Here is a 288,358-nt window from a genome sequence, read left to right on the forward strand (position 1 = left end):
CATATTTTGATGGAGGCATATGTTGTGTGTGATATCTCTCTCTTTTCTTTGGGACTAGGATCAGGGACCCCTAGATGTGAATTCCTCATTCTACCACAGAAGCACGCATGTGGACCTACATGGCTGTTCAAAACTCCCCCCCCCCTTCATGAATGACCATGGGCCAGTTGTATGCTCTCTCTCTCAGCCTCACCTACCGCACAGGGTCGCTGTGAGGATAAACTTGGAGGAGAATGCAGCAAGCTGTTTTGGGTCCTTATTGGAGAAAAAAAGTGGGGTATAAATGAAGTAAATAAATACATACACTGTACATACATATATGTCTACTTTTATCATCAGTATATGTATGTACAGGTATTTGTGTATGTGTGTATACACATGTATATATGTGTTCACACACAGTTTATGGTATATAAGGAAGACCCAGCCCAGTGTAGTGGTGTGTGTCAGACTATAGGATCTGAGATCTGAATCCGCATTCTGCCACAAAAGCTTCTGGGGTGACCTTGAACCAGTAGCACACTGCACACGCAGCCTAATGTACCTTACAGAGTCTTGTGAGGATAAATTAAGGAGTATTAAGTCACCTTGGGTCTCCACTGGGAAGAGGGGGCATAAATGAAGCAAATAAGGCATGTGTTTTGTATACGGGCACACTGGACATCAGCCTGTCAAAGTGGCGGGAAACTTTGATGATGGGGGACGGTTTTTTTTATTTTGACATTTATTCGACGGTTTCCATACACACAAAAAAGGCGGCCCGTATCGTCTACACAGACCCACCCCTTCTCACTCCACCCATAATATCAATAATAATAACAACAGCAGTGGCGCCTTTGTTGGGCGAGAGGGGGGGTCTCCGCGCCTTTTTGCGTGAGGCGACAACGATGAGGAGCGAGAGATAAAGGAAGGGACACGAACGCAGAATCCGCCCCCCCCCCCCGTCCCGGGGCCATGTCGAACGTAGTAGACTGGGAGCGAGAAGACGAAGCGCGCGGCCGCGTCTCGGGAATGGAACGCGGAGCGGCCGCGGGAGCGCGCCGTCCCCTCCCTCTCCTCCCCTTCCCCTCCTCTCCCGTCAGCTGCCGCCATGTTGGCGGGCGGCGGGTGTCAAAGCCAGTCGGAGGCGGCGCTGCTGCCGCCTCAGTGACCGGAGCCGCTCGGGCCCTGCGGGAGCCGCAGCAGGTGGGTGGGTAGCGGGGCCCGGGCCGGGGGGGGGGCGGTTGAGAAAAGAAGAAGCCGCCGCCGTCCCTTCAGGACAGGGTGGCTCGTTAGGCTGGGGGAGGTACGGGGGATGGGGATGGGTAGGTCAGGAAAGGGGATGGGCCTGTGTTTGCAGCAGGGAGGCATAGGAAAGGGTCTGGGCTGTTCTGGGGTGTGTGCGTGCGCGGAATGATGCCTATTTGTTTCCACCCCCCTTTAAAATACGCCCCTTCAGGAGATGGGTGGTTCCCTCCAGTCTCTTTTTGCAAAGCCTCTCTCTCTCTCTCTTTTTTTTTTGCCTGACGGTCGACGGAGCCTTTGGCGCAAGACTTTCAGGTACGGATTTTTGTTTTGCTGCTTCGTGCGGGTAAAATGCACACACGCGTTTAATGCGCTTGGGTGGCTTTTGCTGTGCTGTGAGCGCGGCGCTGCTTACAGTAGTTTCCTCCCGAGCTCTGCCTTGAAAGGCAGTTTCTGTGATGCGTTCAATATGGGAGGGGGACATATCTTTGTTGTTGCTTTTTAAAAAATGCTGGTTGGTTGACAGTGACACACACTAAAATACTGATAACTTACTATCTATCACCATTGATGTATGTGACCCCCAAGAGATCTACGTTAAAAAGCCGTATTGTAAAAGATGTGTTGTGTATGTCCACACACAGATATGTATGCATAATTAATATTGAATTTAAGATATCTGTCTTATAATGCCATATGCAGAAAACCTGCAATTGTCTGTATAATAACACAGTTTAAATAATGTGAAACAAAAGATAATCTGTATTAAAATGTCCTATGCAATGTGTGTATATTAATATCGAATTTAAATAATGTAAAACAAAAGATAGCTACATTAAGATGCTGCATACAATACACAGGCACACATGTGCATAACTAATTTCAAATATAGAGATAAAACAAAGATGTATATTAAAATGCTGTGCAGAAATTTGCATGTGTATGTGTATATACATGCATGCATATCACCACTTTAAAATGGCAAATTAACATAAATATCTTCTTTGGTTTACATTTTCTTTCTTCCTATAAGACATGGGAGAGGTGGGTTGTAAATATTAAATAGAGATAAGTTGCAGGGTCCCTGGGGAACTCCATAGAGGGTGGAAGGTGGAAGTGTAAAGGTGCTCAGTGGACTTTTGGAGATGGGGTTGAGGGGATTAGGCAGGGGGCTAGGAAGATCTGGCAGCCTTCAGTGCAGGTTTATTGGGTGTGTTTGTGTCTGGACAGCACATGGTTTGGCTACTGGGGAAGCTTATTGTGCTGAGGGGAAGAGGAGCAGGAGAGACTTGGGGAGGGTTAGACATCCTGTGTGTTTAAGGGCAAACAGAAGCTCTGGATTCTTTATGGAAGGGAACTGTTTGTGGGGAAATTGGGCTGGAAATACTCAAGGGTGTGCACCTATGTGTGTAGGCACCTGGGCTTTTGGGTTGCGCTTGAAATCTGACTAACAGGGGCATGTTTGTGTGTAGGGGGTGTTCTGTGGGCTTAGTTAAGGTGTTGGGAGGTTGTGCTTTTAGAGTGGGGGTGGGGAGGTGCTTTGGTGGGTGTTTAATGCAATTGGGAAATTAACACCCTGCATTCCAGCAAACCTTTGTTCAAAGTCTCTGTGACTTCATATCTGTAGTGACTGATTCTCTGAAGCTTGCGAAGCTGCTGTGGTTATACCGGAACAGCTAAATGGCAGCTGAATATCCGTTTCCCACATCTGTCTAGTCTAGATTTGATTAAAATTCTTCCTTCTTTTTTTTGCTACCATCTTCCGTTGCATTCTGCACAGTTTGCCAATTCACAGGGCTGTTTAATCTCTTTCCTCTCCCTCTTTTCCTTCCTCCCTCCACACACATCGTGCACTGAATTTTTGTGCATTCCTTTTATATAAGCATCTGTTTAGTTGGAGGGACTTCTGGAGATACAATTTTCTTCACTGGGGGAAAAATTAGGGATAATGTTAAAACAGGAATCACAGGTGGTTGTGTTTCACAGGAAATTAACTTCTGGAAGGTAATAAAATGTTTTGCTAGTTCAGGTAGATTGATTATAGCTCTTCATAACTAAGCAAAAATATTGTGACTGGTTTTACACTAGTCAGAAAGAATGTGATATAAAGTACTCGGACACTTCTAGTACCATCAATAATATGAGAAAATGGTAAACCTAGATGACATTATGGATCTTTTCTTTTAAAAAAATTGGGCCACATAAATGCACATAAATTTGTGTGCTGTATTTTCAATACCCCCCTTTGCTTTCAAGTATTGTACGTCTGTGCATTAAGCACAGGTTGCAGGTTTTTCAGAAGCAAGTCCCACTAATATAAAGGGACTATATTCCCAAGGTATGGGATAGGATTGCAGACTGCAATTAGTCTCACCCTCTTCTGAGCAACTCTTCATAGAACTAGGCTTGGGTTGTGTCCCTATACTTACTTCAGTATCCTGATGTGCTTATCCTTTGCAATTGTGGTTTCAACACAGCAGTGAGATCGCAGCTCTGAACTTGTAGACAAACTAATAACAGGGATTTTAAATGATGCTGTGTGGTCTTGCACACATAGACTGTTGTGGGTATGATATACTGAATATTGGTATTATGTACTATGATTTTGTGACTTTTAAAAGGCAGAGATAATGTGAAACTCTTTTGTATTGCATTAAATTACTCGACACATGGAAAAACTGTTCTTGGATTATTTTGTGACTAGCAACAAAGCCTGTTGTGGGGAAAACATACAACGGGCTATAGAAAGGGCAGGGTAGGTGGGCCAGGCATTGCTGCCTCCGCCGTGCCCCGATCTGCTGGAGGGGATGGCAGGGTGGATGGGCCTGGCATTGCTCCCTCCCCAGTGCCACAATCTGGGTGGGGGGAGGGCAGGGTGGCTGGATCTGGCATTGCCCCTCCCCAGCACCAGCCAATCGCAGTGGGGAAGGGCTGGGAGGTGGGCCCATCTTGCCCCAATTGGGCTGCGGAGGGCTTGGCAGGCAGATGGGCTCTTTCCTTCACCAGCCAACCCTGGTCCTGATTCAGGCTGCTGCGGAGGCCAGGAGTGCTGACCGGGGGGCGGCACAGAAAGGGCCCTGGAGCACTCCTGGACCCTGCAGCTGCCTGATTCTGCCCCAATTTGGTGCGGAGCCCCGGAGTGCTTCCGGGAGGGTGGAAAGGGCCCTGGAGCACTCCTGTGCTCTGCAGCAGGTTGAATTGGGCCCACTTTGGGCCAAAATCACCCTACCGCAGTGCACAGGAGCGTGCTGTGCCATCAGGGAGCGCTCCCTAGGAGGTAGACCTGTTATGTGTAACAAGTCTACCTGCAAGTCTATGGCAGGTAAATATGGACTCTGCAGGTCTGGAGGGCAGGTCTACTCATCTTGCAAAGCCACGATGAGTAGATCTTAGCTCTGCAGGTCTGGAGGCCAGGTCTCCCCGCCTTACAAAGCTATGGGTAGTAGATCTGGCATCCAAGAGGAGGGACACCAGGACTACCCGCCCTGCAAGGGATCGGGTGGCTGCAGGTGGAGCAGGAAGCGCTACGGGGGGAGGAGGGAAGCAAGTACCCTGATGTGCTCCTCCACTGGGCACCCACCTGCGTTGGCTCCATTGGGGCTGGATTGGGCGGCTGCAGATAGGAGCACTGCCAGGGGGTGGGTGGGCGGCAAGCAGCTGCAGTGTGCAGCCGAGAACTCAACCTTTATCCTCGCTAGGGGCATGCAAACGTGCCTGCGCTCTGGGAGACGAGGTGAGTCGTCTGAAACACGGCTTGCCTTTTATAGGTGTAGATAATTTCTATCAATTTACTGTTTACTTCATTTCTATTCTACTTTCTCTCAAGTGGGGACCCAAAGCAGCTTATGTTGTTCTCTGCTTTACCATTTTATCTTCATAACAATCCTGTGAGGTAGGTGAGGCAAAGTGTGTGTGACTGGCCCAAGGTCATCCAGCAAGCTTCCATAGCAGAGTGGGGGATTCAGACTGGAGTCTCCCAGCTCCTAGTCCAACACTCTATACTGGATATTAGTATTATGTGTAACAGTTTTGTGACTTTTTAAGCAACAGAGAAAATGTGGAGTCCCTTTGTTTTGCATTAGGTTATGTGATTTGAAAAACCTGGATTATTTTGTAGTAATTTCTCTAGAACTACAGCAAGTTGAAAGATAAATTATATTGTAATATCATCTGTCTTAAACAGAATTTCTAATTGGAATGAAAATATTCTATAGTAAAATCTATTTATTGAGGAAGTCTCCGGTTACCCTAATTCTTTCTGATCTTAGCAGATGTTTTGCATGTAATTTTCACACAGAACAGTGCTGATATATGCCAGGGATCAAAGTAAACAAGTGAAACTAGGCAGACGGATCTTCAAGTACCAACTTGTAGATATGAATATTTTGAAGTGTGTTTGGTGTTTTTAAGAATACAGTAGCATATTTTGTTCAGAGTATAAATAAACTGGACTGGTTTTGATTTTTGTAACCAGCTGGGAAATTTAATGGGTCGGCTTTGCTGGGCTGCAGGCATTTTTTCCTGAGTGATGTTAGGTGATCCTGACATTAATCTCCTTCGCTTTCCCTGTAATAATGATATAAACCACTTGTGGGGTTGAGGCCTTGTGCAGGTCAGGAATGGCAACATAGCAGTTACATTGTTTTTTTAAAGGCTGCTGCCTGGCGACCATGAACCCTTCCGAACTTTTCTATGCATAAGTGACAGGTCACTTTTCCTTCCAGAGGTCTCAGAATCGTGCCTAGACTAGACCTAATATTGTGTCTCTGAAGGCATCGTTGGGGCCTTTTGCTATTTTAGCCAAATGAATTTTGTTATACTACTCTCTTCTGCTCGTAATGTTGTAGCCCTGTGGTTTTTGCATTCACACCATAGTCCAGGGAACTCTGAGTTGCCTCAAACTTACAAGGCAGTAAGGGAAAGACAAATTTCTTTGAAATGCATAATGCTGTGCTAAACTACCCGTGTGGTGTGTAGCCACTGGAAGTGTTGGATTTTTTAGAGCATTGGTCATCCACTTTTCCAACTCCTATGGCAGCGTGGAATCTCTTGAGCACATGATGGAAAGTTGCATGACCTCTCAGTCATGTGACAGAGGAGGAGCCAGTGTCTGAACTTGCCTGTGCCAAAAAGGAATCTTTTCCTTTGTTGTATTATTTCCTGTCAGCATATGCGCAAAGAGAGGAAAGGTCCTTTTTACTCTTCTGCACTCAGCACTGCAGAGGTGTTTAGCAATGGAATGATGTATTTTGAGAAAATCTGCCTTTTCGATGTGGATACTAACAGCAGGTATTTTTCCAAATTGTGACCCAAACCCCCATTCTCTGCAGGAGCTATATAACTCAGTGGGTGGGGCTCTGTGACCCACCTGAGGATCCTGGAACCACAGGACTAAAGGCTGCTACTCTCCACCATACTGTCAGTCCTTGGGTAAAGCACATGACAGACTCACCTAGCAGAAATCAAACAGTCTTGGGTCTGCCCATACCATCTCACATCCAGTGCCTTTTGCCTCACATAAGGAAGGTAAGGCATAAATGTTAACTGTCCAGTACATCATCAGTGTGGGGCAGTAATAAGGCTGAACCAATCTGTTTTTGCCCTTTGTGAACCAAAAGGTGTAGCCTAGAATACCCTCTGGGAAACTTTTGCAAGACATAGGAGAGGGGGCAGCCTGTGGCTGACAAATGGATGTGGAAATGGTTCTCTGAAATTAGAAAATTAAAAAAAATACCCGTGTGTTTCAGAAGTCTGATAAAGCTACCATTTCCCAGTTTAGAAGCTAGAATGGTGCAGCAGGTATATTAAAGTTGGGCTTGGGTTCGTCTGTTTTCCTGTTAGGGCTATATTTTGATGAAATGGTTCAAGAAAGCAGATTTATAAAGGGAAGGGGACTCTTATTTCTAGGTATAGTACATATTATCTGTTTGCTATATGTTTTATCTTGCTGTCTCTGCATTGCTTTTATTTATGTAATACTATTTTCTATCATGTGTAATATTCTATGTTTTCTTCTAGATTTCTATACACTTATGACACTGAGTATTAGATACCTCATCCTATTGATTGTATTGTGTAATCTGCCTTAAATCTCAGAGAGAAAAGCAGACTGTAGGGATTTTCCATGTAGTTTTTTTCCATTGGTTCTGGCCCTATACCACTTCAATTTATCCCTTGATTTCTCTACACATTTTTTTTGCCTTTAATTTTCAATTTGTTTTTTTTGGGGGGGGGTCCTTGGGTTTTTTTCCAGGTTCTTTCGAGACCACTTTTATCCCAATCTTTTTCTGGAAGCTGATTTTGAGTCTTTCCCCCCCTCATGTGTAATGTTTCTTTCTGTTTTGTTTGTCGTGCTGCCCAGTCCCACCCACCTTCAACCCACTTTTCAACAATTGGACATTCATCATCTTTGAGCCACTCCTCCATCGTACCTTCCTCTCCCCTCCTGGTTTTGTTTTCTTTTTTATCATGATTTTCACAGCATTATATCAACCTACCATTGTAACAATACATAGAGCAGATTCCCTGAATTCCCAGCTTTCATTTTTTAAAGAAGTAAGTCTCTATCTCATTCCATTGTGTTGATATTCTTTTTTCCTTAGATCTCTGCAGTGGAACAGGCTAGAAATTTACTGGGTTTTTTTAAAATGAGAGTTGGGAATTCAGAGAACCTGCTGCATGTATTGTTACAGAGGTAGGTAGATATAATGCTGTGAAAATGGTGATTTAAAAAAATTGCCAAAGCCCAGGGGAGAAGGATTGGCCGCTTCAGGTGCCAGAAAAAGTAGCGTGGTTTGAAAAGCACATAGCCACTGCTGTTCCGGACTGCATCCCAACAGAAGTTGGTCTGCCATACCAGTACTAGCCTCTGCCTCCTAGTCCTGGGTCAACCCAGGCAGGGCTCTCTGTTTGGACCACAGGGGTGGGGCTGCTCCCATTTTAGACTTCCCCATGCGAAGATGTCCCCATGTGTTCATTTTCAATCTCTTTTTTTATTCTGCCCTTTTTTGATATAACATTATAAGCAGGTACAAAAAATAAAAGGCAGGGTGCAGTGACATCACCCTCACTTGAAAACCTGATTATTGACACTCACAGAACAAAATAAACCCACTCCACAAATGTAAAAAGGCAAAGGGGGGAAAGACATGTGGGAAGAATCGTACCCAAACAGATTCCAATGCTTGGGGATCCGCTGCTAAGAAAATCAGGAATAAATCAAGTGTGCAGAAAAGCCATGTACAGTAAATAAATAAACTTCTGTTGAAATCCATGCTTCTTTCTTGACAAGATATGCACTTTTAGGGTAACTTGTCTCAAAATGTTTTTGTGAGGATAAACAAGTGAAGTTGGGTTACAGACATTGGCTGAACAAAGCAGAAATAGGTGATTGTTTCTCTTAACTTCTGCTTTGGTGCCAAACTGAGGCTGGGTATAGAAATCCAATCTGTGTTAGCAGTGCTTGTCTCCACTGTAGTCTGCTTTAGACATTCAGGTATTCAAGTTACAACTTACATGTATAAAACTGAAGCTTGTTGGCATGTTTTGGTCACCATAAAAGTGCACAGTACATGCACAGTAAGAGTACATTTACCACACGTAGTCTTTGAAGAAAATGAGAAATGAAATATCTGCCTTTTGGAATCATGACAGCCATGAAATTTGTGACAACATGGACGCTCTTAATCCTTTCTCGAAGGCATCCTGTGGCTTCTTCTCCCATACAGGAATCAATCCTTGGCTGAGAAGAATGGTGACCGGTGGCATTTCCATGCTGTTCTGTTGCATTCCAGCCCTAAATAGGTCTGCTTTTAAGTAAATCCCACTGAATAACCATGCAAAGAATGTGTGTTTTACGATATCAGCCTTCAGCATAGTCTAATAGGTTTCGGTGTCTGATTGTGTCGCAGGTTTCTATAGCTTCTGTAACTGCTTGTCAGAGTAACCTGGTTTTTAAGTAACCTGAATGGATTCTTGTCGTGCTTCTAGTATCCGACACAAGCCAGTATTAATGAATTTTGCCTGTTGATTTTCTTCTCTATTTACATTAGGATTTGATTCCATCTGTTGGCTGTTCGATTCCTTTAATATGTTACACTTAAAAACAAAACAAAACTCATGTCCTTACATTTCTACTTTGTAACATCCATTTATTTTAGTGGATGGAATGGAAATACTTTCTGTAGTGTGCTTTGCAGCTGCTTCAGCAAATGTTGAAAAAGTTTTTATTTTACCTCTTGCTCGTGTGGCCTGTTGCTTCCTCAGCAGTATTAAGGACTAATTTTTGAGGCTGAAAGTTCCAAGAACAGTTGTTATGCAGGTTCACGGAAAACAACCAGCCCTCCAAAGCTACAGCTACAGAATGTGAACTGGTATTAAAAACCAGGTTGAAGTGTTTGACTTTTGCAGAGTTCCTCCCGTCATGCTTATTTTACTACGGCCTGTTGTTTCTGATGCAAGGGGGTGAGGGATTTAAATGAATCCCACCATGTTAAACGCTACGGGTAGGATGATTCTTTGCTTCTGAGAGTGCCGCAGAAGTGCTTTTTGTAATCTTGTGAAACAGAACAGGCTGGGCTAATACTATCCTTGATGGTCTTTTGTTTAATTTTAAGGAAGCTTTAGGGAGGCCACTGAACCTTGTGTGTAGTTAAGTCAGTTGCATTGTATTTTGTGACGCTTGGAAGTTCTCTGTGTTCATGTGTTTCATTTCTAATACACTCTGGTCTGAAGTACTTTCTTTTTTTAAATGCAAACTTTGGCATTGAATATCTGTTAACTAGCATATTGCTAATGTTGATTGAAGGCTTTTTAAAAATGAAGACGGGGAAACCGTTTTTTTTTTTTAAAAAAGCTGCATAAGATTTACTTGAGTTTGTGTCTTCTACCATTGGGCTGTCCCTTTTCTATGATTTTGAAGTAATAATTTATTTATAGGTTAATAATTGTCAAGCATATATTCCTCACTGGAATCTCATGTATAATGCAGAAATGATATTTAGTAACATTAGTAATTTGACCTCTTTTTACTTAAGCCCTAATTCGCTATTGTAGAATGTGTGTACAATTACGTCATCAAATGGGTTGTGTGTTGGAATGCGGTTTATATAGTTCTGAGGAGTTTTTTCCTGGTTTTATTTTGATAGAAGGTTTTTTTTTAGGAGAGGAAGGTTGAAAAGCTGCAACTTGTTGCATTGTGACGAGTAAAAGAATAGGACAGCATCAAACCGATGAGCCTTATTATTTGGCAATATTAAGGGTACGCACCAAGAACACTTCATCTTTGTTTGGGCCTACCTGATCATTCCAGTCTTTTGTCAACAGGCAACAGTTCTTTGTTTTCCTGTCCTCCATTCTTTGTATCATGTGGTCTTGATGCTATATGTATCAGTAGCTTTGTGTCTTATCTTGGAGTCTCTGGCCTTAATTGAGCTAATGGTGTTGAAATATTGAAGGTGACTTTTAACAAAAGGCATTCTGCTTTTAAGAGCTTATCCTTAAACCAGATGGCAGAGAGGCCCTTGGTGAAGTGCTTCTAGAACGTAAGATTAAGACAATTTAAAATGACAGATAGCAAGAATTCTTGCCCTCTGTGGCATCTGCTGCTTCTGAGTAATACTACAAAAGTACACTAAGGACATTTCCATGCAAGAGTTTCAGAAAGATTGGACCCTGAAGGCCAATTCTATGAGCCCCTGAACAAGGTGCCCCCAGCCACTCCATTGTTTCCTATGTGGAAAAAGTCAAAGCTGACTCCCATTGCAGAAACACACCGGAGCAAGGCTGCCATGGCCAAGACACACTCCCAAATGTAAGCTGAGCTCATCCCAGAGAGAGCCCAACAGAACCAAACTGAAGCACAGAAATGAATCGTCCCCAGAACCAAAGTGGAGAAAAGGGAACCAATGTTACATCAGAGAATTACATCCATTCCACCCAAACCAAACTGAAACAAGGAACGTTGCAACTTAGCCCAACAGAAACACACTGAAGCAAGGGAATGGCTTGTGCTTGTGGTTGGATACTGCTTGGTTCTGTTCTGTGGTGTTTCCCCACTGGCTGAACCCAGTGTCTGACTCCTATGAATGACATGGGTTCTGTTGGGCACCTTCTTTGGGGGCCCATAAAATTTTCCCCTGGGCCCCAGCCTTCATGAAACTTGGGAGATCTTTAGAGGACCCTCATGGGTAGGTTCCCTCAAAATCTGGTGAAGTTTGGTTGAAAAATGACCCCTCCAGCCCACCAGATATCTCTGAGTGATTTTCCCACAGAAAACAAGGGCTGAATTTTTCGGAAACACCTGAACCAAATTAGAGAATCAATTCAGAATTCAGGGAATTCCATTTCCCCCCTCAGATTTAGTAAAAAAAAATTCAGATGTACCAAAATTATTTTAGATGTACATTCCTAGTTACTATATGTCCAGCTAGTGGGGGGGAAGGCCCTTTTCTGCTTGCCTGTTCCAGTTCCCTTCATGCACTTGCTTATTATTGAACTTGAATGCAACATTCGCATAGTATAATTGATTCCTGTCTGACAGGCAGTGCAGAAAGGTGGGCTTGTGCACTGGCTCCTGTTTCCTTAATAATTTTGTGCACTGGCTCCTGTTTCCTTAATGATTTCCTAACCCTTTCTTGGATCTTTGGTTAAACCGGCCGTTGTCAACTTTGCTCAACGCTGCCTCAAATTGTTTTTAAATACATTACAATATTATTGGGCAGATAGTAAAGGGAAGTAAAAATCTTGAGCTAATTGACATGGCCTTTTTCTCTCTGTCAGTCTTACTGAAAAATGGGGTGCTGGGTTGGTAGTTGTGGAAATGGCCGTTCCCACTGATGCCTGTAGTCTTGGAAAGGGGGATTTGGATAATAAAGATGAGTCGTGACTGCAAAATAGGGACTGAAGAGAGAGACTTCCATACACGAAAGAGAGGCAAACATGTGGGGGAACAACACCATTTCTAGATATGTATAACTTGGGGGTGGGGGAGTGATTTTTTTTTTATTTATCGGGAGGACTAGAAATATGCTTCAGCCCTCATCTAGCCGTGGGTTACCCTCACAGTCACTGGATGTGACTGTGGCTATCATTTGCTTTTAAACAAAAAACTCTAAACGTGTGTTTTTAAAACTGCATGCACATCCAGAGGGGTGGAAGAGCTCAAAAACAGTTTGACCAAGACATGTGAAATGGGTTTTTCTTCCCTTTCCCACCCCTCCTCCACCATGTGTTTTTGAAATTGTTATGGTCACTGCTCCCCCCTTCCTTGCTTGTTTTTTGTTTGTTTCAGGGCTTTAAAAAAAAGTTCATAATTCTTGAGCGCTCCAAAGATAAATGGAATAAAATGGGAATGTTCTTTTTCATTCTAGAAAAAAACAGTATAAAAGGTGAACAAGAGTAATGCAGTGAGGATATTGTTGAATTTACTTTTAAAAGGGTAATTTTTCAGTGGAAATGTTGTTCCTGGCAGTAGAATCCCAAAGAAGATTTTTACAAAATTTTACAATAAATTTAGATTAATTCATCTAGGATTCAAATGTTCTAGCTTGGCCTGTCTATAGCAGTCATTGTCAAGTTGCTTATGTTATAATAAAACAACAAATTTGATACACTTGAATATATACTTTCTTTTGGAGACAGTTTATAAGTGGTGACATTTGGCAAAGCAAAGGACATTCCAGTGCCTTGTGGAAAAGTCATAGATCCAGAGGAGTTAGCCGTGTTAGTCTGTAGTAGCAAAATCAAAAAGAGTCCAGTAGCACCTTTAAGACTAACCAATTTTATTGTAGCATAAGCTTTCGAGAATCAAGTTCTCTTCATCAGAGAACTTGATTCTCGAAAGCTTATGCTACAATAAAACTGGTTAGTCTTAAAGGTGCTACTGGACTCTTTTTGATTGTGGAAAAGTGATTCCTTTCTTCCCATTCCCTTTAAGGGTAAAGGAACTCCTACTCATATGGTGTGCTACTGAACTGTTATAAATGGAGGGGGATATAAACAGGGAGTATGTTGGGGGTTGGGATGAAAAAGCATGATGACATTGATGAATCTGTTCCAGTAACATCGATATTTTATTGGTTCTTCAGAAACAAATGGATGCGGTTGTGTTGTAGCACATGGCAGTCAAATTGTGGCAAGGGTGTGTGTGTTAGAAGTGAAGATCACATGCCAGTAATTAGTAGTTGAGGACCCCTATTTGGATTTTAAAAAAATTGTTTTGCACACCTCCAAGCCTATTCTTGTTTATGTTTGAAGAAGGGGCAGGGGGAAGCCGGGTTCATGACAGGTTTTTTAAAAATCTTTATAAACTTATGTATTGCTAACACTATCTATCCGTTGACAGATAGACATGTCTGGATGAGAAATCAGTTGAAATGATAGTGTGGTTGTTTTTCATTATAATATAATTTCTGTATTGTTCTTACTTTTTTTATTCCATTGCTGCTAGTCATGTTAGTCTGTTGCAGCACCCTCTCCCCCTCAAAAGAGAGTGATTCTCTTGCGGTACCTTAAAAGATTTACGAGATTTATAAGTTTTCATGGGATAGAGCCAAATTGATCAGGTTAAATAATAAAAATGTGGTTTATAATGAAGTATAAACTGCCTTGAGGCTTTTTGTTACCAGGCAGGGTATAAATATTTTACGTAATAGTTTCTTGCTCTTAAACTCATACCCTGTTCATGTTCTTCCGTATTTAGTGTGTATGCAATTCATCTCTTTCCCTCTCCTAGTTAAACTATGTAAATGGGTTCATGTAATAATTCATTGAAACTTATATACAAGTTATTTGTATATTCAAGGTGTGTCAAAATCTCTTATCTCTATAGTCCTCCTTAGGGAGCAACATAAACTACTGGGGATGAAGGGAGGAAGAAGCAAGGAGATAGGATTGGCAGAGCTGAATGAATTAATGCCTTGTAGGGGTGTGCACCCAAAAAAGATTTGGGGTTCCCTCTTCGGGTTTACCAGCATGCCAGCATGCTGGCCCCGATTCGGAAATACCAACGCTTTCCGAATTGGGCCTGATTTGGATACTTTACCCAAATCAGATACCCAAAGCACACACCCCTAATGCCTTGTTCTTCCAGTGGGCAAGTTGTGAGTTGGAAGGTTACTATTTGCTGTTGTCATAAGAGCGTCAATCTTCTATCCGTCACTGGCTGATGCTGGCTCAATTAGACACTGATCTGTCTGCTTTTTTATGTCTTCATTTTTTTACTGCATTTGTGCCCTGCCTCTATCCCTTATAGATACCCCACACATTTTACATTGTTCCCCTGTCCTCCAATTTATCCTCAATTCAACTCTATGAGGTAGGTTAGCCTGAGAGTGTATGACTGGTCCAAGATCATCTATAAAGCTTTCATGGCAGAGTGGGACTTTGAACCTGGGTCTCCCTGGTCCTGATTCAAAAGTCTAGTGGCTTTCCTATGCTCACACAGTAGGTTGTGAACTTTGTACTCCTGGACAGCATCATGAAAGGTTGAGGTGCTGATCATCTCCCTGACTGCCGTTACTGTCTATAAAGGGCAAGGAGCTCCCCTCTCACCGCCCATTCTGTGGACTTCCAAGTATACCTTAGGCTCCAGTTTGAGAAATGTTGGGCTCCAGTATGGTCAGGCATGTGCTCAACTTTGCCTTTCCAGAGCTTGCCGTCTGCTCCACATCTCCATAAATTATACCAGGGCTCAACAGGTACCAGGGCAACTAGAGACTTCATTGTGGAACCTAGTCTTTCACCAGTCATCTGTTGTAAATGCCTCTTGGTGACTTTCAGTAGAGGTTCAAAGCTTATTTAGGTGAGGGATAGAGATTAGCTTTTGGTTGTGGTGACAACTAGGGCTACCCCATATTTATTTATTTACTACAATTTTTTCATTATAGCTTTACAAAAAATGACAAACTGCGAAGAGTTTAGGACTAGGTGTGGTAGCAATAATAAGGAAGTGTGGTGATTAAAATACAAAACTCCAAAGGTTGAAAAATAAGTCTGACTCCTAAATTTAGAAGGTAACTCCTAAAGCTGAAGAAAATTTGTCAAGGCCTGAACGAGAAGCAAAAGAACTCCCCAAAACATTTGGTACTGTATATGTAAGGTACCGTTCACTACAGTAGCATTATTTAGCAATTTGCACTTGTGACATACTTGACAATACCCCCCCCCCCAAACTGGCAACTAACAACAACAACATTTGATTTATATACCGCCCTTCAGGACAACTTAAACACCCACTCAGAGTAGTTTTCAAAGTATGTTGTTATTATCCCCGCAACAGCAAACACCCTGTGAGGTGGGTGGGGCAGAGAGAGCTCCTAGAAGCTGTGACTGACCCAAGTTCACCCTGCTGGCTTCAAGTGGAGGAGTGGGAAATCAAACCCGGTCCCCCAGATTAGAGTCCTGCCGCTCTTAACCACTACTCCAAACTGGCTCTAATGCTACTAGGATGGTTGTACTGAATGGTGATGCATGCTACAGGGTAAATGACACATACCTTAAATCCCAAATGGCTTGAAGTATTTGTGTTTGAATTTTGGCTGCTTTGGTGGAGACTTTGAAACATTCCTTCCTGCTCCTTTTTTTCTTTCACGTAGAGAACTTTTTTTTACACTCAAGTATTATCTGCTTGATTCATGTTAAGTCTTCTACTCTTAAGGCTTACCTGCCTGATGGATTTTTTAAAATGGGCTAGATACAGAGTTGCATCTTTTAAGTAGGGCACCCTCCCCTAGATTATTTCCGTACATCATAGGACTATTATTCCAGAGAATTTAAGTCGTTGTGGCTTGCTAGATTAAAAAAAAAAAGTAAAGACTAATATTAATTTGCTAAATTTTATGGAAATCAAACCTTTAGAGACCTGTTGGATTTACTTTTAACCTTTATATCTGGGCTAAGTGAGTTTTCAGTTGTTTACAATACGGGGATTAATTTTAACTTATCGAATAGTTATCTCCTGGAGTCAAAGTGGAGGGACCATGGTCAGTGGCAGAGCATCTGCTTGGCACACAGAAGGTCCCAGGTTCAGTCCCCAACACCTTCAGGGCTTCTGCCTGAGACCCTGCCAGTTTTAGACAATACTGACCTCAGTGGACCATGGTTTGACTCAGTATAAGGCAGCATCATGTGTCCAAAATGTATGTAAATACTCTTAAGAGTTCTTATATGCTTCGTGGAGTCTCTGTTTTTCCAATCACTTCCATATTTAAAAACTTGTTGATTCTGTCTATTCAAGGACTGTCTGCATCCTATAATGACCTCAAGTAGCAAGGTTGTGGAGTACATCCTTTTTTGCGTTGCCCCCTTGAAGTGAGAGAGTCTAGTCCTTATTGGTGGTTCTTGTATGTTTGTATGTGTGCATCTGATCTTTTCTGTTTCTGTGCTTTTGACAACAAGCCCATGTTGTGTAATCCGGTGATGTCACTTGATTGAATGGGTGGGGTAGCCAAGGCAGGAGAGTTACAACTCATTTACAACTTTTTGGTTTCACTGTTGCTGTTCATATGTAGTGAAGAAACTCTGGGGTTTGTTTGTTTGGAATTCCATCTCATTGACACAGTATGTTTGGACTCCTCTTGAATCCTGTTTCCTGTGTCTACCTTCTTTGTTCTGCTTAATTGTTGCTACTGACATTTCAGTGAGTTCTTTTTAAAAATCGTTTCTTCCTTTATCACGCTGAGGGTCCGTGACAAAAGCACAAAGCCTTGGCAATTCTCTTTCCAAGGATTTGACCACTTTAAAGCATGAGAATTCTAATTAAGCATTTGTATAGTACTTCTTGATTGTTCAGAGTACTTTGTATTTCCTCAGGAATCCCTACAGCAATTCTATGGTAGAGATCAGTGCTTTCCTCCCAAAGTTTCAACTATGGCAAAAGTACTATTGGAAATAGAGGCATTTTTTGATAGGTAGCAGGGACAAAGTTTCAGACTTACTATGGCACAGTCAGGTTTTTACCCACTAACACTTTACTTAGCTTGGCATTATTTAATATTGTGTCGGGGGAGTAGATGATGAGTATGCTTTCTTCTTGGAAGCATTCATCTCTTAGAAGACTTTTTCTTGCCTATTTTCTTCAGTAATCAGGTGTGGTGCTTAACTTATAAAAGAGGAAACAGAAAGCTTCTATAATTTTGGTGTTTTGAAGTTGGTCAGCTTCCTTTTGCAGACGTCACTCAGGTTATCTTCAATGTTAAGACTTCACAGGAGTGAATGGCCTTTCACCTGACTGAATTTAACCTTGATTACCAGATCTAGCATGACTCCATCTCTAAATAGTTGTATGTCTAAATAGTCTGTGGGAAAGCAGTATGTGTGGGGCAAGCCTGCAGTTCCATGCCATTTTGTTCACCCAAATTGTTGCTTTTCCCCTTCCACACTGTGGCACGGGAGATCAAATACGTCTGCCATATTTAGGCTTCTGTACATTATACCTAGCTTCATGGCTACTCTTAACACACACACACATACACCATGGTGCTATGAAGTACAGTTGTTCTTTTTCCTGCTTGGTTCTTGGTTTTAGAAACGAGGGAGGGGACGGTAAGGAGCAGAGAGGCTGTATAAAATCGCTTATTTCCCTATGCTGATTTGCACTGAAGATGTTTGTGTGTGTTTAGACCCAAAGACTGCAGTCCTGTGTACACTTAATCCCAAGTATGTCCTGTTGAAATCAGTGGGACTCAATGCTGAGTAAATATAGATAGGACCTGTTTTTGTATGGTATCTTCTGCTTAAATTGGATTTCCAGGATTTTTCACATAGGTATCAAGGCAGGAAATATAATACTCAGACTGTTGGTCATACAGATGTTTTCTGACGCTTGCCTTTGCTTCAGTGATTTTTTTTTTGCTAACTTCTTTTTTTTCATACTTAAATACCTCTAATTGTCTGGGTGAAATAAGGGCTTTTTTGCAGGCCAGTCAATTATAAGGTGGTAGCTTTCATACTCCTGGGAGCACTGAAATATGTATGCTACATTTTAGAAACTGCTGTGAAAGATGCTCTAATGTGAGGTTAATTTGTTTTAAATTCCAGGCACTGTGGCACAGATAGTAATACTTAGCGTAGAATTAGTTATGCAGCATCCCAGCAGTACATGTTGTAGTTTCATGTGCTTTTTAAAATTATGACATATAATGGCCTTCACAATCTTTCTTTGGATCTAGAAACCAGACCTACCTATCGCAAATACAGTATTTTCACTGTTGTATCAATTTAAGTTAGTGTCACCTCTAAGATAGAAATGACTAGAATTTGCTTCAGTTACCCTCACCCACACAAAAACTTACATGTATGCAGTGTAAAACTAAAATGTAACTATATTTTTCTGATATCTTTATATATTTTCCCTAAAAGTCATTTTTTGAAAGAGTACTAAGATGTGAGACTTTCAGAGAGAGAGAGAGAGAGAGAGAGAGAGAGAGAGAGAGCTGCCTGCATACCACTGGCTTGCTGATTTAAACTGGAAACTGCTCTTTATTGCAACTGCTTTACACAACAGTTTGTAACATGTTTTTGGAGGGATATAGTTTTTGTCATTTCTGCCTATGTTCTGTTCTCTGAACTGTTCTCTGTTGATGGTGCAGAAATGTTCCTGTTGGTTATGACTTTCTCCATGCCTCCCCCCTTCTCCTTATTAATGCAATCTGAAACCTTTAGATAATAGTTGCAGCCTATTTTCCCCATCCTGTGAAAGAGCATGTAGACTGAATACTTTTCTGTTCTATTTAACCTGTGTGACTGCTGTTATCTCATCAAGAAACATTAGAAGAAGGAATGATGTTTTTTAAATGTCTGCTAATAGCAAGGAACAGTATAGCATCTTCTAGAAGTCTTGCTTTTCTGTTGCCAACCAGTATAACCTCTAACTGTAAGCATAATAAATGTATGAGCTAGTTGAATAGTGGAAATATTTAGAAAGTACATAAGGCTTGCACAGTTTTTAAATGCTGGTGCCTTAAGGTATTCATCCAGAGGTGTGCTTAATTTAACTTAGATGTCAAGCAGTGGTTAAACAGTAGAGAATTACAAGGGGTGGGGGGAATCTGTGACGATTCATGTGTGAAGGAAAAGATGAGACCCTCCCCTGCCGTTTATATAGCAGAAGTCAGCAAAAGTGAAGACCATTGGGGAAGGGGTTCAAAAGGGACAGACCCTCTTATAACATAAAGTAGGCCTCCCCAACCTTATTGAGGATATTTGGAATTTCAAGAGAGTATGGTGGGTACCATCACCCCAAAAATGCTGCTGAAGGGCCAAAATGTTATCAGGCTCCGCAGAATCTTCCAAGATAAGCATTGCCCTGTGATGGAAACACAAAAGGCTTCATAATGGGACGCTCCCTGCAGATGCAAAGGTGGTGTCTCCTGGAGTGTTCTAAAGCATCTCTTGTGCCGAAGCCAGGAGTAGCTCTTTGCTTTGGGGAAGAGAGGGAAGGGCTTGCTTCCTACCTGGCACAGGGAGAGGTGTCCAAGCCCAGAGACATAAGAGAGTGCACATCTGTGGCTAAGTGGAGGGAGTGCATTGTGATACACCTGCCTGGGATGAACTCGGGTCTTTGCTAGTCAGCTGCCAGGGAACAGCTTAAGGCTTGCAGCCTTTGTATTGTACCTTCCAGCCTCAAGAAGCTAGTGCTTGCCAGGAAGCTTATCAGCGGGCGTCATTTTGACGATTGCAGATTTAAAGGATCGTGGAAAGGGTGGAAATTGGACCTGGGGAGCCCCTAGTTTTCTACTCTTACACTCTAAACTGAGCGGAATCAAGCAGGGAGCTGCTGCTATTCACCCTCTCATTGAACAAAGCCAGAGTTTGTGCCTGCGTCCTGCAGAATATTATGACAGTGTGAGGACAGCTGCATACAGTTGTCATTCTTGCTTTGTGGTCTGTCTACTTGGGCGTGGTTCTTTGTGGACTTCCCTTTTGGTGACAGGTAATGCAGCTGATTGCTTTATTATTAGCAAGGAAAAGGTTGGGATGAATCCAGGGAATAAAGCACTGGTAAATTTCCCCCTACCCTCTTATAATCTCTCTTCCAGGGTGCTGTAACAATTAGCATATGCTTTCAGGGACTAGTGTTAAATAAATCTGGGTTTGGATTAGAATGGCTAATATTCTGTTAGAGCTGGATGGTTTGTGTTCAACTAGACCTGATGTCTTGAAACAGTGTAGCCCAAAGCAAGCTGTTGAGGAAAGGGTAAAATCAGTGTTGCAGGGGTGGACATTTTTTTAATAGGTTTTCTATTAGTATATTTTTCCATGGAAAAATTTCTGCGTATGTAAATATAATTTCTGTTTATCTGGAGTTGTCAGGGCTATTGTGCTGCAAATCCAAATGTGAGGCATGAAGCATGAACAAAGCCAGTGCTTGTACGTGGTTCATCTGCCTTCTTATGCTAACATTACTTGAATTTTGCTAATGTTATTTAAATTATTTCATTTAAATTTGAATAGGAATAAAATTTTCCAATTCAAATTTTCCCGGAAAGTGACTGTAGCTCCCCCCCCGCCTCCCCGCTAGATAAAGTTATGGGTGAGGCTTTGTGTTACAGTTCTGCTTTCATCACCCCATCCACCATCTGAGTCATCTGGAGCGTGGATTGAGGCACAGCTGGTCTGCCATAGTTTCAGAGAGGTAGGACCAGAGGCAGATTTTTCTAGGACCTCTTTCACAAAACCACTACCGGCATCACAGAAACATCTATTGATGTTAATTACAAATATGCGAATACCTTTCATGTTGGAGAAATAAAGATCATTAGGGAAAAAATCCTTCACTTCTGTCAATATGCAGACAGGTTACTGTAAGTGTATTAGGAGATGTTTTTGGTCTTTATTAAGAAGTTAGCTTGTGTGGGTGTTTTTGTTCTGGTGTTTGCAATGAACAGCTGTTGCATGAAATTTAATTTTACTTGCTGCTTGCAGTTGCAGCTTTGGTTCTGTGGGGACCATGTTTCTGCTGAACTTGCAAGTTTGCTTAATGATTCATTGGTAAACTAGTAATCCACTAAGGTCCAGTTTAAAAAACGTTAATTTCTTATAAACATGATGCTATACTTCTAATTAAACTAATATAACATACAGTGTTCTTCAGTTGCCTGACAAGTGACATCTCGACAAAGGCTTTGACACTTCAATGGGTGATACATCTGGGTGAGAGTGAGGGACAGAGTTGTCTGGAGAGAGATGCATGGACTTTCCATTTCTAGTAATGGACAGCAAAGGGACAGTGTTGAGGCATGGGGTGGGGGTGGCGGCATAGCTCCTCTGAATAATCTGCTGATCCCACTGCACAGATTTCTTTGACTGTAGGAACCAGCCCAGAAACTTAGGAGCCAGGCTTGGTATTTTAATTGGTATTTTAATGTCCATATTTTCTCATTATTACTACCATAAACATAATCCTAATTTCTTCACAGTTTCTTGTAGTTTTCTAGGCAAACCTCTGGTTCTCCTTACTGCAACAAAAAGCTCTAATCCCAACCTTATTTTCCGCCAAATTCTCATAATGCCATTATTGCTTTAAAAAATCAATTTAACTGAATATTGGAGCTAGTATAGAAAGGAACTAGTTAAGAAATGAATTCATCGATCATCACTGAATGGTGTTAAAGTCTAGCTTGTGTATATACAAACAGTGACAAAAACTTCATGTACATTTATTTTTATGTTATGCAAAACAACATTCTGATGCAAAATGATAAACTTTGTATTTCCATTGAGATTTGCTGAGACACACAATGAAATAATTCTTGAAAACGCTAGGTGCCACAATGAAATGTCTTGGTGCTATTGTGACCTAGCACCTGGGATTTATCGAGCCTTGCTTCTGTGTATGGTTGCTGTGCCAATTCTGCATCTTAAACTTGTAGGATACATGTTCCTTTAAAGGATCATTTCTAATCTAAAGATCAAATACTGTGTCATGTTGCTTAAATGTGTCATGCCCACCTCCTTGTCTTGCCTGGCCCTTTATCCTGCAACCAGAATTGTTCTAAAACTGGTTTACCTTTATTTGGGGTTCATATATAGATAGTCTTTTTGAAAGAAGTCCAGAAGGGGAAATCCCGGGTTTAATTCTTGCTGTAGTTCTATAATGAGAAAACTATGTTATGTTCTGGTGGTGAATCAAGAGAGAATTTGGATGTTTGCTTTGGGTTATTAAAAAACACAACGGAGCAATTTACTACATAACTAATTGCTGTTTTTTCTCCTTTGCTCAGGCTTTCCAGTTTCTTTTGTACATTTCACAAGGGGAGGAAATGACTTTAGAAGAACTCACTCCAAGTTGGCCACCAGTACAGGGTCTTCATATCACAGGGACTTGCAGAGGGGAAAAACGGTGACTATTCTCTAAGAGGGTGTTTTTTTTTTTGGACTCTGCTTTGGCTTAGAAGGAGAGAAACATGACAACTTCATCCATTAGGCGGCAAATGAAAAACATTGTGAACAATTATTCTGAGGCTGAAATAAAAGTCCGGGAAGCGACTTCCAACGACCCCTGGGGCCCGTCTAGCTCCTTGATGACAGAAATAGCTGACCTGACATACAATGTGGTTGCATTCTCCGAAATAATGAGCATGATTTGGAAGCGGCTGAACGATCATGGCAAAAACTGGAGGCATGTTTACAAGGCTTTGACTCTGTTGGATTACCTGATTAAGACTGGGTCAGAGAGGGTGGCCCAGCAGTGCAAAGAGAACATCTTTGCCATCCAGACTCTGAAGGATTTTCAGTACATTGACAGAGATGGAAAGGACCAGGGTATCAATGTGCGGGAGAAGTCTAAGCAGTTGGTGTCCCTCCTGAAAGATGATGAACGGCTCAAGACGGAGAGGGCCCAAGCCCTGAAGACCAAAGAGCGGATGGCACAGGTGGCCACTGGGCTTGGTAATAACCAGATCTCCTTTGGCAGGGGCTCCAGTCAACCTAACCTGTCCACCAGCTACTCAGAGCAAGAGTATGGCAAGTCTGGAGGCTCTCCAGCTTCTTATCACGGGTGTAAGTACAATTGGGCAGGCTGGCTTTTGGGGGGAGTTTCTGTGCTGCTTCATAGCTGTGGCTGTTGTAATGAGTGGGTGGGGTCAAAGAGGGGATCCTCACATGACAAGTGGGGCTGTTGAACAGTTGCTGGATGTCTTGCTGTCTGTATTCTGCAGAACCCATTAGTGGGTTTGGTGTGCATATGCAGATCGTCTCTTCTGGTTGCAGTGAGGGGAAAATGCTGCTCCAGCTTTAAGATGCTGACATGACTCCTGTGTGTTAATTTTCTGAATTACTCCTTTTTGTGGGTCCTTGGCCTACTTCTAATAACTTCATAGGTGCGCCAAAGTTTTAGGTCAGTCATGGACAAAGACTTATAATACTATGAACATGTCTTGTAACGGATAATGTTATAAAACTTTATTACTGATTCAGATTTCATTGGGAGTTACGTGTATGTGGAAAGCAGTGCTTCCTGTCTGAAATGCTGTAAAAGAGCCAAGAAGGCTGCCGTGAATGATAACACTCTGATTAATATCCTGACTTGTTTTTTTTTCTTGCCTGAAAGGTTGTTAGTATTCATTGTTTTGCTTTTGTATCAAATGCTTTTTTAAAAAACGTGTTGTATATTTCTCCTTTATGGCTTGTGAAATGCATGCATGCTTTGCACTTAGTGAAAAATGAAGCTTTGGTTTCTGGAAGTGCCTTTTCCTCTTTGTTCGCTGGTCCCTCATTGGCTTTCATTCTCACACATTCCGGTAAATTAATTGAGGGTGAAAACTGCAGCCTGTTGTTTCCAGAAGCTAATTCCTGATCAAAGACCAGAATATAGGATCAGTGTAGAGTTACTACTGGAATGCTGCTGGTTTGGAAAGGGTGAATTACCTTTTATATATCTTGCTCTTGAGTGTGAGGGCCGCTTAGAATACATCGGAAAAGGACAAAAAGAACTCTATATGTACCCGCAAAGGAAAAAATAAGAAAATCCAAACTAAATGAAAATATCAGTTTACCCCATTATTTTAGGTTTTTTTTCTTTCATCCTTCTTGTAATGGTACCTTCTGAGTTTCTTCCACTAAATGATATAAGCATACAAATTCTACGTGGACAGACACTTCACTCTTCTTCAAGACTTTCGTTCTTTAAGGTTGCCTAAGGGCGGGTCCCTGGGATGAAAGTTTTCCAACATCCTTCCAAAGGTAGAACTGTGCATTGTTCTTGGCATGGATCTATTGCTATAAAATGGCTGGCCTGTGTTGACTTTCTCCCACCCTTGTACAATTTATGAATGTTTAGTTGTGCTTCAGTGTTGTCATGTCATGTGAATCCTGTCTCTGCACACATTGTCTGGCCAAGGAGAACAAGATGGTGTGACAGAAGGCTGCTGTTTTTGGTTGGAGGTCTTCATTGAGAATAATGAGCTGTTCCTCAAGACCCAAGACAAAAGTTGCTAGCTTAAATGTATTTGTCTTTCCCTGCTGACATCTGGGACCATGCCACGAGATAATTGTCCTGTACTGTTGCTGAGAGTTCTGCCACGTTTTGTCTGTATCATCTATGAGAACCACAATTATGAAAAAGGGGGCAGTGGAGCACAGCATAATGCATAAACCTTGCCAAACGACAATAAACCGCCTGTAAAAATGTATACAACATCATAGGGAGGGACAGGTGGAGGAGCAGAAATCCATGATTACTGGAAATTGGGAATGTTGATTTTATTTTGCAGCAAGCCTTTGGCTAGAGTAAAAACTAGGCAGCAGAATTTTTTGTTACATGTCATTTGTGAAGCCTGAATCTTCAAAAATCTCTTTTTTTTAAAAAGAATTTTTATTGGATTAGAAACATATAATAACAATTATAATCACATTCTTTAATTTTTTTCTAATTCTAACCCCCTCCCTTCCCCCCCCTTTTTATTGACTTCCAACAGTTTTCCAACCCCCTATCCACTTTCCCTCTACTCCTTCATATTTATTTTATTTGTTTATTATAATATACTTTCAGATTCTTCTAAGCACTATTTCCACTTCCTTTCACATATAAATTGTCATATAAATTGTCATATAAATAAAATCCTCTTAATCTATCTTCTTCATTAAAACTACTAATAATATTCATTTTGATAACCTGTGTTTTATCTTACTCCTTCTATTCTCTTCAATATGGGACAAACAATTTGCCCCCCTTTATACATCAATTCCAATACTTCTATACACATACATATTATACACACTTATTGTCATTTGCTTAGGCTTCTGTTCTATATGTTGTTCTTTATCTATACATATACCATAAGTCTAACAATTAGACCTATCTTTGAATTTACGTATGAATCTTCAAAAATCTCAAAGCAGAAACAAAGTAGGGCTTAGGAGGTCAAAATTGGATCTATCCAGTACCATCTTACATAAACATCTGAGTTAACTGTCATGTGCTGTGGAATAAAAGTTGCATTGTGTGGCAGCATTACTAAGGCAATCCCCTTTACGCTCGATCCTTGCAAACAAAGCATTTTGCTGATACGGCTTTTATAACTGCCGAATTTTAGTGTGTGTGTGTGTGGGGGGGGGTCAGTGGCAGCACTAGCTTTATTCAGCGTCTTGAATCTCATGTAAAATTATGATGATTAGGCATGGTAGAGGATAGATAGGTTTTTATCCCCTTCTTTGTAAAACTAAATAAAAATATGTTTAGTTTAGTCAGTATCCTTTATTATAAAACACAGCTCTTAATTTAAATGAAGGGGGAGGTGTTTTAGAAGTAGTGTCACTGAGTAAGTTGCATTGCAGAAAACTGAGTTGCTGCAATATGTCAGTTGTGTGGTTTATAGTGCAATATCCTGTGCATGGATTTACTTAGAAGTAAATAACAATGAGTTCAGTGGTGCTTGTGCCATAGTATGTATAGAATTGCACCCTTATATATTGAGAACGTTTTTTCTTGGAGTCACTGTAGGAAACAGCAAAAGATTACATTTTGTTTGAGTGTTCAGCTCAAGAGTTAGTGACTCCTGGGCTAAAACACAGCCGGTTAGCTCTTTGATGAAATCTTATGGTAGTGAAGAAGAATCAGATTTTCAGCATAGCTTTTGTGGTTGCATGAGGTCGTGCAATACAGAAGGGATTATGTTATAGTACAGCCCTGTCCACTTTTGCTAGCAAGCCTATCAGCATGGCAGGGCACTGAAAGAAATGCTTAGTACAAGAAGTGGGTTGGAGTTGCATATAATAGACATCCCTGCACAGTAATGTTGAAATATCATGGAGGCGTTTGTGGCTGTATGTGTGTGTTGTTTATCACTTTTTAAAAGAAAAGAAAAAAACAACAGAAATTGGCTTGAGTACATTTTATAGACTTGGTTACCTAATACAATAGTGCTGCCTTGCAGTTGTCTGCTCTCTTAAAGAGAGCAGCTGCTGTTTCCAGATGAGCACCAGTGTGGTAAGTTGCTACTGGCTGTGCTGCAGCAATAGCCACAAGGACAATCTTTAGTGCAGCATTGTATTTGTCAGAGATTCATGATACCAGGTTTGTGTATGTGGAAGCACAGGGGAAAAAACCAAAAATTAGAAAACCCTTTCCCCTATTTTTGCGGGGAGGATGCAATGTGTGAAATTCTTTCTGAGACAAAGTTTTTGTTGCTCAGAATGTACAGCAAGAAAAGTCTTAGGATTTCTCCTGCAATGTTGATGAATACTTGGAAGAAGACCTATGAAATATATATATATATATATATATATATATATATATATATATATATATATATATATATATATATATATATATATATATATATATATATATTTTCTTTTGGAATGTGCTCAGGAAATACAGAGCACAGAGAGTGGCAGTTCTCTCTTGCTTTAATATTGGGTATATTTGCAGTTTTGCTTGTAGGAAACTAAGGTGTTTATTTGAGGTGGGCATGAACCTGGAAAAATCTGAACCGTGTGGTTCATGGTTTGTTGCGTTTCAATAACCACGACCTTTCATGAACTTGCCCCAGTTTGCGAACTGGTTCTTTTGGTTAGTGAAAACGTCACTTCCGGGGCAGCAGAAGGTCACTTCTGGGGCTGCAGAAAGCCCACCCCCCATGTTGCCTAGGAAACTGATTGATCAGCACCAAGCTGCCTGCAGTGACGATCCGAAAAATGAACCAAACAAACTGGCCTGAAGTTCGTGGTGGTTCATCAGAAACAGGCTCTGACGAACCACCAATTCGCAAACCATGAACCGGCCTAGTTTGTGACGAATTTTGGTTCGTATTTCAGTCCGTGCCCACCTCTAGGGTTTATTCTTTAAAATTCCCTAAAGATGCCAATTTTATATACTAAATTCTAAATGATGCGTTTTAAGCTGTTAAAGCAGCAAGATATAGATTTGATAGGAAAGGAGGCATTGCATTTTTTCATTTCCCCCCCAAATTTTTGTCCTAGAAAAATTGTTTTTTCCCTCCCAACTTCAAAATTTCAGGAAACTTTACATTCTTAGGTAGACTGCAGTGTCCACAACCTCCATAATCGTGTATGCTTAAGCTGATGAATTGACTTCCAGATTCCTCACTCATCAGAATCTCCCTAACCTGTTTGCTCTGGTTTGGACTCATAATCTCTTGGAACTGTGCACATTCAGTTGCATCAAATGGGAAGCATCAGCCCACCCGCCCCGCAGTCTTTGATCCAGCTGTGTGTAACTTGGAACAGCTGGTTTTGAAGAAGGGTTATTAAATGGAGGAAAGGTGGACGTCTACTGAGACCAACTTGTCAGTTGCAGTCAATTGTGCAGATTTATGATTGTGCTTCTCTCTGTGTTTGCCAACAGCCACATCCCCTCGAGTGTCTTCTGAACTGGAGCAGGCACGGCCGCAGACGAGTGGGGAGGAAGAGCTCCAACTGCAGCTTGCCCTGGCTATGAGCAGAGAAGTTGCGGAGCAGGTTAGGTTTTTTTGCAAACTACCATTTGCCCTTCACAGCCTGCATTTAGACATGAGGGAGGGGAGGAGCCATCTTGGATTTGATGGCTTCTCTTTTTATTAAGCAATTCCTACTTAAGTAACAGGCACATGTGAGAAGTCACCTTCTCGGCTCCTGTTGTTGAATTATTGCCTGATGTGGCAATAAGCAATTTTCATGCTTTCAGTTTATTAAGTAAGAATTGCTGCCATCTTGTCAACAACCTGTTTGTGTGTGTGTGTGTGTGTGTGTGTGTGTGTGTGTGAGAGAGAGAGAGAGAGAGAGAGAGAGAACACACTCTGTGTGGAAATAATGGAATCACTTGTCTGAAAGAAAAGCTCAGTTTACAGTGCTGGACAATGGGTTTACTGTGCCACTCTAGTTTTCATTGACTTTGGGAGGATGGCAGATTTTATGTGCTCAATAAGAAAGAAAAATTCTCTGAGCAGAAAATTATAGTATCAAAATACGAGATGTCAGCCAGTTAAGGATATCTTGGGCAAAGCGTTGAAGTCATGAAAATGAATGTGGGGAACTATTTTAGTTTGTACATTTCTCCATTTGCATTAGTCCATGCAGAGAGGGGTCTTGTTTTATGTCAGGCAGGGCTTTCTCAGTGCTGGCACCCACACTTGTAACGTACTTCCAAATTAGATTCACCTGCTTACCTCTCTGCTATCCTCATTGCTGAGTAAAGCACTTGGAAGGCACATTTCCTGACTGGACTTCTTGTTACGTTACCACTGCTTCTATATAAGCATGGTTTTTAAACTAAGGATAAGTGGATTCCATCATTTAAGCTCCATAATTATTCTGTGTTTCTGTAGATAATTTGCCTTGTCAAGATTCTCCTTTGTTTCTGGAGATAAATAATGGATGTTGCACAAGAAAGGAATACATTTGAGACTTTTGAAGTATTTCAAAAATTAAATACATACAGTAGCTCCTTTGAAAGAATTTTGTTTTTGCTTTTTGTTGCCTTTCTATACTAGCATAATGGAACAGCAGTGTCAAGTAAAAGAAAAGAAACCCTTTCAAAGCTAACAACCCAAAAGTTTTAATTAAAAGTTTTGAATAAAAAAATGTAAATACAAAAATTTTCAAAAAATATGCATCGAGGCATCTAAAATGCTAGTTCTGAAAAAGGTTCTTTTTAAAAATTAAGTTGCTGTAGAATGCCAAAAAATAAAATAAATGCAAAAAATTGGTAGAAATTTGTTCAAAACAAATATGCTTGTGTGCTGAAATTAATTTTTTTTGGTGCCCACAGGGTTAATTTTGAAGGGGCTTCTTTTATTCTGTATTCATGTTTCATCTTCTGCACAGTAAAAAGTTGGAAACCTCTTACATTATTTAATATTGAATATATATTCTATTATTTATCTTTAAAAAATCTGTACACTTCCTGCTGTTGTCAGTAGAGGATCCTTGAGTTGAAAGGGGCCACCTAGCCTAAACCCTTCTCTGTTCAAGAAATCTGAAGCTAGCGCACTCCCAGTAGATAGCTGTCCGGCCTCTGCTTGAAGACTCCAGCAAGGAAGGGGCACCTGGCTTCTTTGTCCTGCTGCTCCTTCGTTCTACTGCTCTTACCGTGAGGAGGTTTCTTCTAATGTTCAGCTGAAATCTACTCTCCTGTCGCTTATCTTGTCTTGTCCTCTTTGAAGTAAGCAGTGAACAAGGCCTTGTCTTCTTTCACATGCCAGCCCTTTGGTATTTGAAGAATTTCCCCTTCTCCTCTTCACTTGTCCAGGGAAACACACGCAGATCCCTCACTTTTATAAAAATAAGTAATAATTTAATCTGAAGTAAGTAACAACTGATAATTGTTGCCTGACCTTTTCCTGCTTTTCCAGGAGGAACGTCTTCGGCGTGGTGATGATCTGAGATTGCAGATGGCTTTGGAAGAAAGTCGCAGAGATACAGTAAAAATTCCCAAAAAGAAAGAAGTAGGTCCTTGTCAATGAAAAAAAAAATTTTTTTGCAGAGAAAGTGAATGTGTACTAGAGATGGACCTTAGAACTGTTGTGTTCTTGGGGATACTTGTGTGTGTGTATATGTGTGCGTGTGCTGGAGGGGAGTCATTAAATATGTTCCATGTTGATAGGAATGTCCAAACAAGCAAAATAAGGGTTCGTGAAAGAATGAGGTCGCATGTTCTTTCCTATCCCCCCTTGCCTTAAATGAGTCGTTTGTGGGAAGCTTTAAAAAAATCTCTTCTACAGCATACAACTCTCTTGGATCTCATGGATGCCCTGCCTTCTTCAGCGCCAGCTCCCCAAAAAGCAGAGCTTTGGGGACCACCAACTGCAACTAACCAAACAGATCCCTGGGGGGGCCCTGCAGCCAGCAATATCACCTCAGACCCATGGCAATCGTTCGGTAAGCACATAAAACTGGATATGAGGACCTCCCTCTTCTGTTCTAAAGCAACAGTCATTATTTTTTCCCCTTGCATCTTATTCGGTAGGAGAGGCTAACAGTGCAACCCTCACAGTGCTTTTCTGGGAGTAAGCACATGGTACAGACCTGCTTTCTAAGATAGGTTCTTTGGCCACGGTGTTCCCTGGCCTCAGCAGTTCCACTATTTCATTGCTGGCTGATCATTTTATGCGGTACTGTTCCTGAACAAGTGTTTCAATGCTGATGGTCTGAAGGTTTTTCTTATTGGGAGATCACACCTTTCTCGTGTTTTGCCTTGGGGACTTTCCATCGTCCAGCTGTTCTTGAGAGTTTGCCTGCCAGAAGTTTCCCCAGACCGATAGAAGCCAGCGTATTATAGTGGGTGGAAATTAGAATGTCAAACTACAGTCAGGCAGACCGGGATTCAAAGCCTTGCTCTGCATTGAGTTTTACTTGGATGACGGTAGGCCAGGCACTGTCTCTCTGCCTAACCTATCTCACAGGGCTATTTGTGAAGATTTTTATAAAAGGGTATCTCTGCTTGGACAAAGTGCAGGAGAAGAATTATTTAATTTTTTTACTGTGCAGGGGACCTAAAGCAGCTTTACAACATAATTCTGCCCCTCTTTCCATTTTGTCTTCCCAACAACCCTGATTGCCCCAAAGTCAGCCTTCCATGGCAGAGAGGGGATTCGAACTTGAGCCCTGGTTTAACCACTCTAACCACTACAATGTGGTGGCTCTCTAGTTTAATACTATATAGATAATAGTGGGACTAACTCAGTGCAATAAGCAACTGAGAACTGAGAGAAAGGTATGTTATAGTGGTATGTTTTTAATTGACTCTGTTTGACTGTGCTGCTTGTCTCTGCTTGGGAAGATTTTTTTCTTAGTCCTTTTATTCTGGGGCAGGAATGAGCGGTCAAGAACCTTTTGGCCTACAAAATGAATGTCTTGTTCGTCTTAGGCAGGAGGCTTGAAACCTTAGCTTGTAATTGGGCTCTGATACACATGAAGCTGCTGTAGTAAGTCACAGTGGGCCTCTTGGCCAAGTTGCTATAATTAGCAGTGCTATAGCAGCATTTAAAAAAAATACTGCTGGTTGCATTTATTCGGGTTGGTATTTAAGCAGTTTAGTCAGTGGTGATATAGGTCTTTTGGGGGGGCGGGTGGAGTACAACAGTTTGGCAGTGAAATACAGTTTTAAATTAACTCCTTCATGAGCTGCATTTTGCGCTCTCTTGTTGCATGTCTCTAGCATTAATTGAAACCGTTTTTTTTATTATTTGGCAAAATAGTAAAGAGTCCAGTAGGACCTTTAAGACTAACCAACTTTACTGTAGCATAAGCTTTCGAGAACCACAGTTCTCTTCGTCAAAACTGTGGTTCTTGAAAGCTTATGCTACAGTAAAGTTGGTTAGTCTTAAAAGTCTTACTATTTTGCTACTACAGACTAACATGGCTAACTCCTCTGGATTTATTATTTGGAATGTCTTTTGAGAATTTTATTCCTGTTTTTAGCTCTTGTTCTATCTTTGTGCATTTTATGAATGCATTTTTTTAATGGGAACAACCTTGAGCACGCTGGAACGAAAGGCAGCATAGAAAATACTCCAGATAAATACATCCATAAATTTCCCCCACCCAACTCCCTTGATGAAATGCCGTTATCTATGTGTCAGGATTTACACGACGAATAAATTTTGTTGCCAAACTATTGCAAAGTATCCAGATACCTTTCCACAGTGTAACACAGCTGTTGTGAGCTTGTTAAATAGCACTGAGCAGGAGTTGCCCGGTCCCCCTTTTGGAAGAGAAACAGTCATGCTGTTATTGCCATCTTTGCTAAAGCAGAAACAGAGGCCTAGCAGATTTTTGCAAGCACGATACATTTGTCAACTGTGTTTTGTCACACTGCTGACTTCATTCTGAAACTACATTTATTTAATTATTTATGAGTTATTTATGATTTCACAGAGAAATCATTGTGTTGGTTCACTTTTCTTTTTTTTCTTACATTAACAACAAACTAGTTGAGGGAGTGATGATTCAATTTAACTGAGTAATCATGTGTTGTATAGCAGCTAAGGGATCAAGGAGATCTCCACTTCAGTTTTTTTCTGTGCTATGAAGTTACTAGGTACCTTTAGCAAGATGCTCTCTCTCGGCTTCATTCCCATATGTGCAATATGTGGATGACAATATTGGCTTACCGTGCAGGGCTGGTATTTGTGACTAGAAAGGTTGCCAGATCTATTGTACTATAGAGAGGGTTAGATTGACTTGGTGCTGCTCTAGAAAAGGTTTCTTTCCCCCTTAAGTTCCTCCTGACCATTTTGTACCCCTCCCCAATTAATTCAGTTTCTACTTTCTCCAGTTCAGTTTCTACAGTTGTCAGAATTCTTGAGTTTTGCTGGCTTTGATCAAGGGCACACATGTTTAGGAGAAGCGGCACACACTAGGATAGAATTTGGCAAGTTCTTGGTCTGTTCAGCCAGAAATGCAAACCTCGCCAGAACCACAGATGACTGTCTTCTTAGCTCTCTGCTGCACTAGACAAAGTACCTGCTTGCCATTCTTCTGATTTTGAATCACTTCTTGCAGACTCCAGTTAATCTCGCTTGTAAAACAGGTTGCTGCTCTTCCTGTACTGTGGATACAAGAACTGGTATTACCAAAAATAGTCAGGTGTGGATGAGAAAAGAAACCACCTACCTGGAACCTTACTTCCTTGTCTGATTATCTTGGTGGTGGTGGGGTTACTAGTAGTATTTCAAGTTGGAGAGGGGCTGTGGCTCAATGGTGGAGCATCTGTTTGGCATGCAGAGGGTCCCAGGTTCAATTCCCTGCATCTCCAGTTAAAAGGATCAGGTCATAGGTAGATGTGCAAGACCTGTACCAGAGACCCTGGTGAGTTGCCACTAGTTAGAGTAGACAAGAATGAACTTGATAGACCAAGGGTTTGAGTCATTAGAAGGGTGGCTTTGTGTTCAAGTTTTACAATTTAACAAATTTAGAATTGTACATTTGTTTCTTCTCAGGGAAGCGCTGTCCCTGGGGCAGCTGGACTTTGATGCTGGTAGTAAAATAGAGCCTCAGGAAACCCTGGCTCTTGGGCCATGAAGGTTCTCCTTCAGGTTGCTTCTTACACAGCAAAACTAAATCGACTCTGTGTGCGAGGACACAAGCCAGCCTGTCACGTCATGTTGATAGCTCCAGCTGCAGTGCTTTCCTTGCCTTGGCTTTCAGCATTCATTAGGGCCAGCGATAACCGGCCCCTTGTTCTAATTTGGTTCCTGAGAACAGTTCTGAAGGAGTCAGATTTATGTATTCGAAAGCCTGCTAAAGAGTGACTCAGAGCGGAACAGTGATTTTAAAGTCTTTCTTCGCTGGGCTGTGGTGTTTCAATGGGAATGGGGAATAAGGGACCTCTTAGAGGAAGGTGTCGCCCTCCGTGCTTCTCCTCTGTGTGTCTGCTCTGTTTTTGTTATCTCCCTCATGAAAGAGCAACTGTTCTGGAAACTTCCAGTTATGGCAGCCTCTGCCAATTAGCATTTTTTTGCATGGCATCATTGATAAAACTGCAGCAGGAGGAGGAGGAGGAAATGGAGCGCATTCTCTTAAAAGGATTTCAGTATTTCCTGTCTTTGGGAAACAACAGAATCTGGCACGTGTGTGTGTGTGTGTGTGCGTGCACACACGCCACCTGTTGATACAAGGGAGCAAATGGCTTTGCTGTTCAGAAATCTTACTATTTTTTTTAACTGGTATGGCTTTCAGAAACTGAAATAAGGATTGAAAACCGAAGTTCAACTTCAGTTCATTAGCTGAGCAAGGTGAAGCAGTTACTTGTTATTTGGAGCTAGTGGTACTTAAGAGGGTCCGGTCCTCAGCCACAAAGCTTGGTGGGTGCCCTTGGAGCTAGCCATTGTCTCTGACAATCCTACCTTGCAGGCTTATTGTGAGGATAAAGAGGAAGGGACCATGTATACTGCCTTGAGCTCACTGGAGTTCTTGAGTTGCAGCTCTAATCTCTTTTTCTGTGAATGTCCTTACTGCTGCAAACCTTTACACAAGATGAGATGTGCCTAAACGTGGCAGCAGATGCACGGTGGCTGTGATTCAGCCGAACTTGTTTACTGTGTTAGAGCAAAAACTGTTTTGTGTTGGGCTGTTTTGGTAAATGCACATTCTGCTTGACTAAAATGATTCTTACTGGTACCTGATATCATTATATAAGGGCATATGCTGGTGCTTGGCTTTTTAAAAATAAAACTTTTATTTTAAAAGAAGAAATAGCAACGACAATAGAAAGTACATAGAAACTTATACAAAATACAAAGCACTACATTTAAATTACAACAGAAAAGTATATTCAAAATATATGAGAACTAGGGTTGTGCAGGCTGAAAAGATTCGAGTTTCCTGCTTCGGGTTTACCTGAAACGGGGGAAAAGTTCGGAAATACCATAATTCTGAAGCGGCAAGCCGCTTCAGAATTATGGTATATTACTCGCTTCGGTATGCTCCGTAAATATTTGGAGCATACTGAAGTGAGGGGGGGCAACCCCTCCACCCCCACCTCCCACCCCCACTGGGGCAACCCCTTCATCCTGCACCCCCCCCGGGCAACCCTTCCACCCTCCACCCACTTACCTGGCCGGAGGGAAAGCGGCAGGGTCATCAGCTGGGCGGCGGGTTGTTGCGGTGGCGGCGGCAGCGACGGCCCGGAGCCAGCTGGCTCCTCTGCCGCTGGCTCCTCTGCCGCCGCACCACCATGGCAGCCATTTGAGGGGAAAGAAGGGCTCTGCGGGCAGCAGGGAGGGCCAGAGCCACCACTGCCTCCGACAAGGTAAGTTGGGGTGGGTGGGGCTGGGGCTGGGGGGTTGAAGCGATGTTTAATGGCCCCGCCGCTGCTTGCAAGCAGCGGCTGGGCCCTTTAAACTCAGCCCCGAAGCTTTCCAAAGCATTACAAATGCTTCTGAAAGTTTTGATTCAGAAATCCCGAATCTTTACGTATCGGGTCTGATTCGGGCATTTTTTCTGAATCAGATTCCCGAACCGCACATGCCTAGTGACAACACAACCAGCTTATATAATAGTTCTCTTCCTCTCTTATTGATTTCTTATACCTACACTTTAATATCAATAGTTTTTAATCAGCTAGCTTGTCCATATTTTATACTCAACATTTTAAAAGTTTCTGTGTTATGATGACTGTATTTCCATATTAACTCTTCTTCATTTTTCTTAGTTTCGAGCTAAATAATCAAAGAAATCTTTCTACTTTTTCTGGAATTCTGATATTGGTCTATTATTTACGTAGGAAGTTAATTTAGCCATCAATGCATATTCATACAGTTTGTCTATCCACTCAGGCATATTAGGGCAAGATTCTGTTTTCCATTTTGCCGCATATAGTATTCTCGCAGCTATCACCATATACTGGAAGAGTTCTTCCTGTTCTTTTGTAACAATACTTGGTAGAATATTTAATAACGTATTTTTCGGATTCAACTCAAACCTGAGCTTCAAAATCTTCTGCATCTCTTCATGTATTATTATCCAATATCTTTGTGCTTCCTTGCATGTCCTCTTCATGTGATAAAATGTTGCGTCCATGTCCACTCTAGTCCTTACTAATTCTCGCTATGTCTTTAGGCGTAATATACCATTTTATACCAGTTCCCTCTTAACAGTTATCAACCTGTACATTTGATAACTTTAGTCCATAGATTTTCCCATTGATTAATGGGAATGATTTCTCCAACATTTTTCATCCCTTTTAACAGACAGCAGAAATTCTTCCTAACCATGAAATATTCAATTTTTCCCATCTTTGCAAATCTTCGGTAATGCTTGTCCATATTTTTTTTATAATTGTACTTGTATAAGTTCTCATTTCATACCGTAACATTTATTCCTAGATATTTTACAGGCTTTGTAGTAATAGCACAGTCCGTTATTTTCCCATTCTCTTCTTGTTCTTTTGTCATTGCCGATAGTAGCATTATCTTGTTTTCTTTTTATTGTTTATATCCAGAATGCTGTCCAAATTTTAAATTTGGTTCCATTACCTAGATCAGAGAATTATTCAGATTTGTCACTGATATAACCACATCATCCACATAACTTTCCATTTTATATATCTCTTTCTCCTCCTTTATTCCATCAATTCTAGTGTCTTGCCTAATTCTCACCACCAAAATTTCCAAAGCAATAATAAACGGCAGTGATGATATTGGGCAACCCTGTCATGTTCCTTTTGTTATTTCAGTTTTCTCCATGAAAGAACCATTAACTAGGATTCTGGCTTGCTGACTGGTATAGATAGATACTTCACATCCGATTCAAAAACTCAGTCCCACAGTTCGTTCTTTATAGTGCTTTCATAAGAAATTTGCTGCTTTTTCAGCATCCAGCTATATAAAGCTGTTGCTTGGCTTGAGGGTTTGGAGGAGAGCACATTTTGAATTGGGGATGGGGTGATTCTGGCCAGAGGCAGAATCCTTGAGGGATCCCTTACAAACACATTATGACATTTATAATACCTGAGTGTCCAGTCGCATCGAAGCTCCAGTGTGTTCATCCTTGCTACAGCCCTGCAGGATAGATTATGGTGTTTTTAGAAGAACAGCTAAAATGTGGGAGCCAGCCACAGACAGGCCCGCTGAACTGACTGTTGAGGGGAGAAAATAAAACTTCTTTGAGTAAGCTTCAGCATTTTGTTTTGGGGCATAGAAATTCTCCGTCTCTGCCCCCATACGTACTGCCAGGAACTGTTGTGCTACATACCCTCTTGCTTTTCTGAAGCAACTGCAGCTTTCATCCTATTTCTAGGGAGTGTAAAATTAATTTTTTCTGGTATCTGGGGAGAAACCACCCATGGATAGAGTGCCCTGAAGTAAATTTTCCTTTTTATCTGTCTCCCCTCAAAAAGCAAAAATGTAAAAAAAAAATTATTGATAAAGGCAGTATTGTCACCAGAAGCATGATCCTCTTAGGAATGCATGGCTGTGTGTGTGTATATTTAAGTGTGGATAGCTTCCTTACAATCAAGTTCCAGTCTTACCTCCATGATCTGGGTGATCTCTCTGCTTCCCTCTGTCTGCAGGTGCCAAACCAGCTGCCCCTGTTGACCCTTGGGGATCCCCTGCAGCATTGCCTGCTGCCCAGCCCCTCTCAAAGAACGCAGACCCCTGGGCTTCCTCACAGCCACCTTCTGTGGCAGCCAAAGCCGCTGCTGACCCTTGGGGGTCCACTTCTGCAAACAAGCCTATTTCCAGTTCTGGTGAGTGATGTGTTTTCAGTTTATTTCTCTTAGGGAACTTTGTTTTATTGCAAATCTAGTCCCCTGATCATCTTCTCCAAGGATCTTATGTCAAGGTTCTTGTTACAGATGTGAGCGTGCAGTAATCCTGTGATATCCCAGGCCATTAATGTAATTTAAATTTAATTTATTTACTTCAGCCACACACACCCTTTCTCCTCAGTGGGGGACCCAGAGCAGCTTACCTTGTTATCCTTTCTTCCATTTCATTCTCACAACAACCCTGTGAGGTAGGTGAGTCTGAACATGTGTGACTGGCCCAATGTCACCCAGTGAGCTTCTACTAGAGTGAGGATTCAAACCTGGATCTCCCACATTTTAGTCTGACACTCTTGCCAGTATATTATGCATACACCATCTTTCCACTCAGAAAATCCTCAAGGTCGCTTCTATGTGTAACTGAAAATATCTCATACATCAAACATCAATAATACAGCCCAGATTAAGATAAACTATTGACCATATTCAGCCAATTTAGCACAGTAACAAAGATCTTAATTATCTTTAAAGACTAGGTTGTGCTTAGGCTGTTGTCTGTCTAAGGCAAGAGTTTCGTATTCAGGATGCCACCTCTGGAAATGTTAACCTCTGCAGTTTAGTATGGCCTGAACTTCATGGCGGAAGAACTGGGGAATAAGTGAAGTAAAAATATTAAAAAATGAGACATCTGGTCTTTTTAATGGAAGTGAATTCTAAATCTTTTTTTTTGCTAATCCTAAAGAATAACCTTCCAGGAGCATGTTAGATTCTGGTGGGAAAGAGGAGGAAGTGGGTTTCATTTTTGATTTGCAGATCTAGCTCTTCTTGCTTTCCCCTGCAGGAAGCAAATCCTTTGACCTCTTCAGCAACTTGAATGGAACAGTTAAAGATGACTTTTCTGACTTTGACAGCCTTCGGACATCTAAAAAGCAAGGTACGTATGAAATAAATGTCAAAGCAAAGTTTAAATCTGCTAGAGTTTTGATGGAATGAAATATGAAACTTCAGCTTGCATGTCCTTTTGTTTTTCTAAAGTGTAGGCAGCAAGAATGTTCAGTTAGAATAAACAGAATATCTTTTTTAAAAATTTGGAAGGTGTTCTAGCACTGTTGTTCCCCGAACTGTGTGTTTTTGAGACTGACTCCTCTACAGCTGCCTTTAAAATAGATGGAAATTATACAAGGTCCTTGTAGTGGATCCAATTCATTTCACTTGCTGAAAAGTTTCCACTGAATTTTACACCATCTTTGTCTGGAGGGTATTTGGGCAGCTTCTGCCATTCCCAAGAACCAACATGGTTCTTGCAGTTACTTAAACTGTGGAAATTCAGCAGGCAGAAATCTTTGATGTTGCTGCAGTTCCAGAATCTCGGCAGCTTTGTCAGGCAAGAGGCAACTGCATAGGCCCAATATCTTGGGGACATGCAATTGATTCCTGCTGTGTGGCAATAGCGAAAAATCATTTTTTGCTGAATACTTTTTTAAAGTTTGATTTCCAATTACGTATTCATAAGCATTTATTTTAATAAAACACCATTTGATTGGGCTGAAGGCAGGCCAGATTCTTTCTGTATTTCTTTTCTTAAAAAAGGTCAATACCTCTGAGTACAAGGTATGAGTGAATGCACAGTTTTATAATGGCAGTAGAATAGGGTGGGGGGTAAACAAAATCTGATGCTTCTGAATGTCTTCTCCATAGAGACAATTAATCCGTGTCTGTATCCAACAGCATTCTAAAGAAGGATACCAAGGTCAGTTTGTAGAAACTTTCTTTTCTCTTACCCTGTAATTGCAATTCTAGAGTCCTAAAATTTTGCAAAATAGGTAGGGCTTGCATCTGACCTGCAAAAGATGGCCGTGCCTTTTTTTAATGGGCCCATTAAATGAAGTGATTTTGGGGGAAAGGAAAAAACGCATTTGAAGTTCTCTTGTGCTTGAATTCCCCCAATCCCTTTATCAGGTTTATGTCTCTATCCTAAACGCATGTACTTGGAAGCAAATTTCCTGGATTCTAAGTACATTGGCTTAGGATTGCAGTCTTTAATACAACAGTAAAAGACAAGGATGAATGAACAGTTTATTCTGACATGAATATGATTTTTTTTTAAATTCTTGGACTTTCCTTATTTATTTCAGCTGATTCAGTTTCCAGCTTGTCAGCCCAGAACAGTGGTACAACCAGCCCTGATCTCTTTGAGTCTCAGCCCTCAAACTTGGCATCCAGTAAACAGAATGCAGCACGGAAAACCCCGGAGTCTTTCTTGGGCCCCAATGCTGCCCTGGTCAATCTGGATTCATTGATATCGAAGCCACCACAACCTGCCCCTTCGCTGAACCCGTTCCTGGCTCCAGGTATATCTAACATGGGTGGAAGGGGGAACAGTAGAGCTTTAATAAGAAAAGATGGCGGTAAACTGACACACTGTGCCAAGCCCTTGCCTTCGTCTAGCTGTATCTCTCTTGAGGTGTTCACGAGTAGGGAGAGATACAATTCTTGTGCCTAGTGAAATATGTAGCATGTATACAGCACTGCTCCAGAGGTTCTAGAGGCCTTCCTATTCATTATCGTTGTGACACTACTGCCGGTGTGAAAGCTACAGTAAAGAGGGCTGAAAGAAAAGCCAGTAAGGTGTTGAGGAGAGACGTGATTGAACTCCCCAATGCATGCTCTAACTCATCATTTTAGCTAGAGGCCTGCTGTCTGGACCCGTTTTGGAAAGAGAGACAGACTGTGAATAACCTTTGAGACAAAATACATTATAATTGCATTCTGACTGAGGAGCGAGTTTTAGGGTAGCAACCCCCCCCCAAGATGCACATTTAGAAATATATAACTATTGGATGTTAAATGGTGACTAAGCATAACTGGACACATATGAAGGTCCCCTACTGTCTGCTGCTGTGTCTGATGAAGGCAGAATTATGAAGTCCCTTGTTAAATTCAACCGCAAATACTTTTCCCTCCTGTTACCAGCAGTCATGGAATAGTTCCATTCCCCACCCCCCCGCAGTCACCAAGGTCCTCTCCCAGTAACCCCATTTGTGTGTTTACATTACACAGAATTTGTAGCTTTGGTTGTAGGCCAAAGCATCATATCCTGGGAAAGTTAGTTTTTGCTCTTTTCTAACTGCTTGTGTGCTCAGAAATGGCTTTTTTAAAAAGTGAAATTAGCTGTTAAATAAGGACCAAGATCCAAAGAACTATGCTGTGAGTGCTCAAAGTATCCCAGCATGGCTTTGTACATTTTCTTTCTCAAACAGCAGACCCTCTGTGCCACGTGAAAAGGGAAAACAGCTAAAAATCCTCCCAGCTGTATGCATGCTCTTCTGGAAGCAGAAACGCAACTGCTGGCATTCTGTGCTTGCCTGTGACACCTGATCAGAACAGATTGGGTAGAATCCACAGATGAATGGGGTTTGCAGCAGGTAGCTGCACTGTTTGCTTGGGAGAGAGGGAGGGAGGGGTGATTTTGGAGTTCCCAGACAGGGAGGTCAGGAATTAAAAGGTTCTTTTTAAAAATCCCTTTAGAACAGGTCTTGGTTCTGTTGGCTGTGGGGCCTTTTCTTTCTTTCCTGTGTTCTGACAGCATCTATTGTTGAAGTGTAGGACTTGCGGCTTCTATTTGTTTTTCTTCAGTCTGCAACTCCTACACAGAGAGCAGAAAGGGACATTGCAAGTGAGACCTGTCTTCATGATGTGCAGTTGGGTTGGCATGGACAATAATTGCCTTTAGGGGAGGTCTGGGATGGCACTCTACTGTAAACTTCTGTGCAGGGGTTTCCTTCAGATCAAATCAGAATCGTTTACCAGTTGGACTGTCTCTCTCTTTTTCTCTCCTACCAGGGACGGCTGCTGCATCCACTGCTTCTGCTGCAATCAACCCTTTCCAAGTGAATCAGCCTCAGCCCCTAACTCTCAATCAAATGCGGTCAAGCCCTGTGATGGGCACCAGTCCCTCTTTTCACGCCGTGCCAGCTGTAGGTATGGAGGCTGTACCTCTCCCTTCCGTGGCACCGGTGGCTGTGGGGATGGCACCCATCCCACATATGGGCACGATGGTGTCCCTTGCCAGGATGGGCCAGGGCATGAGTGTGGGTGTTGTGGGGTCTGTGGTGCCCCCTCTTCACAGTACTGGAATCCCCCCCTCTGCCTCACAGCCTGCCAACACAACTAACCCTTTCCTCCTATAAAAGCCTGGAGCGTAGGACTGGACTTGACTGCAAGGCTTGCGGAAGGAAGCAGAGCGCCCAAGGCTTGCTTGGACACAGCAAGTGTGCACAGGAGACTTTGTAGGGGTGGGGGGGTGGGGATAGATGTGTGGTTTACAGTTATGTTCTTGGAAGAGTTTTCTCTCTCTCTGTCTCTCTCACCATTTTTGCTGCAGATGGTGGTACTTCCTTTGGCTTGTGGGAGAGTTGTGTAAAAAGTCCGAACTTTGTCACCAAAGTTAGATTTCTCTTTTTCCCCCTCCCCAAATCATTTCAATATTGTAGGAAAAACCTGCCATTTTAAACCCCCTCCCTGCCCCTTTTTACTGTATTTTGTAGATGATTTCCTGAACTCTGAAGTGGCTGCGACCCAAGTCTTGTCAGCACCCTGCACTCACAAAGAATAGATTTGAGACCTAAAGTGCTAGTGAGATTGCATTTGCACAAAACTCTGTACTGTTCTAGACTGTTGGTTCACCCATAGTCCTTATAATATTGTAGAAAAAGGAGACTTTGCGGTGGCCAGGAGTAATTATATATATGTTTCCTTTGCATACTTAAAACAAACAAAAAAACTGTTGTGCAAAACTCTGTGCTTTCCCCCAAGGTGAGGTGGGGAGGGTTGGAGTTGACCAAGAAGGCTAATTGGTCAGAAGGGGGGGACAGAAGGAAATTCTCCCCCAGTTGTGAACTCCTAAAGGCGTGCTGTTTCGTATGCAGCGTTGCTGCTTCTTTGAAGACTCTTAAAGGGCCTCTGCCAGAGCAGCTGGCATGCTGCGCTTGTATTCAGGAGTGTTCTGCTTTGTGCTTGTCCGATAGTGACTTTGTTTGCAAATTATTGTGTGTGGTTTTTTAAAAAAAACTGACTTGCAATGCGAATTCCTGAGAAAAAGTGGGGTGAAAGGGAGGAAATAATGGGGCAACACTGAATTCCGTTTTTATGGGGGCAAGTTTAGGAAATAATTTGGGATAAACTTTGCCATTATTATGCAGTTATCCTTGTATACTTTTGCACTTTTGGGGGGGAAATTTTAGTACTGCTTCAGATCTGAATGGACAGGATTGCCTCTAAAGTTTCACTCTTGCTAATTTTTATAATGTTCTTATTTAACAGTCTGTAGCATCGATAAGACTTTGTCAGGTCTAGCTGAAACAATTAAGATACTGTCATTTTTATGATTTAATGCCCTCTTATTTATATATTTTTATCTCTTTGTTTCTGTAAAGAGAATTTAAAAGGGAATATTTGCAAACTATTTTACTTTTGAATGAAGAGGTTTCATAATGAAAACTGAAACGCTCTTGTGGCATAAATTTTGAGTGGAATATGAATGCAACATTGTAAAAGAGACACTAAAGTTGCCTTTTCTTGCCGTTTCCCTCCCTGTTCTGTCAGTCCCTTCCACATTCCCCAGTCCGAATGGAAAACCTTTTATAGTCAGAAGATCGTGAAAGAAACAACTACTACTCTCTTATTATACTTTGGGAAACTTTTAAAAACACTGTTGTATGAATGTTGTAAATTCTAATTGACTAAATTCTTCTAACTAAAGATGCACTCTGTGCTAACAACTCTGTTTACAGTTTCATTGAAAATGAACTTTAAAAAAAAATCCTTGGACTTACATCATGATTAAGCTACATTCAGGTTTGCCTTTTTTTTTGCTTGCTTGAAATCCTGCATGCTTTGCAGTGGCAGGATGATCAAGAGCTCAGCTTTCAGATGAGTGACACAAACATTGCTCCAGAAAAAGGGCAGCCTCAGTTTTGTATGCCATTAGGTGGCCTTTTCTAATTTTTTTTTAAAAGACACCAATTATTATCAAGACTTCAATTTGGGGGTGATGCGTTTGTCAGTACAGAGCAGTGAACCTCAGAAAGACCCGTGAAAGCATCTGCCGTGTAAGCTTTTTGTTGAAGGGAGGCTAGTAGATGAAGGCAATGGCAACTCAGTTGCTGGTTTTGAGCTGTGCGGTTTTAAGGGATTACCTGCCATATCTGAATTGCAAGGCTTGGACTAATGCAGAGGGTGGCAGCTATTTCCTAGTTTCTCTGCGCAAGATTTGCAAACATGGCAGCCCGCTCAGAAGTTGCGGGCATCTCCTAGCGTTCTATTTTTCTGAGCAGCAGTGAAGATTTGAGAGCATATTCCTGGCCTGAAACAAGCTCCAAATGGTCTCAAAAGCACCATAGTCACTAGGTAAAAATATGCTAGAATAGTCACTAGAATATTCAAGCAATGAACCAATTTGATTTAATGGCATTTTGGTGTTTTCTATTTGTTAAATATGCCTTTTACCTAAACATGGTACATGCTTTTGATGGCCATTTCTGAACAAAATACCAAGGTAGTTGTATTCCAACTGTTTCCTGCTCTCCTTCAGAAAAGAAAGCAAATAAAGATGGGCCCATAGTGTGTGCATCTGGTGGATCCAGTCATTTCTCAATTTGCTTCTTTCAGATAAGGGGGATTGTGATTTCAAAAAGGGGTGCTATTCTAGAAGAGCCTTATTTGGTCAAAGACTTGAGGTGTACTTCTTTTTGTGAAATTATCCATGTATAATTTTTAGTCTTCAAAGAGAAGTGATTACTTATAATAATAATAATACTCAAACTGAAACATAGTGGAAGAGAGTCTCTTGGAGGATCGTGTTAATAACATAAATTCGCCAAAGAATTTCACACAAGCGTGGATGTGGGTGCCAGTGTGTTCCAATGCCATTCTTCTTCCTTGTCAAGTTTTGCTTGACTTTATTAGCTGAAGAACATGCCATGATGTCTTCAGATTTGATTTTCATTTCTCAAATACTAGTCTCCTGCACTATGTAGGTGAAGAGACATTTTGAATCCAAGTTCATTGTGTGCCAGGTTTGCTGCTTAGAGTTCTGGCAATGGGGCCCATGGCCAACAATGCTGTCCCAGCTAGGGAGTCCTTTCTGGGCTAAATCCCACGGCTTTTGCTGCAAGATAAGAGGGTATATCTGCAGTGATGTTGGCTGATTGGGTTTCTCTGCTTCACCAAGGTTGAAGTCAGCTAATACGCTCTTGTCAAGGGGTGTTCTGGATATCCGGGTTGTAGGTGACGCAGAATCCTTTAACTGCAGTTAAGGTGGGAAGAAGAGTTCATTGCAGGGGGAAAGAGATACATGGTCTAGGTACTCCCTTTGGAGCGCTCAACTATGAGTGAACTTTGGAAAGCATCACTGTCAGCCTTTGGGCATATCTAAAATGGCTCTTTGGACACCTTAAAGCAATTGTTACAAATGAACAAGTTTCTTTTCAGCTGATACCATTTTTAGCGTGTACTGAATATGTTAACATTACATATATTGTGGGTAAAAATCTAGTCTTTTATTTTTTATGGCAGAATCTTAAAATATAAGTGCTCCCAAAGGACTGCCTTTTAGGAAAAAATGTTAACCCCAAGGGATTTCCTGAAAACCAGGAGCAGGTTACTTTTGATGGAATTTGAGCTATCAATATTTTATAGTATGACTCAAATCTATCGTGTGTCCTGTCTCTGTGAGCCCCCTCCCCACACAGCTGTGTTGCAGAAATGGGGTGATCAGTGCCATTTGGAATAGTAGGAAGGCGGGGCTTGCTGCAGTTGTTTTGTCAGAATTAAACACGTTGCTTATATTCCAGAATGCTGCAGCGTTTTGTACTGTAGACAAGGTGTTCTGCATAGTATTCATTGGTCTCCCACTCGGGAAGTGCCTCAGTGGTGTGATGTGGACTAAAAAATTTGTGACGGTCATAGTTTCCATGGAACTCCTTTCAGCTTGACTTAGTGTCATAGCAGCACGCAGTGCTTGTAATTTTTCAACTGTTGTTACTCAGGGAATTGTTAGCTACTCTCGTGGGGGCTTTACGACTAGGAGGTTAGCTGAGCAAACATTGCTTCTGAGCCATAAACTGTGTACAGTAAGCCTTCCCACTCACTTGTTTAGGGGTTGAAAAGCAAAGCTCCTGACGAGGTGGGCACTGCACCTTCTCAAGGGTGGCGTGAGGTAGGTAAAGCAGCTGACCAGTGATGGCTGGCAGGAAACACTAATACCAGTGCTTTCAAACTCAGTTGCATTCGGACATCCTGCCTTTACTCAGAGGAACATCAGAGTGGCAGGTACGACAACTCTAACGGGGACACTCTTGGGATGGCCTAAAAGAGAATAACTTGCCCCAGTGAGTTTTGATGAATAAATGGGGATTTGAAGCTGGGTCTGCCTGGTCCAAGTCCAGTGTTGAAAAATGAGCAATGAAAGGGGGTAGCGTTGGGGTGCAAGCAGCATTCCTGCTGCTTCTGGGCTCCCAGTCGGAGTGGTTCTGTCGGTCTTCTCGTGATAAATTTTGCATCAGTTGTTTTTGTTCCTCTGCTGAACTGATGCTTGAGCCATCTGCTCCTGAGTTTGACAGACCTGCAGATCCCCCCCCCCCCACTCTTCCTGTTCTTGTTGCAGAACATTTTGTTGCCTGCCGTTCTGGTGCTAGGCATGCCTCCTACATTTTTTTGCGGTGTATGCAGGCTTCCAATTTCTCTCCCCCCCTCACCCCTGCTTGTCTAGTCATGGGTTTTTTTGTGGCTCAGCTTCTTAATATTGGCTTGATTTCCACTCATTCAACTGGTCTGAAATGCTCCAGAAGTCTTTCTTAGCAGCTGAGAAACTGCATACTTCAACTGGAATTTCACTTTTAAAAATTGGTTTGAACTTGAAGTCACATGCTCAGAAACACAGCTGTGTCATTGCATTCAGCGCTACAGTCTGATCTGAAATGACTTTAGTTCTCAACTCTTCAGCAATGCCTTCAATGGGACAGGGACTTCACAGTGGGGAGGACTTTAGGTCTTGTATCTGTCTTGGGGCTCTCATCCCTGTTTGTTCTTAGTGCAGGAGTCTCCACCCTTGTTGAACTACGGGGCACTTTTTGGAATTTTGAGAACAGTTACTGGGTGCCACTACAAAATATCTGCTCTGGGAGGGGCTTTGTCCAGTCACAAAATGTTGAGAGGTGGCAGCTGTTTCCACACTGGTGCTCCCAGCAGATGCAAATGGAATAACAACAACAACAACATTCAATTTATATGCCGTACTTCAAGACAACTTACTGTAACACCCAGAGCGGTTGTATTGTTATTATCCTCATGACAATCACCCTGTGAGGTGGGTGGGGCTGAGAGAGCTTTGAGAGAGCTGTGACTGACCCAAGGTCACCCAGCTGGCTTCAAGCGGAGGAGTGGGGAATCAAACCTAACTCTCCAGATTAGAGTCCTGCCACTCTTAACCACTACACCAGACTGGCTCTCATGGGCTTTTCTGAACCACCTCCTACTCCAGTGAAGGAGAGAAAAGTTCAGGATTGGCTTTTAGCTTTAGGGAAGAGAAGCTTTGGGGAGGAAGTAAGCGGGCACCAGGAAACACATCAGTGAATGCCATGATGTTCATGGGCACCATGCTGGGGACTGCTGTCTTAGCAGCTGGTTTGAAAACTTGACTTACAATACACCTCATTGACTTGAAGCTGAATGCATACACCAGCTTTACTAAAAAGCGATGGGAGGAGATGGTTCTATCATTGGACCTGTGGTGTCTCATTGACAGATGCAAAAGCTGCCGTCACCAAGGGGTGTACAATGCACATGTAACCTAGCCCTCATGTTTAGCAAAGCTGTTGTATTCTCCTTTATGGAGAAATCAATGAGCTAGCTCTACCATATTGGCTTGTTTTTATGCGTGTGATTTTTCTTGCATTATGTATGGTTTTTAGCTTTTCAATATTTATTGCATTTTTGTAAAGAGCCAAGTATGTTTTTAAACTATAGGACAGACCAATGTAACATTCTACTTCGTGCCTCTCTCTTTGTTTCCTCTTCTCAAGCTGCTTAATTTTTATGTTTGGATATAGAGTTAATTTCTCCTCAATGTTGAATCTAGGGAAATGAGGAGTATAAAGGGAAGAGTACGAACAGCCTTGGTTTTATAACCTTCCTAACCTTCATCAGGACCCAAATGTAATTGCTTGAGAGTTGCAGCTTGTGGGACTGTAAAATAACCTTGATATTATCCTCTCTTTGGTATGTTAAAATCACTGCTGATTCTCCTTTACACGAGTCATTTGGCAAGCAGCCCAGAGCAGGCGGCTGGAGTTTCCTGAAAAGGTCAAGGTGATAAAAGCAGAAACAGATATGAAACAGGAAGCTGTGTATGCAAAGACGATTGATATCTTGCTAATGTATACAAGAGAGCCAAAACCCCTCTACACTTGGTCCAGCAAGGAATCCAGGATGTGCTACAATGTGCATTTTTAATATAAAATGTAAAGTAGGTTTGTATTGATCACATTTTGCCTTTTTGGTCTCTCGTCCCTAAAGCGTATTGTTACAGTAGTGCTTGGAAGTTTAAAGAAAATGTTTTAAAAATTGGTTTAGTAATGTGTATGGTTTCTGTGTGGCGTCTGTCTTACAGAGGTTCAGCTAACCCTGGTTCCAGCACTTGTAAAACTTGATATTGCTCTGAGTTCCTTGGAGAAAGGATGAGATGCATAAATAACAAACAAGTATTCCCTTCTGTGGCAGCAGCCATGAAGAGTTGTTTGGCTGTGGGAAAAACAGATGGCTCCAACTCCCCCTAGTGAAAGCGTTTCAGCTAAAAGGCACTTGCAAATCTGCTAGTTCTGCTTCCCCTTTTGGTCTGAAGCTGGTGTTACGTGGTCCCGCATACTCAGCCTTGGTCCTGAATCTTTCCACACCTTGAAAATTTGAATACCATCTTCCTGCAAGCAGCATAGTCTCAGTTTCTGACACACGAGGCTCTTGCTGTGAGCAACAGGCAAAGAACTTTATTTAAATTTTTAGCAGTTGTGAAGTTAAGTATGTTCCCTTTTTGGACGGCTCTGAATTCTGTGAGAATGTACATAGCACCTGTGTAGATATAGGAACCATTGAATGTACTACATGACTTTTTATGTGGCTTAGGGGTCATGTAACATCTTGTAAACAACATGCACACACTCATGTACTGATACTGGTTTCTTTGTACCTTATGCTCAGGTGGCTGCCCTCTAATCTCTTTCCCCTATCACTCAGCTGCTGCAGGTGATTATATCCATCCAAACATGTTAAAAGGTTAACAAGTAGATACCCTATGCACATAACAGATGGAAAAGAGTCAAAGCAATAGCTTTGTACTAGCTTAGCCTTAAGGGCCAGCAATAATTGTGACCATATTTGGGGGATCTACAGGCATGCTGCTTTGAGGGGAAACAGTAACAGGTGAAGGAGACTGTGCCTCCTGCCAGGTCAGAAATGCCTTGAGCCAGTTTTGTGCAGAGAGGAGCAATTCTGTAGCTCCTTCCTATATTTCTTTATCACAAGTACAAATACTGTGAGCGATCCTACTCTGGGATAACTGGAATACAGAATGGCCAGAGGGTTGGGGAATAGTGATAATTCATCCATCTCCTCACCCTAAAAGATATTATGGAGCTAGAAATTGTAGGTGAACCTGTGCCTTTATTCTGCAGGGCACAATGTAGAGTAACCATTTTAACTGCCCTCCATGCCCATTTAAACTACAACTTGCAAGAGAGCTGGACAGATCCTTGCTCCCTGATACTTGAATTTTCTTAACTGCAAGGAGCTTGTCACATGAGAAGACATAAACTAAAACACACCTACTTTGTCAGTCAATGTTGATGCATTATTATTGCTTACAGTAACTGATGCTCCAAAATCTCTCCTCCCACCATACAGAAGAATTCCGGTAAAATTGAGTGGCTGTGAGACTGCCCTGTTAAAATACTTTGCTGGTGTAAGAGAGCTGTTAAATAGAGGCCAAGCCCAGGCGTCCTCAGCTTTAGTATCTGTGAAGGCCATCTCCCATTGAGGCTGCTGCAGGGTTGGGCATAGCGGCAGAGCTCACTTCGTAGCCCAGCTTCTTCATATCCTTGGTCACCACGTTGAAAGAGAGAGTCACAAAGCCTTGTGATCGCACTCGGGTCACTAAAAGGAGACAACCCAGCAGTTGATGGTACTGAAAAAAACACTTCACTTAAAAGAGGGTAGTGGTTAATGCTGCATGTCAAAGTTTCATGCATTTTAGTTTAAATGCATACTCCCTGATGTCCCATGAGGTTAAGGCATGTGATGATAACAGGCACACAACTTCCTTACAGCAACCCCCTCGCCCCCCGCCCCCACTCTGGCTATGAATGCATACTGTATTATCTCCCTTTTCTCCTTTTTAAAACTAAAGCATACTTTTTTTTTCAGGTATCCTTTAATTCCACCAGTGAACACTTTCTGTAAGACAGAAATTCTCCTGTCACATTCTTTATAGGCAGGCAGGGACTGTGTTCTCTTAAACTTGTTCTGAAGTTTGAGCAATCCCTAGTTTATCCTCTGCCTTGCCTGCTCTGCTCCTACAGGGTCTGGCGCAGAAAGTACACTTTATCCTTTATCCTCAACTAAAGATAAAAGAAGAAAACGGTATCTCTTTCCAAGCACTCACCTTCCCGGCCCTCTCCCCGTGCCACCACTTTGGGGTCAATGAACTCTGGCCGTCGTCCCATGAGCCAACTAGAGGGAAAGCCAAAGAAGACTACTGAGTCATCCAGTGGCAAGACAGCTCTACCTAGTCCACTTTTCATAGAGCCAAATCCCCAAGATCCCAGATTGCTGAGCCTTAAATGTGGGGCAGAGAATCTCAAAGTGCTCCTTAAGCGGCATGCTCAGGCTCCCCAAATAAATGCCAATGAACTCCACTGCAACATACTGCCTCAGAGATGGGTTCAGCCAAACTCTCCATTAACGTTTATCTATGTTGCTAACTTCATTCAGTACCTTGTAAATTTCTGCAGCATTGATGTAGATTCTGGAACAAACATTGGGATTGTTCTTTTATGGCTGAAACAGAATTTTGATAATCTAAATTGGATCTGTAAAAGGGTTTAAACAGTTAGAAACAACAGAAAGCGATAAATCATAAATCTTCATAGTGCAAAACAAACGAGCCAACACATGTGAAAACGTTCTTTGTTTTTACACGGAGTTGATAACAAATCAGGATAACAGATTTGTTGAGACCTGCCTGATTTCCTTGGGGAAGAAAAGTGGGACTTGCATGTGCAAAATAAATAACTTTATCTCCAAATGAAACCCAATTGTAGCTGCACCAAAAATAAATGTGTGTGAAGCCCAATAAGAATGATGGGCTGATTTACAAGGGATTGGATTGTCTCTGGCCAGGAGATAATGAAAATTTACATTAACTTGTCAAAATTATCCTCAAACCACCACAGTGTCACAAGCTTCAGCCTTGTGAACCACCAACAGAGGATGTCTTGAGAGGGATTCGTGGGGACTGCCCGTAATCTCTCTCGCTTGTTTGCTGAAATTCACACTTTTTGGTTCATCCACATTGCTATTTGGAACATGGTTTCCTGAGAAGTAACAGCTGAAATGTCGACACTTAGCATGGGGAGAAATTATAGACTCACCTTCCGGGTGTAAAAGGAACATGGACAGCTCCATAGCCTCGAACTACATCGTTGCCAAAAACATCAGGGCCATACACGCTTAAGACTATCTGAGGCCCTGAGGAAGAAAGACAGCAAGTGAGCCTATAAACCTAGGGCTTTAAACAGTTAAGGTTGTTACTATCACAATATTGCCTCTTTCTGAATTGGGGGAAGCAGTCTAGCTCAGTGGTAGAACAGCCTTGAGGTGAGCCCCATCCCCACAGCCATTTGTGCTAGTTATATAAGTAATTAGCCATGTGTACTGTCCAGGTGTGACCTTAGAGACACACAACTACATAGTATTTTATTGCCAAGCTGCAAGACCTGGCTTGACCACACACACACACGTCAGAGTGAAAACGGTGCATTAAAATTAGTTGATAGCTTCCCTGATACAGATTGCAGATTGAAGAAAACTAGCCACGTTAGAGGTTATAGAAAAGTTGTGACCAGATAGTAATTGCTGGAGCTAGACATTATCAAAAAGGCCAAAGTGTTGGATAGGATCTCTTTTGTCGGACATCTTGGTCTGGTGGAAGGGGGGTGGTGAGCAGAATTATTTCTCTTATTTTCTGCTTGTATCCCCCCTTGTATCCCCCAAAGCCTGCCTCTCAAAAAAAAGAGTGCTGTTGCTTCAGCTGTTCATTTGTAGGCCTAATATAAAAACAGACCCAATGCTATGTTGGTACAGGCAGGTGGAGTGTGAAAAGAGCTGGGGCATATGACACTGAAGTATAAAAACATTTAAAAAGCAAACTGAAATGGCCTAGTTTACCCTGCATAAGCTTAGCTGGTGCAGCTGGTGGGGCGGGGGTCCAAAAATGCACCTCCTTGGAGTCATTTCACAAAGATGAGAAATCATACGTTCTGAGATAAGAGAAGCAGGATTCTTACTCCAGCTTTGCTCACATGCACTGGAAGGACCAGACAAAAAAAATCTTTTGAACTGACCTCTGTTTCTTTTCACAACAGTGTACCCAATCACATTGGCAGGATTTGCCCATGAGATGAAGGACTGAAAAACTCAACAAAAAGTAGGCAAAGGAGACTACACAGTTCTGATCCCATCTACATAATCTATTTGGGCTATCTGTGTCCAGAACACACAAAAGCCCAAATAAAATAGGCAGTTTGAGAAAGCAAAGGAGGGGAGAAGCTTTGGGAAGGGGTCTTAGACAAGACGACATGAGTGAAGAGAAGAAATTCACCCAAGATTGCCTACTGCTTCTATTCTACTCAGGCTTGATAAAGAAGCAGGGCCAAGAGTGGTCTCTGGCTTGTGGCCCAACCTCTGGATTCATGATGACTATTGTGATAAGGCTAAATACAGCACTGGAGGAAGTTAGGGTCACTATGAAGACTATGAAGACCAGTTCGGATCATGCATCTGATGAAGAGAACTTGATTCTCGAAAGCTTATGCTACAATAAAATTGGTTAGTCTTAAAGGTGCTACTGGACTTTTTGATTTTGCTACTACAGACTAACACGGCTAACTCCTCTGGATATATGAAGACATGGAGGCACACAGGATCCTGACAGTGCCACTGGACTGAGGGCTCTTTAAGAGCGCTGTGGTATACAAACTGTTAACTGAATTTGTTAGCAGCACTTTTTGGTTTCAAAATAAAATCCAAGGGAGGGAAACAAACAGCAGTCTTGCAACACCTTAGAGACAAACTATTATTTTTGGAGAGGACATAAGCTGTGAACTAGAACCTACTTCATCAGATGCAGTTGGTAAAAGGGCTCTACGTTTATACCACAGTAAAAGTCTGCTACACGGCTCCTGCTGATTTTGCTAAAGCAATCTAACACGGTCATTCATCTGGAACTTGCAAACTGGCAGGGTGGTGGTAGTAAGGGGACTGAATGTTAAAATGAAGCTGTTACTGGAGAAATGAGCCTTGTTACCTCCTAGACCAGTAAGTGGAATCCCTCAGGGATCTGTCTTGGACCCTGTGCTGTTTAACATCTTTATAAATGACTTGGATGAATATAGGGAATGCTTGTTAAATTTGCAAATGATACTAAATTGGGAGTAGCAAATACAATATGAGACAAGGTTCAGCAAGAATCTTGACAGGCTAAACTTAGGCTAAAACTAATACAAGTAATGTCAATGGAGATAAACGCAGTTATGCATTTAGGTAGGGGAAAAAACCAAAGGCATAATTATAGGATGGGGGAGACTTGAATTTAGGCAGACTAGAAGAGGAAGGGCAGGATGTACCACTGTTAGGCTCTTGTGGCCCTATATGTCCAGGGTAATGCTGATTGCCACTCTGGGGTCGGGAAGGAATTTTCCTACAAGCCAGATTGGACAGGGATCCTGGAGGTTTTTGTCTTCCTCTAGCCATAAGCACTGGTCACTGGGAGGGGGTGTGTGGAAGCTGTCAATTTCCAACATTGTATAAGAGATTGCACTAGATGGCCCCTGAGGAGAGCTTCCAACCCTATTTTTCTATAATTAAGCTCCTTATGCATTAATTGTCTTTCACATCTCTGCGGCTTTCTCTCTTTGCTGCCCACTTCAACTGGGTGTGGGCATTTATGGATGTGATTGGATGTACACTTGCTGCAGAGAAAACAGAAAAATGGCTCTATTCCCAGAGGAGGCTGCCCATTGCTTCTCTGCATGACCCTGTAATCTCCTTCAAAAATGTTCAGAACAGTGAGACACAAGAGGTGGCCTATTCTTACACTAACATTCTAAAATAAACTTTTTTACTGTAAAAGTAATTCAGAAGCAGAAAAGTGTCTGAGCTAAATGACTGTCTAAATCATATTTTATGTTTCTTCATAAGTTGCTTCGAGTACCCAGTGGGGAGAGCAGGACTGAAATCTTACTTCAAAAATCCAGAAGCAAACACAGAAAATGAAAGCATGGAACACCTCAATGGGCAGTGGGTAACAAAATCGCAAACTCCCAAGGGATAGCTAAAGATTTTCTAAGGTACAGGGAATAGGATGTGTGTCAGGACTCCTTGGGTTGGGGCTCATATTTTATCAAACCAAAGAGATCATTGAGATACATCGAGTAATCAAACGAATCACTGGCAGGGGATGTAGTGATAGGCACACAGATGCTTAGGCAGATTCATGGAGAACAAGTCTTTCAATATGATACAAGCCATGGTAAGTAAAGGAAACCTCCATATTCAGAAGCAGCAAATCTCTACATTCAGTGCCAGAGGCCTCTGTGCCCCATTTGTTGGCCTTCCAGGGCAATTAGTTGGTTGCTATCTGAAACGATGCTGGACCACTGCCCTGCTCCAGCTGAGCTTTTCTTATTTACAATCAGCCCCGTCTCTCTAGAGGAAGACAAGACGCCTCACCAACATGCAGTATTTGCTACACCCAATGTTGTTCAGTGAACAGTGTGTGCCCAATCTCACCCTCCCTGGTCCTGTTAGATTATCAGCCTCTTGAAAATTCTTCTCAGCATCACTTACATCCAAAAGGGTTGGTGCTTTTGAAGGTGATGTCAATGGGGAAATTCCATACGAGGTTTGGCTGATAGCCTCTGTTCTTAGAAGTGATCTGTGAGATTCCTTCTTCCAAACCCTAAAAGCAAGGAGAGAAATGAAGTCAAACAACTTCAGGGATGATGTTTAATGCTTCCAAAGCCTGGAAAAAACCAACCCAAAAAGACTTTCTGCATGCTGAAACAGATTTGAGAAAATACCAGGTGCTTCTGTGTTGGTCTAATTTAAAGGCTTAATTGCACTTTGGATCATTAGGTAACAGAAGCGTCCACCTTTTGGAAAAGTGAGAACGCGGCAGAAGCAGCCAGTCTAGACTAAGGCCCCTCCCGCTGGGGGCAGGATTGCCCCTGCTCTTCCTAAATAACAGTTCACACAATGTATCGTTGCCTCAATAGATGAGCAACAGTGTCACTCCCCATGCAATGTGATTGACACTCCATCTGCCTTTGCCAGCAAATATTTGAATTTCCTACTAATGCTGAGCAATTCATCACTCTATATAGATGGAGGGGAGGGGAGAGCAACCCCCCTACCCAAACCACATCAATGGTGGTGCCATCAAAAAGGCAGCTTCTGCACATGCACAGAAAGTGGGAGCTGCGTGTGACTCTATCAGTTCTGTCCTAATATCTTCTGATCTTGAATTGCAGCAGCTCTACAAGCAGAAAGTGCTTGTTAAAATACAAGTCACCAATAACCAAAGCTATGTAACAATCACAGTAATTTACAATGTGTGACTGCAACAGTTGTTCCCCACTCCTCCCATGTTTTGTCCACTGGCGTCTGGTATTCAAAGGTATACTGTGTCAGCAAAGTACAGTTCTGCTCTGCTATTAGGGAGATTAGTTGTTAACAGATCTAGCCTCAGTGAATTTAAAATATAATGTAAAACTGATGAACAGTCAACTGTCAGACGCAACATTGCATCTTTCTGCTTTTGCATCATGCCTAAACAACCACAGGAGGCTGGAGAAATGCCTTACCGAGGTGGGGGCCCAGTCATGACCATACACAAAGCAGTATTTGCAGTAGAGGTCGTCAAACTCCGGGAACTAGGGAGGGAAAAAAACTGCAGTTGTAATTCTTTCTACACAGATACTTCTATCAGCCCAAACGTTCAGGACTGTCATATTCCATGTGGGACTGAGCTCCCCAACTTTTCATAGTGCGTATAAATGAAGCAATTGTAAAAGGCAGCTGGAGAGTGCTTCAACAAAAGTGTGTTCTTTTGGGGGGAAGAGGGGGGAATCTCTCTGCAAATAAAGCACTTTTCTTTAATGCAATTAATGCAGAAAATCTGTATGCCACCTCACCAGGCCTGTTGGAGGCAGCTTGCAATGATGAAAACAAAACTAAGCAAACGGAAAACAAAAACCAATTATACCAATAAAAATGTATTAATAAAACAAGACAAGTCAGTTTTTAAAAATGCCAATAAATGCACATAAAGCTGAGTGATCTAAAACAACACTGACAAAGTGAAAGTGGTTCTCAAACTGGGAGCAGACTTACTTTACTTTAATTGAATTGAATTTTTATACTGCCCATCTCCCGAAGGACTCATGTACAGCAAAGATAAAACATACAAATATAAAACAATAAGAATATAAAATATAAACATATATATTTATGGTTGTTGTGGGTTTTCCGGGCTGTATTGCCGTGGTCTTGGCATTGTAGTTCCTGACGTTTCGCCAGCAGCTGTGGCTGGCATCTTCAGAGGTGTAGCGCCAAAAGACAGAGACAACAACCATCGTTCTCCGGCCGTGAAAGCCTTCGACAATACATATATATTTATGTTTATATTTTGTTTATACCAGAAAGCAACAAGAAAAACATTAGATGGAACCCTTGGTTTAAAGCCTGGGTCAAGAGAAACATTTCGGCCTGATGCTAAAAGAGATTTGGTGCCAGGTAAGCCTCAAAGGGGTGGGCATTCCAAAGGCGAGCTGCCGCCACCAAAAAAGCCCTGTCTCTGGTCACCACCTGTCTTACCTCTGCAGGCACAGAGATTAGGGCTTGGGAACAGGCAGGCTGGACAATCCATAAGGAGGGCCATCCTTCAAGTACCACAGTCCCAAACCATTTAGGGCCTCACAAGTAAGAAACAGAACTTTCAATTGTGAAGAAACAGATGGGCAGCAAAGGCAGACATTCCAACACAGGGTGACACTATCCCTGTATCACCAGCCCCTGACAATGGCAGCTGCATTCTAGAAGAATTAACGTTTCTGAAGAGTTTCCAAAGGCAGCCCCACTTAAGAGGGTATTGCAGTACTCTAAACTGGATATAACCAGAGCATGGATTGTTCCGTCCAGATCCTAATTAGAGTCAACACTTTTCTATGTCCGCTTACTTCAGTGGACTTAAGAAAGGTGCTACTCTACTTAGAATCAAAAAGAGTCCAATAGCACCGTTAAGACTAACCAACTTTATTGTAGCATATGCTTTCGAGAACCAGTTCTCAACTGTGATTCTCGAAAGCTTATGCTACAATAAAGTTGGTTAGTCTTAAAGGTGCTACTGGACTCTTTGATTTTGCTACTACAGACTAACACGGCTAACTCCTCTGGATCTACTTAGAATGGCACTGTTAATATACTGAAGCCACTCGCTAAAAAAAGACAACAGTTGGGAATCTCTGGAAGTCTTCAAAAGTTTCTGTAATAATATCTGACACCTGCATATTCTGCTTCTCACAGCAGAGAGAAAACCAGCAGATAATAAAAATGACTGGCATGTTATCCAGTCAGAAGAGTAGGCTGATGTTCGTTTCCAAGAGGAATGTGGCAACTGGCTGTCTGTGTAAATGGTCTGCCAAACGGTTTTCTGTAACCACCAACAATGGAAATTTCTCCAAATATGTTTCACTGACAGGATTCTAGTCCACTGGCAGCTTGTGCTGCTGTTAGCAATTGGGTGCTGCTAATAGCATCCTAAGCAGAGTTAAGTACACTGAAGTCAGCAAGCTATGAAAAGTTTAAATCAGCTTCCAATTGCCTTGTGAGCTTTGCCAGAGATCGTGATTTACTGTAGCACGTGTGTGAGTAAAAGAAAAAGACTGTGTGTATTCTCTTGTATTTTAATCCTGCTCCCTTGTAAGATTGCCAACGTTTACATCTTCTCCTGCTCTTGTGCCTTTTAAGTAGCCCGAGATGCAGCAATTTCAGCAAGGAATTCTTGCTGCTGTTCTCTCTTTCAGTAGCAAAAACGAGGTTGATGAGCATGACTGCTAAAGACACAGGAGAAGAGCTGAAGGGGGAAAATGGCGACCCTCCTAAGGCAGCCCTCAGAAAACACCATCGCATCCGACCCCGGGCAGGCTTTTCCCTGCCCTCTTCCGTTGGGACCGGCCCGAGCCCTTCTTTTCAGTTCTCTTTTTCCCTGCAGGGTGGCTAGTTTTCTCCCCTGGTTTCAACTAGCCCTGCTGCTGAGCCCTTAACAGCCATTGCAGTCTTAACGGCGGTCGAATGGGGAAATCTTGCATGGAAATTTCGGCACGGGAAATAAGGGAACGATTCACCTCCTCCTGCTCTTAAACTGCACAGGAGCCGAGCTGGTTAAGAAAGGTTGGCAACCCGTTTCCAGGCTGGGCCCGGTGGGAGGTCAATGCCCAGCCTCCCCCAACTCGCTCGCCCACCTGAGCGCTCTCGATTTGCCCGCTGACCATGAGGAGGAAGACGGTGGGGTTCGCGACGGCCGCCATAGGCCGCGGGTCGAAAGAGGGCCCGTTGCTAAGGGCCGCGAGCAGAGTCTTCCTTGACAACGGCCCGGGCGACGGCGAGCCGACTGGGACAATCTTCCCTTAGCAGGCGCCTCGGACGGCGGAGGGGTGGGACTAGGCTATTTTGCCGACAGACGTTCCAGCAGGAAGCAGGGACGAGGTAGCCGCTGGAAAATTCTCACAATAATAATTAAACGATTCGCACATGATATAGCAATATTAATCATATAAATGATATTAATATCATATTATTCTAGTGGAAGGAGGGTTGTGTAGAGTGTCAGATCAGAATTGGGGATACTCAGGTTCGAAAACTCACCCTACCACAGAAACTGGTTGGGTTTCTGCTACACACACACTGTAATCTACCTCACAGGGTTGTTGTGAGGATGAAATAGAGGAGAGGAGAACAGCATAAGCCTTTTTGGATCTCTAGTGGAGAGAGGGACAGGGTATACATAAATGAATGAATGAATTCTACAGACTATGTAAAATGAAATTGTCCTGGAGGGCAGTTTTTAGTAACAGGATGGTGAAACATAGGAAAGTTTCATGGCTATTATAGCTGTGTATATATTGCCTGTTTCATTGCATCGTTTGACAAATTTGCAGTTCTGCTCATGTTATTTGTATGCATTATACTGTTATATTGTTTCAGTGCATTGTCCTCTACTTTTGTAACCCTCTTTAAAAGATTTACAGTTAGTTGTATGTCTTATATTGTTCTTATTGCATTGCTTTTAATAGTGTAATCCTCTCCAAGGGTGGCTCCCGGCGGGTCCTATCTGGTTTGAAAAATGGCACAAGAGGAGAAGACCAAAGCCCCAAGTCCCTGCTGGTCATAGTCCCAAGATGTGGAACCCAGACCATGTCTGGCTGGGAACATGAAGGGGATACCAACAAGTCTTTGTAACATGTGAATGGGCCTGAAATATTTCCAGCTTCTCCAATGTTTTATTGGTAAGCAAGACCTCAGGAGGCCAGTAGATGGCCCCATTTAATTCCTGTTGGCCAAAGAAATCGGCTGACAACAGGCAGGGAGTGAAGAAGTGTGCAAGTATAAGGAAATTGAAAGGAAACCGCAGGATTTCGCAGGGCAAAGGGGCAAATCCTCACACCCGCTGCTAGCTATATCTACAGCAATCCCCATCTGCGAAAGCAAAGATGAATGGCCTGTCCTGGGTGCTGAGTGAGCCAGAGCAGCGATATTGTGATCCAAACTGTCCCATTAACAGCAGCTACTTCCTGCCTTTTCTCCTTAGAGTGGGGCCATGGCTCTGCATCAAAGGTTCTGGGTTCAGTCCTTGGCACCTCTGCTTCAAGCAGCTCAAGTGGCAGATGCTGGGAGAGTCTTTTGTCTGCTGCCAGGCAGGAATAAGGACCAAGGGGTACAACTCCCTGAAAAGCAGCTTTAGAGGTTCAAAAGATGAACTGGAAGGAAGGGCAGCCATCAGCATGCTTTATTTGTGGAAAACTGGCACAGCATAGCTAACAGAGTGTCATAGGACTGTGAAGATATAGGGCTGCCATCTTTGGGATGGGAAATTCCTGGAGATTTGGGGGGGGTAGAACCTGGGAAGAAGAGGGTTTGGGGAGTAGAGGAACTTCAGCAGGATGTAGTGCCATAGGGTCTACTGTCCAAAGCAGCCACTTTAGCCAGGGTAACTGATTTATGTCCTCTGGAGATCAGTAGTACTTCCAGGAGATTGCCAGGCCTTACCTGGAGGTTGGCAACTCTATGAGGTTGGATGTTTGTGGGTCCCCAAGACCAGCAAAGGACTCCAACCTCATCTTATAAAAAGTTTGCACCAGGGCTGGTTGCTTGCTTGGGGGGTACCATGAAGAGGGTGCTAATGCACCCCAAGAACTTGGCTCACTCCTAAGCTGTCTGTAGCTCTGTAGGTGACCAGCATTCTTGATTAGGTCCATACTGATGACTGCTGGGCCAGAGACGGGCCCCTGTGGGTAGCAGGGCCACAGGCCCAGGAGTGGATGGAAAGACAAAATACCTTGAACAGCCTCTTATTGACCCCCACCTCACATCTCTTTTATTTATTTTCTTCATTTATACCCCACCTTTCACCCCACCGGGAACCCAAACCAGCTTACATCATTCTCCTTTCCTCGATTTTACCCTCACAACAACCCTATGAGGTAGTTAGGCTGAGAGTATCTGACTGGCCCAAGGTCCCCCAGTGAGCTTCCACAGCAGGGCAGGGATTCGAACCTGGGTCTCCCATATCTTAGTCTGACACTGACCACTATGTTCTTCCAGGTTAAGGGGGCCACTGAGAGACCATGGTTGAGAAACCCCAGAATTTTGGTGGGTGGGGGGGACCAGCTTATCTGCTGTGTTGAAGATGATTGGAAGCTACACTGTTGCGTACAACATAGTCATATTTCAATTTATTAGGTACATGGCTAGCAGGGGCCATGGTTTGGGGCACAGAATAAAAGAAGAATCAATCAGAAGTCCAATGCTAAAGTAAAGTCAAATACCATTTATTTCACCATGAGTTTTCATGAATTAGAACACCTTTCTTCTGATGCATAAAAGAATCTGCTTTACCTGTAGAAAGCATCGGGCCTGTCCATTCAACCTAAACGATCTCAGGTAGCATTTACTGAGAAGGCCCTTGGTCTGCCCGGAAGAGCAGTGGTTCATGTTGAGCGACACAATCTGACTTGGTGTAAGTCATCTTCCTCTCTGTATTTATCATTGCTATAGTGGTTATAGTGTTAGACTAGGATCTGGGAGACACAGGTTCAAATCCATGCTCAGCCATGGACACTTGATGGGTGACAGGCCAGTTACTCTATCTCAGCCTAACCTACCTGTTTGGGTTGTTGTAAGGATAAAATAGAGGAGGGGGGGATGAGATAAGCCGTTTTGGGTCCCCATTAGGGAGAAAGGATGGGTGTAAATGAAGTAATGAAATAAATAAATGTTGGCATTGGGAGGGCAGTCAATGGTCCGAGCACACTTCAGCCAGAGACCGGGCCCTTCTTGGTTCACCAAGTCCACACCTGATGTTGCACCAGTTTCCAGGAAAAATTGACATGCCTGCACAGCAAAAAACCAACAAGAGGGGAATAGTCTCCGATATATAACAGTACAAGGGAGGACTAAGTCCAAGAAGACTGTATGTACACAGCACCCAGTACATGTTCTCACAGGTTGGATTCTCTTCCCCTGCATTTTTCTTCACTTCCTTAACCTGCTTGGTTCAGTTGCCAACTCTGGCTTGGGAAAGTTCCTGAAGATTTGGGGTTGATGTTTGTGGCAGGCGGTATTCGGGGAGGGAAGTGAGCTCACTATCATTATTGTTGTCGTCGTTATAGTCTGCTCTCCCCACAAGCGGGCTCAGGGCAGATTACAGCACACAAATAAATACAATAAATAAAACAGTAAAATCAGAGATTCATGAAGTCCAAAATCCAAGTTCAGCGGCATAAAATACCGCTCTACAACATAACTTCCCGATGTTCTGGGATGGGATTCCCTTCACCCTTCCCTGCAAACCATATCAGGAGAAGAGAGGGGGTGGCGATGTGAGTTGATACTCAGTTGGTCACTATTCATGCGTGGGGGCAGACGGTCATGTTGTCCCCACTGGTAAGAGACCAGCAGGGAGGCTGATTTGGTGGCTGTAAATGCTGGCCTCAGCCAAATGCCTGGTGGAACATCTCTGTCTTGCAGGCCCGCTGGAAGGACACAAGGTCTTGGCAGGCCTGAGTGTCTTCCGACAGTGTTCCACCAGGTTTGGGCCAGGACCGAAAATGCTCTGGCCCTGGTCAACCTCACCCCCACCCCAGCAGGGGATGTGACCCTACTCTAGGACTTCTGTTTCTTCTAGAGTCTATTATATACTATAGAGTCTGCTCTCCAAAGCTGCCGTTTCCTCCAGGGAAACAGATCTCTGTGGTTGGGAGATCAGGTGCAATTCCAGGAGAACTCCAGGGCCCACCTGGAGTTTGTAACCCTATCCACAAGCCAAACCGTGCTGTTAACATTGGAAGGAAGAAACTGCTTTTGACAATGCTGCCCCAGAATAATAACAAAGATCATACCCTCTCTGGTGAGCAATATCAAATGAATCTGCTTCATTTCAGATTTTTATGCAGATAATGAAAAACTTGAAATCAGGTTTCAATGCTAATGTCAAAACCTTGATACTGCAATGCTTCTTGGCCAAGGTTGAAAACATTTTTTTAAATTCCCTTTCTCTTTTTGAGTGGAATGCCACCCTTGTGTAATGGGAATAAATCAAGGACTTTTAGGGGGAAGCAGGCTGTATCTATCCTAATTCTCAGAGCATAAAAGAGAGAGGAAGAGAGACCCATTTGTCAGCGCCTGAACTCCTGGCCCTGTTTAGAACATTTGGATCTGAATATTGTATGCCTGATCCATCCTTGTTAATGAATCATTCAGACCAACACGTCAAAGGCAAGAAGCTGAACTGGGCGGGTGCTCTTGAGAGCGGTTTGATTCATCTCCACATATGGGAGAATGGCAACTTCAGAACTGCATAGAAGCAGGGTGCATTTCGAGGGGGATCGCGCAGGAATGCAGTTCCGGTAGTTCCCCAAAGAGGTCACGTGTCAGGTAGCCCCGCCCACCTGATTCTCGGCCATTTTGGGCCCATTTTGGCCTGGATTGGGGCCAAAATGGCCCAGATCGGGCCTCTTATGGGTGGTGGATCACTCTCCTGCTCAGCAGCAGCCTGATCCTGACCATTTTGGGCCCCTTTTCCGGCCATTTTCAGCCCCTTTTTGCCATTTTGGGCCCAATTTTGGTCCTGAAAGGCCAGGATTGGGTCCAAAACAGCCAGGATAGGTGATGTCAGGGGGTGTGGCATATGCAGAGCAGTTATGCTAATGGCATACTTCCGGTGATGGCAAGGGGTGTGGCATATGCTAATGAGTTATGCTAATGAGTTCCTCCAGTTCTTTTTCTATGAAATGACCCCTGCATAGAAGATTGACCTTCTGAGTAAGTGAGGTGGAGGATCAGAAGGGGTTAGCAATTGCAACCCCACAAGCCAAATCTGGCCTCCCAGAAATGGCAACCTGATTCACCAGCTGCCACCATAGAAGCAAAAGAATGTGGCATCTGTGGCAAGAGAATGTAGAAGGTCAAGGCCTAGCATGCCACCTTCACACTACCAATCTCGGTGGGACAGCTTTCATGGAATAAATTGTTTGAGTAAGGCTGAGGAACTATGTTTGCAAAACCCTGGTCCTTCTCAAGCCAAGGTCAAATGGTGGTAAACGTCCTTTGTGCAAGTAGAATTTAGACAGTGGGCTAGGCTGGCTTGGTTTCAGTGTTTGGCAAATGGCATTTCCGTCTTGCCCTTCCAGTCTCTCAGAACGGGTTAGGATAAAGGCTCCTACTGATTGGTGAGCAAGCCTCCCTAAGTACTTCGGCCCTGCTGTGCTTTTTCAATACTTGCAAGGTTACTTGTGAGTCAAACGGCATGATTTTTAAAACTGTTTTTGAAAGATGTTTAAACAAGTGTTTGCTAAAATTCTGGTAAGGGAGGGGAATCTTCCCGAATTTAAATTAGAAGCACATTTGACTCTAATGATTTAGTTGGAATTAATAGGAAATAATGACACTCAGAGTCTACAGGAGCCACAGTTGTGTGTGGTTCATGACTGGGACAAAGAAAGGCTGGAACGGGTTCGTAGAGGAACACAGCAGGCAGCCCCTTCTGAAGGCAGGGTAGTCCAGTGTATCAGACAGAGCCAATTAACTCCCGAGAGATGTGGCAGAATTGCTCAATTCAGTGTAGGCTGGTTGGAAGGAGGCCAAGCTGGAATAGGAAATCATGAAGAGAAACAGCAGGCAGACTCCTCCCTGGGGGCACAGTTTGTGTTTACTAGAGTTTTTAATGTATTTCTTCTAAAACATCTTAGGAATTACTTGTGTAAATCTTTCCCGACCTGAAATGTATCTTGTGTGTGTGTGTGTGTGTGAGTGAGTGAGCAAGCGAGCGCATGCGCTGTTTTCTGTTGGGGACATGTGTACATCATCTGCAGCTTTAGGTTTGCCAGCTTGGTGAATATTGTATCCTTGGGGGCATTATAAGCTGGAAAAATGGCACAAGGAGGCTTAAATCCCCTCCTCTCTGCTGTTTTGATCTGGACCCCCCCCCAATACAACTAGGAGGCATGGACTCCCAGTATGCATTGACCAACTAAACCAGGTAGACCCTTGACAAAAATGTATTATGCAGAGAGTCCCTCAACAAGGGATGCTTGCTAGGTGGTCTCGGGTCATCCGTCTCTCTCAGACTAACCTACCTTGCAGGGTTGTTGTGAGGATAAAATAGAGGAGGGAAGAACTTGTATACCACTCCTTGAAAAGATGGGTGGGATAAAAAGGCAACAAATAAATTTGTTCTAAGGATTCTCAGTAAGAATAATATCAGTTGCTAAATTTAAAATCCCTCCTGTTCTCTGAGAATGGAAAGATAAAATGCCCTTTTCTTATTTTCTAACCACCTTCATTGTGAGTGGACAAAAGGGATGGTTCCAGTCCACCAAGGGGTAACTAATCTGTGTTAAGTGATCTTGTGAATGCTCCCTTGGAGATCAATTTCTATCAGCAAACAGCAGGTTGGATTCACTTTGCTGAATGCTTAATGTTTAGAGATTAAATTTCTGATTGAATTGACTTGAAATCCCCCCTTTTTGGAGTAAGTGGAAAACACACAAAAGCCCAAACAAATGCGAACACAACCTCCAATAATTCAATTAGAGGCAGCCTTTAATCTCTCATCATTTGGAGATCACAGAGTCGGCATGAATGCTAATAAACGTCCTCAATATTTGCACGAGCTTTTTAGGATGAATAATTAAATTGACTTTCTCCATTAAACCTTGCCCGTTAAAGCTTTTAATGCAGGGAGGGCACTTAATGGTGCTGGGCCGTTCTTCTTGGAAGCCTGTAATGCTGCTTCTGATGAGAATCTCATTCCTTGGATCCTCCTTCCAAGTCACACGCACGCACGCACGCACACACTGAGAGAGAAACAGAGTGCATGTCCATTTTTGCTTTGCATCCATAGTGATTCTCTAAGTCTTTACCATAGAGATTAGGGGAAATTCTTAGAGCGTCACCCAGATGTGACATCATATCCTCTCCAAACTCCACCCTTCCCTGGCATCATCTATCCAAATCTTCTGACATTTGCTTAGGCAGGGTTGAGAACCCTAGGTGGCTCACTAAAATGTTGTTAACTTTGGTCGCTGGTCACAAATGCTTAAAGTTCTGACACAAGAGGGGATGCATTTTATCTCTAGCATACATTTTTGTGAATGAATGTATGTGAACAGAAAGGTCCCATGATGCACAGTCTGCAATTTTACTCTTTACAGCCATGAGGGTTCATTTGCTGATCATGTTGTTTAAAATAGTTACATTATTCTAGTGATTTTTCAAAACCCAAATGTCCTCTTGACTTTGGCATCAGAGGAAGCCAGGCTATTATAGTCTGTGAAATTTTGGCAGTTTTAATTGAACGTTCATTGTTTCTGTCACTCTGTTTTTATTGCTAGGTTCTCTAATTTTGTGATCCATCCCTGTTACTGTTTCTTATGTGTAATATAATGCATTGTTCTCCTATACTGTAATCTTGTTTTGTTGTACGTATTACGGTTTTTGTAGGACATTATCTGACCTTGCAATACAGTTTTATTGCATTGTTTGTTGTATGTATTATACATTGCTTATTGCATACTTTTGATTGTGCCTTACAGCTCAGCGAGGAAGGTATGTGATAAATGAAATAATTAAATAAATTGAGTGAATCAACAGAGTTTATGTTCTTTGTGTGTGTGCTAGGGATGTAAAACAACTGTTTAAATGGCAAAGATTCGTTTACCATTTATATATCGCTGTAAACATTTTCCAAGGCTTGGAAAACTGGCTAAGGTTTATCTGTGATGATTGGTTGTACCTGAAGAAAGTGTGATTTCCTGCAGACTGGACCATGTTAACACGGTAGTGTTTCTTAACAAAAACCAGTACCAGAGTTGATAATATGCCTAAGCATGAGTGTGTGTAACCTGCTCAGCTCCAGCCCCCTCCCCCGCCCTCCTCAGGCTCCACCCCCAAAATCTTCAGTTACTTCCCAACCCTGGTGTTTTTTGCAATGTCAGTTTACAGCAATTCAGATTCTGTTTTGCTTCTCTTGATTTCCAGAGTCCCACACAAGGGCCGTTTCCACACTACTCACCTTCAATTGGAACGCCGCAGAACATTGCGAAAAACCCACGGAAGATAGCGTTTTCTCGCACGAGTTTTGTGCGACATCGCATGTTCCGCAGCGTTCCGATTGAAGGTGAGTAGTGTGGAAACGGCCAAGAAAAGGAGGCATGAGATGCAGACTCAAACTTTCCCTGGCTTTTCCTCAACCTTTTTCTCTGCGCACATACGGTGGCTTTTTTGGAAGCTGCTAGTAAGTCGCCGTTGATGAGTCTTGTGTGTATGCACAAAAAAGTGTGTGCACAAACGAGGGAAGGGCCGTAACATTGCTATGCCATTTCTCATACAGCTGTATTATGAAATCAAGACTGCAAATTCATAACCTTGCAGGCTGTGCCCGCAAATTACATTTTTCTCATCTGACCCACTCTTTGGCATTAGGAGAAGCCTGACAACAAACCTCAAACAGCAGAGCATCCAACCTCCCTCTTTTTTAAAAATATGGGGAGAGTTGTAAAACTGTGATATTTGTGCGTGCTACCTCTTTAAGCAATGTCCATCCTGTTCCCTGATGACGATCCACATTCACCACCGATAGTTTCTTGGGCTTACTTTTTTATTTCCTTTCTTTATAACCAGGGCTCATGATCATGGTGATTTGGAAAGTGGAGGAGGGGGCTTATTTCAAGCATCTGCCCTCCCCATCCCAGAGCATGACCACATGATGTGAGGAGACCAACAGCAATGCTGTTTTGTTTGGGCAGCAACATTTGAATATTTTGCTCTAGCAGAGAGGCGCCGTTTTGCATCAAGCAGACAATTCAAACCATACCAGAGCAATCAGAAAGAACTACAATGACTGCAATCTGCTAGTGGAACAAGCCCAAAAAGTGATTTGTAGGTTTCCCCCCTGAACTCCGCTGCCAGTTGCCTCTCCCTCCTATTCTACCAGCTTTCCTGCCCCCTTTCTGTCCCTCTGCATGTTTTCGACATACCTTTCATTCTAGTTGCCCTTGAGATGTCTTCCTGAGATCCAGTCCAGGCCAACAATGACATCTGGCTTCACAGAGAACCTTCAGTGATGGGCTTCAGCACTGCATATGGTTCTGGACCTGGCCATAAGGTTGCCAGGTCCCCTTACCCTCCCAGTGTGTGTGTGTGGGGGGGACCTGACACTAACCTGGGGGGAATCTCCCCATGCATGCTTTGCATGTGTGCGAGCTCCTGGCAGGAACAATGACACTCCTGCCTTTCACAGAGGCCAATACGAGCCCTTGTGAAGTGCAGGAGCATGCCTCCCACTTAAGGAAGTGACATCATTGCAGCTGTTCGGAGCGTGCCCACTACACTCCAGCCTGGGAGATTTTTTTGCCTCCCAGGCCAATTCCCGGGGCCTTTCCCCCTGCCAGCCAGGTGAGTGGTGCAGGGGGCAATGGCAGGCAGTGGGTGATCCCCCTGCCCCCTGCCCTGTCATGCTAGGATTCTCACGTCCTCAGTTTGTGACGGCCCTGTGCTAATGGTTGTGCAAAATTGTTCTGAGGAAACTTGGCATTAAGCATAAATGCCAGCATCTTGGAAGTGCCATGTAGGGATCCCAGGTGACCACCGGTGGCAGGCAACGTCCTGGTGGTTTGCCCGCTTGCTTGCTGGCCACTAGTGACTGGTGGAAGCATGCAGGCTGCTCAGCAATCACCCACCACCGGCAGGCACCCAGGGCACAAACGCAGCGCGCACACTCCTTTCAGTCACAATGCCATCACTTCCAGAAGTGACATCATGGCGCCGGCTGCAGGAGTGCTCCTGTGCTTCGCTTGGGGCCGATGTGTTGGAGAATTCCAGCAGCCAGTGCAATGTCACCCCCACATTAAGAACTTCCTGCTGGTACCAGGTACCCCTCCTGGCAACCCTAGTGGCAGGCCCAGTACCCGGTGCTGCTGAATGAGAGCTAGGTCCCAGGATTGCCATATTTTAGAAGGAGGGCGTAGCTCCTCAGAGGCCACAGCTCTATGCACACCTGCATGGGAGTAAGCCCCACTGAACCCAGTGGCACTTATGTTGGGATATACACAGGGCTTTTTTTCTGGGAAAAGAGGTGGTGGAACTCAGTGGTGGAACAAGACTGCACAGTGACGTCACTTTGGGTCAGCTGGAACAAGGGGGGAGTTTTTTAAAGTTTAAATTGCCCTCGGTGAAAATGGTCACATGGCTGGTGGCCCTGTCCCCTGATCTCCAGACAGAGGGGAGTTGAGATTGCCCTCTGCGCAGCTCCAGTGGCGCAGAGGGCAATCTCAACTCCCCTCTGTCTGGAGATCAGGGGGCGGGGCCACTGGCCATGTGACCATTTTTAAGACGTGCCGGAACTCCATTCCACCGCGTTCCCGCTGGAAAAAAGCCCTGGATATACACCTGTAGGTGAGGGCTGTAAATTCACAACTTGAGGCAGGGCCTTCAGGCAGCCCAACTCTGGATTGGTCAACCTTAACTAGAATCAATGCAAAGTTACATTTTAGCTTTTACAGACTGACCTTTCCCATATGATCTACAGCCAGAGAATCAATATTGTGGCTTGAAAGTTTGCTTGGTATAGGAAAGCATTTGCCACTTTATCCTCACTGGAGAATATTGAGGTCAAAGGCTTTGTTTATTTCCCACATATGCGTCTGCATCCTTGAAACAGCTGCAGATCCCCTGAGGGAAACATACATAGACAACATACAGGGACAGAAAAGGTTGCTTCCCACATTTATTTTGGAGAGGAGCCTTGGTCCAACAAAGGCCAGAACTGCTTTGTAGTAAAAACACAGCAGCTTCCATGGCAGTGGGGGGGTGGGGGGTGGCTATAAGACAATTTTACAATGCAGACTAAAGATTAGGCTTTAAGAATTGAACAACTGCCTTGTGGGATCACATCAAGGAGGAGCTACCTTAGGCCTCCCATTTACCAGCCCAGCCAAGGAATTATCCACCTTATTCCCAATTTCCTGTCCCTGAGGAGCTGAGGAATGGGAGAAAAAATGTCCTCCCTATGGTGATACTCTAGGAGTTTTCACAGTTTCTATGGAAAAGACCACAGAGACTAAGGGAGGCAGCCTAGTGTGTCATCTGGAAGTGACATGACAGCGTCAACAAACCTCACCCCTCAAATCTTCCAGCACTTGCCAAGGCAGTGTTGGGAACCCTAATGTATCTAGACCGGCCTTGAATTTCCAATACTGAACAAAAACCAAAGGTAAATTTATCGTAGGTTAAGAAGAGCCACAAATGACATCATATCTCAGGTATTTGGGAAGATGCCACTGCCTTCTAATCTCTAGTATTGGTGTTGCTACCGTGTAAACAACTGGTTTCTTCATGTGAATCAACAAGATGGTCATCTGATAATAAGCTATTAAGTTTGACGAAGATGTCAAAACAAGTTTTGAGCCTGGGGAATTTGTAATTGATGGCTCTTGTACGTTGATGCATACTTGACAATTATGGCATTTGTACCCTGATATATTTTACTTCATTCTTTTAAATTCTGTCCTTTCCCTTCAGTGGGTCTTCGAAGTGGATATCATTCTCTTGTCCCCTGTATTATCCTCACAACCACCCCATGAGGTAGGCGAGGCTGTGTGTGTGTGTGTGTGTGAGTGGTCCAAGGTCACACAGCAAAGCTTCCATGGCAGAGTGGGGATTCAAACCTGGGCCTTCCAGATCCTAGTCCAATATTCTAACCACTATATTTTGTTTTATGCAATTGTATAGTGAATATAGAATATATGGTATTTTCTTACTGTTGGGGGGGTCTTTTGTTTTTATGTTTGTCCAACACTGGATCACCAGATGTTTCTGGGTGTTAAGAGTCTATCCCTGTTGTTTGTCTCTTCTACCTGATACATGATTTCCCTAAATATGGAGTCTCTCTTTGTAGAAAATTTGTGGTAGGGTATAAGCTCTCATGAGTCACAGCTCACTTCTTGTGACTCACGAAAGCTCATATCCTTCCACAAATTTTGTTAGTCTTATAGGTGCTACTGGACTCTTGCTCTTTCCTACTGCTACAAAGAGACTAACATGGCTACCCATCTTAATCTATCTCTTTGTACAAGTTATTCTACAGGATCTGAAATCCTAGAAGCTATGGTCAATCTCCACTTCCCAGAACTACACTCAACTACCACCTAGCATTTGTGGATCCAGGCAGGAGTGAAAATAATTTTTTTACTGGTGTGTCTCTCTCAGGAGGGAGTCAGAGCAGAATACAGGAGGTACCACTTTGGACGCTTTCTGACTAGCACTTAGTACCAGCTCATCTTCCCAGCATTAACATCCTGAGACACAGTTTTGATGGATGTGGAACTTTGCTTCTGCCCGCCAAGCAGTCTTTGTTCCAAAGCATTTTCACCTTCAAAAAGGATCAAGAGAATTATGTTTTCAGATATACACCATGGCTTTAGGAGTTTCCTCTTTCATACACAACATGCATCTTGAGGAAATGAGTGGGAAGAACAGAAGCCAACCTGAAATTCTGCTCTATATATTCAGTTAATTATTATTTTTTAAATAACTAGACCTGGGATAAGAAATCTGCTGAGAGAAGTCTGGAAACCAGGCCAAGACAGACTCCAGCAATTGTTGTTGGTAGATTTTGGTGCCAGGGGTTGGGTCACAGAAAGGCAGATTTCTACTGTGCGGTCAGTAGGGATTTTTCATTGTGGTACAGTCTTCTTAGGGAACTCATAGAACCCTGAACACCCCTCTGGAAAGTTTCTTATTCCCTTTTGTGACCTGGCCCTTTGCAGAAGAGTCAAAACATGAACATGCGCTTGACATTGTGCAATCATACAGCTACTCTGATGCAGTGACAGTACTGGAATAGCCTCAGAGTGGGAAAGGACACCTGCCCTATTCTGCCTGTGTGTGCCATCATGTCCTGGCTCCGAACGCCATCCAACACCGACTGACCTCTAACACCGACTGACCTTTTACCTTCCAACTTCATATGTCCAATATTTTCTTTCTCTTCCATGAGAGTGCTTACACACCCGCCTTCTGAGTTGCAGTTTGGATACAACCCTGCCGAGATCTTGGGGAGTCCCCTGAAGGCCAGGCTGCCTGAACAAACAGGCTTGTGGTGCCTGCCCTCCAGCCCCATGAGAGGGAGAAGAGAGCTCAGAGAGCTCTGCTGTCAACTTCTGTCCTGTTGCAGCTGCTTCTTCCTGCCCCTGGCTCTCCCCACTGGATGTTTATGACAAGGGGTGTCCACCACTCAGCTACCGACTCCACGTCACTTCTAGTCCGGTGGTGTTTATGTCCAATACCGAGCCGCCATCCATCCCCTTGGGGGCTGGTGGCCTTTCTGCTCCACAATAAATTACTGATAACTGTGTGGGTTGGTGATGCGCAGATGCTAGCCAATTGTCAATGACCACCTCTTGTTTTCCAACGTCATTTTTGCCAGGAAGAAATACTGCATGGCTTTGAGAATATGTTTCCAGGAAGAAAACAGAAGCAGTGTTCATGACTACAGCAGTGTTCTTCCTTGTCCACGTGATCCCAAGTTTCCAAACGGACTGACATGCAGTGTGTCCAGCAACCCATTAAGCTCCTCCTCTCATGCTGCATTTAAAAAAAACACGTTAAAACTGCAACTGCCTAAAACCACAGTAAAACAACCATAAGTAAGCATTTTAGAATTTATCCCAAAACAGCTCTAGGGATTTGTAGGAGGAAAAGCACCCTGCTTAGCCAGTTGGTGTTCTCCACATCCAGCTCCCCCTATACTAGGGCTTCCCACCTTTGGGGGCAGGGGCTGGAGTTTTCCCAGAATTACAAGCCATCTCCAGACAACAGACTATAAAGATTGGTTTCCCTGGAAGAAAGGGCAGCTTTGGAGGGTGGACTGTGACAATATACCCCACTCAGGTCCCTCCCCTCCCCAATCTCTCTGTGCAATCCTAAAAAGAGTTACGCCCATCTAAGCCCATTGAAATCAATGGGCTTAGACTGGTGTAACTCTTCTTAGGATTGCACTAAAAGTCCCCAAATAACCAATAAGTTCCCAAGCCGGAGCTGGCAACCCTACTGTCCCTGCCTACTGAAACACTCAGAAAAGAGGTAGAATGTTTTTGCTTCATAAGAGAAAAAGGTGCAATTGGATCAAATATGGAACATTTCCAAACTGGACTTCTGTCTTCATCTTAATGGACAGTATGGATGGGCTCTGCATATGCCATTCTATACATCCTGTTCTTTTGTCCCCAAATACAGTAAACAAAGTAACATTTCTTAAATAATTTACTATTTATTTGTTTTGCTTCCCCTCCCCTCATCAACTTCAGAAATCACCTTTTCCCCTTTCAGCCCTAATTGTGCACTTTAGTTACGATTATTGCAATGTTTAACCTGAATTTTGTAAGGAAAAAAACAGAAGTGGAAACGACGTCACTTGAATATATGCAGAAGGGAAAAAAGGACAGATGCGTACCAAGAAGAATGAGAATAACTTATTATTATTATTATTAATATTAATATTATTGCACTGGCTACATTTCAGTAGTGATTTTGGTTTTCATCATTTCCTGTAGCGAGGACATCAAATTAAGAATTGAAGCAGAAAACGGGAATCAAGAAAAGAAACACCAAAATATTAGCTGAGATAGAAGTCGAAGCCTTGATACTGACTGGTCAAGGCAAGGCCAGTACAAGGTATTTTGTCACCTCAGCCAAGGTACGTCCGTTGTGTTCTCCTATGCTGCTGCTAAGCCCTGGAATTAATGCTGGTTAACAATACCTGATACCTCCCACACTGCTAATGGCGGGGAGCAAGCCAGTCTCTCTGGGGTATCACCTTCCCCCATTGTGCCCTCAACCCATTGCTTGGTTGGCTTGGCTGAAGAACTGGTCCTAGGTTATGGAAGAGGATGGGAGAGTTACAGAAGGTCTGCTTTGGGGCAAAAAAGAAAGAGCCATCTGAACCAGAACAGCAAGCTTTGCTATTACAGTTCCACATGAAGTCTAACAATATACCACCTGGTTGAAAAATCTGTTGGTTAATGCAAAAAAATAAAATAAAAATCTACTAAGGGGAGGGGGAAAAACAAACCTGAATCCATCTGAAGTTAGTTGCGACTGCTGCAATTCTAAATACCCTGGTAAGACCAATTAAAAACTCACTAAGGGGCCCTGATCCAGCTAAAATTATAGGCACCCTGTCTAAGTAATGGGACAAGTTAGTTGCAAGTTGCTAAGTTAAGCCCCATTGATTTTAGAAAGGCTTTAAGTGCTTAGCTTCAGTTGGATCAGGGCCACAGGACTAACATCCAAGTCAATCTGCGCAGGATTTAATTGCAAGCCTCGCTGAACCACAAAAGGAATCAAAGTAGAGTTTTTACCATGGATTTCAATGGGACTTAGGCACAACTAACTGTGCAGGACTGGAGCCATTGCTCTTTATAAAAATATGTGCATGACGAAGAGTTTTCACATGAATATTTTTGAGTGTGTGTGCATGTGTTGTGTGGTGTGTGTGGCTTTTTATGTTTTTTTCTTTTTATTTCTCAAATACATTATTTTCTATTTATAATAACTGCTGATATACAGACAATATACAAATTGCATTTTCTGGGCACTTCAACTTCCTGTGACAACTTCTGTGTAGTTAATAAAAAGTGCCATTTTCAAAAGTCAAAAAAAGTTTTTTAAATCCATTTTTTCTTTAAAAAAGATAAAATAAAGGCCCAAAACCCAAATCAATGTGATCCAGGCCACGCGGAGGAGGGGGTAAGGGGGGAGGAAAAGAAGAGTGGGAAAAGGTACTCCGTGCCCTGCTCAGAAAGGAAAATATTCCCCTTCCTTACCCTGAACTGTAGTTGCTGCTTTTAAAACCAGCTTCTCTTTGATTTTTTTTTTTTGAAAAACCAAACAACAAAACCCTTCACAGCGCTTGAAGAAACATTTTGGGATCAGCATCAGCCACGGAGTTCTGGCTTTTCAATCATTTTCCACTTTTGGTGGCAAGCCCTTAAATGCTCTCTTTCGACCTCCCCCCCTTGGAAGCTATACTGGTTCATCAACTTGTTCATCTGTTGCAGAGATTGCAGGGACTGGTCCGTGCTTCTGTAGAGGGCTTTTTGTCCCACCGAGAAGTTCTCGGTTCCTCTTGGGGTCGGTACACTGAGTTTTCAAATGGTCCGTCTTTTTCAGCTTGGGCACTGCAGTGTCTTCAGACTGGGAATCTGCAGAGAGAAGAGCAGCAGGGCCACTGTCCAAGAGGCGGTCTGAGAGACTACTTGCAGCGCCAACATCGGGCTGTTCATAAGAGAAGTTCGGGATTGTCAAGTGTTCGCCTAGGCAGGCAGGTGGGGCCCAGCGTTCTCCCTTGGCCACCTGCTCTCCTTGTTGGTTTTCGGCAAGTTCTAAAGAGTCCCTGTAAGCGGTGGACTCACACGATGGAGTCCTTCTCCTCAGAAGGCTGTTCTCTGACACTTTGGTTCGTGTAGATGCGTTGCTTTCTTCCTCCATGGGAGGATCTATAGAAATGCAAGGCGGGCTCATTTTCTTCTTCCGCCGCACCCCGTGGATGTACTCAGACTCCATGTGGAGAGGAAATCTTTTCTTCTCCTCAGGGGACTCCATGATGCTACGATCTCCATCGTTGGTGGACAGGCAGATTTCAATGGAGTGTCTTCTTTGGTCATCTGTCCAGCTTGGCTTGGCCAAGAATCCTCGTGTGTCAACGCTGTAGAACTTCTTCAAGTCTTTCTCTTTACCATTTCCCCCAGTCAGGCTGGTTGTGCTGCAGTTCTTCAGGGGGAATGGTGACAAAGGAGGTGAGAGGAAAGGAGAATCAGACAGATCCCCACTGTCTCGCCGATGCGCCCAGTCTCTTGCTGAACTGTTGATGTGGCTGACTTCTTCGTCAGCCAGGTCTGAGGATTCAAAGAGAAAGCTGTCGGGGTTGCTGTTGCGACTGGAAGGCCTGCTTGGAATACTGTGCTGGCTGAATGTGTGCTTGAGGGTACAGACACTCGAGGGCCTGTGGGGTGAAGCAGGTGGAAGCGGGGGAGTCCCAGGCAGGGAAACAGGGGCTGGGTGGAACAGAGGTGGGCCCAGCGTGCTCTGGGATAGCTTCTTTGGTGGTGGGTTCTGACTGGTCTCGGCTGGCTTGCCGTCCTTGGGATCAGTGTTCTGACCATCCAAAGAATCCCTTTGAACAGCCTCCTACCACACAAAGAGAAGAAAATGAAAACTTAAAAAAAGGGAGGGACACACAGAGATTCCTGGATGAAGTATGAAAAATGGGTATTGCCATTTATCTTCCAAGCCACTGATATCTTCCGTTAAGGCCCTGCTTCACACCTAAGAAAGGTTATATGAGCAGATAATTCCAGCAGAGTAACCATCTTAGTCTACTAGGATAGTCATTTTTTAGTGAACAGAAGTTCAGTGATACCTTAGACTAAGAACATGTATTCTAGCATGCTCTTTCATGAGTCAGAGCTACGTACAAGCTTTGGCTCACGCTGGAATAAATGGGAGGTGCCACTGGACTTCCATTCTAGGTTAGTGGATGTATGGACTTGGGCCTTCTCTGTGGAGGTGCCATGACTGTGGGAATTCAGAGACGGCACAAGGTATTTTGTCATCTGTGGCCAGTTTTGACATTGCCTCTGCATCATCCCTGCCGCCTCTTCCTGGAGGTAGAGCAGTCAATCCTTCTAGTTCCCTTACCTATTTGCAAACCAACCTCCAGGTGGAACCCTGGAACTTCTCCCAGAATATCAACTGTTCCTGGGAAATTCCTGGAGATTTGGGGGGGGGGATGCCTGGGGAAGCTGGAGTTTTGGGAGGGGAGAGGCCTCTTTGGGGATGTGATGCCATAGAACCCACTCTCTGGAGCTGCCGTTTCTTCTGAGGAGATCAGAAGTCATTCCAAGAGAACTTGAGGCCCCACGTGGCAGTCGGCAGCCTTAGATGGGAGGCTAGTGAAGGGTGAGCAGAATGGGAAACTGCTGCCCTTCCCCAACCCACTGCCACGTAGTTGGACTAGTGGCAGAACCGGCCCTAATGGAGGTTGCTGTTATCAAGGCTGAGAAGATCATGTTGCAGACACACCTGTGGTCACCAGGTCCTCTTACCCTCCCAGTGGGAGGGGGAGGACCTGGCACTTACCTTTTCTTCGCTCCCATCATGCTCTTCCAGGAAGTGATATCATTCTGCAGGCGCGGGTGTGTGTGCGTGCTCCACAGTGGGCCTATTTGGGCCCCAAACAGGTCCAAATCAGCCTGCTGCAAAGCATGGGAGTGCTGCTCTCGGGGCAGCTCGATGATGTCACTCTCAGGAGTGACGTCGTTGCATTGCCCCGGGAGCGTGCCCAGGAGGCCTGTTTCTGCACCTTTCCCCTCCACCAACCAGGTGAGTGGTGGCAGTGGGCAGAGGGTGGGAATGGGGGATCCCCTGCCCCCACCGGAGGAATAGGATCCCTACTGACACCACAAAGCTGGTTTAATTTTGTCTTAGGTTTTCAGGGGCAACTTGTGAAATCAATTTTCTTCAAGATTCCTCAGATGTCTTGCTTGAAAAGGAATCTCCAAATTCATTCTGAATTTCGCTTCAAGCACAAACTCTGAACAAGCCAGCAGCATACAGAACTCCTAGTGAACACAGCACCTCAAAAACAAAATCCTCATTTCTCTTGCCCTGAAATTGCTTGGGTATTTGGTGTGAGAAGCACCCCACAATTTGCTTTATATTTCACTTCAAGCAAATTGTTAGCAGGAACTTCCATTTCTGGGCACAAAGCAGAAAGCTGAGCTTGTGCTACGTGCCTGCCCTCTCTCTTCCAGCCCGCTCTGAGGCTTTGCAGATTTTATTTACTTGTTTACGCTATTTATAGTTTGCCTTTCTCATCGAGACGCCAGGCTGATGCCAAAAAGTAGTTTTTATAACTGGCCGTATTTCTGGGACCACCTAATTGCAGTGTCGTGTTTTTAGTTTTAACATATAATATTTACTGCTGTTTTGTTTTTAATTGTTTTCAATTGTAAACTGCTTTGGGTCTCATTTGCAGGAGAAGCAGTATAAAAATCTAATAAAATAAATTAAATAAAGAAATGATCCAGAAATAAGAAAAAAATAGATTAATGGGGAACCCTGGAGAATAGCAGAGGCAGAAGAAATCTACACATCTCTTAAAAGAATGTTGTTCTCTGAGTTGCCAAGGAGAAAATCGATGAGTGGTCTATTTTATTTATTTATTTACTTCCTTTATAAGCTGTCTTTCTTGCCAGCGGGGACTCAAAGTGGCTTACATCGTTCTCTTCTATTTTATCCCCACAGCAACAACCCTGTGAGGTAGCTTAGTAGGGTTGCCAGGTCCCCCTGGCGTGAAAGTGGGGGGCTGTAGGGTATGACCAAACAGGTTCCAGCATGATGTGGAAGAGACAGGTTGTGCGCCAGGCTGATTTTGTAAAGATCAGCCCCTAATTCAGAGTTTGGGGCAGATTTTTATTAATTCAGAATTAATTTTATTAATTCAGAACCCATTGCTTCTGTGTCGCGCCGGGAATGATGCTACTACATGATGTTGAAGTGCTCTGGAGCATTCTGCAGGTTTCCTAGGCCTGTTCCCATATTTCTCCCCCCACCCCCCAGCTAGGTGACAGGGGGCAGAGGCTGAGAGTGGCAGATCCACTGCTTCCACAAGGGGACTGGTAATCCTATACCTTAAGTGGAGAGTGTGTGACTGGCCCAAGGTCACCCAGTGAGCTTCCATGGTAGTGGGATTTCAACCTGGGTTTCCCAAATCCTAATCCAAAACTCTAACCATTTACACCTCATGGTTTTATACCTGTCTACACAGCAGCCTGTTGAGACTGGGGGACCGAGATGGAGCATGTGGGGGATGAAGCTTCCATAGACCCCCTTTGTCATGATATGGAGGGGGGGTTGTTGGGTGAAGGGCCTCCTGGGGAACAGACAGAGAAGAACACGTTCCCGCTGGCTGGGAACGAACAGAAGTGATGGATCCTGGAAGACAGAACATCCTTTTAGTCTGAGCCTTGAGCAAGGAAGCATTGCATACATTCAGCATGCTCAGAAAAACAAACCACAGGTCCCCACACTGCCATAACATACCTCTGGGTGACTTATGTAAATAGGCCTCCAGCTCCACTTCATGGAGTGGGTAGGGGGCCTTGGCCGGGATCACTGGCCGGAACATGTAGCTGTCGTTGGGTAAGGAGTGCATCCTGGCCACGGAGATCTTGCGAACTGTCAAAAGGTTCTGGGGGTCCCTCTTTGACCCAAGGCCAGTGACGGCTTCCTGCAGATCAGTGAGAGCAGTGAAGGCAGCGTTAGAGGAGAAACAGGGGACATGGAGACCTCACGTTTGATATTTTTTCAATGCTGTTCCCCTCATGATGGATCAGATCACATAGCCAGCACGGCAGGGTATCTGGTTCAATTGCAATTTGGCCACCTTTGACATGGTGAATAAGCCATGCTGTGCTTTGCTCCCTGCATACGCATTATGCAACCCTAGCCCACATTTATTGAAATGCCAAAGAACTGTACAAAGTCAGGTTGCAGCTATGCACCAGCTGTGGGAATGTCAAATGCTGTCCAAATCCAACATTTCTTCCCTATAACTCTACCAATTTGATCAGTCCTGCCTCTCCCTTGAGTCTCCTTCAGATATTCTCTGTGCACAAGGCTGAGTTCTCAGTGCCGTATTTCTCCAGGCCTTTCCATCCTGACCAACCATGGCCTCATCTGATCCACTCACTCACTGCCACCGATTCCTCACAAGCTCTTGGTTGATAAGCTTTAAAGGATGGTTATTTATTTATTTACTTCATTGATTCTCCACCTTTCTCCCCAATGGGGACTCAAAGTGGTTTATGTCATTTTCTTCTCCTACATTTTATCCTCACAACAACCCTGTGAGGTCGGTTAGGCAGACAGTGTGTGACTGGCCCAAGGTCACTCAGCAAACTTCTGTGGCAGACTGGGGATTTGAACTTTGGTTGCCCAGATCCTTGCCTAATGTTGTATCATGCTGGATCTTCCAGTGTAACACAGAAGACGTTTCAAAGATGTTTCTTATTCAAAGTGTTTGAATAAGAACTAGTTGGCTCCATAGATTCCTAGTTTTTAGCACTGATACAAGTTTTTGATATAGCTTATTCAAACCAATTGCTTCATTTAGTTCAGTTTTTCTGTTATGACTGGCCGTAACACACCAGCATGGCTTTCCCACCAGTGATCCTTTAACTAGAGATGCTGGGGACTGAATCTCTCAGAGACCTCAACTCACAAACCACAACTCCTCACAGCTCCAAAGAACAGGTGCATGGCCAGTGCTACACAGCGAACTTGCCCCACAAAAAGAACAGCCCCCCTGACTCCGCAGGTCACATTTCCCACGGAGTCACAGATCATTGTAGCACAAGACTTCCACAAAACAGACATCCACAGTTATGCTCAGTACTATATATGTTAAAAGGGGGTGGGGAGATCTGTCTTGTCCCTCTTAATGAAGATTATATATACGGACACAATGTGGCTCAATGAAGCTGGAACTGGGCTCTGTTCAGTTTCAATCACCATTTTGTGTGACTAGGAACATGTGCGTGATTTCCAGCTTTGATACACAGGAATGTATACTCTCACCAAAACTAATTTTCTAATTGTGTATACTGAGTGTGGCAAACACACAAATTGCTCAGTTCACACAAAATGATGACTGTGGGTATCAGAAGTATCATGGGCAGTGTCTCCCCTTACGCATGGTTTGTGCACCAAAACTGTGTTTGAAAAGATGAAGATCTTGCTGGCAGCCATTTTGAGGGGCCCTGACATCTCCCCTCAGCAGAGGAGCTTGCTGGCAGCCATTTTGGAAAGGCCTCTTTATTTCCCCTCAGTTAGGGTCCCCAGATCCTTGTACCCTCCCAGCGGGGGGCGGGGGAACCTGGGACTTAGCAGTGGCAGGCAATTTCCCAGGGGTTTGCCCTGTTGCTCCCTGATCACTGGTAATCAGCAGGAGGTAGCAAACCCCCTGGTGATCACCTGCCACCAGCAATCAATCCAGGAAAATGTGCACCAGGGGAACTCCTGGCAAGGCATGACAACATTATCCCCTGGTGTGACCCGTAGCTTCCATATTGTGCCATAAAATGGCATGACGGGTGGGCAGAGGAGCAGGTAAGTACCTTGCTGCCACCTGCCTCCCATCCTGTAGTTTAGCATCTGGGGGACCTGGGACCCTGGTCAGGCCCCACCACTGGGCAAATTGAAGCAGCTATCCCCCAGTAGCAGAGTTTGGGGGACTGATAAAGGAAAGAAAATAATTAACTATTTTTGTATTTTTTACCACTATGGAGGATGCAATTTGCATTTTATGATTCTCAGGCACCAAGGTGCCTTGGTCCATTTTTTTCCTGTGCCAAACCTGGGTCCCATTTCAAATTCTTAACCTCTCCTGCCAGAACAAGGTTATCCTTCTCCATTTCCCTACAAACTGGCCTGTCCAGGGACTCCACATTTACTGAGCCACAGCTTTCCACGGCCTCTCAAGACGCAGATGTCCGCCATCAAACTCAATGCTGAGCAAATCTCCTTTCCACTTTCTCACTCAGATGCTAATTCAAGCCTCTGATTCCAGATGGCCGAGGTTCAAGGAGGCAAGGAAGAAGCCCTTTCAAAGCAGCTGTGCTTTGCTCTTCCCGAACTTGATTTTCTCTCTCTTTTTAAAATATGCTTTGGGCTTGCAAGATGCAAAGGAGAGAAAATGTGCTGCCAAATTCATATCTCTGTGGGAAGAAAAGCACAAGGGCCAAGGTTAAGGCCGGTGCTTGGAACTGATATGAACCCTGGTCTGTTTCCCCCACCACTGATCTCCTAAAGTCTGCAGAAGTAAATGAGTGCAAGCCACAAGACGGGTGAGCAGGCCTGAGGTTTGGATGAACGAAGAACCTGTTGTCAGTTTCTTGCTTGGGGGCTTCCAAAGGTCAGGAGCCCACCAGGCTTCAGTGTGCTCAAGCCAGAGACATCAGAAGGACAGGTCAGAACATTCTGTTTGTGGGAAAGATTTCACTCCTTCTGTTCCTGTTGGACATGAGCCAGGTTTCTACACCATACTGCAGGGGTACCTAATAGTCTTGCTGGGTACCTGCCAATGGCAAGCAAACTCCCAGCAATTCATGCCTCTGCCCAATAATTGCCAGCAGATTGATGGGAGGAGGCATGAGCTCCCTATAGAAGGAGGCCAGCCAGGAAAATGGGCGCACGTGGACCCAGTCGATGGACATCACTTCCAGTGTAACCCAGAAGAGATGGTGTCATGCCAGGACCAATTCTTTAAGCACTGGCCCTATGCTGTGTTTTGTGACGATTGTTAAAGAATTGGCCCTAGCGTGACACCATCGCTTCCGGGTCATGCCATACGTGATGTCACTGACTGATGCACTTATGTGAGAATAGAGGTCAGTGCCTGCTGCCTCCTCACCCTCAACTCCAACTGGTTGCTAGGGGGGACCTGGCAACACCAATCCCCTATCATGTAGAGCCTGTGGGCGCTTTGAGAATTTTGAGAACAGGGAATGGAAGCCAGCAGAAAAGGCCTGCCGTGGTGGACTGGGGATGGGGCCAGTAAAAAAATGTCTGCCATGCGGTACAGGGGCCAATCATAAAGTGTAGGGATTGGGCAGTTGTATAACAAGCATCCTTCTGTGATGAAGTCCATTGTTTCTGGGTTCTCTGCTCCATTGAGCTGGAGGAAAGACAGGATTGGTTCTTTGCTTTGAAAAAAACAAACAAAATAGACACCAGGAAACCTCTGACTTTTTGGCTAAATATTAGGAAGGACTTCCTGACAGAGTGGTCCCTCAGTGGAACAGGCTTCCTCGGGAGGTGGTAGGCTCTCCTTTGGAGGTTTTTAAGCAGAGGCTAGATGGCCATCTGACAGCAATGCTGATTCTGTGAACCTGGGCAGATCATGAGGGGGTGGGCAGAATGGGTTACATCAATGCTTAGTTCTCATGGCCCCTTCTTACATGCCCAGGGTAATGCTAATCATCACCTTGGGGGTCAGGAAGCAATTTCCCCTGGCCAGCTTGGCTAGGGATCCTGATGGTGTTTTGCCATCTTGTGAGCATGGAGCAAGAGTCACTGTGTGTGTGTGCGCGTGTGTGTGCGCGTGCGCATATGTGTGCGTGCATGCGCACGCGCGCACGCACGCCATGGTGACCAAGGGCACCGTGTTGGGGATCACTGCCATACAGGAACTGCAAAAGTGTCCCCTTCCATAATATTCCTCTGAACAAGCAGGCAACCTATGTGGAGGATTTTATATGTGATTGCAATAAGGAATCTATGAGATGTTAATAGTATTTCTTTCTCATAATGCTGCAACCAGGGGTCACTTAAATGAACTGAAGGAAGACAAAGGAATAACTTTTTCACACAGTGCACAATTAACATACGGAACTAACTGCCACTGGAAAGTCAGGAGTGACTGCTTTAAAATATAATTGGGTCAAGTCATGACATAAAGACTGGTCAAGGGCTATGAGCTAAGAGGCAGGAATCTGTATTTTGAAGAAAATATTATTAGATGCAAGGAGGAAAAATTCAGGGCCTCTCTTATCCTTGCATATTGACTCAGAACAATAAGGGTCAATTGAGCCCTTTGACTTATGCCTCAGTAAAAGAAAGCGGAACAAATTCTGTTGCTTCTGTGTGGGATGCACAAAAATGGTGGCAGGAAGCGGAACTCAGAAAAAGACGAGAAGACTGGCAACGCAAACTATTGCTAGCTCAAAAGCCACAGACTGGTCACATGGATGCCACCACACCACTGCTTAGCTGCGCAGCCCTGAAGCATGATGAGATAATAATGCAGAAGCCATGGCGAGACCACACAAGTCACCTTGGCCTCCTCGCCTGGGGCATTGTGGGAAGGTGTCAGGAGGACAGAGTGATGAGGAGAAGAATAGAAGGGCACAAACTCCATCAAGGGATCTGCCCCTCCCTCCAGCAGGTCTAGGTCAGGGATGGCTAGAGATACATTCTCACAACTCAGAACCTCCTTTGGGTACAAAATGAGGGAGATAAAAAAGTATCAACATTCTGCATAAAAGGCATTTGCAAAGCATCTGTCCCCAAAGCCAAGAGGAGGGGCCTGTTTCTGCATTCTTGAGGGCCTCTCTTCATACAGTGGTTGGGGGTTGAAATAGGATTACCAACCTCCAAGTGGGGCCCAGAGTTCTTCTGGAATTGCCACTGACCTCCAGAGAACAGTTCCCTGGGAGGAAATGACAGCTTTGGAGGTTAGGCTCTATGATATGCCATAGAGTCTATAAGAAACAGAAGTCCCTATAGTAAAATCCCCTCATCTCCGATGATCTCTCTCCTCTCCCCAAACTGTGCCCTCTTCAGGCACTGCCCCCAAATCTCTAGGCATTTCCCAAGCCGGAGCTGGAAACCCTAGGATGGAAGTCTCTTCAGCTGCATAACCAGATACCCCCAGTCAGAGCTGGCTCCCTCATGAAGCAAGGTGAGGTAATTTGGATGGTTGAGGCAAAGCAGATTTGGGGTGAAGGCAGAGAGATCTAACCCCACGGGCACGGTGCACAAGATCACATTTTCCTACACACGCCATGTTTTCAATCATTTTGGAGGGGCATGAGCAGGAGCTCTTTCTGGGTGGCCGTGCTCTGTGTTCTCTAGGGATACGCAGGTCCATTTCAATTTCCCTTCTGAAGCATCAAAACGTCTTGGAACAAAGTTGCCACTGTACGGGGTTTTGATCCTCGATGAGAGACAAGGAGACTGAAGCGTGATCTCTTGAATGTCCTGAAAAGAAATTTCTGTTCCTGTGGGCAATTTAATCAACCACCTTGCTGAAAACTTGGCCTGCCCATAGAGGGGGGTGGGTAGATAAAATGGATTTGGGAACCCATGCCCAGCCTCCTACTCGCCTCCCCCCACACTTTCAAGAAGAATGTTAATTTATCTTGCAAGGTTTGTTTGGTTCTTTTTACCAGGCCTTGGTGTTTCACCAGGAAGGGTGACCCTGGCTTGGAAGTGCTTTGGCTGCTGGGGTATCCTCCCCCATCTGGGGTTCTGACTGGGGTGCTGACTCCCCGGGACATCTCCAGCTCGATCTCAGCATCCATCTCGGCATCCTCTTTGGCTTCCTTGTTGCTTTCCTCCAAATGTTTCATCAGGACAGCCACAACAACGTTGACCAGGACGAACTGAGCAATGAGGACGAAGGTGACAAAATAGACGGGGGAGATGATAGGCAAGTAAGTGAGGCAGTGCTTGTCGTCTCGGTGGCATTCCCGAAGAGTGTCCTGGGAAAAACAGAACAGTGTCAGAATCACGCAGCTGACCATGACCCATCTAGCCCAGCATCCTGTTTCCCGTAGTAGCCAGCCACAGGCATTTGAGAAGCTCATAAGCAGGGCATGGAGGAAAGAGCTCTCCCTCTTTGCTCAGTAATGTATTCAGAGGTATACTGCCTCTGGACATGGAGGTTCAATTGAGTAACGATGGCCAATTTACATCAATAGACCTGTTCTCTCTTAAATAAATAAATACATTTATTTATTTAGGAGATTTCTGTGACTCTCTATTAGAGTCCTACCTTAAGTCTGGCACACAATAACTCACTCTGCAGTGCTAAACAGAATTAAGTGTGACTTCGCTTAGGATGAACAAAATTCAAGCCAGTAGCATCTTAAAAGTCAACATTTCCCAGGGTATTTGTGAGTCAAAGTTTGCTTCCCCAGATACAAACAATCTAACCAACTCTTCTGGCAGAGAGGAAAAAAAGAGTGATGAAGGCAGAGGTTTTGGGAGGAGTTAATTGGAGTCTGCAGTGAATCTAAATATAATACCATGTGTGCACATGCTTACGGCATACCTAGTGTGTGGCGTAGTGGTTAGAATGTTGGACTAGGATCTGGGAGGCCCAGGTTCAATTCCCTAATCTACCACGGAAGCTTGCTGCGGTGACCCTGGGCCAGTCATACACTCTCAGCTTAACCTACATCACAGGGCTGGAGAAGAGATCAAAGTAAGCTGCTTTGTGTCCCCATATGAAGAGAAATAAAGACATTTGTTTTATACCAGTTTAACAGTCACAGCTTGCCGCAATGAATCTTGGGAATTATAGTTTTGTAAGAGTGCTGAGGATTTCTCTGTTAGAGATTCCTTAAGCCTCCCTTTAACACACTGATTATTCCCAGTGTTTCTCAGAAAGTGGAAATAACTATTAAAGCCATCCAAGTGTGTTATGTGGACAAGGCTTAGACATATTTAAGGCAACCCACGTACCTAAAATCTGCATAGCTAAATGGGGATATTTCTGCTTTGTTAAAAGTGCATTGCACATACTGATCACAAGCCCTTTGTGCAAGGGGCTTTGAGTGCGCAGCTCTCCTTCCCTTCTGTTTTATCCTCACAACAGCCCTGAAAAGTAGAGATTTGGCTGAGGGTGACAGGTTACCCAGTGAACTTTACGGTGGATGGGTTGAACCAAGATCCCTGTGCTCAAAGTTGACATTGAATAAAATCTCTGAGAGGAAATGGGATTCTTTGGATGATATCAGAGAGTGCTAAGTTTTCTCACTCATTTTACGCACTGACAGAATATTAGAACCCAAATCTGTGTTAATTTCTAATATTCAGGCCTGACATCTTGTTGTTTTAAGACCTCTCATGTGGTTGAGGGCCCATCTGATAGGTTGAGTTTCCAGTGCCATTGGTGGGGGGGAGGGGCAAGGCATCCTACTGCAGCATCTGGCAGGAAGGCCAACAGTTACTCAAAGGCACGAGGTCAACTGGAAAGCAACACAAGAGGGTTTACCTTCATGATCCCGTTCCAGTTATCCCCAGTGGACACTCTGAAGAGGGTGAGGAATGCCATGCCAAAGTTGTTGAAGGTTGCATGGCGACTCAAGCCTTCACAAGGGTTGTCTTCACTGCAATCTGGAGGAGAAACACAGCAGAGCTGAAACTCAAGTGGAAGCCAGTCTTGGAGGAAAAAATACATTGTCACCAATAGCCCTGTGACACAATGAAGACTACCATGTTTGTGGAGGCAGAAACCTGCAGAGTGATTCCAAGAGACTGCTTGCCAGATTATCTTCTTTTATAACCCACTTTTCTTCCCAATGGAGACCCAAAGCAGCTTACAACATTCTGTAGCACAGTGATTAAGCGGTTTGGCTGTGAATCAGTACTCTATTGGTTCGAATCCCACTACTGCCATGAGCTCCGTAGGTGGCCTTGGGTAAGCCACGCCTCTCAACCCCAGCTCCCCAGCTGTACTGTGGGGATAATAATAACACTAACTTGTTCACCGCTCTGGGTGGGGCTCTCATCTGTCTAGAAGAGCGGTATATAAGCGCAGCTATCATCATCATCATCATTATTCTCCTCCAAGAAGGGGATTCTACCTGAATTTCTGATGAGGCTGCAAAATAGAATTATTCCAGAGAGCTTTGGGGACAGTCTGAATCTAGCCCAAAGGGAATGTCTTTAAAGTGTTTTAGAGTGGTTACTTTAATGCAGTTTTAATGTATTTTATGTAAATTGTATATGTTAATGGATCTTGTGATTATTTTAATGTTTGATGTTTTTAACTGTGTGACTGAATAGGATTATTTTATTTACTTAATTTATACCCCATTTTTTTCTCCAATGGAGAACCAAAAGTGGCTTACAACATTCTCCCCTTTTTCATTTTATCCCCATGACAATCCTGTGAGGTAATTTCAGGTAGGTATCCATGTTGGTTTGCATTAGAACAGCAAGATTCAAGTCCAGTGGCATCTGTGAGGTAGATTGATGTGTGACTGACCCAAAGTCACTCAGCAAGCTTCCATGGTGGAGTGGGGATTTGAACCTGTGTCTTCCAGATCTCAGTATAATGAAGTTGCCAACCCCTCACTAGGGGTGGGGGATTCTCTCCTCCAGCCTCCATTCTCCTGGTCGGTGGGAGAGAGATACCTGGGGGCAGGCATGATGTAGAAGCTATGGGTGGGAGAGAGATACCTGGGGGCAGGCATGATGTAGAAGCTATGGGTCAATCCAGGGGGTGATTTGCTAAAAATTGCTACAATCGCTAAAAATGGCTCCCAAACACTAAGTTTGGGCTAATTTTTAGCAAATGGCCCCCAGCACAACCCATAGCTTCGAAATGTACCAGAAAATGACAACATTTCCTAGCACAATGGCTGGGCATGAGAGGTAAGTCTTTGCTGCCCCCACCTTCCGATTTGGCCCCTGAGGGGCATGGCAACCCTACATTACACCAAATATTGTACTTTATATTGTTATTTTTTAATCTGCCATTAGTCCCGAGCTGGTCACGAGAAAGGTAGGCATATAAGTAATTTTAAAGAAAGAAATAAAAATAAAAGTCAATAGATGTTCACAGCACATGTCTCCAACCTACGCTGTAAGGAAGATGAGAGAGTTACTCACCTAACTTTCCAAATAACTCCACTCCCAGGGCAGCATAGATAAAAAACAGGAGCATAAAAAGCAGACCCAGGTTCCCTACCTAGGAAAGAAAAGTGAAAGAGGAATCAGGCCTGGTCTCAAGCAAAAGGTGGGCTGTGAGTTTTTCTGCACTGAGTTTTTGCTGCTGCTTAGCTGTATCAGTTTTTCTCATCCCTCACACCCAGTATTGTTCACTGCTGTTGTCCCTCACATTTTCCCCATGTTTTTTCCAACTGCTGCAAAGGCGGTCTGAAAGAACACAGAGAAAGCTTGAAGAAATACCAGGGACAATAGCGTATGTAAAGGACGGGGCGGGGGGGGCAGTGCAGTTAGGAAGCTGAGCTGGAGGAAAAACACAGTGTGGAAAAGGGCCTGCAACATATTCGGAGAAAGCAGCTCAACATTCATTTTCTCTCGGTCACCCAGAACTTCCTGTGGGCGCACACAGCTACGGATGAACAAACGTTTCAGTTCTTTTGATATGTTTTTAATATCAAGAAACTGATACAAGATGCAGGGTGGAAAAGGTATCAGTAGGATTCATCACTAACAATAAACCCATTTACAGGAGACCCTTGACATTTGTGGGGGGGATTCGTTCCCGAGATCACTGCAAATGGCAAAATTCGTGAATCCTGCTGCCTCCCAATAATTAGCCAACCAAATTTCCAGCAAAATTTATATAGTGATATAATGATTAATACGATGGCTCAGTGGGAGTTATCATGGGATGGTGACTGCTTCATGTGATTGGACTGTGGACTGCAAAGCAGCCAATCAGGAATCTTCCTCAGCCCCAAGGCAGTGCACAACACATTTTTTTTTGCAGGTGTTCAGGCCTAAAAACTTGGTTTCTTTCAAATGAACAGCTCTATCATGCTGGGTAGGAACCAGGGCAGTGTAGATGATGGATTCGCTCATTTCTCAGCAGCTCCCACCGAAGTCTAGAAGGTATCTCCCTGCAAAGAAGCTGCAACCTGGGACACAGGTGAAGAGGCGTAAAAGCCGACCCTTACTTCAGACATGGGGACAAGCAGATGTAGCCCCCTACTCCAATGGTGACTCTTGAGTGTCTATTTTTACTTGGTGCAAGAACTTGCCTTAGACCTGGCTGGTGCCATGGTACCAGGAGGCAATGCCAGTCACTTCTGGTGCCAGTGGGAGTGAGTGCAATGAATTGGTGCTTTCCCACAGTGCACTTGTGTGGCTTGGCAGGAGAACTGGTCCTGTTTTTCTGCATACGATCTACCCAGAAACAGTTTCTGGCTGCAGTTCGTGTGACTTACAATCTGAATGATTTTTACAAGGGCTTTGACAATATGTCACATTCCCCACCCCCCCAGGGCCGATTCCAGACGACTAACCGGAAGTCGCTTCATGCAGCCATGTTCCAGATCGCGACGGGGAAAACGCGAAATATTGCGTTTTCTCGCACGAGTTTGGTGCGACGTCGCGCCAAACTCGCGCGAGAAAATGCGTTTTCCCCATCGCGATCCGGAACATGGCGGCATGAAGCGCCTTCCGGTTAGTTGTCTGGAATCGGCCCAGGTTTTTGGTGGGTAGAATTATTCATTGATGGTTAGAATTTTGACTATCAGGTTGGATCGCCTCCATTTTAATGTGGAAGGTACGATAACGGTTTTGCTGCATTTCTCTCTACCTTGCTTTGGGGGCACCTCACGTTGAGAAGGTTATAAACCCTCAAATAGACAAATGATATAACCGTTATGCCATGATCCATCAGAGTCTATAACTCCTGTTGCCATGCCAGATGGTGGTGAAGAATGAAAAGTATTCCAGCTACTCATCATTCTTTTTTAAAATTCCTATGTAAAATCCTGAACATGTTGTACCATTCCCCACTGAACTGAGCTAGGGCAGCTTCCCTTCGCACAGAAAATGACCGACACGGCAACTTCCAAGCCCCATCTGGAGGCATTTTTCCAACAGCATTTGTCTTGTGAAAATATTAATTTCCTCCCTTCTTGGAGATATTAGAAAAGATAGGGCTCTTTGACAACAGCAAACCACTGTGTGAGTCCTCAGGTGGACTGAACCAGAGAACAGGGAGTCTCTCTCGTATTTTTTGCTGTGGACAACATCTGTTCTGCGGCATTCCAGACACAAAGAACAAATACAGATCCTCCTTTTTCTGCATTTAATTTATGGCTACAGAAAGTACTTTAAAAAACCCTTCAGATATTTTGGATTGGCAGAGATCCTACTCATTAACCTTGGAGTCAAGTGAATAATTTTTTAAATGGCATGTGCTGTCTCATTCTAAGCACTTTGAAAAGGCATTATTTGGAAACACAATGATAGCAAGGAATGTAATATTTGTAAAGCAGCAGGGACACTTCAGAAGCACCCCCACCAGGTACCATTTACCATTCTGGAGCAAAATCTGAAGCATCCAATTCTATAGCTTTTCCAGACTGTGCTCATTTGAATGGGGTGCAGCCGGATTATGCACGAGGGTGGAGAAAGTGGACGAAGAGAACTTTTATCCCCCTCTCCCAAAATACTAGAACTTGGGGACCCCCAACACCAGGAAGGACAAAAGTAAGTACTCATTTCCTTAATGTGTGAAATTCACTGCCTCGGGATACCACTGCCTCTGCCCTGTTTACTGCCTCCCCCCAGGGCAACTGGTTGGCTGCTGTGCGAAATAGGATGCTGGGCTAAATGAACCACTGGCTTGATCCAGTGGGGTCCTTCTGAGGTTCTTAACAATGGCGGGAGGACGATGGCTCTGCACAGTACTGATGGGCTAATGCCCCTGGACTCAAATCCTGCTGCCGTAAAAATCAAATTTCCCTGAAAATAGACTTGCCTGAATGCAAACAGGCTTACCTGGGGTAGAGCTTGGACCACTGTGTCCAGCAGGGCCCGCATCCCCGTCGCCATCTTGAGCAGCTTCAGCACTAGAAGGGACAGCAAACTGGAATCAGCAAAGAACGGAGCAACCAGGTGCAGAGGCAGTCTACCTCTGAACAGCCGATACTAGGAGCCAAAATGGAGCAGGGCTGCCATTTTTATACCTTGTTATCAATTTCTGTGTGGCATTTGTATGATCATAGTGTGTGTGTGTGTGGGGGGGGGGGAAGTGGCTGGCTAAGAAGAACTCTTGATCTAACAGGAGTCTTTTGCCCAAGATCTGATCCAATGAAAAAATCACCTTATAATCCGGGGCCAATTCACACAACCCCTGGGAATGGGTGCTCAGGATGATAGCAGACAAAGGGGTTGTCTGAAAGTTCCAAGGTGGGTGCAAGCTAAAACTGAGGACTTTCACTGCTCTCCTCTTTTCAGTGTGAGCCAGCATGATGGAGTGAGTAGAGTATCAGACTAGGATCTGGGTGACCCAGATTCAATTCCTTGCTCTGCCATGGAAGCTCAAGGGGTGACAGGTCAGTCACACTCTCGCTGCCTAACCTACCTCACAGGGTTATTGTGAGGATAAATGGAGAACAGAAGGATGTAAAGCCACTTTGGGTTCCAGTTGGAGAGAAAGTAAATACATTCAGGGTTTGGTCAGTGTGAATGGGCTCTTGGAGAAAAGGGATCCTGCTTTGTAGAATTTTGTCCACTGGGAAGATAGCTTGTCTGTGCGTGTGAGTGGAAGCCACATTTACTTCTGTGGGGAGAAACTCTCTCCGTTCTGGCACTTATCCGGGGCCTCTTGCCTTTTGAGCTGCAGCCAAGGGGCAAAGCACAGGGTATTTACACTAAGGAGGCAGCTTTTAAATCTCCGGCCTCTCTACTTAGAAGGCACTTTGGAGGGCCAGTGCCCGTTTCTGGGCTGGTGGGACCAGGCGTCACAGAAAAACGTAGGCCAGTTCCTTCGCTCACCTCTTGCGATTCGAAGGACCCGCATGATGCGAATGATAGTTGGATTGATGGGGAGGGCAGCGTTCATCTCGATCTCCTCCAAGGTGATCCCCATGATGGATAACAGAACGATGGCCAGATCGAGCTGGTTCCACCTGACCAAGGAGAAACAGGAAGGGGGAACAGCAGAGTTGGGAGGAGCCAGGCGGATGTCCGACCTGAAAAGTGCTGAACGTGTCGCCTCTGGGATGACGTCCTTGAGCTGCCACACCAATACTGACATTTTGTGCAGTACTTTTGCTGTGTTGCATCACATACAGTAAAGCCCTTTTTCATGAAGGGAGCCAACTTGGGGAGGGTGTCAGATTGGGTAGTCCTGGGTTCAAATCCCTACTCTTCCCCAATCCCACAAGGTAGCATCCTCATCCAGCCTAATCTACCTCACAGGGTTGTCGAAGAAGGGAAGAGGAGATCCATATATGCCACAATGTTCTCCTCAGAAGTAAGCAGAGATGCAACGGATGGTGAGGTCAGTCTTATTATGCCCATATTAAAGATGGGGACACTGAGCCTGGGTGACCTTGGGGGATCTGATCGCTGAAGGACACCCCAGGGAAATTCATGACAGAGGTGAGGTGTGAAGGTGTCCTAGCTCATAGCACATATTTTTGGTCCCTCCATGATAAGAGCAACAGTTATCCCATTTTCTCCTCACAACAACCCTGTGAAGTAGGCCAGGTTGAAATTGATCCAAAGTCACCCCAGTGATCAGTATTCCTGAATAGGAATCTGAACGCAGGACTTTTGGGTCCAACATGACAAGTCTGCTTTATCATGTTAAAATTCTGTTTCTACAAAGAGAAGCACCCTTGGGCAGCTCTGGGCTCCAAACTGCAGAATCTGGACTTCAGTTCCTTGTTGGGGGTGCGGGGTGAGGAGGGAGAATAGAAATGAACTCTGTATATGTACAGAAGCATTCTGTTAGGACCAGTGTGGTGTAGTGATTGGATTAGGATCTGGGATACCAGCTTCGAATCCCCATGAAAACTTGCTAGATAACCTTGGCTAGTCATACTCTCGCAGCCTCATCTACCTCACAGGGTTGTTGAGAGAATAAAATGAAGGAGAGGAGAACAATATAAGCTGTTTTGGATCCCCAATGAGAAGAAAGGCAGGGTATCAATGAAGTAAATCAATTAACTGGTAACTGTTCTTGCATGCACCAATTTAAGGTGCATTTTCAGTCAAGCCAACTAAGATCTGCTTCAGGGATTTTAATTGATCCCAGTCATTCCAGTTAATCAGTTAAAATGCCTGAAGCTTTGTCTGGGAGAAGTCTCGTCTCCCTGGCTCTGCATTTCATGCCACCGGTGGATCTTTTACTTTGAGCTTCTTCTTGGTTTTTGCTGGACTAACTTCTCTTCAGTCGGAGCTGCGAATTCTTGATATCTAGCTTTGAGGAACTGTTTTAGACCGTTTAATCGGAAAATGTTTTGGGAACACAATTGCTAACAGGCAAAATCGAATCTTCTAAATTAAGTACATTTTTACAAATTGACCACATTTGCTCTTGGTACCTGTGGCCAGCCACAGGCAACAATATGGGGCTTTTACCCAAACACGATCTTGCTCGGGGCCCTCAACTCTTGTCAAACTTGTGGGCATCTTTGGAATTTTGAGAATAGCTAGAGGAAGCCACAACCAAATGGCGGCCACAGGGGTGGGAAGAACCAGTCACAAAATGGCTGCCAGGTGTAGAATAGGCGACTCAGCATGGATATTGGGGGGCGTTGCATATCTCTCTGTATGGGTGTGTAACTCTAGCCAAGTAGGCTGCTACTCTTTTGTCTAAGGTGGGAACACCTCCTGACTCCTCCTCGTCTCTACGCCTGTTGGGAGATTTTTCTCTCTTTTGCCTCATGGTCGTCCAAGGAGAAGGATGTGATTCCTCTGTGCTTTGCCATGAAGGCCTTGTCCACAAACCCGTACCTCTCAGTCTCGCTGCCTATTTTTAGGCCGTGGTTTAGTTATAGGGAAAGTGACTCTTTAGATTAGGACTCTTTCTCTCTTCTCTAAGATATTGCTATGGATGGAGTCTACCTCAATAAAATTGTACGTTATATCTCTCAAAATTTTGTCTGAAGTAAGGATTCCAGACCCCTGGTGGGGGCGGGGGATCCCCCGCCCTCTCACCCCGCCCCCACTTACCTAATGGGCAGGAGGGGCGCACACCTTCCCTGCGCACTCCCCTGTGGCACGGTGCGCTCCCGTGTGCAGCAGCCACTGGGATTGGGCCCATTTTGGCTTGGATTGGGGCTGCTGTGGAGCAAGGCAGTGCTCCTGCGCTCCGCAGCACCTGAAAATGGGCCTGATCCCGGGCTCGTTTTGGGGTGCTGTGAGTGCAGGAGAGCTCCTGCGCTCTGCAGAGCCCCCAAACTGGCCCGTTTCAGTGCAAATCAGGCCCGTTTAGAGGCACTGTGGAGCGCAGGAGCGTTCCTGTGCTCCGCAGCACTTGAAAACGGGGCCGTTCTGCCACAGATCAGGCCCGTTTTCAGGCGCTGCAGAGCGCAGGAGCGCTCCTCGCTCCATAGCACCTCAAAACAGGCCCATTTCCGCATGGATTGGGCCCGTTTTGAGCCCCTGCGGAGCCTGGACGTGCTCCCAGGGGCTGTGCGATGATGTCACTTCTGAAGTGACATCGCGCCTGTGGGGGCACATGTACGCAAAGCGCACGCACACCCCCTCTCCCCCAAGGTAAGTGCCAGGCCTCTATCCCCCACCCAGAGGTTGAGGGGGCCTGGCAACCCTAGTCTGAAGACTAATTAATGTACATTTAGGGTTAAAACGCTTCTACCTAAATAACTCTGCTGCTACCATAAAGGTATCACAAAACTAGAAACAAAATCCTAATACCAGGGGGACTGGGTCCAGGCACAAAACTTTGCAAGGCCCCACAAAACTTTGGGAGGTTCCAAGCCAAACATGCTCCTGGAATGGAGGTAACTTTTCCCAAATGGGTGCGTGCTGCAAACATAAAGTTGATGCCCCCTGGGCTCTTCTGAACTACCTCCGGCTCCACTGAAGTGCAGGAGGTTCAGAATAGGCTCTTTGCTTTGGGCAAGAGAGACTTCAGAGAATAAACGGCTGGGCTCTAAGAAACACATTGGCAGGAGCCCACCACTAACAATCTAACCTGTCTTTGAAGAATCTCCGGAGTCCAAAGGCCACCAGCTTTAACACGGCTTCAACCACGAACACAATGGTGAATAGATAGTTGCAATATTTCAGTGCTTCGTCCAAAGACTATGAGTAATCAAAAGTAGGCATTAGGGCAGGTTTCTTCACTGTGATTCTTCTTACATCATAATACACCTAACCAAAGAGCCCCAGAGAATACTAAGCCAGACTTCACACAAAACACTTGGCCTTCCCCAAAACATCTAGCAGAATTTATTCGTTGTGACATCAAGATCTTCTGCATTTCCTCTACCCTAACATAAAATCCCAGCAGAGATACTGCAGGCTGAACCTGTGCTCCAATACAGAGCTGTGGACCCCTTCCCCAGCAACCAAAGCGCATCGACCTTACCTTGGGTTGGTTGAAGTGTTCCATGGACATGGTGATGACGTTGACACCAATGATGAATGTGATGAAGAGATCTAAGTAATGACTCGTGCAGAGGGTGTGGATGTGCTTCCGCACAGGCGAGTAGTCCGCATAGTAGGGTCGACGCTGGGCTTCTGCAGAAAGGGGGAATGAGACACAACAGTTAGCAATTCCCTGTCTTTTGAGAGCGAGGGGAGTTTCACATGCGGATATAGCCCTGTGGCTTTCTGGCTGCAGTTTCTTGAAGGCATGTGTGCATGTGACAGATCAAATTCTTCTTTGGGTATGTGATTGAAGATTTCAGAGAAATGGACAGTGCCAGGCTTGACATAAAACTTCAGAGGGCTTCAGAGATGAACATTGGCTAGTTATCTCGGGAGTGAGCCACAAAGAAATTGAGCATGCCTCTGTGATGCTCCAGAATTCTTGCAGAGAAGAAATATTCCTTGGAAATACTTCAGAGCTGTTAAAAAAACACCCTGTTGGCAATGGATGGCTTGAAAATGAGATCCTTCTAATTTTTGTAGTTTTCCTTCTGGGTTGCTTTTTAAAAAGCAGTGTGTGCCAGTCTTAAGAACGTACGGAGAGCCCTGTTGGATCAGACTAGCATTCTCTCCCCAACAAAGAGCAGGCATCCCATAGGCATTTGCAAGTAGGGTACAAAGGCACCAGACTTCCCCCACGGATCATTCCCAGCATCTGGCACCCAAAGGAAGAGTGCTTGGGTACATGGAGGCTCAACATATCACCACAATCAGACATCACATTTACTTTGCAGCCAGAACTAAATCTCGTGGCAGCAAACCCTCTTAGTTAGAATGATAGGTACAGGTGCCCCAATGCTGAAATTAAGAGGGAGAGTTCAGCATTTAAAAGTGGGGCATGAGAATCTAATTCCTTTGAGTTCCAGTTCATTTGCCAGTCTCTGCTCCCAGGGCTCACCTTCTTAATGCCTTCACGCCACAAAACGCTTTGCTGATGCCAAAGATGGCTGGATCGGAATGTACAAGCAGAAGAAAACAGATCAAAAGGAAACCAAACTGACTAGTGAGTCCCTTCTGTTGTTATTATTTTTTCTTGCTTGCTGGTTAAAAAGGGATGTTTTAAATGGTCTTCGGACTAGGGTCAGCCACATTTCCCTCTGCCAAATATTTTGAAAGCAAGCCAAGGAGCAAACACTATTCTTTTTTTCGATGGGTCAGCTTTAGAATTCAAAACTATTTACAGAAGTCTCCTAAATTGGCTCAAACCAATGGCCTGTGTGCTGTGAGCTAATCCAACTGCTTCTACGCATAAAAGCCGGCTTTGGGGATTTTAAATGTAAAAACAAGAGTGCAGTTGTGTGTTATCTGGGGATTTGCACAAGCAAATGGTGTGGCATGCAAACTTGGCATGGCTTGTGACACAGACAGAAAACTAGAATAAGGGAAGAACCAAGCCCAGAAGCATCTTTTACATATAGGCATCCTCAGGGTTTTTTTTCTGGGAAGAGAGGTGGTGGAACTCAGTGGGTTGCCCTGGGAGAAAATGGTCACATGGCTGGTGGCCCCGCCCCCTGATCTCCAGACAGAGGGGGGTTTAGATTGCCCTCCGCGAGGGCAATCTAAACTCCCCTCTGTCTGGAGATCAGGGGGCGGGGCCACCAGCCATGTGACCATTTTCAAGAGGTTCTGAAACTCCCTTCCACCATGTTCCAGCTGAAAAAAAGCCCTGGGCATCCTTAAAGCCCCAGAACATCTTTATGAAATTTCTAACTCTAGCCTTTTTGGGTCCTCTGCTAAGGGATCCCTGCATGTTACAGAGGATTCTGAAGAATATTTTACAGCCCAGACCCAATCTACCAGGTGCACACACCAACCCTGTTAGAACTTGTTGCTGCTCTATGTGAAATCAGCCTCAAACCAGACAAGGTGATGTGAAATTTGTGTTCCAACCTTCCCGACATCATTAAAAATGCAACTACAACCCCCCCCTCCATTTAAAACAAGGAGATGCAGGGGAGAGGAAGTTGAACCTTTTCATCCCCAACAAATGACTTCACAAATTGACACGCACAGATATAGCCCCCAAAAGACAGTCAAAAGACAAGTGTGCTCGTGTGAGGCCTTGCTTGTCTGTGGCCTCTGGCAAAGTGTGCAGCAATTGTGGCAAGTTAATTAGTGAGGGCCATGGAAAGCGAGAGCGGTATCTCATGTGGGTTCTGAAGACAAGCGTGAAGATAACTCTGGAAACATCTTCAATGTGGCAGTAAAAGGATGGAGGGGGCCTGGGAGACAATGTACATAGTAGCGACCGGATGACTTCTGAAGACGCGTGCAAACACACAAGTCATGCGTCGTTTTGTAAATCCATGCAATGTCCATCAGAAGAGATGCTACTCATGCACTGGGACGCACAGTGGCACTTGAAAAAGGGTGCTGGTGGTCAGGGAATGGTGGACTTGGCTCCGCACTCTGCTACAGTGAGGCGGAATCAAGGCGTAAGCCCACTGAAGCTGAGACACAAATGCATATGAGACACATTGGACCTGTACATATTCTTTGGTTATGCTCTCTCTCGCCCCTGGATCCACAAAGCTTATATTGGGGTCTCCCAGTGCACTAGTCCCAGGGGCCTGCTGGGAGCAAGAGGCTCTCCATTAGTCACCCCTTTGGAATTTCACCTAGAACCCACACCAGTTTTTTTTCCTCTCTATATTCTCTGGTTACTCTCTGAACTTCAGATGCTTCCTAATTTCTACACCTATTTCTTCAAATTTTACTTATGAATGATTCCCCCCTGCTCTTCTTTCTCTTTGGTTATGTTTGATATTTTGATCTGCCTTTGATAAATGACCTCCAGAGTTAATAACTTTCAATACTAAATCTCCCACTCTTTCTTCTAATCCTGTAACAATCTTCAAGCTCCTGTTCTTTGAATGATGTCATTCAATTTCCTGTTTTTTCTTTTTATCATAATCTTCTAGTTTATTTTCCTATTGTCTTTTTTCTTAGAGGCCTGGGAGCAACAGCCTCTTGGCTTGTCAATGCTCTCTTGTGCCTTGAGATTGAACACTAAGCACTAAGCACATATGTTGCGCCCTGCATGATGTGTCTACCCCTTTTTATGGTGGATGGGCCATGGCCCCACATATGCTGCACCCACACAATCTGTCTACCCCCTTTTGTGGCAGATGGACCACTCACAAGGATTATGCACATACTAGCAACAAAGCCCACTGGAGAAAAATACAACAGGCTCTAGAAAGGGCAGGGCAGGTGGGCCAGGCATTGCCCCCTCTACTGCACCCCGATCTTGGTGTGGGAAGGGCAGGGTGGCCAGGCCTGGCCTCTGCTGCACCCCAATCTGGGCGGGGGTCAGGCTGGGCCTGGCATTACCCCCTTCCTGGTGCCAGCTGATCACAGCTTGGGGGTGGAAGGCTGGGGGGGAAGAGCAGGCAAGCTGCACTGCCCCCCACATCACCTCCCCCATGGCAGATGGAAGCTTAGGGGGAAAGCTTGGGAGGCATGCCCCTCACTGGCCCCGGCCCGATCGCCCTGACTGTACCTGTGCCAGAATAAAATGGTGAGTCATCTCAAACACGCTTACCCTTTCATGTAGTAAGATGTACCCAATGGCACGACACATTCTGCATGCTTAGTAGGATGCATGGGAACAAGGTCTTTATTTCCCCTGCACTCTAAAGCTTAATGCTCAGCCATTGTGTAAATCAGGACTGGTGATACCATTTTGATCATGTTTGAAGGTCAGTATCTGTGCTTGGTGCTAAGGAGCAGCCCTTAACTTTCACTGCCCTCTACGACAGCACCACAAACGGATGTGTCACCAACTCAAAGCCCTTTGCTTTCTGGACCTAGCAATGCTGTTCTAAAGTGTCCCATAATTCACAATATGACTACCACATCCCATCTTTGTTTAAATCTTCCCCAGCCAGCATATGCATACATGCGTACAGGTCAGGATATGTACACAAACACTGCAGTGCCCTTAAATGCATTGTTGCATTTTGTCCAAGGTAACAGTGGCTCATTTGGGCATGTACATATAGAACTGATAACTCTTGATAAACTGGCCTATACTGATTTCAAAATGGTACAATTCCCTCCCAAGCACACCCCCAGTCAAAATTAAGGGCTTCTTTTGGGTGTCACCATTGATAGTGCATAGGGCCAGGGAATATACAAATGCGCACAAAGTGTAAGGGGACACATATCATAAATGGTGGGCAGATGGGGATGAGATAAAGGGATACAGGAATTGGACGTGCTTCGCATTCTCCAATGGTTTACCCATCACGAGCCTTTAGAATGCAGCACTTCAAAGCATAACTTGCCTCTATGGAATCAAAATATGCCCCTTCCAATTCCAATAATATAAGAAGATGCTGAGGAGGGGTGGGGATGACACAAGGACGCTACAGCTGACATTCTGGCTTGGATGGGTGGTTCAGTAATCTATGTAGCAAATCTAACGGATTCAGCTTCACAGAGTACTCTCAACCCATTTCTACTTCCTACAAGGTTGGCTGATCATTGGGGATTCTTTCAGGGAATCTGCGATTTAACTTGTCTCTGAATATATTGTTGCTCTGAAATGCCCGACCTGGCCTTTCCCTCCTGTTTACCCTCTCTCATACACACATGCACAAGCCCTCTCCCCATACAACTGCTCTCTCCATGACTTTGTGGGGTGAGGTGGCGGCCACTAGTCCTCAAGGCAAAGGAAATTTGGTTATACTTGATTTATCACATCAAATAAATGCAGATACCAGCACCAGTCTTGCCAATGTGAGATTAAATTTGGGCACCCCAATCACCCCCTGTCTCAAGACACCCTTGTATGTATGTCTGTGTGGGAATGAACACAAATCCCCCAGAATGCACTGGTTCCCATCCTGCCCCCCCCCCCCCCGCAGACAGATTTCAGTGTGGGAATGCATCCAAAAATGGCACCCAGGAGAGTAGAATCCTCTCGTGCCAGACTCTGCAAGAAGAGGAGGAGGAAAACATGGTTGCAGAAACAGCCAGAGTTAGGCATAGACGGACCGACGGCCAGGATGGACAAGCAGACAGACAGATGGCCAGGAGGCATCAGAAGGGCAATCTTATGGCACCCTCTTGGATCATGGCCACACACACACACACACCCTTTGTCCAGACCTCAACCGTACCACCATTTTGATCTCCTTGAAGCCCTGTTATGAACACTGCTGGCTTCCCGGAAGGAAGCAGGAACTGCCAACCACTTCTCCCCTGGAACAGCTCCTTGGATCTAAGTAAGAACAGCTACTTGGAGGTGGGAACAGCTGGACATTCCCCCTCCCTCAACCAGCTCCTTCAACCCCATTCCAATGGTTTCACCCAAAGTCTTCTTTTCAATGATGCCCTACCCTTTTCTCTCTTCCTCCATCCAGGGCAAAGCGTGAGGGACCACAGTAGCAGCATCCTGGAAACCAACCCAACTGTTCCCGTGGCAACCCACAGACAACAGGCTTGCCACGTATACACACAGAGAGCCACCACAAGGAAGCCACAGAGCATCAGTCACGTTTCATATCTTTCTGAGTCTGCCTTTTTAAAGCTGATTTCTGAGAGAACCCTCCATTTTTATTTTTATTTTTTAGTAAAAACCCTTCCTGGTGGAAAAAAATACAAATAACCCCACCTCCCAATTATTTGACTTCAGCTTCACAATGCCATTTTGGTTCTTTGATATTCCTACCAGGGTGGACCTCAGGATCACCCCACACGCCGTGGGCCTCTCACCTTCCTGAACTCATCCTTGCAGCTGCCTCGAGATGCTGGTCCCCAGGGAGAAAAGGCTGAGCCAATTCTCAAGGATTTACAAAGGAAATGTTTGTAAGGGACTTTGCATCAACTTGGATGCCTTCGGTAAAAGGTCTGGGAGGCCTTGAGCAGGGAGAAGGCATGCGGGCAGGCAAGCCAACATGCTCACTCTCAAATGCTGTGAGAAAAACATTCCCACAGGACTTGAAGACAATACACCAGACGGCTTGTCTTTATTGCCAACTTATGTTTTCATTCAGAGTTGTCCCCCCTACCTCAAGAATCCTGGGAACTAAAGTTTGAAGAAAGCTCCTCTCTCTGAACTGCAGGTTTCCTGAACTTCATTGACGAGAGGGAACATTTTGAAGCCAGTTTCAGGGCCACACCTCATGTGATACTGTGGATCTACGATCAGGTCCCCAGTCAGTGCTCCTGTTACCAGCACTGCTGCCCAGTCCAAGTCAGTCCCTATCCCCCCGGCAGCTGCTTTAACTACACATCTGGGGACCTGGTTCCTCAGCATCATGAACAATGTGGCCATAAATCTGCAGCACAGATGCCCTTGAGGATCTATTGGAGGTCTCTTGAACATGTGCAGAGTCACAGCCATAACACCCATCCGGCTGTCAGACCAGAGTGTCTGAGTTTCCCTGCCATGGGGTAATTGTTAGGGGTCATAATCCACACAGCTGTGCGGCTCTCCTCACCAGATTCTCCTTTTCTTATCCATTTTTGAGAGGCTGCAATGACACGCCAATAGCATCTCAAGATAGTTTTTATGCAGAGGTGGCATCTATACCTGGATATCCCCTCATTCGAACATTCAAGCTGGAGAGCCCCTCATTACTTCATGTTGGGCATGGAACTGCAAAGAGGCTGTAGGCAGGGGCAGGTTGGCCCTTTAACTTACTGGGAAAGTTCCCGGTGGGCCACTTTTCTGAAGGGCCACTAAAAACTGAGCGACCCTCTGTAGTCCTTGTAACGCCACAGGAGCCTCAGCAACGATTGCTACAGGTTCACCCAGCAGGTGAGTCTACACTTGTTACCATCTCGCCATGGCTCAGGTCTGAGCTGCTCCTGGTTTTCAGGAAGCCTCCCAATGAAATCTGGAGATAATGATATTGACCTTGCCCAAGGTTGCTGCAAGAATCCATAGGGGCCTTCCCAGCTCACGAACCTTGAAAGCCAAGCGCCACCAGCCAGCTTTGTATTGTGACCGGCTCCAAGTTTGTGGCATCCTCTCCATTTTGTCCTTGTCTTAAGCTGCTCTGTTGTAGATTCCTTCCATCCAAAGTGCTCTCCTCTTGGTCCACTTTCCTTCCAGAGCTGTGTTGAACGTAAGCCTGATGGGCAGGGAGCAGATCCCAGATCCCATCTGAGTTTGCGTTCAGCACACTGTTCAAACAGTGAAACGATGACTGAGAAAAAGATGACAAGGGCTGTCGAAACGGGATTTGGCTTCCGCACCTACTCAACTTAGAAGACCTCTCAGAGACCGTTTTGCAATGCCCAGGATCTAAAGATTCCCTACGGGCAGGTTGAATATGCATCTCTTCTAATGGACTCCTTCACTAACTATTCTTCCCCCCTGAGCCCCAAAGAGGGGAGCACCCCACTCCTCCCATGCTGTAGTTTTTCCTCATGCAGCATCTGCGTGACATGCGGAGGGGCCATGCGCCAAGACCCTTAAAAAAAAAAAGAGAGACCACTACTGAATCTCTGATTTTTTTTAAAAAAATGTATAATATAAACCCCACCACTGTACCTTTCAAAACATTGGTGATGCTTTAAGTCCCAGCGTACAGAACTGCACCATTGGGAATAATCTTCAGACATAAGAGAAGTAGGGGCCATGCGCCTCTATCTGGTGAGCCCACTGGTTGTTCATTGGGCTCTTCGGGGGGGGGGGGTGCCCTCAAACTTCCCCCAAGGACTCTACTGGCATTTAACCCAGGAACTCACAGTTTCTGTCCTCAGAATCCTGTTCTCTGGATTCACATCCAACACAGGTTACATGTTTCCTCTAGTAGTTTCTAGTGATTTTTTTAGTTAGATTATAATCAAGCTTTCCCTCCAAGAAGCTTGGAGTGGTCTAAAAAGGGTCTTACTGGCAGGTCTACCATTCACATTCTGTTGAAGGCCAAATCCCCTTCCCCACAGGCACTGCAGTCCTGATTTTATGCAGGGCACCGTACATCCAGGAACTGGGGACAGTCCTCAACTTGTATATTGATCTATTATGCCATTAAAGGTATTTAACTTTGTATATTGATGAAGTTGTGTCCAAAAGAAGGCAGGGGCCCATGTGCAGTGTGTGTACTCTCAAAATATGTGAAAAGGCTATGGGCTATGCAGATGAGGGGGCAGAGATACACAAGTAGGGGGTGGGCTACGTTTTATGGGATGTGAATCAGTTGCATCGGGGTCTCTAGAGACCCCTTCTCTACCCATCATTAGCATTTTGCCAGTCTGAAGAGGACTAGAAATACTGTCACAGTGCTCTGTGTTCAGCAGTGAATCTACATGGGATGCGGCCTTATCCCAAGTCAGAACATACATGGCTCCAGGGCTTCCTGCAGAAAGCTCCCGGGGAATCCTTCTGCATGAAAAGCCTGCCTGTTGCTGCTGGGCAATAGTTCCTCCCATATATTTATTTCAGTGTTCTGCTTGGCAGCACATCTTTGGCAGAGAAAGGCCCTTCCCAGCCCCAGGGATACTGGAAATGGAGACTGGGACTGAATTGAGGCCACTTTGATATGAGTTGTGGCCTCCTCTTCAAAGTCTAGGTTAGAGTTTCCCAATGTGGTGCCCACAGATGCCATGGTGCCCACCAGTACTTCCCTTGGTGCCCACTGAGCTTTGCAGAAAGTGGGCGAGACCACTGTAAGGCAGGGCTTCTTACCAGCTTCCCTCATTCATATGAAAGGGGTTTCTACTAGAAGATGAGGTAAACTGGTAAGTAATTGGTCTTTCCTTAGTCAGTGTGTTGTTCCATTTCACATTCTGGATTTCCTTGGAGGTGTGAGGAAAGAGGTATTCCATTTGGTTTCACCTCCAGAGGCAACCATTTTGGGTCTGGCTCCATCTCCCGTGGAAGCCATTTTGGAGTGGCACTTAGCATCCCCTCTCAACATTCCAAAGGTGCCTGTAGCCTCAAAAAGGGTGGAGACTCCTGGCTTAGGTGTTAACAATAGGCCCCAGCTCAAGTGAAGTCCTGAGTCCCTTCTGCCAAGTCCATAGTAGGAGCCAATGGGGAACCCCTTATCTCTGACTCTTAAAGCATCTCCAAGAGATTCGACAAAGTATCTTTCCATCTCGTTTTCAAAATCAAAGCAAACCAAAAAGAAAGCACGATAATAATTGAAAAGAAATTCTTGCTTTGGAAGCAGGCAAGGCTCAGAAAGATTGTGAATGGTACCATCGTCTACCGACCAGACATGTATATCTCCTTACTCCTGCGCTTTTTCTCCAGCCGACGCAAGCGCTTCTCCTCCCGCCGGCGGGCCTCCTCAGCCTCTTGGTGTTGCCGACACTTGTGGAAGTTCTCCACCACCACCCCAACAAACATGTTGAGCACGAAGAAGCTGACAATCAGGAGGAAGGAGATGAAGTAGAGCAGCATCCACGGGTTATGGTTCTGGCTGGGCTGGCGACGGAGGCAGAAGGGGAATGGGAAAAGACAGAAGAAAGGGGGATGAATCGGAGAGAGCACAATACAGTCTACCCACAGGGTTTGAACCCCAGACCTGAAAGCTTGACAGGCCAAGCCACTGTCAGTACAAGGGTCGCAGGTTGAGGTGCACGGCCCAGTGAATGAGGTGGCAAATTTTGCAGTAGGCTCAGGCAGGCAGGTGGGCTGGAGAATAATGCAGGTAATTTGGACGGTCCCTAGAGAATTGCAGAAACAAGGCTCGAAGCTGGCTGTCGGCCAGGCAATGACTCAGGCCCAACCTGTAAATATTTATAGCCAAACTAGGGCAGTCAGAGACTATTGATAGCCACCACAGCAGTTTTCCCAAAGGAGGGATATGAGGGCCTGCTCTCCGCTGCCACCACCATGGTTGGTCAGAGGACAGTACTGCAGCTAAAAGCTTAGCAGGGTCACATGGCACTTGATTAATTCTTTCTACTGCTCTTCCTGAATGAGGCATTCTTTTTTTTGCAGCCTGAACACCATAGATGATGGTGCTCGGGGCCACTCAAATCACTCATTGTGAGAGAACGGCACAATTTGGAGTGCTACCATGAAACTCCCAACAAAATGGGATCCAAAATGGCAAAGGGGGAGTGGAGCATTTTGCCTCTAATGTGCTGATTCACACATGGACATGCATTGTCCATGCAGCCTTACTTTGCATTTCTGAATGAATCAGTCACAGATCAACCCCCCAACCCCATCCAAGACCTTTCACACCCCCTCAAATGTAATGCTTTCCAATGGAGCTAGGTCATGTTGTCTGTCACCAGAGGAGGTACGTATAGATGTGAACAAGCCCTTAAGCTTCTCCCCAAGAAAATCCATAAGGATCTGTAGCTTCTACCTGCTGGTCGATCCCCACGGCGTCCAAGCCATCGTACATGATGTTCACCCAGCCATCTTTGGAGGACAAAACGAACAAGGACATCAGGGCCTGTGAAAGCAACCCGCCCCAACAATCATCAAAACTACTACATACAGAGAAAAGGGGGAGAATAAACCTACAACCAACACACAAGCCAAAGAGAACCAGAAAAGATATGTATGCATATCAAATCTACAATTTCGAACAAACAATCTAAACAACTGAGAGGAAGTGTTGTCTAGTGGCTAGAGTCTGCAAAACCCAGGTTTGAATCTCTTCTGTGCCATGGACAGAGTCTCTCTAAACGAGACACATTACATGCGGATGCTCAAGTGAAGGGAGGCGCAACTTTTGTCGGGAATTGTAGTGTAAAATGACAGATCAGAAGCGCTGTCATTTTCACCTCTTTAGAGCTGGCAGGCTTTCTTTGCAGAGAGTTTTCACCTCTCTACAAAGAGCAGATTGCTCCTCTGAGGGTTTGTTAATTCCCCCTTCTCTTCCCTGAAGGCTGTGTTAATTTCACCTCCCAGTCAGGGAGGCAAAAAAGAAATAAACAAACCCTCCAAGAAGGGATCTTTGGCTCTTTGTAGAGAGGTAAAAGTGATGAAGCTTTTGGCTCCGTCTTTTAAACTCTGACATTTCCCGGCTAACATTTTGTCTCCCTTCACTTGAGCGTCTTTACGTAAGAGGTCTCCTCTAGAGAGACTCTTGACTTTTGGCCGTTCACACACTCTCACAGTGTTGTCATGAGGAAAAAAGGAGAGGGATAACAATGTAAGCCACTTTGGGGAGAAAGGCAGTATATAAATATTGTAAATAAATATTACATATCCTTAATTAACAAGCAACATTTTCAGAGACAATAAAATACTATGCAGAGCCGGTGAAATAGCCATGGACTAACAAATGTGTTTCCATTGCTGTGCGGTTACTTTAACAAAATATTCTAAATGCCCCTATTTCTATATGAAAACAATTAAAAACCATATACACACACATTTTATACAAAGTTGAAATATCAGAAATACAGATAGATTGTTGGTGTCTTGTTAGACCATTCCTAGCCAGTCACCTTTTATAGGTTTTTTTCTTTAAAAAATACAAAAAAACCTTTATTTTATAAAACAACATTAAAAATGTTTAAACAGGGCCGATTCCAGACGGCCCCCTGCCTCGCGAAACGTCGCGCGTCGTCGCACGTCGTTGCGCAGAAAACGCGAAATATCGACGTCGCGCAAAACTCGCGCGAGAAAACGCGATATTTCGCGTTTTCTGCGCAACGACGCACGACGACGCGCGACGTTTCGCGAGGCAGGGGGCCGTCTGGAATCGGCCCAAATTAAAATGAGTGAAACATATACTAACTAAAAAGATTTATACTAAAAAAATTAACTAATCATGGCATGGTTACTTAACTATCAATTACTGATACAATAGTATTTTTTGTACAAACTAGTTAGCAATTTCCTAAAATAAATAAATAAAGAAAGAAGGCCAATGACATTTCTGCTATATCAACATATCTCCAAGTATCTCTGTCAGTCATCAGAATGACCCAACTTTTGCCACTCACTTATTTGGGTATTTTGTGAAAATGGTCCATCAACATACTTTTGGTAAAAAGATAGGGAGTGTGGACTAAACTACTGCGTACTGTATGTTGCTATAAGTTATGCTCCTACTAGGTAATTTCTGCATAATTGAACATGTCACGTTAAATTGCTCATGCTGTTTTAGCTCTGTATCAGATTTTTGCTTGTTTTCCATTGTTTATTGGATGTCCCAGGCCAGCTGAGACTGGTCATGATCAATGGGGGATTTGAACCCAGGTCTTGGGGTTCCACACTAGCAGGGCTCTGAGGGCTCCACGCTTTTGGGGCTCCATCCAAGGATAAGCCCACCTAATTTACTCCTTGCCTTAGAGTGTTGGATCTGGGCAATCCAGGTTTGAATCCCCACTCTGGAATGGAAGCTCACTGGATGTCCTTGGGCCAGTCGCACAGTCTCAGCCTACCCTACTTCACAGGGCTGGCTGACAAACTAGCAAAATCTTAGTTCTACATCATACGGAGATCATAACTTGCATTTCCTGCTGCATTTCTGTGTTAGGATTTTATTTTAATGCTTGCATTAAGCCATCTTAAGTTCAGTTTGCAAAGCAAGCGGGACACATCTAGAAGGAGGCAGCTAGAAGATGCTAAATTTGCAAGTTATGATGGGTTCGAGGATCTAAAACATGGGGTACCACATTCACAAGAACAGTGAATGTGAACAAAATCCACCCCAGTGTTACTGCATGCCTGTAATTACTGCTTTCTCACCTGCCCCTATTCTAGGATTGTGTGAGGACTCTATCCATGCTCTGATGTATGGTTTTGTGAGCTCCAGGGGGGAGCTCTCAGCATTGAAAAGAGGGTTTGGGCTAGCCAGGCTTGGCCTTGAATTAGATACTACAAAGAAATCATTACAAAGAAAAAACCCAGCAACCCGTGAACTAATCTTTGTTTCCTACATGTACAGCCAAATCCCACTTTGCTCTCTTGCAGTTTTTCTCACCGGCTTTCTTGAAATAAGGTCATGGTTCCTGCCATGTTGCCACCTCTTCGATTAGTGCCAAGTTATTAGCAGGGCCTTTCACAACCTGCTTCCTGCCTCTCTCTGGTCCCAGGTAAACGGCTCTGAAAAGCTGCTCTCAGATCCTGGCTGCCATTCCCAATTTTCTGGGCCAGCCCCAGGGCTCAAAGCAGCAGCTCCTTCCTGGCACACTCTCTGATCAGCATGCAAAAGAGAGGTCCTTCCAGGACTGAGGTGGAAATGGCAGGCAGAGTCAAGAAGTAGAGAGGAAGGGGGAAGGAGAGCTGGAGATGAGACTGGGGATGGAAAAGAAGGAGCCCTCGGCAGCAGAGGAGAGGAAGCTCAGGCAGTGGGCTTGGAAGCTGGCATTGGCTTGCCGTGCTTAGAACTGTCCAAAACGGGGTGTAACAGAAGGATCAGAACACACTTGGGAGGGAAGAACCTAACATTTTAAATGTGCCAGATATATTTTGAAAGCAGTATTGCTGTCTGTCCATCTTAAATATTCAAAAAGGAACTTTGGGGTGTGTGTGATAAGAATGATAAGGAAGAGCAAACTCTTGCAAGTACTAATTGGCTAGTGTCTGAGACGCCCTCTTCTCTGAAGAACAGTAGGACTGCTGTTTTTAAAATGTGTGATTTTCTCCCCCAGTAAGATGGTGGTAATAATGGCACACATGCACACTCACTCTCAAAAGCAGACTGCATCCCTGGCCCGTGAAGGAAGGGGCAAGACTGAGAACAGAGGTTTGATCTGCAAGACACGGATCTGCCTCAAGCAAACGGCCCTTTCCGTGGATGAAAAACCCGCTGTTCAGAAAGCATGTTGGTCTTCGTCCTTACCTGCCCCAAATTGTCAAAGTTGTATTTCCGCCTCACCCATCGGTAGTGGGCGTTAGTGCAATCGGTTTTCGTGGAGATGTTCCGGATGTCGGTCCCTTCACAGTAGTAGAATTTGCCTTTGAAGAGCTGGATTGAAGGGGTGCAGGAAATTAAAACCAGAGATAGAGAGAACATTGGGTTTTCGTTCTTCATCCTGATCTGACCTACAGAGGCTATATAAAATTATGCATGGGATGGAGAAACTGGGTAACAACATCATTTTCTCCATCTCCCATAATACAAGAAACTCAGGAACACTCACTGAAGGCGATGGAAAACAGATTTAGGGCAGACAAAAGACAATTGGTTTGTGGAACCACAGGCACAAGATGGCTTTAAAAGATAAGACAAATTCAGTGTCTACTAGCCAGGAAGTATACAGCTGAATACAGTTCATCACTAGAGAGCAGAGGTGGGCATGGACCGGGAAAAACTCATGGGCCATGGGTCCGTGGCGTTTCACAGACCACAAACGTTTCACGGTCTGGCGCCGGTTCGCAAACTGACTGGTTCGTTGGGGGATTTAAATGTTAAAGCACTCTCGGCGCTACTTGCCAGCAGCACTGAGAGCACTCTAATCCCCTCCTTGCTCCAGCTGACTGGTGGGCCCACCAGTCAGCTGGAGCAAGGGGGATTTAAATGTTAAAGTGCTCCCAGAGCCACTTGCCAGCAGGGCAGGGAGGCTTTAATGGACCATGGACCAATGGACTAGCGAAAAGTCCGTGGGGTCCGTGGAAATAATAATAACATAATAACATTCGATTTATATACCGCCCTTCAGGACAACTTAATGCCCACTCAGAGCGGTTTACAAAGTGTTATTATTACCCCACAACAATCACCCTGTGAGGTGGGTGGGGCTGAGAGAGCTCAAGAGAACTGTGACTCGCCCAAGGTCACCCAGCTGGCTTTGTGGAGGAGTTGGGAATCAAACCCGGCTCTCCAGATTAGAGTCCCGTGCTCTTAACCACTACACCAAACTGGCTCTGGAACCAAACTGGAAAACGGGCATCCCATGACCTACCAGTTCGCAAATGCCGAACCGGCCCAGTCCGTGTTAAAGTTTGGTCTGTTTTCTGGTCCATGCCCAACTCTACTGGAGAGGGTAACATCAGGGAAACATTTTGGCCTCTGTTGTGGGCCTTCTGGTTGGCCAGCCATGGAAACAAGATACAGGACCATGTGGAATTTTGACCTTCTCACAAAGCAGATTGTATCTGGGTGGAAGAACATTACCTGCACTCCTAAAATGCCAAATATGATGAAAAATGCACAGCAAATGAGCACAATGTTGCCGATTGGCCGGAGGGAAGATATCAATGTCTCCACCACGAGCTTCAGCCCTGGCGCTCTGCTAATGACTCTGGGGAAAATAAAGCAACATCAGAATCTGCATATGTCATTAAACTGGCTTTTTTGCAGATAATGGCACACTTCCTTCTTTTCGTTGATTATTACCAAAATAAAATAAACCAGGAACCATTCCTTGAAGTGAGGAAGAGGTGGAAAGATTGCTCAGGGAAAACCCCAGAGAAACCCCCAAATAAAAACCTTGGTTTCATTCCTGGCAAACGATCCACTATAAAGTGGAGAAAGTGGATGGAGAGAAAATTCTCTCTCCCCCATAACACTAGATCTTGTGGACACCCAATTCAGTCAATGCACAGGAGACTCCATATGGAGCAACAACAAAAACAGTCCTTTTTCACACGGCACATACAGAGCTTCTGAATGTACTGCAACAGGGTGTTGTGATGGGCAACAGTATAGACAGCTTGTGTGATGTAGTGGTTAGAGCACTGGATTAAGATCTGGGAGACTCAGGCTCAAATCTTTGCCCCTCCATCAAAGTTTTCTGCTTTGGGCTGGACACTCTCACGTAACCTAATTTCCCTCACAGGGTTGTTGTGAGGATAAAATGGAGAAGGGGAGAATAGTGTTGTAAACTGTGATGTGTCCCCCACTGGGGAGAAAGATGATAAACATTTAAATAAAATAATATTCTGAAAAGGGACTAGACAAATTCACGGAGGTCTATCAATAGCTATTAGCCATGATGGCTGCATGGACCTTTGCTTTGACCCAGCCAGGCTCTGTGAGAACCCTTTCTGAGTCTCTGGATTTGTACTGTTCATTTCTGCAGTAAACACTGTTGTTCCAGTCTGGCTGATACAGCACAAAATGGAACATATATTGAAAGCGTCGCCTGACTTTTTGCAGAAAAACCAAATTGCTCCTTGGTGATACAGAACACAAAGAGTCTACAGATGCTCAGAGTTCTCTTGGATTATTTCCTGCTGCGGTTCAAATGCAAATGTGCTCCAGGCCAACATGCGGGGTTGGGGAGGGGGGAGGAAAGCATGCTGCTTCCCAAACTGCTACGCAGCTTTGCAATTTCACATGTCATTGAGATGACGGGCACCCGCCCGACACAGAATGTTCCCATAAAAATGTGGCGAGGAGAGAGCATTTATCTTGCCCAGGGTAACAGGACAATAATGTTCCCTGCTGCAAACAAGCGCAACCTTTCTCAAAGCACTGGAAAGTTAATTGCATGCGAGAGTCTTGCTTTGGCTGTCTAGTCAGGTGCACCAAGAAGTGCCTTTGTAGGATTACAAGCTCCCCTCCGGCCTGCAGGGCACTCAAAACACAAATACTTTATATTCACGCTTCTTCTGTTTGAGGAGATAAGTAACAGAGAGCCTTATAGTTTCCCAACATCAAAATGAGCCCGTGAATCGGGGTCAGCCTTGCCGTTATATCCTCTGACAAAGTGTAACAGCACAGCAGTCATCTCAGAACATAAACTAACATGTTTGACAAGCAGAGTTCAGTAAATTGCCTTCAAACTGATGGCTGTAATGGGTTGAAGTTGGGGCTGCCCTTGGAGGCACTTTGGAAATAGCTGCGGGTCAAGAAAACAGCAGCCAAGCGCTGGTATGGCACCAACTAGAGGGATGGAGCATCTTCCACTCTTAGACGAGCTACCTGGGATGCCAAGCAGCTGGTTTGAACTTCTAAAACCCCAAACTACAGGACTGGAGGCCAACCAAAGCATTTGCTTGCAGCCTCGTTTCCTAAGGGGCAAACTAAGCACCTCATAAAAATATTTTTATTCTCTCTGAATTGTGTTGGTTTACCTACAACTGGTTCTTTCCCTTGTTTAGAGGATTCCTCTTAAGTGCTCAACCTTCCTGCCCCTATAAAGAGTCTGTCATGATGAGTCTGCTGTCAACAACTATTTTTAATGTGATTCTTTTAACTGGGTTTTGCTGATTGCAGTCGCGTGATCGTTTCTCTTGTTCATTGCCTCTTGAACCCTGAGCAGCTGAAATAAAAAAGTAAATAATAACACATGGAGCTTTCTGATTTTTTTCAATTGACATGGAATTACGCAGTGTGTGTGTGTCTGTACAGGCCAAATTTGCTCATGGGAACACTGCAGGTGAAGAGGTGGTCTCTCTCTGGAAAGTGATTTTTCTGACCAAACTCACCCCCTGCTCCAGCTTGCTTTCCCAATCAACAGGGACCTTAATTTTTTTTCTCCCACAATCAGGAGAGCAGCAGGCCCCAATCCAGATCAGTTCTGTAGGGAACAGCAACCTACCTTAAGGGCCTTAAGGTGCGCAGGAGCCTGAGCACCCGAAGGATTCCCAGGATCTTTGCTCCACCTGCAGATGCCATGGAAACAATGATGTCGATGATTGAGACAAAGACCAGGACTCCGTCCAGGACGTTCCAGCTGCTCTGCAGGTAGGTGTGTTCCCCAGAAAAAAAGCCCAGAGCTACGACCTGGAAATGTGGGGGTGGGGGAGGACAACATTAATGTGGCCCCTTGGCCTTCCTCAGGTTGGGTGAAGCTATGCGACACACGGTATTGGGTGGTGGTCTGAAGCTTGAGCAAGAGATGATGTCAGGAAATCCACAAATAGATCTCCAAGAATGGATCTCCTGTTTTTTCCCCCTCCAAGCTTAATGGCAGTGGCAAGGTTGGTGGGTGGTCATGATGGAGGAGGATGGGGCTTGATCCATTCCCCTTGCACCAGTTTCCTGATTTCTGTTGCTCCCAAGGAGCTTTATTATAGGAGTCCCTGTCTGTTTTCTTAAACAGAAGCTTCAGGAAGACAATGGATGTCAACAGAAAAGGCTCAAAGGGATTGGAGGACAATCAATCCTCCTTCCCTTCTGCGATGGACCCCCGTCCTGCATCCTTCTCTCCTGCAACTGAAATAAAAAATGGGGAATCTATTCATGGGTCTTCTGACATCATGCTGAGTTTGACCCTGAGGTGGTCGAATCCTGGGACTCGGCCACTTTACATTATAACCTCAGATTGTTAAAGATGTCATCCTGTGTTGTAAAAAGGAGCCCCCCCCCCCCAATGTAGAAAACCAGAACCTTTTGTGTCATGGGAAGGTTGATTTTTATTGTGTACTAGCAACAAAGCCTGTTGTGGGGGAAAAATACAACTGGCTCTACAAAGGGCAGGGCAGGCGGGGCAGGCATTGCCGCCTCCACTGCACCCCAATCTGGTCAAAGGGAGGGCAGGACCACCGGGCCTGGCATTGCATCCTCTGCCGCACCCTGATCTGGGCGGGGGCAGGGCAGGGCAGCTGGTCCTGGCATTGCCCCCTCCTCAGTGCTGACTGATCATGGCAAGGAAGGGCTGGGAGGTGGGCACATCTGTTCTGCCACCTCCTTGCCCTATTTGGGCTGCAGAGGGCTTGGCAGGTGGGTGGGCCCTTCCCTCTGCCATCCAAACCTGGGCCTGATTTGGGCTGCTGCAGAGCCCAGGAGCACTGCTGGGAGGGGGAAAGGGCCCTGGAGCACTCCTACACCCCGCACCTGCCTGATTTGGGCTGCTGAGGAGCCTGGGAGCGCTGCCAGTGGGGGGGCAGAAAGGGCCTGGAGCGTTTCTGTGTTGCACAGCGGTTGAATTGGGCCTGCTTTGGGCTGAAATTGCCCTACTGTGGTGCGCAGGAGCATGCTGGACCATCAGGGAGTGTGCCAGGGAGGTACATTTCCCAGCCTTCTCTCCTCCCATTGGCCTGGCTGCTGAGAGGATGGAGATCAGGTCTACCTGCCCTGCAAATCTATGGCAGGTAGACCTGGCTTCTGAGAGGATGGCAACCAGGTCTACCAGCCCTACAAAGCAGGTAGATCTGGGCTCCGCTTGTCAGGTCAAGATTACCTTGTTGCAACTCCATGGTGAGTAGACCTGGGTTCTGCAGGTTGGCAGGAAAGCCATGCTGCCCACCCTCATCTCCCCTCCCCTGTAGATCGAGGCTTGGGGTGGAAGGCTGAGGGGAGAGAGCAGGCAAGCCCCCCTGCCCCCCTGTGCCCCCTCCCCCCCCGCAGCAGATCAGGGCTTGGGGGTGAAAGGCTGGGGGGGGGGAGCAGGCAAGCCCCCCTGCCCCCCTGCCCCCTCCCCCCGCGGCAGATGTCAATGATTTTTAATCAGTCATCTCTTCTGTATTTTATTTCTATAATTACCTTAATTTATCTTAGTTTTAACCTAGATAATCAAATTAAGTTTTTCTATTTTTTCCAGAATTCAGATGTTGGTCTATTGTACACACAGGAAGCTAATTTAACCACAGAATTACAGCTTTGATGCAGAAGCGGATTGGCTGTTAAAACAGTCCAGGAACAGGTTGAGCTGAGAGGTCTCCAAAAGAGCCTCTTGACTCAGAGTTATCCAGAGGTGACCTGCAGCCTTATGTCCATCATAGCTGCTCCTGAGCAGCTCTGATCAAGCATCCCAGTGCAACTGCCAGCACAGCTGGAACCTGGCTTGGCCCTGGTTGCCAGCAGACAGACAGGACAAAGGCCCACAAGGAACTTTCCCCCACGAGATGGAGGGGACCATCGGCCTCTTCTCCATCTGATTTGATATGGGGAAGTGGGAGATGGTCAGACGAGCACTTACCTTAACCATCATCTCGACGACGAAGATGGCTGTGAAGATGTAGTTGGAGACACTCAAGAATATCCGCTCCTGCAAGAGACAAACCTTGGAAGTGGCAAGTGGAAACACACAAACAGCCCTCCACAGGGTCTGAAGCTGCTCTCAGGCCAGCAGCTGCTCAACACAAAGCCTTCTTTGCATCCACCTGAGAGGTATTATGTTCTCACGGATGCCTCCTATCGATGGTCCGATTTCCCCTCTCATCCACATCTGGAGTTATAAAACTATTTGCATAAAAACATCTGAAAGAGCCCTGCCAAATCTGATCAAGGGCCCATCAAGTTCAGCCTCCTGTTTCCAGTGGTAGACAGCCAAATGTCCTTGGAAGGCTCCAAGAGGGGCACAGGGGCTAAAGCTTTCTCTTTTTCTTGCCCCCTATAGTAGTACGCAGAGGTACGCATGGAGGTTCCATTTAGCCATTACAAGTAATAGGCATTGGGGGACTGTCGTTCGAGGATTCCTCAAATTCCCTTAGAAGCTGCCTAAGCTAGTGAAAACCACTTAATCTTACTCTGCAACTTGGACACATGATATCAGATCTCTTTAAATATCTATTAACAGCACTGCAGCCCTCTTCCTCTAGGGATTGAGACCGGGGCCCTGGGACAGGTGGGTTAACTCTGCCCCCAGTGCCATCTTGCCATCTGCCCACCACTTCAGCTGTGATTTTCTGTCTCGCCTTTGCGTGGATATAAGGGCTGTAGCGTTGCCAACCTCCAGGTGGACCTGGAGATCTCCTAGAATTATAACTGATCTCCAGATAACAAAGATCTGTATCCCTGGAGAAAATAACCAAAAGAGAGGCTCCCCCAGTTCTAGGAACAAAAGTATAAGGTGGACCTACCATGACCGGAGGTGTGGAGATTGCCAATTCTCCAATGGAATAACTCAGTATGCCATTAGCTATTTAAGGAATATATGAATTTTAACCTTTTCCAATGTAGTTTATAACATGTAAAGTGATTATGTGCTTACATCAATAATTCCAGTAAATATCCCTATATTTCATACAAAATACGATTCATTCCATAAATACATTTCAACCCCGCATACACGGTTAACAACTTCTATGTACAAGAATCACCAGCTGTCAATGGAAATAATGTTAAGCTTTTATCTCATGTAACTTTGATCATTATTCTTCTCTCCTTTTTAGGCACGCTGTGGAGGAACCGAGAAGTATCCATCCCCCAGGGTCAGGTAAGTAGAAAACAGCTGGTCTCCAGAGAGTAAATTCATATTAACAAAGATGTTTCTTCTCTTTCAGGTAGGACCCCAATCTTGGGGGGCATGGAAGAAAATCCATGAGCCCTCTGCCCACTTTACTTTTCACTCCCCAAACCTTGCCCTCCCCAGGCTCCACCCTCAAAATCTCCAGAAATTTCCCAACCTGGAGTTAGCAACCCTAGCCATAAGTGTGAGTCAAAGGGATTATGTCCCTTTGGCTCTTAGCCTGTGGCTTGCATCTGGAGCCTTTAAACAAACCAGCACCCGAGTTGCAGACCAGCCCCAAAGAGTTGGTTGCTTTGATTGTTGATTTATTTATATTGTAAAGGGGGGGGCTGTTGTGAGCTACTGTGAGTCCCTTTGTGGAGAAAAGCTGGATCCAGATATTTAAATAAATAAATACAAATAAATAAGAGTCTCCGTTGGAGCTACCAGTGATCATAATAGTCTACTGGGGGGCACAGAGCATCTCCATGTGTGTCAAAACCACAGGGTGCGAGAATCTCTGTGTGAAATAGTTAGTTCTCCTCTTGCCTCAGTGCTACTCTTCTGACCCAATTCCCCCCACCCAATGGCTGGTTTTTCCAAGTTCAAAGCAATGGGGCAGCCAACCGATTCTCATCCAGTTTTTTCTTTCAGCCCTGGGTCTTCCCGCCCACCATCTCCTAGCCAGGGTCTGTTCGGGGAACTCCGTGGGGCTCACCGTACTGTTGGGATCTATATCCGGCCTCTCTAATGCGATGGTGATGCAGTTCAGAAAGATGAAGACCAAAACCACATGGTCAAACATCTTGTGAGCTATAACCTTCTGGCAAGTGGCCCGAAGCCTGGAATTTAAGACAGAAAAATGAGAGGGCAGTTAAAGCTCTGCAATCATGTATGGAAGCCGTGGGATGCAGCTGTGTTGTTTTCAGTGAGAAATATCTTAGACCAGGGATCACGAATCCTTTTGAGCTTGTGGTCATCTTTGGAATTCTGGCACAGGGTGGTGGACGCAACCCTGACGTCCACCACTAACTACCACCACCACTACCTCACTAACGTCTTAGTGAGGTAGAGCTAAACACACTCATACACAGGAAAGCCCATGTGCAAGGGAGAAGAGGGGTAATTTTGAAAGAGAACGAGAATAAAATCGACACTGTGGTGGCAACTGCTATGGAAACAATGTTTTAAAAAATCTGCACAGCTAAGCAGATCTCCAATGGCCAATCAGGAGCCCTGTTGGACAAGAGGCCCATGTGATCCCACCTACTTTCTAAAAACATTTGGTGGGTGTGGGTGCCATGGTGTCCACAGGTGCCACATTGGGGACCCCTGTCTTAGACAGGTGTTGGCAGCTGCTGGCAGCAGCCAGTGCATGTTGAGAAGCCTCCAAGGGACTGTAGCAGCTGCTATTAGAACTGATAGCTACAAGCATCTCTAGAGAGACAGGCTTCTTGGTCAGGGCTATAACATGTTCACCCACCTACAAGATGTGCCTAATGGCAGAAAGGAACAAGGACAACAACACAGTGCAATGCAGGGGAAGGCTGCTTTGTCCAATGGCAGAGAAAGAGAGAGAGAGAGAACAAAATTACCAGACCCTTTGCTTGTCTCAGCTGCATGCTCAAACTCAAGCAAAATTCATCAAGGGGGTTGTGAGTGATTGGAGCACCTTCTTTGCCAGGGTGGAGTAACCATTTAACTTATTGGGAAAGTCCCTGGTGGGCCATTACCCTGGAGGGCCACTGGCAGGTAGGAGCAAGCCATCAGGGACCTGGCAGTCTTGGCAGAACTATAAGAGTTGCTTGGCTTGATCTTGGCGGCAGAGACATCCGGGTAGAAGCCAAATGGCCCTTGGAGTGCTGCCAGCCTTGCACTGCCCACACTGGTTTGCTCCTGGGCCATTTTAACATCCTTTGCTGATGCATTTCTGGCCCACTTTTGTCTCTGTTCAAGACGGTTTAAAAGTTTCTTTTCCAGGCCTTGCCAGGATCCAAGCAGAATGTTCTAAGGAGTGTATCAACAAAGGAGCCAAACACATCCCTCAAAAATATCTGGCTACTTTGTGCTTCTAGAAGCATGGAGAATTTAAAGGAAACAGGCAGAAATTCAGCAGGTGGGATTTTACAGCACTCCCTCTCCAAACTTCTCCTGTTGAATATCTGACTCACAGCAGTCAATGGCCAACTTCTCCCTCTGGCTTTGCTAAGATAGGTCAAGAGAAGTTGGTCTCTCATTACCATTCTGTACTCCGGGGGGAGGGGGGGACATCTTGCATTTTAGCTCACCCAAACTCAGTGTTTTCGTGAAGTTAACCCTAAACATATTTCCTGGGATGCAAACCTGACTCAGATCTGCACCAATGTATATGGGCGACCACCACGCCTCTGACAAAATAAACATCTGTGTTGGTAGAGAAGGGTCCTAAGTCCTTAAGGTGCAACAAGACTGCTTGTTGCTTTGGCTACAACAAACTAACTGTTCCAGAATTAAAACCAGCACAAATCAGGTATCTCTCTGTGTGTGCACCATCAAATCACAGCTGGCTTCCAGCAAGCCTGTAGGGTTTTCAAGGCAAGAGACATTCAGAGGTGGTTTGCCATTGACAGCCACTACACAGCAACCCTGGTCTTCCTTGGTGGTCTCCCATGCAAATACTGACCAGGGCCGACCCTGCTTAGCTTCCAAGATTTGATGAGATTGGGCTACTGGCATCATGCAAGTCAGATATTCAGGTCTGATCAGGATCAAAATATTAATGTATAATATACAAACTGAGGGCTTGTGAGGAATCTAGAGGGCGTGGTTTGAAAATCTCATTCCCCTCCTAAAAATCTTCCCTCAAGCCTTTTCTGAGCTCTCCCCTTTAATTGACACTCAACTGCTCTCAACATTCTCAGCTCCTGCAGCCCATTCAGCTTCATCAGAATGGTTATTTTTGGTGTGTGTGGGGTGGATGGGTCATTTTTCTTTCTGTTAACTCACTAAGTAATATTTTCCTACATATCTGGGAAATTTCCAAAGTATGGAGAGATGCCTTCTCTTGTCTTGGAGTGACTGCATTGTGTCTCTTTCATGACTAGTACAGGAGCTGGCCACTTTAATATTAGGTATAGAGTCTCTCTACACAAGACATCTTACATGAGCATGCTCAAGGGCAGAGAGGTGCAAAGTTAGCTGGGAAGTGTAGTTTAAAAAGACAGGGCCAAAGGCTCTGTGAATTTCACCTCTCTACAGAGCTGGCAAAGGGAGGTGAAATTGACAGAGACTTGGGGAGGCAAAGAGGAAATTAACAAACCCTTTGAGGAGTGATCTTTGCCAGCTCTGCAAAGAGGTGAAATTGACAGAGCCTTTGGCTCTGTTTTTTTAAACTACATTTCCCAGCTAGCATTGTGTCTCCCTACACTTGAGCGCTCTCGTGTAAGATGTCTTGTGTAGCGAGACTCTTACATGGGGACGCTCAAGGGAAAGATCTTACACTTGTTCTCCCATTGTGGATAAACACACACTGCTAGGGAGACAGAGTACACTTGAATAAAAGACCACACAGACAGTAAGTCACTTGAGGATCCCTGTGTAAGATCTCTTGTGTAGAGAAACTCTATGTAAGAAGAAAAGGTTTAGATATTGTGAGAAGAATCTCTGGGAGGAGGAAGGATTTGGAAATCCCAAGGGCTTCCCCCCTCCCAGAAATGCTCTTGTCCAGTCCTCTAAGCTTTTAATTAAGGGATTGATCTTTTAACATTATTTTAGTCTGGAATCTATTATTTTAAGTTGTCAGTGATCTGTTTTCATGGTTTATGTTTTTATGCTAGGCTGAGTTCATAATGTCAAATTTTAAAGTAAATCTTTTAATGTTTTGTTTTTTATTAGTAAGCCACCTTGGGCAGATTCCTGCAGAGGGAGCATAAAACTGTTCTAAATAAATAAGCTCACAGAGTTTTAAGCAGGCAAATTCCCTCCCCAACACCTTTCCTTTGACTGTCTCTTTGGTACCTTCAACATTCCATCCCTTCTGGAGCACTAGCAGCCCCTTGCCAGGCTGTTTTTAAAGGATATTTGTTCCCCTTTCAGTTAATTTACAAAGTTGTGTTTTCCCATATACTGAGGGAGCGCCGCCCCTCCCCTCCCCTCCCCCAGGCTCTGACCTCATCTACAGGCTGGATTTGAATGTCAACATATGGGAGCAGCTGGCCAGTTTACTTATAGATAGGATATTGTTTCAGATTGGGAAGGTTGAAAATGTCAGTTCTGGAGAGGCAGCCTCCATCTCACGTTGCTCCCAACAAATCCATGTTCTGGTGCTGCTGGTGAAGTGGGTGAGAGGGCAGGAGGAAACTCCTCCAGGGGTATCTTTTTCTAGTATCCTGAGTATGGCTTGCCAGAATGCAGAAATCACAGCTGGGGTGGGGTGGGGGGGATCAAAGGACAAGATTTGTGTATCCTAAATGAGCAGGTCTTACCGATTCTGCGGAGAAAACAGGTAGAGGGCCCAGTCTTCATGAGTCCTGCACCACTCAGGTTTGAAGGGCTCCAAAGTCTTCCGAATCCGGTAGCAGTAACTCTGGATGGGAGACATGACTTTACTGGAACACTTCCATTGCCAATGGGTTGCTCTCTTCCCCTCTGATACCCACGTTTTCCCCATGACAATCTGGAGCCTCAAATGGTCCCTAACGCTGACCTAGTTTTATTCATCGCCTATGAAGATCTTGCTGGCACAGGCCCCTTTTAGGGACAGAAACTGCAGGCCAGCAGGCACAGAGGTGAAAAAGTTCCTGGTTCATATCCAGCTTCTGCTACCAACTCAATAACTAGTCTTAGGCAAGTCACTCTCTCAGCCTCACACCCTTCCTTCCACAACATGGAGGATAATAATACCAGCTACATTGCAGGGTTATAGTGAGGATAGCATTCTTGAAGTGCTTTAAACAGGGCAAGTGTTGTCAGGATGGGGAATGAACCAGGTGCACCATGGATTTGGAACTGCTTCCGCACGCCACCAGAATGGCAGGTGAGAGGAAGGAATTGCAGACAACTGTAGATGATCCGTTTGCTGAATGGCACTGAACCCCTTTGGCCCAGGCAATCAGGTGATGCCAGGGAGCCAATCCCATCCCACTGATTGCTATGTATTTAAGTATTTATACCCTGCTTTTCTTCCCAATGGGGACCCAAAGTAGTTTACAACATCATTCCTCCACCCCTCCATTTTATCCTGACAACATTAGGCTGAGAGAAAATAATAATATTTGATTTATATACTGCCCTCCTGGACAACTTAATGCCCACTCAGAGTGGTTTACAAAGTATGCTATTATTATCCCCACAATAATCACCCTGTGAGGTGGGTGGGGCTGAGAGAGCTCGAGAGCTGTGACTAGCCCAAGGTCACCCAGCTGGCTTCAAGTGGAGGAGTGGGGAATTAAACCTGGTTCTCCAGATTAGAGTCCTGCGCTCTTAACCACTACACCAAACTGGCCCAAGGTTATCCAGCAAGCTTAAGTGGCAGAGTGAGGATTCAAACTTGGGTCTCCAATCCAGAGAAAGCTTCATTTGTTGAGTTATGTCTGTTATGCAAGCAGGAGAAGAAGAATAGAATCATAGAGCTGGAGGGAACACCAAGGATCATTTAGTCCAACCCCCTGCAGAATGCAGGAAAATCACAGCTATTCCCCCACTCACCCAATGAGCCAGAGAAACACAGAAAACCTCCAGGATCCCTGGCCAACCTGGTGCGGAGGACAGTTCCTTCCTGACTCCACCAAAGTGGCGATCGGCATTTCCCTGGGCGTAAGAAAGGGCCACGGAAGCTGAGCACTGGCTCATCCCTCCCTGCTTTCCCTCTCAGGATCGGCCTAAGTTCATACTGAGTCATAGAACCAGTATTGCTGACAGAGGGCCATTTAGCTTTTGCTTAGAAACTTCCAAAGGAGAGCACGAAGAAAAGTGGCTGAAGACCCACCCGGCACTCACTTCTCCCCACTGCTTTTCTTGGTCCCCTCCTCTCCGAGCATTCTAAAGTTCCACTGGGAACTGTTGGAAATTTGGGTGCTAGTCCTCTTGAATAAAATAAGAGAACCACCTTAGCATCAGTGCCAAACCATAAATGATGAAAAAGCTTCTTCAATCCCATTTCATATACTGAAATATTAGGGAATATATCCAGATCCTGTAGGCAGCTGACAATCTCTGATGAAACAACTCAATCACAAAAGGTGTCAGTGCTGAAAGCAAACCCGGCAGACTGCAAGCAGAAAGAGAGCGGCTTGGGGAAAATATACTTACGTCCTCCAGGTCGTCGTCGTAGTCCAGGGGATCATCTTTGTGACCATCCATGTGCAGGTAGAACTCGCTGGGCACGTGGACCATTTTGCCATTACAGTCCTGGTACTCGGCAGGCACCATGGCCATGGGACTGACACTTAAGGAATGGCGCATGCCAGGCACCTGCAGAAGCTCTGGCAGGTCCAAGCCTCCCCGGCAATCCAGGGAGTCTGCTCGGCGGTGCAAGGGAGGCCGGCTGACCGCGCTGAGTTTAGTGTCCTCCGATTCGTCGTCAGTGCTGCCTTTCCCTTCCCCAGAAAGCAAGGACTCGCGCTCCCCAGACTGGCTCTTCTTCTTGAGGCTTGGTGCACGCCCTAAACTGTTCCAGCTGGAACGGCGGCTGCCCCAGTTGGCGCATGGGGAACTGCGAAGGCTGGACTGAGAGAGGGGAAAAGCAAGTCAGAGTTGCAAAGAGCAGCCCCCAAAATTTAACTTCCTGTATTTCTATATTTCTTTTAGCTCGCCTTTCTCTAAAGCTGAACTCCAGGAGAGTTACAATAATAAAACAGACAGTATACAAGTAAAAATCCATTTAAAAAATCTAACAAACAGGAGCAGCCACTAAAAAAGCCCTTAATCCAGCAGTAGATGTTCTAACTACCCTACAGGAAGGAAGAACCAACAGGTCTGAGAAATGGAGCTTCCGCATAAGGTAATGCTGAGAAAGGCATCTCCATAGGTCTCAGGCCATGAAAGGCTTTATAGGTAACAACCAGCTCTATAAATTGAGCTCAGAAATAAGCCGTCAACTTGTGCAAGGATCTCAAAATAGGTGTAATGCATGCCAGGCAGCTGGCCCCAGCTAGTAAGCAGACTGCTGCAGTTTGTACCAGTTGAAGTTTCTGAATTGTCCTCAAGGGTACCCCATACAGAGTGTGTTACAGTAGTCTAACCTTTAGACTAATCTCACAGGAATCAGCAAGGCCACATTTGCTGGGTGCAAGGAGGGACAACAACTGCTGAACTTCAGGTAATGGACAGAAAGCAATTTTTGCTATCTCTCCCCACTGGTTTCTTTTGTAAATATGATTGTTGGGGGGGGGGCGATTTCTCCCTGATTCTCTTCACTGCGGTTCCAAAAAGCAGCTACCTCTTGAGGGGAAAAGGTCATTTTCTTTGGTTAAATAATGAACGATTCATTAGCTGCTTATCTGTCTTGCTTTCAACCAGGAGGAAACAAGGGAACTGTTGTTACCTGGGGCATAAACCAGGCATAAGCTAGGATGAAGGTAACTTCATCTTTAAAGATAATTGCAGCAATTCAATTCTAAAATTTGTTAGGCAGGGATTCTTTCATCTAAATATTCTCCATGCTTCTGAGGTGCTTTCCCAAATCTACTGCAAATTCTGGGTCTAGTGCTTCCACTGCATTTAGGTGAACCCAACAGGCACAGGAGACTTCAGGAATGTTTTAGCTTACACTCTGTTGTAGGTTGTACTGCACGTGCATTTGTGGCTCCTCTGTTAGGGGCGGAAGGCACCTGCTTAGTTTGGTAGAGCACTAGATAAATTTCTACTGCTTTGTGGCTGCCACCAGTGGGTGATGGACAGTTTTGAAGTTTGGTGGGGAATGAGCACAAAATAGAAATATTAGAGGTATCCCCCTTGGTTTCCTGTTCAGTTAAGATAATCCACTGATTTCTGCCAGATCTACCTGCTGAGTGGGGTGGGCCCTGCTCCCCAGTGTCAAAAAAGTGGCTCGATAACCAGTGTGGTGTAGTGGTTAGAGTACTGGACCCAAGTTTCAATCTCCACTCAGCCATGGAAGATTGCCAGGTGATCCTGGGCCAGTCACACACTCTCTACCTACCCAACCTTGCAGGGTTGTTGCGAGGATAAGATGGAGGAGAGAAGTAAGCTACTTATTTCAGAATCTGAGTTTAGTTTTCTGAATTTTCAGATTTTTCATATACTTGTCTCAGATGGGTAGCCATTTTGGCCCACAGTAGAACAGCAAGATTCAAGTTCAGTGATACCTTAAAAGGTATAAGCTTTTGAGCATTAATGCTCTCTCTCAAAAGAGAGACTCTCAAAAGCTTATACCCTGAAACTCTTGTTGGTCTTTAATGTATCATTGGCCTTGAATCTTACTGCATATACTTGGAATTTGAATGCTGAGGGATGTTTTTAATACATCCTTTAACTCTTGCTGATGTACCATCAATCCTGGGTCTCATTTATTTATCATTTTTGTAGTTAAAAGGTAAAGGTGCAAACACTGAGTCATTACTGACCCATGGGGGGATGTCACATCATGACATTTTTTTGGCATTTTTGTTACAGGGTTATTACCCGCCAGTGGGAAGAAAGATGTATTACAAATAACAAAAATAAATAAAAAATAAATAAATGAGATCCAAGATTAATGGTACATTCGCAAGAGTTAAGGGCCTATTAAAAATATCCCTCAAAAATCAAATCTTGAGTATATGCAAAGTCTGAAAATTCTAAAAGCCAAACACACGCTTTGAAACATGTCCTAATTTTAAACTGGCGTAAACATTTGCATTTGGGGTTCATGGCTGTTCTTTCCTTCCACCAGGCACCCAAGTCAACCCTGCAGAGAACTAATGCTTGATAAATACCAAGGACTTTTGGTCGAAGCTCAGAGGGTCGAGTGATACATTGCTGCCTCTTCTGGAATCCACAAAAGGGTGAACAGCATCCATGTGTGGGGAACACTTTGGGGTGGGCATGGGAGTGGCAGCAGTGCGCATGATGATTGGAGGGGGCATGCTCCCTTTGCCCTCCAGGTGGCCATTGGGTGTGACTGCTAGGGAATACATCTTCATCTCTGGAAAAGAAAAGAAAGTGTCAATCAGTGGGATACTGGGCAACACCACGAACACGACAATTCCTCTCTAAGAATGTATTAGGAGGGCGAGGAGAGAGTGAACTCTCTCGATTTTATTTTTCTATTCATTAATACATTCGGCTAGTGGATTCATTTATCCGCTTTTCACAGACAACATAGGTGGGATTTATATGGACGGAATCTGTGTCTATAACTGAAGAACAAGCAACATTTCTTCTCTTTTCATTGTTGGTATTTTACAAACAACATCGAAAGTATTTTTATGTACGTAATCTATGGGCATATTATGGAAGCACAAACAAGACTGAAAAAATGTATACAATTTATAGGGAAAATGGAGTGCAAGGAAGCAGGCAGTGGTGCAAAATTAAAGACTCCTTGGTTCAATTCATACAAGAGGAAAGCAAAATTGCAATGCGGACTTCTGGATCAAAACAGCGGGGGGTGAGAAATTTAATATCATCCCTATTCAGTGGTTTGACAGCTCCCAGTTGCAAATTCTGGCAAACATCTGTTAAAGAAAAACCACTATTCCTCCTTCTCCCAATTCAGAGGAGACACAGCATGTCACGAAGATGCAACTTTCAAACCCCTCCTCTCCAACACAGATTTTTGGTTTCACTTGGGGGGAAAAATGGCTGGTTCTTGTGGCAATACAATTAAGCGCCTGGATGTTTTCCTCTGAAGGAGAGAAATGCTGTATTCTGCAGCATTTCCCACTGCTATTCCTCTTCAAGGAAACGGCAACCCAGCCCTACCAGAAGCCCGCAGTTCTTTCAGCTTCTCAAAATCCTCTTCAAAGTTGGTTGACGTTTTGTCCTCGTCAGTTTCGGACCGATTGGCGTCACCCTACCGAGGAGAAAAAAGAATAACTAATATCTTGATTTGCATTTTTGACAGTGACCAAGGTTATAAAACAGTTCCAGAGTGAGGGGGAGGGAATGCCCTACTAGGAGGAACTGCATTCTACAAGGTAACCTCTACATTTCACCTCCGGGCTGCAGAAATTTCCGTTGAGTTCTGGTTTAAATCACGTCTCTTGCCTGGAGTGGAGTGGGATATTATCAAAGCCCAGGAGCCACTGAACCCGAACAGTCGCCACGCTCCTGCTGGGGGAATGGCTGGCCATCAGAGGGCTCCAGAGCAGCACCTGAGCATGGACTTTCCTGGTCAGGCCTGCCTGCTACTATTCCTAGCTTTTACATTTGCGAATTTTTTAAAATGTCATTTGTACCCTGCATTTCTTCCGTATGTGAAATCAAAGTGGCTTATATCATTCTCCTCTCCTCCATTTTATCCTTGCAACAGCCCTATGAGGTAGCAAGGTAATCTAACAAGCTTTCATAGGAGAGTGGGGAGTTTGAACCTGGGTCTCTTGAGTCCAGCACTAACCACTACACAACACTGTCTCTTAAGAAATCGAGAAACTGGCTCTCTAAGAAACCAGTTTTCTGACTAATGATTTTCTTTCTGTTATATAGATCCAGAGGAGTTAGCTGTGTTAGTCTGTAGTAGCAAAAATAGAAAAGAGTCCAGTAGCACCTTTAAGACTAACCAACTTTACTGTAGCATAAGCTTTCTAGAATCACAGTTTTCTTCTTCAGATGCATCTGACAAAGAGAACTGTGATTCTTGAAAGCTTATGCTACAGTAAAGTTGGTTAGTCTTAAAGGTGCTACTGGACTCTTTTCTATCTGTTAGGATCTTCTGTGCCTTTGCTCACTGCTTCCCCCCTTGCCAAAATATACCCACATTCTTTGGAACTTGGTTTCACAGAAACAGAACTAATTATATAACATACAGAAACTTTTCAAGGATATACCTTTGCTTTTGCATAATTTTCCTGGTTATAGTGCTTGGATTTGGGTGAGGAGGAATACACCAAACACACACACACAAACTCTTCCTCAAGATGCAACCGATCAGTCACCCTTAAGGTGAGTTCACAGCATGAATGAAGGGAAGGCGTATAAAGAGCTGACCACAACGTTCTTTGCTGTGATTGCTCGGCAGATCCTTTTGTGCTGCTCAATGAATAATGCAGCCTTTTTTTCTTGAAAGAAACGAAAGGAAAAGAAAGGCTTTTCCATACATTTAAATCACAGCCTGAAACGGCTCCAAGAAGAGCCATTAAGCACTAGCAACAAAACACAATCCCGGGTGTTTTTTTCTGTCTATAATTACATATTTATGGAGAACATGGTATACGACTGCCAATTTCTCGCTTTCTATATGCATGCGATTCATGCAAACAGGAAATTGGAGAATCTGGAAAAGGGCTTCTTCATTATAGCTTATGCACCAAGTTATTTTGATGAATGAAATTAATGCATTATGTCTCAGAGGGTTTTTTTTACTTCTTCCATGAATTTAAAAAAAAAAAGCTCAGATTCAGTGCCAGTGTGTGTTCTATGGCAAGAGAATGCAAAGTCGCCAACACTTGGTAGAAAAGATGCATTGTTTGATCTTAAGGGTATATGCAGGTTTAATGGTCTCATTCCCAGACAACTCTTGGAATTGTAGTCCTGTGAGAGGATGAGGCTATGACGTCCTAAGATGTCACACCATGGGCTGGATCCTGTTGGTTTCTTGAGTGGAAGAACAATTTTTTGGCAATTCAAATCTCACTATCTAGAAGCATATCATGAAATCAGGTTTTTGGGCCGTTTCCGAGTTTGGAAGTGAAGGGGTGTTAGTGGGAAAGAAACTCTGTTGGAAAGGAGATTAAGAGCCAAGCTACAAGTGACGCCTGACACAGGTTGGACACTTGTCAGCTTCCCTCAAGTTTTGATGGGAAATGTAGGCATCCTGGTCTTGCAGCTGTAATGGAGAGCCAAGCTGTAAAACCAGGACGCCTACATTTCCTCCAGGCACTAGCCATGTGCTTCAGTAAAGTAGGCAGGGTCATTGTGAAGGCGGAACAATTTGGGGTGTTTTATCCTTCTTTTCCTCCACTGATCATCATCTCTTTGGGCTTCTCTGTGTTTGTGCATATTTATATTCTTTAACCGATAGAGTTGCCAACCTCCAAGCTGGGCCTAGTGATCTGGAATTACAACTGACTTCCAGATGACAGAGATCAGTTCCCCTAGCTAAAATGGCAGCTTGAGAGGGTAGACTCTATGACTTTGGAAACTTACTTTTAATTAACTCCGTGGAGGGAAAGTATGTCTTGTTTTTTTAAAACTCCATGGAAGGATGATGCATCTTGATTTTTTCCCACCCAGTGCTCCCCGGGCAATGGCATTATCTCCCTGCCAATTAGATCCTAGGAACATGACCCCTCCCTCCATTGGCTTTGGAATACAGGGATACATAAAAGCAGGATTTTTATTTAATGCCATCGTGGTGCTGGTTGGAGTGCTATTCTGCTTGGGCGTTAACCCACTTCCATCACAATGCTGCTACTGTTTTGCCAAGAAGTTTCCCGCTATATTGTGCACCCACCCGTGCCTTCTTTGGGCTCTGTTGCTGTGTGTGGGGGAAGAGTACTTGAGGGAAAACTTGGCAGGTCAATGGTTTAGAGGGTGGACTGTGTTCTGTGTGATTTTGGTGCCATTAAGTGCAAAAAGAGCTGTCCCAGACTCTCGTTTCCACAATGCCCCCTTGAAAACAACAGCATTTGTCTTTGCATATGTTGCCAACACTTGCCTGTGTGTGCAATGGGGCCAAATGCATGATAATGAAAAAAAAGAATGAATTAGATCTGAACTAGCAATAACAGACTGGAATTTGTTTGGAATTTGGATTCGAAACTGTAATGAAAAGTTTCTCAGTGCACATTCTTACGTTATACCCAGCTGAGATCCCTCCCCTCTCCAAACCTCACCCTCCCAGGATCCACTCTCAATTCCTCAGGAATTTTCCAACCCAGAGTTGGCAGCCTCTCCTCATGTAGTAAAAGAAACATGAAATGGAAGAGGTACAAACTGGGATATAGCTATGCTCAAGATGAGCACAGTGTGACTGTTTATCACACCAGTAATAATGCAATAATCATAGACCTGCAAAGCCAATTTAAAACCTGTAGTGGGGAAGGAAACGACATTTACAATTGAGGTCTAATCCTCCCAGACATTCTAATTTCACCAATTCATACTGAAGTGGTCTGTACTCCACAAAGGCTTATGCCAGTGTTCCTGAAAAGAGTGATAATGGGTGCCATGGAGCCTGCCAACGCATTTCCTGGTACCCACTTGCTTCTTCCCCAAAGTAGACAGCCAATCAGCTTCATTGGAATAAGAAGGTGATTTAGAAGAGCCCAGGAACTATCACTTTGCATCTCAAAGAAGCACCTGTTCAGAAAAACAGTTCATTCATCACTGGTGTAATCTTGGCTTGGAATCTCCTAATATTTTGTAGATGTTTCCAAGAGCACATAATTGAGGCCAGCCCTTATTGACAGCCATTTTGTGACTGGCTCCTCATGGTAGCCATTTTGTTGTGACATCCACCGTCAGTTTTTAAACTTCCCAAAGTGCCATAATAAATCTGTTAGCCTGTAAGAAGCCACAGGACAGTTTTTAGTACAGAGATCTGTCCTTCGTTCTAAATACTACTAGAGCTGAGATCTTGCTAGATTTTCCCTGATAAGTGAAATTGTTTGTTAAAACACACACACACCCTCCTCCTCCTTTTGGTATAACTTTTGATTGGGGGGAGTTCTTAGAAGAGTCTCTGCAGAGACACTCATGTATGATGCAACAGCCATTAAACTGTGTGAAAGAGGTGTGGAGCCATCTGGTTTCAGAGTTGGTACATTAACGATTCCAGATTAAGAGCACTGCTTGTTTGCAGACTGTCAGATCCCAGAGATCCAGAAGTCTTGTCTTTGATGGACACACAGAGCCTACTTTCTCATGAACTTTTCAACTTTTGAGCTATTTGTAATAGTACAAAGACAGACATTTATGGTGCATAATAGTGGGAAAGTGAGATTTGGAGTGAGAAGAGGACCTTCCAAATCCTTGTAGACTGAACATTTCAAGTGGCAGAATGTGATTTCTACTGTTTTGAAGGATAATAAGGGTCAACATACTTTGCTAAAGGATGTAGATACATTCCAGAAAAGGGATTTTTTTCTTCTTCCCCACTACAATGTCCTCTTTTTAAAATACCTATTTAATTGAGAGGGCCATGGATCAATCTGCTGCATCTCCAGTTAAAAAGGGACCATGTAGAAAGTAATGGAAAGACCTCAATTGGCAAGACTGACTTTGATGGACCAATGGTCTGAATCATTAGAAGGAAGCTTCATATGTTTAAATGCACTTTATTGAAGGATCCTTAGCTTAGTGGTAGAGCATCTGCTTTTTATGCTGAAGAACCCCGGTTCAATCCCAGACGTTGCTAGTTAAAAAAAATTATCTTTAGTTTTCTATGGCGTAGACATTAAGCTAGATGTACCAAAAATCTCAAGTGGGATAAAGCAACTTCTTACATGACTTTAGTGGTTTCTCTTTAAGAAACCTGGAATGGTAGTACTCTTAGCTATCAACAACTCCCAGGATTTGTTGAGGGAGGTCAAGACTGGTGAAAACAGGTATAAGATTGTAATGCCAATAGGTCCTATGAAGGACATTGGAACATAGATGCCAACCATTCAAGAAATGGAAAAAAGATGCAATGAACGATAGGGCATTCTGCTGTGCCCAGATAATCTAAACCTTGGGATCTCAATCTTTTTGAGCCTATGGGCACCGTTGTGACTTTGAGGCATGTCTACCAAATGACTACCAAGAAGGTGAAGCCAAGGAGAAAACGGCCACCAGGAAGGAAGGAAGGAAGGAAGGAAGGAAGGAAGGAAGGAAGGAAGGAAGGAAGGAAGGAAGGAAGGAAGGAAGGAAGGAAGGAAGGAAGGAAGGAAGATGGGTAGTGTTGCTATCCACTGGAGACTGTTTCCTTCTCCATAACTATGCAAGTATGTATAGCTCTCTGCCAAATGAGGACCTTCTTCAAATCTCTGAAGATAAGAAAACTGCCACAAAGACTCTTGTTGTTTTGCTGAAACACAGCAACATGTCTACCGCTCTTTGCAATTCAGTGATATTTATTTATACTCTAATTTTCCTCCCTGGAGCTTGGAGCAGTTCTAAGCATTTAATTCTCACAACGGCCATGAGAAGTAAAGTTCAGCTGAATGAGAGTGGCTGGCCCAAGGCCCCAGATCTGAGCTCAGAGGATTCAAGTGCAAGTTGTTCTGGTGGACAACCAATGCCCTCTTCTCTAAACTATCCTTAATGCACCAGCTCCCACTTTGAAAACAAGATCTTGTAGTTCGGAACTTGGAATTTCAATTGGTAAAAGAAATAAACAGAACTATGGAACCCTCCTTCCTTTAGGGAAGGGCTCCCCAAATTTTTTGAGCCTGTGGGCACTGTTGGAATTTTGACTCGGGATGGTGGAGGCAACCACAAAATGGCCACCTGTGGGAAGGCCACAAAAAGGCCATCATGGGAGGTGGAGTCAACCACACACAGAGAGGAAACCCAAGTGCAGGGGACAAGATGAATAATTTTAAAAAATACTTGGGGAAAGAGGAGTGTGAGAGAGAATAAAACCAACTGTAGAGGTAGCTGCCACTAAAAGAACATCCTTTTAATCTGCAAAGCCAATAGATCTCCAATGGTGGGTGCCAGGAAAGGTGTCAGTACCCACCATGGCACTCATAGGTACCACACTGGGGACCACTGGTTTGGAGCAATGCACCATGGAAACCTCACAGTCCAGATATCTTCAATACAGATCAGGAAAACCAGTTGCTGGTTAACTCAGACCAGGGTTCCCCCCTGCCAGCCCTGGAATGCCTTCCACCGGGCTCCCCCCCACGCAGCATGCTCACATCCTTCTTTCCTTTGGCCCATATTCAAAACTCAAAGTAGCCAATGTGATTCTTGCTTGCAGAGGCGTATGGATCTAACAGGTTAATAACCTCTCCTCCTTTTCCAGGTGCCCAAATGCTAGCTGCTTGCCAAACAACCACTTGGCAGAGGACTGTTTTCTGGACGTGGCTGCCAATCTAAAAGAAGAGGCATTATGACCAAATTGACAATGCCAAGGGGGGTGGGAGAGGGAATGAAACAGATACAAAACACAATCCTGCAGCTGCTGTTTCAGTTTTGGAAGAGCCAGCCATTGAGGAAATGGGAAAAGAAGTGGTCGGTGACTGAAAGGGTCACCCTGTTTCCGGAAAATCTAGGCCACTTTCCCAACTAACTTTATGTCTGTCTCCCACTCCCTCCTCCTCCAGATCTGAAAGCAGCTAACTATTTATTACCTTTTACCCAGGGGGTGTCCCTGGGCTGGGTGCAGAGGCATGTTCTGAATTGGGCCCCTGTACACTTGGAAAGACTTCAAGTGGGTTACAACAGTGGCGTAGAGTGCCCTGGGCAAGGCAAATCTCGCTGCTACATTTTTTGTTCTCCCTTGCGTGTGCATGCACTCCCAGGCCCACGTGATGATGTCACTTCCAGGAAGTGACGTCCTCACACAGGGCATGGCTGCCCCCCTCCGTCGCAGCCACCCATGCTGCCACAGCTAGCGTGGCTTGAGCCACCAGCTCAGCCACTGTGGGAAAGCCAGCTTGGCACCTAGTGAGCCGGCCACCCCATCAGCGCGCAGGTGGTGCAGGCGGCCTCCCTACAGGCATGGTGCAGTCTCTTGCACCCCTACAAATTTTGCACCCGGGGCAACCACCCCTCTCGCCCCCATGCCATGCCACTGGGTTACACAATATCACTCTCTTATCCTCCATTTTATCCTTACAACCACCACCCTGTGATGTAGACTTAGCTAAGAGAGAGCGAATGTCTCATGGTCACCCACCAAGCTTCTATGGCTGAGCAGGGATTTCAACCTGGGTCTCCCAGATCTTAGTCTGGTGTGCTAACCAATACACCAGAATGGCTACATGGAGCTTCCACTTTTAGAAGCACCGTACCTCTGAATATCTATTGCCTGGAGATGACTTTGGCCTCTGTGCTTGTAGACCTTTCGGAGGGTGTGTGCGTCTGGTTGGCCCAAAAGGATGCCGAAGTAGACCAATCTGGTCCTTGGGAGTGTGGAAGGCAATCCAAGACAGAAGCTGGGCCCCCGAAACCCTACAACGCAGCACAGCCTAAAACGGACCGCTTCCACCAGTGCAGTTTAAGGCATGGAATTAATACTGAATCAATACCAAGAACGGCACTGCTAACGGCCCTGTGGAGGCACATTTTTAAGGCCAAGAGCGTCTCACCGGAGCAGTGCAAGTTAATTAGCCTGGGCGCTTCGAGTTAAACGGAACGGATTGCCTTCTTCAACGGACCTTCCTGCCATTTTTAAATTCAATCTGCTGAAGTTAAACGTTCAGCATTTCCTCAAGCAAAATCATCCCTCTTCAAAGGCGCTTTAATTGTGGGTTTCTGTAAAAACGCTCTTGAACGCCAACGAATGGTAATGTGGTCAGTGAGTCCCCAATCATCGCCCCCTCAGAGGAAAAGGGAAACAGAGGACAAGGAGAAAGGAGCCAGGAGGAAGACTTCAGGCCCCTTCACACGTGCAAAGAATCAGCAGATTTCTCAGTGCTTGAAGTCGCATGTGTGAATGGACTCCATCAGTAAGGTCTGCATGAATATTGTGATTTCTCGTGGTGTCATTCACACATGTGAGCCACATCCCTGCATGCACATATGTGAATTCGCTCTTAGAATACGATCTGATGAAACCTCTGGCTTTTTTCAGATGATCTAATGTCAAGGAATAAAAGGGAGGGGGATAAGATTGAGTAAGCTCCATCTACAACATACATGCATTCACTGGATGAGCACAGCACATGAGCATGGCACATCCCACGCATTTGGAACCAGTATTTCCCAGGAGCTTCCAATCACACAGACTAGGAGAGGAGCTTGACACTATGATCCTGCCCCCCAGGTATGCTCTCTCTCCAGCTTTAAAATGACTGAAGTGGGTGGTGGATTCTTCCACTTTCTAACAAACTCAGGGGCAATGCCCCTCTGCTTTCTTTTCTTCTGTTGCATGCCACTGAACTGCCACTCCCAACAGACAGAATCAGGACATGTGTGTGTGTATGAAACTAAAACTTTCTCCAAATTCTGCTCAAGGTCTCTGACTCATAAGCCAGTCCTCTCTGTTTGCCTGCCAGCTTTGTGCCAGAGCCCATGGAGTGTAGTGGTTAGAGTGATGGGGCGAAGACTGTGGAGACCCAGGTTCGAATCCTCACTCTGCCATGGAAGCTCACTGGGTGACTCTGGGCTGGTCATACCCTCTCAGCCTTACCGACTTCTATAGGCCTATCGTGAGGATAATGTGAAGGAGGCAGGACTATGTGGGCTTCCCAGACTGAACTGCCCATTAGGCAAGCCACTCTGTCTCAGAGTGATAATTTTGGCCTACTTTTATAGGGCTGTTGTATGCATTACTATTCAGGAGGGAATTTTTATAAAAGTAATAGGACTCAGGGCCGGATCGAAGGGGGGCAGGGAGGTAGCTTGCCCCCAGCACCACCAAAGAGGGGGCGCCAGGCGCAGCTGCCAGCCACTGGGAGCATGCCGTGGCTTGCTGCGCAGGTGGCTGAGCGCAGGGTTGGGAGGCCCTCGCCTGCCCCACCGATGGGGTGGCTGGCTTGCCGCACGCGCAGGACCTCCCAGCCCTGCGCTTAACCACCCGTACGGCAAGCCAACCGCCCCAGTGCACGACTGCGCCACTGCCGCCAGCTCTGCAGTGCACAGGCGCTGGGACGGCCAGCTTGCCGCGCGGGTGGCACGCCTCCCACCCCTGCATGATGACATCATGGAAATGATGTCATCATGCGGCGCCAGGAGCACATGTGTACAGAGGGCCAGACAAGGGTTGCACCGGGCACTGGCAACCCTAAATCCGGCCCTGATAGGACTGTATTATAACACAATGGTTCAGAAAGGCACTTTTATGTAGGGAAGTGGACTATAGGCTATACTACTGTGTATAGTATGCATTATTTGTTAGCTATATGTATTAAGGGTGTGCACCAAGAAAATTTCCATTTCAGTTTTGGTTCCGGAATAAATCCGTTCCATTACTAGTTTGTTCTGGATGGGCCAGCGCCTCCTTGGATTTGATCCATTTGGCGGTGTGTGTGTGTGTCATTTTTATGAGTTTTGGCCTGTTGCATGTGCATTGGCCGAACATGCATGAACACATGTTGTTTTTTTTCAAGGATGTGTGAAGGGAAGTGAGGCTCTCAGGTAGCTTTTTTCTGCTTAACCAAAAAATCCATTAACCATTAGTCCTCCTGGTCTAAACCATTGATCCATTGAGTTTTTCCTCAAACACAATAACGCACATAAACAACAATGGACTCGTAGAAGGTGAGTGTTAGCATGTACAGCAGCAACAGCGGGGCGCTCCCAAGTAAGAGAGCACTCCATCCAACACAAGTGCATCAATATTAAGAACAATCCTGCTTCATGTTCACTTTTTTCTTTTTTCTATAGTGCAAATAACTTATTACCTTTGCATTCTGCTGTTGCCTGTCACTGCTATTTTTTTTGTGCTTTGTAGTTTTGTTCCCACAATGAGGAGCGAATTCAAATCCTTCTTTTTGATGTTCAATATTCCACTGCGGATGTTCTCGCTGCCAATCTTCTCCATTGCCCAAGTGCTGGCAGGCAGGCAGAATTATTGTCTAAATCCCCACCTCACCCCAAACAGATCCATGTTTTCCCCATAAGTCTTCCATTTGCCGTGGAGGCAGGTAGGATTGTTTTTGAAAGGGTGGAGTAGGTACACATTTGCCATTTGGCTCAGAAAAAGAAAGAGAGCTGAAAGACTATGGAAGCAATTCTAAACAGGTCTACACAGATGTAAGTCCAACGTTATTCAATAGCGTTTCATCCCAGGGAAGTGTCTTTCAAATTGCAGCCTATAACTGAAGTCTCTTTTCCAGATGTTTCCAAAGGTGATAGGAAGGGAGGGGAGGGGTTTCCATCTTGTGAAGACGTGATCGGCAGGGAGTGAGACAATACCATTTCCCAGGTAACAACGAGGAGGGAAGGGGACACACACACACACACACACACACACACACACACACACACACACACACATTAGTCTCATTCCCCCTTCCGTCAACAGGAGTTAATAATGCCAGGTCTCTTTCTCTCCTTGAGATCTGATTGGTGAATGCTGTTCAGGAAAACAAGCTGCAGTCCTGCAAGACAAGCCCAGTGGCTGCCTGCTGCTGGATGGTACAAAACAAAACACACAAACTCTTTGGTAGGAGGGACTTGTTACAATTTAGGCCGTTTCCACCCATCTTAAAAATAGCGACCCACTCACCGAACGTTGGCAGCTTTTTTTGCGGCATTCTTGATGTCTCCGTTTCCAAAGCAGATGCAGGCAGTTTTTGTGGTGCCATGAAAATGGAAGCAAAACTGGAAACGGAGATGTCAGAAATCCTGTGAAAAAGCTGCTAGCATTCGGTGAGTGGGGCGCTATTTTTAAGATATGTGAAAACAGCCTTAGTTTCCCAGATTTGGTTCAGCATTCTGAAAGCAGCTTTAAAAAGCCAAACCAGCAATTTCTGTGTGTATTTTCAGTTGGTTTTTTTCTGTTATGCACACTCCTAATATGTATTATCCTCCTCTCTCTGCAATGTTTTCTACTGACATAGTACCATTTCCGGCATATCATTTCTGTAACATACCATGTTTAATATTTTTGCTAGTCATGGGTTTAGACTGGGCAAAATCACTCATTAAGCAGAGTGATAGACATTGAAGACAAACAGATTTGCTTAGAGCACCGGGGTTTATTTCTTCAGATACTAAATATATTGCTAATCCTGCAGCTTATTTTTACTTTCTTGAATCCAGCAACTCCAGAAGGGCATTTACTTTAGCTAGAAGTTCGACTCTACCCTCTGCTGTTCTGGAAGGAAAGTTTAAAGCAGTCCCTTACTCTCTTAGGCTTTGCTCCTGTCCCCTAAGAGAAATGGACTCAATGGAGCACATCTCCTTTAACTGCCCAAGTCATAGTAAAATTAGAGCGGAAACCATCCGTCCGTTAGTAAAAAGATTCTCTGGAAGTTCAAATAAAATCAAACTTGATTATCTTTTGTCTGGTCGGAATCACCAGACAACATGTCAAGTAGCAAGATTCTGTGCCCAGGTCTACAAGCAACGTAAATCTCATAAGGCAGACTGAATGTATTTTAACCTTTTAAACAACCAATTTATGATGATTTTATTTTTCTTTTACTCTTATATTTATGTACTGCTCTTCTCCTGTATCCAGTCTTAACTGTTTTTAAACTGATTTGCAAATGGTTTTATATGTGCTGGTCGTGGACTGTAATAATAAACCTGAACCTGAACCTGATAATTTTGCTTTGTTTCAGATTTCTGTAATCTCCCTAATCCTATTACATTGCTGATTGAATGCCACATCCTGTTGCTTATGTTTGACTCATACTATGTATTCAGTTGAGTCTCAGTGAGAAAGGTGGACTATAAACAACATATCTGAACCTTTTTGAGCAACGGAAGTATTGTCTAAATCCCAAATATTAAATTTAACTATATGGCTATTTGATCTGTGGCTAATTCAAGCAGTTTTAAAATTTAGCTGCTGATAGTTTTTTATTGTTTCATAGTTGATAGTGCTTGTGGCTTAATTTTGACTTTGCTGATTTTATTTATTGTGATTTGTTTAGTAATTGCTCTAGATTTGTACCTTGAGATCTTTATAGTTAAATAATAGATAAATCATTTTAAATACATTATGGGTGAGATGGTATAAGAGAAACTGTCCTAAGTGTAGATGACAGATAAGATAAGGTCCCTTTTTGTGTGGCCTGGATGGGAATTAGCTCTTTTCCTCCATTTGCGTAATTTATTTATTGCCTGCCTGCAATCAAGAGGTGAGAAAACAGTTCAAGGAAGAATGATGGAAAATATTCCTTTGCCATTCTGCCCCCTCTCCCAGTCCACCCCTTGAGGCCTCATAGATTGAAGAAATGGCTTTTTCATTCAATGTCTGTTTCTCATTCAGCACTTGAATCTTTCTGCCACTGAAGTCAATTAAGTATTCCAAAGTTGCAAACAGCTGCTTATTTCTTGTGGAACAGGAAAAAAACACCTAAAAGTGATTAAAGCCCTTTTCAGAGTCATTATTCTTAGCTCAAACAGGCTGAGTTTAGGTAGGGCCCCCGATCATTTCCATACGCTAATGACTTCATAAAACCCTCTTGATAAAATATGATATTGCAGTTGTTATATTTCTGAAACAGAAGATGGAGATATAATTCTCATTTAAAACCCAAGCTGCAAAAAGGATTGGTCCTGGGGGAGAGAGGCAGGGAAGATCGATGTCAAAGCCAGTCAGAGTTGCTCTAGATCAAGTGGGGTAGAAAGATGAAGGAAATGCTGTCTATTGGTCAAACTATGTTATATTTGACATATGACCACTACGGGGACTTACAGTCAAATATCAGCTGTGAGTTCCTGGTGGGAACACAATTGTCAAGTGCATGGGGATCCAATTTAGATCAGAGCCATGCCACAAGGGGCTCCTCGCTCATGCCACAATCTGGATAAACAGGCAGTTGAAATCACATGTTCAGCTGTACATGCATTGAACATGATATGAAAAGTACTCAATGCATGTATCAAGAAAAGAATAACACTGTACAAGAATTGTATGTGCGCTCACTGCAATGTGGAAAGGGCTGCTGTGAACACCCCGGATTGCTTCACTTGGCTTGGTTACTTGTCCTTCAGTTTGAACCACCCATTTGGTCAGGGATGAATTTGTCAAGTTGCTGAATAGCAAATCAGACTCTTCCCTTACCTCCGCTTGGAAACCTTCCACCAGGATAGCGACCAAGAGGTTGAAGAGCACATAATTGCCGAAGGTCATCAGGGCCACGAAATAGAGGGCTGCCCAGGAGGATGTGGAGGCCATCCCGTTATATAACACCACATTCCAGTCTTCTTGAGTGAGGATCTATACAGAATGGGTAGGAAGAGAGATTCTGATTGACTCCCACTTTTCATATTAACTGATTTTGAATGCAGTCATTGTGGCCACCAATGGTCAGGGGAATGCTGCTTTGCAGAGAAATAAATCCTGCCCCTTCCTGACCGGGATCCCAACAGTACCACTCACCAGTGCCCACCATCAATACTTGGTGCTCAGTTAAGAAAATAATCTGACTTGGAAGGCCCAGCTCCTAATCAAAGATGTGGAACTCCAATGGCAAGAGAAAGGGACTCTCCAGACATGCTCAGAGAATATTAGTACATAAGAAGAGCCCTGCTGGATCAGTCCAAGGGCCAAATAGATGCCTCTGGGAAATCCCTAAGCGAAGCCCGAAGGCAACACACATGAAGATGTCTTATAATGGATCAGACCATCAGTCCATCAAGGTCAGTACTGGCTACTCTGACCGGCAGCAGCTCTCCAGGGTCAGGCAGAGGTCATTCACATCTCTTCCTGCCTGATCCTTTTAAACTGGAGATGCCGGGGACTGAACCTTCTGCATGCAAAGGAGGTGCTCTTCTACTGAGCCATAGGCTCTCCCCATACTGTGGATTCTCAGAATCATTGAGTAATCAGTAGTAAATTCTCTCTGGATATGGAGGTTCCATTTAGTTGTCCTCCTGACCTGTAACTACTGATAAACGGGTCCTCCTCCATGAACTCTTTTAATTCCCTCTGAAAGCCATCTAAGGCCTTCCTGGCAAGGCAAAAGAGCGTCTGTGTGCAACTTTGCATGGACTCAGGGTTTCCTCTAAATGGTGCCGCTGCAATCCATGCAAAGCAGCTGTGTATGCTCAGATAGCACACCAGCAGGGTATCTGCTGGGGCTACCGACCTCTGGTGTACGAACTGTTGCTTTGGGTGAGCAGCAAGTGTAGGTTGCTGCTACAAAGGGGTACCACTTAAGTTGAAAAAACATAAAAATAAAATGCGGCCATTTGCAAAATGGTGCCATTCCTTGGCAGAGGTGCAGAATAGAAGAGGTTGTATCCTACGGAATCAGAAACTACCAGTGGTAATTCTTCAAGGTTGTGGGTAGTAGTCCTTCCCAAGCCTGTTGTCTGAGACTGTTGCCCCATCAGTAGTCTTCAACTACTAGTAGATAAATCTCACCTCCCCCACCCCCAAGCCTCTCCACCTTCCTAACTGCTCCCGTGACTATACAGAACCCAGGAATCAAACCCTAAGGATCTGGGGTTTCCAGTAAAAGACCAGAGGTTCTTGACCTTCATTTCCTCAAGCATGACCGAGACCCACAGCTTTTAGAATGGCTGTAAAATGGGACTGACCGATGGAGAGAGGTGTCAGCTGGGTGAGAACCTCTTTTCACTTAATTTTATTTATTTAATTTAGCAGCAGAGCTCCCATTAACCTTCTGGGAGAGTGCCCACTCAGCCTTCTGTGTCTGGTGCCGAATTTATTTACCCAGAAGATAACAAAGTAATGCCAGCACCTCTATTAAAACGAGGTAATGGAAGTGTGAACTACATGAAGCAGGTGTCAATTTTTTGCAGCAGGGCAATTATTTCATCTCTGCTGGTTTATATCGAGGCAGGAGGTTCTCAAATAGAGAGAGTCAGCGTTTTCCCCATCGGGAGAGATTTTCAAGCCACCTGTGCCCATCAAAGCCTGTTCATTTTGTTTCATGAAGTTTGCTCAAACCTTGTATGTTCAGAGACAGAAGATGGGCAGCATCATTTCTAAAAACCACTCTCATGGACAACCTGTAGCTCAACAAGCCAGATGCAGCCCCACCAACTACATATAAGCCCCTTCCCCCTGTCTGAGCTCAATAAAATTTATTTTTTGCTGCAAGACAGGGATTGCAAATAAAAGTGACCAGGGGTGGATGGGTGGATTTGACTAGTAAGACCCAGCTATGGGCTACATTTGACATGGGCTGCATTTGTCTTGGCTTACGAGCTGAGTCTACAGTCATCTTATCCTGACTTGGTTTAACATAAAAAATGTTTGACAGTTAACAAAGAGAACCTGTTGGCAGCTGCTTGCAAAGAACTAGTGCACCACAAAGAAGACCCTGGCCGGATTTCCATAAAAGTGTAAACCAGTCTTTGCTTAGCTGGTATGAAAAATTGACTTTGAGGATCTTACCTGAAAGACCGTGACGATAGCCCACAGCAGGGAATCAAAGTTCTTTCTGTCTGGGATGGTGTCCCCTGTATCTGTTTTCAAGCCAAACTTGCACCCAAAGAGATGCATACCAAGAATGCTAGAAAAGAAAACAGGGTTTCAGATGGTGCTTAATTCCTGCGGTTTCTCTGTCCTTGTAGATGGGTATTTAAACCCTTTCACCATGGGCTGCAGAGCTCAAACCATGAAGGATGTGTTTCAATGACAAAAACCATTTTTTAAAAAAGGAAACTTTTAAAAATCACAAGAAGATTGGCTTAACAAATTCAGACTAATGACTCAAACAATTCCCTATTTATAACACTGCAGCCCCAGAAGTGACATTTTCACGAACCAAACAAACTGGTTTTCAAACGGGGGCAAGTTTGTGAAGTTTGTGGTTCGTGAAATGCGACGAACCATGAACCACATGGTTCAGTATTTTCCTGGTTCTTGCCCACCCCTAATCATAACCATGCTGTCTCCATTTGGTAATAACAATCAATCCTTTGCTAGTGAGTTCTACTTCTGCAGATGCAGTTGTGGGTTTTGGCTTGGATGTCTTGATATTGCTGGCAGTTGTTTCACCACTGTTGTTCTGTATCCATCCTTTCTCTTTGCTAAGGCAAGACCAGTGAAACACTATGCCTGCGCAAAAGGACACCTGTCTACCCAAATGTGGGCCTGCCAGTCTATCACAAGGGAAGCCACCCCTCTAAGGACTGTTAGGCATACATGGTCCATTGTCATCCGAATACATGTGGCACTTGAAAGAGTTATGAACAATGAGCTGGGGAGGAAAGAGTCACCGAGGAAAGATTTGTGCGCCAGTGCATACCTGAAGATGAATATGAAGAGCATGAGCAGCATGCAGAAGGTGGCTACATTGTCCATTGTCTTCATCAGGACCACCAGCTGGCGCCGGAGAGCTGGCATGAACCTCACGAGCTTGAGGACCCTGAGGAGTCGGAAGGTTCTCAGCACGGAAAGGCCTCCATCCGATTGGCCGATGATCTCCCAGACACTGCAGCACCAAAAAAGAGACTCCTCAATCCTGGGTATGGATTTCTTGGGAACTGCTCACATCATAACAATCATTTTACACACCAATAGCCAATTGGTAGCTCCTGAGCCTCATCCTGATTTGAACTGTCCCCTCCTCAACATTTCAAACTGTGTAATACGATCATAGTCTGACTAGGGCTGCCAGGCACGGCACAGGAACCAGTGGGAGATGGGGGAGGCGGGAACTTTTAGTATACAGGAGGGTGATAAGCGTCCATAGAGTGATGATGCCACTTCTGTTGTGACCTGGGAGTGACATCATCTTGCACTCACATTATTGTTTAACCGTTTTAGGCAAATGCTATAGCATCAAGCACTAAAGAGGCCAAAGGAAAGACTGCAGAGCTATACAGAAACAGGTCCTCCTTAAATAGTAATCAGTACAATTAATTCATACACAACGCTATGTAGTCCACCAGCTTCTAATTTCATTCACTGAAAAGTGCAATGTGCAAATATATATATACACAATCAAGAACATTAACAACAGTATTCTAAATATTCAGACTTCCATATATAAAGCAAAATCAAAAAGAGTCCAGTAGCACCTTTAAGACTAACCAATTTTATTGTAGCATAAACTTTCGAGAATCAAGTTCTCTTCGTCAGATGCCTGATCAAAACTGGGCAGATACAGAAGAGGAGGGGAGAAGGGAGAGAGAGAGGAAAGAAGGGGACATATATCACAAGGGGACAGAATGCAATTAGCGTGGAGGCAATCAAAACATTCCTTTGCTTGGAAATGTAAACATCTCCTTTTGGTGTGCAGTCAGTTTGCCGTATTCGTTTGTAGCAGTGAAAGTATCCAATTCCTATGTAGTATAAGCCTTCGATAACCACAGCTCTCCCTGCCAGCTGCATCTGACAAAGAGAACTGTGGTCCCCGAAAGCCCACACCAGGCGTCACTGGGCTCCCCCAGATCACGCCTCTGTAAAGAGAATCTGTTACCTGTGATAATGTGATAACCATTCATAGTCTCTATTCAGTCCCAGCTTGACAGAGTCAAATTTGCATATGAATTCCAATTCAGCAGCCTCCCGTTGGATTTTGTTTTTGAAAGGTTTCTGTTGAACAGGCAAAATCACTTATCGTAGTCAAGGTCTCTTCCTTGGCACTGTAGGCCAGAGCTGGTCCGGCAATACTCCCTGACCTGTACAAGAGCTTCTGGGAAGGCCTAACTGCATGTTGTGCTTTCCCCAGGTGAGTCTGGGGTTCTGTGCTAAGTTTCCAGGAACGGGGGGGGGGGCCTAATTCAATTACAGAAAGTGGCATACAGAGAGGGGAAACGTTAATCCTCCTTCTTGCCAGTTTTGTGTAGAGGTTAAGAGCAGCAGGACTCTAATGTGGAGAACTAGGTTTGATTCCCCGCTCCTCTGCTTGAAGTCAGCTGGGTGACCTTGGGTCAGTCACAGCTTCTCCGAGCTCTCAGCCCCACCTCTTTGAGCGTGGCATTAAGTTGTCCTGAAGGACAGTATATACACTGAATGTTGTTGTTACTACTACTACTACTACTACTACTACTACTACTACTACTACTACTACTAGTAACAAAGCCCATTGTTGGGGGGAAATACAACAGACTCTAGAAAGGGCAGGGTAGGCGGGCTAGGCATTGTCACGCTCTGTCGTGCCCTGATCTGGTCAGGGGGAGGGCAGGGCAGCTGGGCCTGGCATTGCTCCCTCCCCAGCACTGCGATGGGGGAGCACAGGCCCATTGGGGCTAGATTGGGCCGCCGCAGGCACGGAGCGCCCCATTGGGGCCAGATTGGACCACTGCAGGCCAGAAGCGCTGCCGGGAGCCATTCACCTCTATCCGTGCTAGGGGCGTGCACTCTGGGATAGAGGTGAGTCATCTGGAACACGGCTCGCCTTTTATATGTATAGATTATTGCATTGCTTTTCCAGTCTGAAATACCTCTGCTATTTGCCACATTGGGGAAAATTAACATCCTCTGAGGGGCACTTAACATGTCCTTATTGGGCCAATAGCAGTTCCCCAAGGTCAGTTCACGGAAAAGGCAGCAGAGGGAAGCACAAGCTCTCTCACCCCTGCACCATGGTTCCCATCTGAATCGAGCCAGTGATCAGTGGTCAGAACTTGCTGTCCTTGTCTCGTAACTAGAGATCTGCCCTTGCTGTGCCTACCACACTCTCATTCCACCCTTCCTCCAAAGAGATTGGAGCAGCATATACGGATCTCTTTTCCTCCTCCTTCTCCTCACAACAAGTCCGTGATGTCAGTCAGGTTGAGAGTGTGTGAGCTCAAATCCCCATGAGCTCCCACAGCAAGTAGGGATTTGAATCTGGGTCTCCCAAATCCTCGTTTGCCACCTTCTTGCCATCTCAGTCTTGCTCCTCAATGATACAGGAATGGCAACTGACTGTTTAGTTCACCTGGATGTCCCTGTCAATCACTTTCATGGCATGACCCCCAATATTTTGAGACAGAAGGAAAAAAGATGTCTCTGGCTTTCACTCTCCAAACATGGATGCTTCCCTGCCCCCCAAGCTCTACAGCCTTCTCTTTGGGGATCAAATTTAAGTGGTACACTGACCTTATCACAACAATGATGCCGTCAAAAATGTTGTAGGGATTCTTGATGTAGCCCCAGATGCCAAAGGCCATCAGTTTGAGGAGCATCTCCAATGCAAACATGCTGGTAAAGACAATGTTGCTGATCTCCAGAGCGTTGGTCAGCTCATCTGGCTGCAAGAGGTCAGGAAATAAAGAAAAATAAGGTCGCGCCAAGGAATGCTACTGGCACCCACACAGCTCCCCAAACCAAACTGGAAAAATAGTTTAATAATAATAATTTTTGAAACATCTGGAAGGATCCTGTGAATCACAGTAACCTAAACCACCGGATCTTTACTTGATAGTTTCTTGTAGGCTTGCCAATAAGGATCTACAGCCTCTGACACACTGATGGAACTGATCTTACTATTGGCAAGTTTTCAGAAGTATTGCTGGGCAGCTGCCAAGGGCCCATGGCCTTGGTAGGGCCCAGAAGCAAGTTTGCGATCCAGAGCCAAAACACACGTTAAGAAAAACCTAGGTTCAGCACGTGTTCTCTTACCTCAAGGTTTGCTGGGATCTGTAGGCGTCCTGGAAGCTTAAAGTTTAGCATTTACAGAGCAGCAAAAAGGGAAAGGGAAATACAGGCGCCTGTATTTTAAGCTTTAAGCTTCCAGGACTCCTTTAAGCTTCCAGGACTTTAAGCTTCCAGGACCCCTACAGATCTTTAAGCTTCCAGGACTCCTACAGATCCCGGCAAACCTTGAGGTAAGAGAACACGTGCTGAACCTAGGTTTTTCTTAACGTGTGTTTTGGCTCTCAGTCCCCAGATCTTCTGGCATGCATATCAAGTAGGGACTCCTATTCTTCCTCTGCTAGAGAGTCAAAGTTCCAGTAGCTGGACTTGCTGTGGATTGGTATCCACAGGTCACACGTGTGACCAAGGGGACAAGTGCCAGATCCTTTAAGAGTTTTGTATCTGCTTTTAACAAGAAACTGACCTGCATGCCTGGAAAAGAAACTTTTAATTGCATGGGGCAGCAACAGAAAAGTCTGTATGTCATTTTCTTCATTAATGTTAGTTTTCTACAAGAAAGAATTTGATGTAATTTAAAAAAGATATTTGTAAACAATTTGCAGTGCTATCCTTAGAAGAGTTACTCCAGCCTAAGCCTATTGATTTCAATGGGCTTAGACTGGAGTAATGCTTTGTAGGATTGCAGTGTTGGTTTCTGAAAGGATAACAGATTTCCATAGGAACGGCCAAAAGATGCAACATAGGGCATTTTGTAAAAGAATGGGAGAATTTCAACCATTTTTCTCTCCATCTTCAGATAAGACATTTCATTCTAAATACCGTGATGCTATCTAGAGTAAACAGTCCCTTAATTCCATGGCTTTTCTCCTTCAGTGTTCAAAGGTCTAAGATCTATGGCTTATTATACAGGAGGGGGATAACCTGGAAGGAAAAGATTAATGTTTTAAAGAAAATGTGGCAAGGAGATCTGGGAACAGTCATGGCAAAAGGACTCTGGGAAATCATATTTATGAAAGAGATAAATCTGAGCACTTTTATCAGATTAAAGGAAAATTATTTCAAAGAGCTACATCGTTGACATACAATATACACCAAATTAAGGGTACATTTCTAGAAACAATCTGAAAACTGCTAAGATAACAAATCAGCCAGGGTCAGGTGGAGATATACTTGCACAGTGGCAGGCAGCCCAAGCAAACAGGTGCGCGTGCTCCCAGCACCACGTGCAATGACATCACTTCCAGAAATGACGTTATTGCACAAGGTGTGGGAGTGTGCGTGTGCTTTGTGCTAGGGCTGATTTGTTTAGAATTAGATTCCAAAAGAAAAATGCATGCACAAGGGACGTGCAGGCGAGTACTGCCTCCCTCTTCCTACCTGTCACCAGAAAGACCTGGCAGCCCCAGCTATGCTCCATAAACACATAACCGATGCTCAACAGAGATTTCCTGGTATCTCCCCTTGGGTTACTGGGGAGGTGCTTTAAAGTACCCCCCCCTTTTTGCCTTCCATGATCCTCTCCAATAACGGAGATCGCTCACTGACACCCTCATGTGTCAGAAGGCTGTTGGGGGGGAGGCGCTCTTCACCTATGGAATGTCTTCTCTTCAGACTTTGGCCTGGAAACAGCTTGCCAAGCAAGCTGAGTGGGGGATTTAAATGTCCCTCTTCCTGTGCTGTGCAGCAGCAGGGAGAGGGAAATTTAAACCCCGGCAGGCTGCAATCAGCCCATGTCAGGATTTTCCCTGACAAGTGGCTGAGTCAGGGGTGAAGTGCCCCTGGGCTTAGATGGGGGTTTCCAGGGCAACAGGAGTTGACAGAGTTCAGAAAGTCCGTGCCTACTATTGCCAAGGGAATTGATCGAAAGGTGCCAGACTGTCTGGCTTGATGAACGGCTGATGAACACCACAACAGGGCTTGGAATAAACACATGTTCGTCGGGAATGGGGCCTCACGAACAGCTTGCTTACGAACAGCTGATCGGGCTGTTCGTGGCTTTTTTTTTTTGTATTGCTGTTCGTGCCCACCTCTAGTCTCTATTCACTCCCTTCCCCTCTGATTGTGCTTTCCAGGTATTAGTGATTCCCCTTGAAGTATCTTCTGCTGTGTTTAAGTCCCTATTATAAACATCATTTCTTCTTACATACATAGAAACAGATAAATGAAATGGAAGAAGATCTTTCATGTTAATTACCATGGGGTATGGGGGTGGGGATTAATAATAGGAAGAAGGAATCTAGGAAGCACGGTGGTTTGGATGACTAAAGCTCACCAACCGGGGCAAGATTGGCTAAGTTAGATGGTACCTATGTGAACTGATACAAAAAAGAGTTATTTTAAGGACCATAACAGAGTTTGAGGAATTGCTTTTAGCAGATGATAAAGGTATTATTTCTAGTACGTATTCTTGTTTATTTAAAACGACGCTCAAACCTGATCAAACCTTTTGCAGTACGTAGCAAAAAAAAGAAGAAGGAAACAACTTAGACGATTCGGCATGGAAAGTTATTTTTACTTACTGTATTTCCTTCAGTTTGCCTCTTTTTTACAGAAAAATTGTTGAAAATGATTTACAGGTGGCATTTAATTCCTTTAAGATTGGCAAAGGTTTATAATAACAGTACCTGCATACGCTGGTTCTGTAAAGAAGATAATGCAGATTTTTTTTTCATATGTGGTGGATGTGTATACGTGCCTCCAGTTATTGGAAGCAAGTGGTGAAAATTATATCAATAGGACTGGAAGAACAAATTCCCCATAAACCAGAGACACTGCTGCTGAATTATTTACCTGATTTATCTAAAGATCAGCTAACGGTTGCCTTACATATCATTACAGCTGCCAGGCTGTTTTTGCCAGGCAATGGAAACAAAAAAATACTCCTATACTACAAGATTGGTTGTTGAAAATAAAGCAGATCTATACTTTAGTGAAATTAACTGCATTTCAGAAAAATAGAGATATTTATAGTATAGATCTTTTATGGTTAAGAACGATACAAAGAAAGGAACGAGCAATTATATAACGAAATAGTATTGATATTGTCAGATAGTGAAAGATTTTATATGTCTATGAAGGTAGAATGAGGGGACTTAGTTTGATAGTGTATTTTACAAATATTGGTATCTTTTGTATATATCTGTAATCTGTTTATTTTAATAAATTTAATTTTTTTTAAAAAGGCTTGCTAAGTTCATAGCTTTGCAGCAGAAGCAAACGGCAATGGGCTAACTATTAGGGGTGTGCAGCGAATTTTTTTTTGGAATTACTAGGGTATTTTGGTATTTAGGATACCAAAAATATTTGGTAAAAGGATCCCTGTGGCGCAGAGTGGTAAGGTGCAGTACTGCAGCCCAAGCTCTGCTCACGAGTTCAATCCTGGCGGAAGCCGGGTTCAGATACCCGGCTCATTGACTCAGCCTTCCATCCTTCCAAGATCGGTAAAATGAATACCCAGTTTCCTGGGAGTAAAGTGTAGATGACTGGGGAAGGCAATGGCAAACCACCCCATAACAAAAAGTCTGCCAAGAAAATGTCGAGATGTGACGTCCCCCTCATGGGTCAGTAATGACTCGGTGCTTACAACTTTACCTTTTAAAATATTTGGTATTCTGGATATTTGGGTCCAAATATACTGGTATGACATCTGGATCCAGTTTTATTCAGGAATCCTGAATATAATCAGCCATTATTCCCTACGAGGAAAACTATCCCGGGGAGCTAGGGGAGAATTTTTCAAGCAAACACCATCAAATTTGCAGGGAATTTAGTCTTGACTGTCCACTAATGGCACATCTCTAAGTTTCATGAAGATTTGATCCAGGGGTCCAATTCTATGGGCCCCTGAACAAGGTGCCCCCATCTACTCTCCATTGTTTCCAATAGGGAAAATATTTTTAAGGCTTTCCAGGTAAAGAACCTTAAGCAAAGGGGCAATTCCTGGCCAAAAGCCACTTTCCAATGCAAGCTGGACCAACAAAGCCAAACAGAACCAAACTGAAGCACGTATTAATTAAACGGGTTTGCGTGACTGTTTGAATGTGGGCCACTTTATTCACTATTTATTTATTTCATTTATCTCCACCTTTCTTCCTTTGGGGACCCAAAGCAACTTACCTTGTTCTCCTCTCCTCCATTTATCTTTACAACAACCCTGTGAGGTAGGTTAGGCTGAGAGTGTTTGACAAGCCCAAGTCACCCAGTAAGCTCTCATGGCACAGTAGGGATTTGAACCTGGGTCTCCCATATTCTAGTCCAGCACTCTAACCACTACATCATGTTGGGTCTCAAACTAACTAAGGTTATTTAGCAGGATCTGAAACCATGTCCTCATATTGGTTATGTGTTTATATTGACCACAGTTAGTCTGAATTTTGATTGCATGTGAAGATTTAACATGGACATGTAGGTTTAAAGCCTGACTCCTTTGCCTAAGCAGGTATAAGATACAAGACGGGAGAGAGCAAACCCAACTGAATTTGCATTTGTTGGGGGGGGGGGCAAACCCAGCACTGGAACGTTATTCTGTGAGCTGAATTTTGATTTTACTAATTAACTAGAATAAATAAACCATGGAATCATGCTATGGTGAGGAAGGGAAGGTGGCATGTATAGCCTGATTTCATCAGATCTCAGAAGCAAAGTAGGATTGGTACTTGGATGGGAGACCACAAAGACAGACTCTGCAGGGGAAGGTAATGGCAAACCACCTCTGCTTCTCACTTGCCTTGATAGCCCCTTCCTGGAATTGCCATCAGTCATTTGTGACTTGATGGTACATACGTATGTATCATGCCATGAGTGAATCAAGCCATTCTTAAACCCTGAAATATCAGAATGGAATTTGGTGGCTATGTTCAGGACACAATTCCACATTTCAGGCTCAAAAACCAAGCTTGACCCCCCCCCACTCACACCTATTTTCAAAGCAAAGACAGCTCAGCGCAGAACATCTGCTTTGAGTGCAGAAGGTCCCAGTTTCAGTTCCTGGCATCTCTACTAAAAATAGGATTTGGTAGGAAGTGATGTGAAAGACCTCTGCTTAAGACTCCGGTGAGCTGTTGCCAGTCAGATTTAACAATACTGACCTCAGTAGTTAGATTCAATAGAAGACAGCTTAATTTTTTCACTCTTTGCATCACAGTTATCTCCGTTGAGAACTGAAGTTTCACAGTGAAACCCATGGCATATGTTTACGACACCAATTCTCAGATCAAGTTCAAACACTCTTGATCCCTGTACCCATATGGGGAGGGGGAATGGCTGAAGCAAAACAGATTGCACTGCAACACTTCAAGGAATGTCTTTTAAGCATCATTCTCTGCCAGTGATATTTAGCTTGAAGCTTCATAGAAACTGGTGGTTACTCAAACTGATTTGCGTAGCGTAGATTAAACCTATTACTTTGCTCACTGAGCCCTGCCGTTTTCCCTTCCCAGGTCTGATCTGTTTAGCTGATGGATTACTGGTTTCCATATTAGATTTCCAAGGCTTACGCAGTGGTAAAGACGTAATCTCTAGATGAAAATCATTTTTTAAAAAAAGAGAGATTAGAGGGATGGCTCAGGTGGGATTAGGAAGGGGCTCCCTATCCCATCCTGCCCCACCTTCCATTTGCAGGAAATAGTTTAAATGGATTTAAAGTGCTTGTAATGCATGCAAGGAGTGGAATCAATAATATGGTTAAGGGAAGAAATGCATTAGCTTTTAAGCATTAAGAAAAAAGCCCTGAGTAATTAAAAAAAATCCTGCAACTACACATTTCAGCAATGTGATTTAGCATTTAGAATGGCAGTGGGGACCCCATAGTTGGAGGCAGAGGATGGTGAAGGGCAGGGGTGTCAGTGACATCACTGGCACTATCCAAGCAACCCCCTAAAGCTTTTCCCTGGTTCAAAAGGGTTACTCTGGAAACGTGCAGAAGTAGCTTGTCAGAGCTTGCTTTGGGAGACACAAAGCTATAATTGTCCTGAATACAGCAAAGCTCTTGCAAAGCAACCCAGGTGCTCAGAAAGGTTACACTTGCCTTTGGCTCTAACCTGATTTACTTGTCTGATAAACAGAGTTCCCTTCCTTTTAACGTCTTGAGAAACTCTACCTGTCAAGGCCTGCTCTTCCGGAGATCTCCCTTCCTCATCAGTCCGACACTTCCAGCATCTCTTAGGACTCTTGCCAAGGTATCAATGCTCATGCAGCCTTGCCTTTTCCATTTCTCAGCTTTGCCTGGCAAAATGCAATCTCATTTCAAGTGGTGTAAACGCCAGGCTACATTAGATCAATTACCGGCTTCGCCCGATGGGAAGAAAGAACCAGGACAAGGCACGCGAAGCGCGTCCACCTGTGGCAGCACACCAATCTCATCGTAACAGCTATTCTCAAATCTGGGGCCAATCAGATGGATTATGCCTCCTTGGATACTCACCCGATCAGACAGTCCAAGAAAATGGGGTGGGGGGGAGAAAGGCAATTGTAACAACCAAGTAAAATGGTCTCCTGAGACGAGAGTCCATTAGGTGTTCAGATAACAATCAAGGGTGGGCCAAAGTGAATGGAGGGGGTGGGTGGAATCGCTTACTGGGCTGGGATCCGGAATGTGGGCTCTTCCAGCCTAGCTGTTTCTCTCAACCAGGCCTAAGGCACCTATTGATTAGTTTCCTAGAGGAAGGGTGAACTCTTCTGCTTTTTGCACAGCACCTTGAAGCTGGAAACATGCTCTTTGCTTGAAGCATAGCCAATAAAATGATATAGGGTTGCCAGCCTCCAGATGGTAGCTGGAAATCTCCCGGAATTACAACTCATCTCCAGGTAACACAGGTCAGTTCCCCTGGAGAAAATGGCTGCTTTGAAGGGTGGCCTCTATGGCATTATACCCCACTGAGGCTCCTCCCCTCCCCAAACCCCACCCTCTCCAAAATCTCCAGGAATTTCCCAACCTGAACCTGGCAACCCTAAATGAGAGGATCACAATGGATTCACCCCCCTCTACCCTGTGCTGCCATATCCAATCTTCATATAATACTTTTGCAACAAGATCCTCTGAATGTTGACATAACTGGGCAGGCTTTACTTGAAAGGAAGCATGGCCTTCAAAGACCTTTACGGGACTGTCTTCACCATGAAGGCTGCCCTCTGCCTGTCATTTTTCCAGCCTGCCTGCTTTCCAGTTTGAATCAGGTCTCCTGCCCTGCCTAACAGCTGCTGCTCTTGTGATACTGGGCCAGAGAGTAGATGTGTCCACTGGTTCTGGTTGCCCCTTGTCCACCAGCAGTGTAACAAAACTGCCCATAACAATCTCGGAGAAAGAGACGGGGGGCGGGGGAGGAAATGTGGGTGGAGTGGCATATTGAAAAAGAGGGCATCAGCACTAACCATGACCTTGCAAGAGAGGCCACTTCAAGTTCCACTGCACAGATAGGGCTGAGAAACCAAAACAGGAAGTGACATTTGAACCCAAGCCTCCAGGATCCATTACCCCAGTGGCTAGACTACCTTGGCATTCTGTATGTTATCACCTTTCGCCTCCACCTTGCCTGTTCCAAGATCAGCGTCGATGTCCAAGATGTGTGGCAGGTGGGAAATCAGAGGGAGAGCTCAGGGGCAGAGCACAGGCTTTGCATGTGGAAGGTGCCAGGTTCCATTCCTAGCATCGCCACTTAAAAAGATGTCATGTACTTGTTGTTGGAAAAGGTCCCGGGAGAGTGGCTGCCAGTCAGAGCAGGCAATACTCAGCTACTTGGACCAAGACTTTGGCACAGGATACAGCACATTCATATGTTCGTATGTTTTCAGATTGTTTTCTTGAGGTGGGGGAGCAATTGTTTCATACGGACCTGATGTGATCAGCCTTGTGGAGGCCACTGGAAGTGCCCCCCCCCCACTACTCTGTGCTTTCTAAAAGGGATAGCTATTTTGAGGTCCTTTGCCAGGAAAATCTCCTTCTGCAGTGGTAACAAAAATTCTTTGCTTCGTCCAGGTGACTAACAGAGAGATCAAAAGCCATTTCTGTCCTCGCAATGAGCTCAAATCGTTGACTCCTTCAAAATGTTCCCAGAGTTGGAATGCTTTAATCAAAAGAAAAAAGATAAATGGACGTGCCGTCTCTATTACTGCCAGGATGATTCACGAGGGGTTGAGGAGATCTGTTTGGCGAAACCATTATTCATACCGACAAATAGACTTTTATGGAGATTCTCGCCAGCAAATGGACATTTTGCGGCTCTGCAGCTCATGGGATGGCACAAGGAGGACAGAGCCGAGCAGAAACCTCGCACGATGGGTTCAACGGTTCAGGCTAGCTCATCAATAATGTCAGATTCTGGAGAGCGTTGGAGCAACCAGATCACAGTGTGCAGCAGGCCTTCTAAGAAGGCAAGGTCAGTGCCTGCTTATGAGAAAAAATGCAGAAGATGACTGTCCTCTGGGATGCTTTCAAGCAAGCAGTCACTGACCTCCAAAGCGTGTGTAGGAAGGGGAAAGAAAAAAACCCAAGGAGAAGAACTGTTAATGCATAAGGCGCTCCAAGGACATCGTGGTGATTCATGGGTGGTGGGGAAAGTATTTGAGCAGCTACTATTGGCTGGCAGAAATTCAAAGATTGCTGCAGAATCTGCCCTCAAGGGCTGGGGTGAAGGGGATGAAACTGGTGGCAGGGATTAGCTGAGATGCCCTGATGTCACAGAGGAGCAGGGCTGACAAAATAGCTGCCCATAGCCAGCAAGCATAACAGTCTAGGCAAGGAACTGGCAGAGGCTGGGGAAAAAGGCAACAGAGACCTAGGATGGGAACCCCTAATCAGTGACAACATTCAGACTAGACTACTGTAACATAGCCAGCAGGAGCAAGCCCTTGAAGACTGTCTGAAGACTTTTATTAGTGCAAAAAGATCAAGCAAGCATGCGAGCTTACTTTCAAGACAGAGAACACATTCCCTGGCTACAGATTTACTTTAGGGCAGCCATTAAAGGTGCTGGCTAGTGCCTTTAAAGCCCTTAAGGGCCTAGTACTAGGATACGTAAATGACTATCTGTTCCCATACACTTCTGCCATTAGCTAAGATCTTCCAGAGAAACACTTTCTGATGTATATATGTTAGATGCCTACCAGAAATAGGGCCTCTTCTATGGTCGTGCCTGCCTCCCGACTTCCCCCTTCACAGAGACTGACCTGGCATTCGGACTGTGGATTTTTACCTATTCACTGAAAACATTTGTTTACTTAGGCTATTTTAGCTGATTTTTTGTTTCTCCTCCATTAATTTTGCTTCATCCTATCACCTTCTTTCTTGTGAAGATTTTGTTGATTTTTAGTACTTTAGAAGCTGTTTTAACTTGTTTTTATGTCTAATCAATTTATCATGTCTGCTTTTTATGCCTTCTACATTTATTACCAATAGTTTTATTGCTGCTATTGATTGTTTGCAATTTATTTTTGTGTCTTTCTTGTACATGGCCTTGAAATTCCTCTTAGTCTAAGAATGCAAGTTAGAAATTGTATAAATACTCCTGGGACGGCAACAAGGAGATAAATCACTTCAGAATGCACTTTTTACACACAGGATTAGGACACCCAAAGGCTCCATAAATGCAGAATTCCGGGTAGCCACAGCTGTAGATCCATTATTCTGAATGCCACTATTTCATCACAGGATTTTCTTTTCCAAATGACAGAGCCCCAGGGAATATTATTTGCAGTCAGAAAACCTGTATTGCTGGGAAGAATCTATCTATCTATCTATCTATCTATCTATCTATCTATCTATCTATCTATCTATCTATCTATCTATCTATCTATCTATCTATCTGTCTGTCTGTCTGTCTGTCTGTCTGTCTGTCTGTCTGTCTGTCTGTCTGTCTGTCTGTCTGTCTGTCTGTCTGTCTGTCTGTCTGTCTGTCTGTCCAGAGAGAGAGAGAGAGAGAGAGAGAGAGAGAGAGAGAGAGAGAGAGAGAGAGAGAGAGAGAGAGAATCTTCCAGGATAAAAGGGCCACCTCTGAAGAAGCCTTATCAAATTACCCCTAAAATCCTAGAATCAGCCTCTGTGATGTAATGATTAGAGTACCAGATGAGGATCTGCAAGATCTAGGTTCGAATCCCCACTCTGCCATGGAATTTTGATTTTGGGCCACACACACACACGCACAGCCTAACCTGTTAAGAGTGGTGTGAGAATAACATGGAGTAAAGGAGAATGATGTTCAAAGCTACTGAGAAGTGTGGTATAAATGAAGTAAATTAATAAATAATGAAGAAGCAGATGATAAATATAATGAACTAAACTAGGCTATCTGATTATCTGAGGGCACCTTTTAGCCTCTTGAAAGGGTGTTAATTCATTGGTTGCCACAGCTTCCATTTTCACACCATCAGTCCATTTGCTAAAGAGCATCCAATTGGCTCTTGATGTCTACATGATCTTATTTATGGAAGTCAATGCTGACATGGGAGGAAGCAGAAGGACTGCCAGTGGCATCCGTTGCAGGGCGACTCTGTCTGCCTCCCTTCCGGGCCTTTATTGCACCCTCAACTTTGAAGTTTAAAAGGAGCCAGAAAAGAGTTGCAAAATGGGAATAAATGTCTCACTGGCTCAAGCATGTCTCTAGGAAAAGGCAGTTTATGGCATGAAACTGGAACAATGTAAAAATGTGGTGCATCCCTAATTTTAACCTCTTTTACTAAGGTTGGGAGAGAAATGTACGCCCACAAAAGCCCAAGGCAAGATACTGTTCTGATCCCAATTAAGAAGCGGGTGAAACGGGTTGCTAAATGCCCAGGAGTGTCAGGAATGATATTTTCAGTATCACCATGTCCCTTCTGGCTGTTTACTTCTGTATAAGCAGTTTGCACTGTACGTGGCACGTGTGGTGCTGAAAAAGATCTGGAGGTGTGCAAGCAAAAAGCACTTGGCTACTCAGGATGACAAAAAAGGCCTCATATACAAAGGGTGTGTGGAGAACTTACACTATCTGGGAAATCAAGAGCTGTCTGGGTTTCATATTACAGCATTTTTCTTTTAAAAAGAGCCCCTCCCACCCAAAACTGTTTGATGTGGTTTCCCGACAGCAATGTCTTGTCCCATTTCCTTTTCCTTCTTGTTTTCCATGGAGAGAGAGAGGCAACCATAAATATTACATTTGCTTTTTAAAAAAGGAATAACTGTAAGGGATTCCCTTGTGAGTAACAAACAAGCACAGAAACTAAAACAGGAGGAACACAAAGCGACGTTCAGTCTTCCCCGCTTTACCATCACTCGTGCTATTTCTTCCACTGGGAGAAATTGAGAAGTTTAAGAAACAAATGTTCCTTCACATCGCTAAAGAACTTACTGCAATACATGAAACTGATCCAGATTTCAGACACTGTGCGCTTACACTATATACACACAAGTGAGGGAACCCACAAGGACTTGCAATGCAGGGAATCTCATTTTCCCATTCCTGTTGTCCCTCTTGCTTTTTACCTTCTCCCTGCCAGGCCTGCAGCCTCTCCCTTTCCTTCTCTCCCACCCCACGTATCCACCTATCTTTTATATTCCTTTCTCCTAACTTCAGCTTTCCCTTTTTGGCTCCTTCCCCTTCAAGCATTACCTCATCTCTTTCCCATTTTTAACCCTTTTAAAGGGTCTTTCCCTGTTCTGACACTAACTGAGGCTTGGAATGCTCAATAATGTTGTTTGGGGGTTGCCTAGCAACTGACAAAATGGCCGCTGAGATCTCACAACATTATTTTTTATAAAGAAACAGACACTGCTTCTATGATTACAGGGTTTTAACTCACACCCAATGTATTTTTGTTTTTACTTTTCATATTTTTCTGCAAACCTGGGGCCTCCCCAATCTTGTAAGAAAAACATACTTTATCCATACTTGGCCCTATTGTGTAGATTTTTTAATGCACACTTCAAGATCATTGTTCAGAATTAGCTTTAATCATTATAATCTACTGAGTCAGACCATGAAGGTCAGTCTTGTCTACCCTAGCTGGCAACAACTCTCCTAGTCTTGAGATATATCAGATAACTAAAATACAATCCTTTTAACTGAAGATGATGGGAATTGACCCTGGGACCTTTTGCATGCAAAGCAGATGCTCTGCTGCTGAGCCATGGGACCAGTCTCATGGGAGTCTGCCATATCTTTACAGCTGCGCGCTGTATCTGAGTGATACGGTGGAGGAAAGTAAGGGAAGGGGAGAGGGAAGTTGGAGATTGTGGGACAAATCTGTGGCTTTCAACATTTTCAGACTTGGGAATTATGTTAAATACCAGTCTGTAGCACAATGCCCACTTTAAAATGTCCTCTATTGGATATATTGTCCTTCAGTAGTCCTGTACATATGAACCAAAGAGAGTAGGCACCAATGCACCAGCTCCACCCACTGCCTCCACTGGCTCGTGAGAATGGTGCTCATACCTAGAGGAAGTACCTGGGTGTATGCTTTGTCCCCATGATTAGCAAGGCTGCTTCCAAACCTTGTTGATAATGGGGAAGGAGCATGTGCACAGTCACTTCCTCCATGATTGCACAAAAGCAGGGGGGTGAGGCCAGTATGCTTGCTCTCCCTCCCCATGCACTTAGTCAAAGCATGGACGAGCTTCTCTCAGCCTTTAAATAACAACAAAAATTAATGGCAGTACTGCTGCCAGAGGGGAAATTACCATTGATCGCAGCATGGCCTGTTCATTGGTCCTGATCCAATGGTGGAAGATTAGTGATGAAAAATGTCCTCCAGGTAGGAAACTGGACCCACTAGTTTCCACTCCAAGATCTCACAGTGCATCTGGATCAAGGTGCAAACTTTTGGACACTCACTGCTGTCAAATGTCAAAAGATTTGCGCCATCGCTTCAGCATCTGCCTCCTCAGTTTTTGAGCAAAGACTGCTTTTACTCTCTCATTTTTTACCTTCTGGAGATCTGAGAGCACCTCTGTATCTCAGGCTCTGCTAAAAGTAGCCCAGAGCATCCCTGGCAAACAGGATCAGGGAGACAGGCTGTGTTTCCTTGTGTTTTAACTCTCAAGCATCAGCCCCAGGCAAAACCCCGGAGGACCACTTTCTGATCTCCATCTGTTTTTGCAAGAAGCGCTTAGAAGGAAACCTGGCTCAAACAGCTCAGATATTTTTTAACCAGCTTGGTTTGCAAGATGAACTGAGGTTTACACGGTCTAGCACATACAGGGATATCTGTGGGACCTGCTCTCTGTTTGTAGCTTGGAGATAAAGCTGTGGTGGCAAAGGCCTCAAAGCGACCATGTTTTCTTGCTCTCAGCTTTGAACAACAGAAGATAATCTTGCAGCAATCTAGACTCTCAAAACTCCCCTAACTCTGAAAACGTGCTTCTCAACAAAATGCTAAAGGTAACAATCAGAATTTGGCAAGAGTCAAAACCAGCTGCTGCGTTTTGAGAAAGCCACTGACAGGGTTGAAAAGTGCCTCCCTCTTCTGACAAATTATTCAACAATGCCTGCAAAAACTTTTTCTTGATGGTTTACATTTGCCCTCTCTCATAAACTACTTCTTGTTGATGTCACCAAGTAGCCAGTTCTGATTGGCTCATCATGTAATGATGTCATCATGTTCACTGAATGATCCCTGTTTGGTTGAGACAACCCATGGGACAAATTTAAGAAGGAAAAAGGGACAGCAATAGGGTCAAAATGAGGTTACAAGAGTTGCAACGAATGGATAAAACAATTCCACAGAAAAGAAAGGTGAATGGATCTGTTCTGTGAAAAGCTGCACAAGGTGCATTTTGAGCATCTTGTGTGAGAGGAAACCTTACCTCTCTGTGCAGGAAAAGTGCTGGTGTTTGCAGAAAGACTCTGTAGAGTACAACCTCTGGACTCTTACAAAGATCTGACAAGATTCTGTGCACTTTTCAGTGAAAATCACACACCCTCCTCAAGGGTTTTGAGGAGCCAGACCTACAAATCGGTTCTGCTTCTGGTGCTAAAGGCAGAAGGTACACTGTGTGAATAATTTATTTCTTGTAATATTACCTGAAGAGGGTGGGGAGGCAGAGAAAGCACACACAGAATTTGAGGGCATGAATTTGTCAAATCCCCAGATCTGTTTTTCCAAGAAAGGGGAAAGATAAAAATCTAAGCAACAGAGCAGCTCTTCCCATCCAGTGACCCAACCTGTCAGCTCTTCTGATGACTCATCTTCCTTTTATCCAGCTATCTTTCATTCCAGCCAGGCAAGAGGGACGCAGTGTCCTCGCCTTTCAGAAAAGTTTCTTGACACCATGCTGTTCTTAGCATTAGTGCAAACAGTATGATTTTTCTCCCCTCTCTAAACAAGAGGGAGCTTCTGATGACAGGGAAATCAGGATTTGTTTTACAGTCAAGTTTAGAGGTTGTCTGGGAGTAGGGTGTGGAGAGTATTTTAGCTGCACGGGGTAGTTCATCATGTGTCACAGGACCTGCTGCACTGGACGTACCTGAGCCCATGTGAGCTCCCGCATGGAGGCTGAGGCCAGGAGTGGATGCTGCTGAGCTGGGGCCACCTTGGGAGCAGGTGGTGGCAGAGCCAAGCAGCAGGCAGGGCTTGGAGGGCTGTCCCTGTGTCACTGTCCAGCCAGGGCCATGGCTGGAACCAGCAGTAGAAGAACTGGCTGGTGAGCAAGGCCTCAAAAGCCATGGGCGTGCCTCAGCTGCCCAATGAGCTTCCCCGCCACCGATGAGCCTAGCAACCACCCTTCCCAGGGGCAGTGGAGGCAGCGCACCCTGCAGGATGCCCCTGGGAGTGTTGCGGTGCAACCACTGGAAAGGGTACAGGTGCAACAGTGCACCCACGGTGCTGGCTGGAGAGTCCCGGCCAGCCTTGCCCTGTAGAGCTACCCTATAAGGTCCGGAAGAGGGCAGGGTGCAGGGAGAACCCCTGGAAGCCCTAGGATGGATCTTCTACCCCCTCAACCAGCCTGGGGGAGGGGGAACTAGGCCAGAGACAGGCTAAAGCCTGGGGGAGGGGCAGGGATCCCCTCAGGATGGCCCTATAAAAGGCTGTCCAAGACTGCTGGGGAGGAAAAATACTGAATAGCCCATTGGTGAGAGCGAGTGGCAGCAGGCTACCCAGAGGGGAGAGAGGATGCGAGGGTGCTGTAACCCTCTCCCCTCCTCATTTATGAGGTATACCCAGCAGCCAGCCTGGATGAGCAGGCCAACCTGGAGGGTGACACCCTCCCCCCCCCCCGGCCAGGCTCTGATGCCCCCTCAATGGAACCTGACGATTGTTCAATACTTGGTATATGTCCTAATTTTCTGGGAATGCTATATTAACTGTTCCGTATCAAGTCTATCCAGATGAACACATGAAGGTAGTGTCCGTCTGAGAGTCTTCTGTAGTGGTCAGAGTGTCAGAAATGGATCTGGGAGACCCAAGTTGCAATCCTCACTTTGCTATGGGAGCTTGTAGGAGGACCTTCGGGCAGTCACGCACCACTCAGTCTCACCTACCTCACAGAGCTGTCGTGAGGATAAACAGAAGAGAGGAGAAGAATGTTTGCTGCTTTGAGTCCCCCTTGAGGAGAAAGGCAGGATATATCATCTTACTAAATAGATAATATAATATATAATGTATTTAGCATAGGTGTCTTAGGCAGAGAAGGGCATTAACTAGAGGCACCTGAGACTGAACATGAAATTTCTTCATACAAAGCAGGTGCTCTGCTTCCAAGCTAAGCTCCTTCACAAGCATATGAAGTTGCCTTACAACGCGTCAGACCCTTGGTCCACTGAGGTCGGAACTCTTTGACTGGCTGTGGCTCTTCTGGGGCTCAGGTAGGGAGTGGCCTGTCCCTCGTACCTGCAACCTGAGAGCCTATTTTAACTGGAGATGCCAGAGACAAAACTGGAGATCTGCATGCTACATACTAAGCTGTGGCCACTCCTCTTAGAAAGATCCACAGTTTTCTTCTAGATATCCATATTTTTTCTTGCCTCCCACTAGGTTTTCTGCAAAGCTTCCAAGCCACTACAGGAAAGACAGACATGCCAGGGTATTCTTAAACCAACACGTTGGTTTGAGGACTCTCTTTCAATGGTTGGGACATCCTGATCAAGACATCCTTGACCAGCCTTTCTCATCTGGGGAAAGAGGTGGTAGAACTCTATGGGTTGCCCTTGGAGAAAATGGTCACATGGTTGGTGGCCCCGCCCCCTGATCTCCAGACAGAGGGAAGTTTAGTGCGGAGGGCAATCTAAACTGTCTGGAGATCAGGGGGCGGGGCCACCAGTCATGTGACCATTTTCAAGAGGTTCTAGAACTCTGTACCACCGCGTTCCAGCTGAAAAAAACCCCTGCCACCTTCTAACACAGACCAGACTTGCAGGTTTGCAGCGTTGACTTCTTTTGGACTGGCCCCAGAAAGTGTTCAGTCCTGGCCAGGAAGTGTATTTCATTCTATCTGGATACCAGTTCCTGGACCACTGGAAGTTGCTGGGAGGCATTAACAGATCTTAACTTGGATCCTGCACCTCATTTCCACTCTTCCACTCTTCCAGCACTACGGAACTGGTGCTCTGCTGCGGAGCAGGTTCCCTGGGTGCCAACAAGCACCTTTTGGCTCCTTGAAAGACACTGGTCTTGCATCAATGGAATTTTCAGAGGAACACGCTTTAACAGCAGGGGACCGAGAGGAGCGCAAGCAGAAACAAGAGACAGGATCCTTGTCTTTGCTAATGAGCCTTCTGGGGTACCTGACTGGCCACTGGGGGAGACAAGATGCTGAAAAATGGGGACTTGCATTTTGATCCTCACCCCCCAGGCTGATGTTATTTAGATAACCTGCCAAGATCCAGTTAGGAAGAAGAAGCCAGCAAGGTAATCGGTCCCAGTTCTGTTATGTAACCGCCCAAGAAGGAGACTTTCAAGCAAGAAGTTCTCCAGGTGAAGTTCGACAAGGTGTTTCATCCCGTTCTTGCAGAAAACCCATCGATTCAATAGGGGCCACCTACCTGCTCATGATACTCGATGCCCATGCTCAACGTGTTGATTAAGATGGCAATCATGATCCCGCGGTTGAAGTACTTGCTCTCCACAATCCTCTTCAACTTGTTGCCAAAGGCCTTCCAAAGCCGGGAGACTCTGTTCCTCTCCTTTGGTTTCTTCTTCTTCTTTTTCTTCTTCTTGTTCCTCTGCTGCTGGATTTGGTCTCTCTGGTCCCCGTGCTTCACATCCTGGGTGAACTCGTAAACCCCTGTGTTGTCATCATCAGACTCGTAGCTGTCCGACTCGCTGAACTCGAACTCGGGGTCCTCCAAGATGCTGGCACAATAAGGGCAGTTCTGGAGCTCACAGTTCAGCATGCTGGCTTGAGGGCTGGGTAAGGGGCACGGCACGTTCAAGCCAGAGAGCCTGCTGGATGTCCGGCAAAGACCTACAATGCAAAGAAATTATTTATGACATTTATTTAGTGGTTAGCACATTGAGCAAGGATCTGGGAGACTCAGATTCGAATCCCCACTCTGCCATGGAAGCTCACACAGGGATCTTGGGCCAGCCACACACACACACACACACACACACACACTCAGCCTAACCCATTTCTCAGGGTCATTGTGAGAATAAAATGGAGGAGAGGAGAATGTTGTAAGCGATCACCACTCCGTAGAAAAGCAGGATATAAATAATTACATTAAATAAACAAAGGCTATTTATTTATTATTTATTAATGTTATGTACAGACCATCTTTCTCACTGAGACTCAAGGCAGATTACACAGTGTCAGTCAATATGATCAATGACTCGGATGTTCAATAACAGTGCAACAGGGTATCGATTTCAGAAATTTGAATACAAATAAACAGAAATCAGAATACGGAGCGGACACGATGCTATGACAAAGGAAAAGCAATTTGACATGGCATTATCAAATGATGCAGAAGCTACCTAGTAGTTTTGTTTAAAAGATCTCTGTCTGAAGGGCTAGGAAAGAGCCATGGTAGACTAGGGTTGCCAACTCTGCCTTGGAAATGTCCTGGAGATTTGGGGGTGGAGCCTGGGGAGGGTGAGGCCCAGGGAGCAGAGGGACCTACATGGGGTACAATGCCATAGATGCCACCCACCGAAGCAGCCACTGTCCCCAGGGGAACCAGTCCCTGCCATCTGGTGGCTACTGAAATTCTGGGAGATATCCAGGCCCCACCTGGAGGTTGGCAACTCTATGGTGGTCAGATGGCCTAAAAATACATGCAAGGTGGGTTTATTTACTTAATGGATCTGCCTCTATTTCTCATCAGCGATAAAATATATTTAAACTGCAATAAAGCAATTCAGTAATACATACAATAAGAAACTAGCCCTGAATAAAAAGCCAAATTAAATCCAACAAACAGCAGCTCATGGGGGGGAAAAATAGGATTTTTTTAAAAAAATGGCAGAATCATTGCAAATGGAGAGAGATCATGGCTATATAACTAACAGACTACTGACTAACAGAGAAATCCTGGCTGAACAATCACATCGTACCTGCTGGGCCCCATCCCTCTGGCACAGAATTGCCAACCACTAACTGGAGCCTGGTGATCTTCTGGAACCACAACCAATCTCTGGACTGCAGAGACCAGCCCCCCTGCCCTCAAAGAAAATGGCTGACCTGGAGGGTGGACTCCAGGGCACTACATCCTGCTGAGGCTCATACTCAAACCCCATCCTCCCCAGGTTCCACCCCCTAAATCTCCAGGAATTACTAATGCAGAGTTGGCAGCCCTACTCTGGTGTCTATTCGATTTGTTTATTTACTTCATCCATATCCCACCTTTCTCCCCAGAGGGTCCCCAAAACAGCCCACATCACTCTCCCCCCTCCTCCCCTCCATTCTCACAACACTAGTGCGACTTATTTACCCGCGCGCATGAGTTTGAGGAAGGAGGGGTCTCCTCCAGCTTTCAAATCCCTGGCTGCCACAAAGGCTCATATTATGCAGATTAGTGTAAAAATTGGAAATAATAATTCTTAAAGGAGAGCCGCTCGGCGCCAAGCATTCAGCGCCTTTCTGCTGCTGTCCTTCACTTGGGTGCCACTGCAACTAGTCAATTGTGACTGCAGAAGTCAGCCTAAGATAATGGGTCAATGAGCACTAGGACATGCTTCATCTTGCCAGGAAAAATCTTTGTCTTTTCTGGGCTCTGGTTAAGACTGTTAACCCCGTGTTAAACGAGCAGAGATAGCAGGGCTGTGCACTATGCACAGTTCCCTGTGGACACCGAAGTCTTGCAGATCAGTATTCCATGTGGTCCAGTCTGGCTAAAAACTGGGCTCCCGTCATTTTTTGGTTTTGAGATTGTGGCTTCGGCTTCAGCAACTTCTTCTCTTTCAACTCTGGGTTTTAGTCAGAAAATGGAGACTGAGCTACCGGCTCGGTCTCCCATCTTTATTAGTAAAGAAAAGAACATCACCTCTCATTCCCTCAACGGCCCATTAACAGAACCAAAAGGCCCCCACCCCCACCCCCTCTCCCAATCTCACTGGAATGGACTTATAGGAAGGAGAGGAATCAGTGGCATAAAGTCTATGAGTGAAACAAAACACTGAGTCCTGTGTTGATGGCACAGCAGCACCCCCCAAAATGTCTCTGCTAGTGCTCTATAATGTTTTTGGTATGGCGTGAAACATGATGTCTCAGTATCAAGATAGATCGGACGCTAAATGCAAAGGATCAGGGTAACGTGGTCTGTGTCAGATGCTCAGGATCACCTGTCATATTCAATATCCCCCTGCAATTGAAGCTGATGCTGTTCATCCGAGTGTTTCTGTTATTTGAACCCGGGGTGGGAAACTGGACATGGAAGGTGTTTGTTCCTGCTGTAATCTCTCCCAAGCCTGGGACCCTGCTTGACCTTGAGCAGTCCATGAATCACACAGCCTGTTTTCCTGAATGCAGAGTTAGAGGATTGTTAGGAGAAAGGGGGTGGGGGAATTAGAAGTAGCTTTGGGGAACCTATCTCTGCACGATACTTGTCTGTAGTCTCCAGTCCTAGCAAAGATGGCATAAGTGTATGACACTGGCATCTTATCAATAAAGAATTTTTATTCATGCTGTGAGGTCTCTTGAGAGGTGCCTGGCATCCTTAGAGTCTGCATGGTCTACTCGGGTGAAAAACACAGTAACTTTGAAAGAACAACAGGTGCTCAGAGACAGAGCGCATTGAGTGCAGTGTCAGTCACAGTTTCAGCTGGTCTGTCCACTGTAACTTCAAGTCCACTGTGACAAGAAATCTGATGCTGAGATGAAGACCTTTATTGGGAGCACTTTTGAAACCTGGGAAGAGCTCTACAATATTTTTTCTGGTCTTTTCAGTTCCCAAGTTCAACAACCTGAGCTGAGAATGGAGCTGAGCCAGATCCACCCGCATTGACTCGGGTGGGAGGTTCCTCCGAGTCCTGAGCATTGAAAGGAAGAATTTGCCCTTCATTGTGGGAAGCAACTACAAAGTGCAGGGAAACATGGCATCAACAGGCAACAGCAGGACTCAAAGGCAATTTATTGGCACTATCATAAAAGCAGGATTTTAATTTTTTTTTGCTGCTTTGCCAGGCAGTTTTCCGCCACTGTGTGCAGAGTGCATCCACCAACACTTGCCTTCTTCGAGGTCCATTGTTGCGTGTATTTTGTACTTGAGGAGAAACTCACTGGTTCAAAGGGCTTTTGGAACTAATGGTTGGTAATGAATTTGTGGTTTTTGGTTAACCACGAATAAAGCTTTATTTCCCCACCCCTACTTGCTGGAAAGAACAGTGTGGGGGGGGGGGTGTGCATCCGCCCAATACTCGCCTTGATGCCTTCCCCCAAGCGTTCTTTGAGGTTCATAAATGCCAAACCCCGCTGTTGTGTGCGCGCTCAAATTCAGTGGGTCGATGATTTGGAGGAAGGACTGTGTGTCTGTGTAATTTTGGTGCCATTAGGTGCAAAACCAGTGCAGTTTGTTTGGAAGCCCCAGATCCGAAACTGAAATGGAAATGTCTTCAGTGCACACCTGTAACATCCAAGGCCTTCCCGAAACTGAGGCAATGTACAGCATGAAAACAAACATGATTACTTTGGGTTAATTGGATTAGTTTGGTTGGATTTATTATTGACCAGTCCATGCTGGAGTCTGCTTGTTGTTTTATCGAGAGGCTTACAGAGTTGCTGCTTTATAATCCTAGTATTTTCCCTGGTATAGAAGTGAGACTGACTGGTCTGGAGTTTCCTGGACTCTTCATCCCCCTCTTTTTGAAGACCAAGGCAACATTGTCCTCTCCCAAGTCTCATGGCAACTCACCAGTCTTCAGGATTTCTCAAAAAATATAGTCAGAAGCCCCAACAGTACATTAACAAGGTTCTTTAGTATCCTAGGATGCCACTCATTTGGTCCATCTGAATTCATTTAAAGGTAGCTAGGTAGTCTCAGCAAGTCCTCCTAAATTATGAGCTTCACTCTTGTCCCCCTCCATTCACGTTACATTTACGTGGTTGTTCACAAGACCTTTTGGGAGGAGAGGACAACTGAGGCGAAATAGCATTTGAACAATTCCACCTAATTGAATAAATTCCATTAAATATATCACCTACCTCATGGATCAACCAGGCTTCCGACTGTCTTCCCCTTCTTCTGAACACACCAGAAAAATGCTCCTTTTGTTGTTTTGAGCTTCCCTAGCTAGCTTCAGATCATTCTGCGCTTTAGTTTTACATGAGACAGTATCTCTACAAATCTGGGCTACTTGTCTGCAGTTGTCCCTAGAGACCCCCCCTTCTTCCATTTCCTATATGAATCCCCCCCACCCTTTCCCAAACATATCACCTAGCTTCTGATGAAGCCACAATGGATTCTTTAGACATCTCCCATTTTCCTTTGTCATTGGTAAAGTTTGCAATTTTAAGATTAGCAACTCTGTTTTTAGAAACTCCTACCCATCTTGGACTCCCTTCTCCAACAGATTATTCACACTGAACCCTACCCGGTGTTTCTCCACTCCTTACGGCTGAGAAAACATGCATAGCTTGAAGAAATCTCAGAAGCCACAGAAGAGAGATTGAACATGATTTCCTGTCACTGGAGGCGGGACAGTGCCCAGAATAGCACTTTGCCCCTCCCCATGAGTAGCTGAATTAGAATAAATCATGCAAAACCATCTCATTTGCAGAATATATTATGTTACATATATAAAATGTAAAATCAGAGATGCAAATCTGCTCAACTTGCAGTTTACTCAGACCTCACAATAGGTCAAAGGATGTATAAGACAATGCTGGATATCTTGACAAGAGGGATAATTCATGTCCTCTATGTCTTGGGACAGAAAAAGTACAATGACAAAATATACACAAAATGTGCCCATTTTGCAGACAAGCAACTGAGAACCAGGTACAGCAGCTCCATTCACCTGAAACTTAGACATAGGCTTCCAAATTTGAACATCACAGCCAGCGGGCCATACTCTGTCCATATACTATGGGAAAGGAGAATTCACAACTTATTGCCCATATATATACTAGACTTTCCCTCTGTAATTTCTATTAAACCACTTTCTGTCGTTTTCTTTTGTCTACAGAGCCCATGGAGTTAGATTAATCAGCTTCTTACCATGTTCTCCAACCAAGTGATGGAGCTTTCCATAAGAATCCACGTTCAAGTGCACTGGGCTATTGACCATGGCCACAGGAGTGTCACTGCCACCACTGCCATTTTTCTTCCCTTTCGACACTGGCGCAACCCCAACCTTACTAGCGGGAGAAGGCAAGATGGTTGGGTAGTTCATGTTGCTGCGGTTGGTGAGCTTGATGCTTGCCGAGACGTTGGAAGACTTGCATTTCATCTGGGCCCCTTCCACGTGGCAGTCTGCATGGTAAATGCTGTGGACAGACTCCGAGTCTGGAGCTGGGGAGCTCCGGAGGTTGGGGGATGATGGCGGAAGCATGAGTTGGCTTCCGGGTTTCATGACTTTCAACTCCAGGTCGCAGATCTCAGGATTTGAGCGCAGACCTTGGGGGCTTCCGTTGCTGATGTGGTAGTGGTGATGGTGGTGGTGGTGGTGATGGTGGATTAGGTGGTGGATGGAAGTGATGCGCTTTTTGCTTCGGTGGCCTTGTCCATTGGCACCGCTGTTGGGGTTCACCTTTTTCCGCCGCTTGCTCTGCCAGTTGTTATAGAGGCGCAAAGTCCGCCGTTTGACTTTCCTGAAAATGTGGCAAATGTACTTAAGGAGTTCCTCGTAGCAGCTCCCCGGCTCAGAGAAGCTGGCGATTGTGCTGTCGTTTGAGAGGTAGCGGGCCCGCTGCTCTTGCATGAGCTGATTCTCCCGCTGTTTTGTTTCAGAAAACTGTGTTGCTATCACAACCAGGCACAAGTTAATCATGAAGAAAGAACCAACCTGGGGAAGCCAAAAAGGAAACAGGTGAGACATAACCCAGAGCTGTGTGCATGTGTCAAAGAGGCATGTTATTTTCAAGATCTTCCAAATCAGAAAATAGACACGATATGGGGAGAAGCAAAACAAATCTCCCTTAAAATTAGAAATAATAACAACAACGACAGCATGCTTATATACTTCTCTTCTAGACATATTAATGCCCCACTCAGAGCGGTGAACATGGTCAGTGTAATTATTCCCACAATACAGCTGAGGCTGAGAGGAGTAGCTTACCCAAGGCCACCTGCTGAACTCATAGCAGTAGAGGGATTTGAACCAGCAGAGTGCTGGTTTGCATTCCAAATACTTAACCACTGTGCTACAGCAGCAAATAAACTTGACCTCTCCATTTCTGCTACCCTACTAAGACGCTTTCTTTAATACTGGCACAGATGGCCCATGTGGCAATGCAGTAAAGAGAATCAGGGGCCGGTAAAAGCATCAGGCCTTCTACACCAAAACAAGCACAGGGCTACTAAAAGTACCCTAACTTCTCCAAGGACATGGCCATACATAAGGCAAACCGGGTTCTGCAAAGGGGTAGCTGTGTTAGTCTGTTGTAGCAAAACAAAAACAGAAGTCCGCTGGTACCTTAGAGACCAATATTTATTGCAATATGAACTGTTGTGTTAGATCTCACCCCCTCAGATATGTAGAAGTATATATGGAGATATTGCTCCACATATCTGGGAAAGTAAGCTGTGACTCAAAAGAGGTCCTATTGAAATAAATTAGTCTATAAGGCCCCAGTAGGGTTTGAATACCAACTATGGGAAGAACAACTGATTTCCTTCATTTCTCTTCTCTGCCTCCAACCATCCAAGATTCGTAATTCATTCATGTCAGATATGAACTCTTATGACATCTAGGATTATCAGAGTTACCCTGGAGTCGGGAAACACAAAGTAGTTTAGGAGGTACCAGACCTCGACAGGAGATTTACGGCTTTCATTTGGATGACAATTCCAACAAGTCTTTGGAGAAATCATTGTATTATTGGTTTTCAATGCTGTGGACCGAGACTCTCTGCTGGGTATACTTGGGAGAGCCCAAAAGCACTTAGTATTCACTCATATTCTAGCTTTTCTGAGACGCTGATGACACAGTCAAACTTTTTTCAAGCCACAATGTCGAGGATACACATGTACACATGATATCATATGCACCCTAGGCCTTCTACAAACATGATCCTAGTTGACAATCATAAATTCTGCACTCTGTTATTGTACTTATCTCTTTGGACTCTGCTTTTCCTTGCCTCCTGTCCCATGATAAATTATAGTCATAACACTCATGCCCCAGCAATACAGTGTTTGTATTATAGTTATTTGATATCCTCAAGTCAACAGAAATGGACTTTTCCAATAGACTCCAATGTGTTGAACCAGTCTTGTGAATGCCTCAGTGTGCTAGCAGCTCCCATGCTCCATGCTCTATTTGTGAGGGCAAGGGAGGTCTTCCAGCAAGAGTTGCACATGCTCAAGAAACCAACTCAAATACCCATAATACCCTGGGAAGGCTTTCTGGTCCTAAAGCATTGAGAACAATATCCATGACTATGTGTGTGGGATGTTGTATCCTGGAAAGGTTATATTCCCACCACTGCCCAGGAGATCCAGGGCCTCTTATGAGGAGCAGAGATGGATCTTCACTGGGTCAGACCGTTTCCAGTGAAAGGGTCAATCTGAGGTGTCTAGTTGAGGAGAGAAATGTGAATGTCGGCCACAGAGGCAAGCAGAGGTCAGTTCTTCTGAAATGCACCTCTGTCAAAGTGGGGCGGAGACATTTATGGGACTGGGAGGAACTAAAAATGGAGGAAAGGACTTTAAGAGCCAGTTTGGTGTAGTGGTTAAGAGGGCAGGACTCTAATCTGGAGAATAGTAATACTTACTATTATAAGGAGTATAAAATATATAAAATTGTAAAAAGAGTGCGCATCCATGACATAGTACATGATGTCAACCCATCCTTCCAGGGTGATAACCTGTAGAGAAAAGAGAAGGGGAAAGAGAGAAAGAGGAAAAAAGTTACTTCTGGGAAGGGGGAATATTTATAAAGGGCCCAGTAGGTTTTTTCCCCCCAACTAGATATCTTGAACATGAGAAGTTCCCTTCTACTGAGTCTCACCCGGTTCCATCAAAGTCAGCAGGGCTTTTTTTCAACAGGAACGCAGGGGAACGGAGTTCCAGCACCTCTTGAAAATGGTCACATGGCCGGTGGCCCCGCCCCCTAATCTCCAGACAGAGGGGAGTTTAGATTGCCCTCCGCGCCGCTGGAGTTCCACCACCTCTTTTCCCAGAAAAAAAGCCCTGGAGGTCAGTATTGTCTACTCAGCCTGGCAGTGATTCTGTCGACCCATGGTCTTTGGCAGAGGCCTTTCTCACTAACTGAACCTTTCAGCTGGAAATGCTGGGGATTGAACTTGGGACCTTCTGCATGGCAAGCAAGATGCTCTGCCACTGAGCCATGGCTCCTTCCCCCCCTCCACTTTCAGATATGCTACCTAGTGTGCAAAATTCACACTGAACGAAGAAAGAAGCTGTGACTCAGCAGCAGAGCACTTGCTCTGGATGCAGGAAGCCACAGGTTCAATCTTCAGCATCTCCAGTGGAAGGATCTAGGGCAGGAGGTCCAGGGAAAGCGAAGAGCCTGAGAACAGCTGCCCGTCAGAGGATACAATACTGAGCTGGATAGACCTTCAGTGTAACTCTGCATAAGGCAGCCTCGCATGCTCATACACTCACACATCATTTGCACACACAATCTACTAATATTGTTACCTACCCCATTTCTCTACTCAGATGCCTCTCTCCAATTGCACCACCGCCCTGTTTTCCTCCAGTTTAACACAGTGAATAGTTATCATTTTTTAGAGTCCCGAGCAGTTAGGATGTTTATAAAGATTCCATAACACCTCAACAGCTGGACCAATGACTAAGCAGGTCTCATTTAACATCCTGAAGCCAATATCTATAAAGATTTCAAATACTACAACCTATCTTTATCCTTTGGCAGGGTGGGTTTGGATTAGTCCAATATGGAAGCCACATTTGCACGCACGCACACACATGCACACACACAAAACTTTTCTGCAAATCCATATTCTCTCCTGGTTTTAATTCGATACCTCAAGCTATCTCTTGACCAAGTTAGTTACATGTCCTACTAAATTATCCCCAATTGGCTTTGACTTTGCAAACAGTTACACAGATAAACATCAAACTCCTGCTAACGTCCGCGGATGATCGCAGGGTGAGATCTGCCAAGGTCCATGGAGGCCTGCAGCACAGACTTCTTCATGAGACGAATATCATTGCGGTAATGAGGATGCTGAACGTAACTCAAGGGCAGGCCTAAGGTTTGTTCAGGACCTGTGGTTGCTTAACACTGACAGTGCAAACAATCCAAAGTTGGAGGCTCAAGGATAAATGGAGCGCACTGCCAATGATCTGTCTGCAGAGGAAGAGAAGCCTCCCAGGCACACCCCTTCATGCTGTGGCTCCTCAAGGGTCAGATGGAATCTGACAACAGGCACCTCCCCAAATGCATCGGAGTCAGTAGCCAGAGTAAGGCAGGCAGAAATACCTTCTGTCCAGCTACCAATCCCCAGTAGAGCTGACAACTCCAGCCTGGGATTTCCTGGAGATTTGGGGGCAGAGTCTGAGGAGGGCAGGGATGGGATCCCATCATGTCCTCCACCTAACGCTGTCAGTTGTGATTCCAAGAGAACTCCAGGCCCCACCTGGAGGCTGGCAACCCTAACCTCCAGATGTTCCAACAATCACTTCTATCATCCCCCATCTCAATCCAGAGCTTTAAGTTTCTAAGAGAAAGGTCCAAGGATGCCAATTTTTTGTGGCTGGTCCCCCTCTCAAGCCAGCGTGACCTCTAGGGTTGCCAACTCTGCGTTGGAAAATTCCTGGAGATTTGAGGGCGGTTCCCAGGGAGGGCACTCAGTGAGGATGTGATGTCACTTCAGGCCTCTCCAAAGATGCCATTTTCTCCAAAGGAACACCTCTCTCTAGACTGGAGATGAGCTGGGATTTCGGGAGAACTCTCGACCACACCTTGAGTATGATAATTTATTCTACCCACTTCATTTCCACATGGATCACACACGTGATGAAGTGGAGCGCAAGTGAACAGGGAGGAATACACGTGAGTCTGTTCACTTGCCGTTCAAGTGTCATTCGTCACTTGTAGCTTGGCCCACAGTGTTCCCACTTCCATGAACACATGAACCTGCCTTACACTGAGTCAGACCGTTGACAGACGTATGAAGACCCGTCATCATGTCCACTTTAAGATGCTAGAAATTTGGCGGGAGACCTTCTGTGTTCAAAGCAGATGCTCCACTGCTGTCACCAACCTTCCTTAAGTAAAACTTCTTTTTATAGGGTCACTGTATGGGGGGGGGAGGTGTCTGTCAAGATCAGTATTCTCTTCTCTGGCAGGGAGCTGCTCTCTAGGGTCTCAGGCAGAGGTCTTTCGCATCACCTTCTATCTCATGCATTATTATTATTATTATTATTATTATTATTATTATTATTATTTTTCTTCACTGGGAACTATTTCAAAAAACTTCGCAACTTATATGGAAAAATTGCAGCTTTCTGATATAACACCTACAGAACTGCAAAAGATGGCATTACTTGGAACAGCGTACATTTTACATCAGTATCTGGTGGATACTTAGGTCTCTGGTGGAAACTTGTGTCAGCTCAGCAAGGCCAATCAATGATAACATGTGATCTTTATTTATTATTGATTGTGTTGTGTGAAATTTGAACAATAATAATAATAACTGCCTTATAAACCACTCTTCTAGACAGATTAGTGTCCCGCCCAGTGCAGTGAACAAGTTAGTGTTATTATTATCCCCACAATACAGCTGGGGAGCTGGGGCTGAGAAGAGTGGCTGACCCAAGGCCACCTGCTGAGCTCATGGTAATAGTGGGATTCAAACCAGTAGAGTGCTGATTTGCAGCTGAACCACTTAACCACTGTGCTACAGTAGCTCTATTTATTTATGTATTATGTATACCCTGCTTTTCTCTCCAGTGGGGACCCAAAAAGGCATAGTACATAATCTTCCCTTCCTCCATTTCCACACAATAACTACCCTCTAAGGTAGGTTAGGATGAGAGAATGTGACTCCTCAGTTCCCTCATGTGAGGTACTCAATTCTGTTCCAGACCACGGTGCATGTGAGGGGGCTTAATCCACCCCCCCCCGCTGTGTAACTTCTCCACTCCGAGGGATGGGGGTGGTGCTATTTGGGAAAACCATACGTGTGGGCTTTCCCAATAGACCGAACAGCTCAGCTCCGGGACCACTGCACATCAGGAAATTGTTATCGATTTCTGTCCATATACTATGGTTCTGATCAAAACACCTTTCCTATCTGTCAAAGCCATTATATCAGAATTATACTTTCAGATCAATAACCTTCTTAGAATGGGGCGAGGTATTGTATGCCTGACAGCTGTCCCATGGCAAAAACAACCTGCATGTAGAAAGCTAGAGTATCAGAGAAAGGCTAGACTGCTATTTTTCTAGATGCAAGTATATTTTTTCTTTTAATATGGGAAGCAAGTCAACCAATCAGCATTCCTAACCTGCTCTCTGAAGCCTCAACCATGCCTTTTGTTTTTAGAGTGTGCAGTCTGATTCTTTCACAAGCCCAAGACTGGGCTTCATTCCCATTCTCAATTGTGCAGCCTAAAGGAATATGCACAGAAAGCACGGTCTAAATAGGGCTCCTCTTTTAAGTTGCTTGTAAAATCTGCTCCAGAGGTTCGCATTAAAATTGCATAATTGTCCTTGTGACTGCCGCTGCTGTTACTGTTAAATGTTTGAACAAGGGGGAAAGAAGCTGTAATTAAATGACAAATCAACAGCATACTTGTGTTTTCCATTTCCTCTTAGCCGCGGAAAAGGAGAGCGGAGAACTTAATTAACACCGAGAGAACACACTGCGTTAGAATTCGCAAAACCACTCAGGGGCCCTCAGTTAATGCGAGCTCTCTCCCCAACTCATGGGGTGGCCACAACCTTCATTTCCTGTATGGCTAAAGCAATCGGTGAATGAAAGGGATGTCTAGAGCACTTGATACTTTAAACTCTTTGTCCAGGTTGAGCCACAAGGCCATTTTGAGTGGTGGGTATCAGATGGCTAGCCACAGACCCCAATTTCCAAAGTCCAAAGAAAGTTGAAAGGAAGTCTCTGTTCCAGAATCCAGTGCTTTTTGTTCCCTTGAATTATTTCCAGTTCTGTAGGACAATCAACAAACCTCCAGGGCTGATTTTGGAGAGGCAGTCGCAGACCCCCTCTTGCTTCTCTGATCCACCACAAAGGATCTCTTAAGCAGGCCATTCACATGCCAGTTCAGGAGGCACAGAAGTATCCTTCTTTGTAGTTTCCATTCCAGCTGCGGAATACCTTTCCCAGAGCCGGCCTGTCTACTAGGCATACCTAGCAAATATATGGAGAATCACGAGAAAAGGTAGCAATAAACAACAATTGTGAAATCCTGACGAAATAAAGACTTAGAAAAATTATAAAAGTAATAATAATTGTTCATAGGTGACACCATCATGACTTTGCACTAGCAATTTATGTATAGGTCTATATATGAAGACTGTGTGTATTGATGATGTATTGAATGGCAATTGGAATGAGGAAATAACAGGAAGAATACTTTTGTAATTTTTCTAAGTCTTTATTTCGTCAGGATTTCACGATTGTTGTTTATTGCTACTAGGCATGCCTAGGCAATTGCCTAGAGCACTGGTCTGCCCCAGAGCATCTATAGGCATTTGGGAAAACCCGTTGACTTCAAGTTGCTTTTGAGAGGAGAAGATGAGGTCACGGAGGATCATTTCATTGTAACTGGAGTTTTAAAACAACTTTGTGTGCAAATATACAAGAATATACTAAAGAGTATAAAGAGTATACAAGTCCAGCAGCATCTTAAAGCCCAACAAGATTTCCAGGGTATGAGCTTTTGAGAGTCAAGCTCGCTACATTGGATACCACAGGAACTTTGACCAGGTACTTTCTATCTTGGTTTCTGACAAAGTGAGCTCAACTTTCAAAAGCTTATACCCTCCTAGCAATCTTGTTTGTCTTAAGGTGCTACTGGACTCAAATCCTGCTCTTCTACTGTAGACAAACGGGGCTACCCATCTGAAAGAATATAACCAGCAAAGTGATATTATTCTCAAGCTGCTTGCCCATGAATGCCTATAGAAACATTTTTACTCACTGCCATGTGACCCTTGCATGTAGGCTTCAGTTTTAAGGCACTATCCCAAACCAGAGACACAGAATCCTTTGTATTAAGAGCAGCCTAAAAAACACAACATCGCCATGCACGCTTCAGTGTTGTGCAGAACTCTTTGTCTGGCTGGATGTTAAACACAACAAAAATGTATGCACGGGGAGAAAAATGAAAATTTCACGAATATTGCATTAAGGCCATTGTGTCTGCATCCTATAGATTGCTTCACTGACTTCCAAGGGCACAGGGGGTGATTAATTGGTACTAGACTGGGCCACCCGCATGCTGGGGTTGGGGAGGAGGGGAGCAAAAACGAATGCACACACATACACACACATGTGAAGGTGCCCTATGCAGGGTCAGCCCATTCTCTTCTCTGACTGTCAGCAGCTCTCTAGGGTCTCAGACAATGGCCATTCACATCACCTACTAGCCGGTTCTTATAGCCAAAGGTACTGGGGATGGAACCTGGAGCCTTTCACATGCCAAGCAGATGCTTTACCACTGAGACATGTGTGTGTTATGTGCCATCAAGTCGCCTCCGACCTATGGCGACCCTATGAATGAGAGACCTCCCAAAAGTCCTATCATTAACAGACTTGCTCAGATCCTGCAAACTGGAGGACGTGGCTTACTGAGACACGGCCTCTCCCTAAATGAAGCTGCCTTATACTGAATCAGAACATGGGTCTATCCACTTCAGTTTTGTTTTCTCTGACTGCAGCTCTCCAGGGTCTCAAGAGGAGTTCTTTCCCACCACTCACTTCATAATTCTTTTAACTGGAGATGCTGGGGGGTTGGACCTAGGACCTTCTGCGTGCAGAACAGACGCTCCGCCACTGAGCCACAGTCCCACCCCCAACAGAAATCATCCGGCTGAGCCAGTCACAACCAGGAGTCGATCCAATGTCTTCCAGGTGCCAAAGCAGACTGCTTGAATCCCTGAAAAGACTGAGAACAAAGACGGGGGGGGGGAATGCAGTTGTCTTTATATTTTACATTATCTGCCTCAGTCTCCATGCCTTTGCGGCATGCAAGGCTGCTGAGTGTGAATCACACTAATCGTCTGTGCCACTGCCTGGGGAAACTGAGTCTGGCAGACACCTTGCGAGAGAAACCCAGATCCTGCCAGCTACCAAAGAACTTGCAGTTCCTTTGGTTTCATGCCAGGCTTTTGCAATCCACCCCTGATCTCGTCCCTAGACAGGTCTTTGGGAGAGTTGCTGGAACAGCTGCGAAAGCAGGTGTTCCTATCCCTGTAGATGCCGTGATGACAAATGAGCGGAGGGACTCAAAACATATTGGATGCACCTCTTCAGTGAACATTTGCTTTTGGGCTGGCAGCACTGGAACAGAATGGCGGGGAAAGCATTCATGGGAAAGAAGCCATTTGCTTAGAAGCATTTCCATGAGTATATTTTTTAAGGGTGATTGTAGTGGCAGGCTTCTGTGGACTTCCAGGGCATGTGCCCCATTTCAGAAAAAGGCTAGCAAGGCAGATCCTGGGGGGAGAGAATGCTAATTTGGGGGGGAGCCAATCTTGGTGCTGCTGAAAAATCACAGTGGTGGGACCTGACAGCGCTGAGCAGAATGCGTTCGCCTGACACACATTTTCTTTCAACTCTAATTAGAATGTAAATGGTTTAATCTTTTCTTCCTGTGTGTTTAAATTTGCAGCCTTAAAAACACAACGACCCAGTGCTTAAGGAAGAGAAGATTTTTGCAATGAATCTAGGAAAATCAGGTAGGACAAACAGTCACATCTGGAACATCGTCACTCTCAAAATCCCTTCCCGCTTGGCAGGAACACCTTTTACTTCCAAGATGTCATCGTGTGTGCGCATGTGCGTGCGTGTGTGTGTGTGTGTGGGTCCTTTGGTTCAGTCCCTCACTTTGGGTCAAATGTTTTGACTCCTCTCTCTGCAATGCCTGCAAAGACAAGGATTGCTTCTGTACCCAAGTCCCAATGCTGCACTGCACAGAGAAATAAAACTGCTGAATACTGAAGCAGAGACTTGGCCCATCAAGGTCAGTACTGAGTATTCAGATGAGCAGCAGCTTTGGCGGAGGTCTTTCACGTCATCTACGATCTGCTTCTTTTTTAGCTGGAGTTGCCGGGTATTGAATCCAGGACTTTATGCATGCCGAGCAGATGCTCTACCACTGAGCCACAGCTCTGACCCCAAATGTCAGGGAATTGATTCTCATAGTTTATCACTGGACATCTGGAAAAGTTCCAGGCGGGGTGGTTGCCTCCTGCCCATCTTGGTGCTTTCTGTGCTAAGTGATTTTGGCACAATGGACCCGGGCTGGTCTCCAGGCCTTAGAAAATGCCCTACCTTGCCAGCCTCAACTGCCAACCAAATGGAACACACATGAACTCTAACACAGTGCCTTGTAAGAAATATTAATTGTTGTCAGAGGGGTTTGGGAGACAACTGCCCCTGTTAGTCTCTCTCCAGTGCCCACTACTTGCTTTTGTTTGTTTGTTTAAAAGGAAACACTGATTGCTTGTGACAAGTCTACCACCACGCTAAGTACAGCAAGCCAAAAAACATTATTGGTCCAATATTATACCAGAGAGGTAGCTGCATTAGTTTGTCACAGCAAAATAAGACACAAGTCCAGGGGCAACTTAAAAGCAGGAAAAAAAATTATTCCAGCAGAAGCTTTCTGGAGCCAGCGGTTCGAAAAGCTTTCTCTCGCCATTCACTGCAGATCTTTGATCTTCTTAAATGGAGTGCTCGACACCACTTGCCTCTACTGTACCTGCAGGCTCTCTGGAAACAAGGTTCTGAACATCACAGCTCATCTGATGGATTTAGACTAGAAGGGCTGGGACCATGATAAGAATGGCTGCCACAGCCGGAATTCCAGATTACTACTCCTGCTCATTCAGAAGCACAAAAACTGCGCTGATTGCTGCTGTCCAATCAGCAGCAGCAGCTGAGCAGTCACATGTCTTCAATTTTCTCCTTCTTCTCCCAAGATTGGCTGAATCAATGCTCTGGGCCCAGAGCTGCAAAGGGGTAGAACTGCCTAAACTGTTGTCCACGGTAAGCCTCCAAGCAAAAAAAAGATCTGAGTATAGCCTTGCTCAAATAAATTATAGGGCTTGCTTTTTTTGGTTGTGGGAAGCGAGGTCCTCAAAGTTCTTGGGAGACTTGTTTTAGAAGCTTTTAAATGTTCACACGAATTCCTTCTTAATAATCGTGCTCTTTGCTACTGGATCAATTAGATAGCCCCACTCCGATCTCCAAATATAGCCGCCGTTCGAGGCTTCCCATGAACACAAAATGCCATTCTCTTAATCAACAGAGATAAAAGTGACCGGAGGCACCTACTTTAATTCTGATGTTGAGAAAGCAATTTCAGGCGAGGTACACAGCAAACCGGAAACTGGCTGCTGGAGAAATACCGACAGATTCTATTAAACTGATTGGCATGCCAGTTCTGCAGGGCACTGCCAATCTCAATAACAAAGCCACTTCTCAGAGTGAGCAAAAGAGAGCCTGCCCCCAGGGGACAAGACCAGATTTGGGAGTTAGAAAGTCCAAGGTGGGGCGGTGGAGGGGGGGGGGGCTGGCTGCCCAATGTGTCATGGAAATGGCACTGAGAAGTAGGGAAACGGAGAGCTAGTAAGAAACTAACAGGGTCTAGGCTGCTGAAAGGAAAAGGTGGAGGAAGACCTGGCCAACCAGAGATCTAAGAGGGCAGCGCAGCTAAGATGCAGGGAGGACGGAAGCTGTAGTTTGCATATAAATTTGAAACAATCAGCATGAAATCTTTCACAGCAGTTCTCGAGTAACAAGAGTAACAAATAATTCCTCTCATTCTTCTAGTGTTGTGTAAAGAGCTTCGTAATTATTAGATAATTACCATGAATGAACACGATAATTTGTTTTTTAGACGGTCTCCTCCTTTCCTAGGCCCCTGTGGCTTCTGTCTCCCCCCCCCCCGCCTAATTCCTTCTAGTTCCCTTCTCCGTAACTCACATCAGTTCAATAGGCTAGAGAAACCGCCCCCATCTGCCTACCCCTCCTTTCTATGACTTGACTGTGCCTGTCAGTCAATCACGGCTGGAGGCCTTAACTTTGCCACCATAAAATACATTATTGCTTTACAATGTAGATTATGAGCATGAAAATTCATAGAGGAGTTTTAATCAACTGAACTGGCTTTCCATGTCCTCTCTCTTTCTCCTCACAGTCCAGGCCCTAACAAGAAAGTTTTGAAACACCTCTCAAGGCAAGATTCGACAGCAGAGGGAAAGGGCAGCTCATAATTGCAGTGCTATTCTGGGGAGCTTTCAAGGTTCCCTGTATGCTTTTCTGATGGCCTTCCTTGGGCATGTTGTTTCTGATAACGAGCCCCAATCAGAGAGAACAACAGCACATTCTTTCTCCTGTATGGCCAATCTCACCTCCTATATTATTTTTGAAATCCCTTTCATAGTTTTCATTAATTTGCTTATGACATGAGATATTGGTAACCCCTCTGGTCAGGAGAAAAAAGAAACAGGATTTTTTTTCTCCATCTCAAATTATCTCCCTGTTTGAAAAGCCATTTCTCTGTGCAACTTTGAGACAACAACATTTTTGGTAGCCACTGAGGGTCTAGGAAGCTCAGTGACTACTTCTGAGAGATAAAGAAGAAATGGCATGATTTAGAGGGCAGAAGTTCTGCCTGGCCACAAGATTCTATTCTATTAGCTGCCTAGCACATTTTTATCCTACTATTCATCCAAACAGATAAAAGGCAGCATGCAAACTTTTCCCTTCCTCCAATTAATCCTCACACTAGATCCACTAAGTTGAACTAGTGTGATTGGCCCAAAGTCACCCTCATCACCTCAGAGCTGAGTGAGAATTCAAACCTGTGTGTTCCTTGTCCTAGTTTGACACAGCAATCACAAGGCTGCATTGGTAGATTGCTAAAACCTTCCCTCCACTGGCTCTTCCCTCCCTGATGGAAACTCACATCTCTATCAAAAACTTGCGCCTGTAACCTTGACTGAGGGAGTTGGGCCAAGGTTGCAAACAGAAATGATGCCTGGAAAGGTTAAGCAGCCTCCTTCTGTCCTGCTGCTCTTCCCTCACAAACCACTCTCCACCTGTCCCTGTTTTGCTTCAGAAAAGTGAGGACAATCTTTCCCAGTGATGGCCACCGAATGGTTAGTTCTGGCCTCAGGAATGGAGGAGTCCCCTTTAAGGATATGTTCACACAAATGACTTATAATGCCTGTTACCCAATGAGATGTATGTATGCAGGGGCGGGTTGGGGGACTAAGGAGTGATGCCTGCAACCTTCATGCCCTGTAGGTAAGATTCTTAGAGTATCAAGCTGACCATTGTTGAAGGCAGAATACTAGGCTTGATAGATCCCAAGTGATCTGGTCCACTGTCTGTTCCTTATGTTCTTAAGTGACTCTTTCATACTCAGCACACCATAAAACAATCCCGATTGTGGGTTATTTCTCAGTGCAGGCTCTCTCTCTGCTGGCGCAAACAGGGCAGATCAGCGCCAGAATAAATCATTCCCCATTGCATATTCATGAGTCTAGATTTATCATGCTAATTAGCTGGGTTTTCACTGCATGCAGGGAATAGCCATTTCACGGTTTCATGCTGGCGCAAGAGAGTCCGATATGGTACAGAGTGGAGACAAGTGGATCAGAAAACCAAAAAGGCCGGCAGGGCAAATAGCATCCCTGAAGCAATTCACTGTTTCAAGTCTGGAGTATCTGGGCCCCAACTGAGAGCCGAGTGAACGCTAAATCAAAACAGGGATAGAGTTGCTGAACGGACTGCCGCTTATTTATCTCCTCAGACCAAAGATCACAATGGTTAAGAGTGGACAGCAAAAAAAGGATAATTGAGGGAAACAGATGCCTTGGCATTTGACAATTAAATCCAAAAAGAGCATCAAATTGGAGGAAATGAAGAAGAAAATGCTGTATTTGTTCCCAGACATTGGCTTGTTTAAACTCTGGCTAGGATGGATAGAAGAGAAAGCCCATTGGCTCCAACAACCACCCTATGAGACAGATTAGTCTGAGAGGGAATGATAAACCCAAGGTTAGACAGTGAGATTTCATGGACAAGTGGGAATTAGAATCCAATACTCCCAAAGAGATAGAGACAAGGGTGGAGTCCAAAGCTTTTAGCTTTGGCCCTCGTCTGCAACAATACTGACCTGACAGGTCAGGGGCGGGTTGACAGGTTAGTTGTAAGGATTTACTCAGATGATGAATGCAAAGTGCTTTGAACCCTATGAAAAAATTATGGTGTATTATGAAGAAACAAAGAAAGAGAAAATCCATTCCACAGATCGGTCGTTCTTGAAAATGTGCCTTGTTACTGGCACATCAGAGGGAAGGGCAACACCCATGTTTACATCCAGATCACAATGTGCCTTCCTTTGGCCTACAGGTATGATGATGATGCTACAGCACCCTGATGCACCTATGGAAGGACATTTTACATACCTATAGGAAGCAAGACCAGAGAGCAATCCATAGGGAGCAGGAGTAAAACAACATCCTAGACAAGTAGATGCTACAGGAAAGTTCATGTTGGCCAATACTAAGGAGATACAAAAGTGCAGAAAGGTTCCAATCACACATTCTTGAGATCTAAGAAACACAAAGAAGCTTCCTTATATCAAGTCTATCAAGGTCAATCTTGTCACCTCTGATGGGCAGTGGCACTCCAGGGTCTCCATCGAGGTCCTTCAGATCACTGACTACTTGAACCTTTTAAATGGAAAAGCCAAGGATCATGCCTTGAACTGAGCCACATAGTTGGCCTATTGAGGTTAATCTAGTCTTCTCTGATGGGCATTAGTTCTTGAGGGTCTCCATTGTGATCTTTCACTTCACCTTCTAGGAGCAACGTCCATCCCACAGGTTTCTACATTCATGGCTGGAGATCTCAACAGTAGCATTACTACATCCATCCAAAGTAATCTCAAGTCTGCTTAACCCCCCATTACTGCAAACTGTCTGGGGTTGTAAGAACTGATGGCTTGGCCGAGTGGTGTGCTCGGTCATTTCCCCTTTGGCCCCCTTTTTTTGCATGTTAACAGAATGGTGGAAACATTTTCCAGCTGGGACTAAGGAGGCAACAGATGTTGGGAGTTTCTGCTGCAGATCAGTGGCACTTTGAGAAATAGAATCAAATCATCTTAAGAGATAAAACTCCAACTAGTCCAGCACAGCTGCAAAGCTGGAGGACAGTGTTTGAGAAAAGAGTCATCCTTTCTCGGCAGGGCTGCACTGTCAACAGGCAGGACATTCTTATCAAGGAGAGGAATGCAATGTCACCACAGTGAGAGATTTGCATACTCAAACATCACTGGGGACATCAAAAGCTGTGACTTCCACAGTCTGGATGTTCATATCAAGCTTCCTGGCTGGTGTCTGTCCCTCCCCAGATACCAAAAATCAGCCCCCCCAAATAATATTCATGGGCAGGAGGGTTAGCAAAAAGCAGGTTCTTCCTCTTACAACACACTGTTAACTTATGGAACTCACAGCTACATGGTGGCAATGGACACTAGCTTAGATGGCTTTTTAAAAAAGAAGAACAAAGGGTGGCTCTTCTGCTCTCTTCCTTTGCTTAGATCAGCTCAACTTCCTGCAACCCTGATCCTACTTGCCCTGGATCATACTTCTCACCTCTACCTCCATGGCAGCTTGGACAGTTCTTTTGGTCTTCTGACCCTGGTCTAATCTTGACCCTTCTTCACACCTCTGACCCTCTGCCTTGAGCTGTGCCCAGGCTCTTGACAAGGGCTCAGGTCTCCACGTCTCTGTTTCAAAGGAAGAGGGATGGCAGCAAAGAACTCTGGTTCAGAGCTTCCCGTTATGGACTGACTCAGCACAGGACAGCTTCACAGAAGTTCATATTTAAACATGATGTCAGCCTTAGTAAAGGAAGAATGATAGCAGGAAATACAAGAACAGCTTGATGCACTCTGCCACAAAGGTGCAAAAAAGTTCCAGGCACGGAACATGAGGGGACTTTTGGAGCACAAGATGGCAAAGGAGCTTGTTTGGGTAGAAAGAGTTGTGCCAAGAAAGAAAGGTTCGTTGGCAATAACAGTGTTTGTGTATTGGGGCAGGGATACAGAGATTGTAGGTCAGGGCCAGCCTTCTCCCAGAAACGTGACCTGTCTTTTAAAACCTTTTTGTCTAAGAAGACATCTCTGTTGATGAATTAATCGAGTCATATCCAAGACACCTTTCATTTGCTACCGGGAAGGTGGGAATCCTCTGCAGAGGCCTGCCCCCCACTGATATGGCGAACGTGCCGAAGAGAGCTCCAGGCAGCCGTGGCAAACGAGGAGCGTGACAAGAATGCCCAAGATGGGGAAACAACACATTTACCTTCTTGCAGAGTTGGGGGAAAGATAAAAAGAGAGAACGAGTTTGAAATACTGAATGGTATTAAAGGAGCTGTCAGCCGCAACAGGAGTTTCTCGGCATTATCTTGATCGCTTACCTTGACAGAGAACTCGTCCCTGTGCCGAGGCTCCCTGCTGTCAGGAGTACATAACAACTGCGAGGCTTGAAATGAGAGAATGCATCAACCGGCACAGGGCAAAGACAAGGGGGTAGTTTCCAGTTGTACACTTCCTTGCACAGTACATTTTGGAAGGGGTACCCCTGTGGTTTTTCAATTGGGCCCATAAACACAGAACGTAGAGTGCGCAGATGGGCACTTTTAGTCAAGAGTGTCTGCGGTCTCCTGCAATGGGTATAGTTGGTGGCAAGCACCCACTTCCTGGCAGGTAATGTGGCCCAATGGATGTTGGGAAGGGGTCGCAGTGGCATCCTTTCCCTGCTTTTTCAGGAGAGTTCAAGTAGGCTAAAAATGAAAAACAATCCATTGGAAAATTCCAATGGTGGGTGGTCAAACCTGTGAAACCTCTACACACCCATCTCTGCTTTTCATGGCCACAAGTCTGTTACTTGTCTAAACCAATTTTTTTTGGAAAGGAGAGAGATACTCAGTGGATTTATATGCAGAAGGGTCCAGGTTGAATAAGTTAAATCTCCAGTTAAAAGGCTCAGGTAGTAGTAGATGTGAAAGACCTCCAGTAGAGATCTCGGTAAGGTTGCCAAGGGCCCCAGAGGCCCGTGCAGGGGGCCAGCCGTGGTGGTGGTGGTGGGGGGCAACGAGGTACTTATCTCCCACTCCTGTACTTTGTGCATGTGCTCCTGCGCTCCCCCATCCTGCAGAACTGGCTTCAATGTGCCTGGAGTTTTCTCCCTTGTGCTGGAAAATGATGTTTTCCAGCACAAAGGAAGAGCTGTGGGCATGTTGAAGCCAAAAATCACCCATCTGGAGGCTTCAGCAGGGAATCCTCTGCTCCCACCCTGGGGCAGGGGGTCCTCTGCTCCCACCCTTCATCCCGCGCCCATTTACTTGACCAGCAGGGGGGGGGAGTTACACTCCCCAGGGTGCCCCCCCAACCAGCGCATCATGCCTCTGGGTGACACGATGCGCCCCCGCAGCCACAGCAGCCCAATTCAGGCCAAAACGTACCCTGCAGCTGGCCCATTTCAGGTGGAATCCTGCTGTGCAGTGGGCTGATCCAGCCCACAGGAGCGCTCCCAGCCACCCTTTGACCCCATTTGATGATGTCACTTCCCAGAAGTGATGTAATCACGCAAGCCAGGAGCAAAGCAAGGTAGGTGCCAGGCTCCCAATCTCCCACCAGGGGAGTCAAGGGACCTGGCAACCCTAAGTGGAACTTTAAAAAAAATATGGGTTTCATGAGGAATGAGGTTCAGATTACCAAGCAGCCAGCCCAGGACTAGTGTTTCTGTTCTAGAAAGTCACTCACAAGTAAGACCCAGAAACAGATATTTTTGTGATTTTTACGGCTCCTGATTTTCATTACACACACCCCTAGACACGACTGACCTTACCAGCCCAAGGGCCCAGCTCAATAGAAGGTAGTTACATGTGATGTGATATGATAGAATCCCACTGAAGGGCTGCAACAAGGAAAATACATTTGTTATTTTAGAGTACCCAAACACTTCAATCTTGAAATGTGGTACTTGGCAGTCTTCACAATGGAACCTCCGCTCCTTTGCTTCTCCCACACTGTTTAGGGTCCCACACTGTTTAGGATATATACATCTTGAAGTAAGAACCTCAGAACTGCCCTAAGAGATATGCCTAGTTTGCCATCCTGTTTTCCATCTTGGCCAACTAGTTGCCCCTTGGAAGATTAACAGGAAGAGGGCATCAAGACCAAAGTCTCCCCTTCTGGTTACCTCTGGCGAGATATTCTGCTTGTGAACATAGGAGCTCCTATTTAGCTTTCATAATTAATATCCATTGATTGATGGGATGTCTCCTCCATCTATCTGACTAATCACGGAGAGTCTATGTATTAGACTCTTAGGAATGAATTGAATATTTGGCTTTTATTAGCAAAACACATTTTTATTGAATGTAACTAGATACAGGCTATGTGATATTCATCACAATGAGCCGTCTTGCGGCATCTTACAAATTAAAGAATTTACTGTGGCATTTATTCTGAAGCGGTGAGTACATTTGTCTCGTTAAAGTGCTGCATGCCTCTTTGTTATTTTGAGTGCAGCAGATGAACAGGGCTCCGGAATGATATTTATGTGCATCCTTCCTTGCTGCCCTTTCCCCCTCTGTGTTTATAGACACACAGGTCTCCTCATCAAGACCAGCAAGTCTTCAACAACAGACAAAGAACACAATCCTTGCTGCGCAAATAGGAAATTGGCCCCTGGCAGATTTCAAGGATGGTAATGGTATGTGTGTGTGTGTTCAGCTAGCAAAAATACTTCAGGAGCAGCGACCACTGGGTGACACACAACTCTTTTGACAGCACCAAGAGATAGCTCATGTTTAGTTTTCATAGCAACAGCTGATCTACACCCAGAGTGCGAGGAAGGTTACACACCCCTTTGCTCTGGATGGGAAAAGAATGTGCTGTTGACTCTTTCTCTTGCATTGAAGCTGGTATTTCTCAATTCCAGGGAAACCACAGAAGAAATTCTACATATTTTCCCCTTGCAGGGCAAGATATAAGATTGCTAGATGACTATGCTCAATCTAGTGAGCAGCAAGAGGGAAAAAGGGGGAGAGGGCTATGATGGTGACATTGTGAATTCCCCCATAGAGATGAGGGAATTCTTTGAGTGTGGGGGTGGGGGGTGACATCACTTCTTTGAGCACGAGGGTGGGGGGGTGACATCACTTTACCATAGGGATGGGGGAATCCTTTGAGCACAGGGGCAGGGGTGACATCACTTCTTTGAGCGCGGGGGTGGGGGTGACATCAGTTTACCATAGAGATGGGGGAATTCTTTGAGCGCGGGGTGTGGGGGTGACATCACCCTGCACTTTGAACGTGGGGCGGGAGTGACATCATGCCTGGCAACCTGCAAGAGGGCTGTGGCTGGGGACAAGGCTGTGTGTGTGACATCAGTGACATTGCTACATTACTTCCAGGTACAACCTAGAAGTGGCAAAGGGTAGATGTAGGAATTTCCAGAAACTCTATGGTTTTATCATAGAGTTCCTGGCAATTCTAGAGTTACCCTTTGCCACTTCTGAGTTGTATCTGGAAGTGATATAGCAACATGGGCAACATTGCTGTTTTTTATTTTATTTATTTTATTGTAGTTGTATTTTAAAGAATTTTCTCCCTCTGTGCTGCTTCGAGTGGCAGTGGACAACAGAGCTTGCTGGTGGGAGGCCTTCCACCATAGTAGAAGGCCTGGCAAGCCTCCAACTAGTGATGTCAAAGTGCTAGTAATGCTTCCCCGATCCAGTCTTTACTCCCCAAATATCCCAGGGATCACAGGCATGGGCCTATCCACCTTTGCAAGTCACCATTCAGAGGAGTGGTGGTGGTTTACTTTGGGAAAACAGTAGAGGAAAAATACCCCCCCCCCTGAGTACACTGCCGACCGGTTCTGAAATGTAATGTTAATACAGGCTGCCATTTTGTAACTGGCTTCATCCACCAAGCCACCATTTGTGACTGGCGACTACCAAGACTTTGGGGGGGGGGGATTAAATCACTCTCAGAAACTGCCCTCCCCTGATCTACATGGGACAGAATGCACCATTTCAGACAGCAGCACATTTCTTGATGATCCTGTATAATTTTTTTTTAAAAAGTCCTTGCAAATAAATACCTTGCCAAGCAGGGGTGAATGAATTCAAACCTCTTTTCCAGTTATCATAGCAAAGCATTTTTAAAAATGGTCTTTGACTGCATTGTCTTAAACTCTGTAATCCTCCTTGAGTTTAGCAAGAAAGATGGTCTATAAACAAAATAAATGAATACATAAAACTAACCCTTTGTCCTTGATAAGTAAATTCACTATACACAGATTGTCTTTCATGCAAAATAATTTCCAAAAAATATGACCTGCATCCTGTGTCCTGAACTGTTGCAGTATTCAAACTTTCTGAGTAAAGTTTGAAATTGTGATACCTTTGGAGGGGTGGCGGAGGCAGGAAAAAGATTTTTTTAAAGTTCACTTCCTTCCTAGCATCACTGTTATTTCTGCATCATCCTGCTTGCCCTGTGAGTAATTCAGATCAAATTAGAAATTTGCTTAGATGGGCAATTTATCACATGCGGGCGACAATGCCCATAATTACCGCTTCGGCTGCTTCCTCGAAAATGCACGCGGAGTCGAAGGATCATCATCTCTCACCATTAATTTAGGTCCCTGTCTCCTCTCTTTCATCCCATAATAAGCTAATTACTTCCCATAATTTGCCATGGAATGTGCCGCCCTAATAAATAAAATGCAAGAGCCGGCCTATTACGAAGTCAACGGAGAGCATCAGAACATATGTAAGTTGGAGGATTACAAGCACAATCTTTACACGCTCTCCAAGTGGAAGGAGTCAGCCAAGGAGTTCTCACTTTGGGGATTCGGTCCTTCGGGCTCCCTCCAGACCCCCGCAGAGGCATGGGGCATAGAACTGTGGGAGGGGTTGCAGCACAGTGGCAGAGCATCTGCTATACATTTGGAAGGTCCCAGGTTCAATCCCCCAGCTCCCAATTAAGGACTGCTGGAAGCAGACGTTGTAGAATGTCTTTCTGTACATGGAAATCTGCAGAGCCACTGCCAGTTAGAGAAAACAATACTGGACTGAGTCAGACCCTTGGTCTATAAGGCAGTGAGGATTGGAACCACACCTCAGTAGTAATGTACCTCCTTTGCAGAAGACCGGATTCAAGTTAAAGGTAGCAAGTTTGGGAAAAATCTGTCTTTTTTTGGAGAGTTACAACGGATCAGAGTAATTAATACAGAGCTTAGATAGATCGGAGGTTCAAAATGGCACAAGGTGACGTCTTGTGTCTTTATGCAAAAAGCTCTTTCAGGGCCAGTTTCCACATTATTTCATTTTTGTTTAAACATATTTTCCTCCTGCCTTTCCTAGATGGTCTAAGGCAGCTTCCAGAAAACCAGACTACAGAAATAAAACATATAACAAGCCTCTAATAAAGGAGTCCTCAATGAGGTGCCCATGGGTGCCATGGCCCTTGCCAACTCCTTTCCTGGTGTTTTTAGAAAGTGGGCGAGGCCAGGTGAGACTATTACCCAGCAGGGCAACTGGAGATCTGATTGGCAGCGCGGTGTTTTTAAAAGTGGCTTTTATCAATAGCTGCCACCACAGCACACAGATTTTCACTGCATTACTGTGTGTGTATGCAAGAAAAATACTTCTTAAAAGGCATTGTTAAACAGAGCTTCTGCCTAAAATGCTGAAGACTATTGGAGTTAGGCATAACCTCACTCCTTGACATTTTGCAGTTGGCTCTGCCTCCTGCAGCAGCCCTTTTGCAGTTGTACCCACCGTCCTGTGTCAGAATTCCACGGGTTTGAGAAGGCTGGGGACGCCTGCTCTAGCCGATCAACAATGCCTTGACAAAGCAAGAGAAAGCTCTGAAGGGACTGCACACAGATAACCATCTCCCAAACTAGCTTACAAAGTGTATGTCCCTCAAGGAAACACCCACTGGGAACAGGGGCCAGATGGTCTTTTCACTTACTGGAAACATTCCCATGGGACTCCGGTGGCTACGAGCAAATTTAGCCAACCCAGCAACGATACCAGGGCTGTATGGCTTGACACATCCATGGGTGATGTTTGTAGGTGAACTGCCAAGTAAATCTGAGCTATTTGACTCAGAGCCAAGCTACAAGTGACGCCTGACACAGGTTGGACACTTGTCAGCTTCCCTCAAGTTTTGATGGGAAATGTAGGCGTCCTGGTTTTACAGCTTGGCTCTCAATTACAGCTGCAAGACCAGGATGCCTACATTTCCCATCAAAACTTGAGGGAAGCTGACAAGTGTCCAACCTGTGTCACGCGTCACTTGTAGCTTGGCTCTCAGTCTCAATGGGCGATGGGGCAGGAAGAGGTGGTGGGCAAGTGTAACGCCTGCTGTCACCTGTCACTGAAGCACAAAAAATAACAGAGAATCCCCTGCAGGGCTGCTGCCACCAGAGGCAGCTGGGCATGGTTCAGTTTTTAAAGGCCAAGCTAGAAGTGACGAATTACACTTGAATGGCAAGGGAACAGACTCACGTGTATTCTTCCCTGTTCACTGGCACTCCACTTGCACTCCACTCGATCACGTAGTGGAGCGCAAGTGGAGCGCCAGTGAACAGGGAGGAATACACATGAGTCTGTTCCCTTGCCATTCAAGTGTAATTCCTCACTTCTAGCTTGGCCCCAAGTCTCCATTGTCCCCTGACTGAAAAGGTCCCTTTGGGAAGTCCTGCAGAAGGTAAGCAGAGAAGAAGCCCTCTGGACTTCCTCCACAAGAATGGGTGGTAAACCAGAGAGAGTCTGGGACATGGGCAAGGGCAGAATGCGCCCAGTGAGAAACGGGAACGAAAATGACAGAGTTATTTTTTTTAAAGGTGTGCAATTGAAAACAAATGCTATGAAATCTGGAATTAGATCTGTAACAGCTTTTACAAAGCTGCCTGTCCTCCCAGGCAAGGGAGATTCCATGAGAAAATGTAGCCATGGGCAATGGGGAACTCTCTGGGGGAACTGGCAACCTTCCATCTGGGAGAGAGCTGTACAAATCCCTGCCTTCCCCTCTCCTAGAGGTGCCTAGGGCAATGTGACTCCTTTTCCAGATGCAGTCTACCCCTGAATATCAGATGCTGGGAGCAGCCATTCATGCTGATTGTGGGCTTCCTTTAGGTATCTGTGGGAAAAAGAACATAAGACTGGGAGGATTTGGATCTGATCTAGCAGGACTCTTCCTATAGGGAAGCTCATCTCCCCTCCCCACCCCATGCATTCTGAGCCCAATCCACGGACAGGCCTGCAATTCGTTATTTCCCATGTTCAGGCTTTCTCACGTCTTGCGCATCAGACTACTTGATTTTGCTCACACCTCGTGATCCTCACAACTCCCCGAGGACTCTGTATTGCTGCTGTCCTGCTGAGAGAAAGCCAGGTTTCAGCCGCACCTCTGCAATGCTTACACCCTTGCCCTTTGGCTTCTTTGCGCTGCTCCTGTCATGCGCTCGGCTTGCCTGCTGTCTCCTACGGCTTCTCTCTATAAAACTGCAATTACGCTCCACTGCTGACATTTGTCTCAATCACAACCACCTCCTGACTTTGCCTTGGCTGAACTGCTGTGTTCAGCCATGCGTTATTAGCTAGCCTGACAATACCTCCTGAGCCTGCATGCTTCCCCTTGGCCTTCAATGCGGGAGGGATGCATGCCTGCCCACAATGTCACATCCTGCTACCCCCGCCTCCTAAAAACATAAGACCCTGTTTCTGAAAACATACAGAGAAAGTGGTTCCCCTCCCTTGTAAAGAAACAAGCCCTGCTAGCTTGTTGAGAGCTGATAGCTCTGCTAAAGACCACATTTTCAAGCCTGACCTCTAAGGTTATCCTATAATTTTTAAATGTATACCAGCTAGCTTGGGTATTTGGCAGTGAGAGAGAAAAACACTCTGCGCATGGTCAGAAGCACCATCACATGCAGCTAACTTGGAGGTGCAAATATAGCCCTGACCAGTGAATGATACCGGAGATTCAGATTTTGCAGCTGATGATGGGATCTGATATTGGAGGATTTAATCAAAATGGGTTCTTGGCAGTGGAAACTCGCCTCCCCCTGTATCCTTGGTTTTTCCAGACCTTGACGATGGATTCATAACTCTGAATAACTTCAAACAAATACACACCTAAACCGTATGGTCAGAATGAATTAGATGGGGCTGATGCATGCTGATCAACATCTCCACATGACTGGGTTTGTGGGTATCTGTGGCAACGTGGCAATCATTCCTGCACTCATGGCTGTTGGGGAACGTGCTGAGGAGCAATGAATGCCAGGAACTGGTATCTTCAGGTGGAGCCATGATCAGGCTGTGTTTTGAGCCTTCAGAAGTCTAAACGGGGGTCCCCAGTAGTAGACAACCTTTCCTGAAAGATGAGCACTACCAGGGCTTTTTTTTCTGGGAAAAGAGGTGGTGGAACTCAGTGGGTTGCCCTCGGAGAAAATGGTCACATGGCTGGTGGCCCCGCCCCCTGATCTCCAGACAGAGGGGAGTTTAGATTGCCCTCCGCGCCGCCAAGCGGCACAGAGGGCAATCTAAACTCCCTTCTGTCTGAAGATCAGGGGGCGGGGCCACCAGCCATGTGACCATTTGCAAGAGGTTCCGAAACTCCGTTCCACCACGTTCCGGCTGAAAAAAAGCCCTGAGCACTACCAATTTTCACAATGTGTAACTGCAAGCAAAGTTTGGTCCTTTTTCTTGTTCCAAGGTGGGAAGCAACAGTCAGGCCCCAGAGGGCTGCCTATATTCATTCCCAAACTAGGAACGAAAAAGCCCACACTGTCACATTCATCAGAGGAACAAAAACAAAACCACGACCGATGAACGCTGTGTGTTTTGTTCATTGCCATGGCGCCTGGCGGCCTGGATTAGAGCAGTGATGTGTGCTTGTTTCTGGACAAATGGGGGAAAAACAACCACCCTGTTTGTTACATTTGGTAGGTGTAACAGAAAGGAGCATATGCAATAATAAGAAATAAGAAAATAATAGGGATGGGAATAGCAACAGAGGAATTAAAATGAGAGGGAATACCAGTGAATACCAATCATTCTATTCATGTCACTTGTTCAGCTGGTGCAGTGTATGGGATGGGCACTTTGATAAAGGGAACAAGACTTTGAACCATACCATTGTGTTTCGTATGCATTATCTGTTTAATATATGTATCACCATGCTGTCACTGTATTGCTTTATACTGATGTAATACCGTTTTCTGCATCATTTCTAATATTCTATGCTTTGTTTCAGATTTTTGTCATTCAGATCCTAGGTTTCTCATCCTACTGATTGCATTGACTTACACTTGAGTAGCAACAAGAAAGGCTATAAACAAAGTAAGTAACTTAAAAAAACCCTACAAACTTCAAAAGTTTCATTGCAATCATTAGGGTAACAGGTGATGTAAATAAATGGGAATAGTATTAAGTGAATGAATGAATCCCATAATAATAAAAAAATGTCACCACTGTCCAACATTCCATATGGAAATAGGCATTCAGCCTCATAGCTATCCCAGAATTTTCTGCAGCATCTCAGCATGCTGTGGTTACACAACTGTCAAAATGAAAAGATAGCAAAGCCCCAGTAAACAGGATCTTATAAAGCATCCGGGCAGCAAGAAGCTGATCTTTCTTTGCCTCATTCACCAATTGTAAATATAATGTTTGATGACTGTTTTATCCAACGGAAGCAATCACATCTCACATGCATCTGGATACCAGCACAAGAACATAGGGGAAAAAAGATCCTTACCTGAAAAATAGCTATCCAAGCGTAGCCAATATTATCAAAATTAATAGCTCCATTGTGCGGGTTGAAATCCCCTGCCTTGCAAATATTGTAATACTGGTTCCAGTTTATGCAGGTGTTCCGGTGGCTGAAATCCAGCGTGTACGAATTTGGGTTGTACGAGTCCATGCTCAAAGTACATTCCACCTTGTACTCCTTCCGGTTGGGGATGCTGGAACATTTCTGCATGCCATTGTCCCGGTGGGATGAACAGATGAACGGATTCTCTTCCCCTTCCTCTGTCCGATAATACGGCTGCAGGAAAGTCAAGTTGTATGTCCTTGAGAAGGAAGAAGAAACCCAGAAAGGCATTAATGGCTTCATGCTGTGCCCGTCAAAGTTTAGAGGGTTCTGGAGTTCTAATTCAGTAGCAATGAAGTGACTTATACCCGTGCAACTGCTGTGAAAGAGAGGGTCATGGCTCAGTGATAGAGCAACTGCTTTGCCCTTAGAAGATCCTGCAGTCAAACCTTAGCCTTTTCAGTTAAAGCTCAGGCAGCTGGGTTAGCAGAGACCTATCTCCTGAGGACCTGGAACACAGGTCTACCACCTATGGCCAAATGTGGCTCAGGGTGGACCCACATATGGCTCTTTAAAAAGAAAGAAAGAAAACAAACTCTTTTAAGTTAATGTGTGTTGGAGGAGTGGGTTGGATAAGTGGACTTGTAAAGGGAATTCCAGGCAAAGACTATTATAGCAGTAAAGGACTTCTTGGGGGAAATGACAAAAGTGAAGAGTTGCTAGGCATCTGAGCATGAACTATTTGCAGAGTTTGGGCTGTGGGCCCTTTATGAATTATTAACCTGCATGTCTATTACCAGTAATGTCAACCTGTATATTTTCAGGCATGCAAATGGGCTGTTTTATACCGGTTCTTGGGTTCTCGGATCATAACGAGTTGCTGTCCCTTGTCCTGAAGAGTTGATTACTTGGTATTCTCTGTTTTGAATGGCAACAAGTCTCCAAGGTCACTGTCAGCCAGAGGACAAAACGGAGCTTCTCGCCCTGGCTCAATATACGTCGTTTCAAGCTACATTTTACTGAATTAACATTGATTCATTTGGTTCAATAGGGTCTACTTTGAGTAGCAGTGGCTTTCCAGGCTCTTGGGCAGAGGAGGGACTTTCCCTCCACCAGCTACCTTTAACTGGGGGTTTCTGCCCATGAAGCAAATGCTCCACCACTAAGCTATTGACACTCCCAATCAAGTTGTTTTGATCCAGCTGAGTGGTAGATGTTCACAGTCTCTGGCAGGGGAAAAAAGGTCTTTCCCCAAACTGACTGCCTGCAATCCATGAACTGGAGGCACTGGTGATTAAACCTGGGACCCTCTGCCTGTGAAGCAGATGCTGTCCAATGACATATGCCCTCTCCCCGTTCCACATGCCCTTATGGATATCTGAATTCTCTCTGAATTCTCCTTTATCCTTTTGCTTCAGGAGCTTTTCTGTGGGTCTTTCCAGACAGAAGAGCAGGGCATTCCTAAGAAGCTGACTTTTGGCAAGGCAAGTACTATTGCGAGACGGTTTTTCAGCCAGCAATCAATGACCTCAAAAATGTTGGCTACAGAAAACACACATAAACACAAACACCTATTAACAAAAACAATATCTGAAAAACAGACTGACACAGATGCTAAATGGGGATTCCAGCATGGTGGTTAGAGTGTCGGACTAGGATCAGGGCGACCCAGGTTCAAATCTCCATTTGGCCATGAAAGCTTGCCAGGTGTCCTTGCACCAGACACATACTCTCAGTCTAAGCTACTTATGACGTTGTTGTGAGGATAAAGGGGAGAATATTGTAAGCCTCCTTGGATCCCTAGTAGGGAGAAAAGTGGGGTATAAATGCAGGGCTTTTTTTCAGCTGGAACGCGGTGGAACGGAGTTCTGGAACCTCTTGCAAATGGTCACATGGCTGGTGGCCCCGCCCCTGATCTCCAGACAGAGGGGAGGTTAGATTGCATTTTTAGATTAAATTTACGTGCAATCTAAACCTCCCTCTGTCTGGAGATCAGGGGGTGGGGCCACCAGCCATGTGACCATTTTCTCCAAGGGCAACCCACCGAGTTCCACCACCTCTTTTCCCAGAAAAAAAGCCCTGTATAAATGTAATAAATAATTACACTTAGGGCAGGATCTAGGAAGAGAAATATTATCTGGCTGATTTGTCTATTGGCACGAGGGCAGTCATCTTGAATTCCAATGTAAAAATCCCCCCCCATATTGCCTAAAAGAACCCATTGGGGAGAAAAGCAGTATATAAGTAAACAAATAAGTATATAAGCACCTGAAGTTATCTATTTGCATGACACTACACATCTGCAGAATTCAAAATGTTAGGGTCCATCCTGCAAATGATAACATTCCTTTGGGAAATATTCTTGTCTACCTGGATGCAATCAGAAGGCATTTTCATTCTTCCCAAAGACTTCCAGAGAGTTTCACTTGTTCCTAAATGACGTAATTTCAGACAAGGCCCATTTCCATTTCAAAGCAATTGGGGCTTTTAAAGAAAATCCCTCTGCTGGTACATCTATTAATGTAAAGAGATGTGGCCACTGGCCATTTTAGACTTTTCTGGGTTGCCGACAGGGCAGGAGCAAAGCCATTAGCAGGCGCTGTATGCTTATCTCAAATCTTTTTTAATTGCTCTGGGATTCGGTTTGCAGTTCCTGTTAGGCTGAGATAGCTGCAGGCTATAATTGCTGCAGTTGGTATGCCTCCCCCCTAGTTTTCACTTTGTCTCTATTAGACTTGCCACTGTACTGTGAAAATTATCTGGACTTTCATGCATAATTCTCAGAAACAGAAATGAGGCAGCCGGCAGGAACAGGGTTGCCAAATCTGTCTTATGAAATTCCTGAAGATTTGGGGGCAGTGCCTGGGGAATGTGGAGGACTAACTGTGCATTTTTGGGGGGTGCTGGCCTACCAAAAACACCAATCAATGTATACATGTGACTTCTGTCCTTGTCTCTTCTTGGGAAACATGGTGCTTACAGAATCAGAGATTCCAAATGCCATCTCCTTTTCTGCATTGGTAACTATTTAGGAATGTACTGATGGCACCACAGGACTGGAGAATGGTAGAGTTCTGTCCTGTAACAGGAACGCTGATGGCTTGTACACTCTACATTTGGTATGTTTGGAACCCTGCTCCTGATATCCTGTATACATGATCTCCCTGCTTCTGCTGAAGGAGAGGGAAAGTGGACATAAGCATGCTGGCCCTGCTTAGACATGATCTCCAGCTCGTACGCATAACGCTTATGCGTGGAGGAGGTGTCCATGCGTATGCTCCCTCCCCATGATCAGCAACTTTAAGAAAGGAGGGAATATATGTGCAGACACTTCCTTGGTGCATTTGAACCATGTAGATGACCCAGAGTTTGCACAAAGGTGGGTAGCATGGGCCAGCACACTTGTGCCCATTCAATGCACAGAGGGTCGTCTAGAGGGTGGCCATGCATGCTTCTTTTCCAAGTTTAGAAGGTCGTATTTATGATTTTCGACTCTATTTTTCCACCGTTGTTAGTGAGACCTATAGTAGCTTTCAGAGGAGATGTTGGTCTACTATTTTATCAGATCTAATTGGCTTGACCCAGCACAAGTCAAGAACTGAGTCACGACTATATTTATAGAATGGCTTGAAACCGATCTGTTGGTACCGCATGACCCATTGGCAGGGAATGGTTTGGCAACCTCATTGCATCTGGCAAGCTCATCTGCATTGAGCTGGCAGCTCTTAATCTTAGCATACCATTCCAGAGTCCATGGGCCAAAATACACATTAGAGAATTGGTGCGATCCCCCCTCCCTTGTAAAGAAATAAAAATTAATAGCCGAACAATAATGCAACCCGTCAAATGGAGAAACCAGAACTGTAAAATGCTTCTCGGTTCTGATTGAGAAGACTGAAAACGGCCATAGCTCAGATGCAGAGCACCTGCTTTGTATGCAGAAGGTCCCAGGCCCAACTTCTAATTAATAGGATGAGGTAGCGGCTGATGTGAAAGACCTCCACTCAAGACCCTGGAGAGCTGTTGCCAGTCTGAGTAGACATGGCTCATGTTGATAGACCAAGGGTCTGATTCCACAGAGGGCAAATTTAATTTAGGAAAGAGCTGTGGCTCATTGGTAGAGTGATTGCTTTGCACACAGAGAGTTCCAGGTTGGCATCTCCAGCTAAGACGGATTTAGTTGGGGTTGGGTGAAAGGCCTTAGCCTGAGGCCAAGGACAGCCACTGTCCCTCAGTGGAGGCAAGACTGGCTTTGACAGGCCAAGGGATTGAGTTGGCAAAAGGCAGCTTTGTGCATTCATTGATTCTGGGCCAGGTGTCACCTAGATAAGAGGCTGTTGGAACCCTTAAAAGACAGTGTGGTGTAGTAGTTAGAGAGTGTGGGCTAGGATCTGGGAGACCCAGGTCCAAATCCCCACTCTCTCTTAGAAACTCACAGAGTGGTCTTGGTCCTGTCACTCTGTCTCCACCTAGCTGACCTCACAAGATTGTTGTGGAGAACAATGTGGTCCACTTTGGGTCTCCATTGAACAGAAGGGCAGAGTATGAATGAGGTAAATAAATAAAATAACGACCATAACTGGTCACTCAGGCAAGAGTCATTCACAGCGCAGCTCAGTACATGGGGTGAAGGGGACTGGACTGGGTGCAAATAACTAAATAAATAAGAAACATTTGACCAGTCAGTTGGCTAGAGGCCTGACCTAGTCCACTTTACAAAGTCAGTGGTTCACAGACCTAACTGTCTTAAAGCAAAAGACACTCTGCAGAATGGCCAAGCCATTTAAGTGCCAAAACAACAGATGTAAGTAAAAGCCAGGGGAGGAAACTCGGCTACATTCCAAACCCTTTGCCTTTAAAGACTTAATGCAGCCTGGAATGCCCTGTATATGTTCTCTCACTGCTGAGTAGCGTCTTAGAAACAAAAAACAAAATCTAAAGACATAACTGGGTTCATATGCCGCTCTTCTAGACTGATTGTCCCACTCAAAGTGATGAACAAAGTCAGTGTCATGAGTATCCCCACAATACAACTGGGGAGCTGGGGCCAAGAGGAGTGGCTTACCCAAAGCGACCTGCTGAGCTCATGGCATTCAAACCAGCAGACCATAGAGTCACATCTCAACCGCTTAACCACTACGTGCTACAGCATAATTTAATGAAGACGGAAGCCATTCCTAGTTTGGACTGCCCCATGGCATCTGCCAGACAGGCCAGCTTCCCTTTCCTGTTCCATATTTCTGCACAGAGTGTGACAAAGGGAGAACATTTTCTTTTGGACTGCAGCAGAAACCAGGAAACACCAGCAAAGGTCTAGTTGAAGAGAAGACATTCCAGTTGCTTGAACGACCCTTTAGGGATTTGGGTGATGGGTCCTGGCATCAGCTGCCTCTCAAAGTTAGCATTTGATCCTGGGCAATTAGCAGAGGAAAACTGACACTCAGTATGCAGCTGAAGAGAGAGATGCACACGGAGATGCCTTATGCAGAGTCAGCCCACTGGTCTGACCTGGTCAATCTTGTCTACTCTGGCTCTCTGGCAGATGTCTTTTCCATACCCTACTAACTGTGCCTTTTTAGGTGAAGATACCAAGAATGGGACTTGGGAACACTGGAGCATGGTGGAGCATCTACCAGTGATCCATGCTCTACCAGTGGGCCATGTTCCTGTCCTGAAAAATGAACCACACACACACACACGAACCCATGAAACTGTCTTCTGGGTCTATTAGGGTCAGTCTTGTCTGCTCCAACTTGTAGTTACTCATCAAGGTCTCAGAGTAAGTCCTTCCATATCACCTCCTCCCAGATCCCTTTAACTGGAGATGCTGGAACCTTCTGCATGCCTAGCAGATGATCCACCATTGAACCAGAACCCCTAACATTAAACACATGGAACTGCCTTATATCAGATCAGAACCTTGGTCTATCCAGGTCAGTCTTGTCTCCTCTGACTAGCAGTAGCTGTCTAGGATCTCTAGTTGAGATCTTTCACAACATCTGTTAGGTGGAAATGCTGGGGTTTGATCCTTGGATCTTCTGCATGCAAACCAAATTCTCTGGCACTGAGCCATGGCCCTTGCCAAAATGCAGCTGCCTTCTGCTGAGCCAGACCCATGGTCTTTCAAGGTCAGAGCTGGCAAAGGCTCTCCAGAATCTCTGGCCTTTCCTTTCACATCTGCTACTACCTGATCCTTTTTTTTTCAGCAGGAGATATCAAGGATTGATCTTGGGACCTTCTGCATGCACAGAAGTTCAAAATTTTACTCTGCAGATGCTCAGAGGCCGGCAATGTCTTCCCAAACACTCCTCTCCTCCTGCTAGAGCACCACCCTGAGTAACATTTTATTTTAAAGCTGCAAGGGCTGAAAGTTACCCCCACAAAAAACCCACAGAGAGCACCACTGTGGAATCCATGGCTACCTCTAAAAAAGTGAATTTAGGAAAAAGAAATTCCACTCCCCATAACAACAGAAGTCACAAGGATGTATCAGAGTGCATTGTATTATTTCAGGATACACATGGGTGTGTGTGTGTGTATCCAGGCCTGCAGCCAGGCCTGCAGTGCCCCACCCAACTCCCCACCCCAAGAAGTGCAGAGGACAGGTTGGTGGAGGAAGGCAAAACCAACCAACCGAAGGGGATGCTGAAGAACTTACATTTGAAAATTGGTGTCTAGAAAGCATCTGTTCCTCAGCAGCCCAGCCCAGAGCTGCACCCCGACAATCCCAAATATGAAAAAGACGAAGAAGCATAAGAGAAGAACGTTGCCTAACATAGGCAGAGTATCTAGCAGCAGGGTGACGAGTATGCGCATACCTGGGGAGAGAAGAGAAGGAGAGGGTGTCAGGTGGCTGCCAAGCAAAGAATCTCTGGGGTTAGCTGGACTTAGTATGGGGAACATACGATTGTAAGAAGAGCCCTGCTGGATCAGACCAGTGGTCCATCAAGTCCAGCATCCTGTCTCATACAGTGGCCAATCAGTTACTATAGAGGGGCAACAACAGGGCACGGAGGCTGAGGCCTTCCCTTGATGTTACTTCCTGGCACTGGTATCCAGAGTTTGATGGTTTCTGAATGTGAAGGATCCCTTTAGTCACCATGGCCAGTAGTCATTGATAGACTTCCATGATTCTGTCTAATCCCCTTTTAAAATCATTTATGCCTATGGCCACCAATACATCCTCTGGCAGCAAATTCCACATTGTAATCACCCATTCAATAAGGAAGCTGAATGAGCCCCGTGGCACAGAGTGGTAAGTTGCAGTACTGCAGTCCAAGCTCCGCTCACAACCCGAGTTCGATTCCATCAGAAGCCAGGTTCAGGTAGCCGGTTCAAGGTTGACTCAGCCTTCTATCCTTCCAAGGTTGGTAAAATGAGTACCCAGTTTCCTGGGGGTAAAGTGTAAATGACTGGGGAAGGCAATGGCAAACCGCCCAGTTAAAAGTCTGCCAAGAAAACGTCATGATGCAACATCCCCCTATGGGTCAGTAATGACTTGGTGCTTGCACCGTTACCTTTTACCAATAAGGATTTCTTTTTGCCTATCCTGAATCTGTTTCCCATCAGCTTCATTAGATGCCCTCAAGTTCTAGTATGTTAGGAGGAGAAAAAGTCCTCTGTCCAATCTCTCTATTCCATGCAAAATTGTATAAACCTCTATCATCCCCCCACCCTTAGTAGCCTCTTTTATAAATTTGAACTCAGCCACTAGCAGAGGATTTGTGATGTTTTGATGGCTTGTGGGAACCTATGGCACAGCCCCACAAAGATATGCAAATTCACACACTACGGAGTACACAGGCTGGGTCGGAGATCCCCACCCTGCGTCAGACACAAGTGACGGGTTCTTCTCTATTCCCACACATGCAGCACTGAATTAGGATCAGGACCATAGCACAAGTGAAGAAAGGGCTTCACACTTTCTTTTCTCTGCACCATTTCCTGACTGGCAACAGGTCTGAGGAGGGCGCTATTTGGGGAAACCCATGTGTTTCCTAGGATAGATGTGGGTTTCTTCAATAGATCAAAATAATTGGGGAAATGGAGCGGAGGAAGAAGGCTGAAGCCCCCATCCGCAAGCGCTGTGGTCCTGATCCAAAGCAGATGCTACATGTAAGGGAACTGGTGGGCTGTACAAGTCTGGGACCAAGATCCAAAAGCACTGGCAGTGCTGCTTGAACCCGGCCACCACCGGTACAGGAGAAGTAAATGAAAAACCCTTGACCTGCTGGAGCTGCTACTGGCCGGGGGGGGGGGGCGGGGGGGCGGGGTCACTGGATTCAGCTTGATCCTAGATGTCTCCGTTTTTAATGCTCCAATCCAGCCCTGTGCACAATAAACCTAGTAAGCAAGCATAATTGGTTACTCCCAAGATAGGTTGCTTTAGAAAAACAGCTTTGTCTTACCGCAAGTGGCTGACATACTGCCAGGTCTCTTGGGCTGACGGCCCTCCAGCACTTAACGGAATTACAAAGCAAGCCTTTGGCTGCCTCTGGAACAACCTCCACTTGGCTCGATTAGTAGCAGACTTCATCAGCAGTACAATTCTCCCGGTCCCTTTTGGGAGTGCCATCGGTTGCCTTTTTCAAGGCCATCACTTGCCTGGGTCAAGGCCATCACTTGCCTTGGTCATGGGAACAGGTTTGGCCTGAGGCAAGCCAGCCCCTCCCAAGGGACGCAGAGTGGGGTCATGATGTAATTTGTAACAGAAGCAACAGCAAGAGAGTAAGTGAATGTTAAGGCTTTGCCTCTGAACTGGGGGATCAGAAGGGATTACCTGAATGGCTGATGTTATCCGAAATTCATTATACCCTCACAGTTGACATTCCCCTGTTGCTCTAAGCTGCGGTTTGCCACCAGAAAGATTTGCTGTTCCCAATGGTGGAACTAAGCTCCACGTTAAAGGGAATGCAAATTACAATGGTTAAAAAACAGTAGTTCTAAGCCTGCTATTGGTTTTAGATAAAATAAATTTTAAAAAAAACTTTAGATGATTAGGAAACTCGCACGATATCTCCTAAATAAATCACCTCTTTGAATTTCTTCATCTCTGTCTTAGCTTATTGCCTCTTCATCAGTGTTTCTCTTCATTCTTTACTCCCCTCTCCTCACAAAAAAACTTGGCACCCCCTACCTCCTCTATCCACAAACAACAGATTCAAATTGCTGTCCTATGTTCTGACATGGATCACAAAAACCAGGAACCTGTGAGCAGTTCTTGAAATTGGAAAAAAGGTAGCGGGCACCCCCCAAAGTGGCTTTCATGGAGTGCTGGAGGGAATCACAAAAATATTTGGATACTTCAAGCCAAGCATCCTCCTATGATGGAGGCAGCCGTTTTTGAACGGAAGTTCCATGCAGACCAACAGGCCATTCCTGCTGGGCTGTTCTGAACCACCTTCTGCTCCAATAAGATGGAGGGAATTAGGGATCTCTTTTCCCCAGTGGGAGTGTGGGATCCTCTGCTTTCACTCTCCACCCCCTGGTATCACTTATCTGGCTGGGGTGGGGGGGCAGGAGATAGGTGTAGGAACAGGCCTCCCAGGCACGCTCCTGGGGTGGCACAATGACATCACTTCCTGGGACATCATCACAGTGGGCTGGTTTGGGTGGACAGGGGGCTTTGCAGTGGGCTGATTTCGGCCCAAATTGGGCTCATTTGGGGCCCAAATTGGCCCACTGCAAAGTGCGTGCATCATTGCATAGGTGAATGCTTTGCGCGCATGAGGAGCATGATGGGAACACTGTAAGGGTAAGCATCGGGTCCCCCCCTCCCGCTGGGAGGGTAAGGCGACCTGGTAACGGTAGAGGGAAGACGGGTTGGCTCTTTGCTTTGGGGAAGAAGGAAACAGATCAGCAGGCGCGATGGTGCCCATAGGCCCCACAATGGGGATCATGGACACAAACTCATAAACTAGTAGCCATAAGGAAGTTTGCAGAGTGTTTGGGCCAGTCACTATCTCTAGGCCAAACTTACCTCACAGAGTTGTTCTGAGGTTAAAATGGAGGAGAGAAGAGCAACGTTTACAAGCTGCGTTGGGTCCCCAAATGGCAGAAAAGCAGGGTCAAATATTAAAATAAATAATTTTTTCACATCTCCTTCCCAGTACAGCCAACATGCTCAGAGCTCAAAATTAGCAAGGTATAAAGGGTTTGGGGAATGGAGACCAGTTCCCGATTTAGAGAGTGTGTCTGTTCTCTCCACTCACAATCCCTGCAATTTTTAACTGCAATTGTCTGAGCTCAAGATCCCTGCTGGGAGACTGCAGCGCTGCTTCTGGAAGATTGCAAGAGGGTCTATCCTCTTAATCAGAGCGAGGGAGGAAAGAGGAGGGTGTGTGTGTCATCCCTTAGAAGAACTGAAAAGGAATATAACAACCCAGGCAGGAATTAATGAGGGATGAAACAAACACATTTCTAGAAAACAAAAATGCCAAAATGGCAACAACAAAGCAACTGCACTCCTCTGCTAACAACAGAGAAAAGCATTTGTTTCAAGAAAGAACGACAAATATTCAAGCAGGTCTTTCAGACATGGCGTGAAAGCTTAAGGTTCCGAGTCACATTCCTGGATCAAAGCACTTAGGGTCCTCCTAAAGCAGCAGGGTTCAGACAACCCAGTTCCCTGACCTCGCGTCCTTTCTTAAGGGCCTTGGATTAGGAAGGAAGGAAGCATCCAGGTAAGGATCCCATTCCCCTGGCAAGGGTGGGGATCCCCTGCTTTCACCCGCCCACTGGCACCACTCACCTGGCCGGCAGGGGAAAAGCATGGGAAGAGGTCTGCCAGGTGTGCTCACGACAACGTCACTCTCAGGAGTGACATCATTACACCGCCCTGAGCGTGATCCTGTGCTTCGCAGCAGGTGATTTGGGCCCCAAATGGGCCAAATTGGACCCGTTTGAAGCCCAAATCGGCCCACTGTGAAGTACCTGTGTACTTCTGTGCCCATGCGATGATGTCACTGGAAATGATGTCACTGGAAATGATGTCATTATTGCGCAGCCATGGGACCATGAAGGCAGAAAGAAGGCAGTGTAAGAGCCAGGTCTCCCCTCTCCCACTGAGAGGGTAAGGGGACCTGGCAACTCTTCATCTGGGTTTTCTGCCTTCTTCCCTGGGTTTGCCTGAAGCTAAGCTCACTCTCTGGGCACATTATCCCCAGCCAGGCCTCTTTCTTGGCCTTTTTCATGACAGAAATCTCATACTGGCTTAATTCTCTCTCCATCTTTGTGCCTTCTGGATCCTCCCTCTTTCCTCCCTTCTCTCCATCTTGGCATTGCCTTCCAAATGTTGCCAACACTCAATTCTGCTTTATATTCTTGTCCTTTAACCCAGGGCTGTCTCCAGAGTGACCCCTCATTATGTAGCATCTGGCCCACTGCCACCCCTCTTTGGCTACCTCCAGTGTGGGCTCAATCACCCATGGAGGATGGGGGGGGGGATTCAGCCCACAGGGCAGGAACTTAGAGCCAAGCTACAAGTGATGCCTTACACAGGTTGGACACTTGTCAGCCTCAAGTTTTGATGGGAAATGTAGGCATCCTGGTTTTACAGCTTGGCTCTCCATTACATCTGCAAGACCAGGATGCCTACATTTCCCACCAAAACTTGAGGGAAGCTGACAAGTGTCCAACCTGTGTCACGCGTCACTTGTAGCTTGGCTCTTAGACAGCCACAGCCACAATCCTTGCCAAATGAGTAAGTGTGGTGGTGACTACAGGAGAAGGCCAAGTCACAGGGAATTAAAGCAATCTTCATATTGTTTGGATCACTGATGTAACTTGACCTCACTAGGCAATGCCATGTGGCCTGCTCCAGCCAATTGAAGATGGCTGACTTGCTGGATGGGATATTTTCCCTGTGGTGTGAGTTGAAATTACTTTTTAGATAATCATGAAATCAAGCCACAGGAAACAAAAAATAAGGCTGGGGGAGAGGGGCTCCAGTTCTTCCCCCAAAGAAGCGCCTGCCTTCTGGAGGAATTCTCTGTGCAGTTGTTTTGAAGAACAATTTTCCAACACAGACAGTGCCTCTGACCATAAAGACATTTTTCTTTCTTTTTCCCCAAGATATGTCTCAGGCAAATTTACTGTGGTCTGCATCAGAGAGATAACAGAATCAGCTGCAGAAACAGAGAAGCAAGGAACCATGGGGAAAACTTCGAGTGGCTTCCCGTGAGATTTCAGTTTGAATCTTCTGTGGTTTCTCAGCGCCGGGGAGAAAGGGCACTCTGCGGACTGGCAGTGGTAATTAAAAGGTTTCCTCCCGCAAGAAGGCATCCCCTTGTGGTGTTGGCTTTCCACTTGAAGGGAGGCCAACAAATATTTGTTCAGTGCCCAGAGAATGGCATGACACCCCAAAACTGCTTCTGAACTCTGGAGACAGGACAGGGACCCCAGATTGAGTGTGTGTGTGTGGGGGGGGGACAAGTAGGGAAACTGTTTGCACAAAACAGTCCCCCAGTTGCCTTGGAGTGTTGCCTGGCGGAAGATCTTTTATGACGCTGGGATGCAGTGACTTACAGGGTGAGTTGCGTGGGCTCTGCTTTAGTCACAATCTTTACTGCCAGGCCCAGCTCCCAGCAAACGTGCGCCCTGCTATTTCTCCCCTTCATAGTCATCTGTGATCTCACTGGCCAGTGAGGACGTGGCAGATTCAGAGTCACGTAAGGGAAGCTGATGAAGATGTGATTCAGGGCAAAGAAAAAGGAATTATTCACACAACAAACAGAACTCACGGCTACTAGGTGTGATGAGGCCCCTTATTCAGCTGGCTTCAAAAAGCATTTAAACACATTCATGAACTGGCCCCCTCAGTGGTTATTGTCCAGGATAGCTCAAAGAAACCTTCTAAGGCAGTATACTTCTGAATGCTACACGTCAGAGGGAGCCAACATCAAGGGTAGGTTTTGACCTCTGTGCCACTGCTGGAGGAGGGGGGGTTCCTTTGGTAGCACCTCGTTGGCCATTGTGGGAAACAGGATGTGGGACTAGATGGATCTTTGGGTCTGATCTGATGGGGCTCTACTTCGGTGGTTGTATGTTCTGCATCCTGGAGATATTACAAATAAGCAAGACCAGGGAATTAAAGGACCTTTCCCAAAATGCGAGAGAACAGGCAAAGCCATTTCTGGTGAATACCTGATGATTTCTTTACAATTATACTGGAGCTCTCAACAGAAGAGGATGAAAAGCAGTAAGAGAGCTGAAGCATTAGCATATCAGCCAAAGATCACTCTGCTCAGAGCAGGCGCTGCCAGGAAATGAATTCAACTTGTTGCCTTATCTCTCATATTGGATTGAGGAGAAAAACAGCTGGACCCACTCATGTGGGGGGCTTAAGGCCCACTTGAGCTCCCTGCAGAGCAGGCCAGCCTAGTTTGGCTCTGCCTCGGAGCCGATGCTCCATAGAACATTTCTGGCAAAGTGGAGGCTCGTTGGCAGTGGTCTCGGAGTCGGGAACAATGGTGTTCTAGAGGAAGGTCATGGCAGCTGCTTGGCACCTGGTTTTAGCATGGGATCAGAGTGTTTATGGACCCATTTGAACAGCAGTAAACAGTACCAGATCCAAAAATGGACCTCACTCCAGTTGCTTGTGGAAACAGCTCAAGCTGAAGATGCATAGGGAGCCAAACAGAAACCAGCCACTGGATATCTGACCAAAATCCCACCTGAATTTCCCCGAATTAATGGCCAAATTAATCCTAATCCAGTTGTACCTGATTCATGGGTAACAAGGAATGCCAAAACACTAAAAAAAAAAAGGCCCACTCTTAAATATCACAATGGGGCAATGGAAAAAAAGGAAGGAGAAGACTTACTTGGCACCCTGTTAATGGCTCGTAAAGGCCTGAGTACCCGGACGGTACGGATGGCGGATAAGCTGACATTGTGGCCGTCCAAAGAATATTCCATCATGCTGAGGAAAGAGACAGAAAGAGAGAGACCCAGAGATGAGAATGAAGATTCCACCCTAACTGATCTTTTGGGGCGGGGTGGAAAAACAAGTGGGTTAAGATGTACTAAGAACTCTAATATATTAAAAAAAACATATGATTGAATTAAAATTTGCCACGTTGAGCCAAGCTTTTCTATTTCCAGATTTAGGTGTTCATTATATTCCAAAGGCTGCTCATAGTTACTTGTAAAACTATCAACTACTTAAAAAAAAACCCTTTTCAAAAGTAGGAGCCAGTATTTTCACTCTGAAAGGCAAGAGAGCTGAGTGCCCCTATGAGAGGAACGATCCAGTCTTTGGCACTGTAGGTCTGGCCTTTCCCTACCCCACTTGCTTTTAGGCAGAGCTTTGCATTTTAAAGCTAGAAATCAAGGGAGGATCTCTTCCTCTAGCAGCCACTGCCTTAGTGAAAGGAAACAGAGGAGGCAGCAGCCGTAAACAGTAACAGCCAGGTTCCACACCACAAAAAAAGACAAAGTCCCCGTAATACAGATTAACACAAAAATAACAATTGACAAATAGAATATACAGCAGTAAATACTGACTTATTTAAATCCAGGGCTTTTTTTCTGGGAAAAGAGGTGGTGGAACTCAGTAGGTTGCCCTTGGAGAAAATGGTCACATGGCTGGTGGCCCCGCCCCCCTGATCTCCAGACAGAGGGGAGTTTAGATTGCCCTCCACGCCGCTCAGCGGTGCGGAGGGCCATCTAAACTCCCCTCTGTCTGGCGATCAGGGGGTGGGGCCACCAGCCATGTGACCATTTTCAAGAGGTTCCGGAACTCCGTTCCCCCACGTTCCCCCTGAAAAAAAGCCCCGTTTAAATCGACCCTGAGTTCAGGCAATAAATATATAATTACACAAATTAGCAGGTTCCACACCACAGCAGCACACTGCAAGGAGGAGAAGCCTACTTCACACCCTCTGGAGCAAATCAAGAAGAGCCAGGCCAAAGTTTAATGTAGTAGGGTGCTTCATCCCCAGAATGTTGAAGATAGTTTAACATGATTTGTTCTAAAAAGGGGGCCTGCCAGCTTTCATAATAATAACTAACATGCCAGGATGGTTTTACTATATTAGCCAAATCAGGCTGGAAACAAGAGAGAGAGAGAGAGAGAGAGAGAGAGAGAGAGAGAGTGCAGTGTACTTGAAACCAGCTTGTCCATCCCCAGATTGATTTGTAGGGTCCAGATCCCTGAGCAGCCTGTATAAACGGCAAGTGAAGCTGCAAAGGAAGATTATGTAAAAAAAAACCCCAATGCACATTCAAAACAGACAAGCAATTCACTGAAAAGGAAAAGAAATAGGTTAGAAAAAGCTGAATGTATACTCTTTTAAAAAGTGGAAGCAGCAGTGTTATTTTATTAAGGTGTAACATACTTCCATACAAGCACCATATATGTGAGACAGCTCTGAAGATAGTCATTCAAAACAGAATAAATAAAAGCAATATTTTCCGTTCCATTTTTTCATAGTATATCACAGCCTTTCTCATGCCATAACCTTCTTCACTCTCATTGATTCCGCATAGTTTATTTTTTTTTCCTTTTTAATGAACGAGTGTACCTTTTTTCTCTAAATGTGCCTTGTAAAAAGTGGCTGGCAAAGCAAGTAGGTACAGTTTATAGAAGGAAGCAGGAGAGAGGCTTCCCATCCCATTGCAGGAGTCAATGCAGCCGGATGACTCAGTTTCAACCAGCTGGCAATAATTTTGAAGGACCCGGGACTGAGCTAGGTGCAGCACTGATCTGGAAACAGGTGGCGTGCCCCCCTGCACCCCATTTCAGAAGTGAAAACTGGGGCAGACTTTTCAGATCCCAATTGTTGTGCTAAAGATAATGGCTTCAGCTGCCCCACGGCCCGCAAACCCATGGCTGACAGCTTTACATGCTTCAGTGTTCATGTGTTCTGCTTCCATGGCAGAGTGGGCATTTCAACCTGGATGTCTCTCACTCTAACCACTATACCACACTGGTTCCTATTTATGATCATAGCAAAAATATATTTGCTATGAATGTCAACTTTAGGGGGAAGAAAATCATGGGGATGTATACCAAAATGTGTGCTCTGGATGAAATGCAAACCCCATGACAGATGCCAAAGCCCTTCACCAACGGGCTCTTCAGCAATGATATAATAAACATTGGGGTTAATCCTGCCCTGTCTACATTCAGCTTTCAGCCGTTTTGAAACCATCAAACCTCGATTCCTTAAAGAGCTGCTGTCCTACAGAACATCAGGTTGATCTGATCCCTGGGTCTGCACAGCCAGGAAATTCATACAGCAAACACCAATTTCTACCTGCCACTTACAGCGAATGGCCCGGAGCCACGTGCCAGGTACATTTGCTGAGCCGACTTTCCAGGAATAATGCAAACACATTGTCTAGAGTCAAAGCATGGATATTGCAGAATCCTTAAGAGCTGGCTGGCTGCCGGCCCAATATTTCTGGTAGTGAAGTTGCGAGTACCATAAATGGATACCGTTATTTGCATTTTTAATGGACATAAAACAGGAGCCAACACACAAAGCTTTGAGGAAGCGTACATAACCTGGGTGGGAGGTTTCTGTCTTGTGGACACAGCATTTTTTTATCATAAGGCAGAGATGATGCCTCTGGAAGTAACTGGCTCTGATGTCACTGAGGGACAGAGGTAGATAGGAGGACCTAGAGAAGGTGGGGTAAGGGCACTTGAACAGCCACCAGTGATATAGTGGTTACAGCGTTGGACTAGGACTAGGTTCTACTCTCAACTTTGCCTTGGAAGCTTGCTGGGTGGCCATGGGCCATTAGCTATTTCTCTACCTAACCTACCTCACAGGCTTGTTGTTACGAGAATAAAGTGAATGAGAGGAGAACAATGTGAGAAGCTGCTTTAGGTCCCCAAGAGAGAGAAAAGAAGGATATGCATTTTTTAAAAAAAGAGGAGGAAGGGAAGCAAGAGAAAGGACTAGGGAAGAGAGGTGCATCTTGTGCAGTATTCTGGTTCGTAAAGTGGTGACCATGTCCATCTGGAAGGCATACAAGCAAGACACAGGAATGCCTCAAAGCAACAGGCATTCAGAGGTACACTGTTTCTGAACTTGGACGTTCCAGCATAGTTAATAGCCATTGACAGACCTATCCACGGCTTCCCAGAGGAATCTGGTTAGTTGCTGTGATCTCCAATGTGATATTAGCTTCTGGGGTTCTTGAATACAATTTCACATAACAGAGAACTCTTTTTCGAATCACAAAATACGGTTATGACATGAAACGAGGCTGGACTTGGGGTTGGTCGTTTATTCTGTGTGCATGTGCATGTCTGTATGTGCTTTTACGATGTCAGGTTATTAAAAACAAAGGAAGTTATCAAAAAGAAAAGTTTCTCATATGGGCACTTAGCAAGATACTCTGTGGAGGTGCTGGGCAAAGAGAAGCAGAAACCAATTCAGCTCTGATTGCAGGCTCACGTTTGGATCTCTGTTTGCATCAATGTTGCCTTAGTTACCGCATCCTTAACATGATACCGCACAGCCATTAGCTTAATTAATTTGCTTCAGGACGTAGGCAGGATTAAACAGGTCCCACACTTCCTTATCCCAGGCCCTAAAATAGCTCCATTATCAGAGGCCTGGACTGGATTTTTAAATGCGATTCTGGCAGGCAAGGGGAATTTGCTTGTTCCTGTACGTATTAAACTACCTGTTGAAAGTGCAATGCATAGGTGTACAATTCGAGTATGCCAGTGCAACATCTGCCTGGGCTATGCACCTTGGACATGTTAAAGGGTGTGCTCAGTTCAAGGTATTAGTTATTACATACAAAGTTATTCATGGCTTTGGTCTGGCATACCAATGGGACCGCCTTCCTCCCTATGTTCCTCCACGGCAGCTTTGCTCATCTGAACAGGGTCTCCTGCAGATGCCAGGCTGCACACAGGTGAAGTCAGCAGCAGCCCGTACACGGGCTTTCTCTGTGGTGGCCCCTATACTGTGGAATGACCTGCCTGAGAAAGTCAGAAGAGCCCCCACTCTCCTGGCTTTCCGTAAACAATGCAAAGCCTAACTATTCAAAAAGGCTTTTTACTCAAATGGGAGGGCTGTATTGCAGGGATGGGGTCTCAGATGCTTCACTAACGAGTTGGGGATCATAGACTTTATCACTATTTTGCCTTCTATATTATCTGCTGCTTTAAATATGTACTCCTATGTACAACCAGCGCTCCATGTTCTCTAATGTTTAGTCCTAGAATTGATTATGTTTTGCTCCAGTATTTTTTCTACTCTGTCTTGGATCCTTGCTAATCCTATGTCTTTTAAACTTGTATCTGTTTACCTTATGGTATTGTATTGATTGTATTGATTGTATTAACCTCATACTGTGTAATCTGCCTTGAGTCTCAGTGAGAAAGGTGGACTATAAATGATGTAAATAAATAAATAATAATAAAGTTCAGCACAAAGCAGTCAAGGGCCCTGTTTCAGTGAGATGCAAGCCATCTGGAACCTGCACGGAGAAGGTCTTGCTGTCCAGCATCCAAAACCTAGGGGTATGGAAAGAGTTCAACTTTGACACAAAAACTACCCTTTGGATTTCAAAACTGTCAAAAGCATGTTCAGATGGAGGCAGCGTAGCGCCAAAGCCTTGTTGCTGGAGGTGAGAACTACAGGAGGAGAAGACAGGATGTTGGACCAGATGAACCTTTTGTCTGATCCGGAAGGGCTCCTCTTCTGGTGTTCTTATCTTATCCGTTGTTTTTTAAGTCCTTCGTTTTGCATAACCGAAAGGCAGCTTCTGGAAATCAAAGGATGCACTTGGAAAAGTCTTCCAAATGGGCTTCCAAATGTCAGAAAAGCAGGCAGGATCCAAGCCACTGTTTTGTACTCTACAACTACAAGAATCACACATAAATTAGGTAGGTTTGTGGCTTTGGAAAGTGTGTGAGGCTCCATATAATGGGCTGGATCCTACCAGCTTTTCTGCTAGGGGATCATGGGACCTGCACGGACTAGGCTGGAGATCATGGGACCTGCATGGAGAAAAGCCATGTGGGATGGGGACAGTAGAAATGAACAAAATTCAGCGCGAGTAAATGATAAGGCTCACTCCAGCCCTAAGTCTTGTAACAACTACAGAATATGAGCAAACCAGCAACGTAGCTAGAACTACCTCTGAAGGGTCATCACCTCTGTTCTTGATCACTGGGTCACAAAGGAAGTGATCCCTTTTCCCTAAGGGGCACCCCAGCTGCCTACCAATAAAGGGGTCAGAAGCTGGTGGTCCCTAGCTAGTATCAGCTCTCGGGTGACCCACTGGCAGCATTCCATTTTATCTTTAAAAGGTATCTTTTCTTTTCAGGCAAAATCATGGAGAACCTTCTAAGGTGCTGCATTCATACACCACTGGTTATTGCACAATCATGTGCAACTGCAATCTTTTATAACTGGATTAGCCCACGTAGACAGGTCCAATCCTCTTGCAAATGACTGCTACGGCACAACATTTGTGCAGAATCCAACAATGTGTGGGTGCAGCCTTAGATAGCTTTATAAGAATTTTATCAGGCACATTCTTTTCCTGCTCCCGGAAGGAATTATTGAACGAAATAAGGAAGGATAGTGAGCCTGCTAAGCTTCCAGCCACAGAGCTATATAAATTGCAATCTCTTTAGCGCACACGACTGATGTTGAGAACTTTGTCTACTGACCCAGCAATTACGATGAAGAAATCCAGGCGGTTCCAAGTGTCCCCCAGGTAGCACTTCTGTCCAAAGATCCCCAGTGCAATCATCTTGATGACCATCTCCACGGCAAAGAAGGCGAAGATGAAATGGTCAAATGCCTGAGTGACAAAAGCCGTTAGTTAGTTCCTTTGAGCACTTCAGCTGCACACATCACTAAAGAAAGGTACTTCTCGTGTCCAGAGAACAAATGAGCCCTCTTCGCATCTGCTAAGGGTGGACCTGAGAAGCACAGACACCTCCTTGGAGGAGACAACACCACTGCTAGAGCAAAAACACTATTTTGCACAAATTCACAATTTGACAATGTTTCAGACGCTTTGATTCTGTTAGATCCAGAGGAGTTCGCCGTGTTAGTCTGTAGTAGCAAAATCAAAAAGAGTCCAGTAGCACCTTTAAGACTAACCAACTTTATTGTAACATAAGCTTTCAAGAATCTGTCACAAAGGCTTGGGCCAGATAAAAGAACCTCTGTAAGCAGAATGGATCTGCAGGAGCCAACATTGGGGCTGGAGAAATCAAAAAGCGTATTCTTTAAAATAAAACAAATAAAAAAGCATATTCTGTTATTTGGGGGGGAAAAGATGAATAAATAATCCAGACACCGTTACAAATATATCAATGTGAGAGCAGACATTGCGGCAAGAGAAAAATAATCATTGAGGAAAACAATCCCATTAACTTGAGTTAAACAAATAAAATCAGTATGTTTTTACTGCCAAGGGAAACTCTGAACTGAGAAACAATTTATGTAATTCTGAGAGAACAATGTTAGGGGTGAGCTGAAACCACTTACCTTGTTTTAGGTTTGTTTCCATGAGGCTTTCTTCAAAAAGCACCTTGCATTTCTGGAGATCCTTTGCAAACACACTTAAATCATGCAGTTTTGTTTCCCAGGGTACCCTTTTCCTTGTCCTTTGCCAATAGAATCACAGGACATATTTCCTTACACTGTGACTGGCTACTGTGGTTCTTGTTGATCAGTAGGGGCCGTGGCTCGGTGGCAGACTGTTCGCTTGGTATGCAGAAGGTTCTTTAACTGGCAGCGCTGGTTGAAGGGATCTGATAAGGTGTGATCTGAAAGACCTTGACCAGATACCCTGGACAGCTGCTGCCAGTTAGGGGAGACAAGAGGGACCTTGATAGACTAGACTCTGACTCAGTAGAAGGTAGCATCATGTACTCACATGTGTATGCATGGGGTGGACTGAGCTGAGCCAAGCAGACCCAACAACATCACATGGGTTCAGGGCCGGCGCCAGGGTTTCTGGCGCCTGAGGCCGGGGGCAGCTTCAGGCCTGCTCCTGCCTCCCCCCCCGTGCGCACCCGTACTGCGGGGCGGCGGGCAGCTAGGTGGGAGGGCTGCCTGCTCAGACTGCCCCATGCTGCCACTGCTGGCGTGCACTCCCAGCCAGGCACGGCGGGTGGCTGGGGAGGCGTGCGTGCATCCTCCCAGCCCTCCTGCCCCGTTGCTCCATGCGCCACCCAGGATGCCTGCCATGCCTGGCCCTCGGCTGCTGCTCCCGGCCGGGGGCACGTGCTGGTGGCAGTGGCAGCGTGGGAGGGCTGGGAGGCTGCAGTAGCTGCGGGCCAGGCGGTGGCTTCCCATCCCTCCTGCTCAGCCGCCTGCATGCTGCTGCTGCCAGCTCCGCAGTGTGCGCCCTCGCCCCTGGCACCCCTTCCGGCTGCACACCTTAGCTTACTCCTGGTCGCAATTAGCCAGTCAGGGGAGTGGCACATGGGCAGGAAGAGCTACTCTGCTGTGATGCCATGTCTGAAGGGATGACACCACAATTAGCCATAAATAAAATCACATGGGCAGCCATAGCCAACAAGATTCAATGATACAGGCAAAAGAACAAGGTCTGTGAGGTTAAGGTGGAGGAGGAAGATGGCCCCAATAAGCAGGCCAAACAGTAGCACTCTGCACTGCTTTACACAAAGCAAATGTTTGGCAAAGTGACTATATTTTGGCAAACTAGCCTGTGGCTTGCTGCCGTTGCCTTTAGATCCCACAGATTTCTGGCCAGCCCGAGATGTGGCTTGTTATTAGCTTTTTTTTTAATCTACATTAGACTTTTTTGCCATTGTAAGCCACTTTGGTTCCTCCTGGGGAGAAAAGCTGGAAATAAATAATATCTAAATATTTTTTTTTGCCAGTTTACCTCCCCACTGTAAATATCTGGCTCTCTAGGAGTTACTTGCTCATGCTCACAAGGGTGCAATATTTCAGGAATTGCTTCTAGAGGCGAACAACTCCCATTCGGCTGATGGAAGTGTCTTCTGTTAGTGGAGATTTACCATGCAGGATCAAAGTCATTGTGTAATAAAACTGCCAGGGTAGAAACAGAAGGTTTCTTAAGATATACGTTAACTGACTTTTAAAAAAGAGTCTGCGTAATTGTCTGATAAAAGAAAAGCTCCTCTGCCGAAAGTGGCTTGGAGACAATTAAGTGAGCATCCAGAGGAAGCCAAGATCCATATCGGGGCCTGCTCACTCTGACGCCGCTGGGATGTTCTGCTCAATGCAGAGAGACTTGTCAAGGTCTTACCCCACCTCCCCAGTCAGTGAAGTGATTGTCTGGGTTTGGGAGCGATTGGAGTTAGTGGCTAAACCCTGGTCCACAAGCTCTAGGATATCATTAACTGTGCAGGATAAGGTAGGGGGGAGGAGCGCAGGGCTGGGAAGTGCTCCCTGGCGGTTGGTTATCTGCCTCTTGTGTTAGAGAAGAGATGGGGTGGGGGGCGGCTTCCATTGACTGCACTGATGCAGAAACTGAATTACAAACTGTCTCCAGGGAGGAACCACAATCACCAACTTGGTTTGCAGCAGTCTCTGGACAGGAATCAGGGACTACTGCTGAGGCAGGATGGGGTCATGGAAGTGGGAGGAAGAGCCCTGGGCTAAGGTGGTATTTTTGGTTACTATGATCCAGGGAAAGGAACTAACTCCACTTGGCAGAGGGCACATCTGCACTAAACTGATACCAGATTCACTTTAGTGCCATTTCTACCTGCAAACAATCTTTGGCGAGCATTCTCAGAATCCCCTGACCCACACGACAGGGCTTCAACTCCCGAACTGCCCTGGGAGTTTAATGGCTATAGATATGCCCTCAAGAGACCCAAAACAGGGCAACAGAAGCAGGAACCTGCCACAACAGTAATGACAACTGGCATCATCATGACACTATCTCCTTGAATCTTAATCTGCCTATGCCATCAGAAGGGGCCAAGTTCAAGCGTGCACGTGATGACCATTATATAGTTAGGGTAGGAAAATGATATCAAGGGAACAGCACGTGACATCTCACTGGCTCAACATACAGAGTCCCATTAGGCTGTGGCTTGGAGTCTTGTAGTGAGCAACAGAGGGTTGTGACCTGGCAGACTAAGATCTGGGCTTCATGCTTAGGCATCTGCGCTAACACTATGGATGCCCCGCTACGGGACATGCACTGCCCTTATAACCTACTAGCCAGTTGCACCTGCTTGTGGTTTGGCCAAGAATGAATCAGTAATGTGAAAGTTAGTGCTGCACCCTTTGTAATCAAATCTTTCATCTACATCCTATAAATACTGGACTGCAAATTTTGGTGAACTTGCTGGAGGTGTTATCCAAAGAGGGACTAATAAATTGCATTTCCTCTAAAGCCAGTCTGGAGTTTGACCCACAATGCAACAGTTCTCTTGCCAAGGCAGGGCCATGTGCTCAGCTTGGCCTTCTGAGGGAATCTCCCCAAATCGGCGACTTCCGTGCCGAAAACAACATGAACCCCATGAAAATTCAGTTGCAGAGCCCATTGGTGTCTAAAGACCCACTGAAGGGAATGCTAACCCACGCTCTGGTCCTGAATCCAACCAAGAACCAAGAGGGAGCAGCAAGATCATGTTCTGGGCCACACTCATCATCCAAGCGGGAGAACACAGTTCCCTGAAGTGACATAAATCATGAAGGCCAGCTCTGGACACAGGCACACAAATCCTGAGCAAATAGTAAATGGACAATAAAACTTGTGGTTGTTTTGTGGAATTAAAAGCAAAGTGGTCGCTCTCTTACCTCCAAGATGGTGCACCTCTCTGACTTGCATGTGCTGTTGTCCTGACACGGTTGGAACATCCCGAGGGTGACACAGTTTAGCAAGATGACCAGCATGCTGACGTGCTCAAACCAGGTGGGAACAAAGAGTTAAGGAAGGTCATTGCAACTCAGGTATTCAACCGCAGTTTGGGGCAAAGGAAGAGAAGAAGCATGGTTGGTGGGGGGAGAGGTCTGCATACCACACAGCTCCTTCTTCCTCCTGTTTTAAAAATGACAATGCCACTAGTATCTACTGTACAGAAAAGATATGCCAGGATCCAACACTCCTACAATAAGCAGTCCCGGGTTGAGGGGGCGTCTGCTGAGATAAATTGGTAATTAATTTCTATCCCACCCCCATAGTCCAAACTGGGGCTAAAAGACTAATGCAAATGAGGCAACTATAAGGCAGGAGCTTAAATTTTTGCAATTTTTTCCCATGAACAGCCAACACAAACCCTGAACATCACCACATTGAGACCTGCCTCCAAGTGCTAGCACAATAAAGGTCTTTGTTTGGTGTAGTGGTTATGACTGAGCGCGGGACTCTAATCTGGAGAGCCGAGTTTGATTCCCCACTCCTCCAGTTGAGGCCAGCTGGGTGACCTTAGGCTGGTCACAGCTCTCTGGAGCTCTCTCAGCCCCACCCACCTCACAGGGTGTTTTGTTGTGGAGATAATGATAACATACTTTGTAAACTGCTCTGAGTGGGCATTAAGTTGTCCTGAAGGGCGGTATATAAATCGAATGTTGTTGTTGTTATTATTGGGCTTGGTTCATAGATTGAGCAAGGGTTACTGACAGCCCTGTAGGGAAGGCCCCAAGCTTCTCCCCAAGGGAGGACACCGAGGAAGCTACCATATGCAATCAGTGATCTCTATGTCCCCCTTACCAAGATTGGAGGTGGCCGACGGGGAAATGAGGTTAACAATTTTGTGAATGATCCACTTTTCCATTATTCAAATAATGTAAACTGAGGGGGAAAGAAGTCAAAATGCAATCTACGTGCTAAGTGCTAGGAACAGCGGGGAAGAAAATTAGAAAAAATGACTTGAAGTGGAATTCCCACCAGGCAGGCTGCATTAAATCAGGCAAGTGCGCAAGTTAAGAAACATTTTTAAAGCAATCCGATGAATTAAATGCCACTTTTGGTAGCAACAATAGCGGGGGGGGGGAGAGGCAGGAACATGGGATCGTTTCAATAAAAACAAGATGTTTCAGAGTTTGAATGCTAGGGAAATGCAAGGAAACACAAGCCACCCTCCCACTTCCAGAAGGCTGCCCTCCAAAACACAATGTAGAAACAGATATCATCAGCATCCAGCATTGGGAGGCACCTCTGCAGCATTCTATGCAAACATATTTTTTTCTCTAGAATCTGAGCTTTTAAAAATTCTGGTTTTGCATGTCTGCAGCCACTGCTGATGGTGATTAGCTTTTCCCCTCAGGATGCCACCAAGACTCCCCTCACAATATTTAAGAGCCCTGCTAGAGCAAGCCTTTGTTCCCCCCAGGAATTAGCAATCATATTGCCTCTGAACACAGAGGTTCCATTTAGCCATCCAGGGTGGTAGGCTACATCCTATGAAGGTGAGTTCCACAAGCTAATTATGTGAAGAAGTACACTTTTTTTGTTTGTCCTGAATTGACCACTCACCAGGTTTAAACACAGAAGTCAAGATCTGGAAATTCTCTCTGTCCATAAGCAGTTTTTCCCCCAGGAATCCCCCTGCCCCTGCTTTGTGTATCCCTTTCCCAACCCTGCCCCTGAAGGTGCTCAAAACTTGCGCACAGAATGCTTCCAGCTGAATGCTCCAGCAGGCTCTGGAGACCAGCTGGGCACGTTTCTATTTCACACCTATTATCTATCTACATATCTACTAGGGCTCCATTTGCAAAGATTAGCAAAACTGGGAAGCGTTGGATCTCCTCTGCCTTTTTGTATAGCTCGGATCCAAATTGTGGGGTGTATATCCCAATTTATCTTTCAGAGACAAGTGTGTGTGTGAGAGAGATCTATGCTTTCTGCCCCATCTGTTAAAAGGCCTTCAAAAGTTCCTTTCTTTGAGCAGGGGCCATGGCCAGGGTTTCCGATTCTGGGTTGGGAAATTCCTGGAAATTCTGGAGGTGGAGCTTGGGGGTGTTATGGTCTAGGGAAAGGAGGGACCTCAGCAGGGTATAATGCCACAGAGTCCACCATCCAAAGCAGCCATTTTCTCTAGGGAGCTCTGTAGTCTGGAGATCAATGGTAACTCCTGGAGATCTCTAGGCCCCACCTGGAGTTTAAAACTACAAAACCCACCAGAATTATGATTTAATTTTAATTATGAAAATACGAAAAGTGTTGTGCAAAAATGCAATACTAGTGAAATAACTTAATAACTACATAAATAGGTGTTCATATACAAAAAGTGATAGTCAGTCCTAATTGCTTCATGCCCGATGATGAAGTGAGTTTGCCTCACAAAACGGGTTAAACAGAAATATTGCTTGCCATATCCTGTCGGCACCATAACGTACTTACTTTGGGACTGTGAACCTCCATGAGAAGACACCCGGTTGGCTCTCCACCAAGCAGCGCTTTTCCACCTTGCTGGAACATTGCACTTTACTCCTATATTTCGGACAGTGACTTGTTGATTGTATTTATTGCATTCTGTATATAATGTATGAACTCACTTTTTGTATATGAACACCTATTTATGTAGTTATTAAGTTATTTCACTAGTATTGCATTTTTGCACAGCACTTTCGTATTTTCATAATTAAAATTAAATCATAATTCTGGTGGTTTTTGTAGTTTTGACCTTTTGGTCCACCAGACTTGCCCGTTTTTGTGGTAGCCCACCTGGAGTTTGGCAACCCTAGCTGTGCCTTGAAAACAGAGTACCGGTTTGGCATGCTGAACATTCCAGGTTCAATCCCTGGCATCTCCAGTTAAAATCTCCAGGAAAGATGTGTTGCGGAAGCCTAATCTTCTAAAGTCAGGTCTATTTGGGGGAAGTTCTGCCCATCAGAGCAAACGTTCCTGTGGAGGTAACCAAGAGTCTTCTATGTACAAGTGATAGTTACACTATTATATATGAATCATATATAATAGCAAGAAGGGAACTGTGACTCACGCAAACTTATATTCTGAAAATCTTTTTGGTCTCTAAGATGCCATTGGACTAAAATCCTGCTGTTCTACAGCAGAATACACAGCCACCTACCTACAAGCAAGGACCATATCACTCTAGTCTTGTTCCATCTGCACTGGATCCCATTTGGTTTCCAGGCCCAATTCAAGAAGCTGGTTTAACGATAGTTTTATAATGGTTTGCTTTTAATGGTTAGCCACACTAGGGGCCCTGACTGCGCAGAAAGGCGGAGTATTAATTCTGTAAATAAATAATATAGCACACTGCACACCTTCATGGGATTGGTCAGGTTCTCCAGAACTTTTTTTGTGGAATGGCTGCCAAGCCTCCATCAGGGTGGGGAATTCCCTGCCCTGAGCTCCTGTTGCCTGCCATTGTGCCAAACTGCACTAGGGTTAAAAAAAGAAAACCTCTGCGCGTATTCAGCATAATGATGTCACTTCCAAAGGAAACCCGGATGCAATGGTAGTAGCTCTAGAAATTGCCTGAAACTCTATGGTTTTACCATAGTTTCTAGGAATTCCTAACAAGTTTTCCCTGGAAGTGATGTCATCACACTTGTGATGCCATCTCCCCAGCATGTCCCTACCCCCATCCCTTCCGCCAGTTGCCAGGCTCTGTCTCACAACCCTATCATAGGGGTGTTTGATAGCGGAAATCAAAATTATAATAAACTGGACTTGTCCACAGCCAGTTTCTCAGGGGAACCAGGCAGGGATGATTTTGTAAATCAGAAATGAGTCAGCTTCCCCCTTTGCTTTATTTACACTATTGATGGGCTGCAAATGGCTAGCAATAAACTAAAAAATACGGTACAATATAATGAACTCTGTTGGCACGAGGCCTTGGGGGCTGGGAAGCTTAAAAACAGTTTTTTTTTTGTTTGAGGAAAGATCGATCTGTTATTTGATAATTACGTTCCCAGTGTTTCTCAAGGAGGAGGAGGAAGAGGAGGAGGAAACGGCAGTGCCGACACAGCTCCATGTGGCTCAGGCAACAGATTTGTTTTTCCTGCTGGAGGTCGTGCAGGAGAAAAGCCCAAATGAGAGGATGTGTCACATTTTCAGCAGCATAAACAACTCAATTTTTTTTTGTCCTACAATACAGTCTGTTTTGGTGATTTATCTGCAAATGTGGTGGTGGGGGGGATCATGGCTCGCTTCAGAGATCCTGTTATGACAGTCAGCCAAGCAAGGGGCCACTTCAGAATTATTAATTGGGGAGGGCAGAAGGGGGTCCAGCAACCAAGAGTGTGGGAAGGCTGGAAATGTTTTGCAAGATCTGAAGCCTGATTTTGGCCATTGCCAGAGCCTGGGGGTGATGCGTGTGTCGGGAACTGGACGGAAGTTAAACTGGAGTTGCTGGGTGTTCTATTTTTCCTCCAAGATCAACCCATGGAATAAGGTTCCATCCTTCAGGTAGGACCTGGAGATCTCCCGGTATGACAACTGATTCCCAGACATCACTTCCCTTGGAGAAAATGGCTGCTTCAGAGTGTGAGCTCTATGGCATTATATGCTGCTGATGTCCCTCCTCTCCCCAAATCCACTCTCCCTAGGCTCCACCCTCCAAATCTCCAGGAATTTTTTAAACCAGAGTTAGCAACCCGTTCATAGAGAGGGGAGGCACTAATGTCCCACGACCGTTTGCTGCAGGAATTCATTGCCTGTCCCCTTTATGAGGATCACAGAAACAAAAGACTGGGCACAGCAGTGATCCATCCCAAAATATCGTTTAGCACCATGTTTGTAAAACTGATTGTCTCTGGTGAGCAAAATCATCTTCAGGTAACCAGGCAAGAAAACCTTAGTGAGGGGTGTGTGCAGGAGCTTGGCAAATTCCCGGAGAAGGGCTATCGACAGCCATCATGGCTAAGTGGAACCTTCATGTTTAGAAGCATTTGACCTTGAAATGCTCGAGCCAAGTAATATGGGAGGTCTGCGGCCTTCCTGCATTGCCTGTGGTCCTCCCTGAAGTGAGAGTTGCCGATTCCAGCCTGCAAAATTCCTGGATATTTGGGGAGGATACCTGGGGAGGGGGAAATTTGTGGAGGGATTCGACCTAGAATTTATGATAGACCATAGAGTTTTCCCTCTGAAGTTGCCATTTTCTCCAGATCTCTGTAGTTTGGAGATCAGATTCTGGGATAACCCTAGGCTCCACCTGGAGTTGGCACCGCTACCAGAAACACTCGCTCCTATGTGTTTAGGACAGAGTCTTGAAATTTAGGGAAAAAGAAAGCTTGAACTAATGGGCAGGTTAATGATACAAAGTCTGGTAAATACAGCTGTTCAGGAGGGCACAACATCGAACCTATTATTTGCAGATCTCTTTTTTAGATGATTATGAAGTTATCAGGAATCATCGTACCTAATAAATGTGTCTGCCAGATTAAGCATTTGAGTAACAACAAACCATAAGGCTCGGACCATGCTGTACTTAGAGGGAAAATACTCTAATATCCAACCCAAGCAACGTTTTTCCAGAACGGAATGCATTGTACTCTGCTATCTTATGTTGCCCCCGACAGGAGTACTCCCATAGCCAAGTTTTTCAAAAGAGATCTTTGGCAGCTGCAGAAGAAATGCTGCAAAGATTTGTGCTTTCCAGTTTGGATGAATAAGTTACTTATGGTTTAAGTTAGTGTGCCTTGGCAGCCTGTAAGTCTTGCTATAAATTTGTCCCGTCAACTGCTGTTTCTTAACACAGAGATTGACATAGTTATTATTGGGCAAGGGGGGGGGGGAGTACGCCTACATCTAGTTGCCATTTGAATAGGATCTGCGGAACCTGCTCACTTTGAATTACCCTAGGGTTGCCAGCTCCAGGTTGGGAAATTCCTGGAGATTTGGGGGGTGGAGCCTGAAGAGGGTGGGGTTTGGGATGGGAGGGACTTCAGTGGGGTATAATTCATAGCCCAATATATATTTTTAGTATGGTGGATGCTTTTGACCCCTGAGGAGGTTTTATCGATGGGCGATGCAGTCACCTGCTAATGCCCCGCCTTTAATGGCTACACCTGTATGGAATATATAAAGAGATGAACATTTAAAGGACTTTTTTGTACTTACCAGACTTATTTGACTTGTATTTGTATGGGAGCTTACCTACGGGATAGTTTCCCTTAAACCATTTTGTTGCACCTCGTGTTTTGTGTGACACTTGTTGAATGCCTGCCTATATAGAATTCATTGTAATTATTTGATTAGCATTTGATTTGTAGAAGCAGTTGGCTCTGCTATATTGAATATACGTTAATTTGACTTTATTTACTGTTCTGATTGTTTTCCCTGCTCGCATCTTGCTCACCTTCTTGCATATTTTCTCCAGGGGAACTGATGTCTGTCGGCTGGAGATCAGTTGTAATTCCAGAAAAGCTCCAGCTACCACCTGGTGGCTGCCCACCCTAGATTACCCCCATCTTTGTCTACCTTGGCATTTGCTTCCAAGCCAGCAAATATGATCCACTGATATGCAGAAATCAGCAGGTGATACTCAAAAGCGTCACCTGATAATTGCCACAGATGCAATCAAGGAACAGAGGCAGGAGCTCCGCCACTGAACAGGGGCCTACCCTAGTGAACACAATTCTCCAGCTTCAGAAACTAAGAAAGGCAATGCAACATCAGATTGGGAGGCAGGATGAAGCCTCCAGATTGGGTCAGCCCAATATGAATATATGGAAACCGGATTTTTGTCATTGGTTACCAGATCAGTCTGCTCTACCTGGTGTGTTTCAGCTTCCTGCCTCCAGTTCCAACCCTTGGGAACTCTGAGTTGAAGAATCAAAAAGAGTCCAGTCTTAAAGGTGCTACTGGACTCTTTTTGATTTTGCTACTACAGACTAACACGGCTAACTCCTCTGGATCTATGAGTTGAAGAATGTGCACTAAAGGTCCCGTTTTCAGTACTGACAGAACATAAGGTAGGCTTCTCGTTTACCTGCCTCAGGTAGGGATTCACCCACCTCTGGCCCCACATTCCCATGCCCAAGAAAATGAGGAGCAGGAGAAAAAAAGAGTCTCACCATAGTGACATTCTAGGAATTTCCCCTACTGGAGACAGGCTAGAGAGTCACCTAGAAGTGACATCACATCCTTCCCTCTACCCTCTCAAGGCATTGCCTTCCAAATATCCAAGCGTTTGACCAGGCAATGTTGGGAAACCTAACATAAGCAAATGTAACCAAGTAGGTTAGGCTTGTGGACCACAGAGATGTGTGAACATAATTTACAAACCTGAAGGTCAACAATGATCCCCCCAAAAAACTGAATTCAGGCATACAAGCACATTACTTGGTGAAAGGAACAGCTTACGTGAGCAAATGGGCCACTGCAGACCAAATATCACCGAGAGAACTTCCTAAAACCTGACAGTCATCTCACTTGAGAAAGTGGAAGAATTATATTAACCATATTGAACTTGGCGCAGATCTCTGTTTCTTATTTTTAAAAAACTCCCCACCACATATTCCTCCTTACTTATTTTTGTAAATATTACAAAAAAATAGGATCCCCACAGGAACACACCAAAGGATAGGGTTAATCTAGCAACTGTTGGGTCTAGGGTTGCATCCTCACGGTAAAGATTCACCATTTTGCATTCACTTACGTTGCAAATGCATTGCCTGGGAGGAGGGAGCTAATAGAAGGAAAATGCTAGGATGTGGGTGGGACCTTCAAAGATGGCCCCTTTCCTGCCCAGACGGCAGGTTAACACGCTTGGATTGCATTGCTTCAGAAATGATCAAAGCAAACCATGTTTGAGGATGAACATGCCAAAGAAAGGGAAAATCTGACAAGTTTAGAGGATGACGTTGTGTGGATGTTCTGAAAACACCAAACTGGAGAAAAATGTTAGTGAGGAAATAGCCTATTATTTCTAGTGGCTGGCCAGATGCTTCCAGGAACCAAAACCAGGGCATGACGGTGACTGACCTTTCATGCTTCTTCCTCCTCTACTGGTTGTCAGAGATACACTGCCTCTGAACGTAGAGGTTCCATTCAGCCATTACGGCTAACAGCCATCAATGGGCCTGTTCTCCATGAATGCACCGAACCCTCTTTTAAAGCTATTGGCAGCAGCGACTGCTGCCATATATTGTAGTGCCAAATTGCATAATGAAAGTAGTTATTTGTTTTGCCTGTCAGGAATCCCAGTTGCAACTTCCTTCGCCAGAAAACATCCAAGGCAACTGCATTTTCCCATTTTTTTGAAAATGGTTTTTGGGAACCTCTGCAAAAACACACAGTTAGCAGCTATAATCAATCAATGGCCACCTAAGGTTTCACAAGCATAAGCTGAAGCGAAGGCCGGCTGCCTTTTCTGCTACAGAAGATTAAGCGTCCGCCACAGCAGCAAAAGGAAACTAATCCCTTGCTCCTTTTTCTTTTAAAGCCCTACACGAATATTAACTTGCGGTAGGCTTCGATCAACTCACCTAGGAAGTGCTTGGTTCAGTGCCTCTATTGCTCTCATGAGGAGGAGCCACGTCTCAGATGCAGGACGGCGCCCAAAATGATAAGAAAAATCTCCGGGCTGAGTTTTTGTTTTCTTGGGACTCACAAAGTATTACAAATGCAGCATGATACGTGGTGGCAGCCTCTTGAAATTCAAATTGCAATCCTTTTAATGTTTATAGCAGTCCCAAGAAGTGTTACTGTTCAGGTTGCTTTACTCAAGTTATTTTCCCCCAGCTGAATGTAGAAGACAATGCAGAATGTTCCTGGGGAGAGACCATGGCCTGGCATTAGGGTTGCCAGGTTCCGGTGGGAGGGGGGGACCCAGTGCTTACTTCTGTCTTCTTCCAAGTGTGCTCCTTGTGCTGGCGCAATGATGACACTTCCAGAAAGTACAGGGCAGGAGAGGGCATGCACACTTCACTGTGGGCCGATTTGGGTCCCAAACGGGCCCAATTCAGCCTGTCTGAGGCCCCAATCGACTCGCTGTGAAGTGTGGGAGTGCTCTCGGGGCGGCACAACGACATCAGTGACATCGTCGTATTGGCTCCAGATGAGCACTTGGGAGGCCCATTCCTCATCTTTCCCCTCTGCTGGCCAGGTAAGTTCCAAAGAAGGGCCTCGCAAATTACATCATGCAGTAAATTGTTTGTTTACATCCGCTTCATGCCACCTGCAAATCGGAGGCACTGCCGCCACAGTTGGAGTCCTTAGTTCCACACAGTACCTCTTGCCCTTTTAAATAAATACACAATTTTCATGCTTCCCATTGGTCTATACAGAATTGACATGGGAGTCCTCGAATGCGAGGCAAGCAGATGCATGTGAAAGTGTACTAGTGGATCTTTCCTCTCCCCTCTTTTGACTCACTTCAGCTTTGGGTGCAGAGTTTACCACTGTGTAAAAACGAAACTGGAGGCTAGAAATGCATTAAGAAGAATAACTGATAGCAAGGAGGGGGCAGCTGTTAGAATGTTGCCAGTTTGGTGCAGTGATAAAGAGCAGCGGGACTCTAATCTGGAGAACAGGGTTTGATTCCCCACTCCTCCACTTGAAGCCAGTTGGGTGACCCTGGGTCAGTCACAGCTTTTTGGAGCTCTCTCAGCCCTACCCACCTCAGAGGGTGATTGTCGTGAGGATAATAACAACACACTTTGTAAACCACTCCGAACGGGTATTAAGTTGTCCTGAAGGGTGGTATATAAACTGAATGTTATTATAATTATTATTGTCAAGGAGTGGGTTCAAGTTCTACCTTTATCATGAAGCTCTCTGGGTTACCTTGGGCTACTCTTTCAGCCTCCCTCACCTCATATGGCTGCTTGCAGTTAAAAGAGAGGAGGGGAGGACCATAAACTGTACAGAGAAAGGAACATAAACTGGCTTTAGTCTGGGGACTTCTACACTCACTCCTCTGGTGTCAGGAGTTGCAGTAACTGCCTGGGCAATGCTAAGCAGCTACACTATTCTAAGCACATTGATTGTTTGATAGCTAATCGGGCTGAAAGGAACTTCCATTTCCTACCAGTTTGTCTCGAAGAGCTTTAAGTAGAAAAAGAGAGGCATCACTTCGGCTTATTCTGTACAGGCCCATACTGGCTTACTTTCACTCTTGTTCCTAATCCAACAAAACCCACGATTTTTCAACGCCTGCCTAATTCTGCAATGGGCGGAGTGATTTTTTTTTTAAAGAAAGGCTGAATTCTTAAGTTTTAGAAAGGCTGAGTTCTTAAAAGGGATGCTGGTACTGTACAGGATTGAGATTCAAGAAGCTTTGATGGCAGAAATATAATTAACTGAAAATGCCCTTGATTTTCCCCCTTCCCCAATGATCTGGCCTTGCGGCAGTCTGGAAAGCATGACGTGACTCAGCATCTTGGACCCATTTGTCGTAATGACAGGATCGGTTTCCCACAGAATGCAATAATGCCAGCAATTACACTGATTGTCACAATTTGTCACTGGCACAAACTAGGTCAATGCCCACGGTCTGGAATCCGTTTGCTGCCTCCCAAGTGGCTGCTCTTCCTTGATGCGCACAGGGCCCCTTGCCACAGACAGCCTTCTCGAATGCAGTCGCCTCCTTCTTAAGACAAAGAGTTTGGAATCGTGATTTCATGAAAGTGCCCAGGGCTTACAGACTTGGACAGGACCCAAAGCACAATCAAAACATTTCTCCTGTTTGTAGCTGGGCTCTCTTCTTCCTCAGCCTCTTCCTATTTCTCCTTTTGACCCTCACCACTTCTAAATCCTCATGAAGAACCTAAAATTGTGCAATAGTTTTGGAGGCAGGAGTCAAATCAGCATGCAGACAACAGAAATCACCAGTATTGTCTGCTCTGACCAGCAGCAGATTTCCAGACTCTCAAGCCAACAACAGAGGGTCTTCCTCAGCATCTAGGATACTTTCCCTGGGGGTGTCATGGATGTTCTGCATGTATCCTCTGTCCCTGAGCCACTGAGCTTTGGCCCTTGCCCTGCTCCACCACAAATTTAACATCAACTTCATGCTCTCAGAGGGTTCTTCTCAAACACTCCACCACCCATGGGATTATCTTCCCTGAAGATACTTCCTCCCATTGCCTAATGGTGGTCTTCCCACACCTTTTGGTGGTATAGACCCCATCAGATGCATTCAGGCTGCTGGGAAACTGGGCTGTGGCTAGCCATTGGAGGAGTGATGGGAAGTGGGACTCCCTGAGACTGGAACTAGAGGGGAATCCAACAGGAGCTGGCACAGGAGCAAAAGCCGCAGAGACAGCTAACTCAGCCAAAGGCCAAGCCTGAGGAGGAAGTTTTATTATTCTAGCAACAAGCTGCCTCGATAGGAGACACTTTGGGAAGACCCTCATTGCAACCTGAAAGGTTCACCTTAAATATAATGAGCTACAGATCTTGAAGCTACCAGATAATAGAACACATTCCTTGGACTTTGCTAGGCTCTCTGACCAACACAGCCTTTGAACAGCATGATTCTTAAATGTGTAAATCCACCAGTTGAATTCTGACATTCTGTACTGCTCACGGCCCAGCCTAGACCAAGGAATGCCTTTCTCTTTATTTAAGGCATGGGTCCCCAAAATTTTTTAAGCCTGTCAGCACCTTTGAAATTCTGACACAAATGTGGAGGGCACAGCTACAAAATGGCTGCCGCAAACCTCCCACAGGAGGTGGAGTCAGCCACAAAATGGCTGCTGAAGCTTACCTTCAGTCACACCGTGAAGATCTTTGTGCTGTGATGGCAGCTACTGCCAAAGCAATCTTTTAAAAAATCTACACAGCCAATCAAATCTCCAATGACCAATCAGAAATCTTGGTGGACAAAAGCTCCACCTGGCCCCACCCACTTCCTAAAAACACTTGGTGGGCACTAGGAAAGGGACCCCTGGTTTAAGGTATTTTTTCTCTCCACTCTTAATCAGAGGCATTCCAAAGATGCTTACAGAGGCGCAAGAGTCCCACTCAATACAATGCCAAGACAGTGACTTTGAAATTAAAGACAATAATCAAAAGTCAGCCATGATTAAAAAAAAAACGAATCCGCTAAAAGCTGCGAATTAAAATACATAAAGCAATAAACGAAGCACTAAATCATGAGCTTGCACTTTAAGCGCACCATGGGAAGTGCTGAGGAGAAAAGTGAACTTTCCTGAATAAACTGATAGAAGAAAATGCTTATGGGAAGTTCAATGATTGTGCCATGCAAGGTGTTGCTGTCTGATGTCAGTTGGTGAGACCTACTGTCAAGAGATCATATGGAAAGCCCTGAGGATCAGATCCAAACTTCATCTAGTCCAGCATACTTTTAAACACTGATGGATCCCACATATAGGGCATGAAGTTGGTAGCCATCTCATTGTCACCTGTCATCACATTGTCATCACTGTCACCTGATATTCAGAGATATATTGCCTTGGCACATGGAAGCTCCACAGCTATCTTGTCATTGATAGACCTAGACTCCATGAATCCAACTATTTCTTTTCAAAAAGCTAGTGGCAGTACCTACACCTCATTCTAGTGAAGGCCATACTGAAGAAAGGGGCAAGCATTGTGTAAGTGGTTGGAATGTCAGATTAGGACTGGGGAGATCCAAGTTTGAATCCCCGCTACGCCATGTAGTGACCTTGTGCTAGTCACATACTTTCAGCATACACTATCTCACATGGTTGTTGTGAGGGTAAAATAGAGGATAGAATGATGTGGTAAGCTGCTTTGGATCCCCAGTGGTGAGAAAAGTGGGGAATAAATACTTAAAAGAACAAATAGATTTGTCTGTCCAGAACCTACCAATGATCAAGTTCTAGCATTAAGAGAGAGGATGAATGGTTTTTCTTGATCCACCATTAAGAAAACGCCTAGGTTTAGCCCCAGCCTCAAAATCTTGAGTTTATGCAGCTCTCCTACTAAGAAAGGGAATGGAATTTATTCCCTGAGAAACAATAGGTAACACCAGGGCTTTTTTTCAGCTGGAACATGGTGGAACGGAGTTCCAGCACCTCTTGAAAATGGTCACATGGCCGGTTGCCAAACCCCCTGATCTCCAGACAGAGGGAAGTTTAGATTGCCCTCTGTGCCTGGTGGAGAAAGGGAATGGAATTAATTCCCTGAGAAACAATAGGTAACACCAGGGCTTTTTTTCAGCCGGAATGTGGTGGAATGGAGTTCCAGCACCACTTGAAAATGGTCACATGTCCGGTGGCCCCACCCCCTGATCTCCAGACAGAGGGGAGTTTAGATTGCCCTCCACGTGGAGGGCAATCTAAACTCCCCTCTGTCTGGAGATCAGGGGGTGGGGCCACTGGACATGTGACCATTTTCGCCAAGGGTGTTTTAAACTTTAAAAAACTCCCCCCTTGTTCCAGATGACCCAAAGTGATGTCATTGTGCGGTCCTGAGTTCCACCACCAAGTTCCACCACCTCTCCCCCCGCCCAAAGCCCTGGGTAACACTTTGCACATTCAAACAGATTAATCTGAGCCCAGGTTTGTTCCTGAATCCTCTCCCGCTTGCCTAACGACCACATGCTCACCTAAATGGGAAACTTAATTGTCTCTGTCCTTCTTTGGAGAGCGAGTGACAGACAGGTGGAAGTCAGAAGCGATTGCTATTAAGGTGATTTGAGCAAAAGAGCCAAAAGGGGTTGGGTGTCCCTCGTCAGATTGCTGGAGGATTAGGTTGCAGGTAATAGTCCCTCAAAGGCCTCTTAGGCAGAATAGTTATTCCAGGTTTAGTAGAAAAAGATCCAACAAAAAGAAAGCTGGCAGGGGTTAAGAGACCCCCCCCCCCATGCTATGCTCAATTGCATTTGGAAGTGTTCACTGGGACAGCACTTTGTGGGATGCTGGCAGCTTTGAGTAGCAAGTCCCCACGTGACAACTGTTTTCGAAATTTGAATTTGATGTTGATTACGGGTATTGGTAATGTTTGCTGTATTTTATGCTATGGGGGGGGGGTTGTGTGTGTGGATGGGTATTTGTATTTTAATAGCATGAAATCCTTAAAATGAGACAGGATGGAAATCTAAAATCTAGATCCTATCCTAAATCCTCCCCATACACTGAGACAGACCTGACGTTAGCATGTTTTAGTGTCCTAGATGGTTAGTAGAGGGCACTCGGCAGTGGAGGAGCAGGGGAGAGAGTCTATGTATCAACTGGGGGTTCAAAACAAGCTAGACCAATCTTCCTACAAAAGTATGAGCTTCCATCAGTTGCAAAGACAGGATCCTCAAAGTCCAGTATCTTTTTGGGGACAGGGGAAGGGGGTTAATTTTCCCTCTAGAATTCAAATCCTCCAAATCCAGAAGGGTTACTAAAGATAACTTAAAGGAGGCTCATTCACCAATCTCTTTGTTCTCTTTTTTCTCTCAGCAGAGGTTTGCAGCGACAGTCAACTGTGCATCTCGCCCCAAATTGAAATCCATCAGGTTTGTATGTAATGGTCAGAGCCCCAGGGAATTCAGCAACTGAGAAATGCCTGGAGACGTGGCAGATGAATCCAATTCACTGGGCAGGTTTCTGATTGCCTTTCATGGGGTGGAGAAATTAACTTAAAGAGTGGCTGGAATTGAGTGTTGACAACCACTTAGGACTCACTGAATGATATACATTAAACATCTGCACAACTCTTCTTATTGAAGTAGCCTCCATTGGCAAGAAGTGACCGGCAACTTCAGCAATGTTAGGCTTGCTTTCTGGATGATCTCTCTTTCTCTCTCTCTCTCTCTCACACACACATGCATACATTCTTATTCCATGTTTCCTCTAAGGAGCTTGAGGTGACCCATGTGACAGACATTCTCACCCCCACAGTCTTAGCCTCACCATAGCCCTGCAATGTAGGTTAAGCAGAGAGAGAGCAGTCTAGCTCTTCACAGCTGATAGGGATTTGAACCCAGGTCTTCCCACTTCTGCCGTGACCTGGATGGCCAAGATCTCATCAGATCTCAGAAGCTAAGCAGAGTTGGCCCAGGTTAGTACTTGGATGGGAGACCATCAAGGAAGTCCAGGGACACTATGCAGAGGCAAACAATGGGAAACCACCTCTGTTCGTCTCTTGCCTTGAAAACTCTATGGGGTCATCATAAATCAGCTGTGACTCGACAGGACTTTACACATATGCATAAAGCAGGGTTGCACTGTGAGAGCACACAATGACAAACCACTTCTGAATGTGTCTTGCCTTGAAAACCCTATTGGGGTAACATAATTTGGCTTTGACTTGATGACACTTGACTCATATTCCTCAGTTTTAGGCTAACACTCAAACTACCATACTTCGCTGGATCGCTGAAAGGAAGTTGGCAGTGTAGTATAGTTGCTTTCAAGACCACAGTTGCCTTGCTCTTCCTGAGCTTCACCACATTTTGCCTCCCACCAGCAACGTGTTGGAGTTTCACAGCCTTCTCAATCAAGTGGGATGAGAACCTGCCAGGACAGGACAGCCTCAAAAGCTTCAAGCCAGAGGTTTTCAGAACCTTGGACAGCATCTTGAAAAGCAGGCTAGACAAAGAATTGATTGGTGAAGTTGCCCACAGAGGTTACAGTATGACCACAGTTGGTTAGATTCAAACTGAGGCCTGCCCAAGGTCAATAACTTCACCCTTACGCTGAGGCAACTCTCACCAACAACACTAATGGAGGAATAGTGCTACTGCTAGAGGAGAGAGGAAGACATTTGCATGGCTGTACCCAAGTGCTTCTGCCTCTGGCATGGAAGTGGTATGATACAGAGTCCCTGGGGCACCATCCCACATTCCCTGTGTGCAAAGGAATAGCAACCTCCTCATAGCAAACTGAAGGAGTTCCAAATACTGTTGGTGATATTTCTTGGCTTTTCAGGTCAGTCAACGCCCTTCATTTAAAAAGCCAAACCTACAATAAAACTTAGCACACCATAGTTTGTTATGCTGGTGACATTCCATCAGACAGCCCCCTAAATCTGACAACCAGGCCACCATCCCAGGATGGGATGGGAAGTGTGCGTGTGGATGCTCTTCTTCTAAACCAGATGCAACAGACCCTTGTGGATAACAGTTCGATTGCCATAAAAAGAACCCGGAAAGATCAGACCGATGGGTCATGTAGCCCAGCCTCCTCTTTCTAACAATGACAACCAGGGGGCCAGGAAGACATCTGGTTTTCAGAGGTACACTGCCTCTGACCTTGGAGGTTCCATTTAGCCATTGTAGAATGGCTGCTGCTCCCTTTAGGAGCCATCTAAACAAGCAGCCACATCCTGTGATGAAGAATTCCACAAGTTTACTATCCATTTTCTTTTTGTCTGTCTGTCAAGTGGATACTCCAGTCGTATGGAAAGGGGAGAAAAAATCTCTTTCTCCATAAATGCAGGTACTAAACACCACCTTATGTCAGCTATTAAACATGGTTCAGTGTTAGAAATGCAAATATCCAAGTCAAATGCCAGAAGATGCCCCATCAAACCAACTTCAAAAGTTTAGCAAGCAGATTTCACAAGGAGAGAACTGGGGGAGGCAAATTCATGGCAATTTGATTTCCCCTTTTTTGGTCCCCTTAGCCTTCCAACTTACTTATAGAGCAGAGTTCTATAGGTAACAGAGTTCACCCTTCTAAACCCATTGAAGATAGTGGACTTAGAAGGGTGCAACTGTGCTTAGAATGGCAGTGATTTCCTTAAATATTTGGTGGTGGTGGAGAGTGCTGTCAACACATAGCTGACTTATGATGGCCCCTGTTGGGGTTTTCAAGGCAAGAGACTAACAGAGGAGGTTTGCCATTGCCTGCCTCTACATAGCAACCCTGGTCTTTTTTGCAGGCCTCCCATCTCATTGCAAACCTAAGGCTGACCCTGTTTAGCTTCTGAGCTCTGATGAGATCAGGCTTGCCTGGGCTATCCAGGTCAGGGCCCAAAATATTTATCTCCAGCTTTTCTCCCTATAGGAACCCAAAGTGGATTAAAAAGTAGAAAATAATTCAATTTAAATAAAACAAACATAGACAACAAACAAACAAACAAATCCTGGCACCAATTATTTACTTACAAGTAATCCGCTGGCAATGACATCAGGTTTTTTTTCTCAACAAGAACCAGTCAAAATGTCATAAACTCTCAAAAGATTCTGAATCCTCAGAACTCTTCAGTGGGTTGGATGTTCAGACCAAACACACACACACACACACACACACAGGCAGAGGGATGAAAAAAAGATGCTTCAAAGTGTGATGGAAAAGCCTAAAGCCTGCAATTTGCAGCCATCTTGAAACAAAAACCATCAAGGGCACAAACTTAATTGGATAAGATAGTGTTGGGTACAAAAATAGCTTTCCAGATGTTGCTGAGATATAAAAGCAAAAAGTAGCTGTCTCTCTTTGGGAATAGAACAGCCAGAAGTTAAACAAATCCTCCTCCCATTTCATTAACTGGAATATACAAATGATGCAGAGAGAAGAAAAAACAGAAGGCAGCCATACTGAATTGGAGGATGCACTTGTTGAAGAGTTAATAGACGCCAAATTGGATAGCATTACTAGTGGTTGGAGGGCATTTTGGCCTGTCTGTCTTCCCCCAGTCTGATAGGCAACTTTTCAGAGAAAGGTAACTTTACGCACTAGCTGTTCTGGGGAAATGAACACAATTCAGCCCAGCCAGGGCTCCCTCCAAAGCATTGCCTGACTAACACACTCTCAAAGAATGGGTAGGTAAAAGGCCATTGGGAGTCCCTTAAGGATCATTACCACAGCAGACTGGCCTGGGAACATAGAGCTGGAAGAGATACCAAGGGTCATCTAGTCCAACCCCCCCACATAATGCAGAAAATCCACAGCTATCTCTCCCCCTCACCTCCCCCAGTGACCTCTGCTCTATACCTAATTCCTTCCTGACTTCAAAGTGGTGATCAGCATTATCCCAGGCATGTAAGAAAGGGCCACGAGCTAGCACTGGCTAATCCCTTTATGCCCACCCTTTTCCGATCTGCATTCATTCATATTGAGTCATAGAATCATCATTGCTGTCAGGTGGCCGTCTACCCTCTTAAATTCATCCCCTCTGCTGGTTAAACATGCCCAGCTCTTTCAACCATTCCTCATACGACTTGGGGTGCGAAGCCACGATTCCTGTTCTGTTCTTCCAGGCACGTACATGAGACGATCAAAACCCTTTTCCACTCATCAAAAACTCATGACCACAGGGTGTGACGGTGATCAGTGGTGTTGTGACTTCAAGAGAGGACTGGAGACCTACCAACTTTGGCAGCTCAATGGAAACTCCACAGTTAGGAGCAGTACCACTCCGGGTGCCAGACCCTGTAGTTGCAGAACAGGATATAGCTGCTGCCTTCACAGAGAATTCATTCATTTGGACCACAAGTCATAAACCAGCATTCAATACACAGAATGTCAAAATTTACACACAACCTTCACACCCTGCTTGCAGATTTCCGCAAGAGCTTTTGGATGACTGCTGTCAGGGAGAGAAAGCTGGAGGAAGTGGACTGTTGGTTAGATCTAATTTATTTACTGAGTACATTCCTATCCCATCTTCCATCTAAGGAGTTCAGAGCAGCACACGCAGTCCTCTCCCCTACTCCAGATAATCTTCACACCAACCTTCTGAGATAGATTAGGTTGACTGACCCAAAATATTGAGCGGCTGTTACGTAGTGGTTAAGTGGGTGGGCTGCAAGTCAGCACTCTGTTGGTTCAAATCTCACTATTGCCATGCGCTCAGCAGGTAGCTTTGGGTAAGCCTCTCAGCCCCAGCTCCCCAGCTGTATTGTGGGGATAATAATAACACTAACCTTCTTCACAGCCTTGAGTGGGGCTCTAATCTGTCTAGAAGAGTGGTAAATAAGCATAGTTATTATTAAGATCACCCAGTGACTTTAATAGTGAATGGGGATTTGAACTTGGGTCTTGTGGGTCCTGGCCTGACACTCTAACCATTACACTACAGTGGCTTTAAATTCTTTTTGGATATGCAAAATGCATCTCCACTGTTTCTTCACTGATCTAACAGTTCCAAGTTAGTCACTTTTTGAGTACAAGGACAACAGATAGGCGTTCGCTCCCCTTCCCCATTGAGATGTTTTGACTATATCTGCCTATAGGGCAGCACGCATCAGTGGACGTGGTGGCTGTTCTTCTGACACAACTGCCAGTGAACTGATCCTCCTGTTGTAGGAAGGCGCCACTGGGCAATCAACACAGGCTTCATCAGAATGCAGAGCCAGGAAGTGGAAATAAAGAACAATTTCTGAGCGGTGGCCTCCACCAGAAACTTGGAACTGCTTGAATGTCCGTCTGATGAATAGAGGCAATTATTATTATTATTATTATTTAAAAAGAGGATCCTCTAAGCAGCTTTTGATTCAAGGGGCAGTTTAACTCGACACATCCAATGAGCCTCCCCGGTTGAACAAGCCTCTATTATCATACTGGTGATTTTCTACTTAACGGCTTTAAATAACTCAGCGCGCCTTCATTTGCAAGGGAAGAAGTTCTCAAATCACAATAACCTCTGGAGGCAATGGAGACTTTAATGGTTTGGTGACCTGAACTACCACTGCAGCTTAAAAAGCCGGACAAAGGAGAGGAGAGAAAGAAACTGATACTCCACCCCAAGCACAGAACTGGGTGGTCAGGGGAGAATGGCTGTAGCTGGGCTCAGTGAGACCCAAAACAAGTCCTGTATGAGACTGCAGCTTATCTTTCTATCTATAGCTGGTTGGCTTTCTGCTGATAAACATGTAAACCTTTCTTGTATGGAGGCAAACTCTGTCAAGACTTAGTTACTTTGACCTGCACTTCCAGCTTTCAGCTTCATCACCTGAGATATCTTATTAATGGAGATGCCAGCAAGTGTTAAACCTGGGTCTTCCTGCATGCAAAGCGGATGCTCTACCCATGAGCTATGACCCTTCTCTGTTTTGAGTTCTCTCATTTTTAAGATCGCAAGGATAGTAATAGTGGTCAACCCTACAGGACTGTCGTAAGAGGTAATGAAGAGGTATCTTCACTACCTCTTCTAGAGTTTGGAGCACGTTGCCCCCTATGTCAAGAATGTCTCAATGCAGGGCCATATTTCTGAAAAGCAAAAGATATCTGCTTGGAACTGAAGCCTACTCTTCTTTTCTCCTGTACAATCCCCCTCCACAAATCCCTGATCCTCCCCCTTTTTCCTCCCGAGGCTGATCAGCAAAGGTCTGCTACTGCCTGGGATAATTAGCCTTTCCACAGTTCTCAGCAGACAGGGCTGCAACGTGGGCAGGTGCTCTGGCAACCACGCTTGTGTCAGAATCCCCGCACTGCTAATCAGCAAAGTGTTCTCTGGCGAGCTCATTACAGTGGATCTGATTATAACACCTGTATCGATAACTAAAGGAGAGAAGCGAAGAGGCAGCGAAATGAGGCCGTTGCCTACTGACAGATTTGGGGCTACTGGAAAAGGGCAAACAAATCGATCAATAGATTGGAGTGCCTCTCCTATGAAGAAAGATGACAGAAATTGGGGGATCATTGAGATCAGAAGAGAGAGCTCAAAAGAAGAGATGGAAGTTCATAAAATAATTGAGAAGCATGATGGAGGATAGGTCTATCCAGGGCTTTTTTTCTGGGAAGAGGTGGTGGAACTCAGTGGATTGCCCTAGGAGAAAATGGTCACATGGCTGGTGGCCCCGCCCCCTGATCTCCAGACAGAGGGGAGTTGAGATTGCCCTCCACACAGTGGTGCAGAGGGCAATCTAAACTCCTCTCTGTCTGGAGATCAGGGGGCGGGGCCACCAGCCATGTGACCATTTTCAAGAGGTTCCGGAACTCCGTTCCACCACATTCCAGCTGAAAAAAAGCCCTGGGTCTATCAGTGGCCACTAGCCGTGGTGACTACAGAGAACCTTCACATTCAGGGGCAGTAAACCAGGAGGCAACATCAAGGGAAGGCCTCAGCTTCTATAGCCTGTTGTTGACCTGCCATAGTAACTGGTTGGCCACTGTGTGAGACAGGATGCTGGACTAGATAGACCAGTGGTCTTATCCAACAGGGCTCTTCCAATGTTCTTATGGCCTTAAGAATGTAAAGAGTGAAAATGTTCACCCTCCCCCAAAACACTGGCACTTGGGCCGTTTCCACACGGCTTACCTTATTCTGCAAAATAGCGAAATCTTGCGAGAAGACGCTGTTATCACGTCTGCTCGTGCGATAACAGCATCTTTGCGTGAGATTACGCGCGAGATTTTGCTATTTTGCAGAATAAGGTAAACCGTGTGGAAATGGCCTTGGAATCCACTCATGAAGGAAGTCCAGTACAGATATGATTTTATTAACATGTACTGGTTCAGCTCACATGAGCAGGAAGCAGATCGCTTGGCAAACTGTTTGGATGTGGCCAGAGTGTGCAATCATGTTGTTTTCTTGTGCAGTTCGGTGGGTTCTCACAGCACCTGCTCATCTGCCAACACCTCCGCCTCCAGCTTTTAAAAGGCACATTTTTCTTTTTACAATAACAAGTTTGAAGTTATAGATCCAGAGGAGTAAGCTGTGTTAGTCTCTCGAAATCTTATGCTACAATTAAGTTGATTAGCCTTAAAGGTGCGACTGGGCTCTTTACAAGTTTGAGGTAGAGACTTACTACTTAAGTGTGTTAGTGTCTCTGCCTGTGAACCCGGCTTAAACTTGCCATCCCGTTCTTGGGATCGCTTCTGCTGACTGCGCAGGTGCCAAAAGCAGAGGATGCATTCTATCCAACCTTGGTTGTTTAAAAGGATACATCAGACTGTGTCAGCACAAAGAAAGAACAAGCTGCAAGTGACTGAGGTTTTATACAAGTCTGTTGATTAATAACAACAAAAACCATTCGATTTATATACCGCCCTTCAGGACAACTTAATGCCCACTCAGAGCTGTTTACAAAGTATGTTATTATTATCCCCACAACAATATTCACCCTGTGAGAGCTGAGAGAGCTCCTAGAAGCTGTGACTGACCCAAGGTCACCCAGCTGGCTTCAAGTGGAGGAGCGGGGAATCAAACTCGGTTTTCCAAATTAGGGTCCCACGCTCTTAACCACAACACCAAACTGGCTTTCAATGACCATGACCTGGGTGATTTAGCACCTTCTTCTGTAAGATAATTTAGCTCTCGGACTGGACAAAGGCAGCCACAAACTGGCAACAATCAAGCAACCACTGTGCAGGTGCAATGCTGGTCAACATGGTACTGTGCTTGCAAACAAACTTTACTGGAAAACATGGAGGTGATCTGATCTGGAGCTTGCCTTACGTGTAAGCGAGGGTATTTGAACAATGCATTTTAAAAATGCCCCTGAGTTTTTTTTAATGGCTTCCTTGGTTTGGTTGCATGATTTGGGGTGTCAGCGACCTTGAGCGGATCTCTGGAGAGACGGCACATAGATTCTCGAAATAAATAGAGACAGTGGAAGATCCATAGGTGGGACAAAGCACTGAAGAAAAGCTCAGCTGAGTTGCTGAATACATGAACACACATGAATGTATGAAGCTGCCTTATACTGAATCAGACCCCCTAGGGTTGCCAACTTCCAGGTGGGATCTGAAGCTTTCCAAGAATTGCAACTTATCTCCAAGCTATGGAGATCAGTTCTTCTGGAGAAAATGGCTGCTCTAGAGGGTAGACTGTATGGTGTTTATATGATGCTGAGCAACCTTGCCTCTCCAAACCCCGCCCTCTCTAGGGTCCACACCACTCCAGGAATTTCCCAACTTGGAGTTGGCAACCCTGTCCATCAAGGTCAGTACTGTCAACTCAGACTGGCAGCAGCTCTCCAGGGTCTGAGGCAGCAGTCTTTCTCATCACCTACTGCCTGGTCCTTTTAACTGGAGATGCCGGGGATTGAACTGTTGTAATAATATAGATTAAAGCACATTATACTAATCAATACTAAGCTAATACATAGTAACAGCTTGTATTCTAGGTGAACTTTTAAACTTTTCATGAACTGTCTGTGCATTTTTTTAGTGTCAGGTAACTAAAATAGGTGCGCTTTACTCTTTTGGCAGCTAATTAAAAATAGTGGACTTCATCTAGATTAATGTTTCTTTATCAGAGACTGGACTAGTATCTTAACTCTTCCTGTCATTTCTCATGGATTTATGGCTTTGTTTTGCAAGTTAGCTATAACGTCATTTTTGGCTAATTAGAAGGTTATACAATAGAAATTATGAATATTCAACAAAGCATTAAACCAATCATAGTTTGCTTATGCTATTACGTGAAAAGAGCTTAGATATCTGCATATGATAACCTATAAAACATGCTAATCTAGATAATGAGTTAGAGTTCTGATTGGAAGAGATCTCATGAAGATTAGGTGAGATTCTTTGCAACATAGGCTATGAAAATTGTAATGCATTTCATAAGAACTTTGATTACTTTAAACTTAAGAGTTAGTTAGGAAATGTTAGCAAATTTAATTCTGATTGCCTTTTTGTGTTCTATTTTTGTAGGACTTATATTAATAATCATATATTTTTAACGACTTGCTTCATTTAAAAAATAGTGTATTTTCAATAAAAGAAATAAACTCTAACAGGTGTCTGAGTACTTTGATTAGAAACGGCAAAGCAATAAAGAACCTTTTACAAATAAATGTAAGGATAAGCAAACGGTTCAAAGAACAATTTTGCTTGACAGGTCTTGAACATTGAACACTTTCTGAAAGAAAAGATAAATCTTTCCTTTGGAGTAGTGGAAGCTTAGTTCAGACACAGGCAAAAGAGCCTGTTACAGAACCTGGGACCTTCTCAGGGCTCATTTCAAGGGGGAACGTGCAGGAACGCAGTTCCAGCAGTTCCCCAAAGAGGTCACGTGTCAGGTGGCCCCACCCACCTGACTCTTGGCCATTTTGGGCCCGTTTCAGCCAGGATTGGTCCCGAAACAGCCAGGATTGGGCTTCTGACGGGTGGTGGATCACTCTCCCGCTCAGCAGCGGCCCAATCCTAACGATTTTGGGCTCCTTTTTGACCATTTTCAGCCCCTTTTTGCCATTGTGGAGCCAATTTCGGGCCTGAATGGCCAAGATTGGGTCCAAAACAGCCAGGATAGGTGATGTCAGGGGTGTGGCATATGCAAATCAGTTATGCCAATGACACACTTCTGGTGATGTCAGGGGGCGTGGTATATGCTAATGAGTTGTGCTAATGAGTTCCTCCAGCTCTTTTTCTACGAAATGGCCCCTGGACCTTCTGCATGCCAAGCAGATGCTCTACCACTGAGTCACACCTGCTCGCCACCGGCTGGAGTTCTCCCCGTCAGTTTGAGCTTGGCTTTCTCTGGTTTTGATGTCGTCTGAAGTCAAAGGAGGCAAAACAGGCCCAGATGTGAAAGCCAAGAGTTGCCCTGGTGAGAAAGGGAGGGAAACTAGTGACTCTGAAGCCAACAACAATAAGCGCAGGAGGCTCAGAGGAAGCTCTCCAGACACTCAGCGCTGGAAGAGATCAATTGTCCCACCACTGACTTTAATCAGGGAAACGTCGGCGGCAGCCTAATTAGATTTAATTTCATGAGTAAGGCTGGCTGAAAGGTTCTAGGAAGCGGGGAATGCAGAGAGGGGAGACAGCAATGGTCCCTGGATTTGATATGAAACCGGGGAGGATTCCTCAAACTAGGGATGGCCGTGCTTTCTACCCTCAAAGCTCTAAAGAGTTAAAATTGTGTAAGAAGCAAGATGGTTTGATAAAAAGGTCTAGAACAGGCAGATTTAAAAATCTTCATCTATGTACTTTAACAGTGGTTAAGTGGTTCGGCTGTGAATAGGGATCCCAGACCCCCGGTGGGGGCAGGGGATCTCCTGTCCCCACTCCCCACACCCTGCCCCCACTTACCTGAGCAGCGGGGGGGCACCTTCCTTGCGCGCTCCCCCGCCGTGCGGCGCCCTCCCGAGCGCCACAGCCGCCAGGATTGGGCCCATTTTGGCCCGGATTGGGGCCGCTGTGGAGTGCAGGAGCGCTCCTGCGCTCCACAGGACTCAAAACAGGCCGAATCCATGGCAAATCGACCCGTTTTCAGCAGCTGCGGAGCACAGGAACGCTCTTACAGTCCGCAGCGCCCAAAACGGGCCCATTCTGCCGTGGATCGGTCCCGTTTTAGAGGCGCTGCGGAGCACAGGAACGTTCCTGTGCTCTGCAGTGCCCAAAACGGGCCCGTTCTGCCACGGATCGGGCCCATTTTGAGACGTTGCGGACAGCAGGAACACTCCTGCACTCTGCAACACCTCAAAACCGGGCCTGATCTGTGACAGAATGGCCCGTTTCGGGCACATTCTGCAGTGCCCGGCTGTGCAATGACATCAAGTGATGTCATCACGCTTGTGGGGGGCACGCGCACACACCCCTCTCCCAAAAGGTAAGTGCCAGGCCCCTGTCCCCTCCCTCTGGGAGATTGAGGGGGCCTGGCAACCCTAGCTGCGAATCAGCACTCTACTGATTCAAATCCCACTACTGCCATGAGCTCAGTAGGTGGCCTTGGGTCAGCCACTCCTCTCAGCCCCAGCTCCCCAGCTGCATTGTGGGGATAATAATAACACTAACTTGCTCACTGCTAATCTGTCTAGAAAAGTGGTATATAACTGTTGTTGTTGGTATTATTCTTTCTTTCCAAGTGGGACCCAAAGCAGTTTACATTGTTCTCCTCTCCTCCATTTAATCCTCACAACAACCCTGCGAGGAAGGGTAGGCTGAGAGTGTGTGACTGGCTCAAAGTCATCCAGGCAGCTTCTATGGCTGAGATGGGATTCTAACCTGCACCTCCCAGATTCTAGTTTGACACTCTAACCTCTGCAACACAGTGGGTCTCAATGGGGTAGCTCCACACCAATGCTTACGAATCAAGACCTTATTTTTCGTGCTGCAACTCCAATTTTACCTCCTTCGATTTCTATCATTGGTGGAACAAAGCCATCCATTCTCCTGTTTACCGGTGACAAGGAAAATTGCTTCACCGTCTCCTTCCTAAACACAACACGAAACAAACAAACAAAAATCTATTTTACAACATATTTTGAACAATGTGTTCTCATTCTGTGCGGGTCACAACTTTAGTGCTTTGGTGAAACAAAGCACCACAAAAGCTTAATAATATTCTGGGAAATGATGTCTCGTTGCTTTAAACAGCAACAAAGAAAGTCTTTTGTGAGCAAAAAAACACCCTTCTCAGTACTGGCAAGCAAAGCAAGATTGTGTTTGTCTAACAACAGGCGGTATAAACCAGCACTAGCTCCACAACTGAAAAATGTTGACTAACGATACAGTCTGCAGCAGTGATCTCCAACATGGTGCCCATGGACACTGTGGTGGCCGCCAGCGTGTTTTTTGGTGCCCACTCCCTAAAGTATCCTAAAGTATCATCCCACTCCCCCTGTTATTGCTTTACTGCAGAAATCTGGTAATTCATCTTCAGAATCTCTTTGTCAAGGTTCAACATCCTATCAGTATATTTCTGCCAAAACTTTTGTATTTGAGGAACAAACCTGCACCCTCATAAACAATCGAGAGTGGGGCAGGGGGGACCCTTCAATAATCCGACCAGCTTTTGCAACAAGAAAAGCATCACAAACATGTTCCGAAAATGACTGCTTGAGCAGAAAGTCAACCAACTGGGGAGCAGGGATTTATCAAGCGCCATCTTAAATAACCCAGGGAACTCTTTGAACAAAGGTGGATGGCAATAACCGTGCCATGGCAACTGAGTGGAAGAGCTCCAGCTTTATCTCCAAGGCAGCAGATGAGCTCTGATCATCACCTCTGGGCTTAGGGGACCTTTTTACACTATCGCCCGCCCCCAGCAGTATTTTTTCTACCTGCTGTGCAAAACTCACACATTTATGCTGTCTGCTCCAGGCATCCTTCATCCCACCCCCGGAACCAAGAATGATCGAGGAGCCCTGGTGTTCCCTTTGAGGTTGCACCACTCGGCTCTTGAGGGTCTCTGCCTCTCTTTGCCATGAAGACTGGTGCTGCCCATAATACAAGTCACAGACATACCAAAAGCTCACATTTTCAGGGAAATAATTCACCTGTGTGCACCCTGAAAAGTGAGGTTCCAATAACAGGACACTCCTGCGTACAAAAATTCCTTCCATGCAGAAAATCAGCATTTGATGGGAGAAGGGTTCCAGGCTTGTCATCTCCCCAAGATGCTGCCTTTATATGCCAGGAGTTCTTGCCAACTCCAAGTTGAGAAATTCCTGTAGATTTGGAAGCGAAGCCGGGGGAGGGTGGGGTTTGCAGAAAGGAAGGATGCCATAGAGGCTGCTCTCCAAATCAGCTGTTTTCTCCAGGGGGAACTGATCTCTGCTATCTGGAGATCAGTTGCAATTCTGGGAATCTCCCAGCCCCTCTTGGAGGATGCCAGTCCTACCCATTTATACCTGCAGTCCGAAGTGGTCTAGTTGAGAAAAAGGTTTACCCCTGCAGTGAGCATCAAGCCAATTTCTCACCAAACAAAAATTAGGGTTGTTAAGAGAAATTCTCCTTCATTCCTCTTTACCCAATTTCTCCCTGAAATCCAACAATTCTTTACCTCTTTTTAGGGATTTGGAGTCCGTTTCTAAGCAATTCCCTTTCGATCAAAGAGAAATTTGGAGGGGGAGCAAGGGAGGTTCTGCAACATTTCTGAATTTCACTCTGTAAATGCTCAGAGGCAGGCAATGACTTCCCAAGCCCCCCTCTCTTCCTGCTAGAGCACTACACGGGTGCGTATCATAAAACAACTGCAGGGGCTGAAGTGACAGAAGGGTGCATTGATTTCTCTTCAAAGTGAAATGAAAGGGAAATCCTTTTAAGAGAGAATGAGAAGAACCAATGGCTATATCTAAAAAAAGTTAATTTCAGAAAAAGAAATCCCCCTCCCCATAACAACAATACAGAATTGTGCTGGGTGGGAGCCAGGCCTTCTAGATCCACAATCCTGGAACCTGAGGAACAGATGCATTCATTTCAGTGAGAAAGTTCCATATTTCAGAAGATGGCTGAGTAAGTCCAGGAAAGTAAATAACAATGAGTCTTCAATTACATGCAGCTTCCTAAAGCCATTCGTTTGCATCCAGCGGCACATTTATTGCAGTGGGACATTTATCCTGCCTTGGAATTCAGGGCGACAATACCTGGGGGTCCCAAGAGGTCTCCAGCTGAGGCACTTGACCAAACCCTGCTCTGCTGAGCTTCAACTGAGTGGCTCTGTCAGATACCTTCCACCCATCACAGGGAAACTTGTTACAAGAAAATGACGTGCAGTCATTGGGAACTAGGAAGTTCTTGTTCTACCATCTCTACCTTCCAAACATGCTAGGGGCTCTCTTTTGTATAACACATACATTAATTTGCAGCATTTTTGTTGCTACGAGGTGTCCGGGTGGCCAGGAAATTCCATGGCTTCAAAAGAAGATTACCAAAACAAAGATCCAGTATTAAAACAAAAAAAATTAGAACTAAAGCCAAAATACAAACATATTCAAATATTTCTTGTCTGGACAGCGTTTGATTGCTTTAGGCAAGTATCACAAGCTATGAAAGAGGTTTAATTGCGATATATTTATTTACTTGATTTATATCTTGTCTTTCTCTCTAGTGGGGACCAAAAACATTCTTCTCTCCTCCGTTTCATTCTCCTCCATTTCATCCTCACAACAATCCCGTAAGGTAGGTTAAGCTAAGTATGTGTGACTGATCCAGGGTCATCCAGCTAGCTTCCATGGCAGATTGGGGATTCTAACCTGCATCTCCCAGATCCTTGTTTGACCCCTGTAACCACTAAATCAACATTGCAGGCTGCTATAAAACACTAAATACCATTGCTTGTCATCTATCAAACACTGCATCCCATTGCGTGTTGGCCATCTAACACTATCAGAAGTCATCCATCAGCTACTGTCAAACACAGACCATCAATCAATCACTGAATATTTGACAAATATCAGAAAGTCTGGAAACTATTCAGCAGAACAGAATTCCAAAGAGAATCTTAGAGAGCAAATGGATTCCAGTTCTATTAAATACCATTCAGGCGCCTGCAGGGACAATATCCCCCTCTGTGCACCATATGTAAACAGAAGTTCCAAAATGTATGCTTTTTTAAAAAAGCCCCTTTCCACATTCCAGCTGTGCAGGACAGTAAACCGGGAGCCTCAAGGGGCTGTCAGCTGTGCATTGTGAAAGCAATTAAAATGATGGATTATGTAGGTACAGGGCTAGTGCTCTGTAGCAGGGAAATAAATTCATCAGATTGTGTGGGGGCAGGCAGGCTTATGTAAGCTTGCAGAGGGGGTCACTACGTAATCTGACCGCTTAACTGGGAAAAAAAAACCCACCCAAATAATTGTGAATAATCTTCCTCTGGCCCTGGACATGTGAGGAGGTGTACGAAGCAGAGCTCTAGATTTGGGGGGTCTTTGGCTGGGACCCACCAGTCGCTGGGCTTGGAGGCATGTGCCCTAGTGTTGCCAGCTCACTCTTGGGAAATAGCTGGAGATTTGGGGGTGGAGCCTGGGGAGGGTGGGGTTTGGGAGGGGAGGGACCTCAGCAGGGCAGAGTCCCCTACCTCCAACTCAGCCATTTTCTCCAGGGGATCTGATCTCTGTAGTCTATAGATCACTACCGTGCCCACTGAGAAGTCTCTGCAGATAATGCAGGGCCTTTTAAAAGGGTCCTGTCTCCCGAAAGTATACTGACTTCTAAGTGATTTCACCCTCTCTCCTCAAAGTTAAGGGTAGGGTTGCCAGGTCTAGGTTGGGAAATTCCTGGAGATTTTGGGGGTGGAGCCTGGAGCAGGTGGGGTTTAAGGGAAGGGAATGGCCTGTGGGGTATAATGCCATAGAGCTGACCCTTCAGAGCAGCCATTTTCTCCAGGAAAACTGGTCTCTGTTGCCTGGAGATCAGTTGTAATTCCAGGAGATCTCCTGCTACCACCTGGAGGCTGGCAACCCTAGTTAAGGGAGAGATGGGAACATTGGTTGGGCAAGACGCTCGTGCATATATTTTTGACTGATTGTGAGACTTTGTGTATGTGGTGCTTCCTAATAAAGGGATTGCAACAACCAAGTGTTTGGGGTGTGGAAATGCTTATGGATTGTTAATCCACATGTTGATCCTCGGTCATACAAAGTTGCATATTTTCAGTTGTGCAGATGGGCTTTTTTATTCTGACTTTTTATCAATCTCTTGCTCTGAACATGGATGCAGTTTTGGTTCTTTACTTATAAAGCCCTCTCAACTAGAGATGGGAATGCACCTCCCTGTTTTTGAACCCAAACTGCTCCGTTTCTATGAGCAGCCCCTATCGATTTACACTCTCTAATCCACTTCAAGGTTCACTTTGAACAAGGAAGGCAGATTATTAATACAGTAAACCAGAGCTTTTTTTCTGGGAAAAGAGGCGATGGAACTCATTGGTGGAACTCAGGCCCACACAATGATGTCGCTTTGGGTCAGCTGTAACAAGGGGGGAGTTATTTAAAGTTTAAATCACCCTCTGTGAAAATGGTCACATGGCCGTTGGCCCCGCCCCCTGATCTCAGGGCGGGGCCACCGGCCATGTGACCATTTTCAAGAGGTGCTGGAACTCCGTTCCACCATGTTCCAGGTGAAAAAAAAGCCCTGCACTAAACAAACAATAAAAAGCAATCTATGGGTGTGAGTGTTCAACAGGATGCTCACAAAATGCACATGCACATTCAACACCCACACCTCTCACCTGTTCCTCTCCTCCCCAATCCAAAACAGAGAGTACTCTTCCAGGGAGCATCTCTCCAAACAGAGGATACACTTTCCAAGCTTCCCTGGTATGACTTGTTGCCAAAGCTGATGGGAATTGTAGTTTTTGTGCTCCCCCCAATTAAATCAGAAGGCCAAAATGACATTTTTCTTCAACATCAGCAATCTAATAAGTCTGGAGAATGCAATGATGTGGGCTAGAGCCTGGTGGTCAACATGGTGACCAGTGTCTCTAAATGTGCAGATCTAAGTATACTTAAAATACTGCCTCTTTTAAACTGTGGACAGATCAGAGATTATCAGGTGCTTCAATGGAGAGAAAACAGGGACAGCGAGCAGGGATGATTTGATTTTTGTGTACACGATTTGGGAGGATTGCAAGAGTTGCTAATGTTAACACAACTGTGCTTTGCTGTAATATTTTCCTAAGCACTCCTGCCCTACCTTGCTGGCTTTTGCTCCTTCAGGCTCACAGTGCAGAAAAGTGGAAACGTTCTCTTCCCTTCCTCCACCTTCATAAACAAGGAGAACCAATCGATACTTAAGCCAATTTCACAGGTCATAAAGTTTGCCATGGTGTGGTGGAGAAAGTAGCTAAAGCTGAAAGCCATTGTGTAAAGCGGTTGTCTGGGAAGAAAATAACAACGCAGGAGGTAGAAGAACTAAGAAAGGTTAGTTCTCAAGAGGCTGGAGCATCTTTCTGTTGAAGAAAAGCGGTTGAGGACTTTTAGCTGGGAAAAACTGAACAATGTGGACAGTCTGCTCAGAAACTGGGGGCATTTCTCTCTTCCTTCCACAGTGCTAGAAGTCGAGGTGACCCAACAAAGCCGGTTGGAAAGAGGATCGTTTCAGACAAGAGGAAACACTCTCAACAGAATCTAAAAGCCTTTCTGTAATGATCTAAAAGCCAAGAACGCAATCCACACTAGTACCTTCTATTGGAACCAACCAAATGACACATTATCGGGTATGAGCTTTTGAGTTCAACAGGTTGCTTTATCAGGCTGGATGGCATAAAAATTAAACAAAGAAAAAGCAGGGAAAAGCACACAAGGACTCAGGGCATGGTGGAAAATCCTTGTGTAGCCCACATTGTGCTTCAGAGCTAGTGCTGGGCCGTTTCCAGGCGGCTTACCTGCCTCCGGAACGTCGTGCCATGTTGCGGGGAAAACGCGAAATATCGCATTTTCTCGCGCAAGTTTTGCGCGACGTCGTGCAAAACTCGCGCGAGAAAACGCAATATTTCGCATTTTCCCCGCAACATGGCGCGATGTTCCGGAGGCAGGTAAGCCGTCTGGAAATGGCCCTGGTAACAGCATCAGACTGGTTGGTTTCCAGTGACGCCCTGTGGTTTTTTTTACTGAGTAGCAACTTTGTAATGAAATATCTCTCTGCAATATTTACAGCAAAATAAGATCACGTTGCCCTGCAGAAGGTGTATAAGTTTTGACTGGGAGTTCGGCAGGGGGGAATGAAAACCCTTCTTCTTCTTCCCATGAATGACCTTGGTCCAAATGGCGGCTCCCTCATAGCTTCAGTTCGGATTTTTTTTCCAAATGCCTGTTGGACCTGATCATGACTGACTTAGAATTTCATCTCCTTTGACCTTGACCCAGTGTTTTATAGCGGGTAAAGTGTTGTACTAGGATCTGGGAGACCCGAGTTCAAATCCCCACCCTGCCATGGGAGCTTGCTGGTTGACCTTGGGCCAATCACACAGACTCAGCCTAAGCAAACTTGCAGGACGGATATGAAGATAAAATGAAGGAGGGAAGAACAATAGAAGCTGCTTTGAGTCCTCATGGGGAGGAAAGCGGGGTACAAATGAAGTAAATCAATACATTGGGAGACTGTTACAGAAGTTGATTCAAGTTGATTTATTTATGTCATTTATACCCTGCCTCTCTCCCCACTGGAGATCCAAAGTGGCTAACATCATACTCTTCTTCTCTATTTTATCCTCATAGGAACCCTGTGAGGTAGGTCAGGCTAGGGATGCCAGGCCCCCGCTGGGGTTGGGGGATCCCCTGTCCCCACCCCCCGCCCCTGCTTACCTGGCCAGTGGGGGGAGCATGTCTTCTGTGCGCGCTCCCCTGCAACGCTGCACGCTCCTGTACGCTGCTGCTGCCTGGATTGGGCCCATTTTTGCCTGGATCGGGCCCATTTCAGGCCGCTGTGGAGTGCAGGAGTGCTCCCACGCTCTGCAGCAGCTCAAAACGGGCCCAATCCATGCCAAAACGGGCCCGAAATGAGCCCGATCTGGGCCAAAATGGGCGCGTTTTGGACCCCTGCAGAGTGTGGGTGCGCGCCCACAGGCTGTGTGATGACATCACTTCCCGGAAGTGACATCATCACACTTGAATGGGCGCACGCACCCCCCCACCAAAACAGGTAAGTGCCAGGCCCCAATCCCTCGCCAGGAGGTTGAGGGGGCCTGGCATCCCTAGGTCAGGCTAAGAGAATGTGACTTGCCCAGGGTCACTCAGCGAGCTTCCATGGCAGAGCAGGCATTCTAACCTGGGCCTCCCAGATCCTAGTCCAACACTCTCACCCCTACACCACGCTCAGGCCAGGTAAACAGGAGTCTAATGGCCTTGATAACATTTATTCCAGTAGAACCTTTCATCAGTCAGAGCTCACTTCACCAGATACATGAAACACATATCCATCATCAGATGTGTATATACTGTAAGTTACAAGAAACAGAAAGGCTGTGTGTGTGTGTGTGTGTGTGTGTGTGTGTGTGTGTGTGTGTGTGTGTGTGTGTGTGTGTGTGTGTGAGAGAGAGAGAGAGAGAGAGAGAGAGAGAGAGAGAGAGAGAAGAACTGTTCAAAGAGAAATCCCTCCCTTTAGAGGGCAGTCTGTTATTTGATTTTCCTGTCGTCGTTTCAAAATAGGGGCAATTAAACAATGAAAGACATGGCCCATGTGAACCTCCTTTCCACTCAATGAAGGAAGAGGAAAAAAGATTAACAGGCAAAAAGTAGGCAACCAGGTCAAACAACTAGATATTATGAAAAGGACAGAAAGAAACAAAATAGCATAAAGGAAATTGGGATCAGGAGAGAGGCCAAAGGAAATAGGAGTGGCAGAGGCACCCAGGAGCTCATGCAGAGTTCCTGGGTGCCTCATGGATTCCCATTCCCTGGGAATCCATGTCATGGCAAACCACATTCCCAGGTAGGCCATTAAGCTGCTTTGCGATAAGATGAAATTAGGCCACAAGCTTTTGCTTAGACAGGCGCCCTGAGGGGCGAGTCAGAAAGCTTGTAATTTACTTTTTTCAAAGGGCGTTAATGTTTATGAAGTGCCTTTGTATCCACCAGGGTGGCTGTCAAGCAGCTCTTGGGAGAAAAACGCTAATTTGGATGGCGATCAAGGGGACCTTTCTTAAGAGACGCCGGGAAATGCTGTTCCTAAAGAGAAACAAATCCTATCGAAGAGGGAAACCAGCCCAACTCCATAACTCCCCCGAACAGACTGGCTCCTTTGTTAAAACAGGCATTCAGAGCACTGCCATTCTACGCAATTGACTCTCTGGGGGTTCATGAAGGCAGGCATGAGGATGAAGTCAGCTGCCCAAAAGCCTGTGGCGAATGTGTGGCACCTTGTGAGTAGGTGTAGTGGAGAGTTTGGGGTTCAAACAGCAGGAATTAAGTGCACCTGAAAAGGCTAAGAAAAGATTTGTAGGCTCATTTTAAGGTGATTATTAATCAAAACCAGAGGACCATATCATCTTCCTGGCCCGCAGAAGTGAGACAAGCAGGGACCCCCAAACGGGGCTTTTTCAGTGACGGCACCTTGCCTGTGGAACGCTCTTCCTTTAGGCATGCCCAGCAACTACCTTGCTCTTTTTTAAGACACCAGGCACAAACGGTTCTTTTTACCAGGCTCTAGCTAATAAGTTTGATCATTTAACCTGTTTTTACAGTCAGAATCTAGCCAGAGAACAATTATATGAGGATATAAGTACCAGCAGGCTTTTTAATGGTTAGTTAATTTTAAGGATTTTATGCTTTTATCACAAATTTTCTTTTATAAGCCCCCTCAAACAGGTCATTGGAAAAGCAGTATATATGTCTTCTAAATAAACATTACTTTTAAAGCCCTTAATAGTTGGAAGCACTACATGCATTTATTTTACTTTAGTTATACCCCACCTTTCTTCCTTGACGTGGGCCTAAAGTGGCTTCTCAGTTTTATCCTCATGACTACCCTGTGAGGTGCTTGAAACTGAGACAGAGTGACAGGCCTAAGGTGGGTTTCCAAGGCAGAGTGGGGATTTGAACCTGGGTCTCCTAGATCCTAGTGTGATACTCTAACCACTACACCATACAGGCTGTGATTTACTGTACAATTACCTCAACCTTAGCCACTCGCTCCTGTTTGTTGATGGAGAAATGGCATTACCCTGGCAACAGAAAACAGAGCCTGCACCTCTTGTTGCATATCTGTGGTGGCAGCAATGATCTCCATATATCTGAAGAGTGCGGAACTTCTGTTTTCTCTTTTATTCACTCATTTCCACTTTTCTATCAAGGGCAGAAATGACTTACATGTTCATCTAGTAGGAACATCCCTCTGGTTCTTTTCTGATCAGCCTCCAAGCTAATGGGTGCATAATAAAGCAGAGGCAGATGGGGCGGGGGGCGGCGGACACTTATCTAGTCATGAAAACCAGACACTTAACTTGTACCACAGAAAACAGACTGCATACGATGGTCCATTGGTGAGATCATTAAAGTACAGCGCAAGATAAGCGAACAGCATGGTGGGCTTCTTTTTTTTAACGTTGCCACTGAAGGCATAAGGGAATTTACCCCATTATGTGTGCAAAGCAAACATTTTGGTCTAAAAGCAGAGGGTGATGACAGTCTTATATATGGGCCAGCTGGAGCCTACCTGAGAGCTTCAGTATTCCTGCTCAGGGCCATCTGGGGGGAGAGGGCAAGTCCATCCCCTGGTTCTGAAGATGTAGACTCAATACCCAAATCAGCCTTAAAGCCCAGAAACTCAGAGTCAAGCTAAGCAGTTTCACCCTTTCAAGACCACTGAAGCCCAAAGGCATCAGAAGAGTGTAATTCTGCTTCAGTGAGAGTGAGGAGCTCCAATCCCCTGCTCATGGAGCACCATGAGGCCGTCCAGTTGACACCAAGGCCTCAATCTGGGGCTCTGACCCTTGCAAAATTCTGATGCTGAAAGATGGAGCTTCATTTATCATCATTTGGATTTGCCTTTTGATTTAGTACAATTTTGGGTTTTTCCAGAACAACTGCTGCTCCCCCCACAGGAGCTGTCCCTTGTACTGAAGAGCCTGGTTCAGACCAACTGCGTGGAAGCTCACTCACCACTTCTGGATCTCTGCTCCCTGCTCTGGCACTGGCTGAATCCTGCTCCCATCCGCTCCAATTTGGGTCTATGACTGATCCATGGCACATCCCTGTTTCTGTTATTGCCTGGACTGAAGCAATATTTTATTATTTTTTAATTTCATTTATATCCTGTTTTTCTCCCCAATGAGGACCCAAAGTGGCTTACATCATTCTTCTCTCTTCAGTTTTTTCCTTCACAACAACCCTGGGGGGTAGGTTAGGTTTAGAGAGAATGTCTGGCCCAAGGTCACCAGCAAGCTTCCGTGGCAGAGCAGGGAATTGAACCTGGGTCTCCCAGATCCTAATCCATCACTCTAGCTACTATGAGAGCCCGTTTGGAGTAGTGGTTGAGTGGCAGGACTCTAATCTGGAGAACCGGGTTTGATTCCTCACTCCTCTGCTTGAAGCCAGCTGGGTGACCTTGGGTAAGTCACAGCTCTTCCAGAGCTCTCTCAGCCCCACCCTCCTCACAGGGTGATTGTTGTAGGGATAATAATAACATACTTTGTAAACCGCTCTGAGTGGATGTTAAGTTGTCCTGAAGGGCAGTATATAAATTGAATGTTGTTGTTGTTATGCCACACTGCCTTTCACAGTAATAATAATCTACATTCCAGGTAAGCCTATCAGAAGTCTACCTTCCAGGATGGATGTAAGGCAGCCCTTCCACTGAGATATGAACCCTCCTTTCAGCCCATTCTTCCCAACAACTGGCCTCTGCCATTTTAACAATTTTATTTTCAAGACAATTTTACTTGTTACATAATTTTGCTCAGGGTAACTTTGGTTAGCAATTTTCAATTACTGGTTCATAGCACATGGTTACCTAGAAACCACAGGCCTCCATGAGGCACCAAATCACTGAGAAAGCAAACAAAGGATTCTATGGAAACAGACAACGTTTCTTCTCCAATGCTTTGCTCTCCCACTGACTGTCTTCTTGGTTCTTCTTTCAGTTGACGAATAATAAAAATTCAAATATGAAAAAACCCAGTGTGAGAGTCAATGATGATCTTGACAATTAACTATCCCACAGCTGACTCTGTATGGTGAAAGGGAATTCTTTCTTTAAGCTATTTTGCTTCCTATTAAGGGGAATGTTTGAAACCTGGCAGAGATTGCCAGATGTTGGGGGAACCTCGGTTCCCTCACACAAATGGTTCATGAAAGAGAAATGTCTACATACATTAAAGGCAGACATGAGGAAACAGCCCATTATCCATACTCATTTATCATCTCTTGAAAAGATCTAATCTTTGTATTGTAATTGTATCCCAAACTGCTTTCATCATGGAACCATAAGTCTCTCATTCTGCCATGGAAGCTTGCTAGGTGCCCTTGGGACAGTCACACACACTCAGCCTAACCTACCTTGCAGGGATGTTGATGAGGATAAAATGGTAGAGAGGATAAAGTTGCAAGCCCATCAATACAAGCCCATTAAATAAAGAGTTCTCCAAGACAATTTCCCACTAGGCAATGACCAGCCTTGCTGCATCATATGCCTTCAAACCACACCTCGGGACTATTCTTAGAAACGTGCAAAAGATCTAGCAAGAATTTCATCTTGAAATTCGCGCTGCATGCCCATGTAATGCCCATGTGCATTTCAGCCAATATGTGCTGTCTTTTGTGCGTCTGTCACAGACCTCAGTAGTACTTGCATATGTGCCTTTTGCTTAAAGTTACACAGCAGTACTAGACTTGTGGTCTTAAGGTTGTAGAAAAGGGGCACTTTTGCTAATAAAGGTGATTATTTTAGCACTAAGACAAATCGAATCAATTGAGAATGGATTTGTAACAAATCTCATAGAAATGGACAAGTATCGAACTCTCTCCTTCACATGCTCGTATTTTTATCTGGGGAAACATTTATGCATTCAATTTTCCACCTACACTCTTAAATGCTTGCAACTGATCCATCTCATGGCCTCTATTTAGGTGGGTACAGGGATGTCTGTTCACCACTGGGGCAGAGTCATGGTTCAGTGGTAGAGGACAGATTTTGCCCAACGAAGATTCCTGGTTCAGTTCTTCCATCCGCAGGGTTTTTTTAAAAAAGGTAATCGGTGATATGAAAGATCCCTACTGGAGACCCCAGATCTTGCCTACTGAAGGTCATGGCTTCCATTTTTGAGTCAGTCCATTTTATGTGGGCTCTTTTCCTACGGCCTTCAAATTCAATATCATGAGGGACAGGAAATTCTAAAGAGGTGAAATGTGGATATTGAACATCACTCCACCATCTCCCGTCTCCTCTTTTCTCTCTCACAGTAGTAAATTTGTTTAAAAAGGAGGTGCTGGTGGGAATCACCCCCACGTGTGGCAACATTTGCAGTTTTCCCAGAGAACTCTCCATCAGAAGTTGAATTATTTGTTCATGATTAGTTCAAGGAAGCTCAGAACACCGACCCCGTTACCAAGATGAGCCAGGAAGTGCTATTTTGCTTGGTATTCGAAAAGACCCAAAGGCCATCACTTAGTTAATCTTCAAAGCTCAATTGTCGATTCTGGAACCAGCAAAAATGGCAAGGACTTTCCGCCTTCTCCGCCAACCCTGTTGTTTCCAACCAAGTGCAGAACAGGGGCACTTGAAAGGAATGTGTTCTATCTTATGCCCACTAAATGGTTATTAAAAGCAATGACTCCACATTCCATAAGAGCTTCAGAGTAAATCATGCAGCAATAAACCCCATTAGCAATAAATTCGACGCCACCAAGGTTATAACAGCCGTAGCAATAAAAACACACTCTGCCACTGTTAGGTATTGCGTAAACCCTACAATGAAAACTGCTGTAATGTACACGCATTACATTCATGGGGAGCCTCTGTCTGGGATAGTTACCCATGACAAACAATGCTGGGGGCTGAACCACCACCCTAAGAGAATTATCCAAAGCTATGATATTGGCTCTGTTAAAATTCCCACCAATCATCACACACTCAAAAGAAAGTCATGTGCACCCCTACAGGACTGGGGTCTTTTGGGGAAAGAGAAAAAGAAGTAAGAGCTTTACACGGGATATGGACACAGCAAAAAATGTAAACAGGGGAGGCAAGTTGGGATCAGGAAGGCAGTGCAGGCAGGTATAGGACGAGAGCCAAGTTGAGGAATATTTGCATAGAAGGGAAGCATATGAAAACTGTGACCAGATAGATGGTTAACCTATCATGCTCTGTATTGCCAGCGGTGTAGTGGTTAGACAGTGTTGGAACAGGATCCGGGAGATCTGGGTTCAGACTCATACTGTACCATGAAGCTCTTGGAGTAATCATGGACCCGTCACTCTCTCTCTCTCTCTCTGACCTAACTCACAGTGTTGGAGTGGAGATACAATGGCGGAGGGAAGAGCCATGGGTGCAGAGTGTTTTGGAAGGACTAGGAGAAAAATTCCAAACTTGATATTGTTTAGCAGCAGCTCTCTGTGATGTCAGCTGAAGATCTTTCATGTCACCTGCTACCTGGTTCTTTAACAGGAGATGCCAGATTGGATCTGGGGCTTCCTGTGTACAAAGTGGATGCTTTCCCATGAAGTCTTAGTCCTCAGACAGCACCCCACTGAACTTAAGAACCTTCTACTGAGAATGATGTCAGGAAGGTCTTTGTTAGCACCTGATACTCAAGGTTCTTTAGAGATAAGTAGAGATTGTAACAAAGCAAAATGGTGGCGGGAGGTGAGTCTTTGACACACTAATAGTGCAATCTTATATAGAATAACTTCAGTCTAAGCCCACTGGTTTCAGTGGCCTTCAACAGGTCTAAGTTTGCATAGCATTGCAGTGAAAAGCGGCTAAGAAGAGAGGTGTGTTTTTAAAGAAAGCGTTGCCGGCAGGGCTTTTTTTCTGGGAAAAGAGGTGGTGGAACTCAGTGGGTTGCCCTCGGAGAAAATGGTCACATGGCTGGTGGCCCCGCCCCCTGATCTCCAGACAGAGGAGGGTTTAGATTACCCCCCGTGCTGCAGGGGGCGGGGCCACCAGCCATGTGACCATTTTCACGAGGTTCCGGAACTCCATTCCACCGCGTTACAGCTGAAAAAAAGCCCTGGTTGCAGGGGTGGGGGGAGGGCAGCTGAGGAGGCTCCAGCACAGCTCTAAGGAGAACAGTGGTTCAGTTCCCCCAGAATGGGAGTCCAAGTTGGGTTGTCCCCACAAGGTTGGCAACTGGTGGGAGATTGACATGAGCATGTGTGTGTGGTTTCACTGGTGACGTAATGTCACCATTGGTAATGCTCTTGCATAGGTTTAACCATAGAGCTTTGACTGAATGATAGAGCTTCACTGGAAGTTATGTCATTGTTGTGTCAGGAGGACACCGGCGATCACTCCCCCATATCCCTCTCATTTTCCCCACCACCCAGCTGAGCAGCAGCAGGAAGGGCCAGCTGGGGGCAAGACATCTCTTGCCTGAACCAGGAACTTGGCAACTCTAGCAGTCCAAAGGCTGATATTCTTGGGTTATTCTGGACAGTCATATTTAGTGAGAACGTAAGGTTAAGCGACGGTGCTAGGAACCCATTCAAATTCAATCAGTAGTCAGCCTCAGTAGTCACAGATGCAGAGGAGTTAGCCGTGTTAGTCTGTGGTAGCAAAATCAAAAAGAGTCCAGTAGCACCTTTAAGACTAACCAATTTTATTGTAGCATAAGCTTTCGAGAATCAAGTTCTCTTCGTCAGATGCATGGTACAGAAACTGTACCATGCATCTGACAAAGAGAACTTGATTCTCGAAAGCTTATGCTACAATAAAATTGGTTAGTCTTAAAGGTGCTACTGGACTCCTTCAGTAGTCACAATTTTCAGCCTTAGAGCCCCCACCCCCAATCTAAACTGCATCATGGCAATCCATCTCACATCACTGACAGAATGCATATGAAGCCCTTTTTTGTCCGAAACAGTACTGCTGAGAAACTGTTTTATCTTGTCATCAGCTGGACGGCCTTACGATTTACAAATAGCTTGAAGCCATCAAATTTAAGCCCCAGAGATGTGGAACCTGGGCAAATCCAACGAGCAGTGGGGCGGGGTAGTGGTTTCTTATACCAGGTGAAGAATCCAAACTAGTTGTTTCCTCTTAAAAACTGCTGAAGTCAGCAGGGAAATGAAAGGAGAGACGGAATTCCCCACTCCACCCCGCAAAATTGAAGGCAGTGGGATTTCTACTGTGTCTGAGCCACAGATAAAGAATGCAGAGGCTTGAGAGGAAGGCAGTGAGGGGGGCGGTGGAAGGAGGGATGGAAAGGAAGCAAAGCTACCTCCAAGCAGTGGAATCATAAATTAGACGGCAGCAGGAGCCTCCGCAGTCACCAGGAAACTTTTCAAGGGGTCATGCCTCTGTCATCTGGATCCTTCTGAGCCCGTTGCTGCACACACAGCCGCCCACGCCAACTTCCTTGTTTTTCACAAGTCATCTAGATTTTCTGCATCTCTTTGATGGCGTCTACAGACAGTATCACAGTAAATGTATGTGTGACGTTTTTACAGCTACTGTCAGGATTGAGCCAGTGTGCTGTAATGGTTAGAGTGTCAGACTACGATTTAGACCCAGGTTCGAGTCCCCCATCTGCCACTGAAGCTTGCTGAGCGACCCTGGGCTGGTCACTCCCTCCCGGCCTAACCCACTTCACAGGGTTGTTGTGATGATGAAATGGGGATAAAAGCGTGATATAAATGAAGCAAGTAAATAAATTCATGTGGTTGCATTTGGCAAAAGGTAAACTCAGCTCTGATGCAACTCAAATCTGAGCCATAGCTGAAAACAGAAAGCAGATGCTAAGACAGCTGGCAAAGCTTGCCCAGGTCTGTGACAGACAATTCCTATACACCCACAGGCAAGAATTAGAGAGACCTAGCTTCAAATCCTGACTCTTCCATGGAAGCTTTTTGAGTAACCTTGGGCCCATTACATACTCAGCCTAACCTACCTCGCAGGGGGCTTGTTGAAAGGGTAAAATGGAAGAGGAGGGAATGATGTATATCGCCCTCAACTCCTTGGAGAAAGGGCATTTTAACAAATGCAGTTAAAAAATAAACGATATACACAATGGCGCTGCCAACTTCAGATTGGGAATTTCCTGGAGATATGGGGGGTAGAGTCTGGAAAGGGTATCTGGGAAGGGTGGAATTGGGGGATAATGCCATAGAGTTCACCCTCCAAAGCAACCATTTTTCCCAGGGAAATTAATCTTTCTAACCTGGAGATCAGTTGCAATTTTGGAAGGTTGGCAACACTAACACACACTAAGTTCTACTAAGATCAGTGGCACCCATTTCCGAGTATCAATATTTTAGAAATAGGACTTCTTTTTGTTCCATAATTTATTTCAACAGGCAGAATATGGGTTTCTCTTCTGGCAACCGAATGGCTCCCCCTCCCCACTTCCCAACCCTTCAGCCTTCCCTGGAACATTTCCAGCAGAGATTAAAGCAAGCGAGGCTCCTATCTAAACAAAAATGAATTGTCACTGTCTAAAGAGAAGACACAATTATTCCTTCTGTTCCAATAGACTGGTAAAAATGCGATCACAGTTCTGCAATCTTCAATCCTTGGCTCTGATTGGAAAATTTCAGTCCTGCTTGCAGGGGTTCCTCCAGCAAATACATCTGGCTTTCAATTGTGGATCTGTACAGTTCTCAGTTCCCACCTTTTGGTCACACGCTGATGTGACAAACAGAAAGAACCCTGGACCAGGCTTTCCCAGAAATCATTGCTTCAACAGGACAGAAGCAGGCACTAAAAAGTAGGTGAAGGGGAGTGGGGGGGGAATGGTATTCTGATTTTATTTACTTCTTTTATACCACACTTTTCTCCCCCGTGGGGACCCTCCAAGCAGTAAAGAGGAACACAAAATGTTTATTTAAGAGATTTTGGTTAACAAAGTCCCCCAAGAAGTATCCCCAGGGTAGCTGCTGTTGTAGATGAAATAATCTGTAAAATCCATCACGCATAATTGAGAAACACAATTAAAACAGTACCCACAGCAATAACAGTACAGACAAAACAACAGCAAGCCACCAAATGGTGCAGGAAGAAAACAAATAAGATGAAAAAGGTGACAACCTCCCCCCCCCCCCCGGCCAAAGGTCTGGGAAAGTCAAAGCATTTCCCCCCAGCACCTAGAAGTATGCCTCCCATTTACCTGCCCTGGCTGAGAAATTACTGGTCTCTGGCCTCAATTTCCAACTCTCAGGGAGCATGAGAAAAAAATGGCCTCTAGGAATTCCCCTTACCTAGGGAAGCCTAGGGAAGGCAGCCTAGAGTGTCACTGGGAAGTAACATCACATCCTCTCCAAACTCCGACCTTCCTAGGCATTTACTAAGGGAGTGTTGGGAATGCTACCTAAAATGTGAAAGTTTTGTAGTTATTTATTTATTTATGAACAAAATGTTTACCCCACCTGTCTGCCCTCATTAGGCCACCAAGGCAATTAACAAATACAAAACAGAGGAAGAAAGGAAGTAGAGAGGAAGTTCCATGAATGGGATAGTGTCAAACTACGTCAACACATGGTTATCTATATAATTGTGACAGCGTATTCAAGACGACGCACTGTCATCCTGGTGCGCCTGCACGGGAGCATCAGGATAAAAAGTGCATCGAGGCCAGTGAGGCCTCCGGAAGGCGCCGCCACCGCAAAATGGCCAGGCAAGCCCATCCACCCCTCCGGATGGAACCACGGTGGCAGGGCGGCCAGGTGAGCCCGCCCCTCCAGAGGGAACTGCAGCGGCAGGCCAGCCAAGCGAGCCCACTCACCCCTCCAGGGGGAGCCACTGCAGCAGGGTGGCCAGGCAAGCCCGCCTGCCCCTCCGGAGGGAGCTGTGGTGGCAGGGCAGCCGCCATGGCTCCCTCCAGAGGGGCAGGCGGGCTCACCTGAATGGGGTTGCACTGGGTGCGTTGGCAGGTGCAGCACCCGGCCACCTCCTCCCCTCCCCCCGCCATGAAAAACATGCCTCCAGAGCGTGTGGTGTGACCCCGAACAGGTCTGCACTGGGCAAGTTGCAAGTTGGCACGCACAGAAGCTGCCTGGTTCATGCCACGTTGCCTGCTCTCCTCCCCCAACGCCACCCCTGCAAACAAGGGCCAAGTCTCCCATTCCTTTGCTGGTCACTACACCTAGCCTCTGATCCCTTGGAGACTAGGTTTACCTTCCCTTCCTTGACTGGTCCAGTAGACCTAGCCTCTGGACCCTCAGAGACCAGGTCTACTCGCCATGGCTCTGCTGGCAGAGTAGACACGGCTTCCATACTCTTGGAGGCCAGGTCTACTGCCCATAGCCTTGCCAGACCAATAGACATGGGCTCCTCACCCATGGAGGCCAGGTCTACCTTCTATTCCTTTGCTGGGCTGGTACGCCTGGCCTCCATACTCCCAGAGGCCAGATGTACCCCCCCCACTCCTTTGCTGGCCACATAGACCTGACCTCCGTTACCTTAGGGTGGGGGGCAGAACAGGCTGCTGCTGGGCACAGGAGCCCACCAGGGTGCTTGGCACCATCCCCCTAGCAGAGCTCCCCACCTGCAGCGGCCCATTTCTACTCCAACAGGGCCGGAATGGGCCTTTTCTGGAAGCAAGAGCCCACCAGGGCACCTGGCGCTCCCCCCACCACATGGCACTCCACACCTGCGCAATCTTTCCCATTTTTTGCGCCATCTTCCGGGTTGCTCCGAGCAGCGGTAAGACGTGTGGAAACGGCCATACAGCGGCCAGATCCGACAATAACAGGGCTGGAATGGGCCGCTGCCAGGCACAGGAGCCCACCAGGATACTTGGAGCTGCCCCCCCCAGTGGTGCTTCCTGCCTGCAGCAGCCCAATCCAGTGCTAATGAGGTTGGAACGGGCTGCCGCCGGTCACAGGAGCCTGCCATGGCACCTGCCCCCCCCATCATGGCCCTGGGGAGGGGGCAATGGCAGGTCCAGCCACCTTGCCCTCTCTCTTGACCAAATCAGGGCATGGCAGAGGCAGCAATGCCTGCCCCGCCCTTCTAGAGCCCATTGTATTCCCCCCCCCCACAACGGGCTTTGTTACTAGTAATAGAATAAATACAAGAAGACATGGAAGGACTCATATGAGACAGAAAATCCACCCCCCATTGGTCCTGCTTCCCACAGTTTCCACTTCCTCTCTCTTACCAGTTACTGCTCCCCCCACTCTCCCTGGTTGTCACTTCCCCTTCCCTCCGGAATCTCTCTCTTCTTCCACAGACCCTGCAGCCCCTCTCCGACCGCAGCTTGCATCCCCTCTCACCTCTAAATGGCATTAAATAAACCACAAAGTATCTTCAAAAGTGCTGATATTTCATGATATGGCCTTTCAAAGTCTAGCCCCGGGGGGGGGGGGCTGTGTTTTATTCAATTCTCCCCTGCTCCTTAAAATTTTAAAATTTTTCTGCAAAGCTAGAGGCGTTAGCCATGTTAGTCTGCAGTAGCAAAATAGCAAAGAGTCCAGTAGCAATTTTAAGACTAACCAACTTTATTGGAGCATAAGCTTTTGAGAGCCACAGCTCTCTTCATCAGAGGCATCTGACGAAGAGAGCTGTGGCTCTCAAAAGCTTATGCTCCAATAAAGTTGGTTAGTCTTAAAGGTGCTACTGGACTCTTTGCTATTCTGCAAAGCTAGAGAAGGGTCTCCCATGTGGGCAGAAATATCTACCCAAAGTGGGGATATGGTTGCCAGGTCAGCTTACCCTCCCAGTAGGAGGGTGGGCTCCTGGCACTCACCTTTTCTGTGCCCTGTGCATGCATGCACTCTTGCACCTGCACGATGATGTCACTTCCAGGAGATGTCATTGTGCATGCACAGGTGCGTGTGTGCACTTCACAGCAGGCAAATTTGGGCCTCCCAAAACTTTGAGCCACACAGGGAGGCCCTATTTGGTTGTTAGATATATAATAATTCCACATTGAGCATTCTTTTATGTTGCAGGTGGGCTCCAATGCAACCTTGTGCAGAATTTGGGCCACAGAGACAGGACTGCAATTCACCTGGCACTTAGCCTATTCAGTTCTGGCATTAAGAGAAAGCCTTGTCATTGGCCCAGACATTCTGGGAAATATTTTGTTAGGTTGTGCTGTATTTTAACATTTAAAGCAGCAATAGCACATACATGCCATGTACTCCCCCAATGTACTCCCTAGTCCCCATTTGCTTCCTTCCCAGAGCATCTCTTCTTTCAAGTAAAAGACCAGTTCTGGTTTTCCTCTTCTTCACTGAAATAGAAGGTGCTTCAGGAGATAATCACATTTGTGACTACAAGAGGCATATGTTCAGAAACAGTTGCCACTATCAACAATGACACTTGGCTTAGAACAAGGCTTTGGTAATAAACACAATAGTAATAAATACAGTCCACATCCAACAGTAATACATAGAATAAATAAGCTTACAATATCCACAAGTTAATTGCAATGATATAAATGGAGAATGAGTTCCGTTTACAACTCCAATACTTGCAAGTGATATACAGAAATGAGGTCCTCAAGTAAGTCCTTGTCTCTTATATGATAAACGTTCCTTCTGCTTCTTCCTTTTAACAAATTCACAACAACACTCCGGGAAGAGCAGTGGAGAATGCCTTGTGGAGGTAGCAAGAGGAACACAATCCAGGTCAAAACTGTTTCCAGCACTGCTGAGAACTGCTCAGCAGAGTTCTAGATATACTCCTGTTCTCAAAATTGCCGGGCATTTGCCAAAGTAGTGCTGGCAGCCCACTTTAAAACCTCCCAACATTTTTGTGACTGACTGTGAACCCCTAGGAGCCATTATGTGAAGACCCTGCCTACAATGGCATCCATTTTGTGGTGCTACTAGGGTTGCCAGGTCCCCTGACCTCCCCAGTGGGAGACTGGAGGCCCGGCACCTACCTTGCCTTCTTCCCCTTTGCACATGCGCATAGCGCGCGTGTGCTCCTGGGCCTGCGCAGTGATGTCACTTCCGGGAAGTGACATCATCACACAGGCTATGGCCACCCAGGGAGCGCTGTTGCACTCCACGGGGAGGGGGGGGGGCTGATCTGGGCCAAATCAGACCTGGGCCAAATCAGACCTGAAACAGCCCAGATCAGGCCGGAAACAGTCTGGAACAGGCCTCTACCACACGGGGGAGCACTCTTCCCCTGGCAGGAGCCCGATCCTGGCTGTTTTGGGCCCAAATTGGGCCATAATGGGCCCAAAACGGTCAAAACAGGCCTGAAATGGCCAGGATCAGTCCCAAAACGGCTTGGAACAGGCCACTGCCATACGGGGGAGCACTCCCCCACCTGGAAGTGGCCCAACCATGACTGCTTTGGGCCTGAATAAGTTAATACGAACATTGGCTGGAACAAGTGGGACATTCAGTAAACAATAGAGCCAGTTTGGAGTAGTGGTTAAGAGTGGCAGGACTCTAATCTGGAGAACTGGGTTTGATTCCCCACTTTTTCATTTGAAGACAACTGGGTTACCTTGGGTCAGTCACAGCTCTCTTGGAGCTCCCTCAACCCCACCCACCTCACAGGGTGACTGTTGTGGGGATAATAATAATAAAATACTTGGTAAACCGCTCTGAGTGGGCGTTAAGTTGTCCTGAAGCGTGATATACAAATAAAATGTTGTTGTTGTTGTTGTTGTTAATACAGTAGGGTAGGATAGCGGAAATTTGAAAACAGGCCCCAACCAACAATCTTACTGGTTTCTCCTTTGGAAATGAAATGGCTGACATTTATTTCCATGGGGAAAGGTTATGTTAACTATACTACTTGGAAGGATCAGCCCTGAGGCGGATGACGGCAACCTAGGTGAGTGGGGGTTGAGGAATAGGCTGGAACTTTCTATCTTGCCTCCTCAGTCGGATCCCACAGGCCCTCGGAGTGAGTAACATCAGATCAGTGAGTGTATTTATCACCAAAATTCTCACAGAAGTTTGGAGAGCAAATTCCTTGCCAGTGCAGTGCAGATCCCTTCAGGAGGCTGATTTGCCGCAGATGGTGGCTGAAAGCTTCATCAGCTTCTGCCAACGGAAGGTCTGTGTTCTGACAGCCCAATCGGCCAGAGGGGCTGTTCCGTAGGGGATGACAGACAAATCCCAGCAAGTCTCAGACATTTATTGGCTGTTCCACAGATACACTTAAGGCGTTTCTGGAGTCCCTTCACCTCCACTCTCCAAAGTGGAACAGACTGGATGCGCTCCTGTTTTTGCAACTTTGTTCATCACAAGCGCGAGAGAGAATGCAACCAGAACCATGGTGGAGCACAAAACCTGTCAGAAAAAAGAGACCACAGACCAAAGCTCCCCGGAAGCAACTGCAACTATTTTCACACTAAGGCTGGATCCCAGGAAAATCTCTCTCCCCTTTTCTGGAAGCCTTCACCTCCTCTGCATATAAGTTCCATCTGTCTCTCAAGAGAGCCAGTATGCTGGGAAAGATGAACACACGGAGGAAATTTCATCCCAGTCTTGACAAACCCAGATGTTTCAATATAGGGGTTTCTCGGCTCTGGTTAAACAGATGAGCAGTTTACCAAGCGGGACAAATTTGCAAGCATGTGTCATGGCCTTATATTACATTAGTCTTGTTTCTTTATTACTGTTTCTATCCTGTCTTTCTTCCACCACAGCATCCAAGGGGGCATAACATGGCAATTTCCCAACAGGATGTTTCCCATCCAGGCAGTGACCCAGAGCTTCAGTAAAATTGCTCCATCAAATACCTTCCAGGGTACACTCGGACCTAGGATCCTGAACGCAAAGCAAATGCGCTAACATTGATTTTGGGCCTGTTATACAGCCCCTCAGGATTTAGCCTTATCTTCAGAATACAATTTAACTTACTACCCAGTCTGCTTAGCTCCTCTACCTTTTTACCTGCAGGGAAATTTAAAAATGAATATTCAGACTTACAAAGGAGTGCAAAAACTGCAAAGCTGTACAGTCTCAGGAAAGCTATACTACATGGCTTTTCAGAATGTGAGCACTGACTCCTATTAATGGGAGATGATGCCAGGAGTCTAGCACACCTAGGTTTGGATTTGGTCCACTACACGGTTAAGTTGGCCGAAGCTGTCTGTAGTTTAAAATCAAAAGCACAATTAAAAGATGATTATAGGATGGAAGAGACTTGTCTTGGCAGCAGTACATGCCAAAAGGATCTGGGGGTCTTAGTAGATCATACACTGAACATGAGTCAGCAGTGTGATGCAGCAGCTAAAAAGGCAAATATGATCTTAGGCTGTATCAAGAGAAGTATAGTGTCCAAATCATGTGAAGTGATGATATCACTTTACTCTGCTTAGACCTTACTTGGCATATTGTGTTCAGTTTGGGGCTCCACAGTTTAAGAAGGATGTTGACAAGCTGGAACGTGTCCAAAGGAGGGCTACAAAGACGGTGAGGGGTCTGAAGTCCTATGAGGAAATGTTGAAGGAGTTGAGAATGTTTAGCCTGGTGAGGAAACAACTCAGAGGTGGTATGTTAGCCATCTGCAAGTATTTGAAGGGATGTCACATAGAGGAGGATGGAGTGGAGTTGTTTTCTGTTGCCTGAGCCACAGAAAGTTTTCGGCTCAACATGAGGAAGAGCTTGCTGGCAGTTAGAACAGTTCCTCAGTGGGACAGGCATCCTAAGGAGGTAATAATAGTAACTGTGCTTATATACTGCTCTTCTAGACAATGATGATGATGGTGGTGGTGATGATGGTGAAGATGATGATAGCATGCTTATATACCGCTCTTCTAGACAGATTAGCGAGCCTCTCAAAGAGGTGAACATAGTCTGTGTAATTATTATCCCCAAAATACTGCTGGGGAGCTGAGGCTGAGAGGCCCCCTGCTGAGTAGCAGGATTTGAACCTGGAGAGTTCTGATTTTCAGCCCAACCACTTAATTACTAGCTAGCTAGTTAGGTAGTGGGCCCTCCTTCTTTGGAAGTTTTAAAGCAAATACTAGATAGCCATCTGTCAGCAATGCTGATTCTATGACCCAATATGAATTGAAGGAGATTGTGAGAGGAAGGACAATGCTCAGAGTTCGTAGCCCTTTCTTATGTGTCCAGGGTAATGTCTATTGCCACTTTGGAATCAGGAAGGAATTTTTCTCTGGGCCAGACTGGCCAGGGATCCTGGAGGTTTTTTGCCTTCCTCTGGGCATTGAACAAGGGTAATTGTGAATTTGCCCTTGCAGGGGGTAAATTCACAGTGAGGGGTAGTTGTGATTGTGAATTTCCTGCATTGCGCAGGAGGTTGGAATATATGACCCTTGGGGTTCCTCCTAGCTTTATGTTTCTATGTTATTATTGTCACCACTCCCAAAGTACAAGTCAAATACGTGTTGTCCTGAGTTAAGTGTTGCAAACAAGCTGTAGGCTTGAGATCATTTGACATGATCTATGGAAAACAGCTTAATTGTACAAGGGGATGTGCAATTAAGTCAACTGTGCCCATATCAAGCTATTTAGTCTCTGTTGTGTCATTGACAGGGGGGGCAGATAAAGAAGCCTTTGTTTAGTTGAACAAGGGGAGAAATGGCATTCTGGGACAGAGGTGGCTGGGCAATAGCTGGCCTCATCCCCAGGCCCTTTAGTTCCAGCAGTTAGGAGTGTGTGGGCAACTGCTGTGACCCCAATTTCTAAGTTTCTATTGTATCAAAAGAAAAATCCACCGAACTTCAAACATTACAACGCTATACTATAGAAAAAAAGCAAAATGAAAAATCTCAGCCACATCCCACCCATTTCATAATCATTTCCTTCTGCTTTATAACACTTCTTAAGAGCTGTGTTCTCAACAGGGTGGCCAGCCTGACACCCACAAATAAGGGGGCAAAATCCTTTTTTAAAAAAAAGCCTCAGGACATCACTTCCAGAGAAAACTCAGAAGTCATTGCACAGCTATACCATTATACTCTAGGAACCTCCTCTGTGGTCTTTACCATCAAGATTTGAGGAATTCCTAGAGCATTGTAGGATGACTGTGATGTCACTTCCAAATTTTTGCTGAAAGTGACATCATGACACACATGATACCACCTCATCATTTTCCCCCAGCTGCCTGGGGGAAACCAGCAAGAGATCCAGCAGGGAAAGCGGGAGAATGCATTGCCCACCGCCACCAAGGAGGTGGCAACCCTAGCTCTCAAACAATGCACAATAAAGCCAAAATGGCAGGTAATTTGAAAAAGGGAAAACAACTTTTGGTGCTACACCTCTGAAGATGCCAGCCACAGCTGCTGGCAAAACGTCAGGAACTACAATGCCAAGACCACGGCAATACAACCCGGAAAACCCACAACAACCATCGTTCTCCGGCTGTGAAAGCCTTCGACAATACAACATACATCTGCTTTTGCAAACAAGTGTCTCAGACATGCAACATAATCATTCAACACAAAGGGGTGGAATTATCTGTCCGGGGTCTGAGGCACAGCCCCCAGCCTCGACAGGAGGAAGCAGGGGGAGGCAGCCAGAAGACAGCAGTCCTGTTGGCTCAGCTAGCAGCCAGGACCAGAACCTGCTTACACCAGGGGAGGAGGGCAAAGGGCCAAGGCCCCAGAGAGCTAGAGGAGGCAGGGAGATGCAAGCTAGTCCCACCCTCCAGGGAGAGGATAGAGGGCTGAGCAGGACAGAGGGAGAGGGCAGAGGCAGGAAGAATAGGGACCCAGCAGCAGCCCAAACAGAGCCCTTACCTGCCAAGAAGGAGAAGCAGCCACAGCCTCCACCTCAGTTTGAAGGCAGCAACCTGGCTCAGGAGAATCTCAGAAACCAGCCCCTTCAGGTGGAGCTGCTGAAGGCATTCTGTGGGAAGAGCTGGGCAGCCAGCCAAGGGGCCACAGCTGGGCCTACCTTCAGTAATCAGCTCAGCCAGAGAGGCCCACCAGCCAGCCAACATGATGCAGCTGTTACTGATCCAGACAGCCCAGACAGCTACCCCGGCTGCAACAGCTTGAGACAGCCCAGGCCAATGCTGGGAGGCCAGAGAGGGGTGTGGCCTGGCAGGCAGGACCTGCAAGGAGGGCGGGGTAGTGAGAGATGGCCCTATAAAAGCTGGCTGGGAAGAGCTCTGAGGTGGTGGGTGTAAGGAGTGATGGTGTGGAGTGAGAATGGAGGCGAGTTCTGGGAGGAGGACATGATGGAGGACGCAGAGGGTAAGCAGGCCAGGTTGAGCAGGTCAGCGAGTGGACTGAGAGGGAGTCTGGGTGATGTATACCACCCCTCCTTCCACAGAGCAGGGTCCTGCAGTGTCCCTGGTGCCCCTCTGATGTCAGGTCTGGCCCAGCTGGGGCCTTGCCCAGCAGTGGCAGCGACAAGCCCTGACATTATCCACTAAAAGAAATGGGAAGGGGAAACTCTTGCAAAGGAGAACAGTCAGCCAAAAGTTAAATCTTGTTGCCCCACTATAAGGCACTTTCCATACTCCAACATAAGAAACTTTCCCTTTCATCCAGTCTACAGTCCTGGCATATCTGAACCCGGTCCCCTCTGTCCCATTGATGATGTAATCTCATCAAGACAAAATTCCCACCTCATTTTATAATCTAAGGGATCAGGGCTGTCCATAGTACATTATGGTCCCTATTAGAGATGGGCACAAACAGAAAAAACCCAAACATGATGTTCTTTGTTCATTGCCATCCATGAGCAGGGACTCACGAACAACCACGAACATGGCCCTGTTCACGAACATGTTTGTGGTTGGCTGTTTGTGGGGGCCAGCAGGCTCTCCTCCAGCCATCATCCAAGTCAAGATCCCTACCGCACCACTCCCAGAAACCTGACCTGAGCAGGCAACAGGAAAGGTACCAATAATAAATAATAGCTTGGCCCAGAGCCTGGCAGCAGCACTGGAACTTGAAGGGGCAGATCCCTATCCCACCATAGACAAAGAAAATTCAAGCTCCAATGCACTCTTATCAAAATGCCAACAGCAGCTGTCTCTCTCCCTCTCCACTGACTGCAAAGCCAGAGCTCGGAGCCCCCCTCCCCCCTGGTCTTTGCTCCCTTGTAATAAATTTGGAGCTCCACAATTGAAAGGAAGACCTGCCTATCAAGCTAAATTGGGCTTAGATTGGGGTTTCCAGGGCAACAGCAGGAGTTCAGACAGAGTTCAGACAATCCCTGGCTAAGTTGCCAAGGGAATTGATTACAGGTGCCAGATTGTCTGGCTTGACGAACAGCAACGAACGAGGCTTGCAACGACCACCTGTTTGTTTAGAAAGGGGCCTCACGAACAGCTTGTTTGCGAACAGCAAATTGGGCTGTTTGTGGCTTTTTTTTGTTCGTATTGCTGTTTGTGCCCATCTCTAGTCCCTATACACGGTGACAGGTGAGCCTTGATGAAAAATGGGAAACCTTGCCGAAAAAGATCTCTCACTGCTGCCCTGGTATTAGTGCTTGTGATGATAATAAGTGTTGCTGTGTCGTACGCTGGGCCTCCCTCGAAAATCTCTTCCTTAAACTCACAAATCACTTCATTTCTTCTGCTGCTGTTTCTATTACATACCTCCGTCCCCACCATAACTACATGGTAATGTTTAGACTACAATCCATTCTCCCCTTCTACCAGTGCTATAAGTCAAAATAATCAGTTCACTCAGTCCACAGAGTATCTTGAAATCTATGAGCTGTGGAAGCCGTTCTGGAGAGGAAATGGTCCAGATCCCAACTGCTAGAGTCAGTTTCCAAAATGTTAAAAGACACAATTTATTTATTCGTATTCATTTATTTACAACATTTATAAGGCTACCGTTCTCCTGATCAAGTCAAGACTGAGCTTGGAACTAATTCATTGCATTGTTTTAGTTGTTAGAAGTTTAATGTGTGTGTGTGTTGCAGTTGCTTTTGGTTAAATTTTTGCTTAATCTCTATGTACCAACCCATGAATGATTTATGCTGCTTTTTTAAAAAATATTTATTTACTTAGGATTCAAGTATGCCACCTCTCCAGACCTGCTTGAGGTAGCTTGCAGTTAAAATGATACGCTAAAGCCAATTCAGACAATAAGTCTAATCAGTAAAACTACAACACTCAAAGCAGCAAGTCAATAAAACAGCCAAAGCAATTGAATAAATTTTTAAAAGGAGATCTATAAACACATGCCAAAAAGAAAAAAAAAGCCAAGCCAATTGGAAAGGCCAGGGCATAAAAGCACATGGGGACCCCAAAGCAGCTTGCAACCCCCCCTCCCCCCCAAAAACAAAATATGGTTTTAAATAAATAGACAATTTAAACAAAAAGTATACAAATGGCATTCTGGGTTGGGTCCAGGATCTCCTAGGCTTCAAGCCACAGGCAAAGAGCCAGAAGCCCTTTAGCTGCTGCTCTTTGGTTCATGCCTCTGGCCACAGCCAAGCTTATATCCCTGCAGAGCAGAGGGGAAAAACTTGGCCCAGATCTTATTCAACTACTTGCTAGCCCAATTTCCTCTCCTGCTAGATGCACACACTTGCATAATGAACATGTGAATGCATGATGTGGGAAGAGCATGGCGCTATCTTCAGAAACACAAGCTCAACGCCGGAGCTGCCGCAATGAATAAAGCCCAGCCCCCCCAAACTCAAATAAACCAAACACACATGTAAATCCAGCCATCCACTTCAAATATATAGAGGGGAGGGACACAGAGAGATTGGCAAAGCAAGCTGCCATTCGAAATCGCCTCCTCCAGTGAAAAGATGTGGCAGGCAGCCACAGCGCGAAAGCACACAAACACGAAGTCCCAATATCGATGCGTGTAAAAGGCCTCTCTTCTGCCTGCTGGCAACATTTCCCAACAGCCCTGGCACAGACTCCCTCTCTCAGAGGCAGTCAATATTGCTATTACGGGCTAGAGCTGAAGTCAATTATATCCATTATGCTCTTCCCTTGCATGCTGCCATTCTGTCATTTCAGAACCAGTGTCTTCCTCACCAGCCATTTTAGGCTCATTTCCCTTAATGTCTAAATTACACGCTTGCACTGGGAATCTGCTTCTCTGGCTCCCTTGCCCCTCATGTTCACCATCTCTGTGTTTCTCCTCATTCCTTCCTCTAACTGCCATGAGCCCCTTCACCCTTAGCCCCCTACCAGCCTCACCCCTTCCATCTCTCCTCCTTCACCTCCCTGCTGATGTTGCCTGACAACAATTCTCAGTTTTCTCATGGCTGTTGCAACTGCCAATTCAGTGCGATGCCAACGGGGCTTCAACATGGTGGGTTGCCCCTCATTTTCCTTGCCCCAGATTCCTGCAATGGCTGGCTATTTCCCCCTTCACGCACGTTTTTTTTTGAAGGAGTTTTTTATATTAATGCTGTATCTATTTGTCAATTAACAATTTTAAAAACCCCAAATGCCACCCTGGCGGCCAGGGAGAATGGTTACCATGGGAGATCAGGGTTGGGAAAATTGAACCAATGTGGGCAGGGCCACAAAAGATCCAGACTTTCCTATCCACAGGGCAACAGTATTAACGTGACTTTTCCAAAAAGATCACCACAAACAGCCGTTTCCATACCAATGTTTTGCTTTGCCTTATAAATGCACATCGCTCTCTCTCTCTCTTTTTTTCCACATGTGTTTGTTTATTCACTTCATTCCTCTTCCACCTTTCTCCTCCGTGGGGACCCAAAGAGTCTCACATCGCTTTCATCACCTCCATTTTATCCTCCCAACAACACAATGAAGTAGGTCAGGTTGAGAGAGTGTGACTGGCCCAACAAAAGAGTGTGACTGGTAGAGTGGGGGTTCAAACCTGTCTTTCCCAGATCCTAGCCAGACATTCAAACCACAGCCCCATGCTGGCTCTTTCTTTTCCCGTTACCCTCCCAGTGCAATTCTAAACCCTGTTCTTCAACAGCTTAGAATGGTAAGAGAAGGCGCAACCCTATGCAAGCCTATTCAGAAGGAATTCCCATGTGATTTCATAGAATATACTCCCAGGAAAGTGTCTTTAGGATTGTAGCCTAAAGCCCTATGCTGGTATAACTCCGAGATTCGCCTCGGAGATATATTGGTAAGCAAGATCTTGTAACTTTGGCACTGGCCTGCATTAGGGGTATGTCATGGGCCATCTGGGGCCTCTCCAGCCCCCAATATCAGCACAGTGCCGTGCCACCAAAAACCCTGCCGTGTCTTTAAAACACCTCATAGAGGCCCACAGAAATAACAAATCCACCCTTTCACAAAATGGATACGAAAGGTGAGATATTACAACTGAGAAAACTTTTGTAAAACAGCAGCAACAGAGTTAACTTTTTCAAAGGATATTATTTTCTATTATACAGAAATACTGCAGTAGACACCTTCACGGAATTTTAGAGCAACTCTTCTTGATCCCTTTCCTATTCAGATTCATCCTTTGGGCAAGATATTTCAGATTAAAAGTGTAATAAAAAGATAATATTAAGGTAGAGCAGACCCCGTTTATACAGATGGCTTCTGTACAGCTGAAAACACAACTCTTGACTTTTTTAAAGGCCCCCATATAATGAACCAATATCTTATGCCTCTTCCTAAGAACCGGTAAGGGAATTGGGATTAGAATATTACCTAGCATAAATAGTATTCTTGGGAGAACATTCATTAAGAGCCCAGCAATTCTACCCATCCAAGAGGTGTTAAGTATATCCCAATTTTTTTTAAAAAAAAATCTTGAGTAGTTTTAGCGAATAACAGTATGTAATTTCCATCTAATAAACTTTTGAAGGGCCTCTTTGCGGTTTTCCCCTCCTGTTTAGTTTTTTTTTTAAAAAAAATTCTGTCATAGAAACTGATTTCAGCATTTGGGTTTTCACAGGTTTGAGATTATTTGAGCAAAAAGATAATTTTTTATACATAGGGAGGCAAACAAAATGTGCATGGAGGAAACATTGCTAAGGTATCTCAGCACACTAGGGAGGGGGCCTGCTTGCATGGACAGTAGGGTTGCCAACTCCAGCTAGGGAAATTCCCAGAGATTTGGGGGTGGATCCTGAGGGAGCCAAGACAATCATGCTGTAGACAGCTTACAAACACATTTCACCACTTTATTGGCTCTGCTTCCCAAAGAAAGATTCTTGCCCATGACATCCCATACCCTAATGTGTTAGCCTTCAAGACATCACAGTACTCTCATTTTTGTTACAAGAAGCCAAACTGAGAGGAGATGCTTTTCCAGGAATCTACCGCTTCAGCCTGTAGATAGGGGACTGCATGCCTGAGTAGTCCCTGAGGGGTAAATCCCTGCATGCAGAAAGCTAGCACATCAGTCGAGTTTCTCCCCATGAAGCTTGCCAATGGGAAAAAATAAAGAGGCAGCACTAGTCGGAGGAAATCTTTTCTACTGACATTCTGGAATTGCTGAAAACGTTTGTCACTGCAAAAGGTGCGTGAATAATCAGCAGTAACACTTTTTAATGTCATATTGAAAGCCACGCACCCATGCCATTGGTGGTTGGAATGAAGGATGACTTAACAGCAAGTGATGTTAAAAAGGAACGTGTACATATTTTAAACATTAACGCTGCCATTACATATTTTAACAGTATCTCCCGTGCTTTGCAAATTGTCTCAGATGAGTAATCTTGCCATTCATGGAATATTAAAAAGATGTCACAGCTGTAGAATACATACGGAGGAAGGAAAAAAAATGTAAAGAGGCAGGGAAAGTGGAAGGTGTGAGGAGAAAGAAATGTGGTACTACATTAACTTGTAACCAGGAATCATCCGTCACAGGGTGAACACTGAGATTTGCACCAAAAGCACACACACGTTTGCGCTCACACACCTCTCCTGAGGTGCTTTCTGTTTTTCTACTGAAACTGCAATGCCAGTAGCCACATTTTGGTAACCTTTATGAAGTTTTATGTTTCTCTGTTTTGTAAGCTGCCTCAGGCAGGTTTGCTGGAGAGATGGCATGGAAATTTGGCAATTGAATAAATAATGCATATTTTTCAAGTCTGGCTCAAGGAAAGAGCATAACCCCATTGTTCTTACCCCGTTTGTCTTCATATTTCCAAGTCTATATTTAACAACATCAGTGCTATTTCACAAATAGGAAATGGCTAAATGACAGAATGCCTGGCATAAACGGTGTAACAGTGGAAAACAAATAACATGGAATGTCACAAAACCTTCCCAGCTGGAGGCATTTTACTAAAAAAGTAGGACAGCCAGGAGAGAGGATAATCCAAAACCTGAGTGAGGTACATGAAGCCTCAAGAAGCAAACTGGTGCAAAATAGAAGGGAGACAAATTGTCAGGCACTTAATTTATTACGGTATTTTCACAGTGTATGGGAGGCATTTTCCGTCTTTAGTGTCAAAGTGTCTGAGGCTGGCCCTGGGCTAACAAGAAAAAAACAGCCAGTGTGGCGTGGTAGTTGAACAAGGGTCTGGGAGACCCAGGTTCGAATTCCTACTCTGTCATGGAAGCTTGCTGGATGACCTTGGGCCAGTCACAGTCTAACTGACCTCACAGGGTTGTTGTAAGGATAAAATGGAGAAGAATGATGTAAGCTGCTTTGGATCCCCACTGGAGGGTGTAAATGAAGTAAATAAATAAAATGTTTTCTTTGTTTCAAAAATGGCCATCAGGTTTATTAGGTTATGTGATGTCAATGGGCTTAGACTGGAGTAAATCTGTTTAGATTTTTTACTGTTAATTTTCTTATCAACCCTAAACTTATTTTACTGCTTTAACTACATAATCAGTGAAATCCTAAGCTAAGTTACTCCAATAAATCACCATTTATTACTTATAGTTAGCGTATAAAACGGTACTATTTGTCTTTTTATGGATTTTAAAAGTATAAACACCTTAATTTTCTACATGCAAAATGGCAAATATTCCCAACACTAGAGAGAGAAAGCTGCAAACTGCCACATCAAATGCCTCCTTAGCACATGTAACTTTATTTTTTACATATGAGAAGTAGGGGGAAAATAAATATTGAAAACAGAAAAAAACGTTTTGTAGTAAACAAAAAGGGTGAGTCATATAACAGGACTAGTAGTGCCTTTGGATTTCAAGTTAAACATTAACAGTACTGAATTTTTAAATAGTGTATTGTCATCAAACACTTTATAGCATATAGTATTATCAGTGGATAAAATTACTCATATATAAACAATGAACATATCCTTGCAAATTTTGTATGTGTCTAAAGAATTATCTTTCTCCAATTTAGACTGCCTTACATAAAAATCTCAATAGTACATATTCAGTGAATAACACCTGATCTTAAAAAGCATTTCTCTCAGTCCAAATGAGAAAATATTTCACTGGAGCTGCCCCCACCATTTCCAATTCTCCCACTGGAAAAATTGAAAAAATTCCTTTGGAGAAAAAATCCTCCCCGGACCTTCATATCTAGTAGTGATGCTAAAAATGGCATCCACTGTGACCAACACCTTTACTAAAACAAGGTACTGTACAACCCATCGTATTTATTTCATTTATACCCCACCGTTCTCCCCAATGGGGATATAAAGGGGCTTGCATAGTTCTCCTCTCCTTCATTTCTTTCCAACACAACAATCCTGTGAGGTAGGTTAGGCTGAGAGAGTTTGACTGGCCTAAGGTCACCCAGCAAGTGTCCATGGCAGAGTGGGGATTTGATCCTGGATCTCCCAGATCCTACTTGGATGCTCTAACCGCTACTGGGGTACGGCTGTCAGCATTTGCCTTTTCTCCTGCAATTCAGTGCAAGTCCCGTGCTGCCCCCAGAAGTTTCATGGAGTGGGGACCATGGAACTCAGCTTTTAACACACTTAGAGCCCAAGATATGTGATGAGAGCAGGCAAGCAGAAATGACCCACATGGGTCAATCTGCACAGAACACATCCTGCATAGATCGGGCACAGGCTGAGCAACCCCTACCCATCAATTACCCATTTGTTGAGAGCAGAGGCTGAGTCGACAGGCACGCCCAGATTGTGGTCTCACTGCAACCCTCATCACTAGCACTTAAGAAGATGTTTTAATGGACAACTTTTACCTCCCCCTTAGGGCCAAGCTAAATGTGATGCCAGACACATGTTTTTTTAATGTGTTGGGGACGCAATTTTACCTGGGAACTGTAGTTTTTAACGACAGTTGCATTTGATCACTGAAGGAGAGGAATTTGCAACCTCAATGGAGAGAGGAACTACTACACAAAATTTTTTGTGGGCCACAAAAATGGGAAGCATGGGCCACAAAAATGGGAAGCACAAATACTGGATGGGGGATACACTTCTGGGCAGTAGTATATGTGAAAGGGATCTTGGGGTAAGAGTGGACTGTAAACTGAATATGAGCAGTCAGTGTGATGCGGTGGCAAAAAAGGCTAATTCAATCTTGGGTTGTATCAAAGGGGCCATAGCATCGAAATCTCAGGAGGTCAGAGCCCCTCTCTATACTGCCTTGGTCAGGCCACACCTGGAGTATTGTGTGCAGTTCTGGAGGCCTCACTTCAAAAAGGATGTGGCCAAAATCGAGAGGGTGCAGAGGAGAGCGACGAGAATGATCAGGGGTCTGGAGACTGAGCCCTACGAGGAAAGGCTGAGGGCCTTGGGAATGTTTCGTTTGGAGAAGAGGAGGTTGAGGGGGGACATGACTGCTCTCTTTAAATATTTGAAAGGCTGTCATTTGGAGGAGGGCAAGGAGCTGTTCCAGTTGGCAGCAGAGGGTAGGACCCGAAGCAATGAGCTTAAATTACATGCACAAAGGTACCGGCTGGATATTAGGAAAAACTTTTTCATGGTTAGAGTAGTTCAAAAGTGGAATCAGCTGCCTAGGGATGTGGTGAGCTCCCCCTCACTGGCAGTTTTCAAGAGAAGGCTGGATGAATATTTGTCAGAGATGCTTTAGGCTGATCCTGCACTGGGCAGGGGGTTGGACTAGATGGCCTGTATGGCCCCTTCCAGCTCTATGATTCTACTAGCTCTTCCCCACTGCTACCTCCCCGTGCTAGGTCAATGCTGAAAATTTGCTTGGGGCTCAAACAGGACAATAATGCAGGGGATCTGAGAGATCATCTTTGTTTTTAAAAAAAAGCTTTACAGTAACCTCGTTGGGCTGCTAATTTGATTGCAAAAGTGGTGCTAGAGAAGCTTTACCTTCTGTACTATTTTCACAAACTAAATTTTCCTCCCCAGGTCCTGGTGTTAGTTCTGTAAGGGAAAGTTCAACACTACGCACCACTACAGGACCCTATCCCTAGCATAAGGAGGCAGGGGAGGGAAAGAGTTGGTAGTTCCTCTCTCCACTGAGATTGCAAGAAAATAATTACAAAGTTCCTCTCCCTCAATAATCCAGTGTGGCTCTGTCTTTGAAAACTATAGTTCCTAGATAAAATTGCTTCTCCAACATGTTAAAAAACATGTGTCTGATGTCACGTTTAGCTTGGCCCTGAGTTGCTATAAGCTGAGAGCAATCTTGGGGGTGAAAAGGAAGTCAGGACAATTTAGCACAGTACCCACACAGACTATAAGTAGTCAAATTGATGAAGGATATGGGCCGTTAATGGCTATTAGCCACAAAAGGGGAACGGAACACTGAACTTTCAAGGCAACTCTGGGTTGGGAAGTTTCTGGAGGTTTGGGGGGTAGAGGCTGGGGTGGGAAGGGACCACAGTGGAGTATACTTAGAGTTCACCCTTCAAAGCAGCCATTTTCTCCAGGGGAATTGATCCATGCTGCGTGGAAATCAATTGTAATTCCGAGAGATCTCCAGGCCCCCACCCTAGTAATTCTGAATATCAGTGGCTGGGGGCAGTAAGGTGGGTAGGGGGAGCTTTGAGCTCTGTGTCCTGCTTGCAGGCCTTCTGGGGAACATCTAGGGCAAATCCATATGCCCTTGGCGCGTTCCGGCATTGCGCTAAATGTTCGCTAAACACCCGGAAATATAGCGTCTTTCTAGCACGATTTCAGAAATCGCACTAGAAAGACGCTGTACTTCTGGGTGTTTAGCAAACATTTAGCGCAACGCCGGGCTGCTCCGAGGGCGTGTGGATTTGCCCCTAGTCTGCCAATGTGGGAAACAGGATGCTGGGTTAGACGGTCTACTGTTCTGATCCAGCAGGGCTCCTTCTGTTATGCTTACAGTTCCCTGATGGTACAACATGGTACAGAGTGGTAGAGATCTCATTCTGCTTTGGTTATGTTTAAATCTTGCTTTCTCTGCAGTTTCTTTTTCAAGAAGCACATTTCTACACAAGCCATCTCAGGAAGCAGACCCGACAGGTAGGATGGAAGCCTCAGCGTTTTTCAGGAGGCCTTGCCCCCCCCCCCCAATCAGCAGAAGCAAGCAGATGGCTCCAAATCAACAAAACCATGCAAATTTGCTTGACTTGCTGCATGCAAGGTTCCAGAGTTCAGAAGTCGACATGCCTTCCGTGCAGAAGTTTAAACCTTTCTTATCTCAAAGGACCCACAGCCACTGTTAGTTTGAGCACACCCAATGCCAGATCCAGTCAGACGGTTGTATTGCTATTGTATGCCTTATTTTTCTGGTTTGTGGCTATAATACATGGTTGATTGGTTGACGGGTGTAGTGCTGGACCTGGGTTTAAATCCTGGCAAACCCAAAACATTTACCTTGGATAAATCAATCAGTTTCCATTTAACCTACTCAATAGCATTCATGGGGGGAGTCACATCCAGTGCCCTGAGCCCTTTGTGGAAAAAGCTGGGATTAGAAGTAAGAAATGAATGGTTTTATTACTTTAATGGATAGCTGTTCTTGGCTTGGGGCAAAGTTTTTCCTCAGGCAGGTAGGACCTTCTCTGAGGTTCACTGTGGTGCAGTGTCAGACAAGGACTTGGAGACTGGGGTTCGGATCGCCAGTCCCTTTCCCTTAATACCTCACAAGGTTGTTGTGAGGATAAAATGGAACAATGGAGAGCCTTTTACGCAGACAGAAAGACAGAACCTATCGTTCTGGGGCCCTTTGTAGATGTTATATTCATGCATACTACACCTGCTCCAGGTACATGTGGTCACCATATCACCAGAACAGGGGTAGTGCATGCGCGGCGTACAGCTTTAATATGCACAAACCAGTGTTTGTTTTGGGCATGCCAAATCTGTATGTACATGCAAAAGCTTCACACTGCCTGTGTTCAGACAACTTCACAAGTGCAAGAATTTGGAACAGCATGCTCCCAATTCACACAGTTATTGGCCTGCTGGTCCACAAGGATGTAATATCCAAAAAGGGCCAGAGGGGATTTGAAGTCCCCTTGCTTCGCAGGTTCCGCTCCAAAGTTAAGCCACTGAGGCTCATGGCCTCCAGAGTGAAGAAGCTAAGGGATTTTATTTTCTTATACGAAAAGTGCTCTCTTCTCTTTCATGTATGGCTCCTCACAAGCCCTTTCAACAGGATTTTAGCATATGAAAGGGAAGGCGTCGGAACTTACTGCAATGTATCAATTAATTTCCGAGCCTCTTACCTCTTTCACTGTTTCCAAGGAACAAAGGACAGGTTTAAAAGCAAAACTCAGTCCTAATTAAATGGTGCAGGCAAAGATTATGCGCTGGTATTGGCTGAAGGCCATGTGGTGGAAGATTTATTAAATCCGACAGAGTCTAATGTACTGGATATTCTTTCTCTGTCGTGTGTGCTCGGAAAACAGTTTAAATATGCTTTCAATTTAATTATAATTCATCGATGCTTTTGTCACATGTAGGAAGGGGACTGACCTCCCCTGTAAAGTCGTGTGTAAAAATATGGGACGACCTGGAGATCATCTCAGACGCCACTTTGATGGAGATGGGTGTTCTGTCCTTGGTGTCCCCTTGGGACCACGTCAGGGCTCATTTTGAGGGGGAACGTGCAGGAACACAGTTCCGGTAGTTTTCCAAAAAGGTCACATGTCAGGTGGCCCCACCCACCTGATTTTTGGCCATTTGGGGCCTGTTTTGCCCAATTCGGGCCCAAAATGGCCAGGATCAGGCCCAAAACAGCCAGGATTGGTCGCGAAACGGCTAGGATTGGGCCTCTGACGGGTAGTGGATCACTCTCCTGCTCAGCAGCGGCCCAATCCTAACCATTTTGGGTTCCTTTTTGGCCATTTTCAGCCTCTTTTTGCCATTTTGGGCCCAATTTTGGCCCTGAATGGCCAGGATTGGGTCCAAAACAGCCAGGATAGATGATGTCAGAGGGTGGGGCATATGCAAATCAGTTATGCTAATGACACTTCCGTGATGGCAAGGGCCACGGCATATGCAAACGAGTTGTGCTAATGAGTTATGCTAATGAGTTCCTGCAGCTCTTTTTTTACGAAATGACCCTTGGACCAGTGATTCCCATTACGGTTCAGGGTCAACAAAAACTCCACCCCTCAACAAACCAAGCGGCCTGCTGGGCTCTTAGGGTTGCCAGATTCCCCAGTCCCCCAAACAGGAGGTTGGAGGCCAAGTACCTGCCTTTTGTGGTCTATGTCACGTGCATGCTCCCGGCCTGTGCGATGATGTCACTTCTGGGAAGTGACATCATCGCACAGGCTACTTGCTGCTCTGGAAGTGCTCCCATGCTCTGCATGGGGGACAAATTGGGCTGCTGTGGAGCACGGGAGCGCTGCTGTGCTCCACAGTGGCCTGATTTGGCCCGAATCTGGCCTGGTTCAGCCCAAAGTGTTGAATCTGGGAATGTGAATATATTTTCGTATTATCTTCCACTTTTCCTAACATTATTGACTTTTCCAGAGAATCTTGTCTTCTCATGATGTGACCAAAGCACAATAGCCTCAGTTGTGTCATATTTAGCTTCTAGGGAGAATTCAGGCTTGATTTGATCTAGAACCCACTTATTTGTTTCTTTGGCTGTCCATGGTAGCTGCAAAACTTTCCTCTCGGATCACATTTCAAATGAATCATTTTTCTTCCTGCCAGCTTTCTTCACCGTCCAACTTTTAACAAGAAACCTCCCCAATGTTGTCTGAAAACCAGTCAGACCCATCAAGCTACAAATGCAGATCATCTTAATTGATTCTCCACCCCTCTGCAGTCTTGGTACCACTGAAAGGATTAACGCCAGCGTGTCTGTCCCTTAAATGGTCATAGGGGAGGGATCTGGTGGTAGCCTGGCAACCCTATATCAACTGCTGGGATCTACATCCAATAAGAAAATTAATATAGCACATAAAAACTCATTGGCCATCCAAAGGGTGGTTTTGGTTCCCTACAATTCCTGCCACTGGAGAAAACCTAGGGTTGTATCCCTCCTTCAACAGATAGGAGAATCTTTATGATATTATGATAATGAGTAAACATAAGGGAAGGACAACAGTTTCATACCCCTGTTCAGAAACCTCTTTGGGGACTAATTCTATGTACTGCCCTTAAATATACGGTAAAAACAAATGGAAACACTTTTGCCTCTGCCCTGCGAGTGGGCCCTAATCAGCAAATTTTTGTGGATGGCGAGGTTTCCCCAAAATGTCCAAGGAACCAAACTTCCCTCTGGTAAACAAAAACAAGCTTCTAGTCCTCATTCCTGCACAGAAAAGTTCTAAACACAATGGCAAAAACTACAAAAACAGAAATAGTAAGTCAACCGTATAGTTCTATGGTAGGGTGGGGAGGGAATCATTGCGTCAGAAACAGATAACTTCCCCTGCAAATCTGCACATTGCTCTGGATTGGGGGGGGGGGCTGTGTGACAAGCGAGAGACAGAAGAAATGACTGTTTTTGTCCTAAAGTGAACCACCGTTAAGTGTGGCTTGCATTACACCATCTACATGTAATCCAATACATTGGGCAAACTGCATTTCCCAGGGTCGTCATGTGTTGGACTTTATTTAATCATGTTAAAAACTGCAAAGAGAGTATTATGATAGATTAGAGATGAACACGGATTTAAAAGGAAAGTGGAAGCTGGGGCCGGCGGACAAAGTCAGGCTCTGCAGGAATCAATCTCATTGCATTAAGAGGAAGGAAAATCAAATTGTAGCTATTAAATGCATCCGAGTCTAAAAAGCACCAGAAAGGTCCAGGACACACCGTCAGCCGGGGGTGTTCATTGAGTCCTCCACCAGAGACAGAAAGCAGTTTGGGAGAGCCTTTTTAAAGAAAAAGCATCATCACAGGCTACTAATTCCAGGGGGTTTGCAAAGCCTGTCAAAGCAAAGATTAAAATTTTTTTGGTTTATTTGTATTAATTTATACCCTGATTTTCTCTCTAACAGGGACCCAAAGCAGCTTACAACATTCTCCTCTGGTCCATTTTATCCAACCCTGAGTTGGCCACCCTAATGCTGTATGGTTTCACATCTCTGCTGAGCTCCCTCCCCTTCCCAAACTCCACCCTTCCAGGCTCCACTCCCAAACCTCCAGGAATTTCCCAGTCTGGAGTTGGCAATCCTAGTCCAACCTGGGAAAAGCAGAATAAATGATGCAAGGAACAACTTACAGCTCAGGACAGGTGATAGCAAAGGAACATCTTGTTACTTTAAAAAAATGTCACGTCTCCAAGAGGATTCTATTTGGAGGTGGAAAGACGACAGAGAATTTTTAAAAATAAAATAAATAAATAAATAAACAAGAAAGATGGTTCTGGGCCAATCCCACATTCTCAGCCTTACTTACCTCACAGGGTGGTTGTGAGGATAAAATGAAACAGAGGAGAATGATATAAGCCACTTTTCGTCCCCATTGGGGAGAAAAGCAGAGTATAAATGAACTCAATCAATCAATAGAACTCTGCTTGACTCTATGACCCCAACAGCGCTTTAAAGGCACGGACCAACAGACCAACGGACCAGCCCAAAAGTCATGGGGTCCATGAAAAACGCGTGTCCCACAACCCTCTGGTTCGCAAACGCTGAACTGGGCCGGTCCATCTCAAATTTTGGTCCATTTTCCAGTCCGTGCCCACCTCTAGTCCTAAATTTCACAGCAGCAAGGAAAAAAATACTCTTCCCTTTAAGCCTAGAAAAGTTTCGTACTTTGCTAAACAACAGGTAAAGGGTGTGGGGCCTTTGTAAGGAAAGGAAACATTGCCAAGACTCTCCAGGTGAATTTAAACAAAATGTGTGATGGGGTGGAGTTAGGGTTGGCCTTGATTTGTTCCTTTTCTGTTCAAACACTCTCGATGTGTGAAGGAAAGTCTTTCTTACATCACAAGGCTGAGCCAGCAGGCTGTCTTTTCACATTGGGAGACTGGAGGGAGGGAAAATGTCCTTATGGGGAACCTTTTAGTTTATGATGGCCAGTGACTACAACCCCCTTTAAGTGCCAGAAGGAGACAGGAGAGACTTTGGGCAGCAGCCTGAAGCACTTTCCCCTCCACGCCGTGGGTGGAGGCTGTCCTCAGCATAGTTTTGTGCAGGGCTTTTTTTTCTGGGAAAAGAGGTGGTGGAACTCAGGGGGTTGCCCTCAGAGAAAATGGTCACATGGCTGGTGGCCCCGCCCCCTGATCTCCAGACAGAGGGGAGTTGAGATTGCCCTCCACGCCGCTGAGCGGCACGGAGGGCAATCTAAACTCCCCTCGGTCTGGAGATCAGGGGGCGGGGCCACCAGCCATGTGACCATTTTCAAGAGGTTCTGGAACTCTGTTCCCCCACGTTCCCCCTGAAAAAAAGCCCTGGTTTTGTGGACTGTGAGCTCTATCTCAAATGTCCCTACAGCCAAATTCCCTCCTTTTAAACAAAAAAAACCCTTCTAGTCCTCAAGAAGGCGCAGGAAAAAAAGTTTCAAAACATGAAAATGAACAGGTGGTGGAAAGTTCCATCAAGTCACAGCCAATTTATGGTATTCCCTGCTGCGATATTCAAAGCAAGACAGTAACAGAGGTAGTTTGCTATTGCTTGGCTCTGCCTAGCAACTGAAGACTTCTTTGGAGGTCTCCCATCCAGTTACTAAACAAGACTGACCCTACTTAACTTCTGAGATCTGATGGGATCAGTCTAGAGTTGCCAGCTTCCAGGTGGCAGCTGGAGATCTCTCAGAATTGCAACTGATCTCTAGATGACAGCAGGGGTGGATCTACTATGAAACTAATGAAGCTTAAGCTTCAGAGCCCCTAATCCTGGAGGGACCCTGAAGCAACTTTTTTTTTAATGAGTGATTTTTTCCCCCCAACAAAATTGATGGAGTTTTTTAAAAGTGTTTGTTATTAAAATAAGACTATTTTAGTGATAGAATTGTAAGCCAGTGGGTTGAAGTACTTAATATTGAACTTAGGATATGCTCTAATACCCGTTTCATATGGCTTCCAAATGTCCCTGTAATTGGTCAGACTTCAAAATTTTCTTGGGGGCTTGCAGCACCCAAATCCCCAGCAGTTGTCCTATTGTTGCTGGTTGAGAAGGGGCCCCCATAACAGTTCAAGCTTCAGGGTCCCAAAAATGTAGGTCCACCACTGGATGACAAAGATCAATTTGGCTTCACACCAAAAAATCTCCAGGAATTTCCTAATCCGGAGGCGGAAACCCTAGATCAGGCTTGCCTGAGCTAACCAGGTCAGGGCAAAAATGAACTAGAAAAACAGAAATAATTAGTAACCATTTATCTCTGTGGGAGTGTGGAGAAGGTATTGTTGTCTTAGAAAGGAATGTTAAAAGCCCTTTTAATCCCCAAATGGAGGTAAGAGAGGCTTTGAACAAGTGCCGAGTGACCCAAGAAGGCGTAGGGTTCCCTTTTAGCTAAGACAGGCGCCTCAGTTTTGAGGGCAGAACCTAGAAAGTTTATGAAGGGAAGGATGACATTTTTCCTATTGCCCTAAAGGATGGAGAGACTCAGAGACTCTCTACACAAGACATCTTACACTCTAAGGAGCGTGTACATGCTAAGGAGACAGAACAAGTGTGAGATCTTTAACTTGATCCGACTTGTGTAAGATGTCTTGTATAGAGACTCTGAGAGTGAAATACCAAGAACCAGGGCTTTTTTTCTGGGAAAAGAGGTGGTGGAACTCAGTGGGTTGCCCTTGAAGAAAATGGTCACGTGGCTGGTGGCCCCGCCCCCAGATCTCCAGACAGAGGGCAATCTAAACTCCGCTCTGTCTGGAGATCAGGGGGCGGGGCCACCAGCCATGTGACCATTTTCAAGAGGTTCTGGAACTCCGTTCCACCGCGTTTCCGCTGAAAAAAAGCCCTGCCAAGAACACTTCCCTAAATGTAACAGATCTGAGTAGGGGTAAGGACGTAAATAGAGCCAGTGGCTCATCTAGTCCAACATCCTATCTCACGCAGAAGTCCACACATTTCTCTGGAGGGATTCGTCTTATTATGTTTGGGGCAACAGTGGTTACAGCTTCCTGCTCACAGCTTGCCACCCCACCCTAAAACAAAAACATGGTTCAGGCATGGGTCAGTGTGATCCCCTGCCACTTAGTGCTTTATAGCTAAATATATGAAGGGACTTCATCTGGCCAGCTATGCTGGTGGCCCAGCAAATAATCCTTTCAATGGACAGATGGGGTATAAATTACCTTAAGAGATAATGCCTGATATGCCAGTCCCTACATGCTTCCCTCTAGGGGTGAAATTACACAAGACTTTTTTTGACAATTCAGATCTGGCTTCTTTTCTTGCAGGGAACATTGTTTGAA

The 288,358-nt window shown here is 45.2% G+C and overlaps 3 protein-coding genes across 7 annotated transcripts; 1 reads left to right on the plus strand and 2 right to left on the minus strand.

Moving 5' to 3' along the window:
* The first annotated feature begins 1,090 nt into the window (after positions 1–1,090).
* Positions 1,091–42,165, plus strand: EPN2 (epsin 2). Of its 4 annotated transcripts, none has more exons than XM_054992937.1 (9): positions 1,091–1,185; positions 22,446–23,223; positions 28,031–28,143; positions 30,015–30,107; positions 30,384–30,540; positions 37,676–37,852; positions 38,712–38,804; positions 40,006–40,221; positions 41,714–42,165. In XM_054992937.1, exons 2-9 carry the CDS (start codon positions 22,629–22,631, stop codon positions 42,058–42,060), a joined length of 1,791 nt encoding a protein of 596 aa, XP_054848912.1. In that variant the 5' UTR covers positions 1,091–1,185; positions 22,446–22,628; the 3' UTR covers positions 42,061–42,165. The 4 variants fall into 4 exon arrangements, with proteins under 4 accessions (XP_054848912.1, XP_054848911.1, XP_054848914.1 ...); XM_054992936.1 differs by lacking the exon at positions 1,091–1,185 and adding an exon at positions 1,358–1,539; XM_054992939.1 differs by lacking the exons at positions 1,091–1,185; positions 41,714–42,165 and adding exons at positions 1,358–1,539; positions 39,569–39,620 and having other exon boundaries at positions 40,006–40,092.
* Positions 42,166–48,890: 6,725 nt separating this feature from the next.
* On the minus strand, positions 48,891–58,834 carry B9D1 (B9 domain containing 1). Of its 2 annotated transcripts, none has more exons than XM_054995686.1 (7): positions 58,720–58,834; positions 56,062–56,130; positions 55,046–55,157; positions 51,571–51,667; positions 50,915–50,977; positions 50,583–50,650; positions 48,891–50,074 (listed from the first exon to the last, which is right to left on the minus strand). In XM_054995686.1, exons 1-7 carry the CDS (start codon positions 58,783–58,785, stop codon positions 49,929–49,931), a joined length of 621 nt encoding a protein of 206 aa, XP_054851661.1. In that variant the 5' UTR covers positions 58,786–58,834; the 3' UTR covers positions 48,891–49,928. The 2 variants fall into 2 exon arrangements, with proteins under 2 accessions (XP_054851661.1, XP_054851662.1); XM_054995687.1 differs by having other exon boundaries at positions 49,932–50,074; positions 50,915–51,009.
* A 16,221-nt stretch (positions 58,835–75,055) lies between these two features.
* CACNA1H (calcium voltage-gated channel subunit alpha1 H) lies at positions 75,056–218,790 on the minus strand. Its single transcript, XM_054993682.1, has 34 exons — positions 218,695–218,790; positions 214,602–214,735; positions 208,777–208,874; positions 201,612–201,771; positions 194,897–195,212; positions 171,628–171,720; positions 168,911–169,697; positions 163,298–163,719; positions 145,851–146,002; positions 143,068–143,253; positions 142,212–142,329; positions 139,908–140,063; positions 126,836–126,926; positions 125,848–126,056; positions 123,224–123,640; positions 121,399–121,499; positions 117,654–117,777; positions 115,685–115,753; positions 113,363–113,547; positions 110,992–111,118; positions 109,717–109,842; positions 106,279–106,368; positions 105,170–105,383; positions 95,934–96,085; positions 95,538–95,647; positions 92,366–92,499; positions 91,367–91,437; positions 88,496–88,574; positions 86,874–86,995; positions 85,042–85,356; positions 83,928–84,086; positions 79,136–79,322; positions 78,849–79,027; positions 75,056–76,219 (listed from the first exon to the last, which is right to left on the minus strand). The coding sequence occupies exons 1-34, from the start codon at positions 218,788–218,790 to the stop codon at positions 75,056–75,058; spliced, it is 7,143 nt and encodes a 2,380-aa protein (XP_054849657.1).
* Between the last annotated feature and the right edge of the window lie 69,568 nt (positions 218,791–288,358).

Source organism: Eublepharis macularius, chromosome 12 (genome assembly GCF_028583425.1).
Source record: "Eublepharis macularius isolate TG4126 chromosome 12, MPM_Emac_v1.0, whole genome shotgun sequence".
Lineage (NCBI taxonomy): Eukaryota > Metazoa > Chordata > Lepidosauria > Squamata > Eublepharidae > Eublepharis > Eublepharis macularius.

Coding starts and splice junctions, on each gene's coding strand:
- EPN2 (XM_054992937.1), top strand. CDS start 22,629: ATGACAACTTCATCCATTAGGCGGCAAATGAAAAACATTGTGAACAAT. Junction 38,805..40,005: donor TCGGACATCTAAAAAGCAAG/GTACGTATGAAA, acceptor TATTTATTTCAG/CTGATTCAGTTTCCAGCTTG. Junction 40,222..41,713: donor GAACCCGTTCCTGGCTCCAG/GTATATCTAACA, acceptor CTCTCCTACCAG/GGACGGCTGCTGCATCCACT.
- B9D1 (XM_054995686.1), bottom strand. CDS start 58,785: ATGGCGGCCGTCGCGAACCCCACCGTCTTCCTCCTCATGGTCAGCGGG. Junction 51,668..55,045: donor AAGCACCAACCCTTTTGGAT/GTAAGTGATGCT, acceptor TTTCTTCCTCAG/GGCCTCAGATAGTCTTAAGC. Junction 50,651..50,914: donor ATGCTGCAGAAATTTACAAG/GTACTGAATGAA, acceptor CTTTCCCTCTAG/TTGGCTCATGGGACGACGGC.
- CACNA1H (XM_054993682.1), bottom strand. CDS start 218,790: ATGCTGGTCATCTTGCTAAACTGTGTCACCCTCGGGATGTTCCAACCG. Junction 84,087..85,041: donor TGGTGAAACACCAAGGCCTG/GTAAAAAGAACC, acceptor TTGTACCCAAAG/GAGGTTCTGAGTTGTGAGAA. Junction 79,323..83,927: donor CCCCAGGCGAGGAGGCCAAG/GTGACTTGTGTG, acceptor ACTGATCTGCAG/GAAGCCGTCACTGGCCTTGG.